The sequence below is a fragment of the Macaca mulatta genome, chromosome 9 (genome assembly GCF_049350105.2).
Source record: "Macaca mulatta isolate MMU2019108-1 chromosome 9, T2T-MMU8v2.0, whole genome shotgun sequence".
Taxonomy (NCBI): Eukaryota; Metazoa; Chordata; class Mammalia; order Primates; family Cercopithecidae; genus Macaca; species Macaca mulatta.
This window is the reverse complement of record NC_133414.1, coordinates 62922062-63210419: the sequence shown is the minus strand read 5'-3', so window position 1 is coordinate 63210419 and position 288358 is coordinate 62922062. Positions and strand designations below refer to the sequence as shown.

Below are 288358 nucleotides of genomic sequence, written 5' to 3'. Positions count from 1 at the left end.
ACGAGTAAAAACCGCTCATGCTGGTACCAAACCTTCGAGTGCCAGCAAAGCAACGAGGATTGCAGGAGGCTTGCTTCAGGTCCTATCTGCAGTTGCCAAAATGTCAACTTAAAATAATCAAAAGGATCAGAGTCTAATTTAAAGAGAGTGTATTCAAATACAAAGTTTGAGGATGGCCCACTCAGAAACATCAACAGCGAAGAGATGGAGGCAGTGTTCTGAAGTAGAGAAATTAGGGTTTCATTTATAGATGCAGAGACAGAGATGTTTTTAGCAGGATTACAACATTTTTCAGATGAAGTTGGCACATACTTCCAGCAATTTGATTGATGATAGGCATTGCATCCTTTTTGGAAAGGGTACATTTAGCATTTTTAATATAATGGTTGTAACAGTCATGGGTTTTCTGTCATCTGGTTTAGGCAAAGTAGGACAACAAAGGGGAAGTTAATCTATAACAAGAGTCGTTAATTAAGAAGGCAGGAGGCTTTTGTCCCTGATATAATTTAATTCTCTCTAGTCATTGTACAGAACAAAAAAATAAGAAAGCAAGTTAATCTATAATCTGAGAAACAGAAGTTGGAACCATATGTGACTAAGATCACATTCACATTTCTCTCAAGGTTTAAAGTGGGTTTTTTTGGGTTCCAACAACTTTTAAATTATATTTATTTTCACACAAGAAAGCAGGAGGGATGGGACCGGAAACTGGCTTTCAGTGCTATTTCATTTTTAAAGAATGTGCTTGCATCAAGTAGATCACAAATGAAAACCACAACAAACCCAGAAACTCCCTTGTTCTGACAGGAGCTCTCACGCATCAATCTCATCATGTGGTGACTCGCCCCTGTCCCCTGCTGGGGACACAGAGTCCTTGGCGGGGACACATGGGCAGGAGCAGCTGCTCTTCACACTGGTGTGAAATCGTAGGCTTCTGGTCCTCCGGGAGAAACTGTTAAGTTTTTGCTACCAGAACTAGGATTCTAGGAGGCTTTTAGATGATTAGGAAGAGGCTGAGACTCCTGGTGGGGACTCCTGCTGGGGAGTTTCTGGACCGCAGCCCTCTTGGTGTGAAAAGAGCAGAGGACAGGGCCAGGCTAGAGGGTCTGCACTCTGGGGCTGGAATTGGGACCCAGCTCTGGGCCTCCACTCTCAGTGTCAAATGTAGGGGCAGCCCCAAGCGTTGGAAGTCGCCCTGCACCCTGGCAGCCGCCTCTTGGTCTCTGTTTCCCATGCCGTGCTCTCTGCCCCACCCTCCTAGGAAGGCCCAGAAGCTTCCAGTCAGGCCTGCAGCAAAGTCTGCTCCTGTCCCTCCAGTGAAACGCTGCCCCAGACGTCACTCGCCCACTCAGGCTGTGCTATGGGGGCAGCTGCCACACTCTGGGGTCCCCTGGTCTCCCAAGGAGTCCCCGCCCTCACAGAGTGTTGGTCAGCTCTTCTAGCTTTGAGGAATTGCAGTATACCTATGGAAATGGGTAGGCCAGAGTTGCAGCCAGGTGTCGGGGCTCAGGGTTCTGAATGGACAGTGAGGCCTCGAGGACCAGGTAGTTCTTTCAGACTCAGGCTGGCTTGGGGGACCCAGACAGAGCAAACAACCAGGCCTGCAGGGGCCAGGGACTTGGTGCAGGCAAAGCCTAGGAAGGAACAGCTCATAAGACCCCCAGGCAGTTCTTGGGGAGACCCAGAGGACTCCATCCCTCCCCGTCGCTGCCTAATCATAGCTCTGAACACCCCTCATCTTCTTCACTGCTCTTAACTTTTTCTGTGCCAGGAACCCCTTTAGAGTCCTGTGCAGCATATGGAGTCCTTTTCAGAGGTGCTCTTATTTTACTGTATTTTAACATCTTTTTATTGAGACAAGATCTTGTTCCGTCACCCAGGCTGAGTGCAGTGGCATGATCACAATTCACTGTAGCCTCAACCTCTCGGCTACATCCAGACAATTTTCTGTAGAGATGGGGTCTCACTATGTTGCCCAGGTTGGTCTCAAACTCCTGCCCTCAAGTGATCTTCTCACCTCAGCCTCTGAAAGTGCTGGAATTGCAGGCGTGAGCCACTGTACCCAACCCCAGGAGTGCTTTTTTTTTTTTTTAACTAGAGTCTTGCTCTGTTGCCCAGGCTGGGGTGCAATGGCACAATCTCAGCTCACTGCAACCTCTGCCTCCCAGGTTCCAGCGATTCTCCTGCCTCAGCCTCCCCGGTAGCTGGGATTATAGGCATGCGCTACCATGCCTGGCTAATTTTTGTATTTTTAGTAGAGACAGGGTTTTGCCATGTTGGCTAGGCTGGTTTTGCACTCCTGACCTTAGGTGATCTGCCCACCTTGTCCTCCCAAGTTGCTGAGATTACAAGACTGAGCCACTGGGCTGGGCCTAGGAGTGCTTTTAATGTGTAAGACAAAATACATAGGATTGCAAAGTAAGCCAGTGACATTAAACTGTTGTTACCAAAATATTAAACAATAAACTTGTAATCAGGTAAACTATGTGCTTCTTCATTTAATGAACCAACCACAGAATCTGGTGGCAGGTCTATGCAGGACTGTGATTTTGAGGTAGTGATGAACAAAACCAATATGGCAAGTTATCTGCAACAACTCTGCTGTCATATAGAAGAAGTGATGATTCCCATTGGTCACAAAGTCCCAGGAAGACTACTGCAGAGGTTTTGCCCTTGTTCGTAATGGAGGGAAAACCTACATTTCAGCTAGAGGTTACTGCCCTGAATTCTACCCACAGACACCAGGCCTCCTGGCCCCTCCTACCTCATAGCTTCAGCTCCTGTGCCTGTCTGCCCTGGGCACCAGGTGCCTGGATCCTTCATCACCACTGCTTCTCCACACTCTTCAGAGGTTTAGGTCCTGGCAGAGGCCTGAATCCAGCTTGGGCCCCCAGGCTGCAGGTCATAGAAGAGGGGAGAGTTTGCTCCCTGGCCCAGTCAGAAAATAACAGCAACATCCAGAGCAGAGATGAAGCTGGGAGCCAGGGGAGCTGGAGCAAATGAGGTAGGGGAGAGGGAAACACATTAGATCCATGTAGGTATGTGGCTGAAGGCTGGCTGTGACTTTGTGTTACACAGCATTTAAAAAAATCCCAGTGTTTAGGCTATACCACAGGCCAACTAAATCGGAGTCTCTGGGGGTAGGCTATCATTAATAATCCAGGTGGCATAACATTTTAAATTCCCAGGTAATCATCTTGGGGATGTGCTGTACAAACATGGAAGCCCCACGGGCACCAAGATGTTACCTCTCCTGCTTCAGCAGCCCCTGTAAGATTGGAGCCTGGATTCTGGGTGAGGCATAAGCTGAGTACTCTGCATGCCTTCTTATGAGGCCACTCGGAAGCCCTGAGAGGCAGGTGTTAGTATCTCCATTCTATGGGTGAGGAAACTGAATCTCAGAGCTGTGTGGTTCCTTGTCACTTCCCAGTTCCCTGTAGCAAATATTGGCAAGGCTGGGATGCCCGCCAAGGTTGACCTGATCGTGTTGGGCCTGATGGGAGATGGAATTTACACTGTTTTTACAGCTTGGGGAGTTTGCCTGCAATGCTGACATGTCTACAGTCACAAATTCGAATGCAGGATTTTCTTTATTTTCTTTCTTTCTTTCTTTCTTTCTTTCTTTCTTTCTTTCTTTCTTTCTTTCTTTCTTTCTTCTTCCTTTCTTTCTTCCTTTCTTTCCTTTCCTTTCTTTTTTTTTTTTTTTTGAGACGGAGTCTTGCTGTGTCGCCCAGGCTGGAGTGCAGTGGCCGGATCTCAGCTCACTGCAAGCTCCGCCTCCCGGGTTTTTACGCCATTCTCCTGCCTCAGCCTCCCGAGTAGCTGGGACTACAGGCGCCCACCACCTCGCCCGGCTAGTTTTTTTTTGTATTTTTTAGTAGAGACGGGGTTTCACCATGTTAGCCAGGATGATCTCGAACTCCTGACGTCGTGATCCGCCCGTCTCGGCCTCCCAAAGTGCTGGGATTACAGGCTTGAGCCACCGCGCCCGGCTCCTTTCCTTTCTTTCCTTTCTTCCTTTCTTTCTTTTTCTTTCTCACTCTGTCACCCAGGCTGGAGTGCAGTGACTTGATCTTGGCTCACTGCAACCTCTGCCCAAGTTCAAGTGATTATCTGGCCTCGGCCTCCCAAGTAGCTGGGACTAGAGGTGCCCACTACCACACCCGGCTGATTTTTATATTTTTAGTAGAGACAGGGTTTTTCCATGTTGGTCAGGCTGGTCTCGAATTCCTGACCTCAGGCAATCCACTCGCCTCAGCCTCCCAAAGTGCTGGGATTACAGGTGTGAACCACCGCATCTGGCCCGAAGGCAGGGTTTTCATTCAGACTCTTGCAGTGCCACTCATGCACTGCTGAAATCAGCGAGGGGTTGCAGGGCAGTCACAGAACAGACCCAGAGACACATCTCTATGCCAGAATAGGTCTTCACTAAGAACATCTCTGATGTTTCCTGTAGATTTCCATCCTGCTTCATTTGTCTTTTACACCTCTCCTCTCTGCAAGGTCAGAAACTGCCCTGGGCTGTCATAAATCAAAGTGGGTGACTCTCTCCCTCAGACAAATGCCCCACTTTGTAGGGAATGACTCAGACACTTGATTGTGATCAGCTATAATATTTTGAGGAAGAAAAGTGCTGTTCCAACAAGTTACCAAAAGGACAGAAAGGTATATAATCCATGGGTCTCTGTTCCTCTCTCTGTGTACCCCAATTAGAGTGCTCCGTGTGCAAACAAGGAAATGTCAAAGGTGCTAAGGAATTTCTTTTTTTTTTTTTTTTTTTGAGATGGAGTCTCGCTCTGTCGCCCAGGCTGGAGTGCAGTGGCGCGATCTCGGCTCACTGCAAGCTCCGCCTCCCGGGTTCACGCCATTCTCCTGCCTCAGCCTCCCGAGTAGCTGGGACTACAGGCGCCCACAACCGCGCCCGGCTAATTTTTTGTATTTTTAGTAGAGACGGGGTTTCACCGTGGTCTCGATCTCCTGACCTTGTGATCCGCCCGCCTCGGCCTCCCAAAGTGCTGGGATTACAGGCGTGAGCCACCGCGCCCGGCTGGAATTTCTTTTTAAAAATCCTATAGCAAGCTCTGGATTTCTGCTGCGTGTTCCCAAAGCATGTGAAATACAGGACCACCCACTGGCTGGGGTTTTTTTACATCCACATGGCTCTCTCGGGAGTAGTAAATTTTCACATAAAAGTTTGTTCTTTTAGCTTTCCTCATGTTTTCCTCAGTCATTCTGTTTCCCAATTCCTGTCTCTCATCTGATCCTCTCAAAAGAAGCCTCCAGCAACGGGAGGAACAGGCCACTCTGGGGCATGGCTGTGTCATCATTCTACACAGCCGTGCCCCATGGTAGAATGATGTCCACTCTACATCAGGCTTGCCTGAGGTGGCCATGGTGTCTTAGGCAAACCGGAGTGTGGCTCAGTGCTGTAGGAGTTTAATGAATGCATGGCACTCAGATGGGTGTGACGTTGGAGCCCCCCAGACCAGACTCGCTGAGACGATACACGCAAACTTGGCAGGCCGGGCACTGGGGACAGCCCTGAGCATCCAGGGTCAGCACCCCAGGCCAGGAGATGTGGGTGCCATCAGCAAGAAATCAGGTGGTACCACAGGTGCTCCAGTCAGGACAGGAAATGACCTCACCATGCTTTGCAGACTCTATCCATCATCAGCCCTCCTTGGAGCCGCGGCTCCGTCCCCGTCGGCTTCCTTTGGCCAGGATAGGCTGCACAGGGGAGAACGCAGTGGGAGCACTCCTGAGCGGGAGTGAGGGGAGGGAGGAGCCATGGAGAGCAGGGTGGGCCACGGGGGAGACTGACAAGACCTCAGAATGTTAGCAGGGCCACCGGGTCATTTGGCTGGCTCCCAGCGGGCAGGCCCACACTTAGGCGGCGGGGGTGATGTCCCCAGGCCAGGGGCAGGTAAAAGGGCAGAGCTGCACCTGGGGTTCTATGGTTTAAGGTGGCAGAAAACTGAGTTTCTGCGTTTCTTTTTTTTTTGAGACAGAGTCTCGCTCTGTCATCCAGGCTGGAGTGCCGTGGCGCGATCTCAGCTCACTGCAAGCTCTGCCTCCCAGGTTCATGCCATTCTCCTGCCTCAGCCTCCCGAGTAGCTGGGACTACAGGTGCCCGCCACCATACCCAGCTAATTTTTTGTATTTTTAGTAGAGACGGGGTTTCACCATGTGAGCCAGGATGGTCTTGATCTCCTGATCTCGTGATCTGCCCACCTCGGCCTCCCAAAGTGCTGGGATTACAGGCATGAGCCACCGCGCCCAGCCGAGTTTCTGTGTTTCTAACTCCTCCCCTCAAGCCATAGGGAAGAAGGTCCCATCCTGAAAGGGTTTGCCAGCTTCCAGAGGAGGGAGGGAGGCCCCAGGTGAGCTGCTGGCCAGATGCCTACAGGACTGTGCTTGCTAAGACATTTAATATTCCCCTGGCAACAGCTCCTGGGTGTTTCCTAGTAGTCTCTGAATAACCAGATAGCCTCTTCCAGTCCCGGGATAAGGAAACCGATCCCCAGAAGTGGACAGGATGGGCATGGCATGGGAGGGGCATAGCAGTATTGCTTGCTGGGCTGGGCTGGAGGGCAGGGAGCCCCGTCTCCTCTCTGGACAGCCGGTACTGTGGCCAGAAATACAGAAACGCAGGGGCCAGGAGCCTCCAGGGCTCCTAGCTTTTCTTTCAGCTCTTCTTGCAAGGGCTTTCAGAAAATATGTACGGGAGACAGGAATAATGGGGCCCATAGGCCCATAAGTAAAGTCAGTATCCATCAGGGGTTGTGGGCAGTGGCCAGGACGGCTGGTTCATTCCAGTCCCCCAGAGCGTGGTTATGCGTCTGCCGAGGGCCTGCTGCTGAGTCGTTTCTAAATAGCACACTTCCTGTTTCTGCTGCCCCGGCCTGGCCCTCGACCCTCTGTGCAGCCCCAGGGCAGCTCTCGGGCCTCCTGCTCTTGTGGCCCTGCTACTCCCCTGAGGATGTGGGGCTAGAAAGCTTTTCCCACCTCCAACCATGCCAGCGAGGTGTGAAGAGCAGGCAGCAGTCAGTGCGGAGCTGTGGGCCGGGGCTAAGTGTACTACTGCGCACGCTCTCAGTCCTCTGCATCTCCCTGGAGCGATGAGGGGCAGAGCAGAGGTGATGGGCCATAGACTCCTAGGCCAGGCTGAGCAGAAGGGTGGCTTAGGCTGATCCAGAGGCTGGCCAGGGAGCGAGCCACCAAATGCTGCCCACCCAAGAGCCTCTGTGGGTTACATGGGAGGGCTAACCTGCAGGCCATGGGTTGGGGACACACCATCTACTGGCTACGGCGGCGGGTGGGGGTGGGTGGAAGGAAGGACATCACGTCTGTAGTGACAGCTGTTGTGTGCTCCATCACCCTTGCCCTGCTCTGCTCTCTGTTGCAGGAACCACATCTCCCCAGTTTCCTTCCCAGGTTTGTGGGTAGGCCTGACCATGGCGGGGCTCCTGCGGAAGATGGGAGGCCAGAGTTGGCGGTGAGGGCCCCACACCCCTGCTCTGCTCACCACGCACCTCTCTAACAGCCAGCCGTGCCTCCTTGTGAGCGCCCTGCCTTGGTGGCACCCAGCTGGAGAGCCCCAGCCCCTGGAATCACAGCAGCCCCTTCCTCCTGTGGTCCTTCCAGCCTCGGCCACAGCAGTGCGCTCCACTGGCGCTCATCTCTGGGGTGCCTCAGTGTCCCTTCAGATCGGCTCTTCCACCACCTGTTACCAACCCCTGAAGTCCTCCCAAGCGTCTATACCAGCACCTCTCCCATTTAATGTGAGGCCATCCTCGTGCATCCACACCTGATCACAGGTCTGGGAAGTCTGCGCTTCTAACAAGCTGCAGGAGGGGTGCACATCAGCAGCCAGTCCTCCAGCCACACTTTGAGAAGCAAGGACCAGGGAGATTCTGGGTTTCCTGATACTATGTGTCAGGTGCTCTGCTAGGCAATGGGTCTCAAAGATGAACAAAACCAACCTGTCTGCATTCCAAGGAGGGAGACAGACACGGTCAGACCACAATCACTGTAAATGACACTATCACCATCCGTGGATGCTCTGAGGGATGGACAGGAGGAGGTGAACAGCTGGGCCCTTGGCAGTCTTGGGGAGGTGGTATTTGAGCTGAGACCCAGAGTAGGGGACAGGGGAAGGTTTCAGGAGCAGTGTGTGAGCAGAGGCTGGGTGACCAGAGGAGCTGTGTGCCTTCAGTGATCTGAGAGGAGGCCAACCTGGTCTCCAGGCACGGAGCTAGGCAGGTTCAGTGGCTCCTCCTCTCTCAGCAAGAGAAGATTCACCTGAACTCAGCTTCCCAAGGGATCAGGCCTCCTCCTCCTGCAAGGCCTAATCCAGCTTTCAGCAAGGTCTCCAGGTGCTGGCAGTTGGAGCTCTCAGACACCTCCCCAATCAGCTGGCAGTCACACCCAGACTGCCCGGCGCCTGAGCTCGGCTGCTCGTCCCGCAAACAAGGCTACTCTGGAGCATGCATGGAAAAGGGGCAAGAGCAAGGGCAGGTCCCTGGGGACACTGAGCCCCATGCAGTGACAGCAGCCTGGCCTATGCACGCACAGAGGAAATGACGTGCCTCTTGCTGCTGAGCCTTGGTGTTATGTGCTTCCCCCTAAAGCCCACTTCTTATCCCCACATACCAGGTGATGTAGTACCTCCCTCCACCCGCCTTGCCACATTTGGGCTCTGTCTCTGTCTTAAGAGCTATGGAAGCCACCAAAGGGTTAAGTGTAGGATTATCTGGAATTTGTTTCCACCTGCCTTTAAGGCTGCATCAGGAAGCAAGGGCTGGAAGGGAGGAACCAGAACAAAGGGGGCCACAGGAGGGGAAATGTCACTATCAGTGCAGGGGTCCCTGGGACCATCGGCAACCTTGGCACCAAGCACTGAGGTCAGCCTGCCCCTGGGAATGGCACCAGGGGAGGAGGAGATGCCCAGGATGGTCTCCAAGGGAGTGGGAGACCAGCCAGAGTGGGGACTGGGAAGACTCTGAGGACCCCTTCCACACCTGTTCCTGCGTTGAGATTCTTGGATGGCACAGGCCCCTGAGACCATCAATGATCCCAGGTCTCCAGAGGCTGGGCCCCACCCTGAGCCAAGCCTGCAGAGGAGGAGAAGTGCTGAGGGAAGGTGAGCACAGCCAGGCACCCAGGAAGACAGGAGCCACCTGGTCGGAGGGGGGTGATGGAAGGCCAGGGTTTCCACAGGTCAGACCACAGCTTCCAGCCAGGACAGCTTGGGCAGCAGTAGTCGTAGGAGACACCTGGAGGCTGAGGCTGCCCACACGGCCCTCCTGGCTCCATTGGATGGCAGGCTCCAGGCAGACGAGCTGCCAGGTTGGTGTGGGGTGCCAAGGTTAGGAGCATGAGAGCGATGGGGGGCCTCCCCAGTGGGACAGAAGCACAGGAGTGAGGGGATTGGGCCCTGAGGAGATCTCAGTGTCACCCGCAAGGGCTGCAGTGTGCAGGCCATGGAGAAAGGACATTGTCAGGTGAGATGTTGGCTTCCAAAGGCCCCAGGCGGGGGGCTCCGATTCCTCCGACCTTTCCCTGAGGTGCTCCTTTGAGGTCTGTGGCACCCTGGGTATGGCATGTGGATTCCCGCCTCTTGTGTCCACCTGACAAGCACTTCTCCCCTGGACTCCCGTGCCTGCTCCATCACTTGCACCTTGTCTTAATTAGCAGGTTAGAGAGTGGGGTCCATATTGAATGGGACGTTGTGTTGACTCAGAATTGCTCCCAGCTGCGAGGAATTGTTAAACCCCTACATTAAAATGCAAACAGCTGGCATTGAGCCTAGGGACAGAAAGCAAAGCCAGCCCTTCAGCCTCACAGGGTGGCCTCTGTGAGCCAAAGCCCTGAAGTGGAAGAGCCTCAGGAGGAGGGCAGTGTGAGCCATGGGCTGGCAGCTGCAGGAAGTGCAGCTCCGCTCCCAGTGAGGATGCTCCCACTTCTGCTTAAACCTGGGGCTCTGGGAGAACTATAAAGACTGGGGGAACTTCTGGAAGAGGAGTAGTATCTCTGTCCACTCCAGGGCTCCACCACTCCCAGCACTGTGCCAGGACATGGCCTCCGCATAGGATGACCGCTGCCTGGTCGGGCTCCCCTAAACACAGCCTCTGTGGCAGGCCTAGCCTGAGCGGCCCTCCCTGGCAGCCGTGTATTCAGCTTCCCTTCTCTCCAGCTCCTGCTGCCTCCTCTAAGACAGGGCAAGGGGCAGGCCCGGGGTCCCCTCCACTTCTGACATCCAGTCAACTTGAATCAGGCCTGCAGGCCTGGGTGAGTTCCTGGGACTCTTCCAAAAATTAAAAAATCTTTATACTTTAAAAATTTCTGCCAGGCCCGGTGGCTCACGCCTGTAATCCCAGCACTTTGGGAAGCCAAGGTGGGCAGATCACCTGAGGTCAGGAATTCGACCTGGCCAACATGGTGAAACCCTGTCTCTACTAAAAATACAAATATTAGCTGGGTGTGGTGGCAGGTGCCTGTAATCCCAGCTACTCAGGAAGCTGAAGCAGGATAATCGCTTGAACCTGGGAGGCGGAGGTTGCAGTGAGCCGAGATGGCACCATTGCCCTCCAGGCTGGGTGAGAGAGCAACACTCTGTCTCAATAAATAAATAAATCAAATTTAAAAATAAAACTTTCTTATCCAAAACAAGCAAAAGCCACCTCATGATCTGATCTCACCGTAATGCTACATCCTCTTACTGTCTCCATCTGTGAAGGGGTGACCAGCCTTGGTTCTGTGCAGGGTGGCTGTGAAAACGCCATGGCTCATGGGGGCCAAACATAGCGGTAGGGCCCACTGTGGAAAGGGTGAGGCTGAGCTGCACAGCCTCAGCTGCCCACAAACAGCTCTGGGGGCTCTTGGGGTAGCTGAGGCTGTTCTTGATGAGCTCAGGGAAGAAACACAACAGAGACTGGTGAAAGGAGAGGACAGAGCCTTCTGCCCAATGTCCAGGAGCCTGAGCCCAGGAATCTCCCTTGAAACACACTCTCACACACAGTCACACACCCTTACACACACACACACATTCACGACACCATCCCAGAAATCTCCCTTGAAAAACACACACACACTCACATACACATTCACCGCATGATCCCAGAAGTCTCCTTTGAAACACACTCTTTCACACGCATACACACACACACAGTCATACCACCATCATCCAGAAATCTCCCTTGAAACACACTCACACTCACATTCACGCCACCATCATCCCAGAAGTCTCCCTTGAAACACGCGCACACACACTCACACACACACATTCACGCCACCATCATCAGACCTTCGTAGATAGACACCCAGGGACCTTGGTCGGAGTGAGCTGGAGGCATGGAGCGACTGAGCATGTGCAGCTCCCGCACCACTATATAAAGATGAGGATGAACTCTGTGGCTTTGAGTCACCATAACTGTGACACTCACTCCTTTGCGCTTCACCAGACACAGAGCAACCGCCAGCCCCAAGAGCAGCTCCAGGCTGGATCTGCGCCAGACACAGGAGAAAGCAGCGGGAAGGCTGAGCAGGGGTGCTGAGGATGGAGGAAAGCTGGGAGGCTGAGCACAGCTGAAGTCCTGAGCTCCCTGTGCCGTTGACTTCTCTGTGGGCTCGAGCAAGGACCATCCCAACTCAGGATGAACCCTCCTTCGGGACCAAGAGTCCCGCCGAGCCCAACCCAGGAGCCCAGCTGCATGGCCACCCCAGCCCCACCCAGCAGGTGGGACAGCTCCCAGAGCAGCATCTCCAGCCTGGGCCAGCTTCCGTCCGTCAGTCCCACGGTAAGCCTGGGCCAGCATGTGCATGCACAGAGACTTCCCTATCCCCTTCCTGGTCCCCTCCTGGCCACACGCAGGGGCTTTGAGCGGGAGATAGAAAAGGTCTGAACTCTGCTGTGGGGCCTTGAGCCATTACTGGACCTCCCTGAGCCCGCCCCCGATAAACAGGCTGATAGAGGAAGTGCAGGCAATGTCCTTCCTAATGGAGAGCATTCAAGGAATAGAAAGGCCAGCCCTGAGGACAAGGGGCTGGAATGGGCAGACCTGTCCTTGGCTGCACTCATTCCTTTTAGAGGTTGCTTGGATGCCCCATGGAGCCCTTCAGAGAGGAGGGCACACCCTGGGCCTCTGGATCTGCCCAGCCCACAGTGAAGCCTTGGGTACCTTCTGCCACCTCCATCATCCTAGCCCAGGCCCAGGGCCATATTCCATCAACACCACTGCTAGCTGGGGAGGGCTGAGGGCACCCTCAGGACCTGGGGATGCTGGCCCAGGTGCTGGACAGGATGGGAAGGTTCCGGTAGCTATAGGGGCCACTGGGGTAGGACAGAGACCAAGCTACCCTCTCTACCCCAGAAAGGGGTTAGGGTGGGAGGAGTGTTTAAATCCCTTTGTCCTGACTTGATATGGTCATGACCTCCCTTCAGTGACCCTGCAGGCCTAAGCTTTCTTTCTAAAGGGAATTCCCTTCATTCTCATGCCAGGCATCAAGGTCAGCTGTACCCAGTTACGCTAAGGGGCAATGCAACTTCTCCTCTAAGGCTCAGTAGGGGGACAGGACTCCTGAGAGGGGCTCCACCCAACTCACAACCCCAGCGTCTAGAGGCCTCAAACACTGTCTTGGGCCCTTGGGCTGAAGTCCATACTGCAGGCAGGGATGCACCCAGGAGTTGGCTCTGCCTTCTCCCTAAGGAAAGATAAGGTGACCCAGGCCATGTCCCTGCTTGCCAGGTACGTATCTGTCTGTCCTACCAGCCTCTAGCAGGTGATCTGAGCTCACTCCTAGAAGGCCCCTGTGCCATGGTCTAGGAGCTTGGGCTCGACTCTGGAAAGGACCTGCACTTCCATTCTTCTTGGCCACTTGCGAGCTATGTGTGCAAGTGGCTTTGCCACTCTGAGCCTATTTTCCTGCCCTGTTGAGAATCCTAACTCTTCCTTCTCAGGACTATTTGAAGGTGACAAGGGATAATGTGATTCTCTCGTTTCTCTGTCTCTCCGCAGGCAGCTGGGACTTGGGCTGCTGCCTGGGTCCCCTTCCCCACGGTTGATGTTCCAGACCATGCCCACTATACTCTGGGCACAGTGATCTTGCTGGTGGGACTCACGGGGATGCTGGGCAACCTGACGGTCATCTATACTTTCTGCAGGTGCCTGGTTGGTGGTGCTGGGCCCAGGGCACTGAGGGTGGCAGCCATGCAGACAGGAAGAACATGCGGGCAGGAATGTTGGCTCTAACTCTGGCCAGGGCAGTGTTGAGCCTAGGCAGGGAGGGCAGGGCCATGCCTTCGATGATCTCAGGACCAGACCTTCCTCAAGGTCACGGAAAGAGCCAAAAATGGTCCAGGGAGGCCTGACTGACTGGCACTAATTGAGACCCAGGTGCATCCTCTGTGGAGGGTGTGTGTGCCCAGAATATGTGGGTCTCTGACCATTCTGCCCTGCTCTCAGCACACCTCTGCCATCACCTGCCCCAGAGAGCATCCTCCCCCTGCCTTGAAGAGCCACTCTAGGCCGGGTGTGGTGGCTCCCACCTATAATCCCGGCACTTTGGGAGGCCAAGGTGAGCAGATCACCTGAGGTCAGGAGTTCGAGACTAGCCTGGCCAATGTGGTAAAACCCCATCTCTACTAAAAATACAAAAATTAGCCAGGCATGGTGGTGTGGGCCTGTAATCCCAGCTGCTCAGGAGGTTGAGGCAGGAGAATCACTTAAACCCAGAAGGCAGAGGTTGCAGTGAACCGAGATCATGCCACTGCACTCCAGCCTGGGCAACAGAACAAGACTCCACCCCTACCCCCCAAAAAAGAGCATTCCTGGGGACCAGGATCCTCAAGTCCCTCAAACACCCCTGACACCCACCCCCAGTGTCCCTCTCCATCTGCCCCCTTGCTTGGCTCAGTGACTGAGACAGGCAGATGGAGAAGGAGACCCAGGCTCCAGGGCCACACAGCCCTCTGGCTCTCCCACCTGCTAGCTAAGGGACTGGGCACCTAATTTCTCCTCCTTGAGCCCACTTTTCTTACCTGCAAAACGGAGCTGTGCTTCATGGAGTCACTGTGATGATGCAGTAAGTTCCTGGATGTGCATTGCCCCACAAATGAGCCACTTACTAAGTGCTGTGCACCAGAGCAAGTCACTTCATGAGTGGGGGCATCTTGTCTGGAAAATGGGGACAATGAGGCCTCCCTCAGGGTGGATGCAAAGATGGATGATGACAGGAGCTGAGCTGGTGAAAGTGCCTGGCCCGGCCGTGGTGCACAGCCATCAGCTCCTCTGCCCTTTGCCATCCCCAAGGGTGAGGACTACAGAGACAGTGTGCAGGGCAGGGCCCAGGCAGGATGTGACACTGGAGGGAGGGTGGAAGGGGGACCTGAGGAGGAGGGAGGCGTGAGAAGCCATGGGAAAGCACAGTCAGGGTACGCAGGAGGAGGAGCCTGGGGAGAAACCTCTAGGGAGATCTTGGCCTGGAGGGACTCAAGGAAACCAGTGAATTGGCCAAGGAGATGGTGTGAGTGGTGCAGAGGAATTTAGAGGGCGAGAAGAGGAAAGGGACACGACCCAAGAACCGGCCTGCACTGGGCCACGCTTCAGATTTTGGAGAGAAACTGCCCCCTGCTTCACTCTGAGGGAGCTGTCTTGGGGTCCTCACTCAGCCCACACTGCTGGGTTCAACAGCTGCTCGGCTGGTCCCTGCTAGACAGTGGGATAGCTCTGTGGCCTGGCAGCTCATGCCTGTCTGCATGCCCATGTGTGTGTGCATGTGTGAGTGTGTGGCACATGTGTGCGCATGCGTACTTGAGGGGTGCGGGAAGCTCCCCGTAGCTCTGGAGGTGTCAGGAAGTGCCTCCTAACAGCTTCTGATCCTTCCAGGAGCAGAGGCCTCCGGACACCTGCCAACATGTTCATTATCAACCTCGCCATCAGCGACTTCCTCATGTCCTTCACCCAGGCCCCTGTCTTCTTCGCCAGCAGCCTCTATAAGCACTGGCTCTTTGGGGAGACAGGTAGATACTGGGGCTCCCTTTTGCTCGAGGGAGGAGGAGGGTTTTGACCTGGGGATGCCCACAATGGTGGGTGGCCCAAAGGAGGTGATTTGCTGCGCCTGGGCAGAGAGTGGGTAGCTGCCCTCAGTCCTGTGAGTAAGCAAGAATGGAAGATGCAGTGTTGGTCCTGAGGCCTCTGCCAGCCTTAGCCAGATGTGGCAGGTGGAGGGGGTGGAGTGTGCTCAGGCCTGCTCTTCCTGTGAGGCGAGGGCCAGAGCAGAGTCCACCCCATCCCCAGACCCTCCTCCCCAGGACTCAGAGCAGGGGCTGTACCCACAGGCTGCGAGTTCTATGCCTTCTGTGGGGCTCTCTTTGGCATCTCCTCCATGATCACCCTGACGGCCATCGCCCTGGACCGCTACCTGGTAATCACACGCCCGCTGGCCACCATTGGTGTGGCGTCCAAGAGGCGCGCGGCATTTGTCCTGCTGGGCGTTTGGCTCTATGCCCTGGCCTGGAGTCTGCCACCCTTCTTTGGCTGGAGTAAGTGGGATGCTGGAACTGGAAGTGGGGCAGATGGGCTGGGAGGGGCACATTCAAGGGGAAGTAGGTGGACTTGGGTCAGCCAGCTGATGGGGGCAGGGGTGCCCAGGAACTACCTGAGCCTCAGGTCAGATGGACATTCAGGGGATGTGACCGGCAGCAAGGGAAACTGACACTGCCCCATCAGGGGCCAAAGGACCTCCTGGGCAGCTGATCCCAAAATACAGAGGCTTTCTGGGTGGGGCAAAGTGACAGGTACTTCTCATGCTGAGTCAGACTAGGCAGGGGGCTGGGGTGTGAGGCCTCTGCAGGTGGAAGGGTGGAGAGCAAGGTAGTAGCCCTCCTGGGGCAAGACTAGGCCTCTGGCTGAAGCCCTGGCAAGCACCATCTTGTAGTTATGGTGAGCTTTCTGCTCAAATCTAGCAGGAATGGGAGGCAGTGGGCTTTTCAGGCCATCCCAATTCCCTCCAGCTTCCTCACTGCACTGGACAGGGCCAGGTCAGGGGCCAGGGCTGTGTATGGGGACCCGAATGCCACATACAAAGCTCCTGCCAGATAAGGAGCCCTGGTCAGTGCCACCACGAAGCCTGAGCACCTGCCCTGGCTCCCAGGTGCCTATGTGCCCGAGGGGTTGCTGACATCCTGCTCCTGGGACTACATGAGCTTCACACCGGCTGTGCGTGCCTACACCATGCTTCTCTGCTGCTTCGTGTTCTTCCTCCCTCTGCTTATCATCATCTACTGCTACATCTTCATCTTCAGGGCCATCCGGGAGACAGGACAGTAAGAGCCGAGCATGGAGGGGGGCTACAGGAGGGGGGCCGGCCCCTCTGCCAGGTGGCCTCTGCCCCACCACTCACACCTGCACCAGCCTACCAGAGCATGCCCGGCGGCTGAAGGCAGGCTGAGCACGTGCTTACGGGGCAGTGATGTCTAGGGTGAGCCTCAGGAGACAAGGGCTTCCAGGGAGGGCTTTTAGGCATGGCCAGGGGAGCAGAGAAGGCACACCAAATCAAGGGGGAGTGGGGGGCAGCTAAGACCCTCGTGTCACAGAAAACTTTCTGGAAGTCACAGCTGCCTGCACTGCTGGAAGGAATGACACTCTCCCAAGTGCCCTCCAAAGATAGTCCAGGGAGGCTCCCCCAGCAGCCGTGACCCTGGTGCTCGCTGCCACCCGACTAGGGTCAGACCTGGACTATGCGTCCTTCCTAGGGCTCTCCAGACCTTCGGGGCCTGCAAGGGCAGTGGCGAGTCCCTGTGGCAGCGGCAGCGGCTGCAGAGCGAGTGCAAGATGGCCAAGATCATGCTGCTGGTCATCCTCCTCTTCGTGCTCTCCTGGGCTCCCTATTCTGCTGTGGCCCTGGTGGCCTTTGCTGGGTAAGCAGTGGTAAAGAGTTGGGGAAGAGGCTGAAGGGGTAGGGGTGGGAGCAAGAAGCCTGGGCAGCTTCTTCCTCCCAGCCCAACCCCGGCCAGCCATCCTTGCACCCTAAGACCAGCCTCACAGCTTATTCTCTCCCTGGGTAAGGTGCCCAGCCCCGGGGTGGGTGGGAGGCCACCTAGTTCCTGGAAGCACCAGGGCACATGCAGAGGAGCTCTGCGCCCCACAAAGCTTTGGGCGGACGGCCTGCTAGCCCCCTTTGGAACACACAGTTCCTCTTGAGGTCTCCTCTCTCTCCGCTTGTGCTGTGGTCACATGACCAGAGGTGCTGCCCATCTCCAGGAATGGGTCCCTGAGAGCTGCCCTTCTAGCCCTTTGTGGCTAGAGTCTGGGGATTGTGACATCTGCAGCGGCACGGATGCAGGCTCACCTTCAGAAGTGTTTTTGAGAAGTGAGGGCTATTTAACCTTGGAAGTACTTAGATAGAAGACCTTCTTGTGGAGGAATGGCCTGGTCCCCCCAGGCCCTTACTGTGGGGTTTCTCTACAATAGCCAGGGCAAGAATGGGCATCACGGTTGGGGTTGGGTATGAGAAGAGCTAGGCAGAGGGTCCGAGGGCCAGAGTCAATGGGGGGAAGTGGGGCATCGCCAGCAGCACAGGCTCCAAGGGACAGTGGACCTGGGAACCTCCACCCCAAATTCGGCACATTTTCCTTCCAGAGCCACACACTCAACCACCCACTGCTCCCTCCTTCTCACTCAGATCAGAATTCTCCTGGCATAGGCTGAGCATTGTGGTTCATGCCTGTAATCCCAGCACTTTGGGAGGCCAAGGCAAGGGATTACCTGAGGTCAGGAGTTCGAGATTAGCCTGGCCAACATGGTGAAACCCCATCTCTACTAAAAATACAAAAATTATCCAGGTGTGATGACGGGAGCCTGTAGGCTCAGCTACTCAGGAGGCTGAGGCAAAAGAATTGCTTGAACTCAGGAAGCAGAGGTTGTAGTGAGCTGAGATCACGCCACTGCAACTCCAGCCTGGGCGATAGAGCAAAAAGAAAAAAAAGAAAAAATTATCCCGGCACTGCCAATTCCTCCCTGTGGGGCTGACTTAGTGGTGCTGGTTTGGGCCGGATTAGGATTTGGGCTTTGGCAGGGCCTGGCCCAGAAGAGAAGGTGCGTCAGGAGGGCCAGCTAGCTTGGGGACCACACCTTCTCTGTCCTAGGTACGCACATGTCCTGACACCCTACATGAGCTCGGTGCCAGCCGTCATCGCCAAGGCCTCTGCAATCCACAACCCCATCATTTACGCCATCACCCACCCCAAGTACAGGTGTGGCTCTTTTCCAGAACCCCAACCTTGGCCTCCGAGGGCCTGGCCGGCAGATGGGGGCAGAGGCCACCACCTTTCCTGTCTCTTGTATGTGTGTTGGATGGGGGCCACCAGCAGCTGGGAGCGGCTACTGACACTGAGGGGGGTCTGGAGTTGGTGTACCTCCCTCCCCCACCCCAGCTTCCCAGGGGGCACGGTGTGGAGGGAGGTCAGGGCTCCCTGGGCAGTATCCGATCCTAACTATGGGACCTTTCAGACCTGGGGTGTAGGGCAGCCAGGACAGCCCTGTGAATTTAAGCCCCTCCCCCACTGCCCTCCCTGATAGTGTCATCCTGAAGAGACCACAGCAGGGAGAGCTCAGCTCTGCTCCCAGGGCCTGGCAGGGGCCTGGAGTGGCTCTGGGCCAGTATGCGTGCTGATAGCAACCCGGCAAGGCCGCTTCTCCCTCAGTGCTTCCTTTTGCCTGGTGGTGTCCGTCACTCACCGCCTTCCCAAGGCCAGTGGCAGGCCTGAACCCGTCCAGCACAGAGGCTGCTCAGGAGTGTCCCTGGTCTCCATTACCAAAGATGTGGCTTGAGCCAACCACTTGGGGGCTGGAACTGACATCCCCAGGCTCTCCCTGCATGCCTACCACCCAAAATCTCTCTGTTCCTCCCACCAGCCCTGTGAGCCTGTCAATCTCCCCATCCAGCATCTGTCTTTCTGTCCTCATCACCTGCCATAGTTTCCAGGGTTGGCCTCCCCATTTCACCAGAGGCTCTCGGTCACCACACATTAGGCCTGTACCACCCTGTGCATCCATCCCCTCCCCTGCCTCTGTCTGCCCATCCCCTGGCCCTAATCAGATGTGCGGTCCCTGCAGGGTGGCAATTGCCCAGCACCTGCCCTGCCTGGGGGTGCTGCTGGGTGTATCACGCCGGCACAGTCACCCCTACCCCAGCTACCGCTCCACCCACCGCTCCACGCTGATCAGCCATACCTCCAACCTCAGCTGGATCTCTGGACGGAGGCGCCAGGAGTCCCTGGGCTCAGAGAGTGAGGTGGTAAGGACGCTGGGCCTTCGCCAGCTTGCACCTGGCCATCCCTTCCTTAGGCAGCCCTGGGGTTCTGGGGGAAACATGGGCCCTGGTGGGGCTACCTCTGAGACACAGGGACTCTCAGGACGCTGGCAACCTGATAGGAAGAGACCATCGCAACACCCCCATGGAGTTCATAATCCTCCCTGATAGGCGGGGGCACTAGGGCCAGAGAGGGGATGGTTTGGGGGTTCCCAAGAGCAGGGCCAGGATTGAACACAGGTCTTCCAACTCCAGGCCATCTCCTTTTCCACACTGACACTCTCCCTAGAGCCGCAGCCTGAAGAGATCAGCACATCTGGCCCTAGATAGGGCTCCGGAGAGTCAAGGCAGGAGTTAGCTTGGAGCTCCTTGCTCCTCAGCATTAAGCCCCCTCCTCCTGGGAGCCTTGAAGAGCTCACAGGATTGTCATGGGCCCTGGAGATGGGAGATGTGACTTTGAGCCTCAGCTTACCACGTGCTCACTGTGGGAGCCTGGGCAGGTCACTTACCCCCTCTGAGGCTCCACATCCTCCTCTGAAAGGGAAAACAGGCATCTCACATCAGCGCTGGCCAGGTGTGCCCAGGGTGGGTGTCAACCCTCCTCAGGGCCAGGTGTGCCCAGGGATGGGTGTCAGCCCTCCTTGGTGCCTGCAGTTCTGCTGCCCCTAGATGCCCCCAGGAAAGCTCTGTGCACCACCGGCTCCTATTCCACCCACACTTGGGCTCCTCCTTAATTCTACCTACAGCGCCCTCTATGGGCCTCAGCAAGAGCTGCCGCCGACTGACCAGCCAGCGATCTCCTCCCACTGCCTGCATCTTCAGGTGTCTTGGTTAAGGGACTGAGAGAGGAGCTCTCAGGGGTCCCTCCTGTAAACCACTGTAGTCACCAAGGAGAAATCTAATCTGTTAATGGAGGCCTAGACCCTCGTGAAGACCACCCATGTATTCAAAAATATAAATAGCCACTTTCTTAGGGAGGTCTGCAGGTGTGCAGATGGGGAGCAAACCTGCACACACACACACACACACACACACACACACACACACACACACACCCTAGCATAGGCACGCACAATTTACGAGGTTTATTTAGTGACCAGCAACCATGCAAATGGTGTCAGGGGCCTCCTGCAATGAATACCTGTTGGGAGGATGGAGGAGGACCTGGTGGGGTAAGGGCAGGAGCAAAGCTACGGACTGTCCCTCTCACCTCACAGTCACTTTCTCACCTCCCCCAGGGCTGGACACACATGGAGGCAGCAGCTGTGTGGGGAGCCGCCCAGCAAGCGAATGGGCGGTCCCTCTACGGTCAGGGTCTGGAGGACTTGGAAGCCAAGGCGCCCCCCAGACCCCAGGGACAGGAAGCAGAGACTCCAGGGAAGGTGACTGGGCCCGGTACCTGCCAATCCGTAAAGGGGTGGGGATTAGGGGTCAATAGCCCAGGGAGAGGCCAAGAAAGGGAGACTTGTTCTCTTGGGCAGGGGCAATGCCCTCCAGGAATCACCTGCTCCCAGCACCTCTCAGCTTTTCCTTGTCTGCCTGGGGGTCTCTATGACTCTGAGATGCTCTGAGCAAGGCTTGCATGTGGTCTGCGTGTGTGTATGTGTGTGTGATCATGCAACTCTGACTCTGCACGGTGCTGTTGGTTGTGCTGTGCCATGATAAGTGTACATGTGTGTGTTGATAAGACTAGGAGGTCTGCAGCCGGCAGAACATAGCTCGAGCATGTGTGTGGCCATGTGCCCAGCACATGCTCTGTCACTGTAACACCCAGTGACACGTGACAGAGCATGCCCCAATGTGTCTGCTTTAAGCTGTGCATATGAGTGAGTGTGGGTGGTGTGTGCCTCTCTGTGTGACTGCAAGGTTGGACATACCTGCGGAGGAAGGGGCTGCAAGCTGTGGATGTGCTCACCATGAATGCCCTGAGATCAGGATGTCACCCAGAATACTTGTGGCTATTAAAAGAAGGCCAGCTGTCGGCCCCAAGTGCCTATGGAACGGAATGTCGATGGCGATTAGAGAAGGCCATATTCTAGAACACTGGAAATGTCGTGTGCACAGGCTCCCAAGCAGCCCTTCACCCCAGCTGACAGCTCCCCATCTGCCCCTCCTGTCACACCCACACAACACCCCCAGCTCGGCTCCTGGGCTCTCTGGCTTCCCTAGCTAGTCCAAGGCCAAAGGCACATTCCTGCCTTCCTTCCTTCCTGAGTGCTGTGTCCCTGTGCATCCAAGAACGAAAGTCCTGGGCTGTACCTGCAGTTGGGTAGCCTCAGCCTCTCTCAGCATTCCCCCTGGGGGCACCGCCCCCTGTCCTGGAGCCCAGGCACTGTGCATGCCATAAATGCCAGGACAAAGTCCTGGCAGTGACCCCCAGGCTGGCCAGGCACTGATGAAAGACACAGTGCCTGTCTTGGAGGGATAGGCTGGGGTGGGGTGCTGGGGAGCCATCAACAATCACCACACACATGTGATAAGCGCTGCCAACGAGGTGTGAGCACGCAGGGTACTGAAAGCAGAGGCAAGTCCCTGAGGCTCCCCAGGAAGGTAGAGGTGAAGCAGGGATCTGCAGGCAGCAGGGATGGGGAGTGGGGGTAGCACTGATCTGTCCAGGATGAGGATACAGCCTGTGTGACTGTGCAAACACAGGGGCACAGGGGAGGGAGCTCAGTATGTCCTGGAACAGGATGTCTCTCTGTGACCCTGAGAGCAGCCAGAGGGACCCTGGGGATTGGCAGTGGGGGACATAGGACAAGGGAAGACAGGCCGGAGGTGGTAGGAGCAGTGGGAAGGCAAGGCCCCATCAGGGACTGGCTTAGGTGTCTCCAGACCTGACCTAGGGACAGGAAGCCCTGGGAGGGGGTTGGTCAGCTTTGCAGGGTGAAGACTAGAGGAAGGAAGCACTGCAGGGCAGGCAACGAGTGGCCCATTTAAGGGCAGCAGGTGCCGGGGTGATGCCAGAGTCTCCACATGTGGAGGAGAGGAGAGGAGAGGAGAGGATTGGGTAGTGGGGGTGAGGATGAGTTCAGTTGTGACCCCGGGAGTCAAGAGCCCAGGGAGCATCCCAGGAGATGCTCTGCAGGCAGTGTTAGGCGTTACTGGCTCCTACTCTGGGATGTGGACTCTGGGAAGGCCCATCCCTGACCCAGCACACAACCTGGCCCTTCCTTGCAACCTCCCCGCTGCTCGGTGACCCAGCATGTGGCGGGTCATCGGGAGACTGCTCCCAGTGAACTGCTCCTCAGCTAAACAGATGCGTGCTGTTTGTTTGCAGACCAAGGGGCTGCTCCCCTGCAAGGACTCCAGGATGTAGGACACCCACTGGCTCTCCCTTTCTTCTGGGACACATCCAGCACCCCTATGTCTCCCTCATGTACACAGACCCAGGATTACGCTGTGAGCCTGCAGGCTTTGGAAGTGGCCCTGTCACCCGTGCTGCACAGGATTCGCAGCCCTAGCCGCATGTCCCCTCTCCACACCTCAAAACTCCTGCCCCACAACGTCCTCCACACCCACTTTCCAGCTCAGCAGCCGCATCCCAGGCCCAGCCTGAGGGGTGTGTGCCCAGGCTCTCCCGCTTCCCGAGTTGTCTGCCTCTCCTCAAATGCTGTGTGCTGCAATTGTCCAGGCGATGACAATGGTGATGGCTCCAGAGAACACACCAGCTATTTATGAGCCTCTGTCCGCAGGCTGGGCCTGTCACTGGCATAGGAAGGCCAGCTCCGCATCTCCCACTGCCAACAGCTGAAGCTGAGCACAGACCTCCCTTTGCACACTGGAACGGTTACTCACCTCTGGCTTCTTCCCCCAGCGCACCGTTCCACTGTGGCCCACATTCTTGTGCACACGGGCATTTGCAGGCACGCTCTCGCATAGTTACCTATTTGAATGCACACCAAGCACATGCGTGCACACTCTGCATCTGTAATTCATTTCATGTAATGGAATGAATAATTTCATGTAAGCTCCTCCCAGGGCTGTGTGGATCTGACAGGGTACAGGAAAATAAAAAGTGGAGAAGGTGTCTTCAGACAAAATATGGTCTCTACCTATTGGTGCTATTATGGGAGAGAACCAGGGCCTGGCCTCTGATGCCTCCAGCAACTTCACTTCCTCTCCTCCTTCTGTCCCCACTCTTGGGACTCTCACTCTGAGGCCCACCTCAAACTGCAGGGAGCACAGCAGAGAAGGGACAAAGGCCAGGCTGGCCTCCGTCCCCACTCACTCCCCAGTGAGCCACTGAGCTCCGCCCAGCCCATGGGTACCAGCTGCTCTCTGACTGGCTTCACGTCTCCCGAGGGAGGCAGATGGAGGGAGGCCGGCCTTCGCCTTTAAGAGCACTCTCCTGCCACCCCTCCCTTTCCCCAGAGGCGAGCTTCATCAGGCAGGAGCCAGAGGCCAGAGAAAGAGCGTGCAGCTCCAGGTACAGCCTCCCCCAGCTCCCTGGCCCTGGGGGTGGGCGCCTTCCTTCTCCCACACTGGTTATGCCCTGCTGCTGGGTCCTCTCCAGCCTGGCAGGATGGACAGACACCCCTACGAAAGGGAATAAGGCTGGAGTTAGGGATGGATGACATGGGGCTTTGCAGAGAGGGACAGGGAATGGTACGGGGGAGGGACGCTGGCCATGGACTGCTGGCCTCCTGGGCTGGGCTGCGTGATATAGGATGAAGGAGGTGATTAAGCGGGGGAAAGGACAGTCTTCCCGGCTTCTTCCGCTTGATAGTTTTGTGACTTTGGGCAAGAACAAAACAACCCCGTAATATGGGTGATCGTTCCTTGCACCTTGCATGTGCCAGGCCCCAGGAGTGAGGCTGGAAGCTGAGAAATGACTCATACCTAGGCCTCTACTGACTCCTCAGGGTCCAAGCCAGAGCTCTCCAAGAGGGCCAGCAAGCAGCCAACCCAGTTGCCTCCTCTGAGCCTCAGTTTCTCCAACCAAGGAGCCAGAGTGGGCCTTGATCTATCTCCAGACCACATAGGGGCCTGAGGTCTTTCTTGGGGAAGGGGTTGGCCCAAAGACCACACTGGCAGAAGTCCCAAGATGCTTAGGCCCCCCACCCAGAACACACTGTCTCTGGGGTACAGGCTGAACATGCCACACGTGCTTCCCCCTCCGTGCCCCTCCTGGCCCTGTGTCTAGCAGCTGAGCAAATGGCGTCTCCTCCCTTCTCCCTGCCCCCTGCCATTCCTGCGCAAAGGGCACGGGGCCTGGCGTGTGGCACTGGCAGCTGGAGCTTTCCATGCTGCCGTCAAGTTTTCCAGAGCACAAATAAGACAGGAGAGCCAGGAATAACTGGCTGGGCCCCCAGAGGGTCTGGAGGGGATGGGCCTACCTCAGACCTGCTTTCAGACCCTGTGCCAAGGGGTGCAGGCAGAGGGCCAGCTGCCCAGGACCAGGGCTTTGGGAGGCTTCTGTGGCCATTGGGAGCCCATTATCTGGCATGCATCCTGTAAGAATCAGCCCGGGCTCCAGTGTGGCCCGGGTCCACTCCTTGTGTGACCTTGGAGAAGTCATTTAACCTCCCTGAGCTTTGTCTCCTGTGGGTCCAGGTGGCAGCTTCTCAGGATCCCAGGGAGTGAAGGGCGCATGCTGAGGCTGGCTATGCCCGGAGCTGCTGCTATTATGATCATTTTTATGGCTGGACAACCCTGGGCCAGTCACAGACCAGCTGCAGGCTCAGTTCAGGCCAAGCCACCTCCAGGACCCCACACTGGATAAAGCACAACCCCAGAATCCTGGGCAGGGACCACATGGCTGCAAAGCCCCTGCCCAAGGGAGCTCAACCCCTGGTCTTCTGAGCAAGAGGATGGGTACCACGGAGCAGGAAGAGCGAGTGTCTCCGCTCTCCAGAGGACACAGGAGCAAGGAGACCAGAGCATTCTCACCAACCTGGCTAGTCCCCCTTCCTCCCCCCTGGGGGGTGCTGGGTGCCGGACACCCCTCCCCAGGGGCTATATTAGCCGTGTGAGTCACGGTGGACCGGCTGGGAGGCCGCAGGCGGGCGGGACAGTGTAGGGTTACAGTCCATTTATGGGCGCAGCCGAGGGCAGATATCAGTGTCGATGGCATTCGCTCCCAGCTATTCTTAGGAGCCTCTCAAGAGCTCCACGCAGCCCAGCTGGGCAGCAAGGGACAGAGCAGGCAAGGCCGGGGGGCAGGGGCAGGGGCAGGGGCAGAGGTGTGGACCGGGCAGGCGGAGTGCCTGAGTGCCCTCTCACTCAACCCTCTCAACCTTTTGTCTGCAGAGGCGGCCGCTGACAGCACCAGCATGTCTTACAGTGTGACCCTGACTGGGCCTGGGCCCTGGGGCTTCCGTCTGCAGGGGGGCAAGGACTTCAACATGCCCCTCACTATTTCCCGGGTGAGTGCACCCTGCCACAGCCTGGCACCCAACGGGGCGGGCACGCTGTGTGTCTGTCTGTCTGTCCTTTCTGAGCCTCTCAGAAAGCAGAGCATGCCCCATCCCCTGGGACTGGCCTGGTCCTCTGGTCTCAGCCACAGCTGTTTGCTCACAGGAGCCCGCCGGCCTGTTATGCATGTGAGACACCATGAGCAGGTGGTAGGTGTTTTTAGCAGAGAAGAAAATGCTGAGTTTTCAGGCAGGCAGGCAGGTAGCTGGACCGAGTACAGCGCCTTCCTGATCCCTTCACTGTTAGAGTGGGCTTAGGGTGCCCCCAAGCCTTTAGCATTTCCCTAGATGTGGGCAGCTGCTTTGGGAAGGGAGCATTCCCAGCATGGAGAGGGCAGGTGATGGGCAGTTGGATAGATGGACAAACAGGCTGCTGACCTTGGCTGTCCTGCTGTCAGAGCGTGGGGCTGGGCTGGACTGAGTACTGGGCACCCACTCCATCCCAAACTTGAGACACCAGCACCCTGGCTCATGGGGCTGGGCGGTCCTCCCCATTCACCGTGGCTGCTTTGTCTGTCTCACGACTTGTTCCCCGCAAGCGCTGGGGCCTGGTGAGATGGCCCCCTGTCCTGCAGTGTCTGTGATGGGGAGCAGCATGGCCTAATGCAGATGACACAGAACATCGGGTTGTCTGAGTAACTCTACTGCCTGGCTGGAGACAGCAACACCAGAGAGGCAGAAAGCTAGCCATGCTCCCAAGGAAGCACTCCAGGAACAGGGACTTCAACATGCCCCTCACTATTTCCCGGGGGAAATAGCATCTAGACGGGGGGACAGCATTTAGACCGTAGTAGGCGCTCCGTCAGTATTTGTCAAACAAACAGACTCCCCGGCAAGGCACTGGTAGACCCAGGGCTGAAGACCCCAAGGCTCAGGATGAACTGTGAGGCATACAGGGCAAGGACAACCCTGCCTGGTGGCTGAGCCCCTGGCCGTGCTGTTCTGGTCACAAGGCAGGAGCGGGAGGCTCCCAGGCTGTCACCGGAGGGTAGTGGGTGGGCAGGGGTATCTGGGCTACTGCCCCACTAGGGGAACAAGGGGACAGTTTCTTCTCTGGGGCCTTTGGGACTTGCCTTGGGCCTGGGGGCTGGAGGAAGGGGTTGGAGGGGAAGCACTGAAGTGGGCAAGGCCTGAAGGTGCTTGGCAGAGGGACCAGGGAGCCTGGGCAGAGGGTCAGGAGCCAACGCCACCACTGGAGAAGTAGTCTCTGTTTTAGGTTCCATGGGTACTTGGGGGAACCCCAGAAGTAGAAGCCTCACCCAGGGATGCTGTGAGAGCCTTATAATAGCCATAGAGGCCACATGCTTCCAGGGTGGGTGCTGGCCTGGCTCTGGCACAGGGAACAGGCCCTGCCCTCCATCCTTCAGTTGGAGATGTGGCTTGTTCTAACCTGGAGACTCCACCCCTCCAGATCTACTGCCCTGGAGACCACAGGGTCCTGGAAACCCACAGCTTTGCACACTTTGCATGAGGTGGCGACCTGCGGGCATGTGAGCCCCAGTGGATTTCCCACTGCCCTGTACAGCTCCCCACCCCCATGCTTGCAGGACTCCTTCCTGTACAAGGTGGAGCCTCTGGGTGCTCTCTCATGGGCCCTGTGGCCTCCCCTGCCTGAGACTGAGCCCACATCTCCCCCAGCTCCACCATCTCCAGGCCTCCTGCTGGTGCTCCCTGCCCTATCCCTATGGGTGCAAATTGGCCACTGGGTCCACTGGCACTCAGGATAGCCAATGACTTCACCCAGGGTCTATGTGCCACCTGGCCCCAGCCAGCCAGGGGCTTAAATGGCAGCCCAGAGGCCTTAAGCTAGATAACAGGAGGAATGTCCTTACTCCGGGGAGGGGGTATGCAGGGATGTGCTGGATCCAATGACTGGGGGGACTTTTAAAAATAGAACCCGAAGCCCAGGCAGGGCACTGGGGGATGGGCACGATGGCCTCTCGGCTTCCTTTAGGGGCATACCCCAAATCACCTGAGCTATGGAGCAGGCTGGACTGGGAACTGGAGCCCTTCCCGGGGCTTGGAACCTCTTGAGAAATTTTGGTGGTGGGCTGCTGATAGCCTGGGCTTGTGTCCTGGTTCCGTGCCGCTGGCAGGGCAGGCCTTGTGGACACAGCCCTGCCATCCCACCAGGGCTGTAGGATTTACTGCTGGGGCTCGCAGGGCCCTTCTGCACCAGGGACATCCCCCTACGGGGGAGGCATGGCCAGAGCTCTCTGGAGGAACTCCACTCCCACCCCAGCCAGGACCTGAGCCTGTGCCATAGGGCACCATAGGCAAGAGTGTGTGACCCTGTGGGGTGGGCAGGCAAGCGAGGCTCGGATCGTTACCTCACTTCAGAGCCTGGCAAACTGAGGCTGGCGTTTGCTCACAGGACAGGGATGGCCATGGGTGGATCTCCTGTGTCCTCTCACCCCAACTCCCATGCTGGCCTGCTCACCCCTCTGACTGGGACTACTAGAGAGGCACTGGGGAGACCTGTCCCCTCTCAGCTGCAGGTATGTGCTGCAGCTCCTCCTGGAAGGACACAGGCCACCTACAGGCTGGGTGGTGGCTCCCGGGGGTCCATGGCAGCAACCTTGGGGCAGCAGCAGCCCCTCAAGGCCTCCCTTCAGAGGGTCTCCTCTTGCGGACTCACAGAGAAGGGGATTCAAGAGGGAGACTGGGAGTGGAGCGTGGCGGGGAAATGCCTTTATTTATCCTGGACAGGTGTGGCTGGGCCTGCAACATGAGCTGCCCTTTCACCCCACCCCAGCCAGTTCTCCAGGAAGTGGGGAGGGGGCAGAAGCGCAGAGAGGGAGCAGCTCCAGAGGCCCAGCCCGGACTCTGCCCTGGCAGCTGGCCAGAGGCTGGGACCATGGTCTGGGCTCTCGCCTCTTCACACCTCTCATGCCCCCACCTTGGGGAAGACGAGTATGCTTTGCTAGGCTCTGCTGTTCTCAGCTGTGTTGCCTCAGAAGTCTACCTGCTCAGCCTCAGTTTTTCTCACCCTTAAAATGGGGATAGCAGGCCGAGCGTGGTGGCTCGTGTCTGTAGTCCTAGCACTTTGGGAGGCCAAGGGGCGGACCACTTGAGGTCAAGAGTTGGAGACCAGCCTGGCCAACATGGTGAAACCCTGTCTCTACTAAAAATACAAAAATTAGCCAGGTGTGGTGGCGCATGCCTGTAATCCCAGCTACTCAGGAGGCTGAGGCAGGAGGATAGCTTGAACCCAGGAGGCAGAGGTTGCAGTGAGCTGAGATCGTGTCACTGCACTCCAGTCTGAGGAGTCAGGAAAACTCCCAATCCGGGGAGGCACAGCCAGCTGGAGCCACCCAGGCAGGTAGGGAGAGGCTTTTTGAATGAGGAGACGCCCGTTTATTTATCGGCCAGGGTGGAGTTGGGGAGTGGGACCATGGGAAGACAGAAGGTTCCAGTGAGAGAGTGAGCATGAGCAGAACCACAGGGGAGGCCAGTCTCACAGAGTGAGACTCCATCTCAAAAATACATCAATCAATAAATAATGCCTTCCACACCTGTGGGAGCTCTTTCTAACAGGCACTTATGAAAACTTTCCACCTGGTGTCTACCAGGACAAGTTGTGAGACTGGTGGAGTTGGGGGGCTGAGCCTGGGCCCAGGAGGGGCCTGCCTCTCTACTGGAAGCCCTCTGTCCCTAGGGTCTCAGGCACCCCGCCTGCAGGCTCACCTGGAGCACCAGCCCAGAGGCCTCTCCTCCTCTGTGGGTTTCGGTTCCAGTTATTTATCAGACTCTCCCAGCTGTGGTGGGAACATGCTGAGGACAGAGGGTCTCTGGGGAGAGGAAGGGGGACAGGCTGAGACTATTCTGGAGTAGCTGTGCCAGCAATGCCTGGAATTTTGGGGCCGCTGGAGCACGCAGTGCTGTTTCTTGGGCAGCTCTTAGCAGTGCTGACAGGCCATGCTGTTTATAGCTGCACTGAAGGTCAGGCAAGCCTCCAAGGGCTTCTGTGGGGCTGGCAGGGGCCTCCCCGGCAACATCCATCTATCAGCAGGGGAAGATAAGCAGCCAGAGGCTCGGAGGCTCCCAGCTGGGGAATGTATTCTTAGAGGTCCCCCAGGCCAGGTCCTCCCTGCCACTCGGAACTGTATCTAACTCTGTGAGGGATCCAAAAGGAGAGGACATGAGACTAGCTGGGGTTCTGGGGAATGAATTGGACCCTTGGAGGCCTCCAGGCCAGGACACCGTGCAAGAGCAGCTGCATGAGCAGCCCCAGGGCTCCGGGGCTACAGGCATTGTGGGGTTGCCAGTGTCAGGACTTCAGGGCTATCTGAGAAAGACCGGGCCAGGCCCTGCTGGGGGATAGCTCCCCAATTCCCTGAGTCTCCTTCCCTTTCTACATCATCCCCTCTCATCCAGAGGCTGCCCCTGACTGCAAAGACCCTCCCCCACGCAGAGCTCTCCCGCCCTCAAATGCAGCTTTGGGACCAGGCTCCACCTCTGCCCAGGAACCATCCTTGGATGCAAGAACGGGCCTTGCTGGGGGCCCCTGAGAGCCAGCGCCCCTGAGGGCATTTTACTGGCCACACCCAAGCCACAGATGGAACTGTGGACCTGGACAGGAGGAAGAGAGGCAGGACTCAAGAGACACTTGAGGAAAGCCAGGGGAGGTGTGGTCAGTTAGAGGGGGGCAGTGACCCCTGGCTTTGGACACAGAAGCTCATTGATCTGCGTGGAATAGTGGGGCCAAAGGCAGATGGCTGTGTGTGAGCAGGTGGGAGGCAGTGGCATTGGGGGCAGGATGTGTGGGTCACCTCCTGGAGGAGTCTGGAGGTGCAGAAAAGGGACATGACAGGAGCCAGTTGGAGTCACCCAGGCAGGCAGGGAGAGGTTTTTTGAGCATTGAGCAGACTCCTGCTTATTTATCAGCCAGGGTGGAGTTGGGGAGTGGGACCATGGGGAGACAGAAGGTTCCAGTGAGAGGGTGAGCATGAGCAAAACCCCAGGGAGGCCAGATGGGAAGGCAGCAGAGCAGGGCAAGACAGTAATTTAATCATACAATGAAAATGCACTTTGCCCCACCCACCCCAACCCAAGCAGGCAGCCTGGGAGTGTGGGGAGGGGGAGCTGCTGAACCCTTCCTGCTTATCTGCCGCCTGCCCCAGCCTCCGCCCACCACATCTACGCTGGCAGATCTAGAAGGGGAGGAAGGCAGGGGCCTGCCTGGTTTGAACACTGGGAGTGAATGATGGCCAGAAATGTCTGCAGAGCCCAGCTGCTCTCTCTGCTGCCAGAGAACTGGGGAAATAGGAGCCGATGGCATGGGTGCGTCTGAAGCCTCACTGGCGCCTTCTTTCCTCTGGACCCTGTACAGAACCTTCCTCCCCTCCCCCCGACACCCAGGCCCCTCTAGGGCCAGCAGGCTGGCTCAGAACTGGTCAGCCAGGGCTGGCCCCTCAAGCCCCACCCTCTGCCAGCTGTGGATCTTGTTTCCTGTGGAGCCCGGGGATGCAGCCAGCCAGCCTCGCACCTTCTGGGGGTAGCGGATGGGGTCAGCATTGTGCCTCCCTGGATTGGGAGTTTTCCTGAAACTCTCTTAGCTCTGCACCCTCCTTACATAATCCCCTGTTTGACGACATAATCCTCACAAGAATCCCGAGAAAGGCATTGTCTCTCTTGACACTGGAGGGCTTGGAGGCTGGCACCGAAGCCAGGGGCTCGGCCCATACTGGCATCTGTGCTCCTCCTTTGTTGCCTCCCTGCCCCCAGCCCCCAGCACTCACAGGTGGCTCTGGCACCAGCCCTCCCTGGGCTGCCCTTGGGGGTGCCCTAAGACCTTGGCCCAGCAAGGCGGAAGGGCTCCTAGGGACAGGGGGCTGATCTTGGCCTCCAAACACCTGCAGCCTTTCTTGGGGGCTTTGGAGACAGGAGCTTGGTGCTCCACCCTGAGGCCATTCTAGGCTGTGCCCAGGGTTGGGTTTCCAGGGTTTAGAGGCGTCCATTGGCTGGAGAAGACTGAAATGTGAAGTGGGAATGAAACGCTCATTCAAGGGAGGCGTTTAAATGCTCAAAGGCGGATAGAAAGATCCAAAAGAAAAAAACCGCAGCTCCAAGGATTTGGGTGCTTTGGGCCCTTTCTGAAACACACAAAGGAAAGAGGAGGATGGAGTCAGACAAGAGTGATGCGGAAGCATCGTGAATGGAGGGCTCTCTCCATGAGCCCTGGGCTCTGGGCAAGGGTCTGAGGGTGCCCCCCTCCAACCCACCCAGGCAGGCTGCTCCTGTGGTGGGGTGAAGGCATCTGATGGCTCTTGGTCATCCGTAAAGTGCCTGCCTCCATCCTGCCTGGAGCACCTCCCTAGAGGAGGATATCAGCACCCCCAGCCCCCACCCTGAGGGATGTTGGACCCTACTCAGGGCAGCCAAAGGCCAGGCCAGCTGAGCCCTGACAAGCAGACACAGCTGCACGGGAGATGCGCCAGGCAGGGGATCCAGCTCAGCCACTCCCCTCTGGTCAGAGGCTTGGCTACTGACCAGACCCCAGGAGGCTGAGCTCTCCCTTGCTAGCAAGCATCCCCCGAGCCCATACCTGACGATGAGGGAGAGCCAGGCAGGTCCAGGTGAGGGGAAGCGAGGAGACCTGGCAGGGAAGGCTGGTGCCAGCTGGCCCGCGCCTGTGGGAGTGGAGAAAGCTGTCTCTGAGGCACCTCCAGAGGGAGGACAGTCAGATGGCCCTGCAGGGGGCCCTGCTGATCTGGCCCCCGCCTCTCTTGGACGTCATTCTGGTGCCCTTGCTCATGCCGTCATCATGATCTTCTGGACACAACTCCCATCTTTCCTGTCAGTGTCTCCTCTGTGACCAAGGTCGTGGCCCTCCTGCGTGGGGTCTGCAGTGACCCAGCCCTGCAGGGGTACAACCCCTTCTCTGTAGGTGAGCATTTGGGGGAGCCCTGCCGTGAGAGAGCCTTGCTGTGGGAGTGTCCTGCTGTGGGGGAGTCCCATGGGCGGTTCACTAGGACAGAACAGGCATTGCAAAATTCGCCCTGGACAGAAGTATGCTGGTGCCTGCAGCTTTCTTTGAAATGCCTGGCAAATGAGATGGACTGGTGGATGTGGAGGGATGGAGTGTGATAAAGCAAAGAGAGAGAGATGTTATGGTACAGCCATGGTGGCGGGTGTTCAGGTGTGCACTTTAGAATGTTTTCTACTTTTTCTGCCTAGAAATCTGTAAAAATGTCTATAATAAAATGTTGGGGATCATATAGAGGAGTAGGGAAAGTCGATTTTCTGCAGGACAGGCCTGGCTGGGCAGCTCAACTTGCCCCCAGGAGTCCCCTCTCAGTCTAGAAAACTGTTTTGCTTTCCCATGCTGATGTTGGTTTTTACCCTTTGTTCACCTCTACACTCAAGGCAGCAACACACTCCTATCATTAATAGAAGCTATGGCAATGAGTTTGGGGGTAAGGGCTAAGTGTATTTTAAGAAATCTCAAGTAGCTCTAAGATGCTCCCGTGGAGCCTGGAGGGCAGGCTGGACTTTGCAAAGCAGATGCTGTGGCTTCCTGGCAGTCCAGGCGTCTGTTTCTGTATTGTCCTTTCCTGTCTCTGCAGATTCCAGGGCTGGGGAAGGGGCGCTGTGAACACAAGGTGGCCAGTATTTTAAGAGGGCACCACAGGCTGGGTATGGTAGCTCATGTCTGTAATCCCAGCACTTTGGGAGGCTGAGGTGGGTGAATCACTTGAGGTCAGGAGTTGAAGACCAGCCTGGCAAACATGATAAAACCCCCTTTCTACTAAAAATACAAAAATTAGCCGGGTGTGGTGGCGTGTGCTTGTGGTCCCAGCTACTCGGGAGACTGAGGCAGGAGAATTGCTTGAACCCGGGAGGCGGAAGTTGCAGTGAGCCGAGATCACGCCATTGCACTCCAGCCTGGGCAACAGAGAGAGACCCTGTCTCAAAAAAAAAAAAAGAAAAGAAAAGAAAAAGAAAAAAAAAAAAGGGCACCATAGCCCCTAGGGCTGAAATGGCAGGTTCACAGCCATTGGAGAGGGCTGTCCTGGTCTTGCTGTTATCACCCATGTGGTGTAGGGCAGTGTTTCTGTGGCCCGTAATGTGGTCATGCAGAAACAACTCAGTTCCTGGGCTGCATCTGCAGAGCCCATCTGGGAATGGGCTGGACACTGGTGACTGGTGACTGCAGAGCATCCTGGTTTGGAAGGGGCTTCCCTGTGAGGGGACTGGCAGGAGCTTCCCTCCATGTCTGTAAGCCTAGGGCCTGGCGAGAGGCCCACCCAGGCTTGGCACCTGGGGCAAGGGACTGTCCCCAGAGCCTCTCTGGGCTCCTTCTAGGATGGTTCTCAGGCCCAGGCTTGGCACCTGGGGCAAGGGACTGTCCCCAGAGCCTCTCTGGGCTCCTTCTAGGATGGTTCTCAGGCCTTGGCCTGAATCTAGCTTCTGCCAACACTAGGAGCTGGCTTGGTCCTTGGGTTATAGCCAGGAAGGTGACTGGGATGTGCCCAGAGAGGCCCAGAGGACTGGCTGGTGGGCATGTTTGGGAGGCAAAGCCAAGGAACACCTCCAGCCATAGCTTGTGGGGGGTGGGGTCCAGAGCCTCCTCTTTCCTGTGATGTCACTGAAGGCCAGGCCTGCATGGCACTCCTCGTGATGTCATGGGGGTTGGGGACTTCCAACATGGTGTGGTGGGAGTCAGGTCATAAAGTCATTCTATGTGATATTAGCAGGGGCCAGCACATTCCATATGATGTCACGGGGGACAGCCAGAGTCTCTGGCATTCCATGAGGTATCTTTAGGGTTGGGGCTGCTAAGGTCACTAGGGGCCAGCCATCAAGCCCCTAGACCCTCTGGAATTTTGCATCTCATGTGACATCACTGTGGGCAGGGCTGCCACAGCATTCAGTGTGCTATTACTGGAGGCCGGGCGTGCAGAATTTGGCATCGTGCATGATGTCACCACGAGTGCAGCCTGAGCCATCATGACATCCCAAGTAATGTCCCAGGAGGTGTGGCCTTCCTGAGATCCCATGGGGAATTCCCAGGGTGGAGTTGCAGTGGCATTCTGTGTGGTTACACTGAAGATGGGGCCTCCAGAATGTAACATTCTGTGATGTTATTGGGGCTCAGGGTTTGGGAACTGGCTCCCAAACCTGTACCCTGCCTTCTGGAGGTATGACGCCAACTACAGAACCCTAAGCGCTGCCCCATTTCCCAGCCAATTTTGCTCACCCAGGCAGGGTTGTCAGCTACCTCACCATCTCCACATCTGCCAGGTAGCACAAAGCACCGTGCACTAAGATGCTTTTGAGTGGGTGCATTTATCCTGCCTTTCAGCCTGGCAGTGTCTCTGGGATGCTGCTGTATCTTAGCTCCTGCATCTCTCTTTTCTCCTGGATTCTGAAAAGTGCTCCATAGCTTTGCAGGGTACAGGGGTTATAAGAGGCTAACCAAGGTTACAAATAGCCTGCATTTTTTTTTTTTTTTTTTAAGACAGAGTCTCATTCTGTCACCCAGGCTGGAGTACAGTGACATGATCGTAGCTCACTGCAACCTCTACCTCCTGGGTTCAATCAAGGGTTCAAGTGATTCTCCTGCCTCAGCCTCCTGAGTAGCTGGGACTACGGGCACACGCCAGCATGTCCAGCTAATTCTTTTGTATTTTTGGTACAGACAGGGTATCACCATGTTAGCCAGGCTGATCTTGAACTCCTGATCTCAGGTGATCTGCCTGCCTCCGCCTCCCAAAGTGCTGGGGTTATAGGCATAAGCCACCACACCTGGCTGCCTGCAAATTTTTTTTTTCTTTTTTTTTTTTGAGACGAAGTCTTGCTTAGTCGCCCAGGCCGGAGTGTGGTGGCACGATCTCGGCTCACTGCAAGCTCCGCCTCCCGGGTTCAAGCGATTCTCCTGCCCCAGCCTCCCAAGTAGCTGGGACTACAGGCGCCTACCACCGTGCCTGGCTAATTTTTGTATTTTTAATAGGACGGGGTTTCACCATATTGGCCAGGCTGGTCTCGAACTCCTGACCTTGTGATCCGCCCACTTTGGCCTCCCAAAGTGCTGGGATTACAGGCGTGAGCCACCATGCCTGGCGGCCACCTGCAAATTTTTAAGAGACAGGGTCTCCCTCTGTCACCCACGCTGGAGTTCAGTGGTGAGCGACCATAGCTCGTTGTAACCTCAAACTCCTAGGCTGGAGTGACCCTCTCACCTGCCTCCTGAGTAGCTAGAACTACAGCCATGCACCACCACACGCTGCCAAATATTTTTATTTTTGTAGAAACAGGGTCTGGGCTGTTACCTGGGCTGGCCTCAAACTCCTGGCCTCAAGCAATTCTCCTACCTCAGCCTCCCAAAATGTTGGGATTACAGGCATGAGCCACCATGTCAGGCAGCCTCCAAACCTTAATGGCTCAGCACAACAAAAGTTTCTCGTTCATGCAATGTCCAATACAGTGTTCCCTAATCATCTCTCCTCCTCGCCATGCCCTGCATTCAGTCAGTCAACAAGCAGAGAGTGTGCAGGATCACGAGGATGGTTGCTAGGGGCAGACCTGGAAGGGGCATACATTGCTTCCACCCTCATTCCAGTGGCCAGAGATAGTCCCAAGGCCGCAGTCAGACACAAAGCTCTAAGCAATGTGGTAGTCATGTGCCGGAAAGAGGAACTAGGCTTGGTGAGCAGCTGGTACTGGCCATAGCGAATGAAAAACAAAATGACGGCTTCTGCTGAATATTCCCGGGTGACTCTTCCCCAAGGACTGGCCCTTCCTCAGGACCACCTTCCTTATGCTCACCCCCCACCTCTGCTATCCAATCAGATCACACCAGGCAGCAAGGCAGCCCAGTCCCAGCTCAGCCAGGGTGACCTTGTGGTGGCCATTGACGGCGTCAACACAGACACCATGACCCACCTGGAAGCCCAGAACAAGATCAAGTCTGCCAGCTACAACTTGAGCCTCACCCTGCAGAAGTAGGTGGGAGCTCTCCAGAGCAGGGGGCGGAGGCTTGGGTGTGGGCATGGGGCAGGGGCCAAAAGAGGTATAGTCCCATAGCAATTGAGTGGGCCTAGCCCTGGGCTACAGAACTGTGCCGGAAGATAAGGACAGCCTTGGGCCAGAGGAACAACCAGGCCCAAGTTGCTGTCAAGCACCTAGAGGCAGACATTACTGCCTCACTTTACAGATAAGGCTGAGAGGGTGGTCCTGGTGCTGCCCGTATGTGGGCCATTGGTCCTGGAAGGCAGGTCTTCCCTGCTTCCACTTTGCCCCGGCAGCCCCCAGTGACATAGCAGGGGCCCATGGATGCTGGCCAAAGTGCCCAGGGGCCATGACTTCTCCATCCTTGTCGGGCCCAGGGCCTTCTTGGGGAGATCCAGCCCGTGGGGTGGACAGTGGATCTGGAGCCCTCTGACTCAGCTGTCTCTCTGTCTCCTCACCAGCCCTGCCCAGGCAGGAGCTTCTGGCCCCAGGGGCAACTTCCTCACTTCGTCTCATTTCTGGTTTCTACAGATCGAAGCGTCCCATTCCCATCTCCACGACAGCACCCCCAGTCCAGACCCCTCTGCCAGTGATCCCCCACCAGAAGGTAGGTGCTGACTGCGGCGGGGGGGTCCACTCAGCCCTGGTTCCTGGAGTGCTGGCCCTGGCCAGCCTGCCTGGTCTTTGGCTGGCCCAACTGGGAAGAGGCCGTGGGATCAGCCCTGCCCCATCCCTGTCACTGCTGCAGCTGACCCTGGGGAAGTGAGGCAGCCCCTCGGGAGAGACTTTCAAGCCCCTCTTGAACACTGGATGTGGGAATGAATGCCTGCCTGGGTGCAAGTCACCTCCGCTATGCCTCCCGGCTGGGCCGATAGAAGCTAGCTTGGGCAGCAGTGCTCCCAGGAGAGGGGTCACCCTCCCGGCCAGGCAGGGGACGAGCGTCCAGGCTCTGATCCTCATTTGCCAAGGGGGCCGGGGCTGGGTGACTGCAGCTGAGGCCCAGCTTGAGGAGGACCTCCAGGTGTGGAGGGGCGTGCTGGCTACAGGCTTTCCCCTACCCAGATCTCTCCCTCTGGTTTCCACTTCCCCACCTGCCCCTCCCAAGTGCATGCCCCTGTAGCCCTTAGCATGTGCTGGTGATGGCTCTCGAGGCAGGCCCAGGGGAGAAGGGAGGCCAAGCCCTGGCTCCAGACCTCACCACTGCCTGGGCCCTTCCCAAGGCCCCACTAAGCAGCTCAATCCCCGAGGGCTCCCTGCTCAACTTCTCCCTCTGTGTGAGCTGATAGTGACCCCACCTGTCCAGTGGGGCAGATTGGGCAGGGGAGTAGGGAGAGGGGAGAAAAAGAGGCTGACAGGGGTGCGGTAGGTCACAGACTGGGAAAGTGGGTGGAGGGCTGCTTGGGAGATGCTTACAGAGGTGGACTGAGGGGCCCAAATGTCAGCTACCCACTTCCTCAGCTTCCCTCCTCACCTCCCCACCACCTGCCCACAGCCAGCCCAGGGACCCCATCTCACTGGCAGTGTGGGGTCAGTGGAGCAGGAGTCTGGGCTGTGCTCACTGAGTAGCCACTCTCAGGGGCAGGGGGAACAGACACAGAATGGGCCATCCCCTGACCCCTATACCCACTTCCTCGGGCCCTGAGGGTAGGAAGCTTGGCTTGGCTTCCGTGCGGGGCTTGGCACTCTGCCCAGTTGGATGCCAGCTTCAGGCCAGGCCAGGAGCCATGTGCCTGCCTGCTCCTCCGCCAGCGTCCTCCCCTCCAGGTGCTGCACCCAGGTGCTCTGGGCTTCAGGCTGTGGGGCTCGCACTAATGTATCTGTTTCAGGTCCACGCAAGAGCGCTGGGACGCGTGTGGCCTCTAACTGCTCTCTTCTCTCTCCCCTGCATGGCCTGCCCTGTGCCAGGACCCCGCTCTGGATACGAACGGCAGCCTGGTGGCACCCAGCCCCAGCCCTGAGGCGAGGGCCAGCCCAGGCACCCCGGGCACCCCGGAGCTCAGGCCTACCTTTAGCCCTGCCTTCTCCCCGCCCTCTGCCTTCTCCTCACTCGCCGAGGCCTCTGCCCCTGGCCCTCCGCGGGTCAGACTGAGGGCCAAGACCAGCCCGGACGGGGCCCGGGACCTACTCGGCCCGAAAGCCCTGCCGGGCTCGAGCCAGCCGAGGCAATATAACAACCCCATTGGCCTGTACTCGGCAGAGACCCTGAGGGAGATGGCTCAGATGTACCAGATGAGCCTCCGAGGGAAGGCCTCGGGTGTCGGACTCCCAGGAGGGTAGGTAACGGGCGTGCAGCTCTCCACGGGTGGCCTGGGCCACCTGGGTCCTCGGTGCTCGGCAGAGACCTGGTCAGGTGGTCAGAGCGAGGCACTGGCCCCAATCCAGCCAACCCCGAGTCCATGAGGCCAGCAATGATCCTGTGGCGTTTGCCATGAGCCGGGCATGCCAGCGATTTATACGACCAACCACGCTGGGGTGACATGTCGGATTTTGCAGAGGAGGAAACTGAGGCTCAGAGAAGGTTAAGTCACAGTCCGTTTGTCCAGCTACCATGTGGCCGAGCGAGTCCTGAATGCAGGAGACTCTGACTTCCAAAACTTTTTCACTAAGCCGCCCCCCAGAACAGCACAGCATAGCCTGCTTCCTTCAAGAGCTATGCGCTGGTCCCCACCCCTCTGGGGGGAAGGAGGCAGGAGCAGCGGGGAGCTGAGAGGTGGAAAAGCGAGTTCTCTGGGACTAGGAATGGTCTGGGAAGCTGCCTGGAGGAGGGAGCCCCTGAGTTGTATATGGAGAGACTCTTTGGCAGTGGCATGCAGGGAACGGGTTTGCAGGAGTGACCTTGGCCAGGGTGGGGTGGCGAGGAAGCAGCACCCCAGGGAGAAAGGGGCTGTGTGGGAGAACAGCAGCCTCACCTCCAAGGTCTAGCTGGTGGGACTCTGGGAGCACAGCAGTTAAAAGCACATGGGACTGGGACACTGTGGAAGGGACCAAGGGATCAGAGTCCTCATACTGGGCCTGTGTTAGCTCCAAGCCCTTCACGCTTGTTCTCTCACCCTAACTTCTACTCCCGCCCTGTGCAATTAGCGTAGCCCTCTCCAGGCAGGGCAGGCTGAGTCAAGGCAGTAGAGCCTAGTGGTTCAGAGTTCCTCCTCCGAATCATGGAGGAATCACACTGTCCATGTCTCAGGGTTATTGGGAGGATAAAGGACCTAACACTTGTAAAGCTCTGAGCTTTGTCTGTCACCCACTCACTGCATGACACCTGGTATCATCACTGCCTGGAGCCACCCAGAAGAGTCACAGTAGGAATCCGGTCAGTCTGGCCCAAGCCCACGCCCTTGCCTTTGCCCTTGCAGCAGAAGGTACCTGTGCCCCATCAGATCACTGCTCCCCGTGGCCCTCAGCTTCCCTAGCTCCCCAGCTGTTTCTGGAATCCTCAGTGAGGCTGACCTCTGGTACCGCATGGCTTGCTTCCCTTAGCCAAGGTGACAGAGTTATATATGCCCCCAAGGTTCCCCAGCGAAGGACTTTTGCCAGAAAACTCAGGGAATAGTAGAACAGATATGGCCTCCTTGTCCCGCCTTTGTTGGGCTGGTAGGTCTTCCTGGTCCTTTCCAGGGGCTGGCCTCAGGCAGGGAGGTCAGCCTCTGGTGGCCTGGGACTCCCAGGAGACCCACCTGCAATGATGATATTGTCTCCCCATAGTGACCCTGCACTCTGGCTATGGACCAGCTAACAGTCCACATGCCTTATCTCTCAGCAACTCTCTCTAACACAACTCTCTCTCTAACTCCAGAGGTGGGCATGATTTTCGTCATCTTATAGCTGGAAAATAGATGCTCAGAGAGAGCAAGTAATTTGGTCAAGGTCACACAGCTAGTAAGTGGCAGACAGAACTGGCACCCAGGTCTGCCTGACTCCACTTTGCATTGAGACAGGGACTTGTCTACCTGCTCAGGGAAGTGAGGGGCCAGGCCCACCTCTGCTTCCCATAGTGCCTAAGGTACTCTGCTGTTGGTGCAGGGGCTGCCCAGACCCTGATGAATGTGTAAATTATTACTTGGTGCTCAGAGCAGCAGAGTCTGACGTTTCCTCCAAGGGATGGTGGGCTAGGGGAGGGTGTGCAGTGGGTGCTTTATCCAAAGTAAAAGCTGATGCTGCTGTCCCGGGCAATGCCGGCAGGAAGGGCTGGAGCCTCTGACCTGCGCTGGCCTCTGACCTAGGGCAACCTCTGCTGGGCTGAGGCCACCACCTATGCTAAGTGGGTCAGCAACAGGGTCAGCAAAGGCTAATCCCTGTGCTTGTCCATGGCACACTTCTCCCATGCTAAGCACCTTAGACTCAGGACCTGCTCAGTCTGCACAACCCACTGGTGTGGTAGGCATTACCATCTCAAGAATTAGAATTAGGAAACAGGCTGGGACAGGTGGGTAATTTGCCTGGAGTCACAGTGCTAGGAAGAGGCAGGGTCACGACTTGAACTCTGTCCTGTCTGGCTCCAAAAGGAAGTCCCTTCTGCTGCTCTCTCCTCTGGGCGGCTTGGAGTGCAATTCCTTGGCAGCTCGTATCCTCTTGGAAGGAGGAGAGAGAAACAGATGTGGTGCAAGGGCAGATAGGCATGGGCATCCCAGCAGCCCCCTTCTTCTCCTCCCTTCTGGGGCTGGCACTGAAGAGCAGTGTCCCTGAGGCCATTCAGTGCAAGGGCCCCTGGGTAGGTCTTGCATCTTTGGCTCATCTTCCCCAAGACCCGGGCACTGTCTCCTCTCAGATGTGTCTGCTGCAGCCATCCCAGCCCCAGGTCCTGGGTGGGAGAAACTGAGCAGGAGGCAGAAATCAATGCCAAAGAAGGAGCAGGCTGCCGAGGCAGGGCAGAGGCAGCCCCCACCTTGCCAGGCAAACACTGCCCTCTGCAGGGGGCCCTGGGCTGGTCAGGGCAAGAAATGACCCTGCAGCTGTCAGCACTGGCCAAAAATGGAGAAGGAATGGGGTTCCTTGCTGGCCCTTTCCTAATATAGCTGCACTTGCAGCTATTTTAAGCCTGGGAGGACAGAGGGAATTTTATCAGTTCTGAGGCAGTGGCAGGCTTGGGGCAGAGTAGGGCCACTGTGCCACTCCCTGGGATGGGGGACTACTGACTTGAGCCTGGATCCCCAGGGTTTGGCTGCAAATGACCAGGGTCAGGCCGGCTGGGGCCCAGGCTCCCCCAGCTAGAGCCCACACTGGGCAGATTCAAGAAGATGGCAGAGTTTGAGGACAGAGCCCCCCACCTTCCACACTGTCTCCCTCACAGGCCCCAGACAGGGACACTGGCCACAGGGTCTGCCCCTGCAGGGAATCTGCATTTAAAGAAACATGGGACAGACACTGCTTTCCCTACAGAGACCATGCTCTGGGAGGCTCACTCTCAGGTCAGAGTGAGAGGAAGGGCCTCTCACTATGCTGTCCGAGCTGGGCTGCCTCGGCTGGGCGCTTTCCTTCAGAAAGCCTTGAGCTCGGCCAGAAGTGGTGGCTCACGCCTGTCATCCCAGCACTTTGGGGGGCCGAGGCAGGTGGATCATGAGGTCAGGAGATCGAGACCATCCTGGCTAACACAGTGAAATCCCGTCTCTACTAAAAATACAAAAAAAAAAAAAAAAATTAGCCGGGCATGGTGGTGGGCACCTGTAGTCCCAGCTACTTGGGAGGCTGAGGCAGGAGAATGGTGTGAACCTGGGAGGCAGAGCTTGCAGTGAGCCGAGATCGAGCCACTGCACTCCAGCCTGGGTGAAAGAGCGAGACTCCTCTAAAAAAAAAAAGCCTTGAGCTCACACTTCTCCTTGCGCTTCCTCGCTCCTCCATCCTGCCTCATTGCTGGCCCAAAGGGCCTTTAGGAGTGGCCCCTGGGGATTGTGCACCCCACTCCCCTATACCCCAAGAGGAGCAGCCAGAGCTGCCTGTGTCTCTTCTGGGAGGGAGAGGAGGTCCGGGTTTGGGGGGCATAGGTAACCCCGCGCACACCCTGCCCCCTCACCACCGCATTGCCTGCTCAGGACAGAATTCCAGAGCTGCCCCCACAAAACAGACTCTTAGTCCAGAGATGCGGACAGGCAAGGAGGCCCCTGGGCCTCAGCCTTTTCCATAGCAGCCACAGCTGGTCCTGTCTCCACCTGCAGCTTCCTCTCTGGGATCTATAGCCAGGTTTGTATGTGGGGGATTCATGTATGCGGTACGAGTGTCCCTGAAGATGGACAAGAAAACACTTCTTCTGGCAAAGCAGAGGGCACTGGGGAACGCCCAAGAGGGAAACACTGCTGTGTCAGTCTCTGAACCAAACCGAGGGTCCCAGTCACTGCGACTCCCAGCTCTCAGCTCTCCCTCCTCGCTCCTTGCTCTCCTCACCCAGTGTGGTTTGGGCTGCTTCTGCCTCCACAATGACCAGGCTGATGATGGCCCCGGCGCTCAAACTCCCCCTGGTGGAGCCTCCCTCTGACCACCCTGTCTTTTTTGCCCTTTTCCTCCCCAGGTGGTAGCCAACTCTCCAGCCAAGTTAGTATCAAAGGACAGCATGTGTGTGCGCTTGCGTGCCAGCCCCAGCATGTGTCTGTGTGTATCTGACGTGGATAGGGTGTGCCTGCTGGCATGTGTACATGTGTGTGCATATGTATGAGTGGGGTGCACCTGTGCCCCTGGGTGAGCCTGCATGTGTGTGAAGCTGGAGTAGAAGCATTTGGGGGTGGGAGTGGGGGCTCCATTCGATGGTTCTAATTTCATTCCCAATTTCCTGCTGCAGCAGCTGCTTAAGATGCGCCTGGGGTTGGTGACGGTGGTTGGGGGAAGGGGGCACGGGCTGTGCTGCTGCTGGGCCTGTGTGAGCCTGAAGACCTTTCTGTCCTGGCGACCCCTCGGAAGGGCTGCACTGGATCTTTTCTGCCCGGGGAGCACACCTATCCATTGGAGGGAAGAGCCTCCTGTGGGTAGAGGATGGCCAGCCACTCAGCAAACTGGACTTGAGGGGGCCTGGGCAGCCGGAGCCCTGCTCTGAGGAAGAAGCACATTCCCTGAAGCGCCTGGAAGAGCAGAGCCCTGGGCCACCAAGAGGGCGGCCTGCAGGAAGAGCCCCTTCATGGAGAAACCTTGCTCAGAATCCCTGTGGGTGCCACTGGAGCCGCTTTTCGCCTTTGGGGCGTTCTGGACTCAGCTTGGGCTGCTGCTCCCATCCCCTACCCCCAGCCCCACGCCCCGCTTCCCCTGCTGTGTGTGGTGGGAGATCTCTCTGTGCCTGGCAGCCCCTGCAGACCCTGGGAGTGAGCTCAGGCTTAGCCAGGCCCTGCAGGGGATCTGGGAACGCCAAGATGGGCAAGGAAACCCTTCTATGGCCAGGAGTGGTGGCTCATGCCTGTAATCCCAACACTGTGAGAGGCCAAGGCAGAAGGATCCACTTGAGGCCAGGAGTTCAAGACCAACCTGGGCAACATCGTGAGACTCTGTCTTTACAAAAAAAAACAAAAATAGTGGCATATGCTTGCGATCCTAGCTACCTCAGGAGGCTGAGATGAGAGGATCACTTGAGCCCACTTGAGAGGTTGAGACTGCAGTGAGTGGAGATCACACCACTGCACTCCACCCTGAACAACAAAGCAAGACCCTGTATCCAAAAAAAAAAAAAAAAAAGAAAGAAAGAAAAAAGAAAACCTTCTGCACTGGGCTTTGGGGGAGGGTACCAAGGATTTTCCTGAATAGACCCAGACCACCCACCAATGGGAGACTTATGCAGCCTACAGGGGTTCAGGGCCTCGGCTCTGGGAGATCTCTCTCGACACCCACTGCACCCAGCCCTTGCCTTGGCCACCCATGTAACCACCACCTGTTGCCCTTTTCTCCTCCCCGTCCCTGCCTGTACTCCCCCACCCCTCCCCCAGCGCCGACTACCAGGAACGCTTCAACCCCAGTGCCCTGAAGGACTCGGCCCTGTCCACCCACAAGCCCATCGAGGTGAAGGGGCTGGGAGGCAAGGCCACCATCATCCATGCACAGTACAACACGCCCATCAGCATGTACTCCCAGGATGCCATCATGGACGCCATCGCTGGGCAGGCCCAGGCCCAGGGCAGTGACTTCAGTGGGTAAGCGCCTCCCTCCTCCTCCACCACTCAGCGCCTCCAGAGCCCGAGGGGTCTGGGCCACTGGGCGCCATCGGGACCAGCTTTCTTCCTTCACATTGGACCTCCTGGGGGCATGGCCCTTGGAGGGGAGCCAGCCTTCAGCGGGGTCTTCTGGAACGTGGGTATCCTCTCTTCAGACCCTCTCCATGGTCAGCTTTAGGAGAAGGGTAGAGAAGTGCAGAAAATGGTGGCTTCTCAAAGTGCTTTTCACAGCCTCTGCATTTTCGCAGGCTCCTTGAGGAGGCTGGCTTAAGAAGAGACTTCTACAGTCCTCTTAACAAGGGGACCATCCTGGAGGCCCCCAGGCCTCTCACAGCGAAGCTGTCCTTTAAGGAGGGGGACGTTGCCAGGTTCTTCCAGCGCTGAGAATTGATTCAAACACACTGGCTGGGTTTCTGGTTTTGGAAGGGGTCTGCGACCAGCTATCCACAGTACTGCTGGCGATCAGTCCCACTAATGGGAGCAATCCCCTCCTCTTTGCCCCAGGAAGCCCGGCCTCAGGGCAGTGGCATTTAAGACATCCTTGGTTTCTGGAGTTCGCCCATTAGCTATGGTTGGGGAATTCGAGGTTTGGTAAAGAAAGAGTTGGCTGAAAATCATTTGTGGATGAAAAATGCCAGCAATGCAAACATTCATGCAGACAGACCTCTCTCTGTGTGTCTCCATGTCTCCCTCTCTGTGTCTCTGTGTCTCCCTTTCTCTGCGTGTCTCTGTATCTCCCTCTATCTGTATGTCTCTTTCTGTCTTCCTCCTTGTTGCTCTCTTTTTCTCTCTCTCTCTCCCTTTCCCTCTCTTTCTTTCTCTCTCTCTCTCTCGTGTGTGTGTGTGTGTGTGTGTCTGTCTGTCTGTCTATCTGTTGTTTCTTTCTTACACACATACACACAGTTCCTCACTGTTTTCTACTTGGGAATACCACTGTATTGGCTGATTCTCAATCTGGGCAACATCTTATCCCTGGGTCAGGATAAGAATTGCAGGATCCCCAAGCAATTCAAGGCAAAAAGTCTTGAAATGACAGCGATGTTTTTTTTTCCAAAGCCAGGAAAACAGATGTAATAAGAGGGATGGAGGGATTAAAAAGTCCCAGAGAACCCAGTTTCACTTGGCCATTCCAGACCCCAGCCCTTGTGGCGGTGATATGCATGCAGGTTATAAAGGGCAGGCTCCCCAGCCCCAAGGGTGGAACAGTGTAGGCTCCCTAGGCTCTGCTGGAACTGAGGAGCCTGGGACCCTCTTGGAGATGCAGTACTTCCTCTAGGCCACCAGGGGGCAGAGGTCACCTGTCCTAGAGCTTCAAGTCAAACTACCAAGGCTCAGAGCTGCTGCTCTTGGAGTAATTCTGGGCAAGGTTGATTGAATTCCATCATTCAAAGCAGAAAATATGACCATGCAAGTTTAAAAACACAAGCATTAGCTCATGCGTACCCAGAAAAACAAGGTTGCCTAAGCCCAAGAGCTAACAGGGATTTCCTGTTAGCATTTCTTTGTCATGTGTGTCTTTGGTGTGCTCTTAAAAGTAGTAGCAATGGCCAAAGGGAAGTTCAATGGAAAATAATGGAAGAACTGCTCTTCACTAACTTTCTGTTTCCTGCACGTTGGGAAAACTGCTATCATTTGATCTCACCACTAGGGCATCCATCAGTTTTGGAACTGATGCACTGTTGATTAATCGAGGCTTCTTGAAGGACCTTTCCCATCTCCCTCCTGTCCCCTCCCGTCCCCTCCCTGTTCTTCCCTTGGTATGCCTGGAGAGGGTCCTCTTCTCCTCTTCCTTTTAATGCAGCCACGCTGAGCTGACCATGCCGTGGTGCCAGTGAGTAACCCTCTTGGCCATAACGTGCTCCCGTTTCTGCTGTTAATTTCCATGGTTCCTTCCTCACTGACCGTGTTTTTTCTCTTTTTCTTCCTCCTTCACCCACCCCATTCCAATAACTCATTTCTGACCCTAACCCGGCTCTCTTGTGTGCGCTGCCCCTCTGCTATCCCATGATGGACGCGCACTCACGGCTGGGTTTTCCTCTGCTTGGCAGGGCGTCACCGCTGGCGTAAGTAGACTCCGCAGTGTCTGTCCCGTCATCCGTCTGTCTGATTGTGGGATGGTGTGTGGGTTTGGTGGGATGTGTCTGAGGACCAGTGGTCAGCCCACGTGCTCTGTCCACGCTCCTCCTCACACCCACCTGTCAGCCAAACGACATCCCTTGCAGCCTTTCCAGGCAAGTAGTTGTCTCTTGGGATTTATCCAAATAATGTCACTGTGGTCACAGAAATCACAGAGTAATGACACTCACGCTGCAGGCCCAGGCTGGGGTACATACCTGTGTTCTTCTTGCCATGCTTTGGGGTGGCTCCCCCTGCCTTTCCTATCTGCACTGGGACAGTGTAGACCCGGACGTTAGAATCCACACTGGGCCATTATTCAGGGCTAGAAGGTGACAAGGTGACAAGGTAACCTCTTGGAGGCCACTCCCCAGAATCTGCATGGGAAGTGTATCTGCAGGAGCCAGTGCCTGCCATGACCACCCATGGGAGGGGAAGGATGAATCAGATTGGGGGCTGCACACAGTGAAGTAAATGCAGCGGTGACCTGATGCTGCGGTGACTGTGGAGCGTTTTCTGTGGCAAGAAGAACAAGCTGAAAGTGGGTCCAGAGAGTGGACTCAGGCCAAGGGCCCAGGACTGCAGGACCTGTTCCATCTTCTCTGCGTATATTCTCCCTGAGCCTTGGTGTCATGAAAGGCACAGCAGTTTCCTCATCTGACTGCCAGTCTTGGTCAGAGCAGCAACAAGAGTCCCTGGTCTTTGCATGGGGCGGTGGGAAATGAAGCCAGAAATGCTGAGTCCCAAGGGACTCACTCCCGGCAGCTTTCTTGAACCCTTGGAGCCAAGAAAGGCACAGGGGAGCTCATCCTGGGCACATTCCAGGAAAACAGCAGCAAACACCTTCCATCCACTTTCTGGATTGCAGAGCTCCGTAGAGAGGCTCAAGGGCCTTGCATCCACGCCTTCCCTCACCCACTGCACAGTTCACACTCCCTCCTTCCCTCCCCTCCCAGTGGGTGAGGAGCCAGTACCGGGGAGACCCGGTTGTGCCTTCCTGTTGCCCATCTCACTCAGACCTCAGGAACCCTTGGGACTCCTCCCTATACTAGAAATGGCCTGTCCCAGCAACAGGAAGATCCCACCCTCTCCTTTGCTCCCTGGGCAGCTGCAGGCTCCTCCCTGGCTGGACCCCAGAAGCCTCTGCTGGTCTTTCCCAGCTGATTCCAACCACAGGCTGCCAGTACCTATAGCTCTCTGGGCCAGGGCGGAGCCTTCAGGGAAGCCAGGGCAGCTCCACCCAAGCTCGATCACCTTTCCCCACCTCTGCTCTTGTAGCCCACCCTGAGCCAAACACAGGGACCAGTCCTGGGAGACTAGATCAGTTCCCTGTCGCACTCCTTGCAGGGAGGGTATAAGACATGGACAATGGGGAGGTTCCTCTTCCAGCCAGCCAGCCCTCTGGGGGAAAGGGAGAGGCAGGCAGGAGAGTGCTGGACAGAGCATCTCTCCAGGCATAGGTCCAGGGCCTCCTACTGGGCAGAAGTAGCCTTCCTGAGCCCTATGACTACAGGGAGCCTAATGCAAAGGACACAGGGCTAGCAGCCAGGAAACCTAGGTTCTTGCCCAATGGGACCCCTATCTGCTGTAACCTGGAGCTAATTGGCTGGCCTTTCTGGACCTCAGCTTTAGCATCTGTAAGAGGAGAGGGCTGGGCCAGCAGTCTGTTACTGTTGTGGGCTTCACCTGAGCCCTCCCACTCCTCTGAGAAGGTGGGCTGGGTGGCTTGGTCCTCTGGCCCCCTGGCCAGGGCAAGTGGGCTGTAAGGCTTTTGAACATGGCCTGCACTGCAGTCTGATTCAGGCTGGGAGGCACTGGACCTGAGGGGCTCTAGGGTTCCTTCTGGCTCTGATCTAGGATTTGTTTCTTCAGCCAAGAGTTTTGTGCACCTATCATGTGCCAGACCCTGGGAGCCTAAGGGAAGGTCACGTGGTCCCCCACAGAGGGCTGCGCTTCTCTGGGACAGAGGACCAGTGGCTTCCGTGCAGCCCCACTTCCAACTTCCCCAGGCCAGAAATCCCCTGTCCCTGCAGGCCATGCCAGGGCCGTGCCTCACTGCCTTGTTTCTTACCAGCTCCCAGCACAGTCAGCCTACTGGCACTGAGCCCAGGGCCCCAGTCCTTTTCCAGGGCAGTGACAGCATTGGCAGCTCCTTGTTTGGATCCAAAAGTGTGAGGAGGGCAGCAGATGGACCCTGAGGAAGCCTCTGGGTCCCCGAATGGCCTCTCCCCAGCCAGCCCCAAACTCATGGCCTGCTCAAGGAGGTCAAAGAAGACCTGTTCTGTTTCCTCCCTCTGTAAAGGGGATCTGGGGGTGGGGATGTCTCTGCTGATGTCTCTGATGGAAACTGTGGCTCCCCAGTTTCCATCGGCGGTAGCTGAAATAGTGCCTCCCTCCCACAAGCCGAGCCTCTCATCTCAGAGTCCTTCTGACTTTGGAAAGGCGTTCCAGGGCCCTGATCACCCAAAAGGTCAGATCCACACTGGGCAGCCACATTAGGGATAGGGGTGGGGGCAAGGCCTAGGCTTGGAGTTAGCCCTGGGGAAGGGCAGACCTGAGGGATCTGAGCCTCCTGTCTCTCATGAGGGAGGGGAGTCACTGCTTCACTGTGACCAACCTGAGCACCGAGGACCCAGGTCATGCCCATATCTCAAGTTCTCAGACAGCAATGGGTAAAGGCAAAGTGGGGACAGAACAATAGGGGCCACCAATGGGCATGGAGCAGGGACCCAGCAGGGTGGGAACTGGGCTCCAGCCTAGCCCTCGCCCACGGCCTCTCTCTGCATTGCAGGAGCCTCCCTATTAAGGACCTTGCCGTAGACAGCGCCTCTCCTGTCTACCAGGCTGTGATTAAGAACCAGAACAAGCCGGAAGATGAGGCTGACGAGTGGGCACGCCGCTCCTCCAACCTGCAGTCTCGCTCCTTCCGCATCCTGGCCCAGATGACAGGGACAGAATTCAGTGAGTGCAGGCTCTCGGGGTGGGTGCAGAGGAGGGAGATGCTGAGGGGCCACCGGGGGCCTGGGCTCAGCACTGCGGAAGCCAGGGAGTCCCGCTACCTGCCCTTGAAGGTGGGCCAGCCTTGATGGTTTGTCCGCGGCTGGCAGGGCTCCTTCTGGGCCCCTCGGGCAGGCTGTCTGGTGACAGCAGCCTTCTGCTCCAATGTCAACTCCAACAGTGAGCAGCAGGCTTGGTGTGCAACTTCCGGGTGAGATGACTGCCCAGGGCTGGGATGAGGCCCTCTCAGGCCACCCCCTGACCCTTTCCCAATGTCCTCTGGGGCCTCTGCCCAGCATACAGTGGACAGGCAAAGGGGTAGTCACCATGTTGGGCCTGGCTGAATCCTGGGGACTCAGTGCCCACAGAGCCCCAGCAACTTTCCTTGCTGTGTCTCCTGTGAGTGCCCTGACCAGCTCCTTTCTACCCACAGTGCAAGACCCTGATGAAGAAGCTCTACGAAGGTCAAGGTAAGTGCCTGGACTCGGGCTCTGTGGCCTTGCCCTCTAGCCCCGTCCCTTCCCGGGCAGCCCCCAGGTCACATCACTTATGGAAGGAACCTCTCAAGTTCATGGATTTGGAAAGCCTGGCCTGCAAAGGGCTCCAGCTGACACTAGCTTGAGGCGGCATCCTGGGTCAGTGAGGCGGGCACCTGGACCCGAGTCTCTGTCCTCCAGGCCCAGGCTACAAGAGCGAAGGCTCTGGGCTCTCCCAACTTCATCCCTGGGCAGGGGCAGGGCTGCTTTGGCCTTTGCTGGGCTGTTGAGAATGAGGGCATCTTTCCCTGTGAGGACACCCGGCTGGCCACCTTGCCCACCCACTCATCTCAGGGCCTGTTCCCCTGTGATTCCAAAGGCTGGGCACTGGGAAACAGGCACTCAGGGGTCTGTGCTGGACACAAACGCCTGACCCCTGGACTCACCTGTCCAGACCCACGTTGAGGTACCAGTTCTGTAAATTGCTTAAAGCAAAATAGCTGCTGAAAAAAAGAACAAGCCCTGGACATGAGGACGGGTTTGTGCCAAGCTGGGGGTCTTAGAGCATGGTTTCCCCATCAGTTGCAGGTCTGAGGCCATAGCCACCAACCTACCATTGTGGCCCGTCAGGTGCTCATAGCATGAGGGGGCATGCCATCCTGGAACTCACTGGAACCCGCTAGGGCCTTCCACAGTGAGGAGCAGGGCTCATTGTGACTGTGTGGACACTTCCGGTAGCAAATATGTCATCCGCATGTTCTTCCTGGCACTGTCTGCCTTGGGCCAGTGCATCCTGTGGCAGCCTCTGTGCAAGGGGCTGGGGCTCAGGGCACCCTCCCACCCTGGGCCAAGCTTTCTGTACTTGCTAACCAGCAGGCCCAACCCTCAGTGGCCATGTGACCCGCGCAGAGTAAGACTCAAGCCAGCTTAGACTTGTGGATTTTATTTTTGAACCAACACTTTTGCCAACTCAAGTTGCTCTCACTTTTTGGCCAGGCATCCAAGTCTAAGGTGGGGTCGTGCCAGTCCTGCTAAGGATGGCATGCAGTCCCAATAACAGTTCTTAACCCTTCAGTGCCTGCAGGGCATCTAAAGAGTCCGCGATGAAGGGATGCTTGATTTAGCACAGAAGTTAAGCTCCAGCTACTTTAAGTCCTAGAACTCTCAGCTCTCCCCTCCTGCTGTGCTCCGCTGCCCCTGCGTGCTGCTCCCATGCTTGTCTTGCCCTCCTCTTAGAAGCCACCCATGTAGCTGCTTCAGTGAGCAATGCAGATGTTCCCAAACATTTGATAAAGGAGTCTTTAAATCACACACCCCAGAGCAAGCGGCTTCAAAATCCCCCCGGGTTCCTTCCAGCAAGAGGCCAGCAGGGGGCCTCTTTTCTCCCTCCCCTGGGACCCAGAGCCCCGCCCTCTCGGCTCCCTTCTGGTTCCTTAATGTTCTGCTTCCCTCTGGTATGCAAGGCAGTCACGCTCAGCTTGTGCCTCATTAGCCAGATGTCTTTAGAACGGGAAAGAGTACTGTGGAAGTGCATTGCAGCAAACTTTTGTCTTTTCTTTCCCCTGGAATGTTTGCAGGCTCTGCAAAATTATTGAGTGAGGAGAGCACAAAGGCAGTGTTGAAGGGGGTCCCCAGGCCTCGTCCTTGGTCTTCCCCTTCCCTCCTTCAAGGAACATCTCTTGAAGTTTGTTCTGCCTGGTCTTGAGGGTAATTGAAGGGTGGGAGAGTAGTCCTTCTGCCAGCGGCCTAACCCCATGAAAGCTTGGTTCAGCCTCAGCAAAAGGCAGCCTTCGGAGCCTCTCCCCCAGCTACGGCAGGGTTTCATCCTAGGGAAATCTGGGAAGAGGGCCTGGGAAGTGGCTCCAGTTGACTTCCTCCCACCGTCCCAGGAAGCTTCCCTCACCCCATTAGCACCTGTCTCTGGGGTCTCAGGCCCTGCAGTGGAGGCTCTGAGGCATCCAGCCAGCCTCTGCCTAGGTCTGGAGGGGGCTCCTCTCCCTTCTTCTGACTTTAATTTCTGGAGAGTTGTCCTCATGGGCAGAGCCACCCATGTCACTGAATCCCAAACAACTATCCCATGGACCCAGAGGCGGGTGCAGTGGGTGTAGCAGTTTTAATCTGTCTGTGATTGAAGCCTAAAGCAGTGTCTGTGATCACTGGTCATGGCTGGGGCCCCAGGCTCACCCACGTCACCGTCTGAGCAGAAGGGAAATGCTTTGTCCCACCCTGGTCCAGGCCGGTCAGGAGTCTTGCTCCTCAGGGGCCTGAGCCGCACTTCTATCTGTCCCCACTCCCAAGTTCGAAGCTGCACCCCTAGACTCTCCTGACCCATCTTATTGGCTGAGAGCAGCCACATTCTCTTTCTCCTCCCAAATCCCAGTGGGGATTCTCAGGGTCTGTCTTGAAGGCTGAGTTTCCCCAGGGAGGCTTCACTGTAAACTGCTTCCAAGTGTCTCACTCCAGCAGAGCCTGAGTTTGCCAAGCCTTTGCATGGTGACACCGACACTCTTATATCCGTGCAAACGTGCTTTCTCCTTCCTGGCGCTGTGTGGTGAGAAAGTTAGCGGGAATGTTGAGTGAGTAGGCAGGGGCTCTGGGACCTCAAGGTCAGGTGTGAATCCACATGTGAAGAAGACCTTGCAAACTTTCCCTTCACCTCCGTCACTGCTCTGCCTCCAAGGTCCACTCCCAGAGTCCCATGACAGCTCACAGCCCTCTTCTCCTCTCAGGTCCTGGCTCCGAATGGTATCTCTGTCTGGTAGCATGTAGCTTCCATCTGAGGCTCCAGAGCCAACCTGCTGGCCAGCCCAAGATAGAGTATAATTTCCAGGGACTCTATCTTTACGGGTGAGGTGGGAGAGGCCTGAACAGCCCAGGCATCAGCTATGAATTTAGCTTCCCACTCTAGAAGGACACAGGCACCTTAAGAAATTGTCCAGGCTGACTTGAACATCAGCCTCCTGCCTACTTCCACATGGGAGCTACTCTAGTAGTTATAGGTGATGCTGTGGCTCCCCAGTTTCCATCGGAGGTAGCTGAAATAGTGCCTCCTTCCCACAAGCTGAGCCTCTAATCTCAGAGTCCTTCTGACTTTGGAAAGGCATTCCAGGGCCCTGATCACCCAAAAGGTCAGATCCACATTGGGCAGCCACATTAGGGATAGGGGTGGGGGCAAGGCAGGGCTTGGATCTGCAAGGCATCTGGATCCCACTGCTTGGGGGAACCATCCTGGATGTAGCCCAGCATGAAACCCAGACATCCCCCTGATCCCTTATAAGTGCAGCCTCTGCGTTTCCCTGATGCCCGCCTGGGTAAAGAGCTCTGCACCTCCCCATCCTTCCAAGCATTAGGAACAAAGCTGATCTTAGTGAAGAGTCCCTAGAGGAGCTGAAGGTGAGGGTTGCATCACACAGCCCTTTCCATCCCAGATCATGTAAAAATCCTTCCATGCCCCTTTTCCATCATGCAAACATTAAGCTTCTTCCAACAAAATGCCAGGGCTCACTGGCTCCGCTTCTTCCCTCCTGCAGCCTCAGACGCCCCCTTCCCTCCCTCCTCTGGGCAGTCTCTCAGTTTTGCCCCCACTGCAGCCACCTCGCTTACTTGCCGCACAGCACAGGGCCCTCCTGCCAATGGGTGCCCCCGCCAATGGGCCCCTTGTAAGAAAGCAATGAAAAAATTACCTCTCTTCTTTGGATTTTGAGTCCCTGGTGTTCTGCCACCCTAGCGAGTTTGAAAACCACAACTGGAGCACCAGGGATGTTGCCCCAGGTGCCACTGCCTAAGCAGCCCCTGGGGAGCTTTCTTTCTTGCTCTTGCTCTCCTGTCTCTTTTCCTCTTTCCTGTGCCTTCCTCTCCTGGCTCCTTTCCTTGGCTAGCTGAGGATTTTCAAAAGCTTCAGGTAGAGCATGCTCACTAGATCGGACTCTCCAGGGCTGTCCCTGTCCCTGTCCCTGTCACCAAGCACTGATGACAAACTATTACCCAGCCTCCACAGGCCTTGCTAGGACTTGACGATTTACAGGTTAACTGCCTGTGTCTGATCTTGTGCCCCTGTGTTCTGGGTAGTGTCTGTGGGATGGTCAGGACTGTTTGTAGTGCTGTCAGCAGGACTCAAGGAGCCCCGCCACACCACCTTTGCTCGTGCCATCTCCACCCCTTCACCCCAACCTCACATAGGCAGGTATGTGGCAAGGGAAGAAGACGCCGGCACTTAGATTGTGATTCTGCCCCTGAGTTTCTGTGTGGCTTTAGGTCATTCATGTGACCTCTCTGGGCTTCAGCTTCCTCTTAGTATAAGGAAAGTTCAGACTAGACTGGTGGTTTTCAAATATGTTATATGTTAGCAGTGGGTCCCTTTTGTCAAACAGTCTTAGACAGAGACCCAGTATGCAGGATTCAAGGGGTAGAGAGAGAGAGACTGCTAGGTAAAGCACGTGCAGAACCGAGGACCTCTGTGAGTGTGCGGACGTGGGGGCCAGACCCGATGACTGTTACTGTGCAGAAATAGAAGGCCAGCACTGCCACATCTTCTTTTCAAAGACTTAAAGTTGCTCTTCCTGATTTTTATATGCTAGCAATTCACTTTTTTTTTTTTTTTTTTTTTTTGTTTTTTTGTTTTGAGATGGATTCTCACTCTGTCTCCAAGGCTGGAGGGCACTGGCGCAATCTCGGCTTACTACAACCTCCACCACCCAGGCTCAAGCGATTCTCCTGCCTCAGCCTCCTGAATAGCTGGGATTACAGGCGTGTGACACCATGCCTGGCTAATTCTGTATTGTTAGTAGAGACAGGGTTTCACCATATTGGCCAGGCTGGTCTTGAACTCCTGACCTCAAGTGATCCACCAGCCTCGGCCTCCCAAAGTCCTGGGATTATAGGCGTAAACCACCGTGCCTGGCCAACTTCTTTTTTTTCTTTTTCTTTTTCTTTTCTTTCTTTCTTTCCTTCTTTCTTTTTTTTTTTTTTTTTTTTTTTTGAGACAGAGTCTCACTCTGTCACCCACGCTGGAGTGCAGTGGTGCAATCTCAGCTCACTGCAACCTCCACCTCCCAGGTTCAAGTGATTCTCCTGCCTCAGCCTCCTGAGTAGCTGAGACTACAGGTGCATGCCATCACACCCGGCTAATTTTTGTATTTTTAGTAGAGACGGGGTTTTACCATATTGGCCAGGCTAGTCTCAAACTCCTGACCTTGTGATCTGCCTGCCTCGGCCTCCCAAAGTTCTGGTATTACAGGCATGAGCCACCACACCCGACTAACTTCTTAATTAAACTTTTTACTTTGAGATAATTGCAAATTCAGTGCAGTTATAAGAAATAATAGAGATCCCATGTTCCCTTTACCCAGCATCTCCCAATGGTAGCATCTTGCAAAATGAAAGCACAATAACACAACGAGGATGCTGACACTGATACAGGCAAAACACAGAACTTCCCATCACCCAGGATCCCCCACGCTGCCTTTTTATAGCCATACCCACTCCCCTCCAGCACCCACCCACCTCCTTAACCTCTGGCAACCACTCATCTGTGATCTGTCCTGCATCTCTATAATTTTGTCCTTTTCAAGAATGTTATATAAATGGAATCATACAGCATGGCACCATTTAAGATTGGCCGTTTTTAAATCAGCATAATTCCCAGGGGTCACCCAAGTGGTTGAGTGCTCCAATTGTTCATCTATTCCCTTTTATTGCTAAGAAGCATCTCATGGTATGGACTCAGAAATTAATTTTTACATTGAGTTGGAAGCACTGTACAGGTTAAACATACTGTGTTTGTGGCTGGATGTGGCCCTTTGGCCACCAGTGGACACCTCTGGTCTGGAGGATGTGACTGGACCTTCCAGCCTGGAAGGCCTGCATTCTGATGCCTGTGGCACTGGCCTTTCTCAGGTGTTCTCTTCCTCCATTCATTCCCACGTTTCTGGCTGCTGCTTGCCTGCTCTGTACTGTGCCCTCAGCTGAGCAGGTGTGGGTTGAGCCCCAAGAGGCCCCACTGGTGGGAAGTGGCCGGAAGTCCTGGCCCTCTGTCTGTGACAGTGACCTTGTGAGTATGTGTGGGTGTGCACGCATGTGCCCAGGCTGTGCTCAGGCCTGATGGGCAGGCGTGGGCAGGAGCTGTGTGCAAAGGCTTCTCTCTGGGGACAGTGAAGGCTTTTCGAGGCCAGGGCAGCACAGGGAGGGGGCAGGTCTGCCCACCAAGCCTGATCGCGAGGGATAGGCGCTCCTCCTTCTTGATGCCCAGCTAGGGGACAGAGATCATGCGAGGTGCACCTGTCTGTTTGATTCAATCCTGAGAGCTCACAGCCAAAGCAGCCCTGCCTAGCCCTCACTACATGGACCAGGGAGGCCCCCTTTAGTCAGTCTGCCCTCAGGGCCATTAGCCAGGTTCCTTCTCCATGGCTCCCAACTCACTCAAGGCAGGAACTTCAGTCCCTCCATCCTGGTCCCCAAGACTCTGGGTCTTGCCCTAACCCAGGCCTGACCACTTACAATGTACCCCATGGATTGCATAGCTTCTCCAAGCCCATTCCCTCCCTCCCATGCCCTCTGCCCCACCTGTTAGACAGGGGAATGGTGAACACATTCCCTAACCCCTTTCATTCTTCCTCTCTTCTCTCTCTCCTTCTGTCTCTGTCTCTCTCTCTCTCTCTCTCTCTCTCTCTCTGTGCCACAGGGAAAGGTTTGAAACGGAACGTAACAGCCCACGTTTTGCCAAATTGCGCAACTGGCACCATGGCCTTTCAGCCCAAATCCTTAATGTTAAAAGCTAAAAGGCTGCCTGGAATCCCCCTACCCCGACAGGCTGGATCCCCTCCCTCCTTACCCCCACACAGATCTGGCATGTGAGCCCCACGGTGATGCTTGACAATGTGTAACTGTGCTGGGGGCACCTCTGATGGCCAACCGCAGCATTTCTGTCCTCTGCCCTCCCCAGAGCTGATGCTGGGGCCCAGCCCCCTGCAGCTCTGTACCCACCAAACCTCCCAATTCCTCTGTACCCACCAACCTGCCCCATTCGGGGCAACCCTCGCCACCCCCCAAATAGCCTGTAGCCCAAGCCCCTGCCCTCTGCACAGGGCCTTAGCTGTAGACCAGAGAGGGCATGAGGGGTTTGCTGGCATAACACCCCAGAACCAAGGGAAATGGATGGGCCACTACTCAGTATCCCACCATCCTCAGTTCCTGGCCTCATCCCCTCCTAGAATGAGTCACCCATAGATCAGGGTCTGGGGAAGAGGCTGATCCCTGGCCCTGCCCGGCTCCCTCGCTGTCCTCTGGAGCTCAGGGCAGCCCAGAATAGGGCTCTTTGAAGAGGAAGTGGAAGCTCCAGGGTAGATGAGACAGAGACCCCTCCTGGCAGTGGTGAGGTGGGGGCATGCACCCTCCTTTTTGTACCGTGTGTGCTGGCTCCATAGTTCTCTCTTCTGTACATATAAGCATGCTTGTTCTGAAATAAAGAAGATTTGAAGTGAACCACACCAAGCCCCAGTCATGCTGTGCCTGTGTGTGTCCCACCTGAGAGGGGCTGTGAGGCCATGATCTGGGACAGAGAGAGGAGAGGCACCACCAGAAGAGGGGCAGGGGCAGTGCCCACCAGTCCCAGGACCCAGCGCAGCTCTGGTCCTGCTGCTCTCCTACCCCACAGGTCCCGAGCCCAGCTGCAACCCAGGGTGGGAGGATGGCTGGTAGGAATCTGTGCTGAGGCCCGTTGGGCACCCTTAGTCACCCACAGGGCAGTGCGTATGGGAATACTTGAATGCCCCCTGCCTCTCCTCCCACACCCTGCTGCAACCAGCAGACTGAGCCATTGTCCTGCCCCGCCCCATCAGAAGGCACCCCGCAAGCTGTTTTCGCAAGAAGGAGCTACTTATGCTCGATCCTGGTCCAGAGGCAAGAGAAGGGTTCCAGTGGGCACACCTGGGCTGAGAAGCAGTTCACAAGGGAACTCAGGGGGCCAGGGCTGGGGCTCAGGGGAGAAGAGATGGAAGGCAGCCCTGGCAGATTATTGCTCAAGTGTCAGGAGGCAAGAGGGCTGGGAAGGCTTCCACCTGGGTCTTGCTCCCGGCTCCCACCCACCTGTGGCCTTGTCCTAGTCCTGAGCTTTTAGGAAGGGGTAGGAAGGGCAGCAGCAGTCAAAAAGATCCCAGCCAGGCCTCAGGCTCATGTCCTGCTGAGCTGTGACCCACTAGCTGGCACCCTACTCACCTGACCCTGGCCCGACCGCTTAGAAAGTACCCCATGATGGCAAGGCTTCTCCAGGCCAATTCCATGTCCCTGATTGTGTGAAATCACAGGCTGAGGACATGAGAGTGGTGGCACTTACATTAGAAGCAGATGCTGAGGCTCAGCCCTCAAGGCTGTCCTGCCTCCTCTGTGGCTGGGCTGGCCAGAGCCCTGCGCCCATTCCTGCTGCCTGGGCAGAGGCTTTCCCTCTGCCTCCAGGAACCTTAGCAATCCCACCAGGAGGGGGTGGTGTTTGAGGCCACTCTCTCCTGCCTATCCACTCTGAGATGCTCCCTAAAGCCCCCTGCCAACCTATTTTGGCTTCCCACCTCATCCTGCCTCCAGCAGTCTGATGCCTGGGCCAGGCAGGCTTCATCCTGCTGCCTTCATCTAGGCCTCGTGAAGCACACCCATATTTGGCTGATGTTTTATAGAGAACTTGCAAGGCCCAAGGATGGGTTGGTGGCAGGGGTCTGCCAGATACAGAGAGGTCCTGGGCAGTGGGTATCCTGAGGCTGGCAAAGGACCTCAGCCAACCACTAAGAGTTGGTGGGCTCTTGGACCCCTGCTCCCAGACCCCAGCCTGTAGGAGCCCTCTTGGAGCCACCTAGTTGAAGCCCTGCCTTCCCACCTACCCCAGACCCCTTCACATAGTGCCCTGGGGGGCCCCAGGCTGGGTTCCATGTAAACCCCTCGGTATAAGCAGGAAAGATGTCTTCATTCAGCATCCAGTGTCTGTGGGCATTTGTGGAGATGCTTGACTACTGTGAGTGCTAAAGGAATCAGAAAGGGCCAATATAACTGTGTTCCCAATGCAAGGATGATCATGTATGGTCCAGAGACAGGGAGCATCCCTCCAAGTGATGGATCAAAGAAGGCTTCCTGGAAGAAGAGGTCAGTGTATTTTATCTTCAGGAATGGTTAGAATTAGGGTGGAAGTAGATACAAAAGCCTAGACAGATACTCTAAGCAGAGCAAGCAGAGATGCTGATGAGAAGTGGTGTCCCAAAACCCCAAGTTAATCATTTTGGTTGGAATGGAGAGAATGCAGAGGATGTCATGGTTAGCAGTGGTCTGCATCTAGACTCCCAGGCCATGGGATTTTGAATGCATTCTGAAGGCAAAGTGGAACTAGCAAAGGCTGCAGGGCACCTTTCACACTATAGCTGATAAGGTGTTCTTCACCTAGACCACAATGGCAGCATGGGCCCTGGAGTTGCAGTGGAGCATTCCTGGGGCAAAGTGATGCAGCTCAGGGTTCCCCTGAGCCATAGTCACCAGGCAGCAAGGTGGAATGTAGACTAGGTGGGTGGCAGCATGAATAATTTCAAGATCAACCACCTGACTGGTATTCTATCATCAACCCAATCAACAGAGATTTTCATGCTTCACCATCTTATCCAACACAAGTAGCATCATCACCCCCATAGTGGCAACCACCCCTTTAGCACTGTCAATATCAATCACAAGGCCCCCACCATCACCAACAGTTCTGACCCAAGCCCAGTGACAACAATCCCAAGACCCAGCATCACCACCACCACCATCCCCATCCTTTCCAGACATAGTATCATAGTTATCAATAACAGCATCAACCAAACCCCACCATTCCCACCACCAAGAGCCACCATGGAAGAGCAGGGGCACACAGTCAACATGCTCCACCTTGATGCTGACCAGACTGAGGGAAGAGATAAGCTGAAAAGGGGACGATAGCCAGGCTGTGTTTCTCCTGGCCTCGCCATCCCCCCAAGGAGCCATGAGCATTTGGGTCTAGTTTGGTTTTTGCTTAGATGTTTAAACTGAATTATGACCAAGGCAGGAGGCAACTGTAGATCTTAGATCAGGCTGGGGTGATCTCACCAGCACTGTCTTTAGGAATGAAGCCAGGGCCAAGTAAGTTCTCCACAGTGCTTGCTCTATGATGCGCCCTTCAGGATGCTTCTGGGGGCTTGTGGAACTTCAGGCAGGAACTGACATGGAATAAGAGCCCAAGATCCTTCAAGACACCCTCTAATGCCTCCTCTGCCTTCCCTAGGCCCTGGCTTCTTGGTGTCTTTAGACAGTGGTGCCAGAGAGGATGCCACTCGGCAAGAACCCCAAGCAGCAGGCTCCCTTACGTGCATACCTAGGTATACCTGGTGGTGATCACTGTCCTGGTGCTGCGGTCAATGATGAATTTTCCTAGGGCCCACATCCAGCTCCAACTTCATGCCCTGGAATCCAGGGTTTATTTGGAGCTCTGGCTGGGGAGATCGGCAGGTAAGCTGGCCTAACAGTGAATTGGAGCCAAGGAGACAGGCAAAGCCAACTTCCTATTCATTCTGCAGAATACTGTCCCCAGCCTGGACACTGTCATTGCCCTGGTCCTGTGCAGTGTCCTCATTTCCCAGCAGCCTACTGGAAGTGTGGTGTAGGGCCATGGAGAGCAGATCAAGGAGATCAGTGTTCTGTGTCAGCCTGAGCCATCCCAGGCCATACCTGCCCACACTGACAGGAGGGTCTGAGCAGCCAGCTCAATGGTGTGGCTTCAGAGACTGCATCTACTTCTCTGAGGCAGTCACATCACCGGCATGGCTTCCAGAAGCAAGGTTCTTTCACAAGCGGGCTCATGGAAGGGCCAGAGCCAGGCACGACTGCAGGCCTGCAAGCTGGGCTGTCCGAGACTGCCTCCCTGAGCATTAAGTCAGGGAAGACCTGGGCAAGATGTAGCCCCTGCTCTTGCCCATCCCAAAAGCTTCCCACGCAGTTATGGAGAAGGATGGCACTCTCTCTCCCATGGGGGCAGTCAACCTCAACCTTGCCACTTCTCCATCTCTATTCTTCCATGACCCTCTCACAATATTTCATGCTCTTTTTACCATACACATCACCAGATGGAGGAAAGCAATTCAGTGATGCTTTTGCAAATAGCTCAGGGCCCGCTTGCATTCCTATCTAGGGCAGACCCCTTTAGTGCCAGCTACTCCAAGTGTGGCCCACAGGCCAGCAGCATCAGCATCACCTGGAAGCCTGTTAGAAAAGTGAACTCTCGGCTGGGTGCGGTGGCTCACGCCTATAATCCCAGCACTTTGGGAGGCCGAAGCAGGTGGATTACCTGAGGTCAGGAGTTCAAGACCAGTCTGGCCAACATGGTGAAACCCCATCTCTACTAAAAATACAAAAATTAGCCGGGCGTGGTGGTGCATGCCTGTAATCACAGCTACTTGGGAGACTGAGACAGGAGAATTATATGAACCTGGGAGGTGGAGGTTTCAGGGAGCCGAGATCGCGACATTGCACTCCAGCCTGGGCGAAAGAGTGGGACTCCGTCTCAGTTTAAAAAAAAAAAGAAACAAAAAAGAAATGTGGACTGTCAGCTCTGCCCCAGACCTACTCAACTAGGAATTCGTTTTAAGAGGATCCCCAGGGGCTTCAAGCACACATGTAAGTTTGCAAAGTGTTATAGTGGTGAGGCCCCAAGCCCTTTTCTGCCACTTTGCAGCTTTGTGATGTTTTACTAGAGACACAATCTCTCTGGACCTCAGATTTCTCATCTACAAAATGAGGGTCACATTCCCAATGGCTCAGGGAGGTTGAAATGATAACATGGAGTAATAGGGTAATCTCTCTTTTTTTTTTTTTTTTTTTGAGTTGGAGTTTCACTCTTGTTGCCCAGGCTGGAGTGCAATGGCACAATCTCGGCTCACCGCAACCTCTGCCTCCTGGGTTCAAGGGTTCAGCCTTCCCAGTAGCTGGGATTACAGGCATGCGCCACCACACCTGACTAATTTTTTTTTTTTTTTTTTTTTTGAGACGGAGTCTCGCTCTGTTGCCCAGGCTGGATGCAGTGGCGTGATTTCGGCTCACTGCAAGCTCCGCCTCCCAGGTTCACGCTGTTCTCCCGCCTCAGCTTCCCAAGTAGCTGGGACTACAGGCACCACTTAGTAATGGAAAGTATTGTTATTCTAATTATTTCAAATAAGAATAGTGCCTTTTATCGGGGAAAGATTCTACTTGGCTGATCACAACACAACAAGAGGTTTATTTCTTCCTCCACGAGGTACCGGTTAAGGATTCAAATCACAACATCCCTCAATCAGATCCTGCTATTCTGACTGATAAGTTGTAGGACTCTGAGCAACTGAATTATCTTTGTTACCATTTCCTCATCTATTAAATAGAGTCCATGATAGCCACATCAGAGGGCTGCTGTGAGGAAGGAAAGACATCATCATGCCTGGCACATAGCATGAGGTCAATAAACAAGCGGCATAAAATGGGGGGAGTCATTCCCACTCGCAGGAGCTGCATTTATCCAGTTGCTGTTGTTGCAAATACAAATCAAAGAGTAAAGAATGTGCATTTCTTTGCTTTCCTATAATTTAATTTTTATTCTCTGCCCACCCCATTTTACAGTTAGCCACCCAGCTCTGACTGCTCTTGTCTTTCTAGAGTGGTTCTAGGGAAGAGATGCTTACAGAATGCCAAGGCACTCAGGGTGGGGGCGTGTGGGCATACCTGGTCCTCTGTCAGGTTCTGCCTGCACTGGCATCTGCTGAGACATCCCCAACCCATCTGGTCCATACTTGCAGAGTGATCGCCTTTCTCTTTCCCAGTTACAAGGTCTTTCAGATCTGCAGGTGCTCAGGCCCATGTTCTTGTCACTCTTGGGTGCATGGTAAATTCTCTATGGCACCCAGGCCACACAGAGGCATGGGAATCTTTGGGCTATTTCAGGTCTGTCTGGCCCCTCACCATGGGCATGGGGAACCCTGGGGTCCTGCCACTTCCCCAGGTTTGACCTTGAAAAGGAGCACAGGGGCTTCTATTCTTGAATCCCCTTGCCACAGTGCCCACTTTTGTCCAGGTAACCTTGCTCTGTCTGCCATGGTAGCTTTCAGCCATCTGTATTGTTGGTGCCGAGTCCTTCAGAGCCCAAAGCCTAGGTTCTCACAACTCCAGAGCCTAAGTCCTTGACACTCAAATATCTTCACTCTGCTTTTTTTGCTGTAACATTCCTTCCCAAGGTAGCACATGCCCTCGACTGAATGAGGAAGGGTGAAAACAGGATCAGGGAGGAACCTGGGTGGGTAATTCCATCGGCTTTTCCACCACACTGTTTTGCTGAAAAAGAAAAATTAGGGGCCGGGCGCGGTGGCTCAAGCCTGTAATCCCAGCACTTTGGGAGGCCGAGACGGGCGGATCACGAGGTCAGGAGATCGAGACCATCCCGGCTGACACGGTGAAACCCCGTCTCTACTTTAAAAAATACAAAAAACTAGCCGGGCGAGGTGGCGGCGCCTGTAGTCCCAGCTACTCGGGAGGCTGAGGCAGGAGAATGGCGTGAACCCGGGAGGCGGAGCTTGCAGTGAGCTGAGATCCGGCCACTGCACTCCAGCCTGGGTGGCAGAGCGAGACTCCGTCTCAAAAAAAAAAAAAAAAGAAAAAGAAAAATTAGGAAGGACAGAAAAATTTGAGAGGTGGGGGTGGGAAATGCCTCCAGGATTGAAAAAGTTTTTGATGTTATTGGGACCCTTCTGTGGTCTGAGCCTCTGCTCCTGGGATCCTGGAGGAGCTCCTTCCCTGAGCTGGAAGACATACCCTCTGAGGATCCTACTCTGTTTGCAAGGCAGGTGGCGCTTTCTGCCCAGCCTGCCTCTGTTGCACCCACCTGCCCCCATGCAGAGGGGCCTCATGGGGTCTCCAGGCTCCCTTGACCTGTTGTCTTTTTGGTCCCACCTCATCAGCACCCCTATTGAGCATGCGCCAGTGTGCACCAGCCAGGCCACCACCCCGCTGCTGCCCGCTTCTGCCCAGCCGCCTGCTGCTGCCTCTCCCAGTGCAGCTTCGCCACCCCTGGCCACAGCTGCTGCCCACACTGCCATCACCTCTGCCGCCGCCACAGCCCCTGCTTCAAGTCCTGCCGACAGCCCAAGGTAACTGGCCCACAGGTGCCGGGCCTGACCCTGGGGAAGGGAGACAGGAAACGCCCCACTCTGGGTCCACCTATGGCCAGCTGTGTCCAAGGTAGTTAGGGCCCACAGGCCTGGAAGAAGCCAAGGCCAGTGCTGCTTGGTGCAGAGTGTGAAGGGGAAACTGAGGGTGAATTTCAGGGGTGTGCACCACTGTAGCAGGGACTGTCACTCTGCCCCCCAGGGACACATACACCAGTGAGGGAGGTAACAGTCTCTCTCACAGACATATACACACACTCATACACACAGTGTTAGATAACAAAAGGGGACTGTGTGAAAAGTCTTTGTTCCTGGAACTCAGATTAGGTAGAATGAAAGTCATCCCTGTGGGCTGGAGAAATCAAGGAAGGCTCCATGGAGGAGGGAGCACTGGAGCTGGGCAGGGAAGGCAGGTCAGATTTCGTCAGAGAGAGTTTAGCCATGAACTTCCCACTTCCCCTCCCCTCTCTTCGGAGAAGCATGTTAACGCCAGAGGCACCCAGTATAGTGGGATTTATATCTGCTCCACAGTTTACTGTGTGTAACCTTGAAAAATTGACTGAAGCTCTCTGAACTGCAGTTTCCTCGTCTGTTAAGATGTTTACCAAACACCTATTATATAAGATTATGACAGAAAAAATGTCTGTAAAACACCTAATACATACAAATGACACAAGTATTGTGAGTTCCTGCATCTGCCTTCCTAGACACCCAACAAGGCAGAGACCAAAGGCCAGGGGAGAAGAGGGGACGCAGAGGGGCCAGGCTGACAGGTCACTCTGCAGTGGCCATGTGGCGCATCAGGCTGGATGGGGCCCGCTCTGTCTGGGCTTCCAAGAGTCGGCCAGTTAGTGTTTGCGGTCGGAGCCCAGGTGTCCCAGTCTCCCACCCTGGCCCCCAGGGTTTGCTGGGGAGGACATGCCTCTTGGATCAGAATGGGTAGGTCCATGGTGCAGCCTGAGGTGGGATTGATATGAGCAAACTGGCTCACAGGCCTGTCTGCTGCCCCCATCCCAGGCTTCACATTAACTGCATGGTGCCCAAGACCAGCCTTTCCCCAGCCCAACTGAAGCCTGAAGGAGGAGCCTGGCCCTCCAGGGATGGTTTCATCCCAGTTTTCTGGGGGATTTAGGACACTGCTTCCCCTCTTTATACCAGAATCTCTTCATATAAAGGCCTTGCTACCTGCACAAAGAAGAGATTTTGAGGAGGGCAAGAAATGTCTCTTGTAGAGTGGGAAGAAGCCTCCCAATTTGAATGGTGAGGGGCTATAGATGCTGGAGCCCTGCAGGCAGTCCAGCCTCATCCCTGGGGCCCCAACCCTGCTCAAAGGCAGGCACCAGCACCAGGCTCAGGTCTCAGTGTCCTGGGCGTGCCGACGGCTGAGCTCCTGGAGCCCTCGGGACGCCCCCAACAGGGGGAGTCCTCCCTTCCTTCCCTTTGCCTTGCCAGGAGAGCTGGGGCCTGGGTGGAGCTTGGAGAGTGGCACAGAGGGCTGCCCAGCGGGGAGTGGGGCTGGAGTAGAAGGGGTCACGGGGTTGTACTCTGAGCAAATCTACCTCCCCTCCTCACACATGGGCTGGGATGGAGCTGGAGCTGGGGGAGCCCATGGGAGGCAAATGGACCCCCCAGCCTTTCATGGGAGCATGGCTTCAGAATTTTCAATGGATGCCATAAGCCTCTGCTCCCTTTCCCAGAGCCAGTCCCTGACTCAGGACCTGTAGCTCTTGGGCTGCGGGCAAAGTGTCCTCCACTGATGGAGTCCGGCTAAGACCACTGCCCCTTGGCCCACCCCCATCCCTATGGAAGCCCGGCAACCCTTGGACACTGTCTCTTCCTCTTCCATGGAGACCCCTACTCTGCTGATCTCAGCACAGAAATCTATCCAGAGAAGGGCAGATGGGCCTGGGGAGGGGAGACAATGGCTTCACTCAGCCAGAAACTAGGCAGCTTGACAGGGCAAGTGTGCACAGCCTCCAGGTCTGGGATGCTGGCTACCTGAGGCTCATTTTATCTCCACTTTGTCTGGGACAGCCCCTCAGGCCTCTCTGGATCCACTCAGAAGCTTGGTGGTGGGTTCTCATCCCAGGGCCACCCCCTTCTCAGAGCCCTGGAGAGGAAGGCACTCCTCATCCTACAGCTCTGCCCAGCAGGGCCCGGGCCCTTGAGGAACAGACAGAAGGCAGGCAGGAAGCCATGGAGCGGTGGGTGGGGGTGGCAGGCAGGACTCACTTCTCCAGCACCTCCAGCAATAACCCATTTGCCCTGGGTGTGGGCATGTGGTCCCCTTTGAGATCTGAAAGACCAGGGATGTGTTTTGCAAGGTGTTCATTAGTTTTAAATGAAGAAAAGCGTTTTACAAACAAATACAACTGGGGAACGCTGATCAGAGAAGGCTCAACAGGCGGCTGGATTCCAGGAGTTCTCGGAGCCTTCAGCTCTCTGGGAGGAGAGGCCAAGCACATACTCTGCTGAGGGTAATGAACTAGGACACTTTTTAAAAAAATCTCTTTGACCCCATTGTCCCAGGGCCACACATGGGGAAAGGTGATTCTAGGCCCCTTGACAACTAACCCAGTTAGAGGAGGACAACAGGAACTCTATGCAGAAAAGGTGTGTGTTGCTGGGGGGGAGGGGGTCCTTGAGTGGCAGAGACGGGGTTGGGGGAGCGGCACGGGTGTCTCCTGACTTCCCCTGAGCTCTCCCTGGAGTATCTGTGCCCAGAAACCTGAGACTTTGCTGCTCCTTCCAGCAACAATAGAAAAGAGTAGGCAGAAGAGGCCAGGTGGTCAGGGGCTGAGGTGCCCCACGAGGTGAGGGGGGTAGGTAGTTCTGACCAGCGCCATCTCTCTCCTCTCCCCTACCTCTGCGCTCTTCCACAGTCCCACCTGGGCAGTCTCTCCCCACGACAGTGAAGGGTCTTCCCGGTGTCCTCCTGTCTGGCTGGTGGCTTTTCTCCCTCTCTCCAAAGGCAGTGGCACTAGCCACCCAAGGAACACCCTCCTCCCCTCTGAGACCCTTATGGTCCTTCCTTCACAGTTTCTGGCAGCTCCCAAGAAATGTCTCTGTCAGGTGTCCTCACAGAGGCTTCTGAAGCCCTGGGAGTCAGCCTGCCTTGGCTGTAGGCCCCAGTGCGGGTGTCCTTCTGGGTGTAACCCATCCCCCCTTGGTTCCAGGCCCCAGGCCTCTTCCTACAGCCCAGCAACGGCCGCCTCTTCAGCACCTGCCACTCACACCAGCTACAGTGAGGGCCCCGCCGCCCCTGCACCCAAGCCCCGGGTTGTCACCACTGCCAGCATCCGGCCTTCTGTCTACCAGCCAGGTAAGAGGCAGAGCAGGAGGGGAGGCTGTCTAAAGCCATGGGTGGGTTCCAGGAGTTGCAAGAGCCAAGAGATGGCTCTGGGGTCACATCCCCAGAAGAATGGGAAGCGAGGTCTTGCTATTGAGGCTCCACCCTCCATCCTCCAGTTGTGGGTCAGAATCCTATGGAGCCTGCATCTGGCCTGGGGGAGACAGGTGAGCAAGAAAGTAGTGGATGATTCTAAGGGAGAGCAAAGGAGAACAGAGAAGTCTTCTCTGGACCAGGCCTGGTGGCTTACACTTGGAATCCCAGCACTTTGGGAGGTCAGGGCAGACGGATCACCTGAGGTCGGGAGTTCAAGACCAGCCTGGCCAACATGGCAAAACCCCAACTCTACTAAAGATACAAAAATTAGCCGGGCGTGGTGGCACACACCTGTAATCCCACCTACACGGGAGGCCGAGGTTGCAGTGAGCCCAGACCGCACCATTGCACTCCAGCCTGGGCGACAGAATGAGACTCCCTCTTCTCCGTTTCATGCCAGTGTGCGAGAGTTGGCCGAAGCGATGGGGATACAGAACAGCACAGGTGGAGCCTGGACTCGGGAGCAGGTCCTATCCAGGCGCAGGGAGAGACCCCAGGGAAGTTATCTCTGCTGCTGGAGCCCAGGGAAATGAGACAGGCACTGAGTCAGGGCGGGCCTTGCTCCGGGGGTTTGGTTCATGAAGCTCGCTGACAGCAGGGTTGAGTGTGGGTGGTCGAAGCGGCTTTTGCCCCAGACAGAGGCCCGTGCCAGGGCCTGCTCTGCTGTCGAAGGCAAAGCGCCTCATCCCTCCAGGCTGTGATGTTCTTGGACACCTCGTGTTCTGGAAATGGAATGAAGCACCCAGCACAGCGTCTGTCACACGGGAGGTGCCCTTCTCTGTCCCTAGAGAAGGAGCAAGGAGAGACGGTTCTGAGGTGAAAACTCCGCAGGGCGAGGTGGCGTTTTGAAAACTCCGCAGGGCGAGCGACAAGCCTTAGATGGAGCGGTGGGAAGCGGCTGCCCCTGCGGAGACTGAGGACACAGGGAGGGGAGGCTGGAGAGGAGTTTGGAGGAGAAGCGGCGGGTGGAGGCGAGGCCTTGCAGGGGCGCAAGGAGGACATTTCCGTCTCTTCCCGGGGAGGCGCTTCTGGCACCTTCCGGGGCGGCCGCCGGCTGTCTTCGCCCAGCCCGCCAGGCGGCGTCAGGGCTCCGGGGGCGCGCGGCCGGCCCGCCCTGCGTCTCCTTCCTCCTCCTCCCTGGGCTGAGGCCCAGGAGAGCGAGACGAGCCGGAGCCGCGGGCCCCCGCGCGGTTCCCAGGCCGCGCAGACATTAACTCATTCCTGCCTGCGGGGGGAAGGAGGCGGCCGGGCGGGCGCGCGCTGGAGCCGGCCTGGCCTCCACCTCCCTCTCCGGGAGGCCCCGCTGCCAAGTGGAGTCCGGGGGCGGCTGGCAGGCGCCCCGGACGAAGTGGGGCCTGTGGGCCCAAGCCGCTCTCCGCTCCACTGCCCTCCAGGCTCTTCGGACCCGGGCGTCGGAGAGGGCGGGGAGCCCGCGCGGGACCCGGAGCGCCCCGGACCGCCGCCGCAGCTCCCCCCGGGGCCTCCTCCGGGCCGAGGGCGGTGTTCGCAGGCCGGATCTTATCGCTGGCGCCCGAGGTGGGCGGCCGCTCCCCAGAACACCTGGGGCCCGGGAGGGGGCGGGCGGCGGCGTCGTCACGGGGACCCTGCGCGCGGGCCGGGGACGGCCACGTTGGCCCGCGGGCCGGGCGGCGGCCAGGCGCTCGCGGAGAGCCAGGCCCGGCCCGGAGTGAGTCAGAAATCACCTTGTTTAATTACACATCCCCGAGCCCGCCGAGTGCGATAGGGGCCTTTTGAACTTGCCAATTAGAGATGAAATATCACCTTCTAATTTAGACTGGCTTAATTCCGTCACGCAGAAATAGCAACAGCCCCGGGGCTGCGAGATGGGATATCAGGTCTTTCCTGGCATGACGGCGAGCCAGGCTGAAGGGTGCAGAAGCTGAGGGCGGCGAAGCGCCGCTGCCTGCTCGCCACCGGCCGGGAGTGGGGGTTGCGACTGGGGAATGGAGCTGCCGGGCCACCCAGGCCGGGGAGGTTCCTTCTCTGGGTGGGTGTAGCCCCCGGCAAGGAAGCCGTCAAATCGGGGTCCAGATTCTAGCCTGCCTCTGTGAGACCTCTGTGTTACCTCTGTGTTGTGGGGGCTTAGAAAAGGAGGTGGATCCGGGAGTCTGGAAGGCCTTCCAATAGAGGGAAGCGACTGCCAGGCAGGGGGAATAGGGTTAGTATTGCTGGAGGGAGGCAGGAAATGTGGGCCAGGGCCCGATTTACTTGAAAGGGGGCGTACTAAAGCCTGTTTTGCTGCCTGGGGAGTTTCTAAACGGGCATCTGCTGTTCAGTCTGGCAGCCTGAGCTCGTTTCAGCTAAGTAGTTCACCAGCTGGATGACTTGGAAGCAGCCATTTAAGCCCTCCAAGTCTCAATTCCTCATCTGTAAAATGGACTTGCAAATATTATCTGCCTCCTTGAATTGCAGCGAGTAATTACTTGAAATAATGCACGTAAAGGGCCTGGCACGTGGAAACAGTCATTTTGATGAGGACAGCACCACCCAATAGAAAGAAATTTCCTAGTAGCCACATTTTTAAAAAGTAAAAGAAAGCAAGTGAAATTCATTTTAATATATTTTCTTTGACTATATATATTTAAAACATCAGGCCGGACGTGGTGGCTCACGCCAGTAATCCCAGCACTTTGGGAGGCCGAGGCGGGCGGATCACGAGGTCAGGAGATCGAGACCATCCTGGCTAACACGGAGAAACCTCGTCTCTACTAAAAAAAATACAAAAAATTAGCCGGGCATGGTGGCGGGCGCCTGTAGTCCCAGCTACTCGGGAGGCTGAGGCAGGAGGATGGCGTGAACCCGGGAGGCGGAGCTTGCAGTGAGCCGAGATCACACCACTGTACTCCACCTGGGCGACAGAGCGAGACTCCATCTCAAAAAAAAAAAAAAAAAAAAAAATTAGCCGAGTGTGGTGGCGGGTGCCTGTAATCCCAGCTACTTGGGAGGCAATGGCAGGAGAATCGCTTGAACCCAGGAGGCAGAGGCGGCTGTGAAGCCAAGATTGTGCCACTTCACTCCAACTTGGGCGACAGAGCAAGGCTCAGTCTCAAAAAAACAAAACAAAACAAAAAAAACCCATATATATATATAATTTCAACATATCAACATAAAATAATTATTAATGTGTCTTCAAAATCTGGTGTGTGTTACACTAACAGTACTTCTCGGTCGGACTAGCCACGTTTCAGCTGCTCATTGGCCATTTAGCACTATGTATTGGACAGCGCAGGATTAGGGCTTATGGTCTTAATCTTTTTTTTTTTTTTTGAGATGGAGTTTCGCTTTTGTAGCCCAGGCTGGAGTAAAATGGCGCAACCTCAGCTCACTGCAACCTCTGCCTCCTGGGTTCAAGAGATTCTCCTGCCTTAGCCTCCCAAGTAGCTGGATTTACAAAGCGCTCACCACCATGCCCGGCTAATTTTTTTGAATTTTTAGTAGAGATGGGGGTTTCGCCATGTTGGCCAGGCTGGTCTCGAACTCCTAACCTCAGGTGATACACCGGCCTCAGCCTTCCAAAGTGCTGGGATTACAGGAGTGAGCCACCGTGCCCAGCCAATCTTAATCTTTTTTAGCAGAGAATTGCACTTTAGAAAGAAAGGAAATGTTGCACAGAACCCCCTTACGTAACAGAGGGATGAAGCTGCTCTGAAGTTGTGCTAGATCACCTCTCCCTGCTCTCTGTTCCTGGTGGCGTTCCTGGAATCACTTCTTCCCCCAGCATTTTGAGATTCTCTGCAAAGTTGTTAGGGAGGGTGACAATACCTCAAATTTGGGCTGTACACATTTATAAAATCCATGCACTATGTCACTCCAGCAGGTCCCCAGCATGCCCTGTGGGGCAGGCAGGGCGTCAGGCATTCCACCACCACTGAATAGACCTCAGTCTCGGGTTATCTGACTTCAAGATGTTCCATTTTCCTTCCCTCCTCTCCCACAACCCCCGGCCCTACCAGTCTAACGGGGCTAGGCTTCCCTAGGTGAGCAGCAGGTCATGAGACAAGCTGACAGTACATGTGACCCTGACACCCATGTTGTCCCCATCCTTGCCATTCTCACTCACATTTGGTGACACACTATGCCAGGTACCAGGCTAAGCTCTTTTATATTTCTTACCTTCCCTTAATCCTCATAATAACCTTGTAAGATGGTAAGAATTAGTATTGCCAGTTTTAGATGAAGAAATTGAGGCCCAGAGAGGTTAAGGAACTTGCCCAAGGACACACAACCAGGAAGTAGTAGAGCTGGGTCCTGCAGCCAGGGCTCTTGGCTATGCTATCAAGACTCCACAGCATGAGGTCTCCTCCATGTTGAAAATGACTCCTCCCTGACATGTGGCACCAAGATTTTCTAGAAATTGGACTCATGATCTTTACAGAGGCAGCTTGGGATGGTATAATGAATGGTTTTGGAGATGTATTCCCACTTACTAGCTCTGTCTGAGCCTCAGTGACCTTGAGGGTAAAGGGGGAATAATGTGAAGAACGATTCAGATGACAGATGCTATGTGCCTCATTACCCCTAAAGGAGAGGAAGATTCCTTATGGAGAAGGTATTATCTATCTCTTTTTTTTTTTTTTTTTTTGGAGACAGAGTCTCGCTCTGTCGCCCAGGCTGGAGTGCAGTGGTACAATCTCGGCTCACTGCAAGCTCCGCCTCCTGGGTTCACACCATTCTCCTGCCTCAGCCTCCTGAGTAGCTGGGACTACAGGCGCTCGCCACAATGCCTGGCTAATTTTGTGTATTTTTAGTAGAGACGGAGTTTCATGGTGTTAGCCTGAACGGTCTTGATTTCCTGACCTTGTGATCCTCCTGCCTCAGCCTCCCAAAGTGCTGGGATTACAGGCGTGAGCCACCATGCCCGGCCGGTATTATCTTTTGAAGGCCTCACTGGCAGGATGGCTCCGGGGCAGGGCTGTGGAGGGTTTTATCTCTTCTTCCTTCAACAACATGGATGGATCCTATCTACCTGGTCCCTACTCACCCCCAGCACAGGGATTTTCAGGTCATCCAGCTCTGAAGGGTGGGTCACCTGGGAGTGGAAGGTGCAGAGTGGGAGCCACAGGCTGCCCCAGGTGGCCCAGGGGAACCAGGTGGGAAAGAGAGACTGGAGGTGGGGCCAGGGTCTTGGGCCCTAAGAAAAACCTTCCTCTCCAGGTTGAGGCTGGAGTGTGGGGTGGGAGGCAGAGGCAGGGTGTGGGTGTGGGGACTGCCTCAGTGCAGTCCATCCTGCCCAGGCTGAGCTCAGGAATGGGGAGGGAGGCTGTGCCAACATGCTTCCTAGGGTTGGGGGAATGAGGCCTCTTTCCCGAGGAGCAGACTGAAATGAGGTGAGGCTTCTGGAACCTCACTCGCTGGAAGAGGAGGCCAGCTGGATCTTGCGTGCAGGGTACATTTGGGTCTGCCCTGGCTGGGTGTTGAGAGCCCAGGCTGAAGAGGGCTGTGGGTAAGCAGTTGCAATGCTTTTTCTGTGCTGTGAGCCCAAAACGGTTTTCTGCTCTCAGGGAGCTGGAGGAGGGTGTGGTAGAAGTGAGGCAGTGCATTCTCTTCCCTGTGCTCTGACTGCCTGGACAATCTTTAGACAGTCACTCAGACACACTCTCAGCTTCCACTAAAGCGATGTGGAGGTACAGGGGTCCCCAGGGCAGCCACAGGCCAAATGAGCAGCTACTTCTGGGCTGTGTCACCCTAGAGTCTCTGCCCAGTACCCTCTGAATGCCTCCTTCAAGATCCCCCACCCTAATCAAACCAAGATGGAATTTCCCCCAGTACAAATCAAGCTGAGCTGTTTTTCAAGAAAGTAATTGTAGCTAAACCTGAAACGTGAACCTGAAAACCCAGGTCACCTGCTTTGTCCTGAGGGCTGACCTAGGTCCAGGTTCAGCAAACTCATGCTAAGGATGGTATTTCAGATGTCAAATCACTGGTCAGAGTGCAACTGAAAGCATCGTGCAGTCAAGGGCGAGCTGACCCACTCCCACCCCTTCCCGCCCAGGTACCCCCACCCCCACTCCCCGTCTTCTGCAGGCCTTGGGCAGTCAAGGCCTGGTGGAGCCCCACCCTGCACAGCTGCAGATATTTATAGCCATGTCCCTTTTCCAGCTCATGTCGAGGGCTCTGCTGTGCTTGCTCTCTAGCTCTCTGGAAGCCCTGCTGAGAATTCAAATCTGGGCCATCAAGAAGTTCAGGAACAAGTCTCCCCAAAAAACTGAAATTGTATGCTCTAATGTTAAAGCCGCCTTTTCCTTTTCTCTGGCTGGGAGTGAGGGGAACTGGGAAGAATGAATTCCTGACACACCTTTCTTGGGGTTTTTGTTTTGTTTTGTTTTGTTTTTGGCTTTTGCAGTGCCTGCATCTACCTACAGCCCGTCCCCAGGGGCCAATTACAGTCCCACTCCCTACACTCCCTCGCCTACCCCTGCCTACACCCCCTCACCTGCCCCTGCCTATACCCCCTCGCCTGCCCCTGCCTATACCCCCTCGCCTGCCCCCACCTACACTCCATCCCCAGCACTAGCCTATACCCCTTCGCCTGCTCCCAACTATAACCCCGCACCCTCGGCGGCCTATAGCGGGGGCCCTGCAGAGCCTGCTAGCCGTCCCCCCTGGGTGACAGATGACAGCTTCTCCCAGAAGTTTGCCCCGGGCAAGAGCACCACTTCCATCAGCAAGCAGACCCTGCCCCGGGGGGGCCCAGCCTACACCCCGGCGGGTCCCCAGGTGCCACCACTTGCCAGGGGGACCGTCCAGAGGGCTGAGCGCTTCCCAGCCAGCAGCCGGACTCCACTCTGCGGCCACTGCAACAACGTCATCCGGTATGGTCCAGCTGTGCCCCTGCATTGGGGCACTGGAAGGGTGTGTGTGCAGGGTTCTTGTCCACAGTCTGAGCCCTGGTAGGGAGAGATGGGGGTAGGAGGCAGGTGTAGGGAGAAAGGCTCGGGTCCTTCTGGCTTGCCCTCTGGTCTGACCTCTCTGAGCCTTAGCTGCCATACTTGTGTGACACCCACTCCCCCAGGGAGCTGGGAGGTTGGCATGAGGTATGTGGGTGAAGCTCCAGCAGGGTGCCTGGTGCCAGGAACTCCCCCTTGGGCTAAGGTTGAGTTCTGGGAATCACCAGACTTGTCAGTAGGTTTACGGGGCATGTTGTAAGACAGTGTGGGTTTTGACCCAGTTTTCCTTTAGGGTTGCTTCTGGGTCTTTCCACAGATAGGCCTGGGCTGCTCAGGGAGTTGGTGGGCATCTGCCAGACTAAAATGAAAACAAGTGATTTCACACTTAGAAGCCATGGACCATGGGTGCTGTTGTTTGAATACAGTATGTTTGTATGCATGTGTGGTGTGAGCTTATATGCATGAAAAATACACTTTTATTTAAAACTAAGGTAATACATATTCATTAGTGAAGAATTAGAAAACACAGAAAAATAAAAATTAGAATATAAAGAAATGTCCTTGTAGTCCCACTGTTCTGACTGCTAACCTGGAGCTAGACAATACAGGTTTGTATCCTGGGTCTACCACTTACTAGCCCTATGGCCTTAAACAAGTTGTTCAAACTCTGTGTGCCTCAGTTTCCCTATCTAAAAATGGGTATTATAATAGTACCTACTTCGTAGGATTGTTGTGAGAATTAAGCAAGTTAATAAATGCAAAAGTCTTCTTGAATAGAACCTGACACACAGTAATCACTTAATAAATGTTAGCCATCAGCATCATCATTATTGGATATCTTACTATCATTATCAGTGGTCAACTGAATTCTATGATATGTTTACCCAGTCCCCTATTGGTAGATGTTTGAGTTGCTTCCTGGTTTTCTTTATTGTAAGTGATGCAACAATGATCACCTTTCTGCATGGAGCTTTCTCTGAATTTCACATTACTTCATCAGAACAGTCACAAAAGTCAGAGTTATTGGGTAAAAGTATAAACAGTGTTGGGGTTCTTGAAATACCTAGTTCCAAGTTCTGGGGGCTGCCTTACTGGGTGCCATTCTCTGCTTCCCCAGGGGCCCATTTCTGGTAGCCATGGGCCGTTCTTGGCACCCTGAGGAGTTCAACTGTGCCTACTGCAAGAGTTCCCTGGCAGATGTGTGCTTTGTGGAAGAGCAGAACAACGTTTACTGTGAGCGATGTTATGAGCAATTCTTTGCCCCACTCTGTGCCAAGTGCAACACCAAAATTATGGGGGTAAGTGGACAGCCTCCCTTTCCTCTGACCCATGTCTCTTCCCCAGCCCTTCCCCAAGATCATGGGGTCCCATTAGGAAGCCAAGAAGTTGCTGGTAACAGAGAGAAAGCAACTCCATTTTTATCCTGAAAGGGAATTGGTTTGCCACCAATAAACTTGGGGATAAATGAACTTGATGCAAGAGATGATTGTGCGCCTGTACCACACAGCTTGAAGTGGTGGTGGAACTTCTGCAAAGCAAGTGGTTGCTTCATAACCTGACTTTACCATTCACCAGAATGTGGCCTTGACCCTCAATGCCCCTTTGGTAAATGACAGTAATAAGCAGTACCTCCTCCCAGGTTTAATGGGAGGATTAAGCATCACAGTTTATGTAAGAATGCACAAGACCTGGCACCCAGCTGGAGAGTGACAACCCCTTCTCTGCCGCCCCTGGGTCTTTCTTCAGAGTGACCAAGGCCTGCATCCTGAGCTCTCCTGCCCTATTCCCCAGTAGGATGCTCGGGCAGTGGCAGGAGCCTGTTGGGGTAGTCAAGCCCGCTCCCTTTCTGCTTTCTGTCCTGAGCTCAGGCTCTTTCCCCCAGGAAGTGATGCATGCCTTGAGACAGACATGGCACACCACCTGCTTCGTCTGTGCGGCCTGCAAGAAGCCTTTCGGAAACAGCCTCTTCCACATGGAAGATGGGGAGCCCTACTGCGAGAAAGGTAGGAACACTTTGATGGCATGCGGGGAGGCCCTGCAGACTGGGAGAAAGGGGCAGGCACAGGGAACTAACTCCTGCCTAATCCATTCACATCCAGCCACCCAGAGGCCTTTATTTCTGGAAGAAACCTTTGTTTTTGTTTTTAATGGCAGAATCATGCTAATATCACACAAAGGAAGTTAACTATCTCCCCTGCCCATATGGTTGTAGCTTTGGGGAGAGTGAGGTGCAGAGTCTATAGCTTATTTTATGCATCAAATATGTGGATCTGGTTGGGTAGGTGGCTCACACCTTAATCCCAGCACTTTGGGAGGCCGAGGCAGAAGAATTGCTTGAGCCCAGGAGTTTGAAACCAGCAACATAGCAAGACCCAGTCTCTGCAAAAAATATAAACATTAGCCAGGTGTAGTGGTGCGTGCTTGTAGTCCCAGCTACTCAGGAGGCTGAAGTGGGAGGATCATTTGAGTCCAGGAGTTCAAGTCTGCAGTAACCTGTGATAGCACCATTGTATTCAGCCTAGGCAACAGAGTAGGATCCTGTATCTCAAAAAAAAAAAAAAAAAAAAAAAAAAAAAAAAAATGTAGCTCACAAGTTGCCATCTTATGACCACTTGGGAAACCTTTCAGGTTATTTTGATTTGGAGACCACAAGGTCTATTCTGAAAAGGCCTTGGCTATGGACTTTGTCCTTCATTCTATTCCTGGTTCCACTTCGGGCTGCTTTGTAATCCTGAGCAAGTTAGTAACCTTCTCTGAGCCTTACTTTCCTAATCTGTAAACACCCGCCTTAGAGAACCGCGGTGAGGATTACACCAGAGAAGGCATGTAGAGCATCAAATATGCGAGACCCCTTCTTCTGCCCCTATGATATTTATCAGACTTTGATGTTCCTTCAGATTCCTGTAATCTCACTGAGTGAATTCAGAGTTTCTCTGTACCCCCAAAATGCTATATGTTATGTTAAAATGCCGAGTAAATTATTGTAAATTCAGGAGACAAAGCACGTCATTAGATAGGTGGGAGTCAGTCACTCATTTATTCAGAGACTTTCCCCTTCAGACCTTTCTGAAGCAGATTCCAGAAAAGGTAACACAGACATGAAGGCTAAGACAGTAGAACCAGAAAATCAGAGGTGGTAAAAGCAGGCATGCCGATTATGAAGAATAACAGAGCTGCAGGGACTAACCAGGTAACAAATTTGAGGGCAAAAAGAGAAACACAGTAAGTTAGTTTACTTTAAAACCAGAAAAGAGAAAACATTCAGTTCCTCAAGGGAAAAAGCAAAACAAAATGAAAACTTCTTTCCCCGACTGTGAATTAGAAAATAAAAGTCTTGGCCTGGCGCGGTGGCTCACGCCTGTAATCCCAGCACTTTGAGAGGCCAAGGCGGGCAAATCACCTGAGGTCAGGAGTTCAAGACCAGCCTGACCAACACGGTGAAACCCCATCTCTACAAAAATAGCCGGGCATGATGGCGGGTGTCTGTAATCCCAGCTACCTGGGAGGCCGAGATGGGAGAATCGTTTGAACCCGGGAGGCAGAGGTTGCAATGAGCTGAGATACTGCCATTTCACTCCAGCCTGGGCGACACAGTGAGACTCCATCTGAAAAAAAAAAAAAAAAAGAAAGAAAGAAAGAAAAGAAACGTCTTGGGTTCTTGTACTAGTGAATGCCCTTCCCAGCTCTGAAGTTAACTGAATGACCTGAAACATGTCACTTAGTTACTCGGTGCCTCAGTTTCTATATCTGTAAAAGGGAGAAGATAACACCAGTCCTTTCGTTTCTTATGAGCATATGATATTGATTGGTAGTTAAAGAAAGTGCTGTTATGCTTATACAGATTGCTGGTATTCTTCTACTAAAAGCATTATAACAGCCGGGCGCGGTGGCTCAAGCCTGTAATCCCAGCACTTTGGGAGGCCGAGACGGTTGGATCACGAGGTCAGGAGATTGAGACCATCCTGGCTAACACGGTGAAACCCCATCTCTACTAAAAAAAATACAAAAAACTAGCCGGGCGAGGTGGCGGGCACCTGTAGTCCCAGCTACTCGGGAGGCTGAGGCAGGAGAATGGTGTAAACCCGGGAGGGGGAGCTTGCAGTGAGCTGAGATCCGGGCACTGCACTCCAGCCTGGGCGACAGAGCGAGACTCTGTCTCAAAAAAAAAAAAAAAAAAAAAAAAGCATTATAACTTCTATTATTTGAGATAAGCCTCAATTTGTGTCTGAGGCTTTTGAAAGAATGATAGATTTCCATTATCACTGCTGCCCCTTGTCATAGCAACTCCCCCAAAAAGATTCTCAAAAATGATGTTTTGAGTAAGAAGATCCAGGAAGAAGATGGTCTAGTGTTAAGAGAAGACAGTGAGGAAGTAGATTTACCTTCAGACCTAGGTACCTGGAGAGACCCAGACTCGAATCCCGCATGGGCCACTTCCAGGCTGAATGGCGATGGGCAAATTATTTACCCCTTCTGAGTCTCCATTTCCTCCTCGTTGTCCAGGCTGGAGTGCAGTGGCACAATCATGGCTTACTGCAACCTTGTCCTCCTGGGCTCAGTTGATCCTCCCACCTAATCCTGTAGCTGGGACTTCAGACATCCGCCACCATGCCTAGCCAATTTTCATAATTTTTTGTAGAGATGAGGTCTTGTTATGTTGCCCAGGCTGGTCTTGAAATCCAGGGCTCAAGCAATCCTCCTGCCTTGGCCTCCCAAAGTGCTGGGATTACAGGCATGAGCCACCGTGCCTATTTTTGATTTTGTTCTATTTTTGATTTTGTAAGGAACCTCTTACTGTTTTCCATAACGGCTGCACTGTGTTACAAACTCATTAACAGAGTACAAAGGTTCCAATTTCTCTGGTAGCCTTGCAAACACTTGTTATTTTCTGTTTTTTAAAAAATAGTAGTTATCCTAATGGGTATGAAGTGAAACTTCATTTTTATGTCTCGTCATTTTAATCAACAATTTGGAAGAAGACACAGAAGGGAGTCCTGTCAAATCTGCATATTGAGCCAGAATGATAGGGTCTAGGCTGAAAAATGCTTCAGCTGGCTGCAAAGATAAGCTGACAACTGCATATAAGGAAGAGAGGTAGGAGGGTCAGCCCTTCACAGATGAACCTGCACCTGAGCAGTTCCCAAACCTGGCATCACAGTCACCTAGGGAACTTAACAAACTAGAGAGAAAATAGATTTTTCAGACCTACCTCAGACCCACAGAAGCAGCATTTCATAGGGTGCCCCACCCTACCCAGGTGTTTCAGTTAGGTGTGGGAATCAGAAGTGTTTCTCGAAGTGTGGTCCCAGCACCAGCAGCAACATCACCTGAGAACTTGTTAGAAATGCAGATCTTCGGCCGGGCGCGGTGGCTCAAGCCTGTAATCCCAGCACTTTGGGAGGCCGAGACGGGCGGATCACCAGGTCAGGAGATCGAGACCATCCTGGCTAATATGGTGAAACCCCGTCTCTACTAAAAATACAAAAAAAAAACTAGCCGGGCGAGGTGGTGGGCGCCTGTAGTCCCAGCTACTCGGGAGGCTGAGGCAGGAGAATGGCGTAAACCCGGGAGGCGGAGCTTGCAGTGAGCTGAGATCCGGCCACTGCACTCCAGCCTGGGCGACAAAGCGAGACTCTGTCTCAAAAAAAAAAAAAAAAAAAAAAAAAAAGAAATGCAGATCTTCAGGCCCCACCCCAGATCTGGTGAATTAGAAACTCTAGAGGGGAGCCTGGCACCCTGTGTTTCAACAAACCCTCCATGTGCTTCTGACGTTTGGGAATCATTGCTCTAGAAGAGTACTAAGCCCCTTTTCAACACAGAGCACCCGCAATTTGATGGATGCAAATCCTTTTACAATAGCAATAAAATCCATTAAATGCGAGGGTAGTAATTCAGCTTGGGACAAGAGAGAGTCAAAGAAAATTAGAAAGACTTAAAGAGAGAAATAAAGGAAGGAATAAATAAATGAGGAGCTAGATTATGCTCCTTGTGGAAAATGCCCATGCACAGACTTTGTTCGGTACCAGCAACGTTCTCCTTTTGTAGAAACAAGTGAAGAAAAATGCCAACTTAAAAATATATATATATTAGGATCAGACCCGTGCTACCAAATTTTAAAACAAAGTGACAATTCTCCAAATAATATGGAATCGAATTTAAAACAGAAAAATTAATCAGTGGGCAAGACAAGGCATTCCAGAAGTAAATTCGAGCCTTTTTTTTTTTTTTTTTTTTTTTTTGGAGACAGAGTCTCGCTGTGTTGCTCAGGTTGGAGTATAGTGGCGCGATCTTGACTCACTGCCACCTCCGCCTTCCGGGTTCAAGCAGTTCTCTGCCTCAGCCTCCCAAATAGCTGGCATTAGAGGTTCCTGCCACCAAGCCTGGCCAATTTTTGTATTATTAGTAGAGACAGGGTTTCACCATCTTGGCCAGGCTGGTCTTGATCGTGATCTACCCACCTCGGCCTCCCATAGTGCTGGGATTACAGGCATGAGCCACCGCACCTGGCCAATTCAAGTCACTTTAATAGCTTAATCTGTGAAAAGCCAGTAAGAGAAGGAATCACTATTCCTTGTTGTTTGAACCATTTAATTTAATTTTTATATTTATTTAAATATGGAACACAGCCCGGCTTGGTGGCTCACGCCTGTAATCATAGTACTTTAGGAGGCCAAGGCAGGAGGACCCCTTGAGCCCAGGGGTTTAAGACCAGCTTGGACAATATAGGGAAACCCCGTTTCTGGAAGAAAAAAAAATTAAAGTAGCTGACCGTGGTGGTGCACACCTGTGGTCCCAGCTGCTCAGGAACCTGAGGTGGGAGCATAGTTTGAGCCCAGGAAGTTGAGGTTGCAGTGAACTGTGACCACATCATTGCATTCCATCCTGGGTGACGGAGCAAGACTTTATCTAAAAAAAAAAAAAAAAAAAAAAAAAAAAAAAGGAGATGATGAATGAATGGATAGGATACATGGATAAATGGAGGAGGGAAGCCCAGAGAAAGCCTTCAGCAAGGCCATCTCATCACTCTTGGTTGGGGTAGGCAGGGGATGAAGACTTCCCTGAAGTACAGTCTAGCACAAAAGATTGCAGAGATTCTCTCAGGTACAGAAAGTGGGGATGGTTTTCTAAGCCCAGGGCCTGGTTTACACAGAGACATGGAGGTGTAAGAGAAAGTCCAGGGCACCATGAGACCACCTGGGAGTGATAAGAAAGAAGTCGTAAGTGGGGTGAAGGACTAGTTCTCAGGTGGAGACGAGTCAGCCCATACCACATAGTAGTAAGTTCCTGCAGAGCACAGAGTGAACTGCAACCTGTGCTGTTAACTTTCTAAAGGAAGCAGAACGATGTTTTCTTTTTTTTTTTTTTGAGACGGAGTCTTGCTTTGTCGCCCAGACTGGAGTGCAGTGGCTGGATCTCGGCTCACTGCAAGCTCTGCCTCCTGGGTTCACGCCATTCTCCTGCCTCAGCCTCCCGAGTAGCTGGGACTACAGGCGCCCACCACCACGCCCGGCTAATTTTTTGTATTTTTAGTAGAGACGGGGTTTCACCATGTTAGCCAGGATGGTCTCGATCTCCTGACCTCGTGATCCGCCCGCCTCAGCCTCCCAAAGTGCTGGGATTACAGGCGTGAGCCACCGTGCCCGGCCGTATGATGTTTTCTTAGCTCTGGCAAGGCAATGCATTTCTGCCTACTAAAGAAATTAAGTGTTCCATCAGAGAGGATTGATGGACTGGGATACATAAGAGCATTTGCATGACAAGCTACAATTAGGCACAAAAGGGGAAGCTGTATATTGGAAAACATATGCAGGAGATAAGTGTAACTGATCAAAGCTCAATGGCAGGCCGATAAGTAGCTGGAGGCAGCGTAAAACCATGGAAGTAGGATGAACATTGGAGTCCATCAGGACTGGGGCTGCTCCTTATGACTTATGTGATGGAACCTCTTCAGTCAGTTTCCTCCCCTTTAAAATGGGAATACTAGGCCAGGCGCAGTGGCTCATGCCTGTAATCCCAGCACTTTGGGAGGCCAAGGTGGGTGGATCACTTGAGGTCAGGAGTTCAAGACCAGCCTGGCCAATATGGTAAAACCCCGTCTCTATTGAAAATACAAAAATTAGCTAGGTGTGGTAGCACCTGCCTGTAATCCCAGCTACTTGGGAGGCTGAGGCAGGAGAATTGCTTGAACCTGGGAGGCAGAGGTTGCAGCGAGCTGAGATTGTGCCACTGTACTCCAGCCTAGGTGACAGAGTGAGAGTCTGCTTTCAAAAAATAAAGAAATAGGCTGGGCACGGTGGCTCACACCTGTAATCCCAGCACTTTGGTAGGCCAAGGCGGGCAGATCACAAGGTCAAGAGATCGAGACCATCCTGGCCATAATGGTGAAGCCCCGTTTCTACTAAAAATACAGAAAAAAATTAGCTGGGTGTGGTGGCACATGCCTGTCCTCCCAGCTACTCAGGAGGCTGAGGCAGGAGAATTGCTTGAACCCGGGTGGTGGAGGTTGCAATGAGCCAAGATCATGCCACTGCACCCCAACCTGGTGACAGAGCAAGACTCCATCACAAAAATAAATAAATAAATAAATAGAGAATATTATCTCTTCACAGAGATGTCATGAGGATTAAACAAGAGGCACAATGGCACTCAAATCATGGTTCCCTTCCCTCCTTGCTTCAGTTACGAAGACTTTCAAAATAAGAGCCAACATTTTTGAGTGCTTGTGCCAAATACTTCACTTACATTATCTTATTTAATCCACTCAAAACCCCAAGAGTTCAGTACAATAATTATTCCCATTATATAGATAAGTAAGTTGAGACCTTGAGAAGTTAGGTGACTTACCCCAGGTTTGAATGTTTCTTAGTAGAGTTGGGATTTGAACTTAGCTCTTCCTTTATTCAGAGTCCAATTTTGTAACCCCCATGGCACACTGGCACTCAGTAAGACGTGGTCTAAGACAATGAATGGACATACTGTCCACAAGAAGAACAGGAAATCATTTAAGAAGAAGCCAACTGTAGAAGAGTTGTGGAGGAATGCGTACACCTCTCAGGAGGGATGAAGGCTTTATAAATGGGATGGAGCTTTTCTAGAATAATCTAGAGATGTTCTACAGCCAGTGTGGTAGAACTGTAGCCCCTTTGGGCCAGAGAGGACAGCTGCCCTGGTGAAGGAGCACAGAACCTGACCCACTGTGCCTCAGCTGTGGGATGCTGGCTGGGCCCTTCACCTCTTTGAGTCTCAATTTTCTCATACACAAAACAAAACAAAAAGATAATAATAGTTCAATCTCTGAGGGATTTTGTGATCAGACTCATTCACTGATTAACTGATTAATTGGTTAATGCGTTCATTCCCTATGTATGTTTTGGATATTGACTGTGTGTCAGTCATTGTGCTGGGAGTGCAAAGAAAGCTAAGATGTAGTCCCTGACATTGAGATACTTGTAAATAACATCATCCATGTGAAAATGCTTGGTAAATTGCAAAGCATCATATAAATAATACTTAATAGCATTATCTCCTTGGTTGGGGGTAGGAAAGGAGGAGGAGGACATGCCCCAATAAAATAGTTAAAATATTCTTTATAGTAGTAAAAACTTGTTGTCAACACAAATGCCCCATGACAGAAGAATGGCCAAGCAAAGAACATTCCATAACTCTTAAATACGTTGGACCCTCATTCCTCCAAAGTAAGCATAGCCGTTTGGAAACGTGGATTGTTTTCTCTTTGGGGCTTGATCTGTTTGGTCTATTAGAGGTGACAGAAGCAGAGGAGACAATCTCCCTACAGAATGTTAATGACAGTTCCAGAAAGTGTTTGCAAATCAAACTAGCATGAGATGGTGTCTAAGCCTGGGTCTGAACATCAGTGCAATGATTGGAAAATGGAAAACTATCAGTCATGTAACTGAGTATTTCATCTGTGAGATTACAACCAACCAATTAGATTTCACCCCCTGCCCCTGCCCACTGATTTGGGGGTTGTCTTGGCTTTGGGTCCCCACTGCCCTACTGGGTGCGTAGTCTTCACTCTGCTTTTCATTTCAGACTACATCAATCTGTTCAGCACCAAGTGTCACGGCTGCGATTTCCCCGTGGAGGCCGGCGACAAGTTCATTGAAGCCCTGGGCCACACCTGGCATGACACCTGCTTCATTTGCGCGGTATGTCTCTAGCTTGGGGCTCTGGCTTTCTGAGAAGAGGCAGGAGGGAGGAAGTGGGAACCAGATGACCACCCTCTACATCCCTTGTCATGCTAGCTTTCTGACATCCTGATCATTTTTAAAAGCTGGCAAACACCATGATGCCTCGATACATCACAGTCGAACAAAGTTTCATTCCTAATAATTATTTATAAGCCAGTGTGGCTTTGTTACTTTCCATTTCATTAAAGACAACAGAGTGTCCCAGGGTTTGGCAAACCAGCGGCTTGTCTCACCAGCAGTGTTGTCAGTGGGCAAGAGCAGCAGATGATGCTTGGCTTTGAGAGGGGCAGTTGACTTCCCATGGTTATATGTCACTTCAGATATGATGGAGTGACTTGAGGGTTTTCCCCTCCAAATTGTTACCCCAAACACTAGATTGGAGCTGACTAATCCTATGAAAAGCTGAGACAGGGTTTCTCTTGGTAGAACCTTTGGAAAGCAAGACTGAGTATCATTTTATTTTCCTAAGTGGTCCTTTCTTGATATATAGCTGCCAGGAGATAAGCCCTGGATTAACTATTAATTGTGTGCTACTTATTTCTGCTGAACAGCTGCGTCACTTTTAGTATGAGACTGGCATTTTCCTTCTGAAGGTTTTGGGTTGGGGTGGGCACGTGATGGTGTGCCTACAGGCATTTAGACTCTGAGGGAGAGGTAGGAAACAGTCATCCCTGAGAAAGCCCCCTAATGTCAATCTGTCATTGACTAATCTTGATTTGATATATATATATTTTTTTGCAATGGAGTTTCTGCTCCTGTTGCCCAGGCTGGAGTGCAGTAGAGCGATCTCGGTTCACTGCAACCTCTGCCTCCGGGTTCAAGCAATTCTTCTGCCTCAGCCTCCCGAGTAGCTGGGACTACAGGCACACACCACCATGCCTGGCTAATTTTGTGTATTTTTAGTAGAGAGGGGATTTCACCATGTTGGCCAGGCTGGTCTCAAACTCCTGACCTCAGGTGATCCACCCGCCTCAGCCTCCCAAAGTTGTGGGAATACAGGTGTGAGCCACCACGCCTGGCTGATTTGGGAAAATTAAGACACCCCTACTATTTTTTTTAACCAGAGTTTCTCAAGGTAAATTTTGGAAATGTATGAAATACCTGTACAGTTTTTACTTGAATAATTTTTATAGACTTATGACATAGGATGACCCTAGTCATCAAGTTTACGGACATATGCTTTCAGTTCTACACTTTGCTTCCATACCCTGCCATCTGTGGGATGTACTGTATTCACTCTGTGTGTTGGTTTGCTAGGGCTGCCTTGACAAATTACTGCAAACTGATGGCTCAAACAACAGAAATGAACACTTTCACAGTTCAGGAGGCCAGAAGTCCTAAATCAAGGTGCTGACAGGAGGCCATACTCTCTCTCCGAGCTTCTAGTGGTTGCCAGCAATCCTTGGCATTTCTTGGCTTGCAGCTGTGTAACTCCAATCCCTGCCTCCATTATCACAAGGCTGTCTCCCCTCTGTGTGTGTGTCTTCACATGACATGACATTCTCCTCTGAGTGTGTCTGTCTCTGTGTGGTTCTGCTCTTTTTTTTTTTTTTTTTTTTTTTTTGAGACGGAGTCTTGCTCTGTCGCCCAGGCTGGAGTGCAGTGGCGTGATCTCCACTCACTGCAAGCTCTGCTTTTTTTTTTTTGAGACGGAGTTTCACTGTTGTTGCCCAGACTGGGGTACAATAGCACTATCTTGGCTCACTCCTAACTCTGCCTTCTGGCATGTGAATTTTGTGGAATACAGTTCAACCCCTTAACACTCTGATTTTCCAGCTCTTTGAACAGATTCTCTAGTTATCTTTTAGGGTGTTTTAAATACATCCCCTCCAAAAAGAGACAATGGTGTAAATATACTGGCTTTGGGGTTGTCCCCTGCAGAGTTATAGCTCCCCTGTGTCAGGCACAGCACAGGGCTCTCTGAACCTTACATTCAAGCCATGACTTGTCTAGTCCTGAGGCACTGCCTGCACATCTGGTTACCCAACTTCTGGAAGGATCCAAGAGACCTGGGGAAGGTCCAGGAAGACAGTGGCACAGAAGGCCTGTTTTCCACGGGCGGGCTGATGAGAGGTCTGTGTCACATGCAGAGGGAATTGTGGCAAAGGTGAGTGTGGGTCTGCTCCTGCAAGCCTCGCAATTTCAGCTGAGTCACGACAGCAAAAGTCCAAGAGAGAGACCAGAAGAAGCCGTAAAGCTTGGGGTGGCTCAGGCTGATATTACAAATAAGTTCCAGAGAGTGAAGTCCAGCCTGTGAGAGGCCCATAGCACTGCCCTTTGGAGGATCAGCATGGAGATCGTTAGGTCTCCCTCCAAACCAGCCTGCATGGTACTCACTGCCCTGTCAACATATAGTGAAGTGGAACATGGTTGTTTTTTTTGTTTTTTTTTTTTTTTTTTTTTGTGAGACAGAGTCTTGCTCTGTCGCTCAGGCTGGAGTGCAGTGGCACGATCTCAGCTCACTGCTACCTCCACCTCCCAGGTTCAAGCAATTCTCTGCCTCAGCCTCCTGAGTAGCTGGGATTACAGGCGCCCGCCACCAGGCCTGACTAATTTTTGTATTTTTAGTAGAGATGGGGTTTCACCATCTTGGCCAGGCTGGTCTTATGAGCCACCCATCTCAGCCTCCCAAAGTGCTGGGATTACAGGCGTGAGCCACTGCACCCAGCTGGAACGTAGTTTTAACATTGGGAAGAAATCTTTTGATTGGAAAACTTTGAGGGACATGAGGGATTTTTTTTTTTTTTTTTTTGGTCCTCTTTCTGTCACTTCATATTTCCAAATCACTTTTGATGAGCATGTATTTTCCTGTAACTTCCAAAAACTTAGTAAGAGAAAGATCTGGAGTAGCTCTCCCAGCTGATGTGCTGTTTTCTCACCAGTGAGATCTCAGATAGCACATTTTTAGACTAACTCAGTTTACCAAATATTCCTGGCATTTGGGGAATACAAGAGTGTCCCAGAACAAGTCTCTACCTTGACGGAATCTAGAATCTTGAAAGGCGAACAAAGCAACAGATGTGAGCAATTCAAAAGTAGAACAGGACAGTACCCCTCAAGTCCAAAGCATATAAAGTGAAGGCTGGGAGCCTGAGAAGTGCAGTGTGAGTCAGGGTGAAAGTTAAGCTTCTGTCTGGCACTGACACTTGAGTACCAATGGAAAGGGTCTGACTTTTTTTTTTTTTTTTGAGACGGAGTCTCGCTCTGTTGCCCAGGCTGGAGTGCAGTGGCGCGATCTCAGCTCACTGCAAGCTCCGCCTCCCAGGTTCACGCCATTCTCCTGCCTCAGCCTCCCGAGTAGCTGGGACTACAGGTGCCCGCCACCACGCCCGGCTAGTTTTTTGTATTTTTTTTTAGTAGAGGCAGGGTTTCACCGTGTTAGCCAGGATGGTCTTGATCTCCTGACCTCGTGATCCACCCGTCTCGGCCTCCCAAAGTGCTGGGATTACAGGCTTGAGCCACTGCGCCCGGCCGGGTCTGACCTTAGTGGAGGAAAAATGTCTTACCAATCCCTCTTTTGCTCTAAGTCTTGCCCTTCCCTACTGGTGTGGGTATCAGGAGCGGATGGGCAGTGGTATAACTTTTGTAGGCAGTCCTAGGGGCTGCTGCAGCTGGCCTAGTTTATTACCCTAACTCTGCTGGGACCTGCGGTCAGCACTGTTCATGGTCACCACCCCTTTATAGCTAGGCCCTGATGTCACCCAGCCACAGAGCCTGGGGGTTAGACCATCCCTGTTGTCCCCTATGCTGGGTGGGCAGAAGGCCTCCTCCACCATGAAGCACCTTGCATCAAGAAGACACTGGGCACAACTCCCTATGAGGGTTCCCACCCTCAGCCCCATCTCACCTATGAGCCATATTTGAGGTTCTGTCCCTTTCTCATTTATTGGTCTTCAGTCCCTGGACACCTTCTCTCCAGCCTGACTCATCCCGAAGTTCTCACAAGCAACCAGCATTGTCCCAGACCAGGTAGGGTCTCCCAGCCACAGCTGTAGTCATTGACAGGCTGACTCACTCCAGAGCTGCCTTTCTGTCTTCCTTAAAGCCCATTCTCACCAGTTAGATCTTGGGTGTCCATCTTTTTGCATTAGTCTTTAAATTGTCACCAGCAGCTTGAGGCCTCCACACGAGCCTGGTTATACTCAGCATCACTGCATCCACCTGGGATGTTTTCAAACACTTTTGCAGCTCATTAGCTCCCAGGACCCACTGGAAGCCCTGTGTGATCCTAGGTATAATGTCCCCAACTGGACCATCAGAGCCTTGCACATGGGGCCAGCGTGGTGCCCTTTTCCTTTCCAACTCTCTTGGACTGGATACATGCACATTGCCCCAAGCTCAACTCTGGAGGGTGATTTCTGTTTCCTGGGGGGATACCTGTATGTGTGGACTCCACCTGCACTCCTCCTGATGTCAGTGTCCTGGAGATGGCTCCCAATTCTGCCCCCCAGCAGGGATCTTCACTGCCCTCTCCTAGGCTGGGACCCATGCCAGCCAATGTGACTTCCTGGCAGACTCTGACATACTGGCATATTGCCAACCCAGGGCCTAGCTTACATACTAGTAGTCTGACAAACTCAGAGGGCTACCTCCATACAAACCCATGAACCCAGAACAATTTCAAGTAAACACAGCCCCTTTCTGTTATGGGGTAGGGGAAAACTTAGCATAGAACTGGAGTCTTATAGACCTGGATAGAGATTCCCAGCCCTACAACTTACTAGGTCTGCGACTTAAGCAAGACATAGGCGCCCTCTGAGCTCCAGTTTTTTCATTTGTGAAGTGGGAGAAAGGCATACCTACCTTGTAAGGTTTTCATGAGAATTAAATGAGCTGCTGTATATAGTGTTTGGCATCCTTCTTGATCCATGGTAGCCCCCACAAATATTAGTTCTCTTCCTCAGACTATACTCTATGTTGTCATCATGGGGATATAGAATTTCTTCTCTTGGGCTGGGCACGGTGGCTTACGCCTGTAATCCCAGCACTTCGGGAGGCCGAGGCAGGTGGATTGCTTGAGGTCAGGAGCTCGAGACCAGCCTGGCCAACATGGTGAAACCCTGTCTCTACTAAATTACCAAAAAAAAAAAAAAATAGCTGGATGTGGTGGTGGGTGCCTGCAATCCCAGCTACTAGGGAGGCTGAGGCAGGAGAATTGCTTGAACCTGGGAGGTGGAGGTTGCAGTGAGCCGAGATCACACCATTGCACTCCAGCCTGGGTGACAGAGTAAGACTCCATCTCAAAAAAAAAAAAAACAAAAAAACAAAAAGAATTTCATCTCTTTTGTTTTTTGTATATTTCTCTGCATACTTTTCCATATCTTTTTTTTTTTTTTTTTTTTTTGAGACAGCGTCTCACTCTGTCATCCAGACTGGGGTACAGTGGTACAATCTTGGCTCACTGCAACCTCGGACTCCCAGGTTCAAGCGATTCTCCTGCCTCAGCCTCCTGAGTAGCTGGGATTACCGGCGCACACCACCACACCCGGCTAATTTTGTATTTTTAGTAGAGATGAGGTTTCACCATGTTGGTCATGCTGATCTCAAACTCCTGATCTTGTGGTCCTCCTGCCTTGGCCTCCCAAAGTGCTGGGATTACAGGCATGAGCCACCGTGCCTGGCCCATATCTATCTTTTTAAATGGTGGCATTCCATTGGAAAAATATACCTTGAAAATTTACTGAATCATCTCCCTATTGAGAGAAATTTTAGTAGTTTTCAGTTTCTAGTTGAGCACAGGTTGCTTTCTTGTTCTGCAGAGTTGGTTCTGCAGGATAAATTCTCTAGCATGGCATTACTGGGTTATAGGGTAGGCACATCTCAGTGGTTCTTGTTCAACATGGCCAGATTCCCTATGGAACACTGAGCTCACTCGTGTGTCGCCAGCAGTCCACCAGTAGGCCTTGTTCCTTTTTGGCATTGCTGATTTTTGATTGAATACTTTGTGGGTTTTTTTTTAAGCTTTTTGGCTAGAGGCATGTTAGGTTAAAGGTGACAAGCCATTGAGGTTTTCTTGTTTTATTTGTCTTGCTAGATTAATAGGTGTCTAGTGCTATCTCAGGGCAGTTTTTCTTATAATTTTTTTTTTAACTAATCTTTTTTTTTTTTTTTGGTAGAGACAGAGGCTCACTATGTTGCCCAGGCTGGTCTCAAACACCTGGCCTCAAAAAATCCTCCTGCCTCAGCCTCCCAAAACATAGGGATTATAGGCATGAGCTACTGCGCCTGGCATCAGGGCAGTTTTAATTTGCTTTTTCTCTAATTATTAGTGAGTACAATCTTCTCTGATGTGTTTGTTAGTTTACTATTTTCTTTAGATGTGAATCCTCTCTGTGGTATATTGACTTGTGAACTTGCATTGACTCTATACATTTTGGATAGCATGAACTGGTCAGCTTCATAGTGTGTATTTTCTCTATTCCATTAAATTTAATTAATTTCATTTGATTTTATGCTGTGTTCTTCAGGAATCTTAGTTTTTACATAGTCCAACCCATGTACTCTGCTTCTGTCGTTAAGAATTCATAATGGGAGAAATAGGCTGTTGCCTTTTCTCTGCAATGCATGGGGCAAGGCTTTTTCTTTCTTTCTTTCTTTGTTTTAGACAGAGTCTTACTCTGTTGCCCAGGCTGGAGTGCAGTGGCACAATCACAGCTCACTGCAACCTCTCTCTCCCAGGTTCAAGAGATTCTTCTGCTCAACCTTCTCGAGTAGCTGGGATTACAGGCACATGCCAACGTGCCCCTGGCTAATTTTTATATTTTGTATTTAGTAGAGATGGAGTTTCGCCATGTTGGCCAGGCTGGTCTTGGACTCCTGACCTCAAGTGATCTGCCCGCCTTGGCCTCCCAAAGTGCTGGGATTACAGGACTGAGCCACCGCACCTGGCCAGGGCTTTTTCTTAAAAGAGCGATTGAAATCTGCTCATGTCCCCCGCCACATGGGTCTCACACAGGTCTGTTCTCTGTTCCAGGTCTGCCATGTGAATCTGGAGGGGCAGCCATTCTACTCCAAGAAGGACAGACCCCTGTGCAAGAAGCACGCACACACCATCAACTTGTAGGCGGCTGAGGCCGCCTGTGCTGATGAGGCCCAGAGCTGCTCCTGCTGCTGGCAACAAAGGATTCGGGAGGCTGATGTTTCTTCTGAGGGGAACAGGGAGAGAGAGGAAGCAACTGAGCCCTTTGGAAGTATAATTTTAGGTTTTTTCTTCTGTACACAAATCGTGTATTTGCATAGTTCAGACTAGGAGCCAAATGAAGACTCAAAACCAAGCTAGTTATTAATCTAAGACTGGAATTGTGCTTCAGACATTTAGAGCAGAATTCCAAGAACTCAAAAGTGAAAAGCAACAAGCAGCTTTCCCAAAGCGATACACTTCCTGCGGTCACCAGAGGAGGACAGAGCTCAGAGCAGCTGTGGAGAATCTGAAGCATTCTGTGGAGTTCTTAAGCGCTCCCCTGGCAAACAAATTGAAGTGCCAAACAGCACTCGCTGCAGGGTATTTTTAGAGTCATAGCTGAGAGCTTGTTAGCTAAGACCCATTGGGCTTTCCTCACCAAAAAAGGAAGTGTTATTCCATTACTAGCGTCATGGAGCTACCTCTGCGCATCAGACTTCAGACCTTGAACAAACTTGAAACATTCTAATGGGAGCCCGGACGTCCAAAGAGATGTCTTCTGGGAGCCACTGGGCAATTGCCAGGGCTTCAGGAAGGGCTCTGGCTCAGGTTGCAGACAGCTGAGAAAAGATGGCCCTGTCAGCCACCCTCTCGCAGTCTGAAACATCCAATGTCCCCAGAAGGCTTAGCTCCTTTTTGAATTGTGATGGGAAAGTAGAATTGGGTTTTTCCAGTTTTGCTCTGTGGTGTGTGAGAGATTTTTTAAAGGCTCTGGGTTGTCTTTGGCCTTTGTTTAGCTTTAAGAGGGCTCGTTAGTATGAGTGTCCAGTCGTGTGCATGAATTTCACCCCAACCTGTGACTGCTCACTTACGATGTCTCCCCCAGTACCCTCCATCTCAAATAGGCTTGGTGGCCTGTGGAAAAGAAGAGAGACAGAGAGACAGTGTCTGAAACAGGATGGCAGAATAGGCTCACATGCCCAAACTCTGGGTGGGGAAGAAAAAACTTACTTTCTGCCACCCTCAGTAAGAACACACGAGGAGGCAGGACCTCCCACCTTCAGGTCTGCACCATCCATTTCAAATGTTCCTTAAAATGCAGCACACTGAGTTTGTACAACTGTGTTAGCTGCTGGAAGGAACAGATGCACTGATATATATGCATTTGCTGTTTTGGCCAATATTTTGAAAATGTATGAGCTGAGTTGATCTAGCTATTATTTAAGTATTTATTGAAGTAGAAGGGCCTTCAAACTACTTTATGATACTAGTGATAGTTTGAGTTAGGTAAGCATCTTAAAGCTGTTTGGTGATAAATAAGGCAGTTTAGATTCTGTGGTTGGAAATAGTGTAGTCACTTTCGTCTTTAGGAAGCCCTGATAATATGCTCATTGAAAACATGGCATTGATGCAGGCAGTTTGCATGAGTGTTTCTCACTTGAGCACGCTATTTAGGCTGTCTTCCAACTCACTCTATTCTGCTCTTACTCCTGTTTTGGATTTTTCTCTTTGCACGTTTGAAATATTTTATGGGAATGTATTAGAACTCTTTTCTTCTAAGGACTGAGACTTCCAGGGGACTGCCATCTTACCTGAGTGTCTCCTCTCCATTAGGGAGAAGGAAGCAGCTAGCTGTGTCCCTAGCTGCAGGAAGCCCCTATTTTTTTCCAAGTAGGAAGCCACCGATCTCCCCCAGGGAGCACCAGGGAGGGACATGGATGTGCTCCTGCCACAGGGCCCTTCCTACCTTTGGATCTGCAAGAAGGTGAATACACAGCAGCAGGCAGAGTAAAATCTGCTGGGACTGCCTGGAGATTTGTCAGGAGTTGCAGACAAATACCTTGGAGCATTCTGTTATTTTTGGAAAGTTCAAATAGGCCAGGACAAGGAGGTTGCTGACTGTACTGACAGGCCCTAAGTCGTTTTCTCCGAAACCTATCTATTCAATTGTCAGGGACTGGTCTTGAGGAAAGAAAGAAAGAAAAAAAACGTTCCCTAGAATTCAGTTTCCAAAATCTCTTTTTAAAGGTTTTACACACACACGCACACACACACATACGATCATTAAAAAGCATATGATCATTAAGAAGAAAAGTGAAATATCTTAAAGGATAGTTTTACCACAGTCCTTTATTGAATCAATTTTTCTACATTTCAGAGCAAGTATAGATTCTGAGGGACTCTTATTTGCCAAAAAAAAAAAAAAACAAAACTAGCAAAAAATTTAAAAAAAAAAGAAAAAAAAAGAAAAAAAAACCCAACACTTAAAATGTAGCAGGAAAAGAAGGTAGTTTTGAGTGTGGTTCACTCAGTGTCTGTGAGTCTGGTGTAGTGTCAGGAATAAGGCTGTGTCTAGCTCAAGTTTACATTGTGGATGTCCTACAACACCAAACAAAATTTTTCATAATCCATGGTGGGGAGCACACTTTGGAGCTACAGTTCTTGTCTCCTCATTGTTGACATTAATTTAACATTTATAGGCCAGGTGCCGTGGCTCACGCCTGTTATCCCAGCACTTTGGGAGGCTGAGGCAGGTGGATCACCTGAGGTCAGGTGTTTGAAACCAGCCTGGCCAATATGGTGAAACCCTATCTCTACTAAAGATACACAAAATTAGCCGGGTGTGGTGGCGGGTGCCTGTAGTCCCAGCTACTTGGGAGGCTGAGGCAGGAGAATCTCCTGAATCCTGGAGGTGGAGGTTGCAGTGAGCCGAGATCATGCCATTGCACTCCAGCCTGGGCAACAAGAGTGAAACTCCGTCTCAAAAAAAAAAAAAAAAAAAAAAAAAAGATAAACACAACTTTTTGCAATGGAGTGACATATCTGCAGCTTATATCTGCAGTGTTTGTGTTAGGAACCTAGCTTTTATAATGTTAACTTTTTAACTCAGTATTCTGGCTTTGGGACTTTTTGTTTTGTTTTGGGTAAGATTTCAGAAGTGGAATGTAGCCTGTTAAAAGTGTGCACAAAAATATTTTGCATGTTTTTTTTTCTCCTGTGTGAATTCTACTTTTTAGCAAAAATAAAAGCCCCCCAAAGGATGTGCAAATACAGATTTTTCTGTGTAAAGTTTTTCACGTCACATCAGAAGTAGCTTACTTCTATATGGGCACAAATAGAAGTTGGAGACAAAACAAAACATTCTGTGGGAAGAAACACAACTTACTTGCCCTGATGCTCAATAGCAGTGTAATCACCGTGTTTAAGCCGACAAGGATATGTGAATAACATGAATGTTCTGCATACAAAGGGAATTACCAGGCAAATAATAAACTGAAGACCTCGTCTCACATTATATTTTCATAAAGGTTTGTTTGCTTAGCTACTTGGTGGTCAAATATTTCCAATTAATTTATTTCTATTCTACTCTAAATGGCTTCATTTCTAGAAAAGTTGCCATATTTCCTCTTACATCATTTGTTTTCAAATAAGTTCAGAGTAAAATCCTCTCATAGAATTTTTTTTTCTTTTTAATAATGAAGACCCTTCTGAGGGTACTATGTTTAACAAAATCAAACTCATTCTTTTTCAAGGTATTCTGTTTCTAGGAATTACTGAAAAGTAAAGGGAAGTTGTACATACCGTATTTGATTTTTAGCACCTGAATCAGACTTTGAAAGAGCTGTGCAATTACAAACAGAAATCACATCTCATCATTTTAGTACTTCTTAAAGCTGTAACAATTTTAAAAATAGATGATGGAGAAGAAAAGGCTGCTAGACTCATAGAATTTAAAGGAATCTAGGAGATCACCTAGGCATTTTTCCAGATGCAGGAACTGAGGCCCAGAAAGGGGAAGTGGCTTTCTCAGCCTACACAACCAGCGAGGGAGGCAGCCAGGTGCCATGGAATAAACATGGACTTTGGCATGATAAGACTAGGGTTTAGATGGAGGCTGACTTAATACCACTTGAGTGGTATTGGGAGAGTCTCTCTAAGCTTGTTTATCTATCTAAAAATGAAGGTAATGGCATCTGCTTCACAGGGATATTTTGAGAAGCAAATGTAGTAACTTTTGGAAGAAAATTGTAATACAAATGTCAGTTGTTATTATCACCAATAGAGTGGGGACCCAAAGCCCTCATTCCTGCTCCCTTTTCTTAACTCTTTCCCCTTACCCATACAGGAAAAATCCACTGGAAAAACCAGCAGCAAGAATAAATAATATACAAATAGTGGCTAGGCACAGTGGCTCATGCCTGTAATCTCAGCACTTTAGGAGACCAAGGTGGGTGGATCACCTGTGGTCAGGAGTTCGAGACCAGCCTGGCCAACATGGTGAAACCCAGTCTTTACTAAAAATACAAAAAGAATAGCTGGGCGTGGTGGCAGGCACCTGTAATCCCAGCTACTTGGGAGGCTGAGGCAGGAGAATTGCTTGAACACAGGAGGCAGAGGTTGCTGTGAGCTGAGATCACACCACTACACTCCAGCCTGAGTGACAGAGCAAGACTTTGTCTCAAAAAAAAAAAAAAAAAAAAATATTACTAACAGCCCAGAAATATGAAGCAAAAATCAGAATTTGGTATAATTAACTTGTATGTAATTTCTGCCCTCCTAAGGATTTGTGGACAGAATAAATATTGTTTGTTTATTTGCTCATTCATTCATTCTTTCAACAAATATTTATTGAGCATCTACTAGTGACACGAACAGGCACTGCTTTGGACACTGACAACATGACAGTGAGTACAGCAGACAAAAACTTCGGCTGTCATGGAGTTTACTTTTTTCTTTTGACTTTTTTTTTTTTTTTTTTTGCGTGAGACAAAGTCTCACTGTCTTCCAGGCTGGAGTGCAGTGGTGCAATCTTGGCTCACTGCAACCTCCACCTCCCACATTCAAGCGATTCTCCTGCCTCAACTTCCTGAGTAGCTGGGACTACAGGTGCCTGCCACCACACCAGCTAATTTTTTTATTTTTAGCAGAGACAGGTTTCACCATGTTGGCCACGCTGGTCTCGACTCCTGACCTCAAGTAATCTACCTGCCTTGGCCTCCCAGAGTGCTGGGATTACAGGAGTGAGCCACTGCACCCGGCCGATATTCTTTTTTTTAGAAAAAAGTTATTTATTTTTAATTATTTTATTAATAATTTTTTTTTTTTTTTTTTTTTTTTTTTTTTTTGAGACGGAGTCTCGCTCTGTCGCCCAGGCTGGAGTGCAGTGGCGTGATCTCGGCTCACTGCAAGCTCCGCCTCCCGGGTTCACCATTCTCCTGCCTCAGCCTCCCGAGTAGCTGGGACTACAGGCGCCCACAACCGCGCCCGGCTAATTTTCTGTATTTTTAGTAGAGATGGGGTTTCACCGTGGTCTCGATCTCCTGACCTTGTGATCCGCCCGCCTCGGCCTCCCAAAGTGCTGGGATTACAGGCGTGAGCCACCGCGCCCGGCCAAAAATTTTTTTTTGAAACAGAGTCTTACTCTGTCACCCAGGCTAGAGTGCAGTGGTGCAATCTCAGCTCACTGCAACTTCCGCCTTCCGGGTTCAAGTGATTCTCGTGCCTCAGCCTCCTGAGTATTTGGAATTACAGGTGTGCATCACCATGCCTGGCTAATTTTTGTATTTTTAGTAAAGACAGGATTTCGCCATGTTGGCCAGGCTGGTCTCAAACTCCTGACCTCAAATGATCTGCCCACCTCGGCCTCCCAAAGTGCCGGGATTATAGGCATGAGCCACTGTGCCTGGCCTACTTTCTTGTAAAAACAATTTATTTTATAACTATGAACTTCACTATCTGATTCTAGTTAAGCCTCTATTAACACACATATGAAGGGTTATCTGAGAATAAAGATCATGGGTTAATCTATCTACTGAGCTTGTGGAATAAATCCTGCCATTAACTTTGTCAAGGCAATCAGCAACTTTCTGAGCCATCAGACAGAATGTCTTCAGTTCAGTGCTGTCCTCTGAGCCTCAGGCTCATGTGTCCAGATTTTGCCTCACTGCCTCACGTGGATGTCCCACAGCAACCCAAGCCCACCTGCTTCACAGGTTGGATGAACGGCCATCTGTGTGTGCTTCTATCCTTTCTTCTGATACAGACCCTGCCCCTTTAGGTGCAGTGATTGGTTCAACAAGTGGGTTTGTGAACCAAGCCAGAGCAATCAGAATTCTTCTTCCCTGAGACTGTTAAAACCAGATCTTGGAGAGAGACTCTCTTCTCTTACTTGTGGTTGAGCTGGAAGAATGAGTCCAACAGGCCCTCTGTTCCCTCTCGTGTGAAGAAAGTCTGTTTACTCTAGGACAGAATGAAGCCAACAGGCACTGGGAAGCAAAGAATTGAAATGAGAGAGATGGCGTGTTCTGCCAGTGTGATGGCTCCTGGATCTTGTCATTCCCAAGGCTCCACACTTACCTTTTCCTTGGTTTGCTCGATTTCCCCTTTATTCTTTTTTTTTTTTTCATTTTTGAGACAGAGTCTCACTCTGTCGCCCAGGCTGGAGTACAGTGGCGCCATCTCGGCTCAGTGCAACCTCCTCCACCTCCTGGGTTCAAGCAATACTCCTGCCTCAGCCTCCCAAGTAGCTGGGATTACAGCCATGCACCACCACACCTAGCTTATTTTTGTATTTTTAGTAGGGACGGGGTTTCACCATGTTGGCCAGGCTAATCTCGAACTCCTGACCTCAAGTGATCCACCCACCTCAGCTTCCCAAAGTGCTGGGATTACAGGCATGAGCCACTGCACCTGACCTTCCCTTTATTCTTGACCTTGTTTAAATTGGGTTTCTGTCACTTGCAACCAAAAGAATCTCAACTAATATAACGTCCAGTGCTGAATTCATGATGTGACATTCTGTTATCCATGCTATAGCTTCAAGAAGTATCAAAACAATAAGATGTGGCTTCTATTTGTAATTGCACAGCTCTTTCAAGGTCTGATTCAGGTGCTAAAAATCAAACATGTTATGGAAAACTTCCTTTTACTTTTCAGTAATTCCTAGAAACAGATTACCTCGAAAAAGAATGAGTTTGATTTTGTTAAACATAGTACCCTCAGAAGGGTCTTCATTATTAAAAAGAAAAAAAAATGCTATGAGAGGATTTTACCCTGAACTTATTTGAAAACAAATGATATAAAAGGAAATATAGCAACTTTCTAGAAATGAAGCCATTGAGAGTAGAACAGAAATAAACTGAAATATTTGACCACCAAGTAGCTAAGCAAACAAACCTTTATGAAAATATAATGCGAGATGAGGTCTTCAGTTTATTATTTGCCTGGTAAATTCCCTTTGAATGCAAAACATTTATGTTATTCATATATCCTTGTCTGGTTAAACAAGGTGATTAAACTTCTATTGAGAAGGCCTTCAAATAATCTGCCATCCATGCCATCCTATCTGAGCATGCATGCTAAATAAATGCAGAATGCTTATAATTGGAACTATACTTTCAAGACAAATCCCGCATACTTTCTGACTGAATGCCTTCCATAGAGGAATTCCAGGGCTGCCACTGACTTAGTTCTCCATCCTCCTAGCCAACCTGCTTCTCCTCTTGTATTCTTTCTTTCAGTGAATTGTAGGCACCACCCAATCATTGAAACTAAATATCTGGGAGCATCCTAATGTCTTCTCTCATATTGCTCTGACAACCAATAATTACCACAGGGTGCCCATGTACTTCCTGAACCTGTCTTGACTCTGTTTTCTCCTCTCATCCTCAGGACTCCCGCCTTTAAAAAAACATCTCTCTTCTGCATCATCTCAGCAGCTTCCTAACTGATCTCCCAACTGATCTCCTTGTCTCCATGTTGCTCCCTATCCACCCCGATTCCGTTCCCATTCAGGATCTTTCCAAAAATAAATCTCTCCAAAAAATAAGTAAATGGTCCTGCACAACTTATAAATGTCTTCTCATTATCCCTCAACAGGGCCCAAACTAACCTGCATTTACAAGTCCCGTATGCCAGGCCGCTGTGTCTCTCCAACCTCACTTCTCAACCACAAGTGCTACCTTCTCGTGATGCACCATCGTCCTGGCCACAGCGGGCCAGTGTTCCCTCCTCGGTATTTCTAAAACACTCCTGTATTTTCACATTATTTAAAAATTGTCTGTTTACAAAGAAATAATCATTCAGGCTGGGTGCGGTGGCTCACGCCTGTAACCCCAGCACTTTGTGAGGCTGAGGAGGGCAGATCACCTGAGGTCGGGAGTTCAAGATTAGCCTGGCCAACATGGTGAAACCCCGTCTCTACTAAAAATACTAAATTAGCCAGGCGTGGTGGTGCATGCCTGTAATCCCAGCTACTTGGGAGGTTGAGGCAGGAGAATCGCTTGAACCCGGGAGCCAAGATCATGCCACTGCACTCCAGCCTGGGCAACACAAGCAAAACTCCATCTCAAAAAAAAAAAAAAGAAACAGAATTGAAATAACCAAAGAATGCCATAATTGTTATTGCTTAGCTGAGAACAGGGTGCTATTTTTCACAAACAAATTCTATTCAAAACCCCAAATATTTTATTAAGTAAATTCTTACAGACTACCTTTCCATTTGCAAATCAGTTATTCCCTTTATCTAACTTTGGTTCAAAGTCTAGTTCTTGCCTTTTTCCTTCTGCTTGTTTAAATTGGGTTTTCACTTGCAAACAAAAGAATCTCAACTAATACAATGTCCAATGCTGAATTCAGGATGGGTATTATCCTGAATTCAGGATATCCTGAAAACAATTTCAAATAGAAGCACTAGGAATGTTGGAGGATCCCAGCATTTGTGGAAGAAGAATCACTGCAAGGCATCCTAGGCCAATGTGTGCCTAGGGTAGAAGGAACGTAAGCGGCGCTGGCAACTCTGTCTTGCATGTGGTCACCTCCACATCCCTGCGGAGCCCCTCTCGTCCTACTTGTGACTTTCTGGAGAGCTGCAGGAGAGGGAGGCATTGTAGAAAAGTAGATACAGATTGGAGAAGGGCCTGACTCAGCCTGGAATCCAGTGTTTTGTGGGGGCCATATTTGAGAAAAAGAATATATTTGGCAGGCTGAGGTGGGCGGATCACCTGAGGTCAGGGGCCCAAGACCAGCCTGACCAATATGGTGAAACCACGTCTTTATGAAAAATATAAAAATTAGTTGAGTATAGTGGTGTGCGCCTGTAATCCCAGCTACTCGGGAGGCTGAGATGGGAGAATTGCTTGAACCCGGGAGGTGGAGGTTGCAGTGAGCCAAAAAAAAAAAAAAGAAAAGAAAAAAGAAAAGAAAAAAAGAATATAAAATTAGCTGGGCATGGCGGCATGCACCTGTAGTCCCAGCTATTCTGCAGGCTAAGGTGGGAGGATCGCTTGAGCCTGGGAGATGGAAGCTGCAGTGAGCTGTGATCACACCACTGCACTCTAGCCTGGGTGACACAGCGAGACCTTGTTAAAAAAAAAAAAAGCTGGCAGGCCACGGTGGCTCACGCCTGTAATCCCAGCACTTTGGGAGGCCAAGGTGGGTGGATCACGAGGTCAGGAGTTTGAGACCAGCCTGATCAACATGGTGAAACCCCGTCTCTACTAAAAATACAAAAATTAGCCAGGCGTGGTAGCAAGTGTCTGTAATCACAGCTACAAGGGAGGCTGAGGCAGGAGAATCACTTGAACCCGGGAGGCGGAGGTAGCAGTGAGCCGAGGTCACACCACTGCACTTCAGCCTAAGCGACAGAGTGAGACTCTGTCTCAAAAAAAAGAAAAAGAAAAAAAGAAAAAAAGGGGTTACAGTAACTGCAAACACCAAATTGAGTATTCATTTAGAGTGATGACAAAATCACAACAAATGAGTGGAGTCCCAGAACTCTAGGTCACTTTCTTGTAAGACCTACTTAGGCAAGTTCTCAGAAAAGCTTACATAACAATGTTCCCAGGGCCGGGCACGGTGGCTCACATCTGTAATCCCAGCACTTTGGGAGGCTAAGGCAGGTGGATCATCTGAGGTGCAGAGTTCAAGACCATCCTTGCCAACACGGTGAAACTCCGTCTCTACTAAGAATACAAAAATTAGCCGGGATGGCGGTGCATGCCTGTAATCCCAGCTACCTGGGAGGCTGAGGCAGGAGAATCGCTTGCACCCGGGAGGCAGAGGTTGCAGTAAGGCGAGATTGCACCATTGCACTTCAGCATGGGCAACAAGAGTGAAACTCCGTCTCAAAAAAAAAAAAAAAAAAAAAGTTCCCTGATTGCAAACTAGCTTTCCCTCTCAACCTAGAATATTGCAGCAACTCTTAGCACTCATGGGGGTCTTTGGAAGTGAGGGAGGGGCCTTGAAGTTTAAGCTGCATTAGTTTCCTGGTAAAGCTACTCTAGACTCAGGCAAAAAGAATAAAGGACACAGCCATTTTGGGATCCTGATTCCCTGGTTCATGCTCTATGTTAGGAATTGGCAACATTTGTCCAGGACTGTTCCTGGAACCAGGGCCAAGACATGTCCTGGAATTGGGAGGGGAAATCAGATTACTGAGTGAGGTAAGGCTGAAAATGGCTCTGCTCCCTCCTCCTAAGAAGCGGTTACCTCTCTCCACCTTCTAGTTGAATTATCCCTATCTTGTAAGCCCAGGTTTAATGGGAAGGTAACCCAAACAGTAAACAAGCTGTTGAATGGTACGGTAATATTAGGTTGGGAGTTTAAGAGGACAGATAGGGTGTTGCAGAAGCCCGAGGCAGTGGCTCAGACCTGAGCCATAGATACGAGGTCCTTTTTTAGTTGCTTGGAATGATTAAAATGACCAAGGTAATGTCATAGTTTGTAGGTTAATAACGAGAATGTGACTTTAGAGAAAAGGAAACAAGTTTTGTTACTGTTTGTGTGTGTGTGTGTACCTTCTATGCTTATGCACAGTGCTTGGCACTTTATGTATCTTTTCTCATTGAATCTTCACAACTCTACCAGGTAGGGAAGCCAAGGTTTAGACAGATAAAAATACAACTCCCCAAAATACCTCTCTCCACTAGGCACTTGATGTGAAGTCCTTTCCTTGATGGAAATACTATATTCATCAGAAGCAGGGAGGAAGACAGAGTTGAGTTTAGTTCCACATTCATTGAGCCTTTACTTTGAGCCAGGCCTCATGCTAAATAACTAAGCACTTTCTTGTGAATTCAGAGGCAAATGAGACACAATCCTTGCCTCACAGAACTCATAGTCTGGTTGAGGAGGTAATTAAGTTATGTATAATTTCACTCTCATAAGGCAATAAACGTTTCTTCAACTTTATATAAAGCAGACCTACAAGCAAAGGACAGTAAACACATGTCCCCTAGGAAGTTTCTGCAATTGTAAAATTTCTCTTACAATCTAATATTTTAGCTTTAAAAAATCATGCTCTGTTTTAAGTTATTATTATCCAAAAAAAAAAAAAAAGATGCCCTGGAGAAGATGCTCTATAACCTTTGTACTCCATATTCAGTGTTAGGTGCCTCAGTTTGCGAAGCAGGCGGCCAGGTAAGTGCTAAAGGACTGCTCAGCAGGCCACTAACCCAGCCTGGGAGTGGGCAGCCAAGGTTTTCTAGAGAAGGAAATTCCAGAGCTAAGGCTGGAATGAAGAACTGGAGCCCAGCCCAAGCTGAAGCAGAACTCATATACTAATTACTGAACTGCACTGGGCTGTATTTGAAGTAAGGCTCACTTAGAGTTTTACAGTTTGTTTTCTCTCCCCTTCAACACAAACACTAATGGACCAATCACTTTCTAGAAGGAAAAGGAAAGTAACTAAAATTCACTGAGTGCTGACTCTATGCCAACCACTTTGCATATATCTCAGTTAATTCTGACATCTGTCCCATGAGATTGGTATTATTTATTCCCATTTTATAGATGAAGAAACTGGGATTCTGAGAGGCTGACAAACTTTGCCCAAGGTCAAAAACCGGCAAGTACAGCCAGGATGCTGATTGCAAAGTTTGTGTTCTTCTCACCACATCATGTGGCTAAGCCTGTTTCTCAAGAGTCTTTTTAGTGGATATGCAGAGGCAGTCAAGAAAATAGTGGGATTGGCTTCAAGTTTCAAGGAAGAAAAAACTCTTTGGCCATTTCTTTTGGTCAAAGAAAGTTCTGGAAAGGGGTTTCTGGGCTACTCCTCTGGCTGGCATTGCAGCGCCCTACCTCACCAACCCAGCTCTGCTGAATCTGGACTTGGGGAAGTGAGAGTTCACAGGACATCCTCTGGGAGTGTCCGCTGAGGTCTGCTTTATACAGTTTATACTTTGCTGTAAACAGCTCGCTGTTGCTAATTAAACCTGTACGATCATGTCTGAACTTTTAGGAAATGAGGACTTCTTTTTATGGTTCTCTTCTCAGTGGTAAAACCAGAGCCCTTGTCAGTCCACGAGCCTCCTTAACCTGTTGGGCCTTGACTCTGAGATTCCGGACTGTAGTCTAGAAATGCGTGGATCCTGGCACAATGCCCAGGGAATGCCTAAGTGAGAGGATTGCTCCAGGTCTGGAGCCATGTCTTCCAGAAGGATGTTCCCTGATTCTTCTTAGTAGGGTTCTAGGGTACCCCAAACACAGGTCTCTGATGCTATTCACGCTAGTTTAGGGAATACAGATCTCTCAACTAAAAAGTGCTGCCTGAAGTAATTTTTGAAGAAACAGTATTTCAAAATGACTACTCTCTCTCTTAGAGAAAGAGTTGGTTGAAACCACTTCAATTTGAAATTGGGGTAATAAAGAAATGAATGGGTTTAGCTCTCTTTAATGTTGTCTAATCAAGAAAGGAATATGTGCTTATTAAATAAAATCTGAAAAACACACATAGGCAGAAAGAAAAAAAAAAAGTGACCATAGTCCTACTACCGGGAGACAACCGCTACTTAGCATTTTGGCTAGTTTCTATCACTAAAAAATTGTGCTTTTTTTTTTCTTTTCGAGAGGGAGTCTCACTCTGTCACCCAGGCTGGAGTGCAGTGGTGCTGTCTTGGCTCACTGCAACCTCCGCCTCCTGGGTTCAAGCAATTCTCCTGCCTCAGTCTCCCGAGTAGCTGGGATCACAGGTGCATGCCACCACACCCAGCTAATTTTTGCCTTTTTAGTAGGGAGGGGGTTGCGCCATGTTGGCCAGAATGGTCTCGATCTCCTGACCTTGTGATCCACCTGCCTCGGCCTCCCAAAGTGCTGGGATTACAGGCGTGAGCTGCCGCGCCCAGACAAAAAATTTGTTTTTTTTTTTTTAAAGAATCGGCCGGATGCGGTGGCTCACATCAGAATCGGCCGGATGCGGTGGCTCACGTCTGTAATCTCAGCACTTTGGGAGGTTGAGACAGGCGGATCACCTGCGATCAGGAGTTTGAGACCAGCCTGGCCAACATGGCGAAACTCCATTTCTACTAAAAATACAAAATTAGGCCGGGCGCGGTAGCTCAAGCCTGTAATCCCAGCACTTTGGGAGGCCGAGACGGGCGGATCACGAGGTCAGGAGATCGAGACCATCCTGGCTAACACAGTGAAACCCCGTCTCTACTAAAAAAACTAGCCGAGCGAGGTGGCAGGCGCCTGTAGTCCCAGCTACTAGGGAGGCTGAGGCAGGAGAATGGCATAAACCCGGGAGGCGGAGCTTGCAGTGAGCTGAGATCCGGCCACTGCACTCCAGCCTGGGTGACAGAGCGAGACTCTGTCTCAAAAAATAAATAAATAAATAAATAAATAAATAAAATAAAAATACAAAATTAGCTGGGTGTGGTGGTGTGTGCCTGTAATCCTTGCTACTTGGGAGGCTGAGGCAGGAGAATCGCTGAACCCGGGAGACAGAGGTTGCAGTGAGCCAAGATCGTGACACTGCACTCCAGCCTGGGTGACGGAGTGAGTCTCCATCTCAAAAAAACAAACAAAAAAATCGGTAGTAAGAACACTTAATATAAACGGAAACTTTATATCCATTGAATAGCAACCCCCATTTCTGGTACTCTGCATGTTTAGAGAAACTTCTCTAGTAGCAAACTACAGAAAAGATCCCTGAATGTGTGGTCTTTCTACCAGAGCCCTCAATTCAGCCAATGGTTTCAGAACCTGTTCTTTCTTTTTTTTTTTTTTCTCACTCCGTCATCCAGACTGGAGTGCAGTGGTGCCAACGTGGCTCACTGCAGCCTCGACCTCTCTGGCTCCAGCAATCCTCCCACCTCAGCCTCCTAAGTAGCTGGGATACAGGTGTGTGCCACCATGCCCAGCTAATTTTTGGTATTTTTTGTAGAGAAGGGGTCTCCCTATGTAGCTCGGGCTGGTCTCAAACTCCTGGGCTCAAGCAATCCGCCTGCCTTAGCTTCCCAAAATGCTGGGATTACAGGTGTGAGCTACCATGCCCAGCCCATTTTCTTTCTTTTTTAAGGTGGCATTTATTTGTTTTAATTTTTGTGGGTACATATATATATTATATATATCACAAAAAAACACAAAAAAATTATAATATATATAAAATAATCACATCATGGAAGCTGGGATATCCATCCCCGCAGGCATTTATCCTTTGTGTTACAAACAATCCAATTCTACTCTTCTGGTTGTTTAGATGTTTCATTTTCTTTGTTCCTTTTTTTTGAGACAGTCTCGTTCTGTTGCCCAGGCTGGAGTGCAGTGGCGCAATCTCGGCTCACTGCAACCTCCGCCTCCTGGGTTCAAGAGATTCTCCTGCCTCAGCCTCTCAAGTAGCTGGGATTACAGGAATGCGTTGCCATGCCCAGCCAATTTTTATATTTTTAGTAGAGACAGGGTTTCACCATGTAGGCCAGGTTGGTCTCGAACTCCTGACCTCAAGTGATCTGTCCACCTTGGCCTCCCAAAGTGTTGGGATTACAGGCGTGAGCCACTGCACCCAGCTGAGATGCTGCATTTTCAATGCCAACCCTCAATCCCTGCCCATTGTATGCACTGAGACCATCAAGTGATTCTTTTATATATCCTTCATGTAGACCAGCACTGGCCAGTACATACAATAGCTGCTTGGTATGTGTGACTGTATAAATTCTAAATTAGTTAAATAAAACTAAAAATTCAGTTTCTCTGTCTAGCCATATCAAATGCTCAATAACCACATGAGATTAGGGGCTACCATGTTGGAACAGGGAAGATACAGGACATTTTCATTTTCACTGAAAGTTCTATTAGACAGTGCTGGTGTCGATTCTGACCTGCTCAGCTCAGGCCTTAAGAACAGTCTTGAGGCCAGGCATAGTGGCTCACGCCTGTAATCCCAGCATTTTGGGAGGCGGAGGTGGGAGGATCACTTAAACCCAGGAGTTCGAGATCAGACTGGGCAATACAGGGAGGCCCCGCTTCTACAAAAATACAAAAAATCAGCTGAATGTGGCAGTATGCACCTGTAGTTCCAGCTACCTGGCAGACTGAGGTGGGAGGATTGCTTGAGCCCAGGAGGTTGAGGCTGCAGTGAGCTGTGATCACACCACTGCACTGCAGCCTGGGTGAGAGCAAGACTGTCTTTAAAAAAAAAAAAAAAAAAAGATAGCATTTTTTACCTCAAATAATGACAGAACCCAGAATATTTCTCAGCAATAAGAAAAGCCACCCCAAGAAGCAGCACAGAGATGGGTTCACAGTGTCTGAAAAGGAAGTCAGTCATTAGCCACCTTCTGACATCCTAGCAATTAGCTGGTCTTGGGAGAAGAGCAGGTATCTCCAGAGAGGTGCCAAATAAATAGGAGATAAGAGACTATAAAAATGAAAAGTCTTTTGGCCTTTCATCACAGGATAATCCAATGCATGTGAATTAATGGTGAAAGGCTCACTAATAGCCTTTGTGAGGAAATAGGAGCAGTGTAGCAGGATATCCTTTTTCCGCACTAAAGCACCCAATTCTTTCAATTTTATATACAGCGGAAGCAATTAATTGTACTAGAAAGAAATCCACAGCTGGCTTTTCCTGATGGCCTCATAAGCAACAACCACTATTGTTCAGTTTCCGGGACAGATGTAAAGTCATTCTACCACACTGCTGAGATTTTTCTGAATGTTTAGTTTGACTTCTCCAAAGATAATAACTTACGCGTTAACTTCTAAAATTTGGTTTCTCTTGTCATCACACATTTTCAGTATACACAACTGTCAAAAAGTTAATTTTTATTGTGCTATTGCACTCCAGCCTGGGCAACAAGAGCGAAACTCCCATCTGAAAAAAAAAAAAAAAGAGTAAATTTTTGATTTGTAATATAATCCAGCACATGACTTGATGTTAGTGTTTTTTCCAAACGTTATGTGACTGAATCATAAGTTATTCACTTTTGTTTGCTTTACATGTTTACATGCAGTTGAACTGCACTGCCTCTGCTTTTGTGGTATCATCCACAGTGTGGCTATTCAGGAATCAGGCATAACAAGATTATACATCAAAAACTCAGAAATTTAACATTTCAAACGCTGGCCTGTATGGCATTGCTTCGCCTTCTAGATGCATTAAAATATGCCATATTTCATTAATTCTCAGATGCACACTTTTTCTGACATTTGAAATTCTCTGGAATTGCGACATCTTAATGTGTCAGAGTTTAACTGGCAAGGTTTTTCTTCCTTAGTTGTACATAAAATAATGATGGATCTTTTTTTTTTTTTTTTTTTTTTTTTGAGACGGAGTCTTGGTCTGTGGCCCAGGCTGGTGTGCAGTGGCACAATCTCGGCTCACTGCAACCTCCACCTCCTGGGTTCACGCCATTCTCCTGCCTCAGCCTCCCGAGCAGCTGAGACTATAGGCGCTCGCCACTACGCCCGGCTAATTTTTTGTATTCTTTAGTAGAGACGGGGTTTCACTGTGTTAGCCAGGATGGTCTCGATGTCCTGACCTCGTGATCCGCCCGCCTCGGCCTCCCAAAGTGCTGGGATTACAGGCGTGAGCCACCGCGCCCGGCCAATGATGGATCTTATAGTCAACAGTATCCATGCTATTCTTTGGGTGGGAAAAAACCCAAAATGAAACAGTATCCTAGTTTTGATGACATATGGTATACATAGTTAAAATCTGTTGAGTATGATGTGTTATTGCAAGTATAACAATAGAACAACTCTTTATTTTTTCTGAGACATGGTCTCCCTCTGTTGCCCAGGCTTGAGTACAGTTGCGTGATCACAGCTCACTGCAACCTTTGCCTTCTGGGCTCAAGGGATCCTCCTGCCTCAGCCTCCTGAGTAGCTGGGATAACAGGCAAGTGCTACCATGTCTGGCTAATTTTTGTAATTTTTATACAGATGGTGTTTTGCCATGTTGCCCTGGCTGGTCTGGAACTCCTGGACTCAAGTGATCCGCCTGCCTCAGCCTCCCAAAGTGCTAGGATTACAGGTGTGAGCCACTGCGCCTGGCCTAGAATAACTCTTTTCAGTAAAAAAATATTCACATCAATCAAATAAATAAAAACTTTACTTATATATCTTATATGGGATTCTGACTTCATTCTGACAAATATACAACTTGTCACTTTCATTTTTCTCTATATTTTATCAATCAACTAGTTCTTTTAAATAATACCTAATCTTTTTTTTTGATGCTGAAACCCAGGGTCGAAAATATCTACTTTTCTGATTATAAAAGTAACATTGGGCCAGGTACGGTGGTTCACGCCTGTAATCCCAGCACTTTGAGAGGCCGAGGTGGGTGGATCACAAGTCAGGAGTTTGAGATCAGCCTGGCCAACATGGTGAAACCCCAACTCTACTAAAAAACAAAAATTAGCTGGGCGTACTGGCACATACCTGTAGTCCCAGCTACTCGGCAGGCTGAGGCAGAAGAATCACTTGAACCTGGGAGGCAAAGGTTTCAGTGAGCCAAGATTGCACCACTGCACTCCAGCCTGGGCGACAGAGCAAGATTCCGTCTCAAACAAAAAAAACAAACAAAAAAACAGTAACATTGCCATTGTGGGGGAGATAAAGCTTATGGAAGAAAATAATAACCATCCATTAGGCCACCACAGAATACTGCCAACATTTTCTCTTTATTTTGGGATAATCTTTTTTTTATAAACACACATATTTTATAATACAAAGTTAACAAATGCTTAAACATATCTTGTCAAATGTCCTGAAAAGTATATAATGTTACACAATAAAAAAGTGGGTTCTTTAAGCAAGCCAGGGATTAGCCCCCCCCCACCATTGGAGTAGAACTTTCTGGTGTTTGGTAGGATCATGTGCAGATGTTGCAATGCATAATTCCATGGAGCACCATTCATATCAGGCAGGTTGTGAATGGCACCCCCTTAAAGTTGTGCAACCTAGCAACCCTGGTGCTCAGTACCGTGACCATAGCGACAGTGGTACCTATGTAGGGGAGATAGACAGCAGGGAGGATGCAACAGCACAGCAGATGCATCAAGGAGTTTGCAACTACCCGCCAACTTTGAAAACAATGGATTCGCAGAAGCAAGGATTCAACAACTGGTAAGCTCCAGTGGCCTGGGACTGCTTCTTTGATATCACGTGTATTTTGGTATTCGCTAACCTGTCTCCCTCAGGCTGAGAGGCCCCTATTTGTGTTGAAGAACAAAGGTATGAAAACTTATTTGGGAGAAAGACATAGGAACAGCTAAGCTATGTGGAAAGTCAGTGATGTAGACCATTGAGAGAAAATCCTAAGGCATTGAGGATGGAGTAGTCGAAGATGACTTCTTGGAAGAGGTACTTCTCAGGCAGTATAGGGAGGAGAAGGGCATTAAATGGAGAATGAATATGGTCCATTCTTCAGAAAGTAGTGAGACCAGTCTAACAACAGAAATGTTGCTCTATAGCAGTGTTTTCAGATTTAATGGGACCGGTGTTTCACAATAGAAATCTAAACAACTGGGCAACATTAATTGAAAGAGGGAATGACCAATTAGAAGGAGAGCTAGCAGCATTCAGGATCGGAGGAAGAGGGGCTTTAAGGTAGGTAGCAAACTAAATGGAAAATAATCTACATTTTAAAAAAACACTGACAAGTATTGGTTACTGGTTACATATATGACTATGTATCCTTTTGAAAAAATAAAGGAAGTTGTTTTAAAGTTTACTTATTGAGAAAAAGTTGTTAGACGATAGTCCTGTTATGATGTACAGGATTTGTTAGTAGACTCTCATTCCAACAAGGTAAGTGCTTTATCATTAATCCTCAAAAATATGGAAAACCAAACCAAAACAAAACACCTAACCCTGCCTTGGTTAACAGAAATAAAAAGAAATGTGCCAGGGCAAACTACCAACAGAGAACAAAATTAAGTATCTCATTTATTTAATAAATACTTACTGACTACCTACTGGTGTGCCAAGCAGCACACTGGATACAATGGAGTGAGAATGAGACAGTTCCTGTTCTCTGAATTTCTGAGTCAAGCACAGGGTCAGGTACCTGCAACATATCCGATGGGTAAACTAGTATGCCCGGTCACACTGGTGATACACCACATCTAGGAATACATCCCAATAACCATGTAAGCCATGGACAGTAGGCACAGTATGGTGTTAATGAATCTGCACTCCTGATCTAGGTTTTATCTCCCCATTTATCTCAGCTTTAATCTTTTATCATTGCACCTTCCCTTCCTTTTACTAGTCATTCCCAAGGTAATCATATACAGTTCCACACGCTGCGATTTCTGGACTACTGGCTCCAGAGGAATTCTTGAGTAGAATCAGTGTTTAGGGATAGGAAGAAGAATCAGACACGGGTCTTTTCATTTTTGAGTGTATGTATGGGGTGTCTGTATACATATATACACACACATATGTATGTACATATATAATACATATATATGTACACACAAACACCTACACACACACAATTTCAGAATACTAGAAATCTATTTGAATTATATTCAATAGATTATATATACACACACACCCCATTACACTTGGATTTTTAGCCAGAAAAAAAACTATATATAGATTTTTTTTTTTTTTTGAGACATAGAGTCTTGCTCTATCGCCCAGGATGGAGTGCAATGGTGAGATCTGGGCTCACTGCAACAAGTGATTCTCCCGCCTCAGCCTCACAAGTAGCTGGGACTACAGGTGCCTGCTGCCACACCCAGCTAATTTTTGTATTTTTAGTAGACAGGGGGGTTCACCATGTTGGCCAGGCTGGTCTCGAACTCGTGACCTCAAATGATCTACCCACCTTGGCCTCCCAAAGTGCTGGGATTACCAGCATAAGCCACTGCGCCCAGCCAAAATTACATATAATACAGCTTTAATACGTACTTAGGGTATGTCCAGAGCACATATAATATATATAGTTTTTATCTGGTTAAAAAATAATCCAAGTGCAATAAACCAGGTGCTGTGAGGATAGGGAAAGGCAGGGCGGTGAGCTGCAGCAGGACAGGGAAGGCCAAGATCTACTGTGGGCTGCGTGGGAGTTGGGGTAGGGAGGCCTCAGCTCCCGGTGCTTGGTGGGAGGACCCTTAGTCCTCTAGGCAGTGCCTGATAGCCAGAGAGTAGTGAGCAAACAACAGGTGGTAGTTCAGGAGCGCAGTGGGGATCGAGACATCCAGCCTGAGGTAATGGGGGAAGGGAGGCCCAACAGATAGGTAGAATACAGACACAGGGAGTCTAGAAACAAAGAGCTGGAGGCAATTAAGTGATGCCACCAAGAATACCTACAACTGCCCAGCAGTCTGGGCGCAGGGATGCAGCTGAGTCCAAACAACAAGCAGATAAATTTGAGGTCCTGGCAAGCTAACAGGTCAGGGTTTCAGACACAAGAGAAGGGCTGTCAGTTCTTAGAAAGGGGTCAGGCAGTGGGAGGCTGAGTCTTGAGCTTGGGACCGAAGCTCTGATAATTCTTCCTGCCTCAAAGCCTAGGAAAGATCAGGTTGTATGGTAAAGGGTGTACGGATAGTACGTGAAGGAGAAATACAGAGGCCACGGACTAGGTAGGACCAAGTGAGGGCAGCAATATCCTCCATCATCTGTCTTTCAATCATAGTAGCCAGTGCTTTGAGGCAAAGATAAATTAAAATGGAGCTAAGGGAGAAGGAGCTAGTTGTTTGGAAGTAAACAAAAGAATAAGTAAAACACTGTACCACCACAATGAAAATGAATTCAGGTTTTTAAACTTCCTCTATTTTGTGCACTGAATTATGTACATCCATCTTATTCTTAACCACAGTTTCTGTTTCAGTTTAGTCCTTCTAAGCCATGATGGGGTGCTATTAACCAAAAAAAAAAATGATGTAGCAGTGTCAATGCTGAAAAATGAAGCTGCTGAAAAATGAAGCTGTTTATTCTCCCTAACCCCCACCCATTTAATATCGGGTTTGAAGTCAACCTAAAGGGTCACCCTACCAATGGCATTCCTTCACTTGTCCCTCCTTACTGGGCTCTAACTTATCATCAGACCCAGAGACTTCGTGCTGCCTTTTGCCTTATAAAATCTTTACAATATGAAAATGACTTTGAATGGTTAGCTTGGATTAATCTATTCAACTTGGATCCCTGAAAGGCAGAAGTCCCATTTCACTGAAGAGGATGTGATCCACAGCTTTCCCAGCCAACCTTCACTCTTTCCAAGATAGCCATGCCACCCTCTAACACTAAAAGGGTCTTGGGGACAAGGTTCAGAAATGCTTAGAGGACATGTGTGCTTATTTCTCTTCTTTCGTTTAACAAATATTCACTTGCCAGGCACTAGGCTCTAAGGAGAGAGTTGAGAACAGATTGACAAAGTCAAGCTGGCCTGTAGTCCCAGCTACTTGGGAGGCTGAGGTGGGAAGATCACGTAAGCCCAGGAGTTCCAGGTTACAGTGAACAATGACTACGCGACTGCACTCCAGCCTGGGTGACAAAGTAAGAACCTGTCTCTAAAAAAAAAGACTGACAAAGTCTTTTGCTCATGGAGTTTATATTCTAGTGGGGCAGAGGGGCTCAGACCACAAACAAATAACTAAATGCACAATGTAATTAATGAATGCTGCTTTGGGCATGTAACAACTACCTCTCTCGGGACCTACCTGGGCAGAGGAAAAGGCCATTTCCAGCCTATTCTGGTAACCCACTTAAAGGAATACCAACACATTACAGAATGTTAACTGTGGATCCCAAGGTGTTGTTTTTGAGTTTAGGGGCCAGACCACACGTGTCCAGATGTCTCCCTAGGCAGGCAGACTGGAGAAACGGGCTGGCATGCATAAACATGCCAGTAGCCAGGGAGAACAGCATGCCCCACTAGCTGCTGGTAGCTAGGGCATTGAAGCTGAGGATTGAAGCCTGGCTACTAGCTGGGCCTTATCAAAGGAGAGTGAAAAATTCCAGAAGATTTGAAAAGGAGAGCCTTTTGCAGAGAAGCAAAGATATCATGACTTAAAATTTGATGCTTCAATTTTGCTCTCATTTCTACAGTGGCAGATAACACAAGCCAGGCAACACTCATTTGTACATTTCAGAAACTTGATGTACTAAGGCTCCCACCTGAGATTGTTGTCTATTTTATAGACCAATTCATATGTCTAAAAATCCAACTAGGCTATAAAGAACATAATAACACGCTTGCCATGGTTTTCTCTGCCGACACATTGCTCAGCATACATCAATGAGAGCTTTGACCAACCAATCTGAATCTCCTTAAGCAAAAGGCCCATCTTTTCCTTTAAACTAAAGCCGGAGCTGGGCGCGGTGGCTCACGCCTGTAATCACAGCACTTTGGGAGGCCGAGGTGGGAGGATCACGAGGTCAGGAGATCGAGACCATCCTGGCTAACACGGTGAAACCCCGTCTCTACATTTTTAGTAGAGTATTTTTATCAAAAAAATTAGTCGAGCATGGCGGCGGGCGCCTGTGGACCCAGCTACTTGGGAGGCTGAGGCAGGAGAATGGCGTGAACCTGGAAGGTGGAGCTTGCAGTGAGCCCAGACCGCACCACTGCACTCCAGCCTGGGCGACGGAGCGAGACTCTGTCCAAAAAAATAAAACAAACAAACAAACAAACAAAAAACTAAAGCTGGGTATTATGAAGGAAACTTGAGAAAGAAAAGTGACCAATTTTAGTTGATGCAGGTAATCTCACTTATCCTATTATTCCTGCATAGCAAGATACTATAACCCATGACTGTCAAACCTGAGACAGCTGAAGAGCCCAGAAAAAAAGGTAAGAGAAGAAAATAGAATTGAAAAATAATTCAGAATGACGGAGGCTATCTGCAGCATTAAGGGCAAAGGCAGGTAGAAGAAAAGGGAGACAGAATAAAAGATAAACCAAAAAATTGAAACAAAAATACAAGGGAATTCAAACATTTACACCAGAATATAGGGAATCTAAACATCTCTTCAGGTGAGAATGTGTGTCAATACAAGTGCTTGGCACATTGTTTTCTTTCCTCCTTTCTTTTTACTCAGTTTACCCAGTTTTAAAACTGATTTTTAAAAATACATCTTCAAAAGAACATCTTTTGTTAAGTGACTTAAACTCGATACATTCCTTGGATTACTAAGGAGGTTAAGGACACATTTGGTGAAAAAGGGGCCTATCTCCTCTTTCTTCATATACAGGTCATCGAATACTTTTAAAAGCATTTTCCACCATGAATGAGGGGAAATGGAAGAAAACAGGTGGCGACAATTAGTTGCATTTTCCAAATGGACAGAATGAGCCTCCGGAGGGTACACGAGGTCACCAGAGTGAGCCCGCGGTGGAACTGGAGGCGTATTTATAGCTGGCTGACCTCAGTCCTGTTGGGCCCTCGCCGCTCCTTATCTTATGCCGCTGGAATTCGCGGGCTCGCAGATCACAGGGGCCCGGGCGCGCCAGGCCTGGCGCTCCCGAATCGATGAGGAAAGCCGCTCTCCCCGGCAGATCTTCCCGGCCGGGGCGCCTCCATCACCCTCCCTGCGCCTCGGCACGCTGGCAAGGAGCCCGGGAAGAGACGCCGGGAGCGGTGGGTGGGCGAGGAACAAATGCAATGTGACTACATTTTTCTTTGTCGCAACTACCACGACCTGGCCATCCCCCACCTTGGTGACTTGGTGCCTTCCCAGCGACCTGCTTATTTCACGCCAGCTGACTGGCGTTCACTGCAGTGTGAATGTCGGCCGGAGGAGGGGTCCACGCGAAGGAGCCCACAAGAGCCGGGCTCTCGGGCCCCGATGGCCGGAGCGGGCATCCCGGGCGCCGATGGCCGCAGGGCGCCGCAGCCGCGTCCGCACTCCCCTCCGCCCCGTTCCATCGCGTGCGCCCTACCGCGTCTGCGGGCGTGTGGTGAGGGGCCGGCGGGCCCTCTCGGAGGAGAAGACTCCACCCGCCCGCACCACCAGCAGCTCGGCGCCCCCTTGCCGGCGGCTGGCCCTACTTTCCGGCAGCGGGGCGCCGGGCTCCGCGACCCCTTCGGGCGCTTCCGCCGTGCGCTCGGCTCCTTTCGTGTCCAGGGCGGGGCGGGGCGGGGTGGGGCGGGGCCGGCGCCCGGGGTCGGGTGCGCGCGGCGCGGGCGGGCGCCCTCCCAGTGCGCGCGCGCCGTGCAAGGCCCGCGACGCCCGCCCCTCCCCCAGGCCCCCGCACCCGCGCCGCCCCCTCCCCTCCTGGCGAGAGTCGGCGGTGGCGGCGGCGGCTGCAGAGATTGGAATCCGCCTGCCGGGCTTGGCGAAGGAGGAGGGAGGAGGCAGGAGGCAGGAGCGAGGAGGGAGGAGGGCCAAGGGCGGGCAGGAAGGCTAGGGTTCGGCGCGTCCGTCCGCGCGCGGCGAAGATCGCACGGCCCAATCGAGGGGCGACCGGGTCGGGGCCGCTGCACGCCGAGGGCGGAGGCCGAGCCGGGCCCCACTTCGCCCCGGCGGCTCGCCGCGCCCACCCGCTCCGCGCCGAGGGCTGGAGGATGAGTTCCTTGGAGTCCGGGTGAGTTGGGAGTGCGCGTGCGGGCCGGGAGGGGTTGGCCGCCGCGGGGAGGCCGGCGGGGCTCCGGCGAAGCTGCGGAGGCAGCAGGGCGCGCAGAGGCCGGAGCCAGGGGCTGCCCGGCCCGGCCCCGCCAGCTCCGCAGGCCTCGGCGCGCGCTGGGCCGTGACCGCCCTGCCAGAGACCCACAGCACCCCGCGCCGCGTACCCCCGCCGGCCCCTCTTTTGTCTCCCACCCGCGGGTTGCAGGCCGAGTTTGGGGAAGCGAAGTGGGCGAAAGCCGCTCCTGGGACGCTTCTGGAATCCTTAAATGGGAAAGGCGCTCCTCTCCCCGCCCCGGAGCTGCGAGGCTGATATTCGTGATTTGGCTCCCGACGCTATGGGGAGGAACAGGGGAGAACAAAGTGAGTTTCGGGCGAGGGTCGAGCGAGAGGAGCAGCCAGCCCGCCCCCAAGTCGCCGCGGGAAGGGGCCCGGGCCCCCGAGCTCCCGGAGCTGCTTCACCTGTTGTCCTGCGCGGCCTCCGCTCCGTGGCCTGGTGATTCCGCACTTCAGTTTTGGAAAACTTTCTGCTGGATTGCCTGGACCCTTTTTTCTCTTTCCAGACTCCTAGTGGAAAGATTTGGCAAGGAAAAAAAAAATGAGCTTGCGTCAAGGAAGAAAAATAATGTGCTGTGTGTTAGGGTCTGGCGTCTGAGCGTGGTACACTTTCATGCTCTCATATGTTTTAATTTAGTCGAACTGCTGCAGGTTTTCTCTTTTAAGCGGTTAACAAACTGTTCAGAGTACATACTATGAACTTGGCACCTGTGTTGCGTCATTTAATCCTTATTAACGATTCTGGTTTATTGTATTCCTCATTTTAGAGGAAGAAACCGAGACGCAAAGAGGTTAACTTGTCTAGGGGACCTGGGATTTGAACCCAGGAACATCGTATTCTGGCAAACGAATTAGGAAAAAAAAACTGTTTGCAAACACTTCTACGTTTAGGAACATTTTTCAGTTACTCTTACTTGAAATTATCGTTATTTTGTTGCTTGAGTTGAAACTATTGTATTTACTTGTGAGAGGAGTTAAGCTTTGAATTAGAGTGTAACTTAATGCGTCTCATTGTTTTCAGTTGTTGAAATAAAGAATGTGAACCAGACTTATTTAGATTTTTAAATTTGAAGCTAAAATATGGGCAATTCTCTGATCCAGGAATGGGGGGAGTGTATGAAAGGCCGATTGAAATGTAGAATGCGTTTTTAGTAGAACCAGTCTCGGTTCTTGTTTAATTTTTCCTCCATTTTCCATGGAGCCCAGTTTAAACTTCTACTTTCTTCACTTCTCCCCACCGTTTACAGAAGAGTTTGAGGCACCTAGCGGGAGCTCCTTCACTAAATTCCTTCTGTTACTGGCTTCTTAACCTTCCGTCAAAGAGGGATATATATATATATTTTTTGTCTTTCTTATTAACACCTTGGGTTTTTTTTTTTTCCTTCTAACTTTCCTACTTAGTGGAGTGTGAGTTATTTTCTCTGTCGTATTTGGGTTCTTTAAAGTACAAATGTTCTTAAGATTTCTTCAATTTACAAAAACCTTAAGTCTGCTACTCCTTCAAGCTGTCTTGTTGCTACTTTTCCTTTTCAAATCTTACTAACGTTTTAAAAAGCTTATTCGTAATAAAAGTAACACATGGTTGTTAAAGAACTGAGAACTAGCGCAACATTGAAATTAAAATTTAATCATTCACAATCCATCTCTAGAGATTGCCAAGAGTAGTCTACTTTTCCTGACTTTGCCTGGTTGCTGGCTAGCCACTCATTTCTTAACCCCTTGTTATCTGGATTTCACCTTCACAAGGAACCTAATCAACACATTAACCAGCTTTTTCTAAGTCCTCTCCTTGAGCTTTCTGTAACATTTAACATCGACTTCACATTTTTCAGATGCCTTTCCTTGGCTTTCATTCATCTATACATTTCATTTAACAAATACGCGCTGTATTCTAACACAGGGTGCAAGGCAGTAAGATACAACAGATCCTTCCCTCATGGAGCTTAAAGTCTAGTGGGGAAATACATATTGGAAAATAAAGTCTCTAGTTAAATATAATTGTGATTTTAATTAAGGTGCAGAATATTATAAGAACTTCAAATGGAGACCTGACCTGGTGCTTGTGGTGGTGGGAGAATCTGGGAAAGATTCCTTAAAAATGCTTTGTTGGAACCCAGGCAGATTGTGAAGGATGAGCAAGAGTTAACTATTAACTAGATGAAGGGGGGCCTTCTGTGACATTATACTGACTTTGTTCCTCTCCGCCACTTTTCTGCCTAATCTGTTCCTCCTTTCCTCTTTAATATGTGTTCTCCAAGTTTCACTTTTTAGATCACTTTTCTCTATGTCTCTAGTCCCTTAGAATGATTGTTCAGACCTTTCTGTTGGAATAATTCTGAATTCTTTGTTCTTTATTTGTCTTCTGAATCTGGTTTTTTTTTTTTTTTTTTTTTTTTTTTTTTTGCAGTTGCTTTATGCATATCTGTACCTGATTGTTCTGAGCTTCTTTTCCTTAACTTGCTTCTTTGGTGTTCTTTATTTCTGTTGATGTCATACCAAACCCAAACCTTTTCCCATTTCATTATATCTTGTCTGTAGCCAACATCTGTTGATTCTGCTTTATGATATTATAACTCTTCTGCTCTCTATTCTTGCTAACTGTGGGACAGTTCTGAATTCATATTGGTGTCAAGGTAGTAGTCAAATCATAAAATGAGTTGGGCAACTTTCTTTCGTTTTCTCTTTTTCAGGATAATTTTAGACTGGGATTATCTGTTCCTTGAATGTTTAGAAGACCTCACCTATATGACCATTTAGGCCTAGATCTTTTTTTCTGGAGAGGACTTTGAATAACACTTCAATTTCTTTAATAGCTGTTGGTTTGTGTTGATTTTCTGTTTTTCCTATGAATTTTAATGTTTCACTTTTTTTCAGGAATTTATTTATTTTCAAATCTAGTGTTATTTGGCTTTCACATAGTTCTCCTCCCACCACCCTGCGACTCCACCCCCACCCCCACCCCCTAACTCTGAATCAAGTTCTCATCCCACCTGGACTAATGTTACGATTTTCTTGCCTTCACTTTTCTCCTTTGTCTAATCTTATGCATTTCTGCCTAAATTAATCTGTAAGCCCAGTTCTTACCACTTTGCCACTCAGAAGTTTCCAAGGTCTTCCATTAAACGAAATATTTTTTATGGTATTTGCTTCGTTTACCTGGTTTTTTTTTTTTTTTTAAAAAAAACAATCCTCCCTCCCTCCCTCAAGACGGAGTCTTGCACTGTCGCCTGGGCTGGAGTGCAATGGCGCGATCTCAGCTCACTGCAACCTCTGCCTCCTGAGATCAAGGGGTTCTCCTGCCTCAGCCTTCCAGGTAGCTGGGACCACGCCTGGCTAATTTTTGTATTTTTGGTAGAGGTGGGGTTTTGCCATGTTGTTCAGGCTGGTCTTAAACTCCTGACCTCAGTTGATCCGCTCGCCTCAGCCTCCCGAAGTGCTAGGATTACACAGGTGAGGCACCATGCCTGACCTTTATAACAATTTTTATACAAATATTTTTTTTTGTCTAGCCTAGCAGTAGCTGTTGAACTGTCCTGATCTGACTGTTGGATCTTAGGAACAGCGAACCATGGAGAGAAAGGAGAATGGGTTTCCTGTCACACTAAATTTTGAAATAGGAACCATTTCTTTCCCTTTTCTACTTTCCCACCTTTTACTAGTTTTTAGGCTTTAGGATGTCTTTTTAACATCACAAGGTTCATATTGACCAGGTTGGACCAACTTTTTAACACAGGATTAAATGTTGAGTTGCATTGAGTTATGTCCATTGTAAGATACACTGTAATTTTACAGACCACTTAAAATATGCTTCTAGTTGTAAGAAGCCATTGATTGTAAGGTGCACTCCAATTCCAGAGATGCTAAAATATGAAAAATGGATGCATCTTAGAATTGATGAATAGGGTTTCTCTCCCTAATCAAAGCTCTTGGATGTGCCTGGAAATGCCCAGTAGTGTTTTTTGAGAAGAACACTAGTTAGGGGCATAGGGAGATCAGATGATCAGTAGACTCTGTCTCAGAGTAGGCCCTGTGGTCCCTAAGCCAGTTCATATGGGCAGTTTAATATGTAACTAATGAGTAGACATTGAATAGATGAGTAAATTATCTTCGAGTATCTTTTATTTACGCTGTTGTTGTAGACTTTGTTGTTCTTTTATAGTTTTATATTTCTGATGAGCCTTCCTTATGGCACAGATTTGTTATACCGCTAAAATCTGGAACAGTGGAGCTTGGCTCTTGATCCAGCTGTTTATAGTTGGTTGTTGACTTATGAAGGAGGACAGGAGTATGCTAAGATATAGGGATAATATATTATAATCACTTTTGCAGTTAGGGAGATTAGTTACATGTTGGAAAATCATTTTGAAGAGAGGAAGACTGAAGATGTTCAAACTTGTGGGAAGGTCTTTCTGGCCTGGCCCAGATTAAACCCATTTATGCCTAGTGTTCCATTGTTGGAACGCTAAGCATGTGGGAGTTCTATTTATATCCTGCTCAAGGTCATCACCAAGGTCCGATTGCAAAAATTCAAAAAATTGCAACCTCAGGCATAAATGGGTTAAGATGGTGGCAGATAATTAGGGCCTGGAATGGACAGGAGGTGGTAACTAGCTATGGATGAGAGAAGGAATGGGATTGGCAAGAACAACTCCTGGATTTCTAGCTTGGAAAGCAGGGTAGATGTGGGTGACTGATATGAAAAATGGAGGGAGAGCTGGTTTGTGGAAGAAAATAGTATTGGTTGGATCACATGGAGTTTGAGGTATCTGAAACAGCCAAGTAGGGATTTCCACTTGGCAGTTGTCTATATGGGTCTGGGGTTTGACAGAGGTTTGCGCTGGAGGTAGGCATTTGGGAGTCATTGCTGTATAGATTTTAGATTTTATATTCCGACAGTGGGAATTGGGTGGCTCTCTCAAGTGACTCTTGCTTACAAGTGACAACCCTAACTCAGGTTAGCTTAAAGGAGGGAAAAGCTTCTCCCGACTAACCCCCATGATTTTGAAAGGTCGAGAAATAGACATGGCTAGACCTAAGTGCTCAAATGATATAATTAATTGAGGTTGTCTTCTCTGTTCTTCACTTTTGTGGTCTCATTTCAGGCAGGTGCATTTATCGGGCAGAGGAAGACATAGGTTATAGATTATAGAATTATAGATTGTAGGTTATAGACCTCGTATCAGGAGCTCCTTGTATGGTCTAGCGAAGAACCTAAAACAGCCTTGAGAATTTTTTTTTTCTTTTCTTTTTGAGACGGAGTCTTGCTCTGTTGCCCAGTGGAGTGCAGTGGTGTGATCTAGGCTCACTGCAACCTCTGCCTCTTGGGTTCAAGTTATTCTCCTGGCTCAGCCTCCTGAGTAGCTGGGATTACAGGTGCCTGCCACCACGCCTGGCTCCTTTTTGTATTTTTAGTAGAGACAGGGTTTTGCCACGTGGGCCAGGCTGGTCTCAACTCCTGACCTTAGGCGATCCACCTGCCTCGACCTCCCAAAGTGCTGAGATTACAGGCGTGAGCCACCGCACCTGGCCAGCCTTGAAAAATTTCAACTTAAGGCCTGGGTAGAGAAGATAGACATTAAATAATTATCTAGTTGTAGTTATGTTAAGATCTACAAAAAGGAAGTCCAGGGAATGTTAAAAGACTGATAAGGGAAGCTGGGCTGTCTGGGATGCGGGTACTTCGGAAGGCTTTCCTGAGAAGGTAGCCTGCAGAGTGAGACCTTAGGCAAGGAAGGACAAGGAGATTGTTTCTGGAAGTATTCAGTAGTATTTATTTATTTATTTGAGATGGAGTCTCGCTCTGTCGCCCAGGCCGGAGTGCAGTGGCACAATCTTGGCTTACTGCAACCTCCGCCTCCCAGGTTAAGCGATTCTCATGCCTCAGCCTCCCAAGTAGTTGGGATCACAAGCGTGTGCCACCAAGCCTGGCTAATTTTTGTATTTTTAGTAGAGACGGGGTTTCACCCTGTTGGTCAGGCTGATTTCGAACTCCTGACCTTGTGATCCGCCCACCTCGGCCTCTCAAAGTGCTGAGATTACAGGTGTGAGCCACTGCACCTGGCCAGAAGTATTCAGTAAAGCGAGCAGTTTTTGTAGCTTTTAAAAAATTATAAAGGCAATACATTTATTGTGGTTAATTTGGGAAATATAAAAAGCTATAAAGAAGCAGCAGAATGATTAAGTTTCAACTTCTAATTTTTTATAAATAATGTCTGATACTGGTTTTACTACTGAGTACCTGTGCAATCATGGATGCCACACTAACCCAATCTGGATATTCGTTCTTTATCTTAAAAAGTAAAAGGAACAATGTGAACTTTAAGATAACCTTTCTGCTTAAAAAAAAAAAAAAAAAGAAAGAAAATCTCATGACTTGCAGCACAGTTAGCTGCTGAAATTGAAGGTCATATAATGCTTTTGGTCCTAATGACATCACTGGACTTCTGACGTTTGACTGAAAAATCATGCCAGCCTTGGCAGTCCTTGCAAGTACCAAAGGGAATATGGCTTATGGCTTATGCCTGCGGTGCCCTTCCTGTATCCTTCTTTCTTACCTACTTTTTTGAGCATTAATTTTTTTTTTTTCTTTAGCCTTTGGGTAAAGTATCAAAATGTTGAGAAGATAGACTCTCAATTTCGAAGGTGAGAAATCTGTAGGAGACTTGGATAGTTTCGATACTGTTTTATGTATATTAAGATTTGTAGGTAGTTTTTGTGTTAGTAATTAAAACGCCTTGTAGTGTATTTCAAGAGTATAGGGTCTTGAGTGTTTTAAATTTCTATGTAAGAATATTTTAGATTCCTGGCTAAAAGAAGCGCTTGTTAGAAAATGTTAAAGTAAAGGCTGTTAAATTTTGGTGAGGCTCTTAATGTCTGCATTTTTCAAGAAGTCATTTAAAAATGTCATGAACTAAAAATATTTCAGTGGTAACTGTTCAGAAGTATCTTAAATGTACACCAAATCAATGAAATACAATCACTGGGTGACAGATTATTCTTTCTTCATTTTATAATCTTTCACATAATAAAAATGTGGGGGAAAATTGCATGTTGAATTTGTAGGTGTGTAGCTTAGCAAAAACTATTAATCTTTCTGAAATACTACTCTGGTCATCATCCCTATTTGTTAAATATTTTTCCCTGTTTTCTTATTTGCTTACAATAGAAAATCCAAAATATCTCAGACTGGTCTCCTGCTCTGGCCAACTCAGCCTTTTCTGCTTTGTTTACTTTCCTACTATTTTATCAGCCTAAGTCACCTAAATGTCAGATTCAGGTTTGGGTTCAGAATCCTTAGACCTATACTGTCTACTGCAATAGATAGCCACTACCACATGTGGCTGTTGAAGACTTGAATTGTGGCTAGCTTAAGTGTGAATTACGTACTAGATTTTGAAGATAGTACCAAAAAATGTAAAATATCTCATTTTGCTTTTTAAATATTGGTTATATAGTGAAATGATACTGTTAGGGATACACTGGATTAAAGAAATATATTAAAACTGATTTTGGCTGGGCATAGTGGCTCACGCCTGTAATCTCGGCACTGTGGGAGGATCGCTTGAGCCCAGCAGCTTGAGACCAGCTCGGGCAACGTGGTGAGACTTTGTCTCGATTAAAAAAACAAAACTGATTTCACCTGATTCTTTTTACTTTTTTAATGTGGCAACTAGAAAGTTTAAAATTACATTTCATATCGGACAGTACTGCCTTTGACTTTCCTTTCCCTGGTTCTTTGCCCATCAGAATGCTTTAAAATCTAGTATAAATCCTTGGCCAGATGGGGTGGCTCATGCCTGTAATCCTAACACTTCGGGAGGCTGAGGCAGGAGGATCATGAGGTCAGGAGCTCTAGACCAGCCTGACCAACATGGTGAAACCCTGTCTCTACTAAAAATACAAAAATTAGCCGGGTGTGGTGGTGCTCACCTGTAATCCCAGCTTCTCAGGAGGCTGAGGCAGGATAATCGCTTGAACCTAACTGTTTGTTGTGCAAACAGCTCACTGCAGCCTCCAACTCCTGGGCTCAAGCAATCCTCCCATCTCAGCCTCCTGAATAGCTGGGACCACAGGTGCATGCCACCATGCCCAGCTAATTAAAAAAAATTTTTGTGTGTGTGGAGGTAGGGTCTCACCATGATGCCTAGGCTGGTCTTGAACTCCTGGGCTAAAGTGATCCTCCCAAAGTGCTGACATTACAGGTGTGAGCCATTGTGCCCAGCCTCTATCTTCTCATTCTTTATAGTAGTTCAGCAGTTATTCCATTTTCTGGTTATACCTTAATTTTATTTACCAGTTTCCTGAATAATTAGATTATTTCCATTTTTTTCTTTTGCATTACAAATACTGCTGTGGTGTTTGTACATATCCTTTGAGACTGTTTTTATTTCATGAAATGAAGTCTTAGAAATGAATTTACTGGCCGGGCGCGGTGGCTCAATCCTGTAATCCCAACACTTTGGGAGGCCGAGATGGGCGGATCACGAGGTCAGGAGATTGAGACCATCTTGGCTAACATGGTGAAACCCCATCTCTACTAAAAAAAAAATACAAAAAACTAGCCGGGCGAGGTGGCGGGCACCTGTAGTCCCAGCTACTTGGGAGGCTGAGGCAGGAGAATGGCATAAACCCGGGAGGCAGAGCTTGCAGTGAGCTGAGATCTGGCCACTGCAGTCCAGCCTGGGCGGCAGAGTGAGACTCCGTCTCAAAAAAAAAAAAAAAAAAAAAAAGAAGAATGCATTTACTATTAGAGAAGCCATGCAGATTTGATGGAAAGTGCCAGGCCACCCCACAAAATCTTCATAACCATTCATATTCCAGCCAACAGTATTTGAGTATGTTCTCTCCTCCCAACGTAATTATATCAGTCTGTATATATATATATATATATATATACACACACACACACACACATTTTTTTTTTTGTTTTTGGGAGACCGCGTCTTGCTCTGCTGCCAGACTGGAGTGCAGTGGTGCCATCTTGGTTCACTGCAGCCTCTGCCTCCCGGGTTCAAGTGATTCTCCTGCCTCAGCCTCCCGAGTAGCTTGGACAACAGGTGCATGCCACCATGCCCAGCTAATTTTTATATTTTTAGTAGAGACAGGGTTTCACCATGTTGACCAGGATGGTCTCGATCTCCTGACCTCGTGATCCACCTGCCTCGGCCTCCCAAAGTGCTGGGATTACAGGCGTGAGCCACTGCCCCCAGCCATATCAGTCTATTTTTATCTTTGCCAGTTTGCCAGCTGAAAAAACATTCATGATGTAAGGTTTCTTTGCTGTTGTATGAATAATAAAAAACAGCAAATTTAAATTTCATTTGTCTTATACTCTCAACTTGTTATAAGCTCCTTGGTCTGATTTTTGTGGTAAAATATTTTCTATTGCCAACAGTACACATGCATGCTTTGTACAAAATAAATGTTCAGATATTTGTATCTGTCCATGGCAGAGGCATCCAGAATATGCTACTACAACGTAAAAATTATTTGGGAATGTGGTGGCTCATGCTTGTAATCCCAGCACTTTGGGTGGCGGAGGCAGGAGGATCACTTGAGCCCAGGAGCTCGAGACCAGCCTGGGCAACATGTTGAGACCCTGTCTCTACAAACATTTAAAAATTAGTGAGATGTGGTATGCACCTGTAATCCCAGCAACTCAGGAAGCTGAAGTGGGGGGATCTCTTGAGCCCAGGAGTTGGAGACTGTAATGAGCCGTGATCTTACACTGCGCTCCAGCCTGAGTGACAGAGCAAGACCCTGTCTCAGACAAATAAAACATGTATTTTAATATGAAGACATTTGAGAATAGCTCTTTTTCCCCCTGAACTCCCTTGTCTGCCTAAAACTAGATCCTCCCCAAAGAACTCAATTGTCATAACCTCCAGTTGTCATAAATCCCTTCCTTGGGAGTTTTGCAAGCAGTGAAGATTGAATCTTGTCACTGGAGAGAATTTGGCACCTCACCTAAACATTGTTACAAACTATCCTATCTCCAGCTGTTCTTCTAAGGGTCTGTTTGTCTGTCCTACACGTTACTTGTTTTCCTGCAAGAGCCCATTGTTCTTTTCCAGTTTCCCTAGTGATACACATGCCCCAAATTCAGACAGCCCCTTTGGGTCACATTTTTCTGTGAATTCTTCTACATAGGTGAATCAAATCTGTCATTTCTCTTGTAGATGTGTTTTTTGTCTGTTTAATTTATCAGACCGCAATTACTGAACTTAACAGGGTGTAGGAAGTTTTCCCTAACAATGGTCAAATTGATGTTTTTCTGGCTGTAAGGGCAAGGGATAATAATAAGGTAAGGTTTTTCTAAAAATAAATGTAAGTATCTTCAATATATGCAAAGTTTCTTTACATTAAAAAAAATCTTATCCAAAATGAGACATTTGTTAAATGAAGTAGATTATACCATTAAAGATGTGCACCTCACCCTCCTGTGTTTGTTCCTATGGTAGTAACATTGATTGTTAATGGATGGCATAGTAACTTCAATTGTGTTCACAAGCCTTTTTTCTTAAAGTTAGGCACTCTTCCCTGTTTTTTCTTAGCATTTTATCAATTTGCATAAAAGAGTAAATGGTTTGTAACAGGTTTCTCTGGTCACATCACTGAGGAGAGACAACAAAAGAAGTCATTCAACTGAGGTTAAATCTTTACACAAAGAAGGCATTAATGTCTTAAAAGAATAAAGAAATCCTGATATGGTTATTGTGACTTTCCATTTTTCTGGTTATGAAATAACTAAAAAGGTTAACTAAATATTGGCTTATTTCTAGGTTTAGTTATGCATCAGTGTGTTTATTGCTTTCTGTGCCTTACTGCACTCTGCTTATTAGGTTTGTGACCTTGAGCCAAAGTTGTTAATTGCTCCTTTTCTCATATGTAAAATGAGGATGGTAATGGTCCTCTCTCTCAGGGTTACTGTGAGGACTAAATGAATGATAATTGCAGTTCAGTGCTTAATACTGTGCTTGCCACATAGTAGCTTAATGAATGTTAGTGAAGAATATTTCTGAGAGAGAAATAAGCTGGACATTTCTATCTTAAAATGGCTTCACATATAGGGTGCTTGAAAATTAAATCTGATCTTGATACTTTCTAAAAGTATGTGTTATTTTAGCTTCCGTATTAATATTCACATTTGAATTTGCAAAATACTTCTGTGTATTATCAGTACTGGCAAATTGATACAGGAAATTTTGTTGCTTTTCCTGCTTTGTACATCAAGAATTGGAGGCTAATGAAGGTTAATTTTCCCACCAAACAAGTTGGTGTAAAAGAGTAAATAGAACTAGAGCTGAACTCTGTAATTCTACCTACTAGGGAGCCTGAGGTGGGAGGATCTCTTGAGGCCAGGAGTTTGAGGCTGAAATGCATTATGAGAATAGTGTGCTATGTGAATAGCAACCACACTTCAGCCTGGACTACATGGCGAGACCCTGTCTCTAAAAAGAGGTAAATAGAATCAGACTTTTCCTCATTCACTCAGAGTGGATGACTAGGACCTCAAAGTTACATATAAAGTAAAGTCAAAGACTCCACATACTAAAGAAAGCCCTAGGCTTTAGTGACCAGAATCCTTTCCAGGGCTTATTAAGAGGTGGCAGAATTAGGTCACAAGTTGGGGGGAGAAGGAATTGTGCCAGAGTAGTCACTGCAGCGATTAGTGCCTAGCGGGGAGCACTGTAGTTTTTGTTTCCTTCTCCTTCCCTTGGGGTGTCCTTCCCTTAGAAGCTTAATGTGGAGAGGTCTAGTAGAACCATTCCTGGAGGTTAAGAATACTAGCAGAAGATGGAATGGAACATCTGAGTACCTAGGCAATATTGTGCAGCAGGCTGGTTTTTCTGTACCTATTTGAGCAAAGGATAAGGAAAATTAGAAATCTCAGTTTGGATCGAGGGGTGGCAGTGACCTTCTTTTAGTTCAGGTGGGTAATGCAAATGTAACCAGGCACCAGCCTTCTTGCCAGGCAGGCTGTGCTAGACAGGGAAGCAAAAGCAGTTGGAAGAGGGTGAACTGAGGCTGGGTGAGGTGACGCAGACCTATAATCTCAGTACTTTGGGAGGCCGAGGTGGTAGGATCACTTGAGCTCAGGAGTTCGAGAACAGCCTGGGCAACATAGTGACACCATGTCTGTGCAAATAAATGAGCCAGGCCAGGTGTGGTGGCACATGCCTTTAATCCTACCACTTTGGGAGGCTGAGGTGGGTGGATCACTTGAGCTCAGGAGTTTGAGAGCAGACTGGGCAATGTGGTGAAACCCCGTCTCTACAAAAAATATAAAAATTAGCCAGGCGTGGTGGTGGGCGCCTGTGGTCCCAGCTGCTCGGGAGGCTGAGGTGGCAGATTGGCTTGAGCCCAGGAGGTTGAGGCTACAGTGAGCTGAGATCATGCCACGGCACTTCAGCCTGGGTGACAGAGTGAGGCCTTGTCTCATATTTCCAGCTTCTTGGGTGACTGAGGCAGGAGGACTGCCTGAGCCCAGAAGGTTGAGGCTGCAGTGAGCTGTGATCTTATCACTGCACTTCAGTCTGCCAGAGAGAGTAAGACCCTATCTCAAAACCGAACAAAACAGTACAACAAATGGAGGGTGAGCTGGAGCAGATCTTTACGTGGGCTGACAGCCTCTAGTCTCCTTTGTCATGAAAGAACTCCACTTGTCCCCAGAAGAAAAGCTATCTGTTGTCTGCTTGTGATACAGACAGTGTAGTCAGTATTAGTCAGGGAAGTGGCAACTGAGATAGCTACTCTAGTCTCCCTCCTTCCTCCCCTAATCGATCAGACCACATCCCTTCCTTCAGGCTAGCTCTCTTGGACTGTGCACCCAATCTGAATTTGAAGAGAAAGGAGGTGATTTTAAGACCGAAGGTTAAAGTTTTAAACTGCAGTAAATTGGACTGCACTTTTTAATAACCGAAAGCTATGGGAGCTTTTCAAGATCTCTATAATAAATGGAAAAGGGAGATTTGACCAAGCACAATTAGGAATAGGGATAGAGAAACAATTGTTTCTTGTGTTTGTACCAATTTCAGACTCTTTGTTAAGAGTCTTAAGTTCCCATTATCTTAAGTTCCCATTAAGTTCCCATTAAGGCCTTTGGACACATTAAGTTCCCACCTTAAGTTCCCATTAAGGCCTTTGGACACCAAATCCCATTCTCTTTTTCTCTGTATGAGGCTGTCACAGTACTATAGATGACCATTTGATCTTCTCAGTGGCCTGTTTCCAAATGCATTCTGATTCTCAGTACTATTTTAGCATTAAGTGTATCATTTAATTTTATCTCAGATTTTTAAGCTGTTTATGATAACCCTTTTAATTGGAACATTAACTCAAATATCTAATTCCCTTTTATGGAATTGTTCGAGTTTATCAAACCTTGGAAACATTAAATAACATAAAAAGCACTCAAAAGGAAACTCTAGTTCAATATTTTATTTTTACTTAGTGTATGAGATTTTGAGTTTTAGGAAGTTTTAAATTAATGTTCAGCCATTATTCACATATAAAAGGTAAATGGGTTTTAGTTTAAGGAATATTGAGCAATAAAATACAAGATTCAGATGGATTAAATGGCATCTGACATATTTCCTTACTCTGAATCCATTTAACCTTTACAAGTATTCTATGATATAGTTACTATTATCAGTTCCCTTTTACATGAGGAAACTAAGGCTGCAAAGGTTAAGTAACTTGTCAAGGGTTGCATAGTTCATAAGTGGCAGAGCTGGGATTCAAACCCAGGCAGTCTGATTTTAGAGTCCATGCTCTTAACTGCATAATTACATTGTCAAATGGAGGAGGAGAATTTTAAGATGAGGATGTGTACTAGGCACAGAGTTGACTTTTAACAATTAACCTCTCTTTTAATATTTAAAATGTGGTAGAGATTTTCCACATTTAAATTTTCCACAGTTAATCTTTTGAGATTGGTTGATTGATTGATTGAGGCAGGGTCTCGCTCATTCTGTTCCCCAGGCTGAAGTGCAGAGGTGTGAACATTGCTCACTGTATCCTCGGCTACCTGGACTCAAGCTTAGATCATCCCGCCTTAACCTCCCAAAGTACTGGGATTACAGCTGTGAGCTACTGTGCCTGGCTCCCATGTATACTTTTTTTTTTTTTTTTTTTTTTTTTTTGAGACAGAGTCTCGCTCTGTCACCCAGGCTGGAGTGCAGTGGCTGGATCTCAGCTCACTGCAAGCTCCGCCTCCCGGGTTTACACCATTCTCCTGCCTCAGCCTCCGGAGTAGGTGGGACTACAGGCGCCCGCCGCCTCGCCCGGCTAGCTTTTGTATTTTTTAGTAGAGACGGGGTTTCATCGTGTTAGCCAGGATGGTCTCGATCTCCTGACCTCGTGATCCGCCTGTGTCGGCCTCCCAAAGTGCTGGGATTACAGGCTTGAGCCACCGTGCCCGGCCTTATACTTTTTTACTTTACTGATTTTTTTTTCTTTGCATCTTAAACAGTATTAAAAGGCCAGTGGCATATAGTTGTTTAAAAAATACTTGTCCAGAATTCTTCCCACATACCTTTTTTAAAAATGAGTTTTTTTTTTCCTCTTCTCATTTCTGAGATGTATACATGTTTAATTGGTGATGGTCAGAGATCTTTTTTTTTTTTTTTTGAGACGGAGACTCGCTCTGTCGCCCAGGCTGGAGTGCAGTGGCGCGACCTCGGCTCACTGTAAGCTCCGCCTTCCGGGTTCACGCCATTCTCCTGCCTCAGCCTCCCTAGTAACTGGGACTACAGGCGCCCGCCACCACGCCCGGCTAAGTTTTTGTAGTTTTAGTAGAGACGGAGTTTCACTGTGTTAGCCAGGTTGGTCTTGATCTCCTGACCTCATGATCTGCCTGCTTTGGCCTCCCAAAGTGCTGGGATTACAGGTGTGAGCCACTGTGCCCAGCCAGAGATAGATCTTTTTTCACAGCTTTACCATGAGTATTACTCTTAAAATAATTGAACTTGGGTAGATGCTTGTATAACATAATTATTTGTGTCATTTCATAGAATAAATTTAAAACCTACCCTGTGAGAGAACAAGAAGAAAAGGAGATGCCAAATACTGCAACGTCAGTTGAAAATGAAAGTGAATAAGTCCATCTGTGGGGCAGTTTTTGGAGTTCAATAGATTGAGAAATGAAATCTGATTTTTACCTGTTAATGCTACTGAATAATAATATGGAATATTATTAAATTGCTTTTGTTCTCTTAACAGTCATTTAAATGTAATTGGTTATGGCATCATTACTGTATGTATCTTTCTAAGATTTTCTTTCCATTTACAAAAATATATATCCATTTTATTTGGTGCTTTGTACAGATGGCATCATGCATTGTGCACTGCAGCTTGCCTTTTTCACCTAACATTTTCTGTATTTTCTCCCACTGCTCTCCAACTCCTGAAACCTTCCATCATCTCTCTTTTTCTATTTACCTTCTTGTTCTTAAGGAATCTTAAATATTTTGAGCAGCCTCTGTTCCCCTTCTTAGACTAGTGTTTTTTAATGGGTAAAATATGTACGACTTACGAAGGAGAACAATTATTTTGAAATATAGCTGTTAACATTTTTAGATACAGTAGACATCTAAAAATCATCCCCCCTTTTTTTTTTTTGAGATGGAGTCTCGATCTGTCGCCCAGGCTGGAGTGCAATGGCTGGATCTCAGCTCACTGCAAGCTCCACCTCCCGGGTTTGCGCCATTCTCCTGCCTCAGCCTCCCGAGTAGCTGGGACTACAGGCGCCCGCCACCTTGCCCGGCTAGTTTTTTGTATTTTTTTTTAGTAGAGACGGGGTTTCACCGTGTTAGCCAGGATGGTCTGGATCTCCTGACCTCGTGATCCGCCCGTCTCGGCCTCCCAAAGTGCTGGGATTACAGGCTTGAGCCACAGCGCCCGGCCAATCATCCCATTTTTTTAAAGTTTCTTTTCAAAACAAGTCTTTTTTCCCCTCCTGATTGCAAAAATAATGCTAACAGAACAAATTGAAACACAGAGAAGTCCTGAGAAAAAAGTAAAAACCCCCATATTTATACTACTCAAAGATAACATATATAAACATTTTGGTATATATACTGTTAAGTTCAAAGAAATCCTACTGCTTAATGTTTCTACTGTAGCTTAAGAATTTGTACAAATAAGGTGGGTAAAGCTAAGTTCATCCTGAGTGTCTGAACCTGGAATATAAGGAATTTGAAATTTGTAGGGGTGGGGATATGTAAATAGAAATAGAAAATTCTGAAAATTTGGCTGTCTTATTCTAGTTACCTGTTTTTTTGTTTGTTTGTTTGTTTTTCTGAATGTTCTTTTCCTTCTCAGCTTTTGCCACTTTTAAGGTTTTTTTTTTAAATCAGGATGTTTCACATTTGATATGTTCTTCTGTAATAATAGACTAAAATATAATAAGATGTAGAGAAACAGAACCTAAACTGAGGGAGGTTAAAAACCAGATGAAGGCCAGGTGCGGTGGCTCACTCCTGTAATCCCAGCACTTTGGGAGGCTGAGGCAGGTGGATAACCTGAGGTCAGGAGTTTGAGACCAGCCTGGCTAACATATAGTGCAACCCTGTCTCTACTAAAAAAATACAAAAATTAGCTGGACATGGTGGCGGGCACCTGTAATCCCAGCTACTTGGGAAGCTGAGGCAGGAGAATCACTTGAACCTGGGAGGTGGAGGTTGCCGTGAGTCGAGATTGCGCCACTGCACTCCAGCCTGGGCAACAGAGCAAGACTCTGTCTAAAAAAACAAAAAGCAAAAAACCAGATGGAAGTAGAAAATCTAAAACCTCTAGCAGAATGAAGCTAGAAAGAATGGAATCTAAACACTGAAATTACACATCTGTTAGGCAGCTGTGCGTTCTTTATAGGTTCTGTTGTGGAAATAGCTAAAGAAACTTTGATAGACAAATATATCTTAAATAGACTAAGCATATATTCTTATCACTAATTATGATGCGCACTTTTTTTTTTTTTTTTTTTTTTTTTGAGATGGAGTCTTACTCTGTCGCCAGGCTGGAGTGCAGTGGTGCGATCTCGGCTCACTGCAACCTCCACCTCTTGGGTTCAAGCAATTCTCCTGCTTCAGCCTCCCGAGTAGCTGGAATTACAGGTGCCTGCCACTATACCCGGCTAATTTTTGTATTTTTAGTAGAGATGGGGTTTCACCATAATGGCCAGACTGGTCTCAAACTCCAGACCTCAGGTGATCCACCCGCCTTGGCCTCCTAAAGTACTGGGATTACAAGTGTGAGCCGCCGCGCCCAGCCTTTAATTAATCTTTAAATGAATTGTCCCCATTTTCTAGGAGTTATTAAAATTCTTTTCTAAAAATAACATAACTTTTTTGGATTAAATTTAGATATCCTATTTGTATCTTCAGCATTGAATCAATGTTTTATTAAATACACATTAAGGGAGCTTCAGTGATACTAAAAGAATGTGGTGCTGTTGTAAATTTATCATTGCTTTCCTTTTTGCCAGTATTTGAGGATTGTCTTGGACCATGGGCAAGCCTGAATTGTAAGAAGGAATGGAAAAGCGTGGTAACCCATTAACGGGTAAAAAAATTTAAAAAAAAAAAAAGAAAAATTGTCAGAGATGTACTCTTTAAAGGGCCAGATTTTTTTTATAAGACTGTAAAAATAATTGATGATTCTTATTTTACACAAAGATTTTTAGAGGAAAGAAAAAATACGCAAAAGAGAAGATGCTCTTTGGGGCTAGCCATAACCCTGCTAGCAAAGTCAGACAAGGATGGAACAGAAAAAGAGAACAATGTCTATTCTCACTTATCATGTATTTGTAAAATCCCAAGTAAAACACTAGCAAATTGAATCAAACAATATATTGATACTATAGGATAAAGCTAGCCCAAGATTCAAGGGTGATTTGACCTTAGGAAATATATTAGTGTCATTTACACTAAATAAATCTGAGGAGGAAAACAATAGGACCATCTCAGTTAATGGTAAAAAGTATATTAAATGAAATTAAGTAACTCTTTCTGAAAGACTAGTTTTAAGAGAAGAAAGAAACTTCCTCAACCTGATAACGGGTAGTTTTCCACCTGAAGCATGTAGCAAAGCCAACTGGTAAAATATTTCCCATGAAAGGAAGAACAATACTAAGCTTATTTTTAGTGTTCTTGTTAGTGCTGGAGACCCCAGCCAATGGAATAAGAGAAGCTGAAGCGATAAAGTTGTAAATATTTGAAGGGAAGGTCAGAATGCGTACCGTTTATGTTCTTTGCTAAGCATGTAATCTACCTAGAAAAGTCAAGAAAATCGATTGACAAACTGAGAAAACTAATAAATGAGTTCAGTAAGTTGGCTCTACATGTGGTAAACGAAGAAATCCACAGGTTCCTGTACACCAGCAATAGCCGTGTGAGAAGTACTGTCACTGTCTGTTACATCTGATAAGACCTGCCTATTAATCTTTGGTCTGCTTGTCAGTTTCTTTTCCCAGACATGCTTTGAGTCATGAGGAGAGCACTCCAGGAGATGAGACTTTCAGTTTCCTGCTTATCTCAACACGAAAGTCAAATGTTGTGAAGGGCGGACACAAGGCTGATGGTTTCATGACAGCCCCAGAGAGCAAAATGCATTCCCCCTGATGCTCATCTCACCCTGCTATAGAAAGTTTCATTTTCTCAGCATTTCCTGAGAGAATGTATCTCTGATTTTTCTGGAGACCTGAGGTCTAATCGTTAGTATTCTGCAGAAATACCAAAGAATATACCAAGGAAAACAGAAAGGGCATTCCTCTAAAAAGAGCTAGTTTTTTTTTTTTTTTTTTTTTTTTTAAATGTAATAGCTTGCAGTAAACAATGGCAACAATACAGAAAAGTGCTTTCCTGCCTACTTTCCTTGCTCTCCCTTCTGTGCTGTTTCATTTTCCTTGGTAACCACTGTTGTTACTGTATGTAACTTCCTAAGATTTTCTTTCCATTTACAAAAATATATATCCATTTTTTTGGTGCTTTGTACAGATGGCATCATGCATTGTGCATTGCAGCTTGCCTTTTTCACCTAACATTTTCTCTATCATCCGCCTTTTCCGCCGCTCACCCTGGGGTTCATTTCCCCACAGCTCTGTCTGTTCCCTTGGCAGAGTCTTTTCTCCCACTGCTCTCCAACTCCTGAAACCCATCGTCTTTTTCTATTTACCTTCTTGTTCTTAAGGAATCTTAAATATTTTGAGCAGCCTCTGTTCCCCTTCTTAGACTAATGTTTTTAAATGGGTAAAATATGTACGACTTACGAAGGAGAACAATTATTTTGAAATATAGCTGTTAACATTTTTAGATATAGTAATATGTTTGTTCTTTTATTCACTCATTAAATAATCCAGGAGTGAGTTTAACAGCTGCCCTTTTAGATACTGATGAGCATAAATAATGCTTTGAGTTGCCTGCAACAAGTAGTTTGATGAGAATATCTGATTTGTTTTGGTTACAAAGTCGCAGGTATTGCTGATACTACTATGTGTCCTGCCTACGTCTCGTAAGTAAAGAAAAATTCAGAGCTCAGAGGTTAGTGAAAATAAAAATGTAATTTTTTTCACATCTAAGGTTATGAACCTCCTGAATTTTGTGAGGCCATGAGCTCCTGAGTAAGAACCTCTGCAACTGAAACTTCGTTTACACTGGAGGACACCGATTCTTTTTTGCAGTCTGCTCAAGCAGTGGAATTTTCTCTTGCAGACACCCGGGGTTTCCTTGGGCCTGGAGGGGTTATCCTTTACCTGCTTTGCTACTTCCAGATCACTCTCCCTCCCACCTTCCTTAACAGCAAATAGAAAACAGGATATTCAATCTCATGATACATCCTTGCAGTTTTCCATGGAACCTTGACTGACTTCCTTCTCATTTAATGAAGATTTTGTCTTATATGGCTCATTTTCCCTAATACTTCTTTATTCTAATTCTTGATGATCTCAACATCCAGGTAGGTGACTCTTCCTCTACCTTCCTGGCCTCTTAATATCTTGACTTCCTGCAAAGTTTCCACCCCACCTCAGCTATCATGGTCATACCCCCGGTCTGTTATACAATAATAACAAAAAATTATAACCCCCTCCATAATTTCAATTCTACCCTGATCATCAGTTCACACTTTACTGGCTCATGCATTCTAGTGCCAGCCCTTTTATCACACTGGGACTTAGAACCCATTTACTCTATTATCTTTGTACCATTCCTCACCATACTCTCTCCTTGTGTCCTTACCCTTCTCTTTATTCAGTTTAATTTCTGTTGTTGGTCATGATTGTTCAGTTGTAAATATTCTCAGTACACTTGCCCTCACTTGCCTCATTGCTTAATTGAGAAACCCTAGTGCTGGTTAAATCCAACTGTGCCTACTCTACACTTTTTAAAAATGTGGTTTAAAAAAATGGGTATCAACTGGGCATGGTGGCTCATTCCTGTAATCCCAGCACTTTGGGAAGGCCCAGACAGGAGGATTACTTGAACCCAGGAGTTTGAGATCAGAATGGACAACATAGTGAAACCCTGTCTCTGCAAAAAATTAAAAAATTATTTGGGCATGGTGCCATGTGCCTGTAGTTCCAGCTACTTGGGAGGCTAAAGTGGGAGGATCACTTGAGCCTGGTGAGCTTTAGGTTGCAGTGAGCTGTCATTGTACCACTGTACTCCAGTGGGTGACAGAGCCTGATCCGGTCACAAAAGAAAAAAAAAAAAAGAACATGTGTTTACCCTCTTAACAATTATTAAGTATACGTCACAGTATTACAGTATTGTTAATTATTTTGTGCAACAGATCTCTAGAACTTTTTTTTTGTTCTCTGCAATTACAAGCTTTAAAAAATTTTATTTTTAGGCCAGGTGCAATGGCTCACGCCTGTAATCCCAGCACTTTGGGAGGCTGAGACAGATGGATCACCTGAGGTCGGGAGTTCGAGACCAGCTTGACCAACATGGAGAAACCCCATCTCTACTAAAAATACAAAATTAGCCAGGCGCATGCCTGTAATCTCAGCTACTGGGGATGCCGAGGCAGGAGAATCACTTGAACCCGGGAGGCGGAGGTTGCAGTGAGTGGAGATGGCGCCATTGCACTCCAGTCTGGGCAACGAGCAAAACTCAAAAAAAAAAAAAAAAATTAAAAAAAAATTGACAAATGTACATATTTAGGGGGTACATAATGTTGACATAAATGTATATATGGGGTATGTAGTGATGTTTTGATACATACAATGCACTACAAGCTTGTCTAACTCATGGCCCGTGGGCTACAATGTAGCCCAGGATAGCTATGAGTACAGACCAACACAAATTCCTAAACTTTCTGAAAACATGAGATTTTTTTCCAGTTTTTTTTTGGTAGCTCATCAGCTATCATTAGTGGATTTTTTTTGTTGTTGTTTTATTTAATGTTTTTATTTAAAAAATACATAATTTTTAATAGAAATGGGGTCTCATGTTGTCCGGGCCATTCTCAAACTGCTGAGCTCAAGCAATCTGCTTGGCTTGGCCTCCCTAAGTGCTGGATTACAGGTGTGAGCTGCTGTGCCTGCCCTGTTGTTAGTGTATTTTATGTGTGGTCCAAGACAATTTTTCTTCTTCCAATGTGGCCCAGGGAAGCCAAAAGATGGGATACCCTCACTGATGTACGGTGATCAGATCAGGATAATTAGCATATCCATCATCTCAAACATTCATAATTTCTTTTTGTTCAGAACATTTGATATTCTCCTTCTAGCTATTTGAAACTGTATATTATTGTTCACTATAGCCCCCCAACGGTAGGATGAAGAGTAAAGTACTAGAATTTATTCCTCCTGTCTTGCTGTAATTTTATATCCTTGAACAAATTTCTCCCCGCCCCTCCCTTTCTCTACCCTTCCTATCCTCTGTTTTATGTTTTACTTCTAACTTTTAGTTTCCACATGAGTGAGAACATGTGGTGATTAACTTTCTGTTCTTGGCTCATTTCACTTAATATAATGTCTTCTGGTTCCATCCATATTGTTGCGAATGAGTGGATTTTATTTATGTATTTTCTTTTTTTTTAAAATAGAGATGGGGTTTCATCATGTTGGCCAGGCTAATCTCGAACTCCTGACCTCAAGTGATCCATCCATCTCAGCCTCCCAAAGTGCTTGGATTACAGGCATGAGTCACCATGCACGGCCTGGATTTTATTTTTTATGACTGAGTGGTATTTCACTGTGTATGTATACCATATTTGCTTTATCCATTCATCTGTTCTTAGATGTCTGGTTTGTCTAACTGATACCTAGGCTGTTTGAATAGCAGTAAAGATGGGGATGCAGATGTGCCTTCAATAGAATGATTTCCTTTCCTTTGGATAAATTCCTAGTAGCGGAATGCTGGATCATATGGTAATTCTGTTTGTAGTTATTTGAGGAAACTCTATGCTGTCTCTGTTGTGGCTGTACTAGTTTATATTCCCACCAACAAAGTATAAGTGTTCCCTTTTCTCGTGTCCTTGTCAGCACTTGTTACTTTTTAAATTGAATTGTTTATCTTTTTGCCAGTTTGCCCATTTGCCCATTTTTAATTGGATTGTTTATCTTTTTCCTGTTGAGATCTTTGAGTTACTTGTATATTCTGGATATTAACCGTTCTTTTTGATAATAGCCATCCTAACTGGGGTTAGAATTGTGGTTTTGATTTGCATTTCCCTGATGATTAGTGCTGTTGAGCTTTATTTATTTATTTAGACAGAATCTTGCTCTGTTGCCCAGACTGGAATGCTGTGGCTTGATCACTGCCCACTCTAAGCTCAACCTCCTGGGCTTGAGTGATCGTCCTACCTCAGCTTCCTGAGTAACTGGGACTACAGGTGTGTGCCAATGGACCTAGCTAATTTTTAAGAGTTTTTTGGATAGATTGGGTCTCACTGTGTTGCCCAGGCTTGTCTCAGATTCCTGGCCTTCAGCGATCTTTTGGCCTCAGCCTCCCGAAGTACTGGGATTACAGGTGTGAGCCACCATGCTCTGCCCTCCTTTTTTTTGGTTTTGTGAAACAGATAGGATCTCCTTGTCACCCAGGCTGGAGTGCAGTAGTGCAATCATAACTCATTATAACATGGAACTCCTGGCCTCAAGGGATCCTCCCACCTTGGCCTCCCAAACGCTGGGATTACAGGCATGAGCCCCTGGTAATAGCACCTGGCCTATTTCATATGTTTTTTGGCCATTTTTCATCTTTTGAAAAATGTCTATTCAGATCATTTGCCCATTTTTTAATTGGATTTGTTTTGCTGTTGAGATGTTTGAGTTACTTGTATATTCTGGATATTAATGCCCTGTTGGATGAGTAGTTTGCAAATATTTTCTCATATTCTGTAGTTCATCTCTTCATGATGTTAATGGGTTCCTTTGCTGTGCAGTAGCTTTTTAGTTTAATTCCATTTGTTTATTTTTGCTTTTGATGCCTGTGTTTTTGAGGTTTTACCCATAAAATATTTTCCCAGACCAGTGTCCTGAAGTGTTTCCCCTATGTGTTCTTATGGTGGTTTTTATCATTTCAAATCTTGCTTTTTTTTTTTTTTTTTTGAGACGGAGTCTTGCTCTGTCACTCAGGCTGGAGTGCAGTGGCACAATCTCTGCTCACTGCAACCTCCGCTTCCTGGATTCAAGCAATTCTCCTGCCTCAGCCTCCTGGGCAGCTGGTATTACAGGCACGCGCCACTACGCCTGGCTAATTTTTGTATTCTTAGTAGAGACAGGGTTTCACCATGTTGGCCAAGCTGGTCTCGAACTCTTGACCTTGTGATCCGCCCGCCCTGGCCTCCCCAAGTACTGGGATTACAGGCGTGAGCCACTGTGCCCGGCCCTTGCTTCAAATCTTAAACTTAGGTATTTGATTTCTTTTGAGTTGATTTTTGTATAGGAGTCTACTTGGGAGTTGGGAGTCTACTTTTATTCTTCTGCATATGAATATCCATTTTTCCCAGCACCATTTGTTGAAGAGACTGTCCTATTCCCAGTGAGTATTCTTGGCACTTTTGTGAGAAATCTGCTAGCTGTAGATAGGTAGATTAATTTCTGGGTTCTCTGTTCTGTTCCATTAGTGTATGTATCTGTTTTTATGCTGCACCATGCTGTTTTGGTTACTACAGCCTTGTAGTGTATTTTGAGGTGTTGTATTGTGATACCTCCAGCTTTATTCTTTTTGCTCAGGGTCGCTTTGTTTATTCAGGGGCTTTTGTGGTTCTGTACAAATTTTAGGATTTGTTTTTCCATGAAGAATGTCATTGGTATTTTGATAGGGATTGCATTGAATCTGTAGATTGCTTTGTGTTAGTACTTCTGGCACTTTCTTATCTTGCCTGACTGAAACTCTGTACTTCTGAACAACTCCCTGTTTCCCTCTCCCCTCAGCTCCTGACAGCTACCATTCTACCATTTTACTTTTTGTCTCTATGAGTTTGATTATTTAAGATACCTCATATAAGTGTAATTATGCAGTACTTGTCGTTTTGTGATTGGCATATTTCATTTAGCATAAAGTCCCCATGGTTCATCCATTTTGTAGCATATGACAGGATTTCTTTTTTTTTTTTGAGACGGAGTCTCACTCTGTCACCCAGGCAGGCTGGAGTGCGGTCGTGTGAGCTGGGCTCACTGCAACCTCCGCCTCCCAGGTTCAAGCAGTTCTCCTGCCTCAGCCTCCCAAGTTGCTGGGATTACAGGCATGCGTCACCACGCCCGGCTAATTTTTGTATTTTTAGTAGAGATGGGGTTCACTATGGTGGTCAGGCTGGTCTCGAACTCCTGACCTCAGGTGATCCTCCTGTCTCAGCCTCCCAAAATGCTGGGATTACAGGTGTGAGCCACTGTGCCAGGCCCAGGATTTTTTTAGAACTGAATAATCTCCCATTGTGTATATATACCACATTTGTTTATCCTTTTATCTGTTGATAGACACAGGTTAATTATACGTTTTGGCTATTGTAGTGAATAGTGCTGCAGTGGACAAGAGTATGTAAATATCTCTTCGAGATCCTGTTTTCTTTTTTTTTTTTTTTTTTGAGACAGAGTCTCGCTTAGTCGCCCAGGCTGGAGTGCCATGGCGCGATCTCGGCTCACTGCAAGCTCCGCCTCCCGGGTTCACGCCATTCTCCTGCCTCAGCCTCCCGAGTAGCTAGGACTACAGGCGCCCGCCGCCTCGCCCGGCTAATTTTTTGCATTTTTAGTAGAGACGGGGTTTCACTGTGTTAGCCAGGATGGTCTCGATCTCCTGACCTCGTGATCTGCCTGCCTCGGCCTCCCAAAGTGCAGGGATTACAGGCGTGAGCCACCGCGCCCGGCCGAGATCCTGTTTTCAATTGTTTTAGATATATACCCAGAAGTGGGATTTCTGGATCATATGGTCCATTTTAAATTTTTTGAGGAACCTCCATACTGTTTTTCATAGTGATTGTACTGTTTTATAGTCCCACCAACATTGCACAGGAGTTCTAATTTCTCCATATCCTTGCCAACACTTGGTTTTCTTTTTTTTTTTTTTTTGATGTAATTTTAACTGGTGTGAGGTGATACCTCAGTGTGATTTGATGTGAATTTTCCTGATGATTAGTGATGTTGAGTAGCTTTTCATATTTTTCTTGGCCATTTGTATATCTTCTTTGGAAAAATGTCTATTCACGTCCTTAGCTCATTTTAAAATTGTGTTATTTGTGGTTTTTGTTTTGTTACTGAGTTGCAGGAGTTTTTTTATTCTGGATATTAAACCCCTATATTAATTAAACCCCTATTAAACCGATATATGATTTGCAAATATTTTCTCTTATTCTATAGGTTGCCTTTTCACTCTTCCTTGGTTTCATTCTAGTCTTGGTTGATTGCTTGCCTTGCTGCACAGAAGTTTGTAAGTTACATATAATTCTGTGTCTATTTTTGCCTTTGTTGCCTGTGCCAAGAAATCATCACCAAATTCAGTGTCATGAAGCTTTTCCTCTATGTTTCCTTCTAGTTTTATAGTTTCAGGTCTTATGTTTAGGTCTTTAATCAATTTTGAGTTATTTTTTATTTATGGTTTAAGATAAGGATTCATCTTCATTCTGTTGCATGTGGACATCCAGTTTTTCCAGCACTATTTGTTGAAGAGATTATTCTTTCCACGTTGCATAGTCTTGGCTCATCATTTGAGCACATACACAAGGGTTTATATCTGGGATGTCTATTTTGTTGTTTTGGCTATTTGGGGTCCTTTGAGATTACTTACAGATTTTAGGATGGCTTTTTCTCATTTTGCAAAAAATGACACTGGAATTTGATAGAGATTGCATTGAATTAATGTAGATTGCTTTGGATAGTATGTTCATTTTAACAATATAAGGTCTTCCAGTCCTTGAACGTGAGATGTTTTTCCCATTTGTGTGTTTAATTTTTCCCTTAGTTTTTTGTCATTTTTAGGTACAAGTCTTTTGCCTCCTTGACGTTAATTTTTAAGTATTTTATTTTATTTTTACTTCATTTTTTTAGAAACGGGATCTTGCTCTGTCACCCAGGTTGGAGTGCAGTGGCGCGATCATGGCTCACTGCCACCTCCCACTCCAGGGCTCGGGAGATCCTCCTGCCTCAGCCTTTCGCGTAGCTGGGACTACAGGCATACATCACCATGACCAGCTAACTTTAAAATTTTTGTAGAGGTGGGGTCTTGCCATCTTGCCCAAGCTGGTCTCAAAGTGCTGGAGTTAACAAGTGTGAGCCACTGTTCTGGCCTTATTCTTAAGTATTATTCATTTTGATGCTATTATAAATGGAGTTATTTTCTTAATTTCCTTTTTGTGTTGTTTATTGTTAGTGTATAGAAATGCAACTTATTTTTGTGTGTTGACTTGGTATCTTCCTGCTTTGCTTAGTTTATTATAATAGTTCTAACAGTTTTTTTATGAAACCCTTAGGGTTTTTCATGTATGAAATCATGTCATCTGTGAATGGAGATAATTTTACTTCTTCCTTTCCAATTTGAATGCCTTTTCTTTCTTGCCTGCTTTTTCTGATTGTACTGTGTTGAAAGAAGTGGTGAGAGTGGGCTTCCTAGTCTTGTTCCTGATCTTAGAGGGAAAGCTTTCAGTTTTTCACCATTGTGATGTTTGCTGTGGACTTTTTATGTATGGTCTTTATTATGTTGAGGTAATTTTCTTCTATTCCTTCCTAGTTTGTTGAGTGTTTTTATCATGAAAGGTGTTGAATTTTGTCAGATGCTTTTTCTGCACCAATTCAGATTGTTATGTGGTTTTTGTCCTTCATTCTATTAATGTGATATATTGCATTTACTGATTTTCGTATGTTGAGCCATCCTTGCATCCTAGGAATGTCTCCCTTAGTCATCATGTATGATTTTAATATGCCTTTGAATTTGGTTTGGTAGTATTTTTTGAGAATACGTGCATCAAAGTTTAGAAGTGTTTCTTCAATTTTTTTTGGTGAGACTGAGGAGGATTGGTATTAATTTTTCTCTAAATGTTTGGTAGAATTCCCCAGTGAAGCTGTCTAGTCCTAGGCTTTTTTTATTGTTGGGAAGTTTTTAAAATTACTGATTCAATTTCCTTACTAGTTACAGGTTTGTTAAGATTTTCTGTTTCTTCATGATTCAGTCCTGGCAGGTCGTGTGTTTCTAATAATTTATCCATTTCTTCTAGGTTGTCTAAATTGTTGGCATGTAATTGTTCATAGTAGTCTCTTATCCTTTTCAGTTCTGTGGCATTTGTTGTAATGTCCCCTTTTTCATTTCTGATTTTAATTATTGGAGTCTTGGTTTTTTTCCTTAAATCTGGCTAAGGATTTGTCAATTTTATTGATCTTATTTAAGATCTCTTTTAATGTAAATATTTACTGCTATAAACTTCCTTCTTAGCACTGCTTTTGCTATATCCCTTAAGTTTTGGAATGTTTTGTTTTCTTTTTCATTTGTTTCAAGATGTTTTCCAAACTGCCTTGTGATTTCTTCTTTGAGTCATTAGTTTTTCAAAAGTGTGTTGATTTCTAAATATTTGTGAGTTTTCTAGTTTTCCTACTGCTTTTGATTTCCCATTGTGGTCAGAAAAGACAATTGGTATGATTTCAGTCTTCTTAAATTTGCTAAGACTTGTTCTGTGGCCTAACATGTGATCTATCTTGGAGAATGTTGCCTGTGTACTTGAGAAAATGTGTATTCAGCTGGTGTTGGGTGTAGTGTATTGTTTTTGAGACGGAGTTTCCGCTCTTGTTGCCCAGGCTGCAGTGCAGTGGTGTGAACTCAGCCCACCGCAATCTACACCTCCTGGGTTCAAGTGATTCTCCTGCCTCACCTTCCTGAGTAGCTGGGATTATAGGCATGCGCCACCACGTCTGGCTAATTTTGTATTTTTAGTAGAGACAGGGTTTCTCCAGTTTGGTCAGGCTGGGCCCGAACTCCTGACCTCAGGCCACCCAGAGTGTTGGGATTACAGGCGTGAGCCACTACGCCCGGCTGGGTGTAGTGTTCTTTATGTGTCTGTTAGTTCCAGTTACTCTCCAGTGTTCAAATTCTGTGTCTCCTTATTGATCCTCTCTCTGGTGGTTCTGTCCATTATTGAAAGTGGGGATATTGAAATCTCCTGCTATTACTGGGTTACTGTCTATTTTTTCTTTCAATTCTGTCAGTGTTTGCCTTGTTTTATTTGGGTGCTCTGGTTCTGCACTTGTACCTTTACAGCTACGTTTGGCTGGGGAATTAACTTGGCTGATTGGCCTTACCACTGATTACCACTAACTTCAGGAGAGTCCTTAAAACTGCACAGCAATAGTTCCTAGGTCATTTATTCTCCCAGTTCCTCCTCAATCTTTCAACATCACTTTTACCATCTTTAGCACACAACTTTGCTTTTCATTTTGTTGAGAAAACAGATACCATAAGAAAAATATCTGCAAAGCTCCTGCCACTCCTGCCTGTGTCTGTGCTTCTTGTATTCTCACGTCCTTCAATTATGGAATGAACTGACCATGCTTCTAGCCAGGGCCAAAATCTGCACTGTGCTCACTCTGCCCTTGCCTCTACACTCTGCAGGATCATTCTCCACAGCAACATACTATTGTTTCTCTCATCTTAAGACACAACAAAACTTCTCTGAACCCCATTTTTCCTTCTAACCATTGTTCCATTTCCCACCCCTACGCCTTTTTTCCCAAAAGAAGTATTTCCAATTTTTCTCCTCCGGGTATTTCAGGAGGCTTTCCCTCCCAGCACCCTGCTTCTTGCACTGCTCTTGTGAGGTCAGCTCTGTCTCTGCCTTTCTCATTCTTGAATTGTTTGACCTAGTAACAGTATTTGACACTGGTAATTACTTATTTCCTCCTCATTGAAATACTTTGTGCACTGTCTTTCAGGACACCATACAAAGAATTTCCCCATCTCAGTCTTTTGTCACGGAGTCCCTCCAGGGCTCAGTCCTTAGACCTCTGTTTTAACTATGCTCATTTCCTTGTTGATCTTATTTGACCCACTGGCTTTGAAACCATCTTTGTCTTAAAGTTTGATGGCAGTCCAAATTTTAAATCTCCAGCCTGAGCCCCTCCTTTGAAATGCAGACTTATGTTCCACCTGGATGTCTACTAGGCAAATGAAATGCAGCTTTCTCTAAAGGGAACTTACTCTTCTTCCAGTAACTTAATGGGCCATGCTTAGAATGGCTCTGCTTGTCCAAGAAAATTCAAAACCAAAACCAAATCTGCTTTAACATCAATCTACAGATTATTTTTGGTCTAAAGAATGAGATAGGGCTTTTTATTTATTTTTAATCAGGCGGCTAGCTAGTTTCTCTTAACACTATTGAATAATACATCTTTAATTGTTTGAATTGTCATCTTTATTGTTCTGAGAATAATATCAAGGATTTAAGTGAAATTGCCATTTAATGTTTGCATTATAGATTTCATGCCCCTTTAAAATGTGTTATCTCAATTCAGAGCACACTCTTATAAAGTAGAATCAGTGATAATGGAGTTTTTAAAAAAGAACTAAATAAGTTGAATAAGAGCACAGAAACAGTCAAACTTTAAATTTAGCATTTAATAGACCAGGAACAACACACCAGTAAAGACTGTTTGGATACTTGGATTTTAGTTTGAAAAATAAGTAAATTTTACATAGTAAAAAGCAATAAAGTAAATTTAACATAATATGAAATACATGACCAAACTAATGGGAGTTTCTGTCTAAAATAAAAGATCGATTTGTAGGGTAAGTAATTAGATTAGGAGTAAAAGAAATAGTAAAATCATTACATGCACAAATGCTGTCTGTATTTAATCCCAGTTAAAGACATGGGAAATAAGATAACCCTAAGGCTGTACTACCCACCTATTAAACAGAAGTATGTAATAGGAGGAAATAGCATGTCTTTGTTTGGTCAGTGTATTAGTCCATTCTCACATTGATATAAAGAGGCTGGGTAGTTTATAGAGAAAAGAGAATTAATTGACCCACAGTAATGCAGGCTATACAGGAGGCATGGCTGGAGAGGCCTCAGGAAACTTACAATCATGGCAGAAGGGGAAGGGGAAGCAGGCCTGTCTTCACGTGACAGCAGGAGAGACAGCAAAAGGGGGAGTGCTACACACTTCCAGATCTCATGAGAACTCACTGTCATGAGAACAGCAAGGGGAACATTTACCCCCATGATCCAATCACCTCCCAGCAGGCCCCACCCTTAATACTCAGAATCACAGTTCAACATGAGATTTGGGTGGGAACACAGAGCCAAGCCATGTCAGTCATTATCATAAATTGGTGCAACCACAGAGGAAGAGAATTTAACTAAATACATATTTTAGGGAAAAGGAAAGTGAAGTACTATGGGACGCAGCGGTTTGATCTTAAAATTTCTACGCAGTGATGGCATACTATATCCCTAATCTAACTAGGGTTTGTTTCAAGGGAATTAGGGATAAGGTGAGTAAACTAGTAAACCCAAGGCAGAATTTCTTAATGCTTTTTAAAATTTAAAAAAGAGGTCCATTCCGTTAGAGCATACATTGAATTAAATGTTTCACGTAAAACAGGATGGAAATGAATTTTCTATTTGGCTAAGTGGTATAGGCTGAAAAACCTGTAGGCTTTCTGTTTTCATCAACTTCATGCTGAATCCTGTCTCATTTTATTATTTACACAATTGAAATATAAAAAATTGTTCCCAAATAATGCCCCCCCATACCCTGAGTTTAGGAGGCAGTAGTGTAAAGTAGTGTCCAGACATTGGTCTCAGGGCTGGAGTGGAAACAGACTCCTGGAGGTGCACAAGCACGTGGATAATTTTACCTGAATCAATTTCCAAATCCTAAACTTTAACATATCTGTTTTCTAAAGCATTTCTTCCTTTGAACTAGTGTTCAAGTGGTTCTTCCCTCTTCATTTTTTGATATGGAGTTTGACTCTTGTCACCCAGGTTGGAGTGCAATAGCGCAGTCTCGGCTCACTGCAACCTCCGCCTCCTGGGTTCAAGTGATTCTCCTGCCTCAGCCTCCCGAGTAGTTGGGATTACAGGTGTGTGCCACCATGCCTGGCTTATTTTTGTATATTTAGTAGAGACAGGGTTTCACCATATTGGCCAGGCTGGTCTTGAACTCCTGGCCTCAAGTGATCCGTCCACCTCAGCATCCCAAAGTGCTGGGATTACAGGCGTGAGCCATGGTGCCCAGCCAGTTATATGTTCTTTATGTATTCTAGACACAATATGCTTGTCAAATACATTTTACAATATTTTCTCCCATTCTGTGGGTTGTCTTCTCACTCAACAGTGTCCTTTGATGCACACAGGTTTTTAATTTTGATAAAGTTTAATTTACCTACTTTTTTCTGATTGCTTGTGCTTTGTTGTCATATTGGAGAAATCACTGCCTAATCCAAGGTCACAAAGATTTGTACCTATATTTTCTTCTAAGATTTTTATGGTTTTAGCTCTTACATTTAGGTCTCTGATTCATTTTGAGTTGATTTTTGCTTATGGTATGAGGTAAACGTCCAATTGCATTCTTTTGCAATTGAATATCTAATTGTTCCAGCACTATTCCATTGGTGTCTTAGAATTATCCTGACACCCTTTTCATCCCTGAGGTTTTCCCGCTACAAGGCAAGTGCATCATGGTAAGAGAAGGGTCGAGGGAAGAGTTATGCCATTTTTTTTTAATGTAATCCCAGCTGCTTGGGAGGCTGAAGCAGGAGAATCGCTTGAACCTGGAAGGCAGAGGTTGCAGTGAGCCGAGATCGTGCCACTGCACTCCAGCCTGGGTGACAGAGTGAAAACTCTGTCTCAAAAAAAAAAAACCAAAAAAAAAAAACATGTAACTAACTTAAAAAACCAAAAATCTTATTTAAAAACAGGCAAAGGATTCAGATAGACATTTCTCCAAAGAAGATGTATAAATGGCTTCATAAGCTCATGAAAAGAATGTTGTTAGTCATTAGAAATGTAAATCAAAACCACAATGAGATTCTGCTTCTTACCCACTAGGATGTCTGTAATCGAAAAGATATCTAATAACAAATGCTGGTAAGGATATGGAGAAATGGGAACCTCCGTACACTATTTGTGGGAATGTGAAATTGTGCAGCTGGTTTGGAAACAGTAGTTCCTCAAATAGCTAAATGTTGAGTTTCCATATGATCCAGCGGTTCCACTCCTAGATATATATCCAAAAGAATTAAAAACATGTTCACACAAAAATTTGTGCATGAAAGCTTACAGCAGCAGTATTCATAATGGGAGGAAACAACCCAAATGTCCAACCAATAAATAGATAAACAAAATGTGGTCTGTCTAGGCAATGGAATATTATTCACCCATGAAGAGAAATGAAGTACTCATTTTACAACATAGATGAATTTTGAAAACATTATGTAGATTGAAAGAAGTCAGTCACAAAATATCACATACTGTATTATTCTATCTTTACGAAATGTCCAGAAAAGGCAAGTCCACAGAGAAAGTAGATTAGTGATAAAAATGTACTGGAATTAGTGTTGATGGTTGCACAACTTTGTGAATATGCTGATAGCTACTGAATTGCAGACTTTAAAAGAGGGAATTTTATGGTACGTCAATTGTATCTCCAAAAAATGAAATAAAGCCTCAGGGGCCCCCAAAGTGGTGATTCCAAATATTGGTTTTAGTGTTAAGAAAATAAATGGCCATAGCCTTTGGAGAACAAATCCTTTCATGGTTTTCAGTTTTCCACTTCTAACAAAATTGAAGGATCAATTCCAATATTTACAAATAATAAATGTGTTAGCTACTAAATCATTTAAAATATTTCTGGTGGAAAACCGCTACATAATTTTCAACAGATAACTCAGAAGGAATTTTAAAAGTCTTGTGACTCAACTGACAAAATTCCTTTTATTCCCATCACCTGTTTATATGAATAAGACTTCTTAGTGCTTTCTTAAAACACACGCACAGAAAAGTAGAAATTCACTGAGTTGATGTTTCATTTTAGCAATAATTATTCAAAGAGATACATGAACTAATGAGGAAAAAAATAAGGCCCTGGCCATCTCTTTAAGAGAGGTACATTTCCAGTAATTTCTCCCTGCCTCCCTTCCTCCCTTCCTCCCTTTCTCCCTGCCTCCCTTCCTCCCTTCCTTTTTTTTGAGACACTTTAGCTCTGTTGCCCAGGCTGGAGTGCAGTGGTGCAGTATTTTGGCTCACTGCAACCACCACCCCTGAGTTCAAGCATTTCTCCTACCTCAGCCTTCCCGAGTAGCTGGGACTACAGGTGTGCACCACCATGCCTGGCTTTTTAATTTAATTTAATTTAATTTTTTTGCTAGAGATGGGGTTTCACCGCGTTGGCCAGGCTGGTCTCGAACTCCTGACTTCAAGTGATCCACCCGCCTTGGCCTCCCAGAAGTGCTGGGATTATAGGTGTGAGCCTCTGTGCCCAGCCTCCAGTAAAATTTTTACCTTTAATGTTGTTAATTACTGTCAGATCTTTTTTTTTTTTTTGAGATGGGGTCTCGCTCTGTCGCCAGGATGGAGTGCTGAGGTGTCATCTCGGCTCACAGCAACCTCCAACTCCCAACTCCCTGGTTCAAGCGATTCTCCCGCCTCAGCCTCCCAAGTAGCTGGGATTACAGGCACACGCCACCACGCCTGGCTAATTTTTGTATTTTTAGTAGAGACAGGTTTCACCATGTTGGCCAGGCTGTTCTCAATCTCCTGACATCGTGGTCTGCCTGCCTCAGCTTCCCAGAGTGCTGGGATTACAGGTGTGAACCACTGTGCCTGGCATACTGTCAGATCTTTAATGTTTGCCATATAAATCAATTGTATACTGCTAAAAATTGTAATTGAATTCAAAATTTTTTAAACACTTAGAAGCTTCTTTATGATCAGGAAATTTAAAATTTTTTTCATTTAAACATCAGACAGGCTGGGTGCAGTGGCTCAAGGCTGTAATCCCATCACTTTGGGAGGCCAAGACAGGAGGATTGCTTGAGCCCAGGAGTTTGAAACCAGCTGGGGCAACATAGGGAGACTCCGTCTCTATAATATGAACAAACAAACAGAACTTCAGACATGTATGACTGAGCGACTAATAAGACTTTCAAGCATTAGCAATTACTATATGCAGGGCAAATATATGGAAATACGAGTTCGAGGAGGAAAATATGCAGTGAAAATTTCATTTTAAAATGGATCATGGTGGGTATCAGATCACAATTGTATTTGGATTCTGTTGAAGAGATTTAAGGTTGATATTACAGTGACCTTGCTATAAATTATATTGCTGTTTTGTGCTCTGTTTCCCTATATATAAATGGGATAATAATAGCATATCAAGGAATAATTTATTATTATGTCTAGTGCAGTTTCTTGGCAAATACTCTTTGAACCCTGTTCAGTGTTTCACATTCTGTTAATAGCCCACTGCTTTGTTTCTTTCTGGTAAGTCTTCTGCCTTAATGCAGTCTTCTCTAGCTACTGTGTGTCCTTTTTTCATCCACCTGATCTATACCCCGCCCCCCCCACCCCCCCACATGGTGGTGTGGACAAGGCAAAAGAAAGTTAGCTGGGTTTATGTTTGGGAATTTCAAGGCTTTGTATTTACAGTTGATAGGAGAAGAGGAAGAAGAGTTAAAAAGTATAGCATTGGGCCAGAGTATTATTAAGCAATAAGATCACATTGAGTTGTATAGGGAAGGTTACCTGTATTTTTATTTCATCTGTATTGGAGACAGGATTTCTGATGACATGCTTGCTCACTGACAAGTTTTTTTTTGTTTTTGTTTTTTTTTTGAGAGAGAGTTTCACTGTTGTTGCCCAGACTGGCGTGCAATGGCGTGATCTCTGCAACCTCTGCCTCCTGGGTTCAAGCGATTCTCCTGTCACAGCCTCCTGAGTAGCTGGGATTATAGGCACATGCTACCACGCCCAGCTAATTTTTGTATTCTTAGTAGAGACAGGGTTTCATCATATTGAACAGGCTGGTCTCAGGTGATCTGCCTGCCTCGGCCTCCCAAAGTGCTGGGATTACAGGTGAGCCATCACATCTGACCTGACAGTTTTTTTTAGATAGTGTAAGACAGTGTCAATTATGTGGTGTAGTTGGTATATTTTCTGTTGTTACTGTAACAAATTACCATACCTTCAGTGGTTTATAGAGCACAAATTTGTTATCTTACGGTTCTGCAGGTCAGAAGTCCAACACAGGTCTCACCAGGCTAAGATACAGGTGTCTACAGGGGTGTGTTCCTTTCGGGAAGCTCTAAGGAAGTATGGATTCTGTGCCTTTTACAGCCTCTAGAGGCTGACTGCATTCCTGGATCAGGCTCCCCTTCCTGTTCACCTTCACAGTCAGCAAGGTCACATGGCTCTGACCTCCTGTCATCTCTTTCCCACTGTACTTTGGAGAAGTTCTCTGCTTTCAAGGACCATGTGAGTAGATTGGTCCCAACAAGCTCATCCAGGATAATAGCCCCATCTCAGGTTTTATACCCTTAGTCACACATCTGCAAAGTCCCTTGTCCATCTAAATAACATATTCATAGGTTACAGGGATTAGGATGTGAATGTCTGCAGGGGCCATTATCCTGCTACCACAGTTGGTTTTTAGTCAGCTACATAACTTTAAACTGTTACTTTTATCTGTTTTTTTTTGATGATGCTTGTGGTTAGAGGTGAGGCTTGGATTGGTCCTGGCCTGAATCTTGTTCTACTGTGTAGCAGCACTGTGATGTTAGGCAAGTTTCTTCTCTGGATTTATTTCTTCTTTGGTGAAATCAAGATAGTAATGCTTGTCTGTATGTACTGAAATAAAGTAATAGTTTAGAGTTCTAGACCGGAGGCAAGAGATTTCTACCAGTCTCTTTGTGTCTGTCTCAAATAAGCAAATATGTGATCACCTACCTCACAAGGTTGTTGTGAAGATCAAATTAAGTCATCAAGTTAGAGTGCCTTTTGAAATGTATAAAAAGTATATAAAATTTTATTGGTATTAATTTTAGAATGACTTTTCAGATTTTTGTCAAAGGTGAGAAAGTTCACTACATTCTTTGATGCCTGCCTAGCAAATATTTTTCGGTTTCTATTCCTTTCCAGATGTTCAGATTCACATATTTCCTTTATTAAATTAAGGTAAATGAAAAGATAATATGAGAATTAAAAGTAATGACTTCCATGATTCGTATAGTCACTAGGATTTAAAATTCAATTTTTAAAATATATATATATATATTTTATCTATTGATTGATTGAGACGGAGTTTCGCTCTTGTTGCCTGGGCTGGAGTGCAATGGCGCCATCTCGACTCACCACACACTCCGCCTCCTTGGTTCAAGCAATTCTCCTGCCTCAGCCTCCCAAGTAGCTGGGATTACAGGCATGCGCCACCACGCCTAACTAATTTTGTATTTTTAGTAGAGATGGGGTTTCACTGTGTTGGTCAGGCTGGTCTCGAACTCCTGACCTCAGGTGATCTGCCTGTTTCTGCCTCCCTAAGTGCTGGGATTATAGGGGTGAGCCACCGATCCTGGTCTATCTAGACAATTTTTAATCTTCATTTTTATTTTCTGTAGACTTCTTTGGAGCTATACTATATTTGTTGTAGAAGCAAAATAAATACTAAGTCCACCTTGCATTAGTAATTACGACTGATTTTTCTTAAATCCTGAACTACATTTAAAATCTTGGTTAGTAGACATTTTACTCAGATGGTAATTCATTTAATTGGCTTGTCTAAGTACTCAGTGTTTGACAAAAATATCACTATGTTAAGCAAACACCATATTTAAAAAGTGATTTGATTTTTATTTTCTTATGCTGTGATAGTGAATAGATCTTTTTCCCCTAAGCAGCACAAAGATGCCATTTTGGGAGGTTAAATTACTTTCTAAAAGTTGCTGTGAAGGAGAGAAGGAAAAGAGATCAGGTTACACATTCTTTGTTCCTGAGCCTACCACTGCACAGTTCAGAGAAGCAATAGTGAGGCTAGAGTATGCATTTGCAACTATGTCTTCAACCCTTCCTCAGAGTAGGGAGGGAGGGAATTAGGAAGTTTTCTTAACAGGCCCCCAAAGAGTACCATTTTAACTTAAATACTCTTAAAAGTTGCTACTTATTTTTTTTTGTAAGGCTTTCTTTACTTTTTTATAATTTAGCATTTCAAGTAATCCAAATAATTATTTCTTTGTATATTCAGAGGTATTTAAAAATATTTTCTTTGAGAGCTTAAAGGTTATAGTTTAATAATGCAATTAAACATCAATTTATCTCAAATTGATACTGAGTTAAATTTAAAGAGTATTTTACATTATATTTTGAGGGAAAAAATAACTTTCTTGGCACAAAATGGCCGTGAATTAGATTGTGTGTTTCAGAAAGGTAGTGGTAAAAAGTCCCCAAAGCAGTTACAATATTTCTTTTGTTCTGTTTCCTTGCTTCTCTTAGATAAATGAAGAGTTTAAAAAGAATTTTCACATAAAAACAGTCATAAAATCCCATTGCCATATTCTGGATGTTAATTTGACTGTTTTATGTTGTACTTTTTTTCCAGTTGGTTTTAGTTAGAATATAAGCTTTTTTTTTTTTTTTTTTTAGCCTTTAAGGAATCATTTAAACAATTATGGTTATTAAAGTTTAAATGTATTTCATAAATATGTGTTCATAAATATGTGACTGGTCCCTTTTCTGAGGGGTTAGGAAGTTTAAGCATTATTTATAAGCTATTTGTAAATCCCTGTCAAACATTATTCATCCGTTAAGAAATACTATTTTTGTCCTCACTTTTAGGTCATTTTAAGTATTAATAATGTTCATCAATTTGCTTACTACCCTTCTTAAGAATGTCACTATAATTAGTAATCAGAATTATATCACATAAATTTAGGCACATTTATATCTTTTTTCTTTTTTTTTTTTTAGAATTTTGAGAGTAGGTGCTGTATTTTCTTTTCTTTCCTTGTTTTTCTATTTTGTTTTTTGAGACAGAATCTCTCTCTGTTGCCCAGGCTGGAGTACAGTGGTGTGAGCTCAGCTCACTGCAACCTCCACCTCTTAGGCTCTAGCAGTGCTCCCACCTCAGCCTCCGAAGTAGCTGGGACCAGCTCACGCCACCACTCCTGGCTAATTTTTGTATTTTTTTGTAGAGACAGGGTTTTGCCATGTCACCGAGACTGAGTTACTCTGTTTTCTTAGCAGAATATTGTCCCAGTGCGCTTTTTCCAAAAGAGAAAAGGTACAGCCAATCATAGTTTGTGGTTGGGTATTGGGAGTTGGTGTTCTGTTTTGTCCTGTTCATAAAGGTTTTATTCTCTGTAGCTCTCATACTTTAGTTCTAATTTATTTACAGATTTTTGCTCAGTAACTTGATTTTATAGTTGGCTTTCTATATTGTGGCTCCAGTTTTTCTTCCCAGTTTATATTCTTACTTTTCCTTTTTTTTTGAGACAGTCTCACTCTGTCACCCAGGCTGGAGTGCAGTGGCACGATCTCTGCTCACTTCAACCTCTGCCTCCCAAGTTCAAGTTCAAGCAATTCTCCTGCCTCAGCCTCCAGAGTAGCTGGGATTACAGGAACCCACCACCATGCCTGGCTAATTTTTTCTTTCTTTCTTTTTTTTTTTTTTTGGAGACAGTGTCTCGCTCTGTCGTCCGGGCTGGAGTGCAGTGGCGCAATCTCGGCTCACTGCAACCTCCGCCTCCTGGGTTCAAGTGATTCTCCTGCCTCAGCCTCCTGAGTAGCTGGGATGACAGGCGCCCATCACTACGTCCAGCTAATTTTTTGTATTTTTAGTAAAGAGGGGGTTTTGCCATGTTGGTCGGGCTGGTCTTGAACTCCTCATCTCAAGTGATCCTCCCGCCTCAGCCTCCCAAAGTGCTGGGATTACAGGCGTGAGCCACTGCGCCCAGCCAATTTTTGTATTTTTAGTAGAGATGAGGTTTCACCATGTTGGCCAGGCTGGTCTTGAACTCCTCATCTCAAGTGATCCGCCCGCCTCAGCCTCCCAAAGTGCTGGGATTACAGGCGTGAGCCACTGCACTCGGTCAGAATTTGAACTTTAATTCTTCAAATTGTAAGGCATTTTCAGGTACCATCGAGGGCTTTTCTTCTGTACTTCTATGTGTTCAAATATGGACCTTGTTCCAAAAAGATAGTGTTGTGGTTCCCTGTAATGTCAAGAAATCTGTTAATGCACGAGACACGGAAGATGTTTGAAAGTGACTAGTGAGAATTGAGTTGGTTGCTGTAGGATATTGTCATTTAAATTATTAAGTGAATATATTTATATATTTAAAAAATAGATGTAGGTAAACCTCAGAAATGGGAAAATGGAGATAAATCTTAGGAGAGATTTTTGAATCTTTTACTTAAGACTGTGTTCAAAACTTTATTTGCTATTCATTATTATTTTGATATATTAATTGCTAGTGAGATTAAGATTTTTTGACACATCCTCTTCATTTAAGGTCATGGATGTTTTATATCATTCTTATATAAGCATATTTGTAAGATACTATATGTATTCCTTTTTTAGTCCAGTTTTTTTTACTAGGGGATTATGACTCATTTTGGCACTTTGCTTTTGTAGCTTACTACCATATGACATTTTATATCTTTGCAAAACCCAAGTAATTAGACCATCACAATTTCCATACTTAAAAAATTAATATTAAGTTTTTACATGTTAACAGTAAAAGTAGCGTTTTAACAATTATCCTTTCCACATTATTTGATACATGCTATTGGTTTTGTCTGTTATTTTTATAAATATATAATTTGCTTTAATTACTTAAATGCTCCTTGAGCCTTAGAAACTTGAATCCTGATAAGGGTTTTACTTTTTAAAATACTTAAGTTTGTTATTTGTGTGTGTCTTACAGAAAAATAAGTGGCCTTTAAAAGATAAAAATTAAAGACATGGAATCTCTAGGACATATAAAATATGAGTAGAACTGTGTATTTATAAGATACTAATGTAAGCCTTCAGGCCTTGTAAGATCTTAAAGGAACTACTTCACTGTAAGGGAGCAGTTTGTCTTTCTGCCTTTCCAATTATATTGAGATTTTGCCCAGTATGTCTTTTTACTTAAACACCTTGGGGAAAGCTATCCAACATCCTGTTTTAAATCTGCTTTGTGGCACTTCACCATGATTACTTTCAGATCTGCTTCCATTCTCAGAAACTGAAACTGAAAGCTCAAGTGAGTGGGGAATCTGAATTGTTTTATTGCATGTGAGCCGAGCACTGTGCCTTGCCACTGTACCTTGCCTACCACATCGTGTCAGTAGTCAGTGGTGTTCCTTTAGTCCTTGTTATGTTAATAAAAAAGCTTTGGTTTTTGCAAGGCTTTGTTTTTAGAGGTTCTGGAAAGGAACATATTAACCAAAAAGAAGAGCTGACTTCAGTTTTACTTGTTTTGAAAATAACTGACTACTAAAGGGAGATCAGGGAACATTAGTGAAAGTGGAGAACTTAAGGAGTTAAAGTTTTAGCTATTTTTTTCAAAGGATCTTGTCCTTCAAAATCTTTACCTTGCATTTTTGTTACTGTGATTTAAGATGGTTGTAATTATCGTTGATTGATGATACCTATCAAAAGGCAACTCTAACCAACCATTTCTGCTGGATTCTGAATGCCGAGAAAGAAAAACTGAGAACTTTGTGAACTATTAGAAGTTGTCTGTAAAATGAGATAATAATACCAACTTTACAAGGTAATGTAGGCTTTTGTGAAAACCAGAGTGTGAAAATGCTTAGTAATGTGCTGGGCATATTGCAGGTGCTCTACAAATGTCAATTATTGTACTTCTCTGGATATAAGATAACAACTTTTTTTCACGAGTAATTGTAAATTTTCTTTTCTTTTTTTTTATTTTGAGACAAGATCTTGCTCTGTTGCGCAGGCTGGAGTAAAGTGGTGTGATCTTGGATCACTGCAACCGCTGCCTCTTGGGCTCAGGTGATCCTCCCACCTCATCCTCCTGAGTAGCTGGGACTACAGGTGCACATCGTCACACCCAGATAATTTTTGTGTTTTTGTAGAGGTGGGGCTTTACCTGATTGCCCAGGCTGCCTTGAATTCTTGGCCTCAAGCAATCCACCCACTTCGGCCTCCCAAAGTGCTAGGATTACAAGAGTAGTTGTAAATTTAAAATGACTTTCTTTCCCATCCCAAACCAGTATCAAAATGCAAATATAGTAAATTACTTTTAAAAAGAGAGATGTTTAATGATAGTTGTTGTTGGTAGTCTTTTAACTTTACTTTGAGTCTTTAAGTGGGTATATTATAGAAAAACAACGTATCTGCTTGGAGGGAAGATTTAACTAAAAACAAGAAAAAGAATAGTAGATGAACCATGATTCTTTACCATACAGGTTGCAAACTAGTGATCTGTCAGTTGGATTTGGCCTGTAGGTGTATATTTGGCTTATAATGTAATTTTTTAAAAAATTAGTGGCCAACAATTAAGAATTGGGAGAGTTTTCAAAAGAAAATGCAGATTTCTGACTCACCTTGAAAAATGGTAAGATGAGCAGCACAGGGCCTATATTCCCAATTGCAGCCCTCAGTGGAGCTAAGTAGGCTGTCCTCCCTGCCATCTCCTCAGCTCTCAGTTGCCATCACTCACTGCATTTGGACTCTTTTTCATATAGCGAGCCAGTGGGGCAGTAACAGTTCTCATGTCCCTATCAAAAGAGGGAAACCTAGAATAAGGCCATTTGTATGGTTTTTTTTGTTGTTTTTTGTTTTTTGTTTTTTGTGAGACGGAGTTTCACTCTTGTTGCCCAGGCTGTGCAAATGTGATCTCGGCTCACCTGCAACCTCCACCTCCCAGGTTCAAGCAATTCTCCTGCCTCAGTCTCGCAAGTAGCTGGGATTACAGGCGCCAGCCATCACGCCTAGCTAATTTTTGTGTTTTTTAGTAGAGACAGGGTTTCACCATGTTGGCCATGTTGGTTTTGAACTCCTGACATCGAGTTATCCGCCCGCCTTGGCCTCCCAAAGTGCTGGCATTACAGGCATGAGCCACTACACCTGGCCAGGCCATTTGTGTTTTAAGAGAAACAGGAAAGCATGTAATTCTTTGTGAAAATAATGAACATTTCTATTTATATCTGTCAAAAGTCCTGTTTCTTAGAAGTTAAGACATAATTCATAGCAATTAATATATGTGGAGAAGATACATAATGAAAAAGTAGAAGAGGAATTCAGACATTGAAAGGGATTATTTTAAAATGAGAATAAAATTAGTAATGCTGCTGTGAGAAAAGAACCTTCATGTACGTATGTATGATGAGAAACTTCCTAAGTGTCTAGAGATGGCAAGAAAATTTGTATGTTTTGCATGGCAGTAATTGCAAATATGAGCTTATCTGGAAGTATTGTTTGCATGAATGTTAAAAATCTGGGCAGAACAATGTATACCAAAATGCTAAATAATTTCTAGTGAGGCTGACATAAGCTTATTTTTAAAATTCTTTAATTTTTGTTTTTGTATATTTTTTGAGACAGGGTCTCATTCTATCACCCAGGCTGGAGTGCAGTGGTGCTGTCATGGCTCACTGGAGCCTTGACCTCCCCATGCTTAGGTGATCTCCCACCTCAGCCTTCTGAGTAGTTGGTGGCGTGCACCACCATGCCTGACTGATAGTTTGTATTTTTTGTAAAGATGAGGTTTTGCCATGTTGCTCGGGCTGGTCTTGAACTCCTGGGCTCAAGCCATCCACCCACCTTGGCCTCCCAAAGTTCTGGGATTAGGGGTGTGAGCCACTGTGCCCAGCCCGATAGAAGCTTAGAGATTAATATCACCTAGTTAGCTCTGTTTGTATATGGTATCCATGTGAATTTTGACTGTTTCTCCCCTCTCTTTAGTCATCACCCCCTTTTTTGGTTCATTCTATTAGCAAACAATCTCTGGTAGAGACTCGGTAAGAAAACCCAACCATTACCTTAAGAAAAGTCAGCCTCCGCCGGGCGCGGTGGCTCAAGCCTGTAATCCCAGCACTTTGGGAGGCCAAGACAGGCGGATCACGAGGTCAGGAGATTGAGACCATCCTGGCTAACACAGTGAAACCTCGTCTCTACTAAAAAATAAAAAACTAGCTGGGCGAGGTGGCGGGCGCCTGTAGTCCCAGCTACTCGGGAGGCTGAGGCAGGAGAATGGCCTAAACCCGGGAGGTGGAGCTTGCAGTGAGCTGAGATCTGGCCACTGCACTCCAGCCTGGGCGACAGAGCGAGACTCCGTCTCAAAAAAAAAAAAAAAAGCCTCCACCCGCTTCCTTAGCCAGATGCTTCAGGGATGGTCTGCTTGCAACACCTCCTCTCCTTCACCTTTTTTCAACTGTTTAACCTGCCTGATTCTGTTTTTTTTTGTGAGACGGAGTCTCTCTCTGTCGCCCAGGCTGGAGTGCAGTGGCGCATCTCGGCTCACTGCAAGCTCCGCCTCCCGGGTTCACACCATCCTCCTGCCTCAGACTCCCGAGTAGCTGGGACTACAGGTGCCTGCCAACACACCCGGCTAATTTTTTGTATGTTTTTAGTAAAGATAGGGTTTAACCGTGTTAGCCAGGATGGTCTCGCTCTCCTGACCTTGTGATCCGCCGGCCTCGGCCTCCCAAAGTGTGGGGATTACAGGCGTGAGCCACCGTGCCCAGCCCTTGCCTGATTCTTATTCTCCTGTCCACCACAGTTTGCATTCCTCAGGCCATTCTTGTCTGCGTCGTTGAGGGCCTCCATGGTCCAGCCCCATCTCTCAGTAGCATTTGACACAGCTGGCTCTTTTGTGCCAAACTCTTAGCTGCTGTGACACAACTCTGCATATAGCCTTCCACATCTTTCAGCACAGTCCGGATGGTGGTGAGGGATGCTCCAGATCAGGGCTGAGGGTGGTGTCTTGTTGGCTTACGCCCTTACCCTGAATCCCTTACGCCCTGTGTACCGTCAGTATCATAATTCCAGCCTTATATACTATGCCCTACATTTTGGGCTAATTTATGAAAGGATAAAAAATAGGACTTGGAAAGTAAAAATAACCCATGTTAAAGAATCTGAATTACATTAGGTATACTTTTTGCCTCTATATTGCAGATACAAATGCTTGAATGACTGTGAGATAAAGGAAAGGGAAAGGAAAGTAAGAATTTGACGGGGGATGTCACATTCAAATAGGCAGTTTTTTTCCCCTTTAGACATTTGCTTATAACGTAGGTCATTTAACCAGTTGAGGTTCAAGTAGCTCTGAGATCAGCTGGTACAAGCTTGAGGGAGAGAAAAAAAAAACATCCTTACAGATACTTCTCATTCATCAACCCAGAATATTAGCTTTAATCAGTTTAGGAATTTGTATGCATTTTAATAACTCAATACCAACTTGTCAGAAGTCAGCTGAATTTTAGATAATTTCTTTCATTCCAGCCAAAGATGATAATCACAGACATGTTAAAAAAAAAAGGGAGGGGGGCGTTAATTGGGAGGCTGAGGCAGGAGGCTTGCTTGAGCCCAGGAGTTGGAGACCTGTGTGGACAACATAGTGAGACTCCATGTCTCCAAAAAAGGATAATATTAGCCAGGCATTGTGGTACATGGCTGAGGCCCTATCTAGGGATCTGCACTTTAGCCTGGGCGACAGAGCAAGACCCGGTCTCAAAAAAAAAGGACTTACTGCATAACTTCCTAACCATTCTAGGAAAAGTCAGTTGTCAAATCAAAGTGAAAAATTGTTTTCTTTAAAGTAAAGTCGGATGGGTAGAATAAAATATACTGATGTTACTGCCATAGTCACAATTCTAAAGCACAACATAATTGTAATAATGTCACAAGCTTACTAAAGTTGCCACATGAAACAGAAGAAAATTAAATTTGGTGTTACTTATTTTTTTAAAGAGCATCTTGCTTGATTGCCCAGGCTGATCTCAAACTCCTGGCTTCAAGCAGTCCTTGGCTTCCACAGTGTTGGGATTCCAGGCATGAGCCACCCTGAGTGGCCATTATTATCTTTAATAACAATTTTACATCAGCCACATTTTTCTTTATGGTTTTTACTTTTGATGTTAAACTTAGACATTTCTTTCCCCATTACGGTAGTGTTTCCCAGTTCTTTTTTAGTTTTATGTTTTATATTTGAACGTTTTATTTATCTGAAATTAGTTTTGTAGCATGAGGTAAGGATCCGACTTAATTTTTTCCCAAATGGTTAGCAAATTCTTTTATCACCTTTTATTGATTTGAGATGTTACTTTTATTGTATTCTCATATATATTTGGATCTACTTTTGGTCTCTTCTGACCTGTCTCTTGACAGTGGAATCACACTGTTTATATCAGTATAGCTTTGGGTACATTTTAATACTTGGTAAAGCAAATTTTTGTGACTTTTTCAAAAGTTGAGGATATTTGTTTATTTTTCCAATTGTCTTTAGAAGTTTTTGGTCTGATTTTACTTAAAAGCCTGCTAATATTGACTGATGGATTGATTTGATTTGGACAGGATTACCATCTTTGCAGTATATAGTTTACTAATTCATAAAATCGCGGGTCATCTTTCCCAAGTCTTTTTTGACTTTCAGTAAAGTTTTGTAGCTTTTCTCATGTGTTATATTTTTGGGTGCTATTGTGAATGATACTATTTTTCCACTACATTTTCTAACCAGTTTTGTTAATACATAGACAGCTTACTAATTTTTATTAAATCATTCACCATGTTTAACTTTCTTTTTCTAGTAACTTTCCAGTTTATTCTCATAGGGGATTTAAAATATTTTTAAATAATAATAACTTTACTAAATCAGTTTTAATATATTCACAATTGGGACTTAGTAATGTATGGGTTTGGTTAGTGGTTTTATATCACATAGTTCCCTTTTTTTTTTTTGAGACAATCTTGCTCTGTCACCCAGGCTGGAGTGCAGTGGCATGATCCTGGCTCATTGCAACCCCACCTCATGGGTTCAAGTGATTCTCCTGCCTCAGTCTCCCCAGTAGCTGGGACTACAGGCACCCACCACCACACCTGGCTGATTTTTATATTTTTAGCAGAGATGGGGTTTCACCATTGTTTGCCAGGCTGGTCTCGAACACCTGACCTCAGGTGATCCACCTGCATAGTCCTCCCAAAGTGCTGGGATTACAGGTATGAGTGACTGTGCCCAGCCACACGATTTTCTGTATAGACCCTATTTACAAACTTATGATCTGAGGTACTGGGGATTAGAACTTTAATATATGAATTTAATTCGTGTATTAAATGCAAGGTTGGTGCAAGGTTGGTGTTTGATGATTTCCTCAGTCTTTATTTTGTGACCACCAGTGAATAACCCATGTATTTGTGTTTTTAAACACCTTTATTTGATCAAGTGTGTCTCATATCTATGAAAAGTTTTGAATTTATTTTAACTTAATGTTTGTAGGGTTTTTTTTTTTTTTTGGTTTTTTTTTTTTTTTTTTTTTGCTATTCTAGTTATTTTATTTGTTTGTTTGGGTTTAGAATAGCAGAAATGTATTGGCTCCCAATTCTAGAGGCTAAACTTCCAAAATCAAGGGGTCCAAAATAGGAGTGTCTGCAGAGCCATGCTCCCTCTAAAGGTACCAGGGAATGATCTGCTTCTGGCCTCCTTCCTAACTCCTGGTAACCTCAGGCGTTCTTGGGTTTCAGATAGCAGTTTTATCCCTGTCTCTCCACACATGTCTGTGGTGTCATATCCAGATGTCTCCTTTTTATAAGGATGCTATAGTCGTAATGGATTAGGCCCCACCCTGATAACCTCATTTTAATTCGATTACCTCTGTAAAGACCCTATTTACAAATTTATGGTCTGAAGTACTGGGGGTTAGAATTTTAATATATGAATTTAATTCATTTTTATTTTTATTATTTTGAAATCATTTCATACTTAGAAAAGATGCAGGAATACCTTTGTGAATGCCCATACTCTTCATACCCACATTCACCAGTTTTTAACATTTTCCCCATATTTGCATTATAATTCTCTGCTTCTGTCTCTTCCCTCCTACCTGTACACACACACACACACACACACACACACACTCACTTAAGAGTGAAATTATATATATTATGCCCCTTTACCCTTACTATTTCAGTTTCTATTTTCTTTTTGAGACAGAGTCTCGCTTGCTTGCCCATGCTGGAGTGCAGTGGTAGGATCTTGGGTCACTGCAACCTCTGCCTCCCAGGTTCAAGTGATTCTCCTGCCTCAGCCTCCCGAGTAGCTAGGACTACAGGCGTGTGCCACCATGCCTGGCTAGTTTTTTTGTAGTTTTAGTAGAGATGGGGCTTTGCCATGTTAGCCAGAAGGGTCTTGGTCTCCTGACCTCGTGATCCACCCGCCTTTGCCTCCCAAAGTGCTGGATTACAGGCTTGAGCCACCGTGCCCGGCCCTCAGTTTCCATTTTCTAAGGACATGGATATTCTGTGTAATCATTCTTCAGTTATCAAATTCAGGGAGTTTAACATTGAGGCGGCACTTTGATCTGCAGTCTATATTCCAGTTTTGTCAGTTGGCCCAACTGAGGTTTTTTTTTTTTTTCTTGTTTGTTTGTTTTTGTTTTTGCTTTTAGCATTTTTCCCCTCCAGTGGAGGATTCAGTCTGGAGTCACATATTGCATTTAGTTGTCCTCCCTCTTTAATCTCCTTCTCTCTGAAGCAGTTCCTTAGCCACCTGTTGTGTTTCATGATGTCAACATTTTTGACGAACACCAGGCCAGTTATTTTATAGAATATTCTTCGCTTTGGGCTTGGTGTTTTCTCATTATTAGATTCAGGTGATGCATCTCTGGCCAGAAGTCTACATAAATGACGGATGTGTCTTTCTCAGGATATCAGACTCAGAAGCATACTATGTCTGTCCTACCTGTCATTGGTCATGTTAATTTTGATCACCTGGTCAAGGTATTTTCCAGTTTCTCCTCTCTATAATTACTGTTTTCCCCCTTGTAACTAGTAAGCAGTCTGTGGGGAGAAACTTCAACACCACACAGATTTCTTATTCCTCGTAAAAGTCACTACTCCCCTGCAGATTTAATGGCCTTTACTATTTATAGTTGTAGAATGGTGATTTTTCCACTTTCATCACTAGTTCTACATTTATCATTCTGAATTGTATAAGAACCCTTCTAACTCCCTTATGTATTTAATTGATTTATCTATTTAGTTGTCATCGCTGTGGACTGATAGAGTCCATTTCGTTCAATGAGTTATAGCCCTTATGGATTTTTTTCATCAGGGGTCTCACTCCTGTTGCCCAGGCTAGAGCGCAGTGGTGCGATCACGGCTGTCTACAGCCTTGACCTCCCAGACTCAGTTGATCCTCCCATCTCAGCCTCCCAAGTAGCTGGGACTACAGGTGCACATCACCAAACCTGACGGATTTTTTTTTTTTTAAGTATAAATGGGGGTTTCACCGTGTTGCCCAGGCTTGATACTCCTGGGCTCAAAGGATCTTCCTGCCTCGGCCTCCCAAAGTGCTGGGATTACAGGCATGAGCCACTGTACCTGACCAGCCCTTATGTTTTCTGAGGTTAATGTTGTCCCAGATTTTGATAGTGAGAGTCTCTTCATTCTGGCTCTCTTGTCCTTTGGATATGGCCCTTCTTCTTTTTTTAAAAAAATAAAGAGCACTTCTTTATGCCATAGTGATGTTCCAGACTTCTTTAGAACCGTCTTTGCCCCATCCCCAGAATCAGTCATGTCTCTAAGGAACCCTGGGTTCTCTTAGTGGGATTCAATATCTAGAAACCAAGATCTGGGTCTTAGGTGTTCTCATTGATACTGGGGTGTCATTGGTTCTAGCCTCTTTCAACAAATGTATCTAGGAATATAGACTATTATTTTTTAACATATTATCTTTAAAATCATTTTTAGTTTATAGTAATACTTCTAAACCAATGCCTCAGGATTTTTTTGGCCTTTCCCCAGTCCATTTCATTCTAATTTCATTTCCAATTTATTTTTAATTTAAAAAATCGAAGTATAATTTATAGATCTGTGTATTTAGTGAAATGCATAGTTCTTTTTTGACTTACTTGTTTATCTGACACAGGCTCTGTTTCTGTCATCCAGGCTAGAGTGCAGTGACATGATCATAGCTCAATGTAACCTTGAACTTCTAGACTCAAGGGGTCCTCCTGCCTCAGCCTCCTGAGTAGTTGGGGTTACAGATGTATGCCACCATGCCTGGCAGATTTTTAAATTGTGTAGAGACAGTCTTGCTATGTTGGCTAGGCTGGTCTTGAATTTCTGGCCTCAAGCAGTCCTCTCACCTCAGTCTCCTAAAGTGCTGGGATTACAGGCGTGTACCACCATGCCCAGTCCCTATCGTTCTCATGTTTTCCATTTAATCAGTTTTGACAGTGCATACACTTCTGTAAACTCTATCAAGGTACTGTTCTAGAGTTGTTGTTCTTTTCCTTTTGAGATGGAGTCACACTCTGTTGCCCAGGCTGGAGTGCAGTGGCACAATCTTGGCTCACTGCAACCTCTGCCTCCGGGTTCAAGCAGTTTTCCTGCCTTAGCCTCCCTAGAAGCTGGGTTTACAGGCGCACACCACCACGCCTGGCTAATTTTTGTATTTTTAGTAGAGATGGGGTTTCACTATGTTGGTCAGGCTGGTCTTGAATTCTTAACCTCAGGCAATCCATCCACCTTGGCAGAACTCATTTGGGCCTGTTGCTTTCTGTTTTGGAAGGTTACTGCTTACTGATCCAATATCTTTAATAGATATAGGCCTGTTTGGATTATCTGTATCTTCTTGTGTAAGTTTTGGCATATTGTGTCTTTTAATGAATTGGTCCATGTCATCTAAATTATCAAATTTGTGATCATAGGTTTGTTCATAGTATTCCTTTATTATCCTTTTAATGTACCTTTACAGGGGCTTTGTAGTGATCTTTTTTTTTCATTTCCGATGTTAGCTATTTGTGTCTTTTTTTTTTTTTTTTTTTGAGACGGGATCTCACTGTCTCCCAGGCTGGAGTGCAGTGGCATGATCTTGGCTTACCGCAAGCTCCGCCTCCCGGGTTCATGCCATTCTCCTGCCTCAGCTTCCTGAGTAGCTGGGACTACAGGCGCCCACCACCATGCCCGGCTAATTTTTTTATATTTTTAGTAGAGACTGGGTTTCACCATATTAGCCAGGATGGTCTCGATCTCCTGACCTCGTGATCCGCCCGCCTCAGCCTCCCAAAGTGCTGGGATTACAGGCGTGAGCCACCGGCCTGTGTCATCTTTTTTTAATTAGTTAGCTTAGCTAAAGGCTTATCAATTTTATGATCTTTTGAAAGAACCAGCTTTTAGTTTTTTCTTATTGATTTCCTATTTTCAGTATCAGTCAGTATCATTGATACTATTATATTTTGTTTCTTTTATTCCACTTACTTTGGATTTAATTTGCTCTTCGTTTTCTAGTTTCCAAAGGTGGAACTGTGAGCTTTGGTCCATTCAACTTATTTCATGTAACATCAATTCACTGAAGGAGTTTAGAGATTTGAAGCAGTGGCCTGAGTTTGAATCCTAGTTCTCCACTCAATTGACAAACCCTTGTCCTGTCTGAACCCTATCTCCCACAAAATGGAAGAAGAATATTACTTATGAGGTTGCTGTGAAATTCAGTTAGAATGTGGGTGAAAATTGATTTTAAACTGTAAAGTGCTACAGTTTTGATATTATCACTTCCCTTAAATGTACAAAAATTATTCCTTTACAATCACCATTGAAATTTTGCCTCAGTTTATGGTCAACTTTGTCTGGTTTTCAGTTTCCAGAATTCCCATCTTGCCCTCTCTATCCAAATCAGAACATTATATGCCCATCTTCTATAGTCTTTCGTTTCTCTGATACAGGTTTCCTTAGGGATCTGGTTATCTTCCCTGAATGTTTCTCAATATTTGAATTGTAAATTATAATCCTGTCTTGGAACAACAGAAATTGAACTCATATTGAGTCCTGTGCTCACCTGTCTGTTTTGCTCTTCTCTTATTATGAGTCGTTCATTCATTGTGAAAAATCTCATTTCAGTGACAGGGAAGGCAAAAAAAATAGTATCCTGACTTTTTCCCCCTGCTGTTTTATTAAAATTGTAAAATATGCATAACATAAAATTTACCATTTTAAAGTATATAATTCCAGTTGCATTAAGTATATTTACAGTGTCATGCAATTATCACTACTATGTATTTTCAGAACTTTTTCATCATCCCAAACAGGACCCTCCCCCCGCCTTTTTTTTTTGAGATAGCGTCTCACTCTGTCACCCAGGCTGGAGTGCAGTGGCATGATAATAGCTCACTGCAACTTCCACTTCCCAGGCTCAAGTGATTCTCAAGTAGCTGGGACTACAGGTGTGTGCCGTCACACCTGGCTAATTTTTGTATTTTTATTTTGCAGAGATGGGGTTTTGCCATTTTGCCCAGTCTGGTCTTGAATTCCTGGGCTCAAGTGATCCTCCTGCCTCAGCCTCCCAAAGTCCTGGGATTACAGGATTGAGCCACCACACCTGGCTGCTTTTTTTTTTTTTTAAGAGACAGGGTCTTGTTTTGTCATCTAGGTCTCAACTCCTGGCCTCAAACGAGCCTCTCCCCTCAGCCTCCCTAAGTATTGGAATTACAGGTGTGAGCCAGGACACCCACCCCCAAACGGAAACTCTTTATCCATTAAACAATAACTCTGTGGTATTCCTTCCTTCCTGCCCCTGGTAACCACTGTAGTACTTTCTGTCTAATATGAATTTGCCTGTTCTAGGTACCTCATGTAGGTGGAATTTCATATTTGTGCCTGGCATATTTCATTTAGCACATTTTTTCAAGGCTTATCCATGTAGCATGTATCAGTACTTCATTTCTTTTAGTTGCTGAATATTACTATTATTATTATTTTTGAGACAGAGTCTCACTGTCCCTCCGGCTGGAGTGCAGTGGCATGATCTCAGCTCACTGCAGCCTCCTGCAACCTCCGCCTCCCGGGTTCAAATGATTCTTGTGCCTCAGCCTCCCAAGTAGGTGGGATTACAGGCGCCCACCCCCACGTCCGATTTATTTATTTATTTATTTATTTATTTATTTATTTATTTATTTTTAGTAGGGACAGGGTTTCACCATGTTGGCCAGGCTGGTCTTGAACTACTGACTTAAGGTGATCCACCCGCCTCAGCCTCCCAAAGTGCTGGGATTACAGGAGTGAACCAACACGCCCAGCTGCTGAATATTATTTTATTGTATAGAGTAATTTATTCATTCATTGGTTGATAGACATTTGGGTTATTTTCACCTTTTGGCTATTGTTCCAGATAATGCTGCTATGAACATATTTGTACAAGTTTTTGTGTGGAAATATGTTTTTGTTTCTCTTAGGTATATAGGAGAAGAATTACAGAATCAACTCTGTGCTTAACCATTTGAAGAACTGGTTTTCTTTTCCAAAATGGCTGCACCATTTACAGCTGTGCCAGCAGGTTTTAAAAGTTCCAGTTTCTCTGCATCCTTGGCAACATTTGTTATTTTTTTTTATTGCCACTCAAGTGGGTCTAAAGTATTTTGTTGTGTTTTTTATTTGTGTTTCCTTGATTACTGATATCGTTCAGCATATTTCCATTTGCTTATTGCTCATTTGCATACGTTTTTTGGATAAGTGAGACTCTTTGCTCATTTGGTTTTTTTTTGAGACGGAGTCTCACTGTGTCGCCCAGGCTAGAGTGCAGTGGCGTGATCTCCGCTCACTGCAAGCTCCGCCTCCCGGGTTCATGCCACCCTCCTGCCTCAGACTGCCAAGTAGCTGAGACTACAGGTGCATGCTGCCACGCCTGGGTAAATTTTTGTATTTTTAGTAGAGACGGGGTTTCACTGTGTTAGCCAGGGTGGTCTTAATCTTCTTACCTTGTGATCCGCCTGCCTCGGCCTCCCAGAGTGCTGGGATTATAGGCGTGAGCCACCACGCCCGGCAATTGTTTGCTCATTTTTAATTGGGTTGTCTTTTTACTGTTGAATTTTAATGGTTCTTTATATATTCCAGATACAAGTCCTTATCAGTTACATGATTTACAAAAATTTTCTACCATTCCCATTCCATGAGTTGTCTTTTCACTTTCTTGATGGTGCCCTTTGAAGCACAACATTTGTGTGTGTGTGTGTGTGTGTGTGTGTGTATTTTTAGTAGAGATGGGGTTTCAACATGTTGGCCAGGCTGGTCTTGAACTCCTGATCTCAGGTGATCCATGCGCCTTGCCGGTGAGCCACCACCGCATCCGGCCCGTTTATTTATTTATTTATTTAGCCAGAGTCTTGCTCTGTCGCATAGGCTGGAGTGCCGTGATGCCATCTTGGCTCACGGCAACCTCTGGCTCCCGGGTTCAAGTGATTCTTCTGCCTCAGCCTCCCAAGTAACTGGGATTACAAGTGCACGCCACCACACCCTGCTAATTTTTGTATTTTTAGTAGAAGCAGGGTTTTGCTATGTTCCTGAGGCTGGTCTGGAACTCCTGACCTCAAGTGATCCACCCGCCTCGGCCTCCCAAAGTGCTGGGATTACAGGCGTGAGCCACCACTCGCGGCCAGAAGCACAATTTTTAATTTTTATGATGTTCAGTTTATATTTGTTTTTTCCTTTGTTGCTTGTATTTTTTTTTTGGTCTTAATATGTCTTTTAAGTCTATTATAATTGATGGATTCTCCCCTTCCTCCCTCTCGTTTATCTGTTGAAGAATTTTCCCATTTGACCTGTAGAGTTTCCTGTGATAGTCTGGATTTTTGGATGCTCTGGATTTTTCTAATTATGTTCCCATGGTACAGTTCAGCTTCTCTCTATTTCCTACAAATTGGCAGGTGCATCAAGAGATGTAATCAGATTCTGTTCAAGGGCTTTTGTCTATCTTGTAGGCAGTCAGTATGTTGTTATATTAGGAGACACACAATGTGTGGTTGTGTCTCTGTTGTATTATTGTAGTAGCTTTGATGCTGAATGCTGATTAGGTCTTCATTGGGGTTTGCAAATGTATGATTGTCTAATTCTGTTATCATTTGTTAGCTGACATACTTTGTTTAAATTTTATTTTAAAAATTAATATAAGCAGGGACAGGAGGATCGCTTGAGCCCAGGAGTTGAAGACCACCCTGGTCAACGTAGTAAGACATCATCTCTACAAAAAATTAGAAAAATTAGCCAGGCATGGTGGTGTCAACCTGTAGTCCTCACTGTTCGGGAGGCTGAGATGAGAGGATTGTTTGAGCCCAGGAATTTGAGGTTATGGTAAGCTCTGAGCATGCCACTGCTCTCCAGTGCAAAAAAGAAATTAAAAAACCCTAAAAATAGAGCTTTTGGGGATATACAATTCTATGAATTTTAACACATCTATAGATAAAACAAACTACAATAGTCATTATACAGAGCAGTTCAGCCACCGGAAAATCTCCCTCCTGCTGTCCCTTTGCAGTCACACCTTACTTCACCCCTAACTCTGGAAACCACCAACCTGTTTTCTGTCACTCTAGTTTTGTCTTTTTGAAGTACCCTCTTGAGACTGTATTGTTTAGCATTATGCCTTTTGAGGGTCATCCAGGTTGTTGCATGTATCAAGAGTGTTGTCCCTCTCTGTGGTTGATTATCATTCCATTGGTGGATGTGGCAGTTTTTTCTTTGTTCACTTTTAGAAGGACTTTTGTGTTATGTCCAGTTTTTAGCGATGATGAATAGAGCTGCTCTATACATTCATGTATATATTTCTTGCTTGCACATAGGTTATATTTCACCAGCTAAGTACCTAGAAATGGGATTACCAGCATATTCCTACAGAGCTGTATTCCTTTTTAGTTTTCCAGGGAATAGGAAAGACAAGATACATGCTTATTCTGTCCTTTTACTTAGCAGTAAAACTTTTAGCAGTTTTTAAAAGTAGACTGTTTCTTAGAACAGTTTCAGGTTCACAGCAAAATTGAAGAAGTACGAAGAGTTCCCATATCTCCCCGATCCACACGTACATAGCCTGCTCCACTGTCAACATCCCCCACTAGAGTGGCAGATTTTTTCCTATTGATGAACCTATGTTGACATGTCCTTATTACCCAAAGTCTGTAGGTTTCATTAGGGTTCACTCCTGGTGTTGTACATTATATGGGTTATATATTAAATGCAGAGTGATGTCTATTCACCATTATGGTATCATACAGAATAGTTTCACTGCCCTGTAAATCCTCTGTGCTTTCTGCCTATTTATCTCTCCTTCCTCTCAACCCCTGGCATTGATCTTTTTACTGTCTTCATAGTTTTGCTGTTTCCAGAAACGTCATATAGTTGGAATTGTAATGATTTTAAAAATAATGAATTGGTTCCCTATCTTCTCTGAAGGTGATTTTCTTTCCTTTTTGTTTTTTGAATTGTTACAAACTCATTTGTTGGGGTTCAGTCCATTGTAATTCTTATACCTGTTAAAGCTCAAATTGTTCGTTTTTGACCAAAGGGAGCCTCTTCTGGTAGGTTCCTGAGTCCTTCTAAAGTGACTTATGGTCTGTGATTAGTCTCCTCACTACCTTATAAAATGAAACATTCCAGGAATATCTTTTGCAATTTCTGCCTCACACCTGGAATATCTCCAAGAAGCCTTGAGTTTTTTTCAGTGGGAAGTGGTATTTCAAAACCACCACCAGGACTTTTGGGGTGTTCTAATGCTCATTGCTACAAGTTAGTCTTCGTTTCTAATTCTTTTCAGTGGATAGTGCTGGGAGGTACTACCCTCGGAATCCTGGTTTTCAAGGACATAGGTGTGGTAGAATATTTGATAATTACTCATTTATTTTGTCACATATGTCTCTGACAGTTACAAAACAATACTAATATATTCACCACGGGTTGAAACCAGTTAAAACCATTCTTTGCATGTGCTCTCCATTTCCCCCCATTCCCTGTGCAGTTGTCGTCCATGTATCAGCAGGTCGTGTCGCCATTAGAGCGCACACCCATTATGTGCCCTTGTAGTCTGTTCGTCTTTGTCCCTGTGTAGTCGACAGGTAACTATTGCTCACCTCTATTCCTATGTCAGTATCCCTTTACCTACATTGGTTCTCTTAAACTCATTTTCTAGTGGATATCTCTAGAAAGGCTTATGGGAACAATATTCCCTGAGTTTTTGTATTTTGATAATATGTGAATGTTTGTACTTGAAAGTTAGTTCTACTGGCCATAAAATTCTTGGCTTTCGTTTTCCTTCCTTGAGTATTTTATTTTTTGGTATAATATGTTACTTTTGGAAAGTTTGTTGTTAATGTAGTTTTTTTCCCTTATAAGTTACTTGATGTTTTTGCCTAGATGCTCAAATTTATTTTTTCCTTAAAAAACCTGCAATTTTACTATATCTTGGTATCGGTTATTTTGGCCCAGTATTCTCCAGTATGCAATGTGTGCCTTAAATATGTAGTTTCTAATTTTTTTCTGGTGTCCTGGCGTGTTGTCCAGGCTGGCCTGTAATTCCTGGACTCAAGTGATCCTCTCGCCTCAGCTTCCCCAACGCTGAGAGTACAGGCCCCATTCGCTCTTTTGTCTTAATTTTGGCAAAAATTTCTTGGATTACAGTTTTTAATATTGCTTGTTCCCCTGCTTTTGCTTTTTCCAGGGATTCCTAATATGTAAAACATGGCACAATTTTTGTTACTTTCTTTAGAATCCTATTATTTCATCATTTCTTTTTTGGTTTTTAGAATTATCTTCCTTCTCACTTTCAAATTCTTGAAGGCATTATCTGTAATATTCATTCTTGTGTTCCTTGGGTTTTATTCTTCATTTCTCAAATACATTTTTAAATTTATAGTTATTTACTGAGTCGTGTTCTCACATTTCTGAGTTTCTTCTGTTCTAATGTTGTTTCTCATACTTTATATAATTTTCTTAATGTTTTTAGCTCATTTTGAAATACTAATAGTGGTTTTAATTTTAATCTCTTATGTTTCTGGCCTTCTAGCATGATGTATTTGTCTGTAAGGAGGATGTTGTTTTGCTCCCTATTCCTTCCCTGTTTTTGTTTTGTTTTGTTTTGTTTTTTCTTTCGAGACGGAGTCTTACTCTGTCACCCAGGCTGGAGCGCAGTGGCACAATCTTGGCTCTGTACAACCTCTGCCTCCTGGGTTCAGGCAATTCTTCTGCCTCAGCCTCCCGAGTAGCTGGTACTGTAGGCACGCACCACCATGCCTGGCTAATTTTTTTGTATTTTTAGTAGAGACAGGGTTTCACCATATTGGCCAGGCTGGTCTGGAACTCCTGACCTCGTGATCCGCCACCTCAGCCTCCCAAAGTACTGGGATTACGGGCATGAGCCACCATGCCTGGCCCCTTCCCCATTTTGTTCTAACTTCTATGAGATTTGGATCTGAAAACTTTGCCATGGGTCAGTTTTATTGGAAGGTCATTTTCCTGAATGTTTGGAAGAAGACATAGTGACTCAGGATAGCCTTTCTAATTTCACAGAGTTATTTTCCGTTACGAAATATGGATTGCTTTTGAGGTCTCCTGTTTCCATTACTGCCCCTCACTTTCATGTGGGCCTCCTCTTTCCTTTGTTTCTGGAGAAGGTTTTCCTGTTCAATTTTGTTTTAATTTTCAGCAGTTGTTTTCCTGTGCAAGTGAGGCTGTGTCCTAGAAGGGAGGTCTGGTTGGTCATTTTCAAGTTGACTTGACTCCCGTGTCCACTTCAACCCTTATGCTATAGGCCCTTTGCACCATCTGTATCTTCAAATGTGCCCACTGTTCATTCCAATGAAGACTTGTTTGTTATTTGGCTTGTAGAGGGACATGGAAGAAGCAAATCAGTCTTTACCTCTCTCAAGCCTGGAGGATTTGCAGGCACTGGTTTTATCTGTAACTGGAGATGAGAGTTCAGGCTCAACACTAGTTTAAAAATCTGTATATGGAATAGCGATACCCTGGAATCTAGGGCTGAGATCCTGTGCCTCGCACCTGCCCACAAGCCAAGTGCCTGCCTGTGGCAGTGACTTCTTAGTGCTCGTCTACATCTAGGTCTTCTTTAGTCCCAGACTGTTGGGAGCATTTAATTCCTTTGCTCCTCGATGTTAGGTGGGATCAGGTGACTGATGCTGGCCAGCAGACTTTGAGGGAGGTTGTGTTACTTCTGAGTTGGCATAGTGAAAAACCCATGAAGATACTCTGGTCTCTTTCTTGCCTAGGATATCCCTGGTCATAGGATTCATTTGATGCGGGAACAAGGTGGTCAGCCTGGCTCTTTGAGTAACTGGAAATAACCCCTGCATACCCGTGTTGGACATATTACATGAGACAGAAGTAATTTCTGTTGTACTAAGCCACTGAAATTTTGGGGTTGTTACCACAGCCTTACTTAGACCTATGCTATCTAATGTGGCAGCCACTAGGCTACACGTGGCCATTGAGCACTTGAAATGTGGCTAGTCCTAGTTAAAAGGTGCTGTAACTTTAAAGTAATACTATATTTGGAAAAAAAGGTGTTAAATATCTAAATTTTTATATTAATTACATATTAAATAACATCTTGTATTCATTGGGTTAAATAAGATGCATTAAAATTATTTTCAGCTTTCTCTTTAGTTTTTTTCATGAAGCTGCTTAGAAAATTTAAAATTATACACGTGGTCACATTTGTGGCGTTATCCACAGCACTGACCCCTACCTCAGTAATTCTGTACTCCTCCCTCATTTTGACAGAAGACGGGCAGTTGATTGTCTAAAGAAACTGAATCAGTGAAATTCCAGATTTGAAGAGAGTACGAGGAGTACACTGCAGATGGGGATTAAGCGGAAGTCAACCTACTGGATCAGGAGATACACCTCCTTGCCTTTAATTTCTGTCTATGTCCTTTTTCCACTTGTTTGCGGAGCACTGACAATTGGAGTTATACACTTCACCTAGGAGACTGAAGTACTCTTTTCTAAGAAACTGAATGGCTTCAGGGAAGAGATCAACAGAGCCTGATACTTAAGGCTGTCGATATCTGCACAAGCAGGAGTTACCCTGCAGTGAAGCCTGCTAGTTCACAAGCCCCACCTACATGCAGAGAGGGTCCAGTTGGGGTTGACGAACCACCCATTATGTGAACAGCACCCAAGATATACCAGACACTGGTGGAAAACTTCTAACAGGAATTAACTCGTTAAGGGAAAGAGAATAATAATGTGAGTCTATTTACATATCATCAGGGATCTGTTTGTATATTAAGATAATTCAGATAACGAAAGTACAAGTGAAAAAATGAGTCTGTGATAAAGCTCTTCTCCAGGCATCCCCGTTTCTACAATAATTTTTTTCCAATTTTTAAAATCAAGGTAAAATATACATACCCAAAATTTATCATTTTAACCATTTTTAAGTATATAGTTCAGTGGTATTAAATACATTCATAATGTTGTACAGCCATCACCACCATCCATCTCCCATAATCTTTTCATCTTGTAAAGCTGAAACTGTACTTGTAAAACAACAACTCTCCCTTCTTCCTTCCCCCATCCTTGGCAACCACGATTCTACTAATGTCTCTCTGATCTTGACTACTATAAGTACCTCATATAAGTTGCATCATTTAGTATTTTTCTTTTTGGTGGCTGGCTTATTTCACTTAGCATAATGTCTTCAAGGTTTATGTTGTGGCGTGTCTCGGAATTTCCCTCATTTTTAAGGCTGAATAATATTCCATTTTATGCATATACCACATTTTGCTTATCCATTCATTCACCCACAGATACTTGGGTTACTTTCACATTTTAGCTGTTGTGAATAATGCTGCCATTAACGTGGATATGCAAATAAAAGAGTATTATAAACAAATGCTAACAAATTGGATAACCTAAATGAAATGGACAGATTCCTAGAAACACAAAATCGACTAAGACTAAATCATGAAGAAATAGAATATTTGAATAGACCTTTAACTAGTGAGGAGATTGAATGAGTAATCAAAAATCTGACAAAGAAAAACCCTGGACCTGATGGCGTCACTGGTGAATTCTGCCATACATTTAAGGAAAAACTAATACCATTCTTCAAGTGGAAAAAAAAAAAAAAAAAACTGGAGAAAGAGAACACGTTCCAACTCATTCTATGAGGCCAACATTACACTGACACCAAAGTTAGACAAAGATACAAGGAAACTACAGATAATACCCCTTAAGAACATTGATGCCAAAATCTTCAACAAAGTACTAGCAAAGTTTCCTCTGATATTTTAAGAAGTTTGCTGAAGTATGAATAGTTCTTTGGTTAATATTTTTTTGAGATGGAGTCTCGTGCTGTTGCCCAGGCTGGAGTATAATGGTATGATCTTAGCTCACTGCAACCTCTGCCTCCCAGGTTCAAATGATTCTCCTGCTTCAGCCTCCTGAGTATCTAGAATTACAGGTGCCTGCCACCATGCCTGGCTAATTTTTGTACTTTTAGTAGAGACAGGGTTTCTCCATGTTGGCCAGGCTGGTCTAGAGCTCCTGACCTCATGATCCACCCTCCTTGGCTCCCAAAGTGCTGGGATTACAGGCGGGAGCCACCGTGTCTGGCCAGCTAATAATTTTAGGGAGCAGATGAAGAGGTCTTCAGATTGCTTTTAGCTCAGGTTTTTTTGTTTTAAAATTTATTAAGTGGATGGAAAGAAACATGTTAACTGAAGATTGAAGTTTGCTGAAGTATGAATAGTTTTTTGGTTAATAATTTTAGGGAGCAGATGAAGAGGCTTTCAGATTGCTTTTGTCTCAGGATTTTTTGCTTTAAAATTTATAAAGTAGATGGAAAGAAACATGTTAACTGAGGATTGGTGCTAGTTTTTATTGACAGGTCATTTCCTATAGGGAGAGCAGTAGTATAAGCAAAACAACAAAATATTCAAAATTCTCAAATAAGTACTGTTTATTATTGAAAAACTCAGATAAATGTAGAAGTTATTTTTTCCCTCTATTGAGCAGCAGTTACGTATGCTAGAATCATAGTTTGAATGATTCAGACTGTGTACCTGTGATCTGACATACCTGAATTGGAGTTCCATCTCTGCCACCCACTTTATTTGACTCCATAGAGAAATTACTCAAGCCCCTTAAGACAGACACTGAAATAGGATACAGTTTCCAAGAAGGCAAGTTTTTGGATTTTTTGTTGTTGTTGTTCATTACTTTATACTGAGGTTTAGATTAGTTTCTGGGACACAGAACTAGCACTCAGTAAATATGTTGAATGAAAACGAAGAATTCCTGCCTCCGAATTGTTTTGGGGATGGAATGTGGTAATGCATGTAAAGCATTGGGCCTGCAAGTGAAGCCAACCACATATTAAATAGTACTCAGCTCTTACCTCCATATCTTATGTTCTTATTTCCCTGACTGTATCCTCACACATGAAGAAATGGCTACTTATTATTATTGCTACTTATTTTTTAAAGCCACTTACATCTCTGGAGATCTCTGTATGTGTATTAAAAATACCATGTTTTGTAACAATTGGCCTGAGAAAACTTTTCAATTATACAGAATTTGAGATCTTTACAACTTGAATTTTCTTTTTTTTTTCATTTTGAGTCTCGCTCTGTCTCCCAGGCTGGAGTGCAGTGGCGCGATCTCAGGTCCCTGCAGTCTGCCTCCTGGGCTCACGTGATTCTCCTGCCTCAGCCTCTGAAGTAGCTGGGATTACAGGCATGCACTGCCACGTCCAGCTAATTTTTGTATTTTTAGTAGAGACGGGGTTTCATCATTTTGGCCAGGATGGTCTCGATCTCCTGATCTCGTGATCCACCCACCTCGGCCTCCCCAAGTGCTGGGATTACAGGTGTGAGCCTCTGCGCCCAGCCACAACTTGAATTTTCATAGCAAACTTTTTTTTTTGTCAAATTAGAAATTTATGCTTGAAACCTAGTGCTTCTTTTGCCTATGCATCTCATCTCCTAAAAGTAATGGCACTTATCATGTCAGCCTCACGGATTATGGTAGTGGTTGTTATCCTTGAAATTACCAATAGGGTAACAGTCTCCAGGCATGCTATGGGTTCTTCAGTTACGAGTTTTTGCCTATGCGTCTCATCTCCTAAAAGTAATGGCACTTATCATGTCAGCCTCACGGATTATGGTAGTGGTTGTTATCCTTCAGTTACGAGTGGCATAGCTTATGTACATGTTAACTGAAGAATAAATGGTTTTTCCAACTTCCTGCAATACTCTCATTTATGCCTGTAATGTGAATTGTCCAGAGGAGAATTTATGGTCAATTGATGATTAGACTGATGGTTTCTGCTAGCTCTGGCAAAAGGTGAACCTAGTTGCTTTCTAGCACTCTTCCTACTAACCCTGCTTCTCACCTTGTACCTAATACCACATTTTTAGTTTAGTTTCTGTTTTGTTTTGTTTTGTTTTGTTTGAGACAGAGTCTAACTTTCTGACACCCAGACTGGAGTGCAGTGGTGTGATCATAGCTTGTCTGCAGCCTCGACCTCCCAGGCTCAAGTGGTCCTCTCACCTCAGCCTCCTGAGTAGCTGGGACTACAGGATTATGCCCCCATGCCCGGCTAACTTTTTAAAAATTTTTGGGTAGAGATGGGGTTTTGCCACGTTGCCATGGCTGGTCTCAAACTACTGGGTTTAAGCAATCCTCTTGCCTTGGCCTCCCAAAGTGTTGGGATTATAGGCATGAGCCACTGCACCCAAAATCACCTTTTTAGTTTGGAAGATGACTTTTTTTTTTTTTTTTTTTTCTCTTAGAGAAGCTTGAGGGTACCAAATTAAGTTCTGTCAGTTTCTTCTGTCTCCACCTCAAAGATCACTGTATGACTTCTTTTCTTCCTTCTTAGCTGTTTCAGACGAAGTTTTCCCTTTTTCTAAGGCTCAGTCCTTATCATCTGAGTCCTCCCTCTCATTATCCATCTCTCCATCCTTGGCTGTTTCTAGTTTGATTGTAATGCTGACCAAATCTCCTTCAAGTTCAAAACTAAACCAGTAAAACCTTCCCTTGATACTGCCATTATCTCAGAGCTATGTACCGTAGTCCTTGCCCTCCCCGCTGGACTTCTTGGGATGCTAGTTGATGCCTTTGTAGCACTGTTTCATATACTTCTTCCTGGCCACTGCCTGGTTGGCATCTACCATTTCTCTGGAATCAGCAACCCCAATAGCAGATTTAACTGCTGATTCCATGGTTTTTGTTACTTGTCCTTTTTTGCAGTGTTTTAAATTATAATCATCTTTTCACTTATTTTTTTAAAGAAGGTAATTTTAAAAAAGCATCCAGCAGTAGAAAATTTGGAAAATACGGAAAGTATAAAGACGACAATTATCAACTGTAATACCAGCAGTACCTATTGTTAAGCTCTAGGGCATGTCGTTTCCATCGCTCTCTTTTTAAATGCATTAAACAGAGAAGGATCACAAGGTTATTTTGTGATCTGATTTTTTCTGTCTTAATATGTTGTGAGTATATTTCCAAGTACTTATTTTCGTGTGGCATAACGTTTGTAGTTACACAAAGTGGCGGTGTTGAGACTGCCCTGATTCAAATCCTGGCTTCAGTTACTGCTGCAGTGTGACCTGAAGAAAGTTACTGCTTTGAGTTTTAGTTTCCTCATCTTGAAAATAGTGATAACATTCTTAACTAACTTCTGGGGTTGCTGTAAGTATTAAGTGAGCTAACACATAGAAATAATTCTTGGCACTTAATAAACATCAGCTGTTGTTACAATATTGTGTGACTGTACTATAATTTACATTATTTTTGTTTTTGCTTGTTCTGCCATCATTAAGCGTGTTGTAAGACCATATGTGTCACTAAATCTGGGTGTACAACATGATTTTTTTTTTTTTTTTTGAGACAGAGTCTCGCTTTGTCGCCCAGGCTGGAGTGCAGTGGCGCGATCTCGGCTCACTGCAAGCTCCACCTCCCGGGTTCACGCCATTCTCCTGCCTCAGCCTCCAAATGGCTAGGACTACAGGCGCGTACCACCACGCCCGGCTAATTTTTTGTATTTTTAGTAGAGACGGGGTTTCACCGTGTTAGCCAGGATGGTCTTGATCTCCTGACCTTGTGATCCTCCCGCCTCGGCCTCTCAAAGTGCTGGGATTACAGGCGTGAGCCACCACGCCCGGCAAGATGATTTTTTTTAAATGTGCATTTTTATTAGTAGGATTGCTGGGCTAGTGGATACATCATGCACATTGCTAAGTTGCTGTCTAGAGAGGCTGCATTTATACCTCCCAAGGCTGTACAGGAGACCATTAACTTCATTACATTTTTCCAAGAAACTTTATGCTATTGCCCACATTTTATGCTGCTCCCTTGCTAAAAGTGAATAACAATATGATCATGTTGTTACCTCTCTCTTGCCAAAATACTGGACTTGATGGTAAGGGGATCACAGTGACATCATCATTGCCCACAGATGTTTCTTTTTTCTCCCCCCTCCTCCCCTCTTCCTTCCTCCCTCCTTTTGTTTCTTGAGAGGGGTTCTTGGCTCTGTCCAGGCTGGAGTGCAGTGACACAATCATGACTCACTGCAGTCTGGACCTCCCAAACTCAAGTGATCCTCCCACTTCAGCCTCCTGAGTAGCTGGGACAGCAGGCACGGACCACCACATCCAGCTAATTTTTGTATTTTTTGTAGGGAGGGGTTTTTACCATGTTCCTAGGCTGGTCTCAAACTGCATGTTCCCAGGCTGGTCTCAAACTCGTGGGCTCAAGCGATCCACCCACCTCGGCTTCCCAAAGTGCTGGGATTACAGACCTGAGCCAGCATAGCATGCCTGCTCTCACATTTATTTCTTGATCTACATTTTATTCATTATTTAGGTTCAACTTCAGCATGTGTCATGTATTTATATACAGGTTCTAAATCTTTCCATTTGAAAAATACTCATTTTTCTATCCAAAATGAATTCAATTTTTCTTTTTATTCTAGTCCCAGTCTGTGTATGAGTAAAACCCCAAGGACCCTATATCCTGATTTTAGTATTTTTTGTTCAGGGTTTGAAACAGCTTTATTAAGATATAATTCACATACCATACAATTATTTAAAGGGCACACTTCAGTGGTTTTTAGTATACTCATGGATCTGTACAACCAGTATCACAGTCATGCAATTGGTTCAGGATTTGGGAAGAAAATGTATGGCATTAGGATTAAAAGTACAGTGTTTAGAGTCTGGGTTTGAATCCCAAATCTACCATATATTAATTGTGTGACTTTGAGAAGGTTACTTAATCACTATGAGCTTCAGTTTTCTTTTTTTCCCCCCTCCTTTTTTTTTTTTTTTTTAAGGCAGAGTCTCACTGTGTCACCCAGGCTGAAGTGCAGTGGTGCAATCTCAGCTCACTGCAACCTCTACCTCCTGGGTTCAAGCGATTCTTTGTCTCAGCCTCCCAAGTAACTGGGATTACAAGCCAGCATGCCTGGCTAATTTTTGTATTTTTAGTAGAGATGGAGTTTCACCGTATTGGCCAGGCTGGTCTCAAACTCCTGACCTCAGGTGATCTGCCCGCCTCAGCCTCCCAGAGTGCTGGGATTATAGGTGTGAGCCACTGTGCCCATCCTGGGCTTCAGTTTTCTTATCTGTAATATGGGATTACTAGTGGTATCTGCCCCATAGTCTTATTTTAAGGATTAAGCCAGATAATAAATGTATAGAATTTAGCACAGTAACTGGCACATAGTAAATGTTTGATAAATTGAACTCAGTAAATATTGTTGCCATAATTTTGTTCTTAACCAGCAAGTGTTTGATGCTATTAGGCATTGTTACTAAATACTGGAAGGTGTTTCTACCAGTGATTCAGAGGGTTTTCTGTATCCAGCAAGCTTTTAATACAGCTTCTTGTATTATTCTCCCATACAAACTTGTAATTACTCTCTGAAAATACAGTTGATTTCTTATTGATGGAGAACAATAATAGTAGCTTACACTTAGTGCTTACTGTCTGCCTGGCACTGTTCTAAGTGCCATACCTATATTAACTCCTTTGATCCTCATTTTACAGATTGGGTACGGAGGAGGTTAAACAACTTGGTCAAAGGATTACAACAGGTAAGTGGTGGAGCCAGGATTCTAACCTTGGTACTCAGTCTGGCTACAGAGCCCATGCTCTTTCTTAATCTTTGTGTTCTTCTCTTTACTTCCTAAAGAATGGTAGATGCATTTCAAACATCCTGACATCTTGGCTGCTGAGGATTCTGTATGGAAAAGCACCATGAGGTCTTTAATGCTTGGTTGGAAGGAGAACTAAAATAAACAGTTGTGTGTGCTATAGGCATGGGCCTTAGGGCAGCTGTATATTTATCATCTGGGTCAGACTGTACATTGATGATCCTGCTTCACCACCATAGAATCCAGACCCCCCGTAGGGCCATGACTAGCCACAAAGTACCCTCCCTGTGGAATGCCTGTTTGAACTTGAACTACTCCCTCCTTGCATGGTATCAAATCCTGCGGATCCTTGGAAGGCCACCTTAAATTACTTCCCACCTGTGAAGCAGTAAACTTTAGTGCTTTTCGATTAATCATCATGTGTGATGATATGACATTTGCAGTATCATCTGTTACCATTATTTAAATTTGAATATCTTTATGTCTTGACTCCTCATGTTGATTACATGTTTCTTGCAGGCAGGGAACTATATCTTAAATGTTTTGTTGTTTTTTTTTTTTTTTGAGACGAAGTCTCACTTTGTAGCCCAGGCTGAAGTGCAGTGGCGCGATCTCAGCTCACTGCAAGCTCCACCTCCCGGGTTCATGCCATTCTCGTGCCTCAGCCTCTGAGTAGCTGGGACTACAGGCACACACCACCATGCCAGGCTAATTTTTTGTATTTTTAGTAGAGATGGGGTGTTACCATGTTAGCCAGGATGGTCTCGATCTCCTGACCTTGTGATCCGCCCGCCTCGGGCTCCCAAAATGCTGGGATTACAGGCGTGAGCCACTGCGCCTGGCCTTAAATGTTTTAAAATTTGCTTTAATGGCTCCTGGAAATATTACCAAGTTTTGTGTGTGTGTGTGTGTGTGTGTGTGTGTGTGTGTATTTGTATGTATGTATGTTTCTTTCAGTCTCACATGTCTGTCGATAATAGAATATCTCTGAAATTCAAACATACCTAGCCTCACAAACTTAGTCCCAAAGGTACATGCTGTGTTTTTGCAAGAAGGTGGGCAGTCCCTAGTCGGCTGTTGGATTATGTGCGTTGTGTTGGGGTAGTAGTTGCTGCTAATTGCCTGTCTGCCCCTCCTCAGAACCTTTTGAAACCTTCCTTGATTGCCCGAGTTGCTGTTCATCCTGCATCCAGGCCCCTCCCTTAGGCATGTGACTCACGGATTTAAAAGACAGTGCTGTGTGGTAATTAACTACCTACTTCTCATCACATAGAGATGAGAACTTAAATGTAGGCTTCCCAGCTAAAACTTTCTTCCCTGTGTGTTTATCCACCCACAGACATGTAGCAACGCTGTCTCACACCTGGCCTTTTGGAGAAAATACTGCTAGACTTATTTCTCTTGTTTGAAATCGCTAGTTGACATATTCCTGTACAAGTGATGGATTTTACATGGGTGCTCTTAATTGAAAATAATTTTATTTTCTGTAACTTCTAGAGTTTTGTTAGTTTATTGATGCACACATCTTGGGTGGGTGACAACTGGGTTTTTTGTGAAGATAATTTTAAGTTTTTAGTAAATAACAATTAAGTATTACTTGACAGTTTAATTGGACTCAATTCTGACATGACCCGTACATCCTTAAGGGGACAGATGTTTATCATTTTCTATGAAATGTAATTAGTTTTTCAGGAAACTTTGTCCATATAAAGGAATTGATTCCATCCTTACTACCTGCTTAGCAATCCTGAAAAATATTGTAAATACAATCTTAGAGTATGCATCATTAGGAAATAAATCCATTTTGAGAAATAAATTTTAACATACACTATTAATAATAGGACATTTAGAAATGTTATTTTCTAAATATATTAGAAATAATAGGACATTTAGAAATGACATTTTTTCTTGCTTTTTGTTTGTTTGTTTGTTTTGAGACAGGGACTCATTCTGTTTCCTAGGCTGGAGTGCAATGGCACAATCATAGTTCACTGTAGCCTCAACCTCCTGGGCTCAAGCAATCCTCCCACCTCAGCCTCTGAAAGTGCTAGGATTACAGGGTTAGCCACCAGCATCCAGCCAAGAAATCCCATTCTAATGTATTAGTGTGGTTTTATCTATTTTAGTGGTGTAAAAATCTTTGTGAATTATATATGGTATAATTGAATTGCCAAAATAAACGTCCTTGCCCTCAAATTGCTTATGATATTGTTTCTGAAGCACAGATATAATCTTTTGACCTTTTAAGCAAAAATTAATTTTTCATTCAACTTTTTTTTTTTTTTTTGAGATAGGGTCTTGCCCTTTTGCCCAGGCTAGAGTGTAGTGATGCAATCATGGCTTACTGCAGCCTCAACTTCCCAGGCTCAAGTGATCCTCCCACCTCAGCCTCCCGAGTAATTGGGACTACAGGCACGTGCCACCATACTTGGCTAAATTTAACATTTTTTTGTGGAGATGTGGTCTCGCTATGTTACCCAGACTGGTCTTGAACTCACGGGCTCAAGTGATCCTCCTGCTTCAGTTGCCCAAAGTACTGGGATTACAGGTGTGAGCCATCATGCCCGGCCTTTCATTCAACTTGTAATTCACAATTTCCAGAAAAAAGCTTTGAAATTACTGATGGAGGAAAGATCTTTGGGACTTGCTTATAAATGTGTTAATATTTGATTTTAATAAGCTCTGTCATACTAACACTGTTTATTAAGCTTTGTGGTAAAATTACTAACCATAACTAAAGAATGAAATACGTATTTTCTGCAAATTGTTAAAAATTATAAATTGATAGAAAAATTGAATGAATAGTGAACACCGTTGTGTCTTTCACTAACTCAGCGGCTCACTTGCTAACGTTTGCCTCATTTGCTTTCTCTTTCTCTCTGTTTATGAAGACATACTTTTTTAATTCCCCGAGCCATTTGAAAGTAACCTGCAAACATCTTGACATTTAACTCCTAAACATTTTAGCACGTGTATCTTAAGAACAGGGTTGTCTTCCTGAAGAGTTACATTATCATGCTTAAGAGATACGGTATTAATGCAGTATTATCTAACATATGATCCCTATTTAAATTTCATTTATTTTCTTCCCCAGAACAGTTCTTTATAGATATTTTAATTTTTGATCCAGAACTGAGGGAAAAAATGTATCTATATCTATAGAGAGCTAAATATATCTATATTTGATCCAGAAACCAATCAAGGAAATACACACACACACCCTTTTGGCTGTCATAGTTCTTTAGTTTACTTTAGGATAAGCCACCACCCGGCAGTGGTCTTTTATGAAATCTCATCATGTTTTTTCTTTTCTTATATAAGCTATCCCACAATTTGCTGATTATATTTCATGCCTAGATTAAAATAAAAATATTTTGGAATGAATATACTATATAGATGGCATTAATTTTCCATTATATTACATTAGGAGGAGAAGTAACTTTTTTTTACATGTTGTTTTTTCTGCTGTATAATAGTTCAGTATTTGTTTTAATATACTGCTGTTAAAGATTTGTGATACTGTGTCCTTAAATTTCAAAATAGAATTTTGTAGTTTACTCTTAATTTTGTTAGTATGTTATATTCCAAAATTATAGAAAGTGCTGTAATAGACATTTATGTAATGTGGGCATACATTTAAATTTTAAAAAATCTTTTAAATTGTTAAAATATTAACATTTAACCGTATCTGCTCTAGATAGGTTTAATTTTACAAGGATCTATCTACCTCTCTTTCTATCTATCTATAATGTATATATCCATTTTAAATAATAATAATAATACATGAATAAATCTGGCCCAACCTTTTATCTTAAGAAATGTAACAGCAACTTTGAACTCCTTCATCCCTCAAGACAGTTACTCCTCCCTTCCCAGAGGTAACCATCCTCGTAAATTTGATGCCATTCCCTTAGTTTTTTCTTAAGTTCTACCACATTTGTGTTGTCTCTTTCACATACCTTTTTTTTTTTTTTTTAAGTTTTGTTGTTTTTGAGCTTTATACAAATGGAATTATTCTGTATCTATTCTTCTTGGACTTGATTTTTTTATTTAACATTACAATTTTGAGATGTCATTTATGTTGACATTCTTAGCTGAGGTTCATTAATTTTCATTATTAGGTGATATAATCCAAATTATTGGAATATGGAATATGTCATGAATATACCACAATCCATTTTACTGTTGCTTTATACTTGGGTTTCACCTAGTTTTTGGTATGGAAAAAACAGCTTTAAATATTCTTTTGCGTGGTTCGTGGTAGCTAAGTACAAAAGGTTCTCTAGGTTATATACATAGACCTGGAATGGTTGAGTCTTGGGTATGTACACCATCAGCTTTACTAGGTATGGCAGAATGTCTTCTTTTACACAGTCGTGGAATAAACCAAATGAGTTCAAGAGGAGCAAGTTTGTGAGAGGATGGACAAGTGAAATAGTGAGTTACATTTCGTGTGTTTTGAGTTTTAGCCTATTTAGTTAGAAATGTTAAGTAGGCATTTGAGATGTGTTTACTTTTTTAGCTCCACCCATCTTTGTTTTTTCGTGGGTTTACTCATTCAGGTGTGTCATCTTTCCCTTCTCCTTAAAGTAGTCTTTAAAGAAAAAAATTGTAATATCATGGTACAACAATTACTTGATCGTAATAGAAGATGTGTTCAGTTTTTATATCTTCAGTCTCAGGCCATCCATCATATGCAACCTTTTTATTCTTCTGGACCTTGAACCACAGAACTACATTAAGCTAGTTTGCTGTTTTCCAGGGATGACATAAAGAAGTGGGTAGAGGGTGATGCTGTTAGCAAGTATGCATTCCAGGTAGTGGTTCGCAAAGGGGAGAAAACCTAACAGAAAGATGGGTGCAAGCTAAAACAAATAAACCAGTAAGTAAGTAAAAAACCACAACACTCTTTCGTGATTATTTAGATCTGAAACAAATAGCAGCATGTATTAATAGTCCCTGATGATTTCACTGTATTGTAGCATAACTCTGGTATTCATAATGTCAATTCTGAATTTCTTTATATGTTGAGAGAGTGTAATCATGCACATTTTAGCAGATCTGGTGAACTGCTAAATCTAGAATCACTCCCTGATAATTCCTGACTTAATAGTAGAAATTTAACTGTTTTATGTGGTGAAATTATTCTGGGAAGCTTGTTCCATGGGACTTTTACCTATTAGCTAATAAAACAAATGGTCTGTTGATACTTTCTCAAAAGCTCTGTAGAAAAAAAAAACAACAAAAACAGGTGATATACAATATATTTCTCTACTGGCTGAATTGGATTTACTTGGAAAAGGAAAGAGGGTGTTATCAAAAAATTTAAATGTCTTATTAGCTTCATAAATTGTAGAGCAAGAATGAGAATGTGGAAGTGTTTTTATGCTTCATTGTTGGGAAGGATAAATTACAAAAGAACATAGAGCTGGGTGATTATCTGGGGTTCATTCTGTTGCAGGTGCCACCCCTAGAACAGATTGGCACTCCCCTCGGAATAGTCACCCCTTCACGGAGCCAGAGCAGGAGGGATACGGAGGGAAAGGGCCCTTTCCCAACTTCAGACTGAGCACCCAGAAGTCGACCCGGGACTGCTGTTTTGTTTCTAGGAAACTGGAAACCTTGGCAGAATTGAAATTTCCTAGGTGATTTTTTTCTTCTTTGCTTTCCAAAAAATAAACTTGTATGTACACACATATATATATACACTCACACCTACATAAAAGAAAGATAATTTCAAAGAAATACTGTATCTCGTATAGTCCTTGAACAGTTATTTTACTATTCAAAGTAGGTTCTTTAAAATTTTAAATTTGAAATAAGTATGGATTTACAGAAAATTGCAAAAAAACAGTAAGGAGAGGTCCCTTGTGCCCTTCGCCTTTCCCTTAGTGGTTACTTCTTAATACCCACAGCACAACATTAAACTAGAAATTGACATTGGTACATTTTGTGTGTTTAGTGCTGTGCTGTTTAAACATATATGTAGTTGATTTGTGAACCACCGTGGCATCAAGACACAAATGCTACCACCACCAAGATCTCCCTTATGCTGCACACACCTGCCCCATGGCAGCCAGTAATCTGCTTTTCATCTCTATGACGTTGACATTTCGAGGATGTTAATAAATGGAATCACATAGTATGTGACCTTTTTAAATTAGCTTATTTTCACTTGGCCCAATTCCTTGAGATCTATCCAAGTTTTGTGAATCAACAGTTCTTTCTTTTTTATTGCTTAGTAGTATTCTATGGTTTGTTTAACTGTTCACCTTTTGAAGGATAATCTTTTCCCCTAGTTTTTGGCTTTTAACAGTAAAGCAGCTATGAACATTCATATTCAGTTTTTTGTGTGGACATAAATTTTTATTTCTTTGGGAGAGGTGCTGTTGAAGAAAAGAAATTATTCAGTGACACTTGTTAAAGCATGGTAAGGAAGACATTATTCAGGATCATCGCTGTAAGTGTAGGGACCACTACAAGAGTGTCTTACAATGGGTGGGTAGAGAGCGTGGCCTCAGTGCTGGATGTAGCATGGGCAAGTGGGAATTTGCAGCCAAGGAGCTGGGTGAGGGCCAGTGGATGGAAAAATTCTCAAGAGGAAACGTCAGGTGTAAGGGGTTTCTGCCTAAACTGACCTTAACAGGATTCTTTCTTGCTAAAGACAGGCCAAGGTGATCAGATATCTGCTGGAGGGTGGCAGAAGATGAAGAGGGTAATCAGATAAAATGATGGGAGGTTTGCTAATCTAGCTTAGGAGGGTTCTTTGCTAAAACAGGAATTTACAAGGAAGTACACAGATAGGCCTGGGAGAAAGTTCAGGAGCCTGGCTGATTTGACCAAGCAAAGAATCTTTGCCAGAGCCCAGGGGTGTGCAGTTGGTGGCTTACCTGTAAGTAGCTGTGCCATTTTACTTGCTCGCTGGCAATATATGAGAGATCCAGTTTCTTCACATTTGTGTCCACATTTGGTATTGTCACTGTTTTTTTATTTTAGCTGTGCCAATAGGTGTGCAGGGATGGTTGCAGCATAGTTTGGTTTGCATTTCCCTGATGTCTAGTAATGTTGACCATATCTTTTCATGTGCATATTTGCCGTCTGTGTATCCTCTTCAATAAAATGTCTCTTTATATTTTTTGCCCATTTTCTAGTTGAAATTTTTTTCAGTTGTTGAGCTTTGAGATTTCTTTATATATCCTAGATGAGGCTTTTGTCACATATATTGTACAAACATTTTTAATTTTGTTGAAGTTCAGTTTATCGTGTTTTTTTTTTCTTTCATGGATCATGTTTTTGGTGTCATTCCCCATTCCCCATTCCCCACTCTCCACTCTCCAGCCCCAGATGGCCATGAATTTACTCTCGGTCTCTGTGGAATTGCCTATTCTGAATATTTCCCATAAATGGAATCATATGTCTGGCTTCTTTCACTTAGCATATATTCAGGCCTTATCGGTGTTGTATCATGAACCAGTTTTTTTTAATGGCTTCATTTATTTTTATAGTTGAATAATGTTCCACTGCATGGATAAGACCACATTTTGTTTAGCCATTTGTCAGTTGATCGGCAATTAAGGTTGTTTTCGCTTATTCGTCTACACCAGTACAGCTGCGTGTGTACCCTTCAGCCCTGCACCTCCCTTATACAGGATGCACAGATGTACGCATGCGAGCACCTGTGTGTACAGTTTTGTTTTCTTTTTTAAATAGTGGAGGATTAACTTATTTTGTAGTTGTTTTTTTTCCTTCGATATTTAGGATGCCTTTTTATGTCTATACAAATAGATATTTATCTCATTCTTTTAAAACACTGTATAGTGTTTAGTGTGGCTGCTTAATTGATCCTATTCTAATAAACATTTATTTGACATTGGGCAACTTCCTGTTTTTCTTTCTTATATAACAGTGGCACCAGGCACAGTGGCTTACGCCTGTAATCCCAGCACTCTGGGAAGCCAAGGCAGAAGGATCACTTGAGCCCAGGAGTTTGAGACCCGCCTGGGCAACATACAGAGACCTCATTTCTACAAACAAACAAACAAAAAATTATCCAGGGTTGGTGGCACTTGCCTGTAGTCCCAGCTACTTTGAAGGCTGAGGTGGGAGGATCACTTGAGCTCAGTAGGTCGAGGCTGCAAGGAATTAGGATCACACCACTGCACTCCAGCTTGGGTGACAGAGCAAGACCCTGACTCAAACAAAAAAATAGTGACACTAATCATCCTTGTACAAGTGTCTTTTTGGTACATAGCTAATTTTATCTACTTTTGGATTTTTCTCTTCAATGCCATTCATCATTAACTTACTTAGAAGTATATTGATTATCTCCTATAGACCAGGCACTGTACTGTGTATCAGACACTAGGGATACAAACACTAATAAAATGCTATACTCGAGTTTTTTGTAAAGATGATATACCTATAAATAGGTAATCATGGTTCACTGTGATTAGCACACAATGTGTTATTACTAAAATCCTGTGGAACAAGTAACAAAGGAGTGTGGAGGATTAAAACAAGGGAGGGGATGCTTGAGGTGGGTCTTCGTGAGGACAAATGGAAGTTCATTTGGGAAAATGTAAGAACACTGAGTTTTGAAATAGAATTGCAAGTGTGAAGAAAGGGACCAGCACTGCATAGGGTGGCATATTTAGGAAATAGCAAATCCATAGTTTAATACAGTCATCAGGAGGCTGTTGGGCAGAGATTGTAGCAGAAGGTAAGGCATGTTAGGTTAAACAGATTGAAAGCAGATTAAGCAGTCTGTGAATGTCCTAAAGAATTTGGACTTCATTTTGTACATAATTAGAAATAATTGAAAAAAATGTAGACACACTTAAATTTTTTAAGTTTAGTAAATTTTTGTGCTGTGATACTTTATCACCTCCCACAATCACCCTCTTCTACCTCCTCATCTAGGCAACCACTGCTTGTTTTCTGTCTCTAAATTTGCTTTTCCTCAACATTTCATATGCATTGGAAACATGTAGTATGCAGTACTTTTACATTGGCTTCTTTCACCTAGTGTGTCTTTGAGGCTCATGTATGCTGTAATGTGTATCAGTATTTTGTGCCTTTTTATTGCCTGATGGTATTCCATTCTGTGGTGATGCCACACTTTATATGCTCAGCAGTTGATGGATGTTTGGATTGTTTCCAGTGTTTGGTTATTATTAACAAAGCCGCTATGAACATTTGTAGATAAATCTTTGTGTGGGCACATATTTCTCTTGGGAAGAGGAAATTTTGGATCTTGTGATGAGTTTATGTTTATATATAACTTTAAGAAATTGGGGCATGGTAGCTCACGCTTATAATCCCAGTGACTCGGGAGGCTGAGGCGGGAGGATTGCTTGAGCTCAAGAGTCAAGAGGTCAAGGCTGAAGTGAGCCATGATTGCGCTACTGCACTCTAGCCTGGATAACAGAGTGAGACCTCACCTCTAAAACAACAAAGAAAAAAAAGTTTACAGACTATTCTCCAAAGTGACTGCATCATTTTACAGTCCCGTCAGCAATGTATGAGGGTTCCAGCTTCTCCAGATGCTCATCACCACTTGGTATTGTCTTTTTGATTATGCCCATTCTAATGGCTATATAGTGTGTCTCATTGTAGTTTTAACTTGCATCTTTCTAATGACAGGATGTTTATAATCGAGCCTACGCCAGACAGCATGTATAGAGATGGGGAGACATTTTAAAGGTATGTGTATCAGCGTTAGAATGAGCAGCATTTAGTAACTCCCAAGTATAATAGATGAAGCAGAGGGAGGTGGGGCTTGTGATCCCAGGATTTTAAACTTTGGCAATTGGGTTCTTCTTGGCTAATGGTGCTGCCATTAGCCAAAAAGTGACTACAGGTACATAAACAGATTTTGTGTTGGTGAATGATGGCTTTTATATTGATCTTGTTCTCTTGGTGTGCTACTGGAATAAACATTTAATAGAGTGTTTGGAAACATGTTTCTAGTTTAAAAGAAGGATCTGGCCTGAGGTATGAATTTAGGGGAGTTTACATTGTGTAGGGAACAACTAAATTCATGAAAGTAAATGATGTATCTGTTCCTAAGTCACCCTATCTGCTGAGTTACTTGTGGCAAGTTGTTTAAACAGTAAAAGAATTTAATATGAAAAGATCCACGTTAAGATGATTCTAGGATTAATTCATTCAGGCATGACAGCATCACCAAGGACCTCAGGTTCTTTCTATCTTTTAATGCTGCCGCTGTTCTTGATCTGTTGGGTTGTCCTCATGGTCCAGTTCTTGTTTACACATTCAAACCCAGAATTGCATGCAAAAAGGCTGGGAGCATGTGTTTTTGCCTGGGTCTTTTTTCGTTAACCAAGAAAACCTTTCCTAAAAGCTCCCTAGCAAATTTACTTTCTTGTCTTCTTGGCCAGAATTGCATTAGGTATGTGTTACCAGACTACCCGCTGGCAAGGGGAATGGAAATTGTCACAGCTGGTTCAGACTGCAGCTTTCTAGCCCAAGTATCTTTTACTGTTATCTCTTCTGGAAGAATCCTTTTCCCCTTGCCTTTTGATTCTCTTCTGTAGTTGAGATAGGTTAGATTTTCCATGCAACCCAGTTTTTTATCACTTAGTTGTTACTATTCAAATACTTCACAACAGCAAATACTTGCTAAAATCCTATACTCTGTCATTCACTGTGCTGGATTCTAGGATACAGAAATGAATAAGAAACTTGTAGTTTGACATAGATATAAGCTTAAATAGAAGAGTGCTATGATAGATTTGTACACTAAAGTTCTTTTGGACTATGAATTTAGTACAACTGTTTATATGTTTGCTTTTTATGAGTAAAGGCATCGTGAGTTTCAAAGTCAGACTTATATTCAACTTATAAATGAACTTTTGGAAATTTAGAACACAACCCATTCATGAGTTGATGTTCCCTTTCTAGTTAGATGGTTACATGTTTATTATAGGAGTGCATGGTATACTAGCCTAAATTAACTGTTCATTTGAATTATTTAAAGCTGAAACCACATTATATTTTTCTGGAGCATAATGTTTGCGTTTTCTAGTTAACATACCAAAGTAACAGTAATATCTTTAGTTTAAGAACCCGACTGAAATGTTTGTAAAATGTAGATTGTTTTGTAATTTGGCTTTTTGTTTTTAATGGTCATATGAATGCAGCTATCGTGTTTGCAGTATTTGTACAGTACATGGGGTACTTTTTCTGGGTGCTGAGAAGGGAGGAGAAATGATAGGGAAGAGGGGATTTGGAGTAGCCAAAGGAAAAAATGTGCAATCAGTGTTGTTGATTCCACCAAATTCTAAGAATTCCATCACATCTTGATATCTGGTACAAGCTCAAAGTTAATCTTAAATTTTGGCTTAGGGCATGGCCGTACGTGCTGGCTACTTGGGAGGCTGAAGCAGGAGGATCCTTAGAGCCTAGAAGGTCCAGGCTGCTGTGAGCCATGATCGTGCCACTGCACTCCAGCCTGAGTGACAGAGTGAGACCCTGTCTTTAAAAAGAAAACAAAACAAAACAAAAAAGTGTCCAGGTGTGGTGGCTCACGCCTGTAATCCCAGCACTTTGGGAGGCTGAGATGAGCGGATCATGAGGTCAGGAGTTCAAGACCAGCCTGTCCAACATGGTGAAACCCCATCTCTACTAAAATACAAAAATTAGCTGGGCATGGTGGCGCACGCTTGTAATCCCAGCTACTGGGGAGGCTGAGGCAGGAGAATGGCCTGAACCCAGGAGGCAGAGGTTACAGTGAGCCGAGATTGTGCCACTGTACTCTAGTCTGGGTGACAAGCAAGACTCTGTATCAAAAAAACAAAACAAAACAAAACAAAAAAGTGTTTTGGCCTAGATTGACTAAAAGAATATTTAAACTATTATTTTCTATAAAGCAAATCATAATAATAGAAATTGGTGACATTCTGAAACCTTATATGTAACTGGTACGATATCCATAATCAGTGCTTGTCCTTGGATTCTGCATGGGTAGTAAGCTTTAAATAAAGTATCTTGTTGGTTTAAGATTGAACCATTTTAATAATTTTGAAAACCAAGATGGATATGTACATTTTGATGACAAGAAAAGATGTTTTGTAAGGGAAATGTGGGATTAAAATGAACTTTTTGTGTGTGTTTACAAATAATTATTAATGTTGAGGAAATTTTTGATGTTAGCTCTGAATTATGAATGTTAGAATATATTTAGAGACGTTTGATTTTCATTTTTTCCATGTCATTGAGAAGCTTGGATATGTTTTTTTAAAGAGTTGCCTTCTTCTTAATGTGTTTTCTACAACTAATAGAAATTTCAGACACAAAATCTTTGAAAAAATGACTTATACTTACTTAGCGTTTTGTTTTGACTAACACCCCTGGTGGTTGTTGAACCACAAGTTCATAGTGTTAAAAGCCTGTGGTAAATTACCCAGTAAGCTAAGTGATTAAAGTCGTTTGGAACATTTTGCCCATGTATGTCCTATTTTTATGTGTATACATATTTATAGATTTGTGCTCATAGGACTATAGCACTATATTGCAAAGGTCCTAACCTTTATTCACACAACTTCTATTGTGTGCAAAGTGACTTGCAGATCTGTACTGTGGAGCATATCGTTTCCTGTGTCTTTTGTTTACCTCTGAGTAATGAAGTCAAATCTTACTTGATTTTCCTTAGCTAATCTATGTTATGTTATGTTATGTTATGTTATGTTATGTTACGTTACGTTATGTCACGTTACGTTACGTTATAGTTCTAGGATACATGTGTGGGACTTAAATTCAGTCTTTAGGAAAGGTTTTCTAGGCCGGGCACAGTGGCTCATGCCTGTAATCTAAGCACTTTGGGAGGCTGAGACAGGTGGATCACTTGAGGTCAGGAGTTCGAAACCAGGCTGGCTGACATAACAAGACCCTGTCTCTACAAAAAATATAAAAATTAGCCGGGCGTGGTAGTGTTTGCCTGTAGCCCCAGCTTCTTGGGGGACTGAGGTGGGAGGATTCCTTAAGCCCAGGAGTTTGACACCAGCCTGGACAACATGGCGAAACCCCATCTCTACAAAAAATATAAAAATTAGTTGGGCATAGTAGTGCGTACCTGTAGTCCCAGCTACTCGGAAGGCTGAGGTGGGAGGATTCTTTGAGCCCAGGTGGTGGAGGCTGCAGTGAGCTGTGATTGTGCCACCACACTCCAGCCTGGGCAACGGAGCCAGACTCTGTCTCAAAAAAGAAAAAGAAGAAAAGATTTTCTGAAGTTTATGTTGAGTGTTTGTACATGTGGGAAAACAGGGAAGAACAGATCATCTGGGGTTTTGGACTTTGAAGATGGGGTGTTTGAAAGCTCTTTTGGTTATGTTATTCTCTATTTTTTAAACTTTAAATTTAGCCTGAAGCCTAAAACTTTTTAGCCAAGAAAACAATGTTTTAGTAAATAGTGCTGTAATAAACAATAGTTGGTAAGTTTACATGTTAATTTTATAATTTGATACATTGGAAATATCTGGTAGAATTAGAATCAGGCTATATATATATGAATATATGTATGTATATATATGTTTTGTGTGTGTGTGTGTGGTCAGGCTGGTCTTGAACTCCTGACCTCAAGTGTTCCACTCACCTTGGCCTCCCGAAGTGCTGGGATTACAGGCATGAGCCACCGTACCCGGCCAGGCCATATATTTTTAAAACAGACACTTTGATGGACTGTTTTTACTTTTTGGGGATAAATTAATTTGAACTTTGTTTAATACAGTGATTGCCTCCTCTCTCTTCCATACTCTTAGGGAGGAATGGAGTAGTTGGCAAAGAATGGCTTTGGGGGAAAATCTCCCTATGCCATTTCTAAAATGGAAACAGTGCATTTCTTCTTTTTTTTTTTTTTTTTTTTGGAGACGGAGTTTTTCGCTCTTGTTGCCCAGGCTGGAGTGCAATGGCACTATCTCAGCTCACTGCAACCTCTGCCTCCCCGGTTCAAGTGATTCTTCTCCCTCAGCCTCCAGAGTAGCTGGGATTACAGGCATGTGCCACCACATGCGGCTAATTTTTGTATTTTTAGTAGAGACAGGGTTTCTCCACGTTGGTCAGGCAGGTCTCGAACTCCTGACCTCAGGTGATCTGCCCGTCTCAGCCTCCCAAAGTGCTGGGATTACAGGCATGAGCTGCTGTGCCTGGCCCGCATTTCTTTTCTTGATTAGTAAAAGGGAAATTAAAGATTATGAGCATTTCAGAAGAACACGAAACACCAACTCTTTATTTTTACCTTCCCTCATTTCTCTGAGGGACAGCCTGAGAGTTTTATAGTCATATGAGGACTCTGAAAAATGTTAGAGACCTGGCTAAGTTGTGGGTAACTAGTGCATTGAGAAGACTGAAAGGCTCCTGAAAGCAGACAAAGCATTGCTAATTGCATTCAGGGTCAGGCTGTCTTTACCCAGACCATGAAAGACACAGCAGCCTGTCTGCTGAGTGGAGACTCTTGTCTTTAAGAAAGACTGCTACCTGATATGCTAGACCGTTTCAGGTTGCCGTCGTTTACATGAATTTAGTCATTATTGCCAAGACTGCTAAACCTCAGTGTGACACAAGTGATACTTCTAAATGGACTTGAAGACAAGGTATTTGACCTTGCAGTAGGGCATAGGCAATGTTCATACAGCTTTTAAAATACGAAACAGAATACTTTGCTATTTGAAGTTTCCGTTAAAAGATTGAGATTATTTTTAAGATCACTAAGTAAACAGCAGACATATCTTTAAAAATTTTTTTTATCACTTGACCCAGGAGGCGGAAGTCGCAGTGAGCTAAGATTGTGCCACTGCACTCCAGCAGGGGTGACAGAACGAGACCCTGTCTCAAAAAAAAAAAAAAAAAAAAATTAACCTTTAATAGTTTCTATCTTTTAGATTTATGAATGCTTGCCCCTTAAAGGGTAAGGTGTTAATGGCAGTACTAATATACGGTAGTTTAGACCTATTCCACGGACTTAGCTCAACCAGTGCAATTAATTCTTCACCCTCACAAGTCCTAATGTTCTAGGTAGAATTGTGGCTGAAATGAAAACTGGTTATGAGACTTTATAATAAAAAAGTAGAAAAAAGTGATATTAGCTAGATAATCCAATATATTATTGTCTAAGTAGGAATCTGAATATTGTAGAAATGTATGTTTTAGTGCTGCTTCTAGCTGTTCCTGTTCTTTTTCTTTTCAAATTGAGATGAGATTTTTTTTTTTCTGTAAAGCTTAAGCTAAGATAGGAATTTTATATGGAAGTACTGTTCCCACAGAACTAGCTTTACAAATGTAAAGCTTGGGAGGTTGAGGAACATGGTAAAGTGATAGATTTCTTAAAAACTCTAGAGATTTTCGTTGACTTTACTTTGGAAAGGTATAGTTGTACATGTGAAACACTTCTAGTATTGCTTCTACATGTATTATTCTGACAGTGTTCCTTAAGTCTTAAATAAGTTCTTTTTTTCCTAAACAGACTTATGAAAATATGCATCAGTTTAATACTGTCTTGGAATTCATGAGATGGAAGCATAGGTCAAAGCTGTTTGGAGAAAATCGGAAGTACAGTTTTATCTAGCCACATCTTGGAGGTAAGGAAAAGAACATAATTAGAATAATACGAAATTTCTCATTTTTTAATAGTTGAAAATAATCCTACATTGCCACTTTATTTGAGCGTTCTTCAGTTTCTTTGTAACACCACTTTATAGTAGCTTTTTTAGTTTCCTTAATCATCTTCCTGATGAGTTCATAAATAATTCTAATATATTTTCCTCATAAATGTTGAACCTCTTCAGGAGTGAAAGGTATTTATTTCTTACTAATCACTTTCATAAATCTCCTTTTGGAAGATAAGCATTAAATGGTTTATATGTTTATTTTTTCACCCTAAGTTTGCAAGGCAGAGTTCAGAATGCAAGATTAGGCCAGATGCACCTGTAATCCCAGCACTTTGGGAGGCTGAGGCAGGTGGATCACTTAAGGCCAGGAGTTCGAGACCAGCCTGGCCAACATGGCAAAACCTCGTCTCTACTAAAAATGCAGAAATTAGCTGGGCATGATGGCGTAAGCCTGTGATCCCAGCCACCTGGGAGGCTGAGGTGTGAGTTGCTTGAACCCAGGGTGCAGAGGTTGCAGTGAGCTGAGATCGTGCCACTGTACTCCATTCTGGGCAACAGAGCAAGACTCTGTCTCAAAAAAAAAAAAAAAAGAAAAGAAAAGATTATATTGAAAAATGAATGTTTATGTTATTCTGAAGTTTTTATGCTTTTTAGAATTCAGGATTTTTTTTTTTTTTTTTAAATTTTTTTTTTTGGAGACAGGATCTTGCTTTTGTCACCCAGGCTGGACTGCAGTGGTGTGAGCATAGTTTCAACCCCCTGGGCTCAAGCGATCCTCCTGCCTCAGTCTCCCACATAGCTGGGACTACAGGCACACATCACCATGCCCAGCTAATTTATTTTTTTTATAGAAACAGGGTCTCATTATCCCTCTGTGTTGCTCAGGCTGGTCTTGAACACCTGGACTCAAGTGACCCTCCCTCCTCAGCCTCCCAAAGTGCTGCGATTACAGGCATAAGCTACCACGCCCAGCCCAGGATAATATTTTTAGCATGTTAGAATAATAGATCATTGGACATAGAATTTAAAGAGGTAGGAGCTGCCAGAAATAGGAGGAAAGAAGCCATCCTAAGACAGTATGTACAGGGAAATCAGGCTTACTGTTTTAAAATCCATTTAGAGGCTAATGATCAGGTAAAAGGTTTGAATTCATTAGGGATCTACATTTTAAGAAATAGATAGGATGTATAGTTTTGTGAAGCAGTCTACGCTTACACTTCTGGAGGTGGCAGGCTTTGCTCGCTGCTTCTGTTAATACTTGCAGCATTCACTTGCCCTTCTCCTGCCCGTGCCAAACCGCTGGATTAGCTCTTCTGAAAAATACTGTGACTCTCAAATTCTTTTATGAGGTTTCATATTGTTTGATTGGTAGAGCTGTGGTCATTTTTTTCTTTCTCAGTTCTTTTGGTTTCCATGACTGTATGCTCTTCTGATTCTACTTATTTAATTACTCCTTCACCTTTTTTCCTTTCCCTCCTACTTTTAAATAATAATGACCTTCCCCAAGGTTTTATCTTTGAAATTCTTCTATTTTTTTTCTTATGTCTTTCCTAGTCTCATGATTTCCACAGTTGTCTCTAAAATGATCTCTCTCAACTTCCTATCTCATTTGCGGCATTTTCTCTAAGCTTCAAGCCCATATTTTCAGCTGTTTACAGAGGGCTCAGCTTAGTGCCTCAGACTTCCTATTATCCAGCACATCATTCATCGTGAGCTCTGCACCCGCTGTTTCTCCTTCTGTTAACGGACCTCTTTGTCACCCAGGCTCAGAGTCTTAGTGCTGTATCGGATTCCTCATCATTTGCTTCCTACCCTTAGGCACAAGTGAAGTCCTATCAGTTTTATTTCTCTAACATATCACAAATATTTGAATCTTCTCCTTCCGAGTCCCCCTTCACCATCCAAGTTTAGGTCCTTACATTACATTTCACTGAAAATATTGCAGGGATCTCCCAGCTTGTGCTTCTTCTCACTCGTACTTCACTTTACATGTTGCTGCCAGCTTAAATTATCTTAAGAGATAATTTTGCTTGTATTGTCGGTGACAGTTTGCGTGTCTGCCAGAGTAAGGACAAATTCCTCTAATTTTAAAGATAGCATAGCTTTGCCTTCATCTGTCCATTTCTTTCACCCTTTAAGCATTTATTAAACACCTACTGTATGCCAGGCATTGTGTTAGATCAGAATGCAAAACATTAAATAAAAACAGGTTCCTGGCTATACTCAAAAAACAGTCTGTCTAGAGATGGATGAGCATGAAAACAGTTATTTAAGTGCAATCCGAGAAGTTCTATATTATGATTGAAATGATTTATTTGATTATTCCACACTGTATACATAGATTATAATTATAACATCATGGTACACCCATAATTGCATACAGCTATAATTTTTCAAAAAAATTTAAAAATACGAGTGACCATGTCAAAAAAAAAAAAAGTATATTGGCATCACCTAGAAAGACTACACCAATGTTGTGAGAGGAGAGAATTGTCAGGCAGGCTTCAGAGAAGAGATAATATTTGAGCAGAGTCTTGATGGACGAATAGAAGATTGCCGAATGGAAATTGGAAAGTGTAATACTGTAAAATACGTATTTGGTTTTTGATGCCATTTCCTGGCATTCAAGTCTTAAAATCCTTGAAACCTCTGAAGTGATGTCTTTTTGTTTGCTAATGAGTTAACTAGTAGATGGCAGCCCGCTGGTTAGCTTTAGGTTGGGGGCTGGTCAGCAGAAAGACTAAGGCAGGATTAGAATCAGAACTTTCAGTTCCCACCCCCCCCAACCCCCAACATTTAGGGAGGGGAGAAGGGCAGAGGGTTAAGTTGATCACCAGTGACCCGTGGTTTAGTTAGTCATGCCTACAGAATGAACGTTCCATAAAAATCCAAAAGAACTGGGTTCAGAGAGCTTCTGGATTCTGAACATGTGCAGGCTCTGGTGCCCTGTACATCTCTTTATCTATTCTTTGTAACATCCTCAATAATAAACCTGTAAACATAAATGTTTCCTTGAATTCTGTCAGCCGCTCTAGCAAACTAATAGAACCTGAGAAAAAGGGGTTGTGGATACCTGGATTTATGGCTGGTTGGTCAGAAGCACAGGTAAAATAACCTGGGCTTGCCATTGGCATTGGAAGTGGGGACCACCTTGAGGATTGATCCCTCAACCTGTGGGATCTGGTGCTGTCTCCAGGTGGATAGTGTCGGAATTGAATTGGAGGTTCCAGCTGGTGTCTGATGCAGAATTGTCTGCTTGCTTGTTGGTGGGGAGAAACCCTCACACATTTGGTAAGAAAAGTCTTCCCTGTTGATTGTTTTGGTGAGAGGGCAGAGGAAAAATAGTTTGAGTGTTTTCCATACTCACAGAAGGCAAGGGAATTAATTTCATGCACAGAACCCAGAGCGGGGTGGAGGCAGAGCTTGAAAGTGTATAGAATGTGGCCGGGCGCGGTGGCTCAAGCCTGTAATCCCAGCACTTTGGGAGGCCGAGACGGGCGGATCACGAGGTCGGGAGATCGAGACCATCCTGGTTAACACGGTGAAACCCCGTCTCTACTAAAAACTACAAAAAACTAGCCGGGCGAGGTGGCGGGCGCCTGTAGTCCCAGCTACTCGGGAGGCTGAGGCAGGAGAATGGCGTGAACCCGGGAGGCGGAGCTTGCAGTGAGCTGAGATCCGGCCACTGCACTCCAGCCTGGGTGACAGAGCGAGACTCCGTCTCAAAAAAAAAAAAAAAAAAAAGTGTATAGAATGTACAGAAGATAGAATAATTTTTGTATGGCTTGAATTTAGAATAGGAGAGAGAGTTTGAAGGACAAGGCTGGAAAGGACCTTATGAAGAATTTTGAATGCCATGGCAAGGAGTCTAGACTTTTATTTTGTGAAAAATGGGCAGTCATTGAAAAATTTTAACATTTAAAGATATTTTGGATCATAATTTTTTGTTAAAATTAATATGATGTTTGTATTAGTCAGTTTTCATGCTGCTGACAAAGACATACCCAAGACTGGGTAATTTATAAAGTAAAGAGGTTTAATGGACTCTCAGTTCCACGTGGCTAGAGAGGCCTCACAATCATGGCAGAAGGTGAAAGGCACGTCTTGCATGGCAGCAGGCAGAGAGAATGAGAGCCAAGCGAAAGGGGAAACCTCTTACAAAATCATCAGATCTTGTGAGACGTATTCACTACCAAGAGAAGAGTATAGGGGAAACCGCCCCCATGATTCAATTATTTCCCACTGGGTCCCTCCCACAACATGTGGGAATAATGGGAGCTACAGTTCAAGATGAGATTTGGGTGGGGACACAGTCAAACCATATCATTGGTGATATGAATGGTAGTTTGGAAAAAGGAAAAACCAAAACTGGAGAGACAAGTTAGGATATTCTTAACTGTTTCAAGCAAGAAATAATGAAGCTGTCAACTTAAGATGGGGGTCAACTTACCCGTTTAAGCATTGGTTGTTTAGAAAATGTTTAATTTTCTTCTGTTCCCCTATGTACTGTACTCTTCAGCTAGTGATTTGAAATTGTCCTGCATTTTCTTTTCTCTCGGCATATTTTTGGCCCTTTCTCTCTCTTGTGGAGTGCCTATGAACCTTAAAAACCACATCTCAAATGCCAATTCATCCCTAAAGTTCTTTCTAATCTGTATTGCTTTGACTCTAAATATATGTCTTTTCTTAGTCTAAAGCCCCCAAAGCACTTATTTTTATTCTACAGGATATTACTTTTTTGGTACCTATTAAACTATGTGGCAGCAAGTCACAAAGGAGGAATCAGAAAGTAACCTGCGCCCTACCCTTGGTGGTATATAGTCCAGTTAGCGAGGTATGTATATAAGTAATATAAGTAATGATAACCAACATTGCCACGCAAAAGTGAGGAATGCCACAGGAGTAAATTGTTGCTTCTAGTCAGGGTCCTCTAACTGAGAAGCACCAGTAGAACATAGGAGGTTATGTGAGCTGAGCTTTGAAAGATGAGTTAAATTTAGATGGGTAAAGGATATTTCTGGAAAAGTGGATGGATAGAAAGTGAATGTTTTTGTAGGAATGTGGTAAAGGTCTTAGAAAGGGTAGAAAGTATGATGTGAAGAAAGCTCTTTTAGGGAAATTACTGTAGCAGTGATATATAAACTATACATCATTAGAGAAATGAAGTGAGGAGGTAGGGAGCTGAGTGAGGAGATTGTGGCAGTAGTTAGGCTTGAGTTGATCAGAATTCAATCAGGGTGGTGATTGTGGAAAGAGAAAAGAAAGACTCAATGGTAAAGGTATTGTGGCAGAAGAAGGGACACTGATGTGTGACCAGATGTTGGAAAGAGATGATGCTACCCAAATTTTGAGCCTAGATGGTGGGGATAATGTTGGCCTCATTAATAGCTAACGTAAGTTGGATCCTACTTTTCTAAATGTAGAGAAATGTTAAAATTTATGTTTTACTGTACTGTTGGTCTCTTAATTTGCTTATATGCAACAAGTTTTTTTTCACATTCTTTTTCCAGCTTAACATATTCAAAGGGAGATTTTATGAAAAAAGCAAAGTATTACCTCTTTTACAAAAGCAGTTTTTAAGGAAATAAACAGTATTCTGTTCATAGTTCTATCTTTTTTGCTATCATGTTAAATGCTATGTAAGATTCAGTAAAATTTAAGAATGTTTAAAGTATTTCTACAGGTATAATTCTGATACCATTACCAAAGGATGGTATCTCGTTTTAATAGAAGTACTGCTTGAGGAATGGGGACCTGTGAAAAATTCATTAAGTAGAATTCGATGGTTCCATATTAACAGATAAGCATTATTATGGTACTGTCCATTAGAGAAATATTGTGTAATAAGGCAGTAAGTTACTTAATTATAGAAAACTGGCTTTTAAAATGCATTTATTAAAATTTTTACCAACTCTTAATTTATGACTGATTTAGAACTTAGCCATATTTAGAAATAGTCTCTCTCTATTGAAAATAGTCACTAATTGTTTTATAATTATGCATGTGTAAAACTGGAAGCCATTACATTATTGAGGAAGGAAGGCATTTGTGTTTTGTTTTTTTGTTTTGTTTTTTAAGTCAGGCTTTGTGTTGAACTATTATCTTTTTTTTTTTTTTTTTTTTTGATACAGAGTTTCGCTCTTGTTGCCCAGGCTGGGGTGCAATGGCACGATCTTGGCTCACTGCAACTGCTGTCTCCCGGGTTCAAGTGATTCTCCTGCCTCAGCCTCCCGAGTAGCTGGGATTACAGGCGGGTGCCACCACGCTCGACCAATTTTGTATTTTTACTAGAGACGGGGTTTCGCCATGTTAGCCAGGCTGGTCTTGAACACCTGACCTCAGGTGATCTGCCTACCTTGGCCTCACAAAGTGAGCCACCACGCCCGACGCAGCATACTCTGTTTAAAAGCACAGCAGTGTAGCCAGAGGACTTCAGTTTGAATCTTGACTTTACCACTTAGTTTGTGTTCCCTTGAAAGAAGAGCCCGAGAAAAAGACTTACCGGCTGATAGGTTATTTGGGAGATTAACCAAAAAGCAGAGGTGAGAGAACGGGAAAAGTGAGACAGAGAAGGGAGTGAAGTTTCATTAAGTGGGTGATCCAGTTCCCACTGTGGGCAACTGGGCTTCAGCCCTGTGGGTATCTTCTGAATGTTCCTCACTGTTGTCCCACCAAAGGGACATGCATGTACCAACTTTCACCTGTTGTTATTTGAAGGTTGCTCTGTGAGCTTTAACTCGGGCAGGTCTGTGCTTGCACCTCCATGCTGTTGAGCAGTCTCCCTTAGGTTTGCAAAGTCTCCAAGGAACAAAACAGCAGTGCCTCCACTCCCACTTGAGTCAGATGCTGTGCGTGTCACATAGAACTGCCCACCAGAGCCACAGTGTGGAGAGGGGTGAGCTGCAGAGCACCATGAGGGTCTCTGTGGTCTGCCCCTTTTACCAGTGAGATTCCCTCATGCCACATTAGATCTGCTCTGTCACTGACCCTGCAGAGTGGTGACTGATTATAATCACTAAAAGAAATATCTAAAACAAGAGGGTTAAAATCTCCACCACTGCAGCTGGTCCTGAGCTCTTATTTCCATCCTTGACATTCACATGAGAATGCTCTAAGAGCCCTCAGTTGTGCTGGCAGTAGGGTGTTCTCTGGGCAGGGAAGGCAAGCCCGCATCTGGAGTGTTGCTTCTGCACCCTCCTTGTTAGTTGGCATTTGGCAGTGGCAGTAGTTAGGTCACCTGTCATAAGAAGGAGCCCATGCTGTTGGGCCTATGTAGAGCCTTCCTCTCTGTCACTCTACAGGCTTCATTGACAGGCCTGGTACTCCTGCCTTGGGAAGAAGCTGGCTGACAGCACTGACGAGCCATCCTGTCTGTCCTTGGGGTGTAGTTGAATGCCTCTTCCGTGGGAGGTGCCTTGTGTTGGGCATTCATATAAGATAAAGATTGGCACTCTGTATTCCCTTCCTTCGGGCTGTCAGCGTGCCTCTTCTCCAGGCTTCTGGTCTCTTATTTCCTTTTTGGCCCCTTTTAATACAAAAATCAGCCGGGCATGGTAGTGCACACCTGTAATCCCAGCTACTCGGGAGGCTGAGGTAGGAGAATGTCATGAACCTGGGAGGTGGAGGTTGCAGTGAGCCGAGATTGTGCCACTGCACTTCAGCCTGGGTGACAAAGCAAAAAAAAAAAATTAGCCACACATCCACTTGCTTCTGTAGAGAAACCTAGAACTCCTGGTCTCAGAAATGTCATCCAGGCCTCGCTTTCAGGCTTTTGGGTTATTCTGCAACTCCAGAAAAAGAGGCTGTTTAGTCCCACTCTCTTCCATTCAGACTTCCTTCTCTTAAGTTTAATTTTTTCTTAATTTAAGTTTAGTGAATTTACTTCTGGTTTACTTATTTGATTCTTCTCCAGTTTGGGTGCTTTAATTTTACTTATTTATTTATTTATTTAGAGGTGGAGTCTCACTCTGTCTCTCTGCTGATTTTTGTATTTTTAGTAGAGATGGGGTTTCACGATGTTGTCCAGGCTGGTCTCGAACTCCTGACCTCAAGTGATCTGCCTGCCTTGGCCTCCAAAGTGCTGGGATTATAGACATGAGCCGCTGCGCCTGGCCCACTTTGGGTGCTTTTAGATGCAGACGGTGGTTTGTGAATTTGCAGCTCCATATGATATAGTGGGGAGAGCATGCCACAACGTTTTCAGTAGCATCTCCTCATACTCTGTTACTACATTTCAATTCCTAACTTTATCTTCCAGCCTAATAATTTCTCTCTTGCACTACTGTCTGATAGTTTCAACTGTGAAAGGTAATTTCCAGTCTTGGTGTCACAGATACTCCAGTTTAACCTCTGATTATATCTTATGTATTCTTCCTTCCTTCCTTTTCTTTCTCCTTTCCCTGCTCTGTCTTTTATAGGGCAGGGGATAGAGAACATCTCATTGCCCCTTTTGTTTTTCTTTTTCCTCATTGCTGCTTTTTAAAATGATTATTTTATTTTTATAAGATTATATATTGGCCAAGCACGGTGGCTCATGCCTGTGATGCCAACACTCTGGGAGGCTAAGGTGGGAGAATTGCTTGAGGCCAGGAGTTCGAGACCCCATCTCTATTTAAAAATAGTCACATACACACATGTGTATATGTATGTGTGTAAAAAGATTATGTAAGCAGCCTATTAATAAGTTCCTGTATAAAATTTTAAACGCTATGCACCAAAGTCTTTCAGTCCCTCTTCCCCACCCTTCACCCCATTGCCCTCCTCACCACCCTCCTTCACCTCGATCCCACTGCCATCTTGGGGCCCTCTGTTTCTTAGGTTATTGGTCTGTGTATTACATTCTCTGTTGAGTTAATTTTGGTATTAATATCTTTCTAGAAAGTCATACTTTTTTTTTTTTTTTGAGATAGAGTCTCCATCTGTTGCCCAAGTTGGAGTACAGTGGTGCCATCTTGGCTCACTGCAACCTCTACCTCCTGGGTTCAAGCAATTCTGCCTCAGCCTCCCGAGTAGCTGGGACTACAGGTGCCTGCCACCACGCCTGGCTAAATTTTTGTAGTTATAGTAGAGACGGGGTTTCATCATGTTGGTCAGGCTGGTCTCAAACTCCCGACCTCAATGATCCACCTGCCTTGACCTCCCAAAGTGCTGGGATTACAGGTGTGAGCCACCACGCCCAATCCATACATTCTTAATTTTCAGATTTATTCTTATAAAATTATGCCTAATGAGAATATCCATCTCATAAAGTTAGTGTGAAGATTAAAGAATTTAACATATGAAGTATGTAGAACAGTGCCTGGCCTATAGAGCTCTAAGTGTTAACTATTATTTAATACTATTATACTTGAATATTTATAATTATTTTTGGTAGGCCTCCTTGTACTTCATATTATTCGTTTCTTCTTTATTTTTGTGCTTAGACTTCCTAGGGATATTGACCTTTCTAGATATATTTCGTGGGTCTTTTCAAAGAGGCAGCATTTTAGTTTTATAAATTAACTCCACTTTTTTGTTATATATTTAATAATTTTTGCTTTTAACATACTACCTTTTCTTCCTGCCTTTGGTACCCATTCTAGTCTTCCATCTCGGTTACACATAATATTCTTCTATTTTTAAACATTTTTCTGTTGTTTCTGAGGGTTTAGGAACAGTAGGAACACATTTGTTTATTTTCTCAGCCTTAGTTACAGCTGCTTGTATGTTTTCAAAAGCTTCTTGCACCTCTGTCTCCTGATGGTCTGTAATCTTTCCAGCAACCCAGGATTTAAATTTGGGAACCATCTGTGATAACTGCATCTCTACTTTCTATCAGATCTAGAAGTTGCTAAATTCCGTCAGCTCCACCTCTATAATAGTTTTCTTCCACTTCTCTATTCTCATTGCCTCTTGTTGGGATGGTTACTTCTCGTGTGAACTACTGAAATTACCCTTTGGCTTATCTACCTCACCCTGTCCCTTTCATCCCATGTAATGCTTCAAGAGTGATTTTTCTAAACCATGGTGCACTCACTTCTTTGCTCTGAAACCTCCAGTGATTTCTCCTTGTCTGTTGAGTTAAGTTCAGGCTACTTTACACTAGCATTTGAAAATCTTATGAATTAATTCCTGCCTACACTTAATCATTCTTTATTCCTTTGTTCTTTAGGAAAAAATCGTAATTGGTAAGATAAACCAAATATAAAACTAGATAGTGATGCTGTTTTTCAGTCTTACTGATCTCACTCTATTCCTTATCTTTACCATGCTTTTCTGACTTTGTGCTTTTGCCTCTGGATTTCCCAGTCTGGAATGCCTCTCTCACATCCTAGTATGTTGAAATCTTTCCATTATTCAAGTGTGAGCTTAGATGCCAACACTTTGATGAAGGCTTATCTGATCCCATTGCCTGGAATTAATCTTCTTTTCCCATGTCTTTGGATTTGAACTGTGGCTTCTGTGCTCTGTTACTAGTCATACCATTTTTGATAGTCTACCAGTAACTTCTGTGCCTTAGATCCACATTTACACTGGCTTGTCAGGATTGGTCAGTGAATCAGATAGGTAGTAAGTATAAGCTTCTAGAACTGCACTATCCAATATGGTTGTCATTAGCCACATGTATTTTGGCTACCAAGTAGCCACATATGGTTAGTGTCCACTTTATTGAATAACATAGAGACTTTCATGATTGCAGAAAGTTATTTTGAGCAGCATCTAGAACAATGCCTGGCAAATAATAGACACCAGGGAATGTTGCTCCTATGTATCACATCCTCATAGTAAGTAATATTAGTTTATATCAGTAAATATTAGTTTAACTTTCCTTTCCTCATCTGAATTTTATTAGTTTACCTGTGCCATTTAAAAAGTAATAGTTTATCTTTATGGCAGCTAATGCAGTGCATGAACAATAAATATATGTTGGGTGAGTAAGTAAATACTACGAAGCACCCAGAAAGCATCTTGCTCTCTTTTGGGGTGGGGAGAGTAGGGGAGAGGAAGTTAAAAAAAATTCATTACTCAGGCCGGGTGCAGTGGCTCATGCCTGTAATCCCAGCACTTTGGGAGGCCGAGACGGGTGGATCACTTGAGGTCAGGAGTTTGAGACCAGCCTGGCTAACATGGTGAAACCCTGTCTCTACTAAAAATACAAAAATTAGCCAGGCATAGTAGTGCACACCAGTAATTCCAGCTCCTTGGGAGGCTGAGGCAGGAGAATGGCTTGAACCTGGGAAGCAGAGGTTGCAGTGAGCTCCGCACCCAGTGCTCAGCGCCACTGCACTCCAGCCTGGGTGACAGAGCAAGACTCCATTTCAGAAAAAAAAAAGTTAATTACTCAATTAGTGAATATTTCCAGGAAGCTTAAATTAAACAGAGTAGACTAAGCAGCTAAATAAAGGTGGTCTTATCTAGTGCTTTTCAAATTTATTGTACGTGCATGTCACCTGGGGGTCTTGTTAAAAGATTCTGATTCAGCACGTCTGGGATTCTGCATTTCTAGCCAGCTTGCAAGCTAGCCAGCTCCACCCAGTGAGGGTGTAATTCATTAGGTTGTCTACTTACACCCATTTTAACATTTCCTAGTCTTTAGAACTAGTCCTTTAATTTAGCTCACAGTTTTGTTGTTGTTGTTGTTGTTGTTGTTTTGAGACAGGGTCTTGCTCTGTTGCCCAGGCTGGAGTGCAGTGGCAGATCATGGCTCACCACAGCCTTGAACTCCTGGGCTCAAATGATCCTCCTACCTCAGCCTGCCAAAGTGCTGAGATGGATTGCAGGCATGAGCCACCACACCTGGCCCAAAGTTCTCCTTTTTGAGGTCATAATTTTTAAAGACAGCCCTTATATGTTCAGGAAAAGTTTTTGCATAAAAAGTTCTTTTTCATGTTTTTTGCATAAAGTAGGTGCATTGTTTAGTACCAATATGAGAAAGACTTAATTGTGAATACAGCTTTATATTATTAGATTTCTTATGTGATAATATAAAAAAACAGTAAACTTTAGTGCTTGACTATTCATGATAGTTGAAAGTTTTAAGCTAATTCAAAGTATGAAACAAACCAGAAATATTTTGGAAAGAGAGGTTTTAAGTATATTAAGGTCCTCCATTTTATGATGTGAATCTAAATTTCTGTTCTCTGATGTCTAGAAATCACAAAAGGATGGTGATTTTGGGAACAAAGTTCTTGAGCTAGCACTGTCAGTAGTAACTGGCTGTTACTGTAAGATCTAGAGATACATTTTTAGATGCCAGTATACTTATAAAGAACTGTTAAGAGTGCATTATGTAGTTTTATGGTTGGTTTAATTCCCCAAGTATATTGCCCTTAGCAAGATATTACTATTTTTTATTGCTTAAATTTATTTATTGAACATTTTTATTCCTTTGCTTAGAAACGTGCTAGACAGTGGCAATTACATTGCAGCAAGATAAGTGAAAAAATCAGCTGACTAAGCTTTATAAGAGGAGGAATCATGTCTGTTTTATTTACCGTTGGATAGTCAGTACATGGCACATAACCAAGTCATCATTAAGTCATTTTTGAGTGAACATTGCTCAAGATCTGCGAAGCAGCTGTGGTGTGTGCTGGGTGTACTAGAAGTTGAACGGGACTCCTCACGCAGCCTGATGAGTTGGGATCGAGGATTGCATACACAAGGGAACTCACAGATCAAGTCCTAAAGAGAACACTGTAGTTACTCTGGCAAAGAACAACGAGGACACAAAGGCTGCGCAGAGGAATGGAAGCCCGGAAGGAATGCCTGTGAAGGGAGAGCGGCTGCACTGACTTTGGTAGAGTTGGAGCATCGTAAGGGTATAGAGGAGAGGGGAGGACAGTAGTAGAGACCTCAGCAGATGTCATATCACAAAAAGTCTTGTGTTACTAATTTTAGCCTATGAAATGAGGATATTTTTTAGGTTTTTAAGCAGAGAGAATGGCAAGGTCATTTGGTTTTAGAAGTTAGTCTGGGCTAGGCATGATGACAGATGCCTGTACTGGGCAAGCTGAGGAGGGAGGATGGCTTGACCCCAGGAGTTGGAAGCTGCAATAAGCAGTGATCACATCACTGCAGTCCAGCCTGGGCAACAGAGCAAGACCTTGTCTTTAAAAAAGTCTGAAATACCTCTTACAACTCTTTAAAAAAAAAAAAAAAGTTCTTTCAAGCACATATGGAGTGTTTTATGAAAGTGACCGTTTACTGGGCTATACAGCAAGTTCTTATACATTTCAAATAAAATCAACCATATTTTCTGGCAAGAAAGCGTGGATGTTGGAAATGAATAACAAACTATACACGTTTGGAAATTTAAAAACACACCGGTAAATCTCACAGATTAAATATAAAATAATCAATTTAGTGAACACCTTGAACAAAATAATAGAGAAAATAACAGCCTGAGCAACATAGTGAGATCCCGCCTCTACCAAAAAAAATAAAAATTAGCCCGGCACTGTGGTGTCCCCCTGTAGCCCCTACTCAGAAAGCTGAGGTGGGAGGATTGCTTGAGCTTGGAAAGTTGAGGCTGCAGTGAGCCATGATCACACCATTACTCTCCAACCTGGGCTACAGAGCACAAGACCTTATTTAAAAAAAAAAAAAAGAAACTTAGGACATACTAAAGCTTGTGTGAAACCCTGAAGCCTTAAATATTCATATTTTAAAAGAAGATTTGAATACTAATAAGCTAATCTAAGTTAGGGAAAGAACAAGGCAGTAAATTCAAGTGAAGTCAAATAGATGATACAGATAAAAGCTAACACTTCTAGAGTTCTTACTCTATTCCAAGCACTGTTCCATGTTCTTCACAAAGATTATCTCATTTAATCTTCTCAAAGCCATATGAGGGGGGTATTGTTATTATGTGCACTTTACAGATGAGGAAACTTAGGCACAAAGAGAAACTTATCCAAGCTTCTATATAATAAGTGTGATAGAATTGGGGTTTGAAATGATGAATTTTTTTTTGAAGATACATTGAAGAGGATTAACAAAGCTGAAAGTTGTTTTTTATGAAAAGGCTAATAAACTATTTGAAAGATTGATCAAGAAAAAATATAAAGTACAAATAATACTGAGGATGTAAAAGGAAGATACAGAAGAAAGTCTTAAAAATAAAATCTTGAATCACTTTATACCAATAAATTTTACAATTTAAATGTCAATTTTCTAGAAAATTATAACAACAAAAATTGACTTAGAGTAAATAGAAAACTTGGATATTTCTATAACTGTTAGAGAAACTGGATTTGTAATTAAAAGAGCCACCCACTTTCATACACTTAGAGATAAACCTTGGGCCCAGATGATCTTTTTTTCTTTTTCTCTTTTTTTTTTTTTTTTTAAGGAAAAAAAGCCACTTCAGAGACTTCATTTATTATATGAAGAATTAGGGAAAACTTGGTCCCACCATTTTAGGCTATTTTTACAGTAGAAAAAATACTGCACATTTATGAAAGTTTACTAGGGGCAAATTTCAACTTACCTGTAAAATAGTAATGCCAGCCGTGGAGATGGCACTGTAAACCAAAAGGCAGAATGACTAAAGAAACTACTTGAAAATTTAACAATTATCTCTTCAGTATCCTTCCTGCTCCAAGATTTGCTGTGGTCAGTTTTCCAAATGTTAACGACCTGGAAAAAAAGCTCATTGTGTTTAAGACGTATCCCTTCTGAGTCTTGTGATTTGGTGGTTTCTTTATCCAAAACATATCATCCTCTATAAAACTCCCTGATCTTCAGATTTAACTTTTCAGTTTCTTTTTCCAAGTTCTCGTCAGTGGTTTAATGGCTGTATCTGAGCCCCTAAAAGGTAAAGACTCATCCAAACTGTTGAGACTCCTTCCAGGCAGGGGGAATGAGACTATCTGGGTCTGAGATTATGTCATTAAGTTCTTTTTTTTTTTTTTTTTTTTGGAGACAGAGTCTCGCTCTGTCACCCAGGCTGGAGTGCAGTGGTGTGACCTCCACTCATTGCAACCTCCGCCTCTTGGATTCAAGCAATTCTTCTGCCTCAGCCTCCCAAGTAGCTGGGATTATAGGCACCTGCCACCACACCCAGCTAATTATTATATTTTTAGTACAGACAGGGTTTCACCATGTTGGCCAGGCTGGTCTGGAACTCCTGACATCAGGTGATCCGCCTGTCTTGGCCTCCCAGAGTGCTGGCATTACAGGCATGAGCCACTACACCCGGCGTCACTAAGTTCTTTAACCAGAGAGGCTTCGGGTTTCAGACACACAGAAGCATAATTCTGACCATACAAAAACCTCAAAGTTTCTTGTGTCTTCCACCCAAAGTCTCCTTCAAAACTTTAAGTTTCTCTGCCACTTCAGGACACACCTGCACTAGAGACTGACCTAGAAACTTGGTTTGATTTGGCAAATTTTCTGTTAAAGTGCCCGCACTTTTCTTATTAATAACTTAATAACTCCTTAAGTTATTAATAACGTATTAACTCCGCACTTAATAACTCCTACTAGAGTTATTTCTGACCTACTGTATTTACTTTCAGAATTTTCTGAAGCTTTAATCTTTCAGGCAAAGTACTATTTGAAGAACTCTTGAGTATTTACTTTCTGTAAAGGAAGTTCACATGTAGCAGCTTTCTCCTGAGTATCTAATTTGCAATAGCCTAACTGCTCAGTGACATCCACTACTGTCTGTTCTTTGTGTTTGGCATTAGCTTTGAGATCAGCTTTCTTTTTCATTATGCTTTTTTGGTGCAGCTGTGGTCTAATACTTGTTGAATTTGGTCCGTTTCCTGGTAGAATGGAGGAAACAAAGTCAGCTCATTATCACTGCTGCTGTCATTATGAGTGCTAGAAGAACTAGATTCATATTGCTTTTCAAAGTGGCTAGGATTGTCTATATCTGATGTTTTAATGGCTTTACTGCATAACTGTACTTCTTTTCCAGAATGGCCACTTTGCCCTTCCTTTAATAGTTGAAAATCAGGATGCCTCTCCCCATACTGGAGTTTTGGGAATTTGTGCTTCAAAAAACTCAGATGCTTAATAACAAAAATTGCTGCAAAAAGACTTTCTTTCAGTAATATCATAGACTTTATTGGTTTTGAAATTTTATATTTAATTCCCAGCTTCTTGTGACATAAAGGATAACCACAGAGTTTGACAAATAGAACGTTCATTCACTACATCGTTGTAGTGAGCAAGTGTAATGAACTTCCTCTTTTAGAAACATCTTCTTGTTTCAAAGTACTTGTCTGTTTAGTACCTGTGGCATTTCGAGAATGGTGGGAGCCCTGGCCTTGCGTAGCCCAGCACAGTCAGCCATAGGGGAGAGTAGTCTGCGGGTCGGGACCAGCTCCAGAGTCTCTCCCCGAGGCCCCATCTCCCTACCTGGCCCAGATTATCTTAAGGGTGAATTCTTTTCAGCTATCCAGGTCGTAGGTATGTCCACATTTACACACGCTGTTCCAGAGAATAGCAAATTAAGGAAAGTTCCTCAGTTTATTGTGACTAGCATAACCTTGATACCAAAACCAAGCGTGGCTAATATGAAATAAATTATTGGCCAATCTTGCTTATGTAAAATCTAACAAGATAGAAGCAAAACAAGTCCAGTAGTATGTTTAAATATTTTATATGTATATATCTCATGTCTACAATGCTGACTGTAATACAGTTCTGACTGAGACTCCACAGTCTGCCTGAGACTCCACAGGTTTAAGGGCGCAGTTCCCAACGAGACTGCCCTTGCTGCAAGTACCAGTTAAAAGTTTGGTGGTCCCCAGACCACCTGTGCTTCCAGTGAACTGGCTGAAAATCTGGGGGTTCCCATGAATCCCCTCAAGTTTGATAATTTATAAAGTGACTGACTGAACTTGGGAAAGCGGTATACTTAAGTTACACTTTAATTATGAAGAATACAGATCAGGACCAGCCAAATGAGATACAGGGAACTGGGAGGGTTCCTAACAAGGAGCTTCTGTGCTCTCTTCTCCTGGAATCATGGTGTGTCACCCTCTTGACACATCAGTATGCTCACCAATCAGGAATCCTACCTGAGCCATGGTGTATGGAGATTTTATATGTAGGTGTAATGGAATAATTTGCCATGTGATTGAACTCAAACCTTCAGTGTTCTCTCCTTTCTTCCTTAGAGGCTTAGCTGGCTCAAACGCCATCCGTCTACACATGGTGGCCTTTCTGGTGAGCAGACCCCTTTCTGAGTCATCTTGTTAGCATAATCTCAGGAATGATCCGTGAGGCTCGTGGATAACAAAGGCACTCCTCCTAACAAGGAAATTCCATGAATTAAGAGGTTCTCTCCCAAGAACTAGGGTCAAAGACTGAATACATTATTTATTATACAATAATGACAAATTGAAATTATCTCAGGAATCCAAGAATAGCATGTTAATTATCATTGCTTCATAACAGTTTATCCAAAAACTTAATGACGTGAAACCTTAACTTACAAGAATTCAGGAGTAGCCTAGCTGGATGTGGTTCTAATCTTTATGTCTCACAAAGTTGCAGTCAGGAAGTCAGCCGGGGCTACAGTCATCTGAAAGCCTGACTCAGGGAGAATACACTTCCAAGGTGGCACACTCACATGGCGTTTGGCAGGAGGCCTCAGTTCTTCACCCCATGGGCCTTCACATAGGCTCCTTGAGTGTCCTCACACTGTGACAGCTAGCTTTCTCCAGAACTAGTGATCCAGAAAAAGCAAGGAGAAAGCTGCAGTGCCTTTTAAGGACCTAGTCATTACTTTTTCTTTTCTTTTCTTTTCTTTTTTTAATTAAATTGAGATGAGTTAAATTGAGATGGGGTCTTGCTATGCTGACCAGGCTGGTCTCAAACTCTTGGTCTCAAGCAGTCCTCTTGCCTATTCCTCCCAAAGTGCTGTTACTACAGGCAGGAGCCTGTAGTATTTCTTTATCCTGTTTGTTAGAAGGAAGTCACTCAGTTTAACCCATACTCAAAGGAATTAGTTTCCACCTCTTAAAAAGAAGAGTATGAAAGAATTTGTGGACATGTTTATAAACTACCACAGGCTGGGCGTGGTGGCTCAAGCCTGTAATCCCAGCTCTTTGGGAGGCCGAGACAGGTGAATCACGAGGTCAGGAGATCGAGACCATCTGGCTAACACGGTGAAACCCTGTCTCTACTAAAAAGACAAAAAACTAGCCGGGCGAGGTTGCGTGCGCCTGTAGTCCCAGCTACTTGGGAGGCTGAGGCAGGAGAATGGCGTAAACCTGGGAGGCGGAGCTTGCAGTGAGCTGAGATCTGGCCACTGCACTCCAGCCTGGGTGACAGAGCGAGACTCTGTCTCAGAAAAAAAGAAAAAAAAAAAAGAAAAACCACCACCGATGGTTTATTCAAGAAAGTTCTTAATATGAATTAGTATTAATTTATTAATTCATTTGTACATTGAAGGAGAAAAACTCTGTGATCATATCACTAGATGAAGCAAAAGCACTTGATGAAATTTAACTCCATGATGAAACCTCTCAGCAAACTAAGAAGGGAACTTCCTTAATGTGATAAAGACTTTCATTAAATTTATAATTTAGGAACAGTTGACATACCTAATATTTAGGCTTTCTGTACCTAATATGATTTATCTTTCTATTTGTTAAACGTATTCTTTTGTTCTTCAGTATTTTAAAATTGTGCTTATATCAGTGTTTTACATTTGGAATTGCAAAATGATATAATGAAACATGAAGACTGGAAGTCCTCGCTAGAGCAATTAGGCAAGAGAAAGAAATAAAGGGCATCTAAATTGGAAAGGAGGAAGTCGAATCGCCACGCTCATATATGTAGAAGACCCTAAAAGCTTCACCGTAAAACTCTTAGAACTGATGAATGAATTTAGTAAGGTTGCAGAATACAAAATCAATATACAAAAATTAGTAGTGTTTCTATACATCAATAATGAACTAGCAGAAAAAGAAGAGAGTAATCCATATACAAAAGCTACCAAAAAATGAAATACATTTGACCAAGGAGTTGAAAAATCTCTACAAGGAAAACCATAAAACACTGATGAAGGAAATTGAAGGAGGCACAAAAAATGGAAAGACATCCATTTTCAAGGATTTGAAGAATTAATACTGTGAAAATGACCATACTACGAAGAACAAGCTATAGATTCAATGCAGTCCCTATCAAAATACCAGTGACAGTCTGAGCAGTTCTGAGCAAATACCAGTGACAGTCTGAGCAGTTCTGAGCCAAAAGGACAAAGCTAGAGGCATCACACTACCAGACTTCAAGATATACTGCAAAGCTCTAGTAATCAAACAGCATGGTACTAGCATAAAACCAGACAATAGACCAATTGAACAGAATAGAGAACCTAGAAATAAATCCATATATTTATAGCCAGCTGGCAAAGGTGCCAAGAACATGCTTTGGGAAAAAGAGTCTTCAATAAATGGTGCTGGGAAAACTGGATATACATATGCAGAGTGAAACTGCACCCCTGTCTTCCACCATATACAAAAATAAGCTCTAAATGGATTAAAGACTTAAATGTAAGACAAAGGCACCAAAGACAAAGTGAATCATCTATTTTCTTTTATTATTATTTTTTTAAATATAGAGATGGGGTCTTGCTACGTTGCTCAGGCTGGTCTCAAACTCCTGGGCTCAAGTGATCCTCCTGCCTTGGCCTCTCAGAGTGCTGGGGTTACAGGTGAGCCACCAGTGCCCAGCTAAATACTGTATTTTCAGCCCATGTTTGCTTGCATTATGAAGACATTGTTATACTTATTGAAAAGAAGAGGCCGGGAGCGGTGGCTCATGCCTGTAATCCCAGCACTTTGGGAGGCCGAGGCAGGTGGATCACCTGAGGTCAGGAGTTCGAGACCAGCCTGGCCAACCCCGTCTCTACTAAAAATATAAAAATTAACCAGACTTGCTGGCATGCGCCTGTAGTCCTAGCTACTTGGGAGGCTGAGGCAGGAAAATATCTTGAACCCAGGAGGCGGAGGTTGAGATGAGCCAAGATTGCACCACTGCACTCCAGCCTGGACGACAGAGTGAGACTCATCTCAAAAAAACAAACAAACAAAAGAATTTGCTTATAAGTTGACCCATGTGGTTCCAACCTGTATTGTTCAAAAAAACCAAAACCGCTGTTAGACCTAGAATACCACTTCTGCAAATCTAACCTACAGTTTTATCTGCCCAAACAACAACAAAAGCATCTCTTCAAGTTTATTTATTGCTGCATTGCTTATACTAAATTGGAAATAATCTAAAAAATATCCCTCAACATGGTTGTGCACCGTGGTGTGCACCTGTAGTTGGGACTACTTGGGAGACTGAGGCAGTGCAATCTGATTGCACCTGTGAATAGCTCCTGCACTCCAGCCTAGACCAGCATGGCAAGACCTCATCTCTAAGAAGAAAATGTTCATCAACAAGAGAATGGGCAAATATGGCCATAAGGTATTCACAGGATAAAACACTAGATAACAATGAAAATGAATTAAGAAGAACTACAAGTATCCATCATGGAAATACTTCACAGTGTTATGTGAACAAAATTAAAGCATTATACATATAAAAACAGTGAAGTTTTTATATATCTATTGAAAGTTGAACAATATGTAAGGCAATGCTGTTATGTCACTTACAATCCTTTGTTTGAAATGAAAGGCAAGTTGATGTGTGTTTAAACTAGAAATTCCAGGAAAAAATCAGAAAGGTACCTGGGCTTAAAGAAAGATGCTAAATGGGGCCGGGCGCCATGGCTCACGCCTGTAATTCCAACACTTTGGGAGGCTGAGGCTGGTGGATCACCTGAGATCAAGAGTTTGAAACCAGCCTGGCCAACATGGTGAAACCCTGTCTCTACTAAAAATACAAAAATAAGCCAAATGTGGTGGCATGCACCTGTAGTCCCAGCTACTTAGGAGGCTGAGGCAGGAGAATTGCTTGAATCTGGGAGGCAGAGATTGCAGTGAGCCGAGATTGTGCCATTGCACTACAGCCTAGGCAACAGAGTGAGACTCCATATCCAAAAAAAAAAAAAGATGCTAAAAGGAAAGCAAGGGCAAGTAAATGTCAAATCCATCTCATGCCATAGAACTACTTTTTTTTTTTTTTTTTTTTTTTTTTTTTTTTTTTTGAGGCGGAGTCTTGCTCTGTCGCCCAGGCTGGAGTGCAATGGCACCATCTCAGCTCACTGCAAGCTCCGCCTCCTGGGTTCATGCCATTCTCCTGCCTCAGCCTCCCGAGTAGCTGGGACTACAGGTGCCTGCCACCTCGCCCGGCTAATTTTTTGTATTTTTAGTAGAGACGGGGTTTCACTATGTTAGCCAGGATTCTCGATCTCCTGACCTCATGATCTGCCTGCCTCGGCCTCCCAGCATGCTGGGATTACAGGCATGAGCCACTACACCCAGCCTAGAACTTCTTACAACATCCTAAACCAGTATGTTTCAACCTGAAAAGATGTTCTAATGCAGAATAAAGAAAATGAAGTACAGATATTTCGTTCCCAAGGAGGGAAACTCTTCCTAGGTTCCCAAGTTCATGAACTTCACGTGCATATAGCAGGAATCTGTCATCTTGAGGGAGTTCTTTCTTAAACCTACGGGTTTGTAAGATTTTAGTTTTCTATGCTATCCTTTTTTGGTCATGCTTGTCAAGGAAGAATTGTTAAAAGCTATTTTAATACCTTCTGCCCTTATTCAGGGCAGTTAGAGACTTAAATTTTACATACACATACTACCTTTGAACCTTCAGTGTGGTGTTTACATACTGAAAGTTTGCAGTTGAATTTAGATCATGCTTTGAAGTTCCCTTTGTCAGACCACATTGTACCAAAGAAAGACTGCATTTTCTTTTTGTCTGTAATTATTTCCATAATTATTTAACTTGGTATAACATGTGGTACTGTAAAAGCATAACCCAAGCCATTGTTTGCCTTAAGCAACATTTTAGATTTGGGGACGTGGTGTTTACTTTTACAAGCCTTTCTTAAGCCCTTTTAATTTATATCTCAAACTTGAGGATATCCATGAAAACAGTGGAAACTTTCTCTTCTCCGGATCTTGACACAAGTCAGGGATGGAAGTGAGCAAAAGGAAGTGGTGTGGTTTTTATATTATTTCAATTGTGTTGAGATAAGGAAATGGGATAGTTTATCCACTGTACTGCTCTTTTGGGAAAGTCTAGTTTGTATATAAAAGTAAAAGGAATTGGCATAACATTTTAATTCCTTCTGCTCTATTCAGTCATTCTCTCAACAAATACTTATTTAGTATCGACTATGTGCTAAGCACTGTTCTGGGTGCTAAAAATATAAAGTGAGTGAAACAGACTAACCCTCCTGGCCTCATGGAGCATATATTCTGGAGCAGGTGGCAGGCAATAAAATACAGAGTAAATTATATCAAATTATATAGCATGACAAATACTAAAGAGAAAGAAACAGCCAGAAAGAAGAGGAGTGCTAGGTGTGGGGGGGATGGGTTCTGGATAGATTCTGCAGGTAGAACCAGTGGATTTGATGACGGATAGGAAATGGAATGCGATAAGGAAAGAGGAATTTGTCAAGAATGACTTGAGATTTTAGGCCTGGTTATATCTATGTAGTGATATTCTAAAAATAAAAATAAAAAAAGATTTTAGACCTGGGACTTTTAAGATTTTACACCAAGTAAAGAGGCTGTTAACGGAGGTGGGAAAGATGTAGGATCTAGCAAATTTGGGAGGGAAGAGGCAAGGAAAGATAAGTGACAAATTGTATAGTTGCTGGTAACATTGTTAAGTCAATTTTTATACTATTTGAGCTGAATTTTTTTTTTTTCCTTTGAGACAGAGTCTCGCTTTGTTGCCCAGGCTGGAATGCAGTGGCACAATCTCAGCTTACTGCAACCTCCACCTCCCAGGTTCAAGCAATTCTCCTGCCTTGGCCTCAGGTAGCTGGGATTACAGGCACCCACCACCATGCCCAGCTAATTTCTGTATTTTTAGTGGAGATGGGGTTTCACCGTGTTGGCCAGGCTGGTCTCGAACTCCATGCTTCAAGTGATCTGCCTGCCTCAGCTTCCCAAAGTGCTGGGATTATAGGCGAGAGTCACTGTGCAGGCCCGAGTTGTCTTAAAAATAGCCCTTATAGCAGCCTGTGTCTTCTTTTAAGATGTTAGCAAGTATCTTTTCTGATAAGACATTTATTTGCCTTTATTCAGAATTGCTAATTTTATGCTAATCTGACCCAGAATACTCAAGTGTGCCTTTCCCTTTAATCCTCATATTAGCTATATTAGCTGGAATATTTTTGGTTGTAACAGAAAAATTAACTGTCTCTGACCCTAAAAATGGAATTTATTGGCTCTTAACTGAAGAGTCCCAAAGTAATTCAGGCTTCAGACAAGATTGCTTGAGCAGCTCGTCGATGTCTCCCGGGATCTGGCTTCTTTCAGTCTCCTGGCTCTGCCTTCTGGTTCTCCTTCTGGGCCCAACATAGCTGCCAGCAGTTTCTGGGACTGCCTTATTCATATTGAGTCTGAGAAGAGTGACTTTGTCACTGCAGGGCCCGTGAAAGTCCTGAGACTGTTAGACCAGCTCACCCCTGAACTTTTTGTGGTGTGGAAGATAGAATATGCCTAGCGTAGGAGCCTCTACTCCTGAGATCTTAGGGGAAATCTTTGCATCCTGAATTAAAAAAAAAAAATTTAAATAGATACATAAGTGGAAATAAATGATTGATTTTTTAAAATTGCTTTTGCATTGTACAAGCACCATGGTTAACACAGCAAAAACAATTCCTCTTTAAAGCGGTCAGGTGGGAAGGGAAAAAAAGTAAGGTTGTATTCGGACATTAGTTTGATCAAGATAATTTTTCTTCTTAGAGATTTAATATTGTTGCCACTTGACCAGCTGGAACTACAAAGAAACCATTAGCTAATAATGGTTATATGATTATATAATAATAAGTATGATAGTTATATATACTAGGCCAGAATTAGTGTTTCTCTACAAATTGACCAAGCAGTGACGAAGAAAAATTACCTTCTCCTGCCCCCACAAAACAAGAACCAGTGTTTCTCAACAAGGAGAGTACTGTTAGCATTTGGTTAAGACAGTTCTTTATTTTGAAGGATTGTCCCTGCACATTGTGTTTTCTATCCTGGTCCCTGGTCAAACCGTATGTCCTGTCATATCCTAGACATTATTCCAACCAAAAAGTCACCTGCATTTTTTAGATCCTCTTAGGAGGGGGTGGTAACCCAGCCACTGCTGATGCCTGAGGGGAGTGCAAAGTGGGGTTTTTGAGGAGCTGGGACTGAGACCCTGAGGAGTAGGCACCACTGGGCCTAAAAGGATTCCATGGGGTTGATTCTGGGAGTGTGGAAGGAAGCAGAGAGTGTACATTGCTGCTGCCAGTTGAATGCCAGTGGCATTCAGGCAACTGACAGGAACAGCGAACCAAATCGGGGAAAAGAAAGTCCCTTCTCCCCTCTTCCAGCTTTCTCTAGTTCCCCAGTTGGCAGAGCCTCTCAGGAGCCAGCTGGTGAAGGACATATTGTCAGCAGCATCCCAGCTCCAGCGTCAGAAAGCAGAGTCTATAGATAGAAGAGGGGCCTTTTTTTTTGGCTGAAAAGCAATAGTGTAAAAAGGGACACAGTACTTTCTGTTTTTTAATCTCATTACTTTCCTGCCAGCACCTTAACATGCAGTAACAAGTGGAATTTGGGCTTTGTCAGCAGCAAACCTGCCACTTACTAGTTGTGTTAATTTGGGCAAGTTTCTTTCTTTTTCTTTCTTTCTTTTTTTTCTTTTTTTGAGACAGAGTCTCGCACTGTCACCTGAGCTGGAGTGCAGTGGTGCGATCTCGACTCACCGCAATTTCTACCTCTTGGGTTCAAGCGATTCTCCTGCCTCAGCCTCCCGAGTAACTGGGTTTACAGGCACCCGCCACCACGCCTGGCTAATTCTTTGTATTTTTAGTAGAGACAGGGTTTTCACTATGTTGGCCAGGCTGCTCTCCAGTGCCTGACCTCATGAGCCACCATGCCTGGCCAACTTGGGCAAGTTTCTTAACTTTGCGCTTCCCTTTTTTTTTTTTTAGCAGAGTTATGAAGATGAAAAAAGATCTTACAGAGTTCAATAAAAAATAACTTCGACTTTCTCATTTAACATATGTGCTCATGGTATACCCGACAAAACGCTGCACTTTGGATTAGAAAACCTGGGTGTTAGTTCGTCATATATACTAGCTACATGGAATTCAGCAAGTTATTTATCTCCCTGAACCTATCCTTTCTCTGTAAGTAGGAATGATTTTATTTACTGTAAGGATCAAAGAGATGGGATAATGCATGTAAAACTAATTTGTAAGTTATAAAAATCACAGTGATGATAGGATGCTAAACAGGTACCATTAAATACCACCACATACCTGAGTTTCTCTGATTTAATCTGCACAAAAGACCTTGATCATCTGTTTTATGCTAGACTCTGAACTCTTTACCACCACATTAAACTCTTTTCTCCCTATTCAATTTACCAGTACAGGTTGAGCATCCCTAATCCAAAAATCTGAAATCTGAAATAAAACGTGAAGCTTTTTGAGTGTCGACATGACGCTCAAAGGAAATGCTCATTGGGGTGTTCTGGATTTCACAGTTTTGGATTTGAGTTGCTGAACCAGTAAGTATAGATAGTGCAAATATTACAAATTTAAAAAATCAAAAATCCAAAACGCTTCTGGTCCCAAGCATTTCTGATAAGGAGTACTCAACTTGTACCCATAGTATGCCTATGGGGTGACCAAACCCTCTCCCCTTCCAGACAGTTCTGTAATAACTGATTCACTTCACCTGTTTTTAGTCATGTGTGCGTGTTCTAGAGGAGAAACAGAAGAGTAACACCTAGGCCTCTTAAATAAACAGCTGACAAACATTACGAATCTCTTCAAAGTACAGATATGTCAAAGATTGCTGTATAGTTCAATCTAGTTGTAATTGTAAGATTTTTGTTGTTGTTTAATACAGTTATACAAACAAAAAACTTTGGAGAAACTAGATTAGGGAATTTGTAGTACAAGGTTGAATGATGTTTTTTGTAGTACAAGGTTGAATGATGTTTTGAAAACAGATTATCTATTTGAAGAATGTTTCAGAAACCTGGAAACATTTCTTTTGCATCTAATATTGAGGTCCTGGTGAAGGATATAAAACACACAAATGCATCAACTAACATCAACTATATATAATGCTATACTAGATTGTCTTGATTCTCTGGTCCTGGAAGAGTTTATACTTGTGTTGGGGAAACTATCTTGGCACAGAAGAAAAGTGAAGGATTTGATTGGGCAGGGACAGTTGAACAGAAATACGAAGGTTAAATATGGGCTTGTTTTGATTATTAATTAATAATTGAGCATGGGGGAAAGGTGGAGTTGGAAAGTCATATCAGGGGTAGCAATGAAATTGGTAACTTCAAAGTGATGGAGACGTGACGGTGGAAGTGTTATACAGTGGAACTTCCCTATCCCTGTTTTAGGTCATCACTTAAGTTGCGTGGTTGGCTTTCTTTGGTCCTGGCCCACGGGCATTATTGTAAAACTTTCTAAAAGACCCTGTTAGGAATATCTTACCCATAGCAAGATCTGACAGCATGGACGCCAAGGCAGGCATTTCAGTAAGATTTCTGTGTATTACCTCAGATGCACTCAGACAACTCTTTAAGCAAGTTATTTTCTTCAGGGTTTATGTTTAGATTTGGGGGATATTGTTTTCTACACTGATGTAAATAACTGCGAGTGATGTTGCTTCGGTTGTACAAGTGTGTATTCTTCTAAGGATTGATGGGGAGGAGTGTAGAGATCGGGAAGGAATGGATGAGTTGCTTGTTAAGGGAAAAGATGATATTCTTATGCTAATCCAGGCCCTGGATCAGGAGCAGAGCAGCCATGCGAACAATGGCCTTGGAGCCAGGAAGTCTGCAGTGAGTCTATTCCTTCTCAGAAAGCTTGTCAGACCCGGCGCCTGGAGCTGCCTGGGGGGAGGGACCCCTGGAAAGGGGAGTTTTCTCCTTGCTATTTTATGGAATTGGCTGCTGGCCAGCTTGTTGGAAATTCCCAAACTTCTCTACTAGAAAGTGAAAATCAAGGGTGGGGGGCTTAACGGGAAGAGGAAAGAATGACTTTAGTCTGTTTTTTCAGCTGACTTCAGCCTTTTCCTGGTTTGTTTTTTTTTTTTTAAAGTTCCAATTGCACTGTTGGTTCAGTTGTCTTGCTGTTTGAGAAGCCTTAAAATCTTTTACTTAAAAAAGAAATTATTTATATTTGAGTAATTCTGCCTTAATGTTATTTTCCTGTAAAGAAATGGTACCAGTCTGTGTATATAGCAAGGGGAAGTAAATTTATTTAGATGCCTATTTTGTCTGACTATTCAATAGCTTTTAAATGGCAGCGTGATTTAAAAATTTTGATTATGCTGCATGTCAAATATGTGCATCTCCTCATTTTCTTCACGTTGCAAGATATTTTTAATTTAATGTAAAAATTCCGATGAATCATTTAGGAATTAAAAAATATGTTTTATCGTTAGACGTTATATAATTTTAAGAATGATTGCAGCCAGGCACGGTGGCTCACACCTGTAATCCCAGCACTTTGGGAGGCCGAGGTGGACGGATAGCCTGAGGTCAGGAGTTCAAGACCAACCTGGCCAACATGGCGAAACCCTGTCTCTACTGAAAATAGAAAAATTAGTTGGGCATGGTGGTGCGTACCTGTAGTCCCAGCTACTCTGAGGCTGAAGCAGGAGAATCGTTTGAACCCATGAGGTGAAGGTTGCAGTGAGCAGAGGTTGCACCACTGCAGTCCAGCCTGGGCAAGAGAGCAAGACTTTGTCTCAAAAAAAAAAAAAAAAAAAAAAAAAAGGCTGGGCGTGGTGGCTCACGCCTATAATCCCAGCACTTTGGGAGGCAGAGGCGGGAGGATCACCTGAGGTTGGGAGTTTGAGACCAGCCTGACCAACATGGAGAAACTTCGTCTCTACTAGTAATACAAAAATTAGCCGGGCATGATGGTGCATGCCTGTAATCCCAGCTACTCGGGATGCTGAGGCAGGAGAATTGCTTGAACCCAGGAGGTGGAGGTTGCGGTGAGCCGAGATCACGCCATTGCACTCCAGCCTGGGCAACAAGAGCGAAACTCTGTCTCAAAAAAAAAAAATTGTTGAAAAATAAGATTAATATTTTGCTATGTGATTATAGAAACAGTTAATATGAGACAAAGGAGAAGTGCTCAGTTATTAATAATTACATCTATTTGTTGAAATGTTTACTGAGATGTAATATTACATCTTTGAGTTAGCTCAAAGGAGTTAGTAATATCTCTATTTTGTGGCAAAGGAAACGGAGACCTGGATATCTTAAGTAATTCCCCAAAATCACACAGCAAATAAATACTGGAGCTGATTTTTAAAAATTATTTATATTTTATTATTTTTCCTCACTTTCCCTTGCCCTACATTTAATCCATTGCTAAGTACCGCTGAGTTTTTTTTGAGACAAGCCTCGTTCTGTTGCCCAGGCTGGAGTGCAGTGGCATAATCAAAGCTCACTGCAGCCTTGAACCCCTGGGTTGAAGAGATCCTCCCACCTCAGCCTCCCTAGTGTCTGGGACTACAGGTATGCACCACCATGCCCAGCTAATTTTTTAAAGTTTTTTGTACAGATGAGGTCTTGTAGTGTTTCCCAGGCTGGTGTTGAACTCCAGACCTCAAGTGATTCTCCCACCTCAGTCTTCCAAAGTGCTGAGATTACAGGTGTGAGCCACATAGCCAGCCAAAAATTATTTTTGAAGTATAGCATGAGTCCATCCACTAGACCACTGCCACCTATCCTTTTTTTTTTTTTAATTCACCCATCTGCACATGGATTCTGCCCTAATCTTAACCACCATTGTCATTCTCCTAAATTTTCACAATATTCTGCTTACTGATCTGTTTGCTTTTGCCGTTATCCCCTCCAGTCCATTACATAGAATTCAGATGATGCCCACTTAGGCTTAAATCCCAAGTCCTTCATATGCCCTTGCCTGATCTGGTCTTTGTCTTCTCTGCCTCTTCACCCTCATCTCCCACTACACTATCTCTTATTCTCAACATTTCAGACATCGTTCTCTCTTTGCTTTTCTCTCCCTCAAGATCTTTGCCCAGGGTGTTCCCTGTGCTTAGAACATCCCTTCTTTCTTTGCCTGGCTGACTCTTTATTTTTCAGATCTCAACTTAAAGGTCGCTTCTCAGCATTGATTCCCTTTCCCCTCCATCTGGATTAGAGGGGGGTCACTGCCCCTATTCCTTCAGGACCTGGCACTTTTCTTCCTTTGCACTTACCACGAGTTATGATTGTGTATCATTTGTGTTTTCTTGTTTGGTGTCTTGAGTATCTTAATTGTTTTGTTTAATGACTCTGAACTCCATGAAGGCTGGGACTGTTTGGCTCTAAACAGTGTATTCTTGGTATCTAATACAGAATCATGCATAGTACAGACAATAACCATTTAGTGAGTACATTAATAATTCAATGGTAAGAACACTGTTTCCACAGGACTCCAACGTTTGAAGGGATAACATAGATTATTTAGTCTAGGGCCGGGCTTAATGGCTCACGCCTGTAATCCCAGCACTTTGGGAGGTTTAGGTGGGTGGATTGCTTGAGTCCAGGAGTTCAAGACCAGCCTGGGCAACATGGCAAAACCCCATCTCTGCAGAAAACACAAAATTAGCCAGGCTTGGTGAGATGTGCTTGTGGTCCCAGCTACTCAGGAAGCTAAGGTGGGAGGATTGCCTGGAGCCCAGGAGGCAGTGAGCTGAGATTGTACCTCTGCACTTCAGCCTTGGCAACAGAGTAAGACCCTGCCTCCAAAAAAAAAAAAAAAAAAAAAATTTAGTCCAGTCTCCCTTTCTATCACGTTGGTCATGTCTTTGACAAAGGTGCACTCAAACTTTATTCCTTATGTACTCTGTGAGCAAAACCCCTGGGTTCCTTTGGTTGTATCTCAAGTGGAGTGGTTGCTATGTCCTTTGCATTCCTGTCATTCTTCTCTCAAGTGCTTAGGAGGCCTGGCCAGGTGGAATAAAGTAAGATGGTTGTCCTCTTTGATTACTGCAGCATTTCCCTTCATTCTCAGACTGCATGCATGTCATCAATGCCAATGCGTGTTGAGCTCGTAGTCAGGGAAGATTTGATGGCTGTTCTCCATACAAGTGATCACAGCTTTTTTTGTCTATAAAAATTTCTTGCAGATTGGATTGTCATGGATAGCACCTGTCAGTGGCTTCCTTTGCCAGGTTGGCAAGTGTGTTATAAACATGGATTAGGGGAGGGAACTTCTATTTAGCACCTACTGTGTACCGGGCTCTCCTAAATAGTTTAAAATGTGTATTTACATTGTATAATATATATAAAATCAGGCAGGGAAGTATAGGATAGTTGTTAACATGTAGAATCTGGAATCAGACCTCCTTGATATTAATTATGACTCTACTTACCTGTTGTGTGAGCTTTGATAAGTTCCTTAAAGTCGACCTGCCTGTTTCTTCATCTGTAAAATTAAAATAATAATTTAACCTTTAAATAAGTTGGTTGATGGTTTGATAACTTAATATATGCAAAGCATTTATGACAGTACTGGCACATAGAGGTTAATATGTGTTAGCTATTATTTTATATGAGTTCCTTAATTTAAAAAATGTTTACATTTATTTAATTTATTTTAAAAATTGTTTTAAATATGTGCTTGCTATTATCTCATTTGGTTCTCAAAATAACTGTCAGCTAATAAGTATCACTCCAGATTTGTTTGTTTGTTAAAATGGGGTCTTGCTCTATTGCTGAGGCTGGAGTGCAGTGGCTCTTAACTGTTGTGATCACAGTGCATTGTAGCCTGGAATTTCTGGGCTCAAGTGATCCTGTTTGAGCCCAGGATTACAGCTGAGATTACAGGCGGTCGCCACCACAGTTGGCCTCATTCCAGTTTTAAAGATGAGGAAACTTATTCAGAGAGGTTAAGTTAAAGGCAGATCCAGAATTTGAGCTTGTGCCAGGGTAGCAGGGTCATGGATGTTTTTGTGGAAGGAATCACACACAGCCCTTTCCTCTGACAGGGAAAGCACTTAGAGTCTTGTGGCCAGCCAGCTCTGCAGGATGCCTTGGTTGTAGCTCTAATGAGGCAAGGCCACATATTAGCTTTAAATAAACTGATGAGGAAACAGTGACAATGAAAGATGTAACATGGCATAGTGGTCAGTCTCCTGCCCAAGACTGAGCTCCTTGCAGCAGGAGCAACCATACTCATATTCGTATTTCTGGTACCTAACACTGGGTCGGTAATATGTACTCTAGATGCAGGCCAGTTGGAGTGGTTCATACCTGTAATCTCAGCACTCTGGGAGGAGGCCAAGGCCACAGGATTGCTTGAGGCCAGGAGTTTGAGACCAGCCTGGGCAACATAGTGAGTCCCCCTGCCCCCACCCCTATTAAATTAAAAAAAAAAAATGTTGGTGAATAAGTGAGTAAATTAATAAGTGAAAATTTGGAGAGGGGTGGAGACCTAGCAAGGGAGGCAGGACCAAAGCCAGGGTTTCTGGCATGGTCACTGGAGAGTGGTAGCCAGTGGAGGAGGAGGAGCAAGCAAGAAAGATGTGGGTTTGATTTAGACAGGTGGAGTGTGATTCTAGTAGAAATATTTAATGGGAAAATTGAAATGAGGAAGAGAGATTAGGATTGGAAATACACTGGAAACTTCTCTTGAATTTGAAACCTGGAACATGTATCCTTAGAATGACAGTTGAATTATTTCAAGAAGTTTTCAAAGAAATGCTGTTAAATCATGTGACAAACATTATTCTATAGTTACTTTAGACTTTACATCTTTTTCTCTCAGCATTATGTGATGGGAAACAATTTCATATTAGAGAGATAAGAGATTGCAGGGATTTTTAGAACTAAGCCACATATAAAATACACGTATAAATGATACCTTACTGTAAACGTTCTTTGCCTCAGTACTGTAAATAACTTTGGAGAGCTAATTAAAGTGAAAATTCTTAGGTAGATATTATAAAATAAAAAGCTCGGGTTATTAATGTAGACATCACACCAGGGTCATTGTGTCATAGATAAGCAAAATCTTTGTCATTCAGGAATAGTTCAAGCTGAAAGTCAGTAAAGTCAAACCACCGGAAACAATGGGATGGGGGTAAAGTAGAATGATATTTATCTTGATACTAACTAGCCTTTTTCCCCATTATTTATTTAACAATTTTACTTTGAGGCCTTTAAAAGTTCACTGTCTGTATCACCAAACCTTAATTGGAGAGGTTATGTTTCGTGTCATCCATATTAGAAGTTCAATTTTATATTAATAAAGTCAAATTTGCAATATTTTAGTAAATAATTTTTTTAAGATACCGCTTTTTTCCTTTTTTTCTTTTCCCCTTCCCTTCCCTTCCCTTCCCTTTTTTCTTCCCTTTTCCCTCCCCTCCCCTCCCCTCCCCTTTGATGGAGTCTTGCTCTGTTGCCCAGGCTAGAGTGCAGTGGCACGATCTTGGCTCACTGCAAGCTCTGCCTCCTGGGTTCATGCCATTCTCCTGCCTCAGCCTCTTGAGTAGCTGGGACTACAGGTGCCCGCCACCACGCCTGGCTAATTTTTTTGTATTTTTAGTAGAGACTTTTTCACTGTGTTAGCCAGGATGGTCTCGATCTCCTGACCTCATGATCGGCCCGCCTCAGCCTCCCAAAGTGTTGGGTGTTGGGATTACAGGCGTGAGCCACCGCGCCTGGCCTTCTTTTTTTTTTGAGATGGAGTCTCGCTCTGTCGCCCGGGCTGGAGTGCAGTGGCACAATCTGCAATCTCGGCTCACTGCAACCTCCATCTCCTGGGTTCAAGCGATTCTCCTGCCGCAGCCTCCTGAGTAGCTGGGATTACAGGTGCCCGTCACCATGCCTGGCTGATTTCTTGTATTTTTAGTAGAGATGGGGTTTCACCATGCTGGCCAGGCTGGTCTTGAACTCCTGACTTCAGGTGAGCGCCCACCTTGACCTCCTAAAGTGCTGGGATTACAGGTGTGAGCCACCGCACCTGGCTCCCTTTTTTTTTTTTCCTTTAATGATGAAGCATACTCTACAAATATGTGTAATATTCGCCTGGCACGGTGGCTGACACCTATAATCCCAGCATTTTGGGAGGCTGAGGTGGGCGGATCACCTGAGGTCAGGAGTTTGAGACTAGCCTGGCCAACATGGTGAAATCCTGTCTCTACTAAAAATACAAAAATTAGCCGAGTGTAGTGGCGCACATCTGTAATCCCAGCTACTCAGGAGACTGAGGCAGGAGAATCACTTGAACCTGGGAGGTGGAGGTTGCAGTGAGTCAAGATGGCGCTATTGCACTCCAGCCTGGGTGACAAGAGCAAAACTCCATCTCAGATAAAATAAAATAAAATGAATAAATATGTGTAATTTTCTAGGTCAGCTTCTTTTTCTATCTATAGAATAAATTATTTATTACAAAGACGGTATTTTCATTATATCTACTAGCATTTACAAGAATGTTGATGGTTACCTTTGTTTTAAATTTGACTTTTCCTGTTTAAGTCTTAATATATTTGGGAATTTTCATGTTATTAATAAAATAATTACTTTAGAACAGCCAGAAAAGACTATTGAGATTGTTTAATATACTTCCCTTGTTGTACATATGGCTTATCTGAGATCAGGAGAGGTTGCAGCCTTTTACTAAATTATTTGAAGTTTGAAATTATAGTGCCTAAAAAAAAAAAAAAGGGCAAAGATAGCTTTAATCTTTTAAAATGTATTTCGTTGTTTAAAGGTGTGTTTGGGCATTTGTTTCCCTTTTAGTTTTTGAAAATTTTCCAGAATTCAGTTGTATTCCTTACCTTTTAAATGTTTTTGTCTTTCAGGAGTCATAGGAAAGCAGTGGGAGTTGAAGTCATTGTCAAGTGCTTGCGATCTTTTACAAGAAAATCTCACTGAATGATAGTCATTTTAAATTGGTGAAGTAGCAAGACCAATTATTAAAGGTGACAGTACACAGGAAACATTACAGTTGAACAATGACTCAGCTATATATTTACATCAGATTATTGGGAGCCTATCTCTTCATCATTTCTCATGTTCAAGGTAAATCAGTGTTCATTTTAGTAATGTATTTCTGTATATAAAAAGCACCATTTCTTGCTTCTGTTCTTTCTACTCATCCCTGTTTGAATAGTTCCTAAAGCACAGCTTTTAGGAGAGAAGCAAAGATGAAACACATGCCAAATAATTTTTTAACTTGGCTGTGATGGAAACATTTTCAAGTGTTTTTGAAATCTCATTCTCTCTGAGTCTATCTTCTCCTTCACAACATAGGCATGATGATACACAGCATTAGGTCTTGTGAGGATTAAATGAGATAAAGTATGTAAAGCCACCTCAGTTAGTGGCTGAAAGACAGGGTAATAGATATTCCAGACTGAGCTTCAAAATTCCTCTCTCCTTTAAAATACAATCAGGAGCAAATGTAAATAATAATTTAAAAATCATTTTATTGGCTAGGCACGGTGGCTCACACCTGTAATCCCAGCACTTTGGGAGGCCGAGGTGGGCAGATCATGAGGTCAGGAGTTCAAGACCAGCCTGGGCAACATGGCAAACCCTCGTCTTTACCAAAAAATACAAAAACTAGCTAGGTGTGATGACGGGTGCCTGTAATCCCAGCTACTAGGGAGGTTGAGTCAGGAGAATCACTTGAATCCCAGGAGGCGGAGGCTGCAGTGAGCCGAGATCGTACCACTGCACTCTAGCCTGGGCAACAGAGCAAGACTCTGTCCCCACGCACCCCCCCACTCAGAAAAATTTCATTTTATTGTTGTCAAAAGACGTTAGAAAGATAACTGGCACTTGTCTATGCTGAATACTAAAATTTCTTCATAGAGCACTGACAGTTTGTTTATGACCAATAATGTAATTTTGCTACTATGTGTTCACAACTCAGAACTCCCAAACAGGAAGTTATTGTGATGACTTTTAGGACCAGATGGCCTGTGTTTGCACATAAGCTTTTTCCTGTATGGTTTAAGTAGGATTATATTTTAAGCTGAAAAGACAGTACTGTTTTGCAAGAGGATTTTAGATAAAACTTACTGGATGTCTTCATACTCAAGTTTTTTACTTCACAGGTTGCTTTTTCCTAACGTTTTATTCGCAGTGATCTGGATTAATATCTGCTGTTAAAAAGAAACATGATTAACATCATAAAGCTTTTGATATTTTCTTTTTCTTTTTTTGTTTTTTGAGACGGAGTCTTTCTTGCCCAGGCTGGAGTACAGTGGCGCCATCTCGGCTCACTGCAAGCTCTGCCTCCTGAGTTCACACCATTCTCCTGCCTCAGCCTCCCGAGTAGCTGGGATTACAGGTGCCCACCACCACGCCCGGCTAATTTTTTGTATTTTTAGTAGAGACAGGGTTTCACCATGTTAGCCAGGATGGTCTCAATCTCCTGATCTCGTGATCCACCCTCCTTGGCCTCCCAAAGTGCTGGGATTACAGGTGTGAGCCACTGCGCCCGGCCGGTATTTTCATCTTAAAGCACAAACAGAATGAAATCTATAGCTTCTTTTTTATTTTGCCTTGGTATTATAATCATATCCTTTGTATTAACATGCTTGGAATACAGAGCCTTCAGCAAAAGCCACTTTTACTTGTGAAACACCGAATTATTTAGTACAATACCTTTACTTCAATATCCGTGACATGCCTTGTTGATCAGCATCAACCAAAGCTGCTATAGTTTTAAAGATGAGTTAAATTCATAGTAATATTATATTTGCTACCTCACTCCCAGGTAATCTCCATTTTGGCATAAGTTTTTTAAAATTCTGTTTAGATCACACATAGGCAATATGATACAAAATTCTCAGTCCTCGCCCCAATTCACGTTGTTCTATAATAAACTTTTATTAGATGGAATAAGTTGGTAATTAGTTACTATGTAAAAGCAAAAGATCTTATTAAGAATTACATTTCTGCCGGGCGCGGTGGCTCACACCTGTAATCCCAGCACTTTGGGAGGCCGAGGCGGGCGGATCACAAGGTCAGGAGATCGAGACCACGGTGAAACCCCGTCTCTACTAAAAATACAAAAAATTAGCCGGGCACGGTGGCGGGCGCCTGTAGTCCCAGCTACTCGGGAGGCTGAGGCAGGAGAATGGCGTGAACCCGGGAGGCAGAGCTTGCAGTGAGCCGAGATCGCGCCACTGCACTCTAGGCTGGGCGACAGAGCGAGACTCCATCTCAAAAAAAAAAAAAAGAATTACATTTCTCTGATAAAGAGTGGAATTTGTTACATTTCCTTTCAAAAAAATTATTTTGATAGTTGCTTCAAATAACATAAAAATGTTTGCTCTTAAAGCTAAAACCAATGTAGAAAAGTTATTTCTTAGAGATCATTAGGAAGGATTGTAGAAGGGTATTAATGGAAATAACTTTTGACTTTAGCTCTAGCTTTATCTTGTTTTGAATTGTGTCTCAGGAAAATAAACTTACCTGTACCTTGGTTTCCTTGATGTAAAATAGAAATAATAATGCTTTTCCTAGATACAAACAAGAATGTTTTGACCATCAACTGTTAGGGTATAAATTTAAGTGCTTTACATTGAGATAAAGTTTGAATAGAAAAATGAGTCATCTGATATTAACAGCTGATAGATACTTAGTTTTTTTTTTTTTAAGACGTCACAAATTTTACAGCAGGATATATTAATATTGGGTAGATATTTAGTCCCTTTTTTGAATTTTGTCACAAATTTCAGAAATGGATTTTAGCTTTAAGTAACTAATAATGACTTCAATAGAGATTTATTTTTAACATGGGTGGTAGATGTTTGCTGTTCATTCAATTATTGAGTAGTGTCAAGGCTGACATGTCTGTAATTTTCTTGACGTTTCCCTTGTGGTTCCCAAGTGGCTACTATTATCTGCATTTGAGGCAGGTAAAACGGGGAAAGGGTCAGCATTGGCCTCAACTAGACCTGATACCAGGAAAGCAAAAGTATCACAGGTTTTATCGTAAGTCCTAATCATTCTCATAGCAAGAGCTACTGGAAAACAGAGAAACGGTATTGTCACAGTTGGCTTAATCTGTATCCATTGCCTAGGGCTGGATGTGTTGTTCTCCCAAACAAAATCAGAGTTTGGTTAGCTGGGAAAAGGGGAAAAATAGGTATCAATTGGGCAACTAAAAGGGTCTGGGAGAGATTTAATTTCTTCCATCAATTAGAATGTTTTCCTCTACAAATAATTTTAAAAAAATTTAAAAGAGCTTAAGCATGACATTTTGGGTTAGGTGATTTTTATTTTTTTAAAAAGACTTGAACAATAAGGAGAATGTAGTAACACACAAGAAGTCTGGATATAAGGGGACTGTAGTTGATTATGTGGCTCATCAAGACCCACCTTCTTTGTCTTTTCAACTGTGCCATCTCTAAATGTCAGGTTAGCCACAGTGTCACAGTGTGGCTGCCGAGAGACCAGACATCACATGCAGATGAGGTAAGCTTGAATTGACAATGCTCAGTTAAAGAAGAGGGACATCTATTTGTATCTCTTTTTAATTGATAAATCTTTCCCCAATCACTCATCCTCTCCCCAACAGACTTCCTTCTCATCTTAGTGGCCAAAATTCATTGTATGCTCTTATGTTAAATCACTGGCAAGGGGAATGGAACTAAAATTGTTGGATTAGACCAACAATTATCTCTGCTGAGAGTAGAGGGCTGCGCTTCCCTGAATCACATGGGGGAGGGGCAGACCCTTAATGTGTGTGTACATGTGCACATGCCTGTTGCCAGCAAGGGAAGGAGGGGAAGAATAAGAGTATCTGTTGCCGGGTACCACATTTGTCAACCTGACGTCATACATATGCTAAAATGCTCATGTTGCTATGAAATTTTCAGTTCCTTTTCAAAGGGTTCTATACCCCAGAGTTGCATCCACGTAGTACACGCAGCTACTAATCCAGGACTTGTGGCTGGTGCGAAGCCCTCTCCTTCAGGTCCAGGTGCCTCTTCAGGGTCCAGCAGTGTGTGGCTAAAAGCAGTTATCAGTGCACAGTATACCCAGTATCCAGTGACAAAAATGAAGTGGGATTAAGTACTATATAAAACTCCCATTCAGAGGAAGAAAAATTGGAAACAACCTCAGTATTCACTGCTCCATAGCATGTAGATTAATGATGCTTAGCCTGTTTGTCAGCCTCTAGTTTTATTTTCTGGGAGGATTTGCCTTCTCTCTGGTGTTTCTTGGCTAGTGTTTCTGCCTTCATGGTCACATATGAGATGGAATTAGTGGATGATGATCTTTGTGGAGACTGAACAGCTTTAGCAGCCTGCTTTCTGTTAGTATGGAGGTCTGATTACTGGAAATTGTCCTATGGATTGAAAACTCACAGTCTGACTGAGTCAGCCTGGGATATCTTTGGCAGTGCAGTTCCCATAAAGTTGTAGTAGTCCTACATTCTATTTTCTTTGGTCTCTTTGTTTTCGTTCCATTAAACAGTTAAATATCTTGTCTAGATTTGTGTTCTGAGAATTTCTGACCTAGCCACTGGCCTCTGCTTTGCCCGTTCTCCTGGCCTTTGGTTTAATGACCTCCGCTCTGAGGCCCTCTGCTCCTTTCCCATGCTAGAAAATGACCTGCTTTATTTGGTATCATAGCACTTATCTATGAATAAATATTAAAATAGTACCAAATGTCAGTATTTATTCGTCTTTATTGTCTTTCTCTGTCCAAGACTGTAAGCTTTAATATATATGGGACTTTGTTTTGTTTACTCTTCTAGTCACCCAGGGCTTAAAACCGTGGCTAGCACTGTGTACTCAGTACATTTTTGTTTAATGGATGAATACAGTTAAAGTGAAAAGAGCAAGTTGCAAAACTACTTTTTTCGCCATATATTTTTACACTGACCAACCCATTAGCAACAAGCACCTGTAACAACCCATTTGTAGTATCTGATTATCTTTTTTCACTAAGGATCTAGAACTCCTTGGAGAAATCACTAAGTTTAAGTTTGTCAGGGAAAGAGCAAGGTGATCTTGGTATCTTGGCCAGAAAGCAAGGAGAAAAGTTCAAAGGATTCAGTGACCGGGTTGAATTGGACACGAATTGCAGTGGATTCAAACAAATCAAATATGTTTAAATCCATGTGTTTGTAATGACACTTTAGAAAAAAACTAGTTAGGGCTGGAGGCTGTGACTTAAACCTGTACATGCCAGCACTTTGGGAGGCCAAGGCAGGAGGATAACTTGAGCCTCAAGAGTTTGAGACCATCCATGGCTAAACTGGGAGCCCCTTTAAAAAAAAAAAAAAAAAAAAGAGTTTGAGACCAGCCTGGGCAACATAGAGCTGGTCTTTACAAAAAAAATTTTTTTTAATTAGCTGGGTGTGGTGGTGTGTGCCTGTATTCCTGGATGAGGGGGGAGGATCACTTGAGTCCAGGAGCTTGAGGCTACAGTGAGCCATGATCATGCCACTGCACTCTAGTCTGGGCAGCAGAGCAAGACTCTGTCTCTAAAAAAGAAAACAACTAGTTCAAGTCATTAATTTTGAAAATTGGTAAATAGAGGGGGAAATCAAGCATTAATCTTGCCTTTCTAATATGAACTGTGCCACCTGTATCCAATTAGTAGGTGAGGGAAAGCATCTCATAGATGTATTCCAAGTCATAAAAAAGAAGAGAAATGATAGGATTAGATACATTATTTTATACTATGCTAATTGAACTAGTGAATCTAGACCTTACAAACAGAGATAAGCAGACATTTGGTTCTCTCCTCCCCACAACATGCAGAGCAGCTGCATTTCAGCGCTCAATAGACACATGTGGCTTGTGGCTATCATATTGGACAGCACAGTTCTCGAGCTAACTACCATTTACAAAATCCATAGAGAACAAGAGGACATGTTAAATGATGCCAGGAGGATGTGATCAGAAATTCCAGACTGTGGTAAATGCTATACTGGTAAATACTGGACAAGTTACCCAATGTCTTCAAGTAAATCTCAAGGTCAGGAAGAGGAAGAAGAAACTGGTAGATTAAGAGACTTGGAGACAACCAGGTGTGATGTGTGAACCTTATTTGGATCCTGACTCAAGGAAACTACTAAAGCAATTTGTAACATTTATGATACAATTAGAAATTAGAAAGCAATTTATAACATTTATAACATAATTGGACATTTGAACATTGCCTTGATGTTTGATAATATTGGTAAGGATAAGGAATTACTATTAATTTTTTAGATGTGATAATTGTGTTTGTTTTTTTTTAAGTCCTTATCTTTTAGAGATACACATTGAAATATTACAGATAAAAGGACATATCTGGTATTAGCTTCATAATTATATGAAAGGGGGAAGGAGTGAAACAAGAAGGGCCATAAATTGATCATCATAAAAGCTGGGCTATATGGGTGCGTGTGGGTTCATTGTACAGTTTTCTCTACTTTTATAAAAGGTTTCTGGCTGGGTGCGGTGGCTCATGAGTTCGAGACCAGCCTGGCCAACATGGTGAAACCCTGTCTCTACTAAAAATACAAAAATTGGTGGGACGTGGTGGCATGTGCCTGTAGTTGCAGCTACTCAGGAGGCTGAGATGGGAGGATCACTTGAACCGGGGAGGCGGAGGTTGCAGTGAGTCGAGTCTGGGCCACTGAACTCCACCCTGGGAAACAGAGAGAGACCCTGTCTCAAAAAAATAAAAAGTTTTCTGGAAGAATATATGTAAATGAATAGAAAAAGGACAAGAAGCGTATACACCAAACAGATAACAGTGGTTATGTTTAAGGAGTGGGAGGGGGATTGGATGGGCCCAAAGAGGCCTTTTTGGTTTACTTGTAGGGTTCAATATATATATATATATTTTTGGATCCTATGAGAATACATTCTTATTTTAAACTACTTACAGAAAAAAAAAAAAAAAAAAAAACAAGCACGGTGACTCATGTCTGTAATCCCAGCATTCTGGGAGGCCAAGGCGGGCGGATCACCTGAGGTTGGAGGTTCGAGACCAGCCTGGCCAACATGGAAAAACCCCATCGCTACTAAAAATACGAAAATTAGTCAGGCGTGGTGGCACGTGCCTGTAATCCCAGCTACTCGGGAGGCTGAGGCAGGAGAATCGCTTGAACCTGGGAGGCGGAGGTTGTGGTGAGCCGAGATCATGCCACTGCACTCCAGCCTGGGCAACAAGAGCAAAAACACCATTTCAAAAAAACAAAAAACACCAAACTACTTTTAGGAAAAACACTTATTTGAGCATATGCCTAAGTAGAGAGAATAATATAGTGAAACTCCATGAACTTGTCACTCAGTTTTGACAGTATCAACTCATGACCAAGCCTATTTCCTCTCTACCCCCATGCACTTCTCCCACACCACCCTTGGATTATCATGGGTACTTTTGAAATAATATTTCAGTTAAGTATAAGATACCTTGGCCGGGTGCGGTGGCTCACGCCTGTAATCACAGCACTTTGGGAGGCTGAGGCGTGCGGATCACTTGAGGTCAGAAGTTCAAAACCAGCCTGGCCAACGTGGTGAAACCCCATCTCTACTAAAAATACAAAAATTAGCCAGGCATGGTGGCAGGCGCCTGTATCCCAGCTACTCTGGAGGCTGAGACGGGATAATTGCTTCAACCCAGGAGGCAGAGGTTGTGGTGAGTGGAGATCATGCCACTGTACTTCAGCCTGGTCGACAGAGTGAGACTCCATCTCAAAAAAAAAAAAACAAAAACAAAAAGAATAAGATACCTCAAAGACCACATACTCTGATCATAATACAATAAAAGGAATTCAACAGTGTAAACTTCGTTTGAGCATATGATTTTTTTTTCTTTCTGTTTGAGACAAGAGTCTTGCTCTGTTGCCCAGGCTGGAGTGCGGTGGCAAGATCTCAGCTCACGGCAACCTCTGTCTCCTGGGGTCAAGCGATTCTCCAACTCAGCCTCCTGAGTAGCTGGGGTTACAGGTGCCTGCCACCACACCTGGCTAATTTTTTTATTTTTAGTAGGATTTCGCCATGTTGGCCAGGCTGGTTTGAACTCCTGAGCGCAGGTGATCCATCCACCTCGGCCTCCCAAAGTGCTAGGATTACAGGCCTGTATCACCATTCCTGCCAACCTGCTGGGTTCTTAAGCGATCCTCCCACCTCACCCACCCAAGTACCTGGGACTACAGGTGTGCTCCACTACACCCAGCTAATTTTTCAAATTTTTTTGTAGAGACCAGGTCTCAGCATGTTTCCCAGGCTGGTCTTGAACTCCTGAGCTCAAGCAACCCACCTGCCTGGGCCTCCCGAAGTGCTAGGATTACAGGTGTGAGCCACCATGCCTGGCAAGCATATGATTTTCTTTTTTTTTTTTTTTGGAGATGGAGTCCCACTCTGTTGACGAGGCTGTAGTGTAGCAGCGTGATCTTGGCTCACTGCAACCTCTACCTCCCTGGTTCAAGTGATTCCTCTGCCTCAGCCTCCCGCGTAGCTGGGATTACGGGCTCACAGCACCATGCCCAGCTAATTTGTTGTATTTTTAGTAGAGACAGGGTTTCACCATGTTGGCCAGACTGGTCTCAAACTTCTGACCTCGGGTAATCCACCCACCTCGGCCTCCCTAAGTGTTGGGATTACAGGCGTGAGCCACCATGCCTGGCCAAGCATATGATTTTTAATGCAATAGCTATATTCATGTTTCTAGAAGCTTTTTTTGCCCCTCAGTGACATTATGAATGACACTGCATGTCAGTATGTGTCGGAATCACCTCATTCTTGATAACGGGTTCAGAACCAACTTTGATTAATGTTAACTGATTAACTGCAATTTTTAATGTTCAACTGAAATACATCCAATTGTAATTTTTTATTGGCCTTCCAAAAGTGTCATAAAAAAAGCCTAATCATTCACATATTATCCTATCAGATGTGAAAAGCCCATTTCTATGCTTTCTGGCCCTGCCACAAAGTCTTTTCTTTTTGCTTTAATTTTCCCCCTAGACCAACATAGTACGATAGAACTAACTTTGGTGAGGGAAATTTCTGTATCAGCAGTTTGCAAACGATAGCCCACAAACTAAATCCAGCGCATTGCTTCATTTTGTGCTGCTCATGAGTGAAGAATGATGTTTTTGCATTTTTAAGTGATTGAAGAAAAATCAAGAGAATATTTCATGACACATGAAAATTATATGAAACTCAAATTTTATTATTCATAAGTAATTTTACTGGAACACACCCATGCTCATTTTTGTACATGTAGTATGGCTGATTTTGCATTGTATCAGCAGAATTGAATATTGTGACAGAGACCTTGGGGCCCACAAAACCAATACCTGTTTTCTATATCTTTGCTGTCTTGTGTGATAGCTACTAGCCAAATGTGGCTTTTGAGCACTTGAGTTGTGACTAGTGTGAGTGAGAAACTGATTTTTAATTTTACTTCATTTTAATTCACCTACATTTTAAGTGTGGCTAGGGGCTACCATACGGGACAGCACAGTTGTAGACATGCCACCTTTTCCCTAGTTCTTGCCTCCTTGTACTTGACTTTCCTCCTGCTGATGTCTTCCTGGTTTCTATTTAATTAATGATGCAGACTATTGTTACAGAATTCATTAGGCTACCATTGCTGATTAGCTCACATGTATAGTGCATCAGTAGTCCATTGGTCTCACCAACCGTTTGCCATCTGAGTTCTGTTGTAGACATTCTATCTTAAGCTTGGGGCAGAGGGCATTTATTTGCTGTAAAAAAAGGAAGCCAATAAATTATTGGGAAAGTATGAAAAAGTACTTAGCCAGGAATAAAAATCTAGTAAAATCATTGATGCCAGAAATTGCCATTTATGACAAGGACCTGTAAATGTGCCTGTGTATAGTCATGTGTCTCTTGTAACTGTATCTTTGTATGTATATGTTTTCATCTTTTTCTGAGATGTTATACTTAAGCATATAAGCTATTAAATATTTTGTGTGTGTTTTGAAGTATAACCTATACATACCCCCAGTCCACCCCAGGACTCGTAATTTATTCTTTGTAAATATATGGGACTTATGGGTGGGGAGAGATTGACATGTTCAGAACTGACAGAAGGCCGTGTGGCAAGTGAAGTGACGATGGTGAGGCCTACAGGATCCAGATCCTCCTGGGCCCCGGGAGCACACAGTGGAGGTTGGATTTTATTCTGAGTGCATTGTGGAGCCATTGGTTGGTTTTAAATAGGAGTGACAGATTTGTGTTTATAAAATGTCTCTGGCTGCTCTGTGGGAAATGGATAGCAGGGACCAAGAGCAGAAGCAGAGAGACGAGTTGGAGACTTCTTACCTTGGTAGAGGCATGATGTGATGGGCCTTGGTGACAGCAGCGGAGGTGGAGAAAAATGAAAACAATTGATGTACATTTTGGAGGTTGAGCCAAAAGACTTTGGTAAGACCAGGTCTGAGGCAAATCAAAAGTTAGGACAAGTCAGTCAGGAGATGCCTAAGCAGGTCATGGCTAGAGGGGTACATCCAGGAGCCATCAACAGAATGGGTGCTATCATCTAGGGACAGTGCAGAGAGGCTCTTGGCCTGCTACCTTTCTCTATGTTCAATATCCACTTGGTGAAATCTTGCAAGTTTTTTTTTTTTTTTTTTTTTTTTTGAGACGGAGTCTCGCTCTGCCGCCCAGGCTGGAGTGCAGTGGCCGGATCGCAGCTCACTGCAAGCTCCGCCTCCCGGGTTCACGCCATTCTCCTGCCTCAGCCTCCCGAGTAGCTGGGACTACAGGCGCCGCCACCTCGCCCGGCTAGTTTTTTGTATTTTTTAAAGTAGAGACGGGGTTTCACCGTGTCAGCCAGGATGGTCTCGATCTCCTGACCTCGTGATCCGCCCGTCTCGGCCTCCCAAAGTGCTGGGATTACAGGCTTGAGCCACCGCGCCCGGCCAATCTTGCAAGTTTTTAAGATGTGGCTTAGATTTCATTACTTTTGACACCTAAGATCGATTTGAATTTGACACCTAGGATGAGCCTTTTCCTTTGTTTACATAACACCTCCATATTTTGTCACTTTTTTTTTTTTTTTGAGTTGGAGTTTTGCTCTTGTCACCCAGGCTGAAGTGCAATGGCTTGATCTCTGCTCACTGCAGCCTCCATGGTGGCTCCCAGGTTCAAGTCATTCTCCTGCCACAGCCACCCGAATAGTGGGATTACAGGCGCCCGCCACCATGCCCAGCTAATTTTTAAATATTTTTAGTAGAGAAAGGGTTTCACTATGTTGACCAGGCTGGTGAGCCACCGTACCTGGCCTTGTATTTTGTCACTTTTCACTTTGTATTTATTTGCTTTTGTGCTTATTCCCCCTCTGCTTCCCACCAAGTTTCTCAAGGCCACATACATGGTTTTGATGCCACATCTTTGCGTTTCTAGCATTTAATACCTTGCCTGCACATAATAGACCCCTAATAAGTATTCTGTTGAATATTTGGCAATAATATAAGCTCCAGATACAACTATTGTAATTGAGTTTTTTGTCTCGTAAATTCAAATTGTATTCTAGGAAGTTTCATATAACTTTGAGTTTTTCATGTATCAGTGATCTTTTAGTGTTACGATCTTTGTTATTAGTAACATCTTATTTGTATACTGTTTTACATGTAGTTAAGCACTTTAGTAGATATTCATTTTATCTACCTATAACCTCTTGATTTGAATTAGGCAGGAATTATTATCACCATTTTCTATAGCTAGAGAGCTGAGGTTCAGAGAGTAACTTATCTGTGCCCATAACTGGAACTTGAACCCTTCACTTCTTGCTGTTAAGTGACATTTCTGCCACACTAAACTGCTTTTTTTGTGTAACTAGATTTTTGAAAAATTAATTGCTGATATATATTATATTGTTTGTTCTCCAGAGCTGAATTGATAAGTGTCTTCTGTTAACGTAATAGGATTTTAAAGCTGGTTAGGTGACCTCACCTGTCCTCTACTCCTATAGCCTTATAGAGTAAATGAAGCCTGGACAAGTGTCATGGCTTGCCCAAGACCATCCAGCTAGGTAAAGCGGGGTAGGCCCACAGTAAAACAGAATCCCAGTCTCCTCATTCCCTGCTCAGTGGATTTCTTCCCTTCCTGTACCTCCTGCTTCCCCCCACCCCATCTTTTACAGTTGATGTTTCTAACATAAATGAGATCTTTCTGCTTTGTAGCTGTCAGGTGCAATGGAAGCCTTGACATTATATTACGGAATTTATTTCTGAAAGGAGAGTGTGGGGAGGGGGAGGAGGCACAGGGATGAGTAATATATGTATGTATGCAAACTTCATCTTTTTTTTTTTAAGTGTTTTCTCTCCTGGCTGGACACAGTGGCTCACGCCTATAATCCCAGCACTTTGGGAGGCTGAGGCAGGTGGATCACTTGAGGTCAGGAGTTTGAGACCAGCCTGGCCAACATGGTGAAACCCCGTCTCTACCAACAAAATACAAAAAAATTAGCCAGGCATGATGGGGGGGTGCCTGTAATCCCAGCTACTCGGGAGGCTGAGGCAGGAGAATCGCTTGAACCTGGGAGGCAGAGGTTGCAGTGAGCCAAGATTGCGCCACTGCACTCCAGCCTGGGTGACAGAGGAGACTCTATCTCAAAAAAAAAAAAAAAGTTTTCTCTCCTGTTGTTTGTTAATATATAGTCATTCAGTAGCAAATTCCTTTACTAAATATTCAGCATAAGAAAGTGAAGGTTATTGGCCAGGTATGGTAGCTCGCGCCTGTATTCCCAGCACTTTGGAAGGTTGAGGCGGGAGGATCACTTGAGCCCAGGAGTTTAAGACCAACCTGAGCAATATAGGGAGACCTTGTCCCTATAAAGAATTTAAAAATTAGCCAGGCCTGGTGGCATGTGCCCTTGGTCCCAGCTACTCTAGAGGCTGAGGTGGGAGGATCACTTGAGCCTGGGAGGTTGAGGCTGCAGTAAGCTATGATCACATCACTGTACTCCAGCCTGGGCAATAGAGTGAGACCATGTCTCCAAAAAAAAAAAAAGTGAAGATTATTAAAACTGAAGGCGTGGAATCACCAAAATACTATTTAGCAGTGCTTTTTCTGTTATCAGTGTGTGCATATGTGATATTTTTTGTCTTTTCAGTAGTTTATCTTATCAGTATGTTAAATGTAATGTCAAGTCTGTGTTGTGTCTTGAACCACTTATTTAACATTTATAATGAAATACATATACACTTGTCTGCTTGGTTCTACCTTTTATTCCCTTGAGAGTAACCCACAAAGAATGGCCTAGCTGAGTCAGAGAGAAGAAGTAATTACTAGAACAGTCTTTTTAGTACTGTTCTGTTTCCAACCTGAAAGATTTAGTACCAGATATGACAGTATGTGTCACTGCAGGCTACTAGGCTCTCATGTAAGAACATAGTTCCATTTCTGTGAGCTAACTGCTGCCCTTCTATAACCTTCACTTTCTGCCACCCTGGTCTGCATTCAAACCAATGACCTTGAGGTAAAAGTCTCCAGATAACATGATTGGTCCCTGTGCTCTCATGATTTCCTTACTTAAGCAATTAAAGGCCAAAGCAAGATGCTTAGTAACTCCTTTTCCACATAGAGGCGCAAATAAAGGAAAGCTAGTCACAAGTTTTGAACCAAAGAGTTAAAAGAAGAATCATAACTTGTCTCTATTTAATGGTTGGAAACTCTCACAGACGTCTCTGAAGTCTCTCCCCATTTTGTACCTTTCTTACAAGTGATGACTGTATACTTTAACCTGACAAGGGAGAGACCAGGGTCACGAAGGTGGTTTTCCCAGGGCGAGGCTTATTCATTGCACTCCAGATGTGCTGACCCCTGTGATTTCCCCAAACATGGGAAACTCAACTGCATAATTGTGATAGTGAGGGACTGTGTTCATGCTTTCCCCTGGTTAAATTAAAATTTTTTAAAGTTATTTTAAAAATATAAAAAACAAGATTTGACTGTATTCTGCCTTGTACCACTCTTGTTTGTCTTTCACTAGTGCAAAAATTGTGATATAGCTGTCTTCATATACCCCACAATACCTGGTGCAGTAATTCTGTGCATAGTAACTTATTAAGAAATGTCTGTTTGTTGTATGAATGAAATTTACATTTCTAAAGAAACATGTTAGCTACAATTATTGTGATAAGAAAGCTTAGCAACGTTTTCTCATTGAAAATTGTAATCAAACAATGAGCTTTTCAGAAATGATTTACTTACAAATTCCATATTTGAATGCAGGACAGAATCTAGACAGTATGCTCCATGGCACTGGGATGAAATCAGACTCCGACCAGAAAAAGTCAGAAAATGGAGTAACCTTAGCACCAGAGGATACCTTGCCTTTTTTAAAGTGCTATTGCTCAGGGCACTGCCCGGATGATGCTATTAATAACACATGCATGTAAGTATTTTATGCAGCCCTTCTTAAGAGTTAGGAGAATAGAGTTGCATTTAGTGCTATTTTAAGAATTATTAAGCTTGTCTAAGGTTTTTTTTTTTTCCTTCATATATGGTATCTTTCCAGAAAGCCAAAAAGCCTTGTGTTTTGTGTATTAGAACATTACTCCATTAAATGATTGATAGGTGAGTTACTATATTAGAATTATGTTATAATGCAGCTTTTAAAATAATTTCAAAGGGATTTAGTATTTTTTTTAACATCTGAGTTTTTTAATGATCTTTTAATCTTGAAGTCATTTTAGAAAACTTAGAGATTACCAAAAAAAAAAATCAAAAAACTCACCGACAACCTCCTACTTCTTCTGTAGACAGGGTCTTGCTATTTTGCCCAGGCTGGTCTCAAACTCCTGGGCTCAAGCAATCCTTCCACCTCAGCTTCCCAAAGTGCTGGGATTACTAGTGTGAACTGCCACACCTGGCCTCCTACTTTTTAATTGGTTGAAATATTCTGCGGATATATATTAATCATATTGTGTTAATTAATTTTGAACTTTTTTCTTACCTGTGAATTTACCAATCCAAATCTGATTTATAATTTTTCTACTGTATTTCATGTTAACTCCACAACATGTTTATATATGATTATGTAATTCTAGTCCATATTTGTTGGAAACACTTGACATATTGACTTAATAAGACCAAAAAAAAAAATTGCCTGAACAACTCAACCTGAATTAATTGTCTCCTTGTTATAGAGGCAGTAACGAATGTCATGTTTTGTACTTTTAATAATTGTATGCTCCTTGAATGGACCAGATAGAAAGCATGAAACTTTACACGTAAACTCTTGAACCTATGTGATGGTCATCGTGTCTTAGGTGTGCTGCTTGTCCCCTGGTGGTGGTGGACTCTGCATGGCTGACTGTGACTAGTTTTCCATTTACACCTTCCTGGGAGTTTGCCAGCAGGGAACTGCTCTCCACTGTGTCACCAAATAATCTTTTGCTAAATTTCTTGTCTGTAGTACCTGCCTGATATAATGGGCTGTCTGTTAGTAACCCAGAGTAACCCAGAGTAAAACTGAGTCATCCATTTTAGCAGAATTCTGCCCCACACGTAACATTTTCTCCTGACAGAAAACAAAGAATTCTGCAAAATTCTTCTAAGTAGAAGCAGCACAATTCCTGATATTAACAATAAATAGGAGCGCAGAAAAAGCTTTTAGAAATTTCTCCCAGACCTGTTGAAGTCTATATGAATATATTAAGGGGAAATTCCAGGATGCTAACACTAAGATAATAATTTCATTAAATATATGTATGTAAATTTATTGAAAATTTATTCAAAAGTCCTCTCCCTGTTTTCCCATCATATTCAGTAAAAGGTGCCTTTCAGTCCCCCTTTTTTGGGTCATTAAGCCTATCTGTATATTTCAGAGAAAAGTTTTTATCTATTAGCATATACAATATGGGAGTACTGAAAAAATGGGTAAAAAGAGACAAAGTTATTTTAAAGTATATTTTCAAAACATGACTTACCTTATAAAATTGTATAAATCAGCTTTCTGTGATTACATGACTGTGATTAGCAAAGAAAAGTCACATAACTCCTATGTAGAGGACTTGTTTAATCGAAATCCTTTTCTGCTTGACAAGGGGTTGTCACTGGCCTTTTAGATCTTAGCTCAGACATAACTTTCATTTGTCTTAAAACCGCTTTGGCTTTGCCAGTAAATCACATGTGAATGCAATTCTGAATCACAAAACAAAGTATTAAAGGCTGTCTGTACCTGTTCACATTCAGACTCAAATTTCATTAGTACTTTCTATGTGAATTTATGTTTTTTTTTTTTTTTTTTTCTGTTTTAGAACTAATGGACATTGCTTTGCCATCATAGAAGAAGATGACCAGGGAGAAACCACATTAGCTTCAGGGTGTATGAAATATGAAGGATCTGATTTTCAGTGCAAAGTAAGATATAATTTGGGACCCATGAGACAAAGAAGGGAGGGGCCACACAAAAGCATCAATTTCCCCCTAGGAGAAACATGCCTGACGTACACATGGCTGTATGTTCATGTCAGTAAATATGTTGGAGGAATACGTTCTGTCTAGATTCTGTCCTGTATTCATATGTGGAGTTTATAACTAAATCATTTCTGAAAAGCTAATTGTTTGATTACAATTTCCTTTTTTTCCTTTTTTATTTCCATAGACAGCACCTGGCTCTGTTGCCCAGGCTGGAGTGCAGTGCTGTGATCTCTGCTCACTGCATCCTCAAGCCAGCCTCCCGGATAGCTGAGACTACAGGTGCATGCCACTATACCTGGCTAATTTTTGTATTTTTTGTAGAGACCAGGTTTCGCCATGTTGCCCAGGCTGGTCTCAAACTCCTGGGCTCAAGCAGTCTGCCCACATTGGCCCCCCAAAGTGCTGGGATTACAGGTGTGAGCCACTGTGCCCAGCCTGATTACAATTTTCTTTGTTCTCTACTTGGGAGGCTGAGGCAGAAGAATTGCTTAAGCCTGGGAGGCCGAGGTTACAGTGAGCTGAAATCGTTCCACGGCACTCCAGCCTGGGCCACAGAGCAAGACCCTGTCTCAAAAACAAAACAAAAAAAAATTCTTTTTTCTTTTTTTTAAATTTCAACTGTCTCTGGCTACTGATTACAATTTTCAATGAAGACAAGTTTCTAAACTTTCTTATCACAATAATTGCAGCTAACGTTTCTTTAAAAATAAAAATTTTATTCAAGTAATATGATTATGGTAATTTAAGTTCCAGATTATTTTACTTTAAAAAAGTAAAATGTTTTAAATCATCCTAGGTTTTCATGACTGCAAAAAAATTATATTGTCACACTTATTTGTAGATTATAAAATTTATTGAAAAGACTTTTAAGATAGTGGCAATAACCTTTGTATCACTCTGAGGCAACTTAGAAATGTTAAAGATATACTGCAAACTCTAGGGCAACCTCTAAAGTTGAAAAAAAAATGTTAAGGCCTTGTAAGGAGGTATCAGTGGAGCTGCTTTAACAAAGCAGCAACGAAGGAATCAGGGTGGTAATAGTTCATGAGCATCCTGATGGCTCTGGGTTGTAAACCTGATCTCCTCAAATTCTGTATAGTAATTTTGTCCCAGGAGATCCTTCCAGTGTTTCTGAAAACCAGCTACAGATAGAATTGTTTGTGCATAATTTAAGTCTCAGCTATGTTAGGAAATTGTTCCTATTGTTTGGAAATTCTCAGGATGGGGGCTGGGCGCTGTGGCTCGCGCCTGTAATCCCAGCACTTTGGGAGGCCGAGGCGGGCGGATCATGAGGTCAGGAGATGGAGACCATCCTGGCTAACACGGTGAAACCCCGTCTCTACTAAAAATACAAAAAATTAGCTGGGTGTGGTGGTGGGCGCCTATAGTCCCCGCTACTCGGGAGGCTGAGGCAGGAGGACAATGGCGTAAACCCGGGAGGCGGAGCTTGCAGTGAGCCGAGATCACGCCACTGCACTCCAGCCTGGGTGACAGAGTGAGACTCCGTCTCAAAAAAAAAAAAAAAAAAAGGAAAAGAAATTCTCAGGATGGATAGAAACCTTAAAGGTTATATGTTTCAACCTCTCAGCTAATGTTTGGAATCACCCTCTTTGTAAATGACTGCAAATCTGTCTTCCTGTCTGACTCTTCGGACCATAGAGAACAAACCTAATCTCTTTTTAAGATGATAGCCTTTTACTAACTAAAAAAAAAGTGCTTCATCCTGCTAGTCTTTACCCAGTGAAAGTAATAGTTCATAGTGACCTCAACTGCTCCTTATATGATCAGCTTTACAGTTATTCACTCTCCACTTCCTCAGTGTAATACGCAGAATTGAGTGTGGTATGACCAAGGAAAAAAGTAGAGAGTAAATAGTCCTGTTCCCTTTTTCTAAACACAGTCTCGTGTTAGATGTTTGGCAGTCACGCCATATTCTTGAACCACTGAGCCTTCTGTAAGCTGAAATCCCCATGTCACTCACTCATGCTGCTGCTGAGCCACATCTCCTCCACTCTTCTTTGGTGCTGTTGGTTTCTTCACACAAATAACTAGATGGGAATGGAATGAGATTTTCCTATACAGTTGTTACATACTTGTCTATATGAATTTTATCTTACAAGTATTAATCCTTTGCTCTAATTGGTCAGGATTTAAAGGATGCTAATTTAGTTGTTTCTTCCAGTTTTAGGCTGTTTGCATATTTGTCAGCCACACATACTATACATTTTTTAATCACTTAAAAAATTGAAGAAAGAGCTATGGTTAGGGTACTGAGCCCAGCAGTAATAACTAGTGTTCAACAGGCCCCTAGAGTAGGCCTGTCCTAAACTGAATTCACCATTATAAGTTAGTTGTTAAACTTGACAAGCTGTTCAAATCTATATACTGCTGTGAACCTTTGGACAAGGTGCTCTGCTTTCTTGTTTTCTCCCAAAGAAATGAAGGAATTACTATAAGGATCAAATTATATGTATATGAATAGTTTAGCACAATTGGCACATAGTAAGGGCTTAATAGATGTTAGCTTTGACCATATTGATTCTTTATTTAACAGAGCAGTCTTCATGCTCTGTTAAACACAGTGTAACTCAGACTGTGTTATACAAGGGTAACGGGCACGTTGATGGTTTTAAGGGAATCAGTTTTTGGATCCTAAACTTCCATAGGTCCTGTTGCTGAATATTTCTCTGCCTGAGAACAGAACTTCTCAAGCAGTTCTCTTTCCCTTAGTCATTTTTCATAGGCAACCCCTCCTAGTTTACAAATAGAAGGCCTGAGGTATAAAACTTGAGGTTTCCAGACGGTGTTATAATTCGAAGTAAAGGCATCAGTGTAGGCTATGTGGGAATATCAAGTAAGTATTTACATGACAGATGGTTTTCAATTGTTTGCTTTCAACCAAGTTGCTGGATCATTGAAAGTAATTTTTGTTGATAGGATCTTTATGGCACTTTTAGCATATGCTTTGGAAGGACTTTAAACAATTATGGGCTGATTGAGGTGGTGCGGTGGCCTAAGCCTGTAATCCCAGCACTTCGGGAGGCCGAGGCAGGTGGATCAACTGAGGTCAGGATTTAGAGACCAGCCTCATCAACATGGCGACACCTGTCTCTACTGAAAATACAAAACGTAGCTGGACGTGGTGGCACGTGCCTTTAATCCCAGCTACTTGGGAGACTGAGACAGGAGACTTGCTTAAACACGGGAGGTGGAGGTGCAGTGAGCTGAAGTTGTGCCGTTACACTCCAACCTGGGCAACAAGAGTGAAACTCCATCTCAAAAGAAAATTATGGGACAATGGTATAATAATTTCCTTCCATTATTATCATCTTGCTTATGTGAATAAATTGTCTTGATGATGACAAAAGGAAAAATAAGAATAAAATTAATGATGAATCTTCTCACTCTAGCAGTAAGTAATATTTATCCATGAATTCGTGAACTGATTTTTTTTTTAAAGACCCATCCATATGATTAAGAAATGCCGGCTGGGGGCGGTGGCTCAAGCCTGTAATCCCAGCACTTTGGGAGGCCGAGGCGGGTGGATCACGAGGTCAGGAGATCGAGACTATCCTGGCTAACACGGTGAAACCCCATCTCTACTAAAAATACAAAAAAAAAAACTAGCCGGGCGTGGTGGCGGGCGCCTGTAGTCTCAGCTACTCGGGAGGCTGAGGCGGGAGAATGGCATGAACCCGGGAGGCGGAGCTTGCAGTGAGCCGAGATCACGCCACTGCACTCCAGCCTGGGAGACACAGCGAGACTCCGTCTCAAAAAAAAAAAAAAAAAAAAAAAAAAAAAAAAAAGAAATGCCTGGCCAGGCGCAGTGGTTCTTGCCTGTAATCCCAGCACTTTGGGAGGCCGAGGCAGGCAGATCGCTTGAGCTCACAAGTTTGAGACCAGCCTGGGCAACATGGCAGAACCACATCTCTATAAAAATTAGCTGGGCCTGGTGGCTCACGCCTGTAATTCTAGCACTTTGGGAGGCTGAGGCAGGCGGATCACCTGAGGTCAGGAGTTTCAGAATAGCCTGGCCAACGTGGAAACCCTGTCTCTACTAAAAATACAAAAATTAGCCGGGCGTGGTGGCACACTCCTGTAATCCCAGCTACTTGGGAGGCTGAGGCAGGAGAATCGTTTGAACCTGGAGGTGGAGGTTGCAGTGAGCCGAGATAGCACCACTGCACTCTAGCCTGGGTGACAGAGTGAGACTCCGTCTCAAAAAAAAAAAAAAAAAAAAAGGCTGAGGTGGGAGGAATGACTTGAGCTCGGGAGGCAGAGGTCGTCGTAAGCTGAGATCATGCAACTCCACTCTAGTGTGCAGAGTGATAGCCAGCCAGATCTTGTATCATAAAAAAAAGAAAAAGAAAAAATGCCTTTTCCAATAACATTTTCTTAAGTTTGTATTTAATAAAGATTGTAACATATATATTTTTGATCAATTTTATGCTAATGATTATGATAAACTAGAATAATTTTCTAAGACTTAAAGACATACAGTTATAGGAAATAAAAGAATTTTTATGTACTTATCTTTGATGTGGACAGTTATATATTACTTTAGGACATAATTATTGTGGGAGATATTGAAAGGAAATAAGAGTTCAAAGAGAAGTAAGAGTTGTAGTGTAAAATTTCTCATTGCTAAATGAAGCATTTGTTCATTTATTCTTTAAAATGATGATAATAGGTATCAAATTACATGCTATTTAGATTCTACTGAATGCATTAAAAATGATGTAACACTTCTATTTCAAAATGAGGTAACAATTCTATTTCAAAGTATCATTATGTACAGTAAGCCAGAAATTGTTAATATATTGCAGCCATTTAAATTTTTGGTGAAAATTTTTAAGTGTCACCTGAAAAATATGTGAAGGATACGTTGCTTTTAAGAATTGGGTTATGCCAGCAAAAATTTTGACCAGCACTTATCTAACTTTCTGTATTTCTTGGTAAATGTCACCCAAGCACAGCACCTCACCCAAGCACAGCTCTCTCATGCTCATCCTAACCCTTTCCCCAGTGCCTTCACGCACTGCCAGGTGTGGCGCAGAACAGATGTGAGTGTCTCTCACCAGGCCTCACGTTCTTCCACTCCCCGGGCCGCACTGGTAAATTGTGCTTATTCTGTTTCCTCCTGTAGGACAAATTATTTTTCAGAAACCTCGCTGCCATTCCTTGTAACTTGGCTTCAGTTCCTTCCTCATACACTGTCTCCAGTTTGAGCACACTGAATAAGTTTATTTAAGTCAGAATCTCTTACTTCATAAGTGCCGAGTAAATTTGTTTCCCACAAAAATTCATATTCTCCACATAAATCTAGAAATACAAATTGACTGGCAGAGGGTAGGGGTGGAGAGTGCAGGGAAAGGAAAGGCTGTGTCACCCAAATTCGTAACCTCGAGAAACCCAGTTTTTGCCGACCGAGATACATCGTTAACCTGAGTAAGACAGACGTGAGATGAGTCAGGTGTTGCTTATTCTTAGTGAAGCCATGTTGGGTCTTTAGGGGCTTATAAGTTTTTTGGCTTAGTCTAGAATCTCATCTGGGATTCATATCAAGCACAGAGGAAGGGAAATTAATTTATTGAATATTTGCTATATGTGTATAGTATCCTGGGGAGTCAGTATATTCTACCTTGATTCCCTCCAACTACTCAATAGAGCAGATTTTTTTTGTTTTAAAGACAGGGTATTGCTCCATCGCCCAGGCTGGAGTGCAGTGGCGCAATCACAACTCGCTGCAGCCTCAACCTCCTGGGCTCAAGTGACCCTCCCACCTCAGTCTTCTGAGTAGCTGGGACCACAGGCACGCACCACCACACCTGGTTGATTTAAAAGTTTTTTTTAGAGATGGGGTCTCACTATGTTGCCCAGCCTGGTCTCAAACTCCTCTGCTCAAGCCATTCTGCTGCTTCAGCTTCCCAAAGTGCTAGGATTACAGGTGTGAGCCACTGTGCCCAGCTGATATTTTTTTTAACCTGTATTTTTTAGCACACTAAAGCCCAGAGATAAATTACTTGCTCAAGGTCACAAAGTGAACAACTGGGAAAGCTAGGATTCAAACTGTTTGATTCCAAAACCCTTGTATTTTCTGTAATACTATGCTGCCTTAATCTGTTGGCAGAGTCTATTTTTGGCTTCTTTTTAAAAATTATTATTTTTAAAGATAGAGTCTCACTACATTGCCCAGGCTGGACTTGAAGTCCTAGCTTCAAGTGATCCTCATGCCTCAGCCTCCCAAGTAGCTGGGATTGTAGGCACACACCACCACACACAGCTTAAAGTCTACTTTCTTTCCCTTTTAAAGAAAAGGGACATATATAACATATACATGTAAACATATATATATTTATATAAAAATATAACGTTCAGTTATCTATCATAGTTTCCAACGCTCCATCTTTCTGAAGTCTTTAAATTTCATCTCTCTTTCAGCCATCTCTCTTACAAGGGTTCTCATCTTCCTGGGATATAATTCACCTAGCTTAGAAGATAGGAACTCATGTAGAATACAAAAGCATCGTAAGATCTCTTCATACATTTGGGATGTCATTTCCCACTTAGTAGTGTTTGAGCTACCTTCGTCAACCCTGTCAGCATCCTTCATAGAGAAGAAGAAACAAGACAGGACTTGAAGAATTGTTCATTTTTGTCCTCATCATCCACTGTCATGTCAGCAGTACATCTGTTGCTTGGAGAAACCCCATGCTGCCAGAGAAACTCTTTCTTGGTTTTTCTTTGCACTTTTCTCTTCTGCAAGGCCAAGCTCATTTTAGCTTTCCTGGAACCCTCTTGGATGCTTGGCACTTCTTTCATTAATAGTTAGTTATATGATTTTCATTTCCTCCTTCATGTAAGTTTTCTCTGAATCTGGGATTATTTCAGACTCTCCAATTTAAGCCTAACTTTTTTCTCTCTCTCCTTATGGTCATTTAAAAGTAAAAATTGTGTAAAAGTTATGAATAAAACTTCATTTAAAATATAAAATATGTATTTGGAGATTTCCAAATGCTCTTGACCATCTTCCCAACAGAATCTGAAGTCATGGGCTCATGTTTACCTTTTTAAAGTCATAGCTGATTATACTGAGGCTTTTCCTTAATTTCTGCTTACATTCTTGTGACTTCCGTAGTGACAAACAGTTCTTTGCTATTCACATGTTGGTCCAGAATGGCAGTTCTCCCCAGGCTGTGCTGAAATGGCAGCATTCAACTTGTCAGATATTATATTGTTAATATAATAAAACATCATATGTAAGTGCTGCTGCCCTTCTCTGTGCTAGCTTTCTGCTCTCTTAGGGACAGTCTCCTCTCTGGCTGGTGATCTGTGATCATCTCTCAGGAATGCTTTCTGTAGTTTGGCCTTCCCTCACCACAGATGCTCAACTTGCCTCCGCATCAGTCTCATGACTTTCGACATGGCTGGGGTAGGCAGGGTCTGCAGTGGCCTCTGCACGCTCAGCTGCCTTGCTAACCAGCCTTTTCTTTGGACTAAGACACCCCCCACTTTTTAGTCTGATCTTAAATCTCATCCACATCTCAGTACCACAGTGAGATTATATGTACCAGACCAGTTTATAATTTTAATTACCTAAGTTCGGGTTTGGTATTCTAATCTAGTGTCTAACACACCATCCACATAGATATGTTCTTAAGAAAAGCCATTTTGCAGTCTTCACTATTTCAGCACAAATTTTAGTCTTTCAGTAATCCATTTTTATATATAAAATTTGCAGGCCCCTTTCACTCACTGAATTAGAAATTGTATTTTATGAATACTAAAATGACGTATCATCAGTTTAAAATACCAAACAATTTCTAATTTTAATCATTACTCTTCTTTTAGGATTCTCCAAAAGCCCAGCTACGCCGGACAATAGAATGTTGTCGGACCAATTTATGTAACCAGTATTTGCAACCCACACTGCCCCCTGTTGTCATAGGTAGGTTAGCCGAGAAAAGTCGGAGCATGCTTCTCAAATATCTTCTCTGGTTTTACCAAGCTACCTAGAATTGAACACTTCAGATTATTTTTTCATTTCATTGTTTATTTCATTGTTTACTTTTATTGTCAGGTCCATTTTTTGATGGCAGCATTCGATGGCTGGTTTTGCTCATTTCTATGGCTGTCTGCATAATTGCTATGATCATCTTCTCCAGCTGCTTTTGTTACAAGTAAGAAGATATTTATTTTGAAGCAAAATATTTTGTCAAATATTAGATGTCAACCGCTGTTTGTAAAGCCATTGCAGAAACCATTAACTTGTGTTCTCTGGTTGTATATCTCCTTTATGTAACTAGACTATAGTTCTCTTAAGGGAAAAGGACCTTACTACCAATTAATTAATTGGGCACAATTTCATACTTCTTATATGTTCATGAATACTTATGATTTTCTTATTAATGGAATAGTGAGCTTTCTGGTATCTGAATATTTTCAGTCTCTCCCAAGAAACCCACTGTGTTATAATTCTTTAGAAATTTGGAGCTTCAGAATTGTTTGCATGTAGCCACGATTTCAGAATACAGTTGCCAAAAAAGAAGAGTGATAAGAGATAGTCCCTAATGGATATAAACTTTAATAATAAAACATCATACCGACCTAGATAGATTAATGAAACAAGTTAGTAAACTCATAAATAAACCCAAGTACATAAAGCAGTTTAGCATATGATAAAGGAAACACTTCAGATTACTGAGGAAAAGACGTTTGCGTACCTCCTTGTTTTTATTATAATCCCTCACCCTCAACAATGGGGTACCACAGTTGAGAAACTATGTTTTGGGTCTTTCCAGATAATAGACTTGGAATCTTCTGTTAGGAAGGTGATGGGAAAGTCACATGATTATTCAGAGTAGGAGATGGGGTGGAGAGGAGAGCTCCACATCTGAGGTAGCCATCATCCCAAATGGCCCCCAGTGATTCTCACTGCCTGGGGTTCCTCACCTTGGGGCCAATCCCCTCCCGCACCACATCAGGGCTGATCTGTGTGACAAATAGGATATGGCAAAAGTGATTTCCAAGTCTACATTATAAACAGCTTTGCAGCTTTCACCATGGTCTCTGGGATCACTCACTCTGGGGGAAGCCAGGCATCATTCTGTGTGGACACTCAGCTCTGAGAGAGGCCTACACAGGGAGGAACTGAGGCCTCCTGCCAATACCCAGCCTGCAACCTGTAAGCCTTGGGAGTGAGCCGCCTTCGAAGTGACTGCAAGCTCCTGTCAAGCTTTCAGATGAGTGCAGTCTCAGCTGATGTCTGACCCTGAGCTACCCAATCAAGTCACTTCTGAATTCATGATCCACAGAAACAGTGAGATAACAATTGCTGTTTTAAGCCACTCAGTTTGGGAGTGATTTGTTAACACAGTATTGGATAATCCAGTGTCTGACTTTCTGAAAATTGACTTTCAAGCAGTCATCTTGGTCAACTTTACTTCCAGGGATAACCACAATGGCCGGTTCCGAAGTTCTTGGGGGAGCTCCATAGTGTAAACTGGTTGCTTCTTGGTTTTCTCAATTTCTAGCCTAAGAATCAGACTTTTTGGGTCTGCAAAGTCACTACTCATTCATCTGCTTCATGAATTCCAATAGTGTTTACTGTTATTTTATCTCCTTTTCTCCTTGGCTGTTAGACAAAGAAGTTTAAAACTCTTCATTACTGTTTTAGTGGACTAGTAAAAGCAAGCAAGTATGCTCAATCAGTTATTTTAAGCTTTGTCAGAGTATGTTTTTATTTTATTTTATTTTTCTTTTAAGAAAAGAGCCATCTATATTTTTATTTAAATCATGTGTTAATTTTGGGGGCCTGTTTTTCCATTGAATTGCATAGATTTTTTTCTCTTTGATTTATAAAAGCCGTTTATGTTTCAGAAATCAGCTTTTGTCAAATAACTGAATCTTTGCCAGTAAGACAGGTGATAATATATCAAGGTGATTTGAATTTATATTTTTCATATTAAAATACTTTTTTTATACATTGGTTTCTTTATTACACAAGGGCACCGTAATATATAAATTATTTATTTATTTATTTATTTATTTTTGTTTGTTTGTTTGTTTTTTGTTTTTTTTTTTGAGACGGAGTCTCGCTCTGTCGCCCAGGCTGGAGTGTAGTGGCCGGATCTCAGCTCACTGCAAGCTCCGCCTCCCGGGTTTACACCATTCTCCTGCCTCAGCCTCCCGAGTAGCTGGGACTACAGGCGCCCGCAACCTCGCCCGGCTAGTTTTTTTGTATTTTTTAGTAGAGACGGGGTTTCACCGTGTTAGCCAGGATGGTCTCGATCTCCTGACCTCGTGATCCACCCGTCTCGGCCTCCCAAAGTGCTGGGATTACAGGCTTGAGCCACCGCGCCCGGCCTTTATTTATTTATTTATTTAGAGACAGAGTCTCACTCTGTCTCCAAGGCTGGATTGCAGTAATCTCGGCTCACTGCAATCTCTGCCTCCCAGGTTCAAGCGATACTCATGCCTCAGCCTGGCAAGTAACTGGGATTATAGGTATGCACTACCACACCTGGCTAATTTTTGTATTTTTGGTAAAGGCGGGGGTTTCACCACGTTGACCAGGCTGGTCTTGAACTCCTGACCTCAAGTGATCCACCCGCCTCACCCTGCCAAATTGCTGGGATTACAGTCTGAGCCACCGCCCCTGGCCTATAATGTATATAGTAAAATATTGTTGAGTATGCTTTTAATTTTCTTTTAAGAAAAGAGCCATCTATATTTTTATTTAAATCATGTGTTCATTTTGGGAGGCCTGTTTTTCTCTTGAATTGCATTGATTTTTTTTTCTCTTTGATTTATAGAAGGTCTTTATATTTCAGAAATCAGCCCTTTGTAATATGAGCTACCTGTACTTTTCTTTTTTTTTTTTTTTCCATGCTGCGTTACCGCAGAGCTACCTACACTTTTCATTGTAGTGTGTCTTCAGACTGCCTGCAGTGCCTTCAGCCACAGAGTAAAGAAGCCTATCAGCCAGGTGTGTGCTCTCTAAGCAATAGATAGGATGTTTCTTCTTAGGGAAATCTGTTCAGCCCAAGAGATGAAACCTAAAAATACTACTGTTAGGGCCCAGTGAAATGGTCCAGGCAGATTATATTACAGTGAAGCTTATAATCAGTAAACCCTACCTGTATACTAACAGCTGCCAATCAGGGTATCAGGCTGTGAAGGATACTGATCTATGAGAAACAGGAACCAAGTGAGTTGAGCCTTGTGATTGCCCACCTTCTCCCTGAACAGAGTTTCGGGTTGGGCATCACAAGGGGAGCCCAGGTGTAGCCAGCAGGCTGTCTCAGTTCGAGGAGTTGTGAGGAAGCTACCAAGCCTGGGGAAAGAACACCTGAAATGATTGAGGAAACAGTGTTTGGTGCTCACACAAGGCTGGGAGTAGGCTCTGTTCACACCAGCTGTGAGAATTGAAAACCCCATAATTCATAGGCTTTGGTTGAAGGACTCAGGAGGATTTTGCCTGTGGTGGGGAAAAATTAGCCCTAGACTTAACATGGCTCTGGTCTCACCCTAAAAGCAAGTCCCAAATGGATCACACCATTTCTAAGTCACTGTATCCTAGAACAAAACTCAACAGTATTTATAGGAATATAAAAATATCTGGCATCCAACAAGGTAAAATTCACAATATCTGCCATTCAATAAATGAATACTGTGAATAAATGAATACATATAAATATGGCCCATAATGAGGAAAGAAATGAAGCCATCAAAACCACTGACTCAGAAGTGATACAGACCTTAGAATTAGCAATGACATTAAAATAGTTGTTAGAACTGTATTTTATATGTACAAAAGTTAAATCAAGACATGGAAGATTTTGTAAAAGATCATTACAAAATGAAACTTTAGGAAATGAAATCTATAATATCTCAGATGAAATATACTAGATGAAATTGGTGACAGACACTGTAGAAGAAAAGATGAGTGAACGTGAAGACATAGGAATGAATAGACAATCAGTGAGCTGCGGGACAACTTCAGATAGCCTAATATCGATATAATTGGAGTTCCCAGAAGAGAGGAGGGACGAAAAACATACAGAAATCATGATCAAATGTTTTCAAATTTATCTATTATTATTATTTTTGAGACAGGGTCTTGCTGTGTCACCCAGGCTGGAGTGCAGTGGTGTAATCTCAGCTCACTGCATACTCCACCTCCTGGGTTCAAGCGATTCTCGTGCCTCAGCCTCCTGAGTAGCTGGGATTACGGGCGTGTACCACCAAGCCTGGCTAATTTTTGTATTTTTAGTAGAGATGGGCTTTCACCATGTTGGCCAGGCTGGTCTTGAACTCCTGGCCTCAAGTGATCCACCTGCCTCGGCTTCCCGAAGTGTTGGGATTACAGGCGTGAGCCACCGCACTCAGCTTTTTCAAATTTAATGAAAACCATGAACCCGTATATCTGAAAGCTCAGCAAACCCTGAGTAGAAGAAACATGAAGAAAACTACATTAAGGCACATGATAATCGTATTGCTCAAAACCGATAATAAAGAGAAAATACTAAATGAAGCAAGAAGGAAAAAAGGCAGATTATCTACAGAGGCACAAAGTTGAGGATGACAGCAGACCTTTTGTTGGAAACAGTGCGCTCAAGAAGATAGTCAACCAGCATCTTTAAAGTGCCCAAAGAAAAACATCACAGACCTTGAATTCTATAGCCAGAGAAAATATCCTTCAAAAATGAAGGTAATGGGAAGACTTCCAGTCATACAGAAAACCTGAAAGAACTCCGCCCCCTTAGACCTACCCAACAAGAAATGTGAAGGGAAGACAGGCCAGGTGGAGATAAGAATCCACATAAGAGAATGAAGAGCTGGAAGTGGATCCAAGTGACCCTGACACAAACTAACAATATCTTTTAAGATGAACAAAAAATACCACTCATCTGAGACTCAGGCTGTGGACACTCAAGTGGGTGACCTATAACACTTCACAGAACATACGCTCAGACATCAGGAACTGGTCGTGTAGGCTTTTTTATAGTTCTAAACTAAATACTACATAGAACTTTGTGACTGCCCTGTTTATTTAGCTTTTGAACTTCATGTGCTAGTTGAGTCTATGTGAAGATTCATTATTGATCAGATATACACAGTCTGTAATTTGGAATATTCATTCATATTTAGTTGAACTTGAACAAGTCACAAGTTGTTCTTCATAGCAAACCGTAAAAGGATAAGATTAAAGAGAGGTCTGTCCGTCAGCATATTAAGGTTTGTCTGTTTTGTTTGCCTCATTGATATTTTGTTTCCCTTTTTTTGATGTGATTGTTTTCCTCCAATTTAGATACGTCTGCAATTTATTCTCCATTCACATTTACATTCATGACCCATGACCCTCAAAACTGATACCTTCTCTAAAACCTTCTCTGGAACCATGGCCTCCCTTTACTGTGGACGAGGCATCATTCCGTACCATACGCCAGTTCCTGGTTGTTTCCTCTGGCATCCTCTTTTGTAGCTCCTTTAATCCTTCAAACTGCTTAGATCCTGTGATCTGCCCCCATAACACTTACTAATTTTATCTTGCATTTTTCTTTACATTGGCAAGTATTCATTTACTTGTTCATGCTTATTTGCCAAAAGTCTGCATTTCCATTCAACAAGAATCTCAGTGGTAGCAGAGATTACTTAACCATTAATATTGATGATCAACTGGCTGGCTGTTTAAATTGCCACTTTCCTCTTGAATCTTGAAGGGTGCCCATGGTTAATCTTGTGTGTCCCTCATGCTTGGCACACAGTGGATACTTACTCACTCTTGTTGATGTTTGCCAGCCACCCTTGGCCCAGAATTTCTACTTGGGAAATAGTATCACAGATGCATTTGTCAGATGAAAAGCCTGCTTCTGGCTTTATAATGGACCCTTTATCCTCATTGTCTTTAGGGGACTCCTGGTCCTACAGGAGTTAAATATTAAGAATTGAATGACTTTTTAAATTGCAGTGATTACAGGAAAAAGAAAAATTGCCAAGTAATGTTTTCATAAGAAAGAACATAAACATTTTCTAACTACCTAAAAAAGGAGCTGCCAATCAGCTTTCGAAGTGATTAAAAAAAAGAAAAAAATGCCCTATATGTACATGTATTTTTATTACTTTCAGCACTCTCCATGTATTTAATTCTAAATACATGTTTAGAAGTTTTCATCTGATACTATATTCCTTCTGCCTGAAGAATTTCTTTCACCTCTTGTAGTGCAGGTCTGCTGGCTCTAAGTCCTCTCAGCTTTTGTCTGCAGTCTTTTGCCTTCATTTACCCAAGGTATTTTCACTGGCTGTAGAAATCTGGGTGGGCTCGAGTTCATTTCCCTTAAAGCTGTCACTCATTATCTTCCACTTGCATACCTTCTGACATACATTTTGTCTTTGATGTGTACTGTATGTAATTTTTTTCATGGCGTCCTTTAATGTTTTCCCTTTATCTTTCATTTTAAACAACTCAGCTATAATACCTTTAGAAGTATATGTGTGTTTCTTTTTTGGTATTTTTTCTGCTTTGGGTTTCACTGAGCTTAGTGAATCTATGGTTTGCTATCTTTCATTATTATTGCAAAATTATCTACTATTTTTTAAAAAACACTTTGTGCTTTTATCTGTCTCTTCTGTTTTTGAGACTCCAATTATACATATTTGAGATTATTTGGTGTTGTGCCATAGCTCTTTAATTCTTCAGTTTTTCTCACTCGTTTTTTCTTTGTATTTTAGTTCAGGTAACTTCTATTTACCTATTTTCAAATGCATAGATTTTTTTTTTCTTCACGTGTGTCCATCTGAGCTGGGTACTGTTGAGCTCATCAAACTAATTCTTCATCTTTGATAGCATGTTTTCCCTTTTTCACATTCCTGTCTGACTTCATTTCTCTGCTGAGACTCTCCATCTGTGTATTCCTGTTACCACCTTCACCAGGTGCCTTCCCCTTTTAATCACAGTTCTGTGAAAGGCCCTCCTGGCAGCTCCAGCACAAGTGCTGTCTGCCACCGGTCCTCTTGATTGCCTGCCCCCTTGGCAGTGAGTGATTTTTCCTTGCTTTTTAGTGGGTCTCATAAGTTTATTTGGATGTTGTACATCATGTTAAGAATAGCAGAGATTGTCACAATGAGATATCAACCTCACCCCAATTAAAATGGCTGTTATCAAAAAGAAAACAAATGCTGGAGAGGCTGTGAAGAAAGGGGAACCACAGCACACTGCTGGTGGAAATGTAAATTGGCACAGCTACTATGGAGAACAGTGCGGAGGTCCCTCAAAAAACTAAAATTAGAACTGCCCTATGATCTCGCAATACACTATTTGGTATATATCCAAAAAGAAATCAGTATATTGAAGGCCTGTTCACACCCCTATGTTTAAGCACTATTCATAATGGCCAAGATGTGGAATCAACCCATGTCTTTTAGCAGGTGAATGGATAAAGAAAATGTGATCTCTACAGTGGAATATTACTCAACCAGAAAAAGAATGAAATCCTGTTATTTTCAGTAACATGAATGGAACTGGAGTTCATTATGTTAAGTGAAATAAGCCAGTCATAGACAAATACTACATGTTCTCAATCATACGTGGGAGCTCAAAAGGTTGATCTCATAGAGGTAGTAAGTGGAATAACATACCAGAGGCTAGGAAAGATGGAGGGAGGGAGGTTGGATGAAGTTGGATGGATGAAGAGAGGTTGATTAAGAGGCACAAAACTACAATTACTAATATAAGAAATAAGTTCTAGTATTTGATAGTACAGTAGGAAAATTATAGTTAGTAATTTATTGTGTATTTCAAAGTAGCTAGTCTTTAAGAGAAGAATTGTAATATTCCCAACACAAAGATATAGCCTGGACAACATGGCGAAACCACATCTCTACAAAAAAATACAAAAATTAGCCGGGCATGGTTGTACACATCTGTGGTCCCAGCTGCTGGGGAGGCTGAGGTGGGAGGATTGCTTGAGCCCAGGAGGCGGAGGTTGCAGTGAGCCGAGATCACGCCACTGCACTCCAGCCCAAGCAGCAGGAGCCCTGCCTCCTCTTCCCCACCCAAAGAAAAACAAAAGATAAATATTTGAGATGATGGCTATCCCAGTTACTCTGATTTGTTCATTTTACATTGTATACATGCGTAAGATATCACATGTACCCTCCAAAATATGTACAGCTGTTATACATCAGTTTTACAAAGAAGAACAGACATTGAGATAGAGACATACTCCTGAAAATGGGCACACCTCCTCTTAGACTGTTGATAAGCAGGAGGTGTTCAGTCTAGTAGGAGTCAATTTGGGTTAAGGTTTTGTTTAGTGTTTGGGTCTGTGCTAGACCCAAAGTTTCAAATTCCTTCAGCGATGGGCTGCTGTTCGTTTGCTTCGAGTCGGGGTTTGGGTGCAGAAGGAAGTGTTTTTCTCTGAGTTCCTACTTCCCCCATAGCTTTCAGCTCTTACTGCATCGTTGCACCTCTGTGGGAGTCACTGTCCATGTTCTTGTTCCTCCTGCAGAAGTCATCTGCTGTTGCGTGTTATTCACATTAGAGGACAGGTGGAAAGTGAGGGGGGCGTGCCTGTTGTCCTTAGGTAGGTTCTGTGTTGCTAGACCTGAAGGGTGCAGCTTCCTCAGGGCTCTTGCACCTCCTCCCACAGAGGTAGCTGACCTCCCTGTGGTCCTCCTGTAGGATCCTGTGCCCACAAGGAGAGAGGAAGGTGTCATCTTCTCCTATTCCTCAGCATCAGAGGATCTTAACCTGGTCAGGGCACAGGGAACGTTTCCTCTACATCCCCAAGAGGCTCGGAAGTAATGGATCTTTGCCTGTGCTCTGGGGCGGGGGGAAGAGGGTGTGCAAGAAAGAAAACAATAGTCATGTTATACAGTGAGGGCCGCGTGTAGATAGAGTTTATGTAGCCATAATAATACAAGCACTGAATGTTGAGCTAAGCAAATAATATAACTGTAAGGAGGAGGTGAGGATGGAAGTATTTTCTGTTTTGGGAAGCCGCAGGGTGTTAAATGATCAGTTAAATTTTCATATTCCCTAGTGTAAGTCAATAGTTAAAGCCTAATACTGAAAAACTTAAAATGTCAGTGTAAGGATGCGATTTAGAAATAATGAGGGCCACGTGTGGTGGCTTACGCCTGTAATCCCAGCAGTTTGGGAGGGTGAGGTGGGTGGATCACTTGAGGCCAGAAGTTCAAGACCAGCTTGACCAACCTAGTAGAACCTCAACTCTACTAAAAATACAAAAATTAGCCTGGTGTGGTGGTATGTGTCTGTAGTCCCAGCTACTTGGGGTTCCCAAGAATTGATCAAACCAGGAAGGCGGGGGTTGCAGTGAGCTGAGATCGCACCATTGCACTTTAGCCTGGGTGACAGAGTGAGACCCTGTCTCAAAAAAAAAAAAAAAGAGAAAAGAAAGAAAAAAGAATGAGGTAAATGTTAAATAACCTTCAAAAAGTCACAATTCTTTATTCTAAGAAGTGGAAACTGGATAGGAGAAGGAGAGGAGACAAGGGATGGCTTTTTCATTGCCAAGCCATGGAGAACTGTATGACATTCAAAGGTAGGCGAATAAAGATGCTTGATAAAATTAAATATTAAGTTCTATAAATATAAAATTTGATAAAGTTTAAAACTGAGTTCTAAAAGTTTATAACACAAGGGTAGGGATAAAGGTGTAGGGAAAATAGGCATTCTTATATGTTGGTGGAGGGATTCCAACTGGTGCAGCCGTTCAGGAGGTCAGTAGGGCACTCCATCAAAGTTCCAAATTCAGTAATTCCTACTACAGATATGGTAGAAAATTGTATTTCACACTTGCATGCAATAAGACTAGAAACCATCTAAATATTACCAGTAGGTGGCCAGGCGCAGTGGTGCACGCCTGTAATCCCAGCACTTTGGGAGGCTGAATCAGGTGGATCATTTGAGGTTAGGAGTTCAAGACCAGCCTGGCCAACATGGTGAAACTCCATCTCTAATAAAAAAAAAAAAAATACAAAAATTAGCCGGATGTGGTGGCAGGTGCCTGTAATCCCAGCTACTCGGGAGGCTGAGGCAGGGAGGATTGCTTAAACCCAGGAGGCAAAGGTTGCAGTGAGCCGAGATTGTACCATTATACTCCAGCCTGGGGGACTGAGTAAGACTCCGTCTCAAAATAAAGAAAGAAAGAAAAAGAAAAATAAATATTACCAGTAGGTGAATGGTTAGCAGCCATACAGTGGAACACTATCTAGCCATTAAAGAAAAAGGTGACACTTGTGTACTTCTGTGGAATGATACCCCAGGTAAGAAGCAAGATGCAGAACGGCATCGGTGTCTCTCCAGAAGATAACCAGAGAAACCAGAAGTAGTTTTGTTTCTAAAGAAATAGGGAATATTTCCTTAGAGAATTACCTGAGCTCAGGAGTTCAAGACCGTCCTGGGCAACATAGCAAAACCCCATCTCTACTAAAAATACAAAAAAAAAAAAATTAGCTGGGCATGGTGGCACGTGCTTGTAGTCCCAGCTACTCAGGAGGCTGAGGTGGGAGGATCACTTGAGCCTGGAAGGCAGAGATTGCAGTGAGCTGAGATCATACCACTGCATTCCAGCCTGACAATAGAGCTAGATCCTATCTTAAAAAATATGTATTTGTTAAAAGTATGAATAGGCAATTCCTTAGACGTGAACTTGACAGCTTAGGGATAGAACTGGGAGGAAGATTTTTTTTTCCCATATACCCTTTTGTGCCTTTTGAATTTTAAACCATTTGAGTCAATTACCCATATAAAGTTTTAAAAATAAAATTATAAAAATCATTAAGTACATTGGGCTATTTATATGGAAAATAATTTGTTTCTTAGTTTCCATTTTATATTATAAATTCTGGGTGGACCATACGACTAAATGAGGGAATCAATATGTTAAAACCAGGCCAGGCACAGTGGGTTGCACCTGTAATCTCAGCACTTAGGGAGGCCAAAGCAGGAAGACTCCTTTGAGCCCACGCTGGTCTCATCTCAAACTCCTATGCTCAAATCAACTCCCTATCCCAGGAGTTTGAGACCAGCCTGGACAATGTGGTGAAACCTCATCTGTACGAAAAATACAAAAATTAGCCAGGCATAGTGGAACACACCGGTAGTACCAGCCACTTGGGAGGATGACGTGGGAGGATCACTTGAGCCCAGAAAGTTGAAGCTGCAGTGAGCCGAGATCGCGCCACTACACTCCAGCCTGGGCAACAAGAGTGTGAGACCCTGTCTCAAAAAAAAAAAAAAAGAAAAAGAAAAAAATTTAAACCTTGAGAATGTATTTCTTGACGTTAGGGTTGAGTGGTTGTCTTAAGAAACAAAAGCATATGTCAAAAAGAGTAAAGATTAACTAATTTGTCTACACTGAAATTTAAAAACCAACATAAAAATGCCATAAAGAGAATGCTGTGATAATCACGGACTGAGAAGATGCTTGAAACACAATTGTCAACATTTGGTGTACAGATTATATAATGAACGCCTACAAATCAATAAGGAGAAGAGTTCAGGGAACACTTCAATTGAATAATGTGCAATAAACACAAATAGGTTGGTCAGGCACAGTGTCTCACACCTGTAATCCCAGCACTTTGGGAGGCCAACATGGCAGATCACTTGAGCTCAGGAGTTCAAGACCATCCTGGGCAACATAGCAAAACCCCATCTCTACTAAAAATACAAAAAAAAAAAAAAAAAAAAATTAGCTGGGCGTGGTTGCACGTGCTTGTAGTCCCAGCTACTCAGGAGGCTGAGTTGGGAGGATCACTTGAGCCTGGGAGGCAGAAGTTGCAGTGAGCTGAGATCATACCACTGCATTCCAGCCTGGACAACAGAGCTAGATCCTATCTCAAAAAATATGTATTTGTTAAAAATGTGAATAGGCAGTTCACAGGAAAAAAAAAAAACTGAGCTGTGGAAAAAAATTCAATTTCGCTAGTAACCAGAGGAAAGCATATTAAAAGAAGGCATTGTTTCATATCTATCAAGTTGGCAAAAGTCTGAAAATATGACTTCAAGGTTTGGGTTGGAATGTAAGGAAATGTATATTGTGATTATTTGAAGTCGTATTTTTTTTATAGCTAGGATGACACTTCACATCTGATTTTGATAGTTTCTTTTTACATGCCGATATACCATAGACATCTTTCCATTTTAACATGATACATGGAACTCTGAACTCCATTTCTAGATGTATTTAACAGGATATATTATCCAACGATAAGGCTAATTTGGGTAGGATTTTGTCTGAGGGAAGGATAACGGTATAGAGAATCTCAAGGTTTTCTTAACCTTAGGGTTTTATAGTTTTTCATTTTTAATGTAGATTGTTTTCTGCTTTTTTAAAAGACATTATTGCAAGAGCATCTCAAGCAGACGTCGTTACAACCGTGATTTGGAACAGGATGAAGCATTTATTCCAGTTGGAGAATCACTAAAAGACCTTATTGACCAGTCACAAAGTTCTGGTAGTGGGTCTGGACTACCTTTATTGGTAAGTTAAAAGTTCCTATAAACATGAATGGTGTGTTGATTTAGAATGTGTCCTCATGATGGTGGACAGTATAATTATTGCAGATCAGGGAACAATAATGGACACATTTTTTTCTCCTTATTTAGAAAGAGGTGTGCGTTATTGCAAGGTGAAATTAGCTAAAAATAAGAAATATGAACCAAGAAAAATAGAATAGGCAAGTAAGATAGAGCTGTAAACAAGGTTAGGAACCGAGTCCTACAGAGAAGGGCGGCGGAAGTTAGATCACGGAGTCCTATATGAAAGGCAAGAGTTAGCTCACAAGTTTTGCTCTAAGCATTTTACCAGCCGACTTAAAGAGGAATCAGGTATAAGATTCCTTGCATCTGTAAGGTTAAACGGATTGATTGAGGGAACTGTAACTATTTCAGATTCTGAAATAAAAAAGAAGTTTCAACAGATATTCTTAGAGAGGATGCTTCTCTCAATATACTACCACCAAAACATAGTTCAATAAAAAATAATTTTAAAGGGGATTACAAATAAATTCCAACAAATTTGGACTGATTCTTGGTATGAGAGAAAAAAAGATAATCCCAGCAGGTTCATTTATATATGGAAATACTCAAATTTATGGGTCGAAGGAACTCTTATTTGAGAGGACCTGTGTTATGAACGCTAAATATCCAGATAGGTTTTAGTTTTTAATTGTATTCGATGAAAGAAACTGATCTCTTCTTAGTTTATTTATTTCATTTTACTTTATTTTATTTTAATTGTATTGAGACAGTCTTGCTCTGTCACCCAGGCTGGAATGCAGTGGCCTAGTCTCGGCTCACTGCAACCCCTGCTTCCCAAGTTCAAGCAATTCCTGTCTCAACCTCCAAAGTAGCTGGAATTACCAGATGCACCACCACGCCTGGCTATTTTTTTGTTTTTTGTTTTTTTGGAGGGATGGGGTTTTGCCATGTTGACCAGGCTGGTCTCGAACTCCTGGCCTCAAGTGATCCTCCCACCTTGGCTCCTAAAGTGCTGGGATTACAGGCGTGAACCACCGCACCCACTCTGATCTCTAATTTTAAAATTCATCTTATTAAATAACTCTAATTGAATTGGAAAGGTAAAAGTAAAACTGCCTTCATATGCAGACAACATGATTGTTTATGTGGAAAATCCCAAGAATGATACAACTACTGCAGCCAGTATATGACTTTATCAGGTTGCAGAATACAGAGTCATTGTACAAATATCATTGAATTTATATGCACTAGCAACAAACAATTAAGAAATTATAAAAACAGTATTTAAAATAGCATCAAAAACCATGAAATATTTAGAATAAGCCTAACAATTTATGCAAGACCTGCACACTGAAAATTATAAAACATTGCTGAAAGAAATTAATAAAGCCCTAAATAAGTGGAGATGTTTATAAATCTGAGGACTCAGTATTAAGATTTCAGTTTTCCTCAAATTGGTGTGTAATTTCATTTGAATCCAAATGAAAATCAGAGCAAATTTTTATAGAAATTGATGTATATTCTAACACTTATATGGAAATGCAAAGGACTAGAAGAGCCAAAACAATTTTGAAGTAGAAGAACAAAGAGGAATCACTACCTGATTTCTGGATTTACTGTAAAGCTCGATAATGATCACAATTTGGTACTGGTGTAAGGATAGATGTATCGATGAATGGAACAGATTATGGAGTTTAGAAAGGAACATGCACTTAATATGGTTAATTGATTTAAAAAAAAAAAAAAGGTGCCCAAGTAATTCAGTTGGAAAAAGGCAATCCATTTAACAGATGGTGCAGGAAAAATCGGGAATCCATTTACCAAAAAGTTAATCTCAGCCCTTACCTCCTCACTCTGTATACAAAATTAACTTGAAATGTAGCATAGTCCTAAATGTAAAAATTGAAGTATAAAACCTCTAAAAGAAGATGTCCAAAGGAATTATTGTGACCTTGGGCAGACTTCTCAGTACATAAAAAGCACAAATCATTTTTTTAATGATAAATCAGGCTTTATCAAAATTTAAACCTTCTGCTATTTAGAAGACAATGTTAAGAAAATGAGAAGACAAGTCACAGATTGGCAAAACAGATCTGATACAGGGTGTTTGTGCAAAATATATAAGAACTTTTGCAACTCAATAAGACAACCTAATTTTTTAAAAAAATGGCCAGAAGATTTGAACAGACACTTCCCCAAAGAAGATAAAAGAATGGCACACAAGCACATGAAAAGATGTTCAGCATCAACAGGGATATACAAATTAAACGCAGTAAGATACTACTACACATCCACTAGTATAGCTAAGACTGACAATATTAAGTGGTGACAAAGATGTAGATCAACTAGAAATCTCATACATTGCTGATTGGAATGCAAAATGGTATAGCTATTTTGAAAAACAGTTTGACAATTGTCTGGAAAGTTAAGGGTATACTTTCTGTACAATGAAGCAATCCTTCTGCTAATTATTTACCCAAGAGGTATGAAAATTTGTCCACACCAGAGGCCTGAATGTGAATGTTGATAGCAGTTTTATTTATAATAGACATAAACTGGAAACAACCCCAAAGCTCATTAATTGGTAAATGAATAAACAAATGCTGGTACATTCATACAGTGGAATACTACTCATCAGTAAAAAGGAACAACTTCTAACACCTGTAGCAGTAACAGTGGGTGAATTTCAGAAGTATTTTATGCTACATGAAGGAAGTCAGACACAAAAGGCTACACTCCTGCCTCAGCCTCCCAAGTAGTTGGGATTAAGGCATGCGCCACCACACCCAGCTAATTTTTGTATTTTTTTTTTTTAGTAGAGGCGGGGTTTCACCATGTTGGCCAGGCTGGTCTTGAACTCCTGACTTCAGGTGATCCACCCGCCTCGGCCTCCCAAAGTGCTGGGATTACAGGCATGAGCCACCACGCCCAGCCAAAAAGTGAAAATTTTTTTACGTGATTAAAATGTTCTGAATTTTTTTTTTTTTTTTTTTTTTGAGACGGAGTCTCGCTCTGTCACCCAGGCTGGAGTGCAGTGGCCGGATCTCAGCTCACTGCAAGCTTTGCCTCCCGGGTTCACGCCATTCTCCTGCCTCAGCCTCCCGAGTAGCTGGGACTACAGGCGCCCGCCACCTCGCCCGGCTAGTTTTTTTGTATTTTTTAGTAGAAACGGGGTTTCACCGTGTTAGCCAGGATGGTCTCGATCTCCTGACCTCGTGATCCGCCCGTCTTGGCTTCCCAAAGTGCTGGGATTACAGGCTTGAGCCACCGCGCCCGGCCAAATGTTCTGTATTTTAATTGTGGTATTGGTGATTACATGATATAGATTTGTCAAAGGCTTGTTGCACTTTTCTCAAAAAGGGTACATTTTATGTAAATTATAAAATCTTGACTTAAAAACTTACAGGCTGAGGCAGGCAGATCACTTGAGGTCAGGAGTTCGAAACCAGTCTGGCTAACATGGTGAAACCCCATCTCTACTAAAAATACAAAAATTAGCTGGACGTGGTGGCAGATGCCTGTAATCCCAGCTACTCGGGAGGCTGAGGCAGGAAATCGCTTGAACTGGGGAGGCAGAGGTTGCAGTGAGCTGAGATTGGCTGCTGCACTCCAGCCTGGGCAACAGAGTGAGACTCTGTCTCAAAAAAAACAACAAAATTTACAAAAGGATTCTATAATAAATGATACATAAAGTCACTTTAACTTTGCACTAAATCTAGTTCATTTTAGAAGCATTTCCAACTTGGAACACAATGTTCTTTTTAATGTAGAATGATCACTAACGCTTCTGAAAATGAAAGATAACAATCCATATACATCTTTTATTTAACAAATATGAAAGTACTTCTGATATTGTCCCAAATAGATACCTGTATTCTGTGAGCAGGGGATGGATTTCAAGCAAATATATACGTAAATAAGAATAAAGTTATGATTGTGTGAAGTGCAGCAACTGAGAGGTTTTGTGTGCTATGAAGGTGTTTAAGTGAGAAAATAGCACTCTAAGTAAAGGGAACTGGACATTCAAAAAGACCCAGAGACAGGAATAAGCTTGAGTGAATTCTAAAAGTTGACATAAATCAAACAGGAGGTTTGTGGCTGGGTGGTCACAGCGAATAATGGGGCCAAGCCAGATCTTGCAGGGTCTTATAGATGGGATTTTTAAGATCTTTAACTGTCATTTGGACTTTGCTGCATAATAAACCATCCCAAAACTTAGTGCCGTGAAGCACAAACATTATTTCTCATTCTGTGAGTCTGCGGGGCAGTTCATTTGTTGGACTTGCTCAGCTAGAGCTAGGTAGTATAGTTCACATGCATGGCCAACCGTTCATGCTGCCATTATTTGTTGTTCACAGGGTTACCAAAGCAGCAGGAAAGGGCAAGCCCCAGTCCACAAACATTTGTCAGGTCTTTGCTTGCATCACGTTCGCTGTTGTTCTTTTATCCAAAGCAGGTCATATGGCCTAAGCCCTGAGTCTGCGGGCCAGGAGTACCCATGGCTGTGTGCACTGGGAGGGGAATTATTATGACCATTTTTGCCATTAGCCACACTGAATAATCTGTTTATAATTTCAGAATACATTGTAAATTGTTTCATACTTTAAAGTACATTATGGCTGAGCATGGTGGCTCACACCTGTAATCCCAGCATTTTGGGAGGCCGAGGTGGGTGGATCACCTGAGGTCAGGAGTTCAAGACCAGCCTGGTTAACATGGCTAAACCCCATCTTTACTAAAAATACAAAAAAATTAGCTGGATGTGGTGGTGGGTGCCTGTCATTCCAGCTACTTGGGAGGCTGAGGCAGGAGAATCACTTGAAACTAGAAGGTGAAGGTTGCAGTGAGCCGAGATCGGGCCACTGCACTCCAGCCTGGGTGATAGAGCGAGATTCCATCCAAAAAAAAAAAAAAGTACATTATAAGTTTTTAACTCGAGCTGGTTGGGTATACCATGCTTTTTGATGAGATGGACTATCTCTTTGCCAGTCTTAATGGGTTTCTTTCATCAAGAGCTCAAACCTTTTACTTTTTTCTATAAAGGTTCAGCGAACTATTGCCAAACAGATTCAGATGGTCCGGCAAGTTGGTAAAGGCCGATATGGAGAAGTATGGATGGGTAAATGGCGTGGCGAAAAAGTGGCGGTGAAAGTATTCTTTACCACTGAAGAAGCCAGCTGGTTTCGAGAAACAGAAATCTACCAAACTGTGCTAATGCGCCATGAAAACATACTTGGTGGGTACACACTGATTCAGTCAATTTCATGTTTGACAAGGCTAGTGGGGGGTGCAGGTGGAAGCCTCTATATATGCTTTGAAAACATGTGTGAGTTCAACTATATACACTTGTCTAAAGGAAACCCAGTAGAATACGTGGTTTAAATATAACATAGTCTGGAATGCCAACCAAGCTGTTTCTTTACTAACCAGCTGAAGAAACAGCAGTGAGCTTCAAATGGAAAATAATACTAGTTTATTGGACTTACTCCCATAGTAATGAAAACCCAGTCTTTCATAGATAATTTAAGCAGTGATTTAGGGTAACATATGCCTTTTCCCTTTCATAAGCCCAACAGCCCAACATGCAGTTTCATTGTATGTTCTGTGTTTAATGTGTGTTTCCCCCCATCTCCACATTTACACAATAATAGCAAAGTAATTTAGGTATGAGCTGGTCAGTCAGGTGCATAAGGCGATCTGGCTATCCTGAGTTTTCTTTTCCCTTCACCTCCTGTTTTCCTCCCTTTAATTTGTAGAGTGCATAGCACATTGCCAAGCAGGCAATTGTATTAGTTTCCTAGGGCTGCTGTATCAATTACCACAAACTGGGTGGCTTCAACCTCCAAAATGTATTCACTCACAGTTTTCGGGGCTAGAAGTTTAAAACCAAGGTGTTGGCAGAGCTGTTGTGTCTCTGAAGACTCTAGGGGAGGAGCCTTCCTTGCCTCTTCTGGCTACCGGTGGTTGCCAGGAATTTTTGGTGTTCCTTGGCTTATTATAGACAACACTCTGGTCTCCGTTTCTGTCATCAAGTGGCCTTCTCCCTGGGTGTCTGGGTCCACATTTCCACCTTATAACATCACCAGCCATTGAATTCGGGCCCACCCTAATCCTGTATGAGTTATCTTAACTTGATTACATCTGCAAAGACCCTCTTTCCAAATAAGGTCACATTTATAGGTGACATGGATTTTAGACATGAATTTTGTGGGGGACCACTATTCAGCTTAGTACATAGCACTCACTGACCTTTTTCTGGAGGGAAGATGGTAGGAGAGAAAGGAAAAGAGCAGGACTGTGGACCTGGCAGTCAACGAACCAGACTGAAAAGGCAGCTGTGATGAGTCACTGATGGGCAAATGGGAGTTGGCTTAATTAGGAGCTAACTCTTAGTTGGACATTCTTAATTTTATTAAAGTGTCCACTTTTTGCTTTGAAATTGAGAGCCTTTTCCACTAGAGAATCATGTAGGTTGATAATATTCTCCAGGTTATTTGTATAATATGTGATCTTTTTCTTTTCTTTTTTTTTTTTTGTTTGTTTGTTTGTTTTTTTGAGACAGAGTCTCGTTCTGTCGCCCAGGCTGGAGTGCAGTGGTGCCATCTCAAGTCACTGCAACCTCTGCCTCCAGGTTCAAGTGATTCTCCTGCCTCAACGTCCAGAGTAGCTGGGACTACAGGCACGTGCCACCATGCCCGGCTAATTTTTGTATTTTTAGTAGAGACGGGTTTTCGCCTTGTTGGCCAGGCTGGTCTTGAGCTCCTGACCTCAAGTGATCTGCCTGCCTCGGCCTCCCAAAGTGCTAGGATTACAGGTGTGAGCCACCGCACCTGGCATATGTGATCTTTTTCTTAATCATATTATCACTTTCATGATTATTAAGGTTATAATAAATTTATTGTAGAAGTACAGTTATATGTGTAAATGTAGAAATAAAATTTTTAGTAACACATTCATGATTTGGTGTCAGGCAAATTAAAGTTTCACTATCTGCACATGATACCTAAGTTTTTCTCAATATCCAGAATGAGCATTACTTCTCCCTAGCCATCTCTGATAATGACTAACCTTTTAAACTCATCAACTGGACAGGTTTCATAGCAGCAGACATTAAAGGTACAGGTTCCTGGACTCAGCTCTATTTGATTACTGATTACCATGAAAATGGATCTCTCTATGACTTCCTGAAATGTGCTACACTGGACACCAGAGCCCTGCTCAAATTGGCTTATTCGGCTGCCTGTGGTCTGTGCCACCTGCACACAGAAATTTATGGCACCCAAGGAAAGCCCGCAATTGCTCATCGAGACCTAAAGAGCAAAAATATCCTCATCAAGAAAAATGGGAGTTGCTGTATTGCTGACCTGGGCCTTGCTGTTAAATTCAACAGGTTAGTGGTTCTTTGCCCCACTGTTTTGAAATTTTTTTAATCTCCAAAAGATATTTCCCTATTTGTCTTCAAGATAATGGAATTCTAAAACTGTACACATGCTCGTTTTTAGTTACATAAATATATAGTTGGGGGGATTTTGTTCTTTTTACAAAAATTGTGTGCTACTCCTCCTATACATAATTCTTGATATATTTTTGGGGTTTTTTTTTTTTTTCTTTTGAGACAGTGTCTCACTCAGTTGCCCAGGCTGGAATATAGTAGTGTGATCATAGCTTACTGCAGCGTCGACCTCATGGGCTCAAGCAATCCTCCCACCTCAGCTTCCTGAGTAGCTAGGACTACAGGCGTGCACTGCCACACCCAGCTAATGTTTTTATTTTTGTAGAGATGGGGTCTCACTGTGTTGCCTAGGCTGATCTCAAACTCCTAAGCTCAAGTGAGCCTCCCAAAGTGCTGGGATAACAGGTGTGAGCCACCACGCCCAGCCGGATTTCCTTTGTTATAGTCTTAGCCATCCTTCCATTTCAGCTGATGTAAATCTACCTCATTCTTTTTTATAGATGCAGAGTTTTCTTTATCTGGAGGTACTGTAGTTTATTCTTAAGACCCAACTGATGAACATTAAAGGTGTCTTCAGTTGATTATTAAAAAGGTTTTAATGAACATTGTTGTATTTTATCCATATGTTATATATTGGATCCTTGTGCACTTGTACAAGCATTTCTTCATGATGGATTCCTAGAGAAGGGCTTGCTGAGGTAGTGAGTTTATACATATTAAACTATGGTATGTTGCATATTATTTCTTTTAGGAGTGTGCCTTAGTTTACACACCCATAAGCAGTAGAGATAAGGATGTCATTTTTCTATCACCACTTGATAGTGTCAGTATTTTAAAACAAATGCAAGTGTTAGAAATTACAAATTTTTAGAAAACCTTTGAAACCATTTTAATCTCGTAATTCTAGAATGGAGTGGCTGTGTTACATTTCAGAATTCATTTTAGGCTGTAACATAAAAGTTCCAGTCTTTAAAACAACTGTAAGGGACATTTAAATCTGTTGCAGTGTTGTGAGTCAGTGTAGTATTTGTTGGCTCAGATATTTATCAGATGCTATAAGAAAATACAGTGCATATATTGATCACTACTTTAGAGTAATTATTACTAATTGTCAGTATGATCATGTAAACATTGCTAACAACAGAACTATGTTGATTGGACCCATAAAGAAGAAAATGTAATCCTATGTCACAAAGCCTTAGTGTATCATATGAGAGTGGTAAAAGCAAACGATTCCTCTTCTATTTTCATATTCACCACTTCTCAGACATAATTATCTACTATCTTTTTTTTTTTTTTTTAAAGACAGAGTCTCACTCTGTTGCCTAGGCTGGAGTGCAGTGGCATGGTCTCGGCTCACTGCAGTCTCCACCTCCCAGGTTCAAGTAATTTTCATGCTTCAGCCTCCCAAGTAGCTGGAATTATAGTCAAGTGCACACCACTCCTGGTTAACTTTTGTATTTTTAGTAGAGGCGGTGTTTCACCATGTCGGCCAGGCTGATCTCAAACACCTGACCTCAGGTGATCAGCCCTCCTTGGCCTCCCAAAGTGCTGAGATTACAGGCATGAGCAACCGTGCCTGGCCTTACTTTATCTTATATTCAGTGTTGTCCTCTTTCTTAGACACCAAACTTATTTAGTGACAAAACCTGACGTGAATGGATGTGAGGTATGTATTGCCCTTATCCAGTTGAGTAGGACTGTCGGACTTAGTGTTTTGCTGCAGACACAGTACTGAGTACTGAGTTTGATTAAGAGTGCTGCCCCAACTCTACCGAGGATGTCATGTAGTATGTAGCATATATTTAAAGAAAAATCTGAAAAATGCTAAATTCCACAATACATCTGGCCCCAAGGAGAAAAAGAAGCTTTTATAAAATAGGACAAAAATGCAAGATAAACTATTTTATTCTTAGCCCTCAACTTGGACATTGGCTTTCTTTTGTTTCAGTGACACAAATGAAGTTGACGTGCCCTTGAATACCAGGGTGGGCACCAAACGCTACATGGCTCCAGAAGTGCTGGACGAAAGCCTGAATAAAAACCACTTCCAGCCCTACATCATGGCTGACATCTACAGCTTCGGCCTGATCATTTGGGAGATGGCTCGTCGTTGTATCACAGGAGGTAGGAGTTTGAGTAGTTTCTGATTATGTTTATTTACCCATCATTTTAAAAATAAAGGCTCCAGTTATATAACTTTTTATTTTTTAATTTTTGTGGGCATATAGTAGGTGTATATATTATTGGATAAGGAGCTATTTTGGTACAGACATGCTGTGTGTAATAATCACATCTTGGAGAATTGGATATCTGTCCCTTCAGACATTTATCCTTTGTTTCACCAACCAATTATAGTCCTTGAGTTATTTTTAAGTGTACAATTAAATTATTATTAACTGTAGTCCCCCCGTTGTGCTATCAAATACCAGGTCTTATTCATTTTTCTATTTTGTTTCTACTCATTAAACATCCCCCTGGCCCCCTGCTACCCTTCCCAACCTCTGGTAACCATCCTTCTGTTCTCTGTCTCCATGAGTTCAGTTGTTTTGATTTTTAGATCTCACAAGTAAGTGAGAACATGTGAAGTTTGTCTTTCTGTGCCTGGCTTATTTTACTTAATGACCTCCAGTTCCTCCATGTTATTTCAGAAGACAGACTCTCATTCTTTTTTCTGGCTGAATAATACTCCGTTGTGTATAGGTGCCACATTTTCTTGATCTGTTCATCTGTTGATGGTCACTTAGGTTGCTTCCACATCTTGGCTATTGTGAACGGTGCTGCAGCAAACATGCGGGTGCAGATATCTCTTTGGTTAGCTGATTTCCTTTCTTTTGGGTATACACCTAGGAGTGCAATTGCTGGCAGTTACGTAATTTAGATGTCACATATGTCAGAGTCCCCAAGACTGCCCCCAGGTTGTGCGATTTCACTTGAAGGACCACAGGACTCGGCATGTGGTTGTCCCAATGGCTAACATTTATCCCAGTGAAAGGATACAAATCAAAATCAGCCAAGTTTTAGCAAATCAGGCGAGGCTTCCCAGAGTCCTGTCCCAGTGGAGTCAGGGTGTGCTTCATTCCTCCTACGAGTTGTGACAACACATACAAAGTGTTCTCGTGCGGGGAAGCTCCTTAGAGACTTGGCGCCCAGAGATTTTACTGGAGGCTGGTCACATAGGCATCCTCTGCCTGGCATGTAGCAGAATTCCAGCAGGAAAGCAGATGTGCAGTATGCACCACATTGTTTGCACAAGCAGCCCAGGAGTGGTGAGTCACCCTCACCGTTTCCGGGAGGTTTGATATCCATGTAGGGAACTGTTTACCATTCATGTATCCAGGCACTGGCCAAGGCCAAACCTTGCAAGCCGCCATTCCTAAGGGAAGGTCTCAGGCCTGCTGTGTGAACCCTTATCTGCACCTCATAAGTCTTTCTACTGCAGAGCAAACTGAAAAAATAATAAATTATTCATTAGTAGGAACAACCGTGTGAGTAAATAATTATACTTGAGGGTAAATGGCTGGTTTCGCCTTGCTTATTTTTTGTAAGGAAGATTGGTATGCCCTTTGTTGATGGACTCTGTCACAGTTGTGATGACATCCCTGGTGGAGGTAGAGGACGTAGTTGGACATAAATAAGAGAAAAACATACATCTGCTATTAAGAGTGAATCATCACGTCTGTATTTTTTCTTGTGTAAGAATCCGTTTTAGTTCCATAGTTTAGCAAAAGATGCTTAATAGATTGGTATATTTTGTCCAGCAACTGTTTTTGTGCTCATGTTTTCTCCCTTACAGGGATCGTGGAAGAGTACCAATTGCCATATTACAACATGGTACCGAGTGATCCGTCATACGAAGATATGCGTGAGGTTGTGTGTGTCAAACGTTTGCGGCCAATTGTGTCTAATCGGTGGAACAGTGATGAAGTGAGTGGAACTCAGTCCCCTGAAGAAGTGATTGGTAAATGCCACGAAAGATATTCTCTGCTCACTAAACATCTCTTTACTTTTCAGTGTCTACGAGCAGTTTTGAAGCTAATGTCAGAATGCTGGGCCCACAATCCAGCCTCCAGACTCACAGCGTTGAGAATTAAGAAGACGCTTGCCAAGATGGTTGAATCCCAAGATGTAAAAATCTGACGGTGTAACCATCGGAGGAGAAACTCTAGACTGCAAGACTGTTTTTACCCATGGCATGGGTGGAATTAGAGTGGAATAAGGATGTTAACTTGGTTCTCAGACTCTTTCTTCACTACGTGTTCACAGGCTGCTAATATTAAACGTTTCAGTACTCTTATTAGAATACAAGCTGGGAACTTCTAAACACTTAATTCTTTATATATGGACAGCTTTATTTTAAATGTGGTTTTTGATGCCTTTTTTTAAATGGGTTTTTATGAACTGCATCAAGACTTCAATCCTGGTTAGTGTCTCCAGTCAAGCTCTGGGTACTGAATTGCCTGTTCATAAAACGGTGCTTTCTGTGAAAGCCTTAAGAAGATAAATGAGTGCAGCAGAGATGGAGAAATAGACTTTGCCTTCTACCTGAGACATTCAGTTTGTTTGTATTCTACCTTTGTAAAACAGCCTATAAATGATGATGTGTTTGGGATACTGCTTAGTTTATGATAGTTTGTCCTGCCTTCCTTAATAATGTGTGTGTGTGTCCATGCACATGCACGCCAGGATTCCTCTGCTGCCATTTGAATTAGAAGAAAGTAATTTATATGCATGCACAGGAAGATATTGGTGGCCGGTGGTTTTGTGCTTTAAAAATGCAATATCTGACCAAGATTCGCCAATCTCATATAAGCCATTTACCTTGCAAGTGAGATAGCTTCCCCACCAGCTTTATTTTTTAACATGAAAGCTGATACCAAGGCCAAAAGAAGTTTAAAGCATCTGTAAATTTGGACTGTTTTCCTTCTACCACCATTTTTTTGTGGTTATTATTTTTGTCATGGAAAGCATCCTCTCCAAAGTTGGAGCTTCTAATGCCATGAACCATGCTTACAAAGAAAGCACTTCTTATTGAAGTGAATTCCTGCATTTGATAGCAATGTAAGTGCCTATAACCGTGTTCTGTATTCTTTATTCTCAGTAACTTTTAAAAGGGAAGTTATTTATATTTTGTGTATAATGTGCTTTATTTGCAAATCATCCACTCCTTTACAACCATACTTTATATATGTACATACATTCATACTGTAGAAACCAGCTCATGTGTACCTCACATCCTATCCTTAAGGGAAGAAATGTTATAAAGTAGAACTAAATATGAATTTTCAGAATTAATGCATTCAAAGTAATATATCAAATCCAGGACTTTGTTAACTTCAGGCAAAAACTTCATTAGGGTAATATCATCTCAATTTTTTCAAATGAAAGGATTCTTTAATTAGAAATTTATATGTCAGAGCTGTTATAAATTTATCAACTGTTAAATATGTTTTGGACATCTACATCATTTGAGATTTTTGGTTTTTTGATTTCTGTTCCCTAACTTGTGAAGACAATGAAAAATCAGGCAGAAATATTTAGTATCTAGTCAGTATCTGTAGCTACACTGTATAACTGTTCTTCAATAAAATGGTACATATTTTATAGATGCCTTGTTATCTCAAGAAATCTGATTTACATAAACTTATACTTCTTTAATGCCTTTTAAATATTAATCTCCTATTCTGAGCAAACAACTCATGAGTACATCAAGTGAGATAGTTTTATTTGATTATAACAAAATAAATGTGATTATGTCACAACATTGTCAAAAAGGTTTAAATTAAACAGGAAGAAATCAGCATATGTCCACCCATTACCAAAATGTGACTATCATTTAAGGTTAAAACTTACAAATTTGTCTACACATCAAATTTCACAAATTTGAAACTTGCCTTAACCATTTTGATTAATAAGTTTCATCTACGATAATTAAAGTCTGAAGTTTTCATCAAGATAAGTAAATTTGCATATGGATAATACCCAATAACTTGCTTTTTCAGAATTTTTCCCCATATGTATACTGAGAAATACAAATATTTTAATCTGAGTTGCCATATGATATGATCGCACTTAGAACACCCAATTTACTTAACCTTGGTTTACTTTTGACTTGATACCATAAATCTTTAAAATCATTTGTCATGTTAATAAAATATGTAAAGACAGGCAAAGTTTATTCTTGGAAATGTTCAAATGGTATGTAGAAGCAAAAAATTACAGCCAGTATATGAGACCACTATTACGGTTTTTTAAAATTAACGTGGTCTAGTAAAAGTGGTATCAAGAGTTAATCTTAGAAACTTGTTCAGTAAAAACATTTTCTTTTTTTTTTTTTTTTTTTTTTTTTTTTGAGACGGAGTCTCGCTCTGTAGCCCAGGCTGGAGTGCAGTGGCCGGATCTCAGCTCACTGCAAGCTCCGCCTCCCGGGTTCACGCCATTCTCCGGCCTCAGCCTCCCGAGTATCTGGGACTACAGGCGCCCGCCACCTCGCCCGGCTAGTTTTTTGTATTTCTTAGTAGAGACGGGGTTTCACCGTGTTAGCCAGGATGGTCTCGATCTCCTGACCTCGTGATCCGCCCGTCTCGGCCTCCCAAAGTGCTGGGATTACAGGCTTGAGCCACCGCGCCCGGCCAGTAAAAACATTTTCTAGTATAACATATTCTTTAAAAAGCAAATGCTGCCATCTTTGGAATCTTAATCTAAAAATGTGGCCAGGCGCGGTGGCTCACGCCTGTAATCCCAGCACTTTGGGAGGCTGAGGTGGGTGGATCACAAGGTCAGGAGTTCAAGACCAGCCTGGCCAACTTGGTGAAACCCCATCTCTGCTAAAAATACAAAACTCAGCTGGGCATGGTGGCGGGTGCCTGTAATCCTAGTTGCGTGGGAGGCTGAAGCAGGAGAATCGCTTGAAACCAGAAGGCAGAGGTTGCAGTGAGCCGAGATGGTGCCACTGCACTCCAGCCTGGGCAAAAGAGTATAAACTCCATCTCAAACAAACAAGCAAGTAAATAACAAAAAACAAAAATTTTGCATTCAACTTAGTTTTCGTCTCTCCTTTCCACTCTTATTCTTAAATCTGAAGCTCGAGTAAGTGAAATATTTAAAGAATATGATAGACCAGCAAGAAGAAGTATTATGTAATACCATAGTTAGTAAATTTGTAAAACCTTGGAAGCTATTATTTGGTCCCACTTGCAATTTAATGTTTTTAAATGTGTAGCTTCATTTAGATATCTATAAGTAATTAAAATATAAAAGCAAACAAAAAACCTAAACTACCTGACTATGAACAGGAAAAGTTAACTCCCAGAGAGAGTTATCCTTGTGAATTCTCTTTATGCTGGCAAATATCTCTAGGATTAAAGGCACATTAGGGTTTCCTTCAGCTTGTTCATTCTAAGCTTTTACTGTGTTTCATAATGAACAAGTTTCTGATGTACAAAACTTGAATCCGATTTCTTTGGAAATATTTTCACAAAGTTATTTTAATCAATATTTTACATTGCCTTTCCAGTGTCCAGAAGTGTTTCTAAACTTTGAAAGTGACCTATAGTTTTTTGTATGTTTTCCTAGAATGTGCCAAATTTTGATTTACTCACTCTAACAATCAGTGCTTTTCTTGAGATGCTTTGTTCTGTTTAGAACAAAAATGCACTATAGTTTTTAAAGGATCATGCATCTTTGAGTTGGCCCAAGATCAAATTTGATATTGAATAATTTATTCCAGGGCAGCTTTTATAAACACACTTCATAGATGTTGTTTTGAAATGTTTCTAAGTATCTAAAATCATTTCAACGGCAGAAATGATTTTTATTTTAACAAAAAGATTATGATGGCCCTCGTAGTGTTTAAAAGTGGTCATATTTATTACTGACTTGAGTCAGGTGTTAAAATAGCAGTGCCACAGCTCGTCTCTTGCCTAAGTGCTATTGTGAGAGTCACAGTGGAAACTGCAGGGAGGAGACGTGTTCCTAAGAACCACAATCCAGGGCAGCAGCCTGTGAAGCCACGTGTAATGATGGTCCCATAAGGAACGTGTGGGAATATGGCTTTTGCAAAGGATTAACTATTGTAATTTTAGCTTATGCTCTGTATTCTGTTTTCTATGGAATTATTTAAGCCCTTTTAGTGACCTTAGTCCTGGCCCATTTAAAAACTAAAATGTAGTATATATTGTATAAAATGAAAATATCATTATTGCTTCATTAGGGAAAACTGTACATAGGCATTGAAAAAAGGGTAAAAGCAAGCAGTTTTATCAGGCAATTGTAAAACACCAAAAATATAGATTTGTCTTTGATATGTAACACACTAAATGTATTTTGTACAGCATCTGGTTTAAAAGGTGCCTTATTAAGTTTACCGTTACTTGCTTTGTTCTATATACAGATTATGTCCAATGTATCATTTTGAAGTAAATAACCTTATTTTAGTACACTTTAGTAATGTTTTTTGTGATGCTACACTCAGACGGTATTGTGCATCAGAAGTCATCTGTTGAGATTTTGTAACACATAAGTTAGTGTACATACATATATTCCTGAGATGTGCACTTCAGCTACCAGAAACCCAGTATGGAGCACAGGTAGGTACACGCTTGCCTTGTGGAGATAGAGAACTTCTAAACCTATCACAATGCAGGGGTTTTACTTTAAAAAACAAGACAAAACCTTGTTTTCTTTTTTTGAGACGGAATTTTGCTCTTGTTGCCCAGGCTAGAGTGCAATGGCATGATCTCAGCTCACTGCAATGTTTGCCTCCCGGGTTCAAGCAATTCTCCTGCCTCACCCTCCCAAGTAGCTGGAACTACAGATGTTTGCCACCACGCCTGGCTAATTTTTTTGTATTTTTAGTAGAGACAGGGTTTCACCATGTTGGCGAGGCTGGTCTCAAACTCCTGACCTCAGGTGGCCCACTTGCCTTGGCCTCCCAAAGTGCTGAGATTACAGGCATGAGCCACTGTGCCTGGCCAAAACATTATGTTCTGATTATGGAAATGTACTCATGGCAGAAAATTTGGGAAACAACAGGCAAGAATAAAGCAAATTCACACAAAATTCTATTGCCAGACATTACCACTATGTACATTTGAGTGTTTCTTTTCAATCTTTTTTTCTTTTTTTGAGAGAGAGTCTTGCTCTGTCACCTAGGCTGGAGTGCAGTAGTGCGATCTCGGCGCAATGCAACTTCTGCCTCCTGGGTTCAAGCAATTCTCCTGCCTCAGCCTCCCAAGTAGCCGGGATTACAGGTGCACACCACCAAGCCTGGCTAATTTTTGTATTTTAGTAGAGATGCGGTTTCACTATGTTGGCCAGGCTGGTCTCGAACTCCTGACCTCAAGTGATCTGCCTACCTCAGCCTCCCAAAGTGCCAGGATTACAGGAGTGAGCACCGCACCTGGCCTTACTCTTTTTTTTATGTGGCATTGTTTTTGTAATATTAGGATCCTAGTATGCCATTAAATAGCCATTGAGAACTTTTTTAAATGACTGCACAATATTCGACCAGGTAGATGGAGAAATTTCTGTGCTCAATCCCCTATTGAATATTTGGATTATTCTCGTTTTGAAAAATAGATACTGAACATCTTTATACATAAATATTTTGTTATATTGCATTTCTGAAAATGGGACTAGTGAATATGAACTTTTAAAAGATCCTTTGTTTAAGGTGGAAAAAGTCTAAGGTTCTTGGAAAACATTGCCATATTGCTGCTCACAAAGCTTTTCATTTTCATTCCTGCTAGCAGTTCATGAGCTTAGAGTGATGGGATGCATTTACCTGACCTTCAGCTGCTCCTGCTGCAATGGGAATTGAATCCTTGGATGGCTTTCCTCCTGCTGTGCAATACTGTCTTGTCGTCTTCCCCCCTGCCCTGAGTCCCACTGCCAGTCAGGGCTGTTTTCAGGTGTATGTGAACTCATCCCAGCAGTATGCCTTCTGCTGCCTTTTCCTAGGGAACTGAACGTGTTAAATCACAGACAAGATGTGGCACTGGTTAATGTTCCTCAAAAGAAATGCGTGTTTGGAGATAGCGTGTTACAGATTGCTCACGGGAGTCTCTGTTCAGTGTCGTTGTAAGACAGTTTCTCAGAATAATCGCGGGCGCTCTGATGCAGCCTGGTAAAGAAGACTCGGTGATTTCTGGGGCCTGCAAATGCTTGCTAGCTTTCCTTCTGTCTGTGGAAACACCGTATAAATGTATTCATTTCTCCTTTCCAGCAATGTGTTAGTCTCACTGCTCCACTCCAAGTTTCTTTAATATTATTAATAGAACAGACATTAAGAAACAGAATTGTCTAATCCTTGTTCTTCCAAAATAGGTTTAATCCTTGTAGAGAGTTTCAAGCAGACACTAAGTCAGTTACTAAGTCTTCACTTGGAGAAACATTTGTCTGCTGATAGCAACATATTGACCATTCTGAATGTCATCCTTATATTAAGGTAGGCGCATGCTCCTACACAGCCTTGGCTCAGCCCTTGGAGCATACAATCTTGACTGGGTGGACATGATCCGCTGAAAGTGGCCAGCAGTGAGCAGAGGCCACCTACTGTCAGCAGCACTGCTGCAGGCATGGAGACTTAAATGTGTGAGTGCTGGTATAAGCAGAAGAGGAGAGTCACCTCGATGCTGGGATCCAGATGGCAGCTTAGTTCAAGTGTAGTG

General features: G+C 44.8%; 3 protein-coding genes, 1 long non-coding RNA gene, 1 other non-coding gene and 1 pseudogene across 21 annotated transcripts; 4 read left to right on the top strand and 2 right to left on the bottom strand.

Moving 5' to 3' along the window:
* Positions 1-11418: 11418 nt before the first annotated feature.
* On the top strand, positions 11419-20882 carry OPN4 (opsin 4). The gene is made up of 10 exons (XM_077946440.1): positions 11419-11798; positions 13017-13164; positions 14052-14082; positions 14886-15019; positions 15338-15541; positions 16153-16324; positions 16754-16918; positions 18146-18253; positions 19116-19296; positions 20550-20882. Exons 1-10 carry the CDS (start codon positions 11655-11657, stop codon positions 20880-20882), a joined length of 1620 nt encoding a protein of 539 aa, XP_077802566.1. The 5' UTR covers positions 11419-11654.
* A 4396-nt stretch (positions 20883-25278) lies between these two features.
* Positions 25279-95283, top strand: LDB3 (LIM domain binding 3). Of its 9 annotated transcripts, XM_077946411.1 has the most exons (16): positions 25296-25456; positions 25561-25676; positions 28099-28222; positions 36519-36670; positions 37209-37284; positions 43177-43199; positions 44573-44776; positions 46846-46860; positions 49704-49873; positions 50343-50379; positions 67727-67872; positions 74360-74828; positions 76021-76201; positions 76786-76906; positions 84957-85072; positions 92088-95283. In XM_077946411.1, exons 3-16 carry the CDS (start codon positions 28106-28108, stop codon positions 92175-92177), a joined length of 1917 nt encoding a protein of 638 aa, XP_077802537.1. In that variant the 5' UTR covers positions 25296-25456; positions 25561-25676; positions 28099-28105; the 3' UTR covers positions 92178-95283. The 9 variants fall into 9 exon arrangements, with proteins under 9 accessions (XP_015002576.1, XP_077802539.1, XP_015002570.3 ...); XM_077946413.1 differs by lacking the exon at positions 28099-28222 and having other exon boundaries at positions 25281-25456; XM_015147084.3 differs by lacking the exons at positions 28099-28222; positions 46846-46860 and adding an exon at positions 64344-64532 and having other exon boundaries at positions 25281-25456; positions 92088-95029.
* Positions 95284-116706: 21423 nt separating this feature from the next.
* On the top strand, positions 116707-283294 carry BMPR1A (bone morphogenetic protein receptor type 1A). 9 transcript variants are annotated; one of them, XM_077944991.1, is made up of 17 exons: positions 116845-116994; positions 183517-183563; positions 193266-193325; positions 199102-199216; positions 203973-204080; positions 205378-205788; positions 233158-233377; positions 247531-247693; positions 249561-249663; positions 257575-257671; positions 257804-257903; positions 270092-270236; positions 275279-275471; positions 277328-277625; positions 279640-279815; positions 281485-281615; positions 281703-283294. In XM_077944991.1, the coding sequence occupies exons 7-17, from the start codon at positions 233311-233313 to the stop codon at positions 281826-281828; spliced, it is 1599 nt and encodes a 532-aa protein (XP_077801117.1). In that variant the 5' UTR covers positions 116845-116994; positions 183517-183563; positions 193266-193325; positions 199102-199216; positions 203973-204080; positions 205378-205788; positions 233158-233310; the 3' UTR covers positions 281829-283294.
* Positions 214664-215706, bottom strand: LOC100425950 (putative RNA polymerase II subunit B1 CTD phosphatase RPAP2 pseudogene; annotated as a pseudogene).
* LOC114670254 (U1 spliceosomal RNA) lies at positions 247030-247194 on the top strand. The gene has a single exon (XR_003719732.1). It is a non-coding gene; the product is annotated as a U1 spliceosomal RNA (small nuclear RNA).
* On the bottom strand, positions 265826-267704 carry LOC144331120 (uncharacterized). Its single transcript, XR_013398055.1, has 2 exons — positions 267582-267704; positions 265826-266548 (listed from the first exon to the last, which is right to left on the bottom strand). It is a non-coding gene; the product is annotated as an uncharacterized LOC144331120 (long non-coding RNA).
* Positions 283295-288358: the final 5064 nt, after the last annotated feature.

Bases quoted from the DNA above. Each gene is read 5' to 3' on its own strand.
- BMPR1A (XM_015147072.3), top strand. From the start codon at position 233,311: ATGACTCAGCTATATATTTACATCAGATTATTGGGAGCCTATCTCTTC. The intron at 249,664-257,574 runs GTAAGATATAAT...CTCTTCTTTTAG, and splicing joins GATCTGATTTTCAGTGCAAA to GATTCTCCAAAAGCCCAGCT. The intron at 257,904-270,091 runs GTAAGAAGATAT...CTTTTTTAAAAG, and splicing joins TCCAGCTGCTTTTGTTACAA to ACATTATTGCAAGAGCATCT.
- LDB3 (XM_015147084.3), top strand. From the start codon at position 25,584: ATGTCTTACAGTGTGACCCTGACTGGGCCTGGGCCCTGGGGCTTCCGT. The intron at 67,873-74,359 runs GTAAGAGGCAGA...TGGCTTTTGCAG, and splicing joins GCCTTCTGTCTACCAGCCAG to TGCCTGCATCTACCTACAGC. The intron at 76,907-84,956 runs GTAGGAACACTT...TTTTCATTTCAG, and splicing joins GGAGCCCTACTGCGAGAAAG to ACTACATCAATCTGTTCAGC.
- OPN4 (XM_077946440.1), top strand. From the start codon at position 11,655: ATGAACCCTCCTTCGGGACCAAGAGTCCCGCCGAGCCCAACCCAGGAG. The intron at 16,325-16,753 runs GTAAGAGCCGAG...CGTCCTTCCTAG, and splicing joins GCCATCCGGGAGACAGGACA to GGCTCTCCAGACCTTCGGGG. The intron at 18,254-19,115 runs GTGTGGCTCTTT...CGGTCCCTGCAG, and splicing joins ATCACCCACCCCAAGTACAG to GGTGGCAATTGCCCAGCACC.